At 41.9% G+C, this 288,358-nt stretch overlaps 4 protein-coding genes across 11 annotated transcripts; all 4 read left to right on the plus strand.

Moving 5' to 3' along the window:
- The first annotated feature begins 11,141 nt into the window (after window positions 1-11,141).
- On the plus strand, window positions 11,142-133,325 carry KLHL2 (kelch like family member 2). Of its 8 annotated transcripts, XM_005307442.5 has the most exons (15): window positions 11,146-11,419; window positions 18,521-18,646; window positions 33,094-33,200; window positions 36,691-36,812; window positions 78,692-78,854; window positions 97,802-97,911; window positions 104,527-104,643; window positions 106,479-106,628; window positions 108,754-108,871; window positions 109,487-109,684; window positions 110,426-110,527; window positions 113,315-113,443; window positions 130,915-131,055; window positions 131,267-131,410; window positions 132,211-133,325. In XM_005307442.5, the coding sequence occupies exons 1-15, from the start codon at window positions 11,397-11,399 to the stop codon at window positions 132,237-132,239; spliced, it is 1,779 nt and encodes a 592-aa protein (XP_005307499.1). In that variant the 5' UTR covers window positions 11,146-11,396; the 3' UTR covers window positions 132,240-133,325. The 8 variants fall into 8 exon arrangements, with proteins under 8 accessions (XP_065452587.1, XP_005307499.1, XP_065452588.1 ...); XM_065596515.1 differs by lacking the exons at window positions 130,915-131,055; window positions 131,267-131,410; window positions 132,211-133,325 and adding an exon at window positions 116,589-118,048 and having other exon boundaries at window positions 11,142-11,419; XM_065596516.1 differs by lacking the exons at window positions 11,146-11,419; window positions 33,094-33,200.
- On the plus strand, window positions 99,523-104,520 carry LOC135983669 (myb/SANT-like DNA-binding domain-containing protein 2). The gene is made up of 2 exons (XM_065596522.1): window positions 99,523-100,108; window positions 101,047-104,520. The coding sequence occupies exons 1-2, from the start codon at window positions 99,553-99,555 to the stop codon at window positions 101,211-101,213; spliced, it is 723 nt and encodes a 240-aa protein (XP_065452594.1). The 5' UTR covers window positions 99,523-99,552; the 3' UTR covers window positions 101,214-104,520.
- Window positions 133,326-144,408: 11,083 nt separating the features above from the next.
- MSMO1 (methylsterol monooxygenase 1) lies at window positions 144,409-164,605 on the plus strand. The gene is made up of 6 exons (XM_005307444.5): window positions 144,409-145,187; window positions 149,633-149,942; window positions 152,130-152,278; window positions 159,256-159,382; window positions 161,542-161,696; window positions 163,581-164,605. The coding sequence occupies exons 2-6, from the start codon at window positions 149,688-149,690 to the stop codon at window positions 163,786-163,788; spliced, it is 894 nt and encodes a 297-aa protein (XP_005307501.1). The 5' UTR covers window positions 144,409-145,187; window positions 149,633-149,687; the 3' UTR covers window positions 163,789-164,605.
- Window positions 164,606-171,903: 7,298 nt separating this feature from the next.
- On the plus strand, window positions 171,904-270,571 carry CPE (carboxypeptidase E). Its single transcript, XM_005307445.5, has 9 exons — window positions 171,904-174,204; window positions 247,026-247,222; window positions 250,253-250,420; window positions 251,509-251,626; window positions 254,140-254,322; window positions 261,592-261,731; window positions 263,300-263,399; window positions 265,810-265,928; window positions 267,728-270,571. Exons 1-9 carry the CDS (start codon window positions 173,901-173,903, stop codon window positions 267,824-267,826), a joined length of 1,428 nt encoding a protein of 475 aa, XP_005307502.2. The 5' UTR covers window positions 171,904-173,900; the 3' UTR covers window positions 267,827-270,571.
- The last annotated feature ends 17,787 nt before the right edge of the window (window positions 270,572-288,358 follow it).

Consider the following 288,358-nt stretch of genomic DNA (forward strand, 5'->3'; position numbering starts at 1 on the left):
ATATAGGGACACTATGATGCTGTCTTTCCAGTCTGTTGGTACTTTGCCTGATGCTCACACTTTTAAGAACAGTTGATGCAGGCTGGTGCTCACTGGTTCCAAGGCACCTTTGAGCAGCTGCAATGAAATACCATCAGATCCAGCAGCATGTCCATTGTGTAACTCTCGGTTGGCCTTTCATACTTCCTTGAGTTACCAAAGATCAATATTTGTTCCTGGATCTACAGCTGTGAGGTTTGCCAGGTCATGTAGCTCTAGACAGTCATCAGCAGGTCTGTGCTTCAGCATGCTTTAATGTGTTTTCCATCTGTTTAGCACAGGGCTGGCCAACCAGAGCCACATGCGGCTCTTCAGAAGTTAATATGTGGCTCCTTGTATAGGCACCGACTCCGGGTCTGGAGCTACAGGTGCCAACTTTCCAATGTGCCGGGAGTGCTCACTGCTCAACCCCTAGCTCTGCCACAGGCCCTGCCCACACTCCACTCCTTCCCGCTCCTTTCCTGAGCCTGCCGTGCCCTCACTCCTCCCCCTCCCCCCCGAGCCTCCTGCATGCCACAAAACAGCTGATCAGGAGGCGCTGATTGGTGGGGCTACTGGTGGATGAGAGACGCTGGGAGCGGGTGGGGGAAGTTGTTGGAGGGGGCTGCTAACGTATTACTGTGGCTCTTTGGCAATGAACATTGGTAAATTCTGGCTCCTGAGGCTCAGGTTGGCCACCCTTGGTTTAGCACTTCCTCAATGAGCAGGGAGAGCCATCTTGTTTCATAATGGGGATGTTAGAAGGCTGTTCATGGCTGCCAGCCAGGTTGGTGATGGCTTGGTAGGCAGGATGCAGATTGTTCTTTAGGTTGTCCTCTGCTTCGTCAGTGAGGGACTTTACACATATCTCATGGTTACATTTTGCCATGGTCCGGAAAATGCCTTTCAGCAGTTTACATTCTTGGACATCTGTCTGCTTACGTGCTTCTACCTTTTTCGATAATATAACAAAGACTTCTTCAGAAAGCCAAAGTGTCTTGGTTAACCATCTGACACTGATTGTTCCAGCGGTGGAATATGATATAGTGTTACATATACTATTCTAGGTGCTCTCCACATCATCCATGCTGGTACTGAGGTTACATATGTGATCCATGCTGGCCTGAGTGTATTTCATGGCTTCAACAAGATCCTCAGAAAGATTCTGGACATTGTATTGGTAGCAAACATCTGGTTTGCAAGAAGTTGGAAGATGCAGTGAGAGCTGAGTGACAACCAGTCTGCATTCTGAGTTTGCTGGTGCTTCTGAACCACCAAAGACCCACAGACAAGGTGGTATACGTGGAAAGCCAGGTAGTGTTTCTACTAGCTGGTACTAGAATGGGTCCTTTTCCACACCTGGCGCGTGGGACACAACAAGAGATGTGTCCACAATGATGTTGGAGCCAAGTATAGAGTAAGCCTAGAGAACAGAGGTTTCACATGGTTAAAGTCAGTACTAGAGCTGTCTAATAACAAGTGCCACCCCTTGAGTTTGGTATGGATGGAAGATTGCTCCTCCACAGTAATGGGTAGTAGAGGCATAAGCTGCTGTTCTTCAGGATGTGATCATCCATGCCCACACGAGCTTTGTGTCTGACTATACCTAATAAAGGCTCCTGCTCAGAGTAATGAGCAAATGCCAACAACTGACACTGTGGATGAGGACCAAGTTCCGCAACAGTGATGAAGGTGGATGAGCCCCAACAGTGGATGCATGGACCACATCAGATGGAAGAGCTAGCACTTCATAATGGTCATCCACACCCTCAGGAACCAAGAACATCTGGTAGAAGAGTTACTGAGAAGGGGGAATAGTATCCCCCAAAATAAAACCCTTCTATGTGTCCCCGGACTCAAGGGGGCAGAGTGAAACGGAGGGCAACCAGCCATGACTCACCACAAAAACAGCACCAGGAGAGGTGTGCTCTGCATGTGAGGATGGGTGTGACCCAAACCCTGTTTACAGAAAGTGCTGCCTTGATGACTCCAACTTCCTAGGAATCCAAACCAGACCTTTATGAAATGTTCTAATACTGAATGGCACTGGGTGCAAGACAGCTCTTGTCAAAAAACATACCCGTTATAAGATTATAATTGCCAGTATCACAGAGGCCCATTTGCCACAAAGCAATCAAGATTTTGGAATGGGGTGTGCAAAAATCAAGAGAATAATGTGAACTCAGTTGCAATCTTAACTAGGGGAGGCCTGCTGTTGACCAATAATACCCATAAGTTAGTCTTGTAGGTTTAAAATAACAGAGGGGTAGCCGTGTTAGTCTGGATCTGTAAAAAGCAACAAAGAGTCCTGTGGCACCTTAAAGACTAACAGATGTATTGGAGCATAAGCTTTCGTGGGTGAATGCCCACTTCATCAGACGCATGGAAATTTCCAGAGGCAGGTATAAATATGCAGGCAAGAATCAGTCTGGAGATAATGAGGTTAGTTCAATCAGGGAGGGTGAGGCCCGCCCTGATGTAGGTTTAAAATGTGGTTAATGATGAGTCTTATTTTAAAATTCTCTTCTGTGAGATTTGTCTTCCTCAAAATCCTTAGTGGACTTAATTGTTGCTGGTTAGGTTGTTAGGATTTTTATATGTAATTGTTGAGATAAATTAGTTGAGCTGTTCTCTTGGAACATGCTTATTTATTATACAACTTGAAAATCATGACGATATTTAAATAGGGATAATACCCATCTTTTGTAGAGGGCTCTGAGGCCCTCAGAAGGACTCAGAGATTCCAAGGCTAGAAGGGACCATTGTCATAGGTGCTGACTCCTGGAGCACCCATGGAAAAAAATTAGCGGGTGCTTAGCACCTACTGGCAGTCAGCTTCCCCCACCCTCCCAGTGCCTTCCGCCTGCTGGCAGCCCCTGCCGATCAGCTCCTCCTGCTCTCTCCCAGTGCCTCCTGCCTGCTGCAATCAGCTGTTTCGCAGCATGCAGGAGGCTCTGGGAGGGAGAGGGAGGAGCAGGGACAGGGTACGCTCAGGAGAGGGGGCAGAACTGACGGAAGAGGAGGGGAAGAGGCAGGGTGGGGACGGGAAGAGGCAGGGGTGGGGACTTGGGAGAAGGGGTGGAATGAGGCAGGGCCTGGGGCAGAGCAAGGGTGGGATGGAGCTGAAGGTTTGGGGAAAGGGGGGCAGGACCTGGGGTGGAGTGAGGGGTTAAGCACCCCTTGGGGCCGGAGGTAGCTGTCGCCTATGACCATTGTAATCATCTAATCTGACTTCCTGTATACACAGGCCAAAGAGCTTCCCTAAATAATTCCTAAAGTATATCTTTTAGAAAAGCATCCCATCTTCATTTAAAAATTTCCAGTGATGTCCACTATGTCCCTTGGTAAACTGTTCCAATGGTTAATTACTATTAAAAATTTACACCTTATTACAAATCTGAATCCATGTAGTTTCAACTTCAAGCCACTGGCTTGTGTTACACTTTTCTCTGCTAGAGTGAAGAGCCCGTTACTTAATATTTGTTCCCCAGGTAGGTACTTATAGACTATTTACTCTTCTTATTGTTAAGCTAAATAAACTGAGCTCCTCCAGTCTGTCACCGTGAGGCATGTTTTCTAGTCCTTTCATCATTCTTGCGACTCCTCTCTGAACCCCTTCCAGTTTAGCAACATCCTTCTTGAACGGAGGGCTCTAGAACTGGACGCACTATTCCAGCAGTGGTGGCACCAGAGGGAAGGACTCAGGGAAAGCGGAGACCTGTTAGCGCAGTTGCAGGGTCATTTTCCTTCTTCCTTTGACTCCAGACCTGAGTCTCCCAGTGGGAAAGCAATAAACCCTGAGCTGTGCCCAGGCCAGGGCCGGTGCAACCACTAGTCGAACTAGGTGGCCGCCTAGGGCGCCTACTGGTTGAGGGCACCTAAAAGCCCGCTCAGGCAAAGAGGTGGAGTAGAGGTGAGCTGACGCAGGGAGGGCCGCCCGCAGTAACAGTGCACAGGGGAACCTCTCCCCGCCCCAGATCACCTCCACTCTGCCTCCTCCACTGAGCACACAGCCCCTGCTCCAATTCTCCTCCAATCGGCACCGCAATCCTGGGAGGGGAGGAGAATTAGGCTTGGTCTACACTACCCCCCCTAATTCGAACTAAGGTACGCAACTTCAGCTACGTGAATAACGTAGCTGAAGTTCGAAGTACCTTATTTCGAATTAGTTGAAACTTACCTTGGTCCACACTCGGCAGGCAGGCTCCCCCGTCGACTCCGCGGTACTCCTCTCGGCGAGCTGGAGTACCGCAGTCGACGGCGAGCACTTCCGGGTTCGACTTATCGCGTCCAGACTAGACGCGATAAGTCGAACCCAGAAGTTCGATTTCCAGCCGTCGAACTTGCCGGTAAGTGTAGCCAAGGCCTTAGAGCGGCGCCAGCGTGCTCAGCGGAGGAGGCGGAGTGGAGGTGAGCTGGGGCGGGCTCCCCGGGTGGGGTTAGCTGCCATAGGGGGGCTTCGGGTGGGGGTTAGCTGTGGGGGGCGGGGCTCCCCAGGTGTGGGGGGGGTGGCAGGCTGGGTTAGCTGCTGCGGCGGGCGGGGTTAGCTGCCGTGGGGGGGGGGCTCCTCTGGTGGAAGGGGCGGGTGGGCGTGGTTAGCTGCCGCAGGGGATGGCGGGGGGTGGGGTTAGCTGGGTGGGGGTGGCGCAAGGTGCACCAGCCCTGGTCCCATCCCATACAAGTAGCAGCATGTTTCCTACTTTCCCGTGTTTCAGAGATGGTGGGATTTAGGGAAGAAACACTGAGAACGAGTGTGTGTGTGTGTGTGTGTGTGTGTGTAATTGGAGACAGCATCTGAATTGGGGGTTTGGATAAACTAGGAAAGTTATGGGTGGTGGATGAACTGAGGGGTCCTGCATGAATGGGGGGGCAGGGTGAGGGCAGGGCCTGAACTGAGGTGGTGGCAGTAGAGGCTGAAGGGATGAACTGACAGAGACTCGGAGAGGTATGAACTGGGAAAAGGAAGGCTTGGAGGGATCAACTGGGGGTGGATGGCTGGAGCAATGACTTGGAAGGGGACAAATTGGAGATTAACTAGGAAGGAAAGAGGCAGTTGGGAGATGCTGGGGAAAGAAGAACTGTAGGGAGATAACAGGTGGAGTCTGAGATTGAGGAGGAGAGATGAACTGGGGACCTGGATGGGAACTAGGGCACAAGCTGGAGAGTGGATTAGAGTGGGGGACAAGGAGAATAGAGAGGCTATGTGGCAAAAGGGAGAACACTACACAGAATACAGAGAAGGGGAGCAACAAGGGACAAGGGATAGGTCTGGGAGATGCCATAAGGAGAGAGAAACATGGGAACCCAGAGAATCAAGGGAGAGAACAAATGAGAAATATTTAGGAGATTCCAAGAGAGAAAAAGGAGAAGAGAGGACGATAAAGGAGAGATCAGTGAGCAAATGGACCAGAGAACGGGTGCAGTGGAGTCAAAGGTGAGATAATGTGGATCACTTGGGCAAAGGGGATGGGCAAGAAAAAATGAAAGAAGGGAAAGGAAAGAGAAAGAAAGAAGAGACACACCAGGAACATAAGAGAAGAGAATTTTACAAATCAGGAAAGAAAGGACAGAATGAATCCAAAATGGAAGAAGAGAAACAAAGGGTGAAATCCCATAGTATTTTCCAGGTAGATAGCCCTTTTTCCATTTGGGGGAAGGGACTGGGATGGCTGTTCCAAGTATCTGTGCTGTATTGACACTGCTAGCTAGCTACTCTAGATTCTGCAGTTTAATCACTGAAATTCTGTTGTTCGCTGTCTACATTTTATTGTCACATTCACCTTCTTCAGTGGTAACCTCTCCCACAATCTGAGCTATTGCTGTCTATCCCCTACTTGGCCTCACAGCTCACCAGGACTCCTGCCTGACTGGCTACCCAGCAAGCTTTTTAAATACCCACTAATGACATCAGAGGCCAAGAGCTTTTCTGGTGTAATTGATGGATGCGCTAAAGAGCCTGCTGGACTGCTCAAGTTGCATAGAAACCAGCTACTAAGGGCCCGATCCAAACCCAAAGAAGCTGATCACCCATAGACTTCACTGGTTCTAGATCAGGGAGCAGCTGCGCAATGTGAAGGTAAGAGTTCAGTGGAGGTCTCAGATTCATTTCTTTCAGGGGCATCTCTAAAATCCTCAGATTGCCTCTGCAGCCAGTCTTGATTAAGATCTGTAGTGAAGTCTAGGCTAAAGTCTAGCCTGGGGTCTTCATTTTGTAACTGCTAAAACAAGGTGCTTTGCAACAAGAAGAAACTGAGAAATGAGTGAGTTAACAAAATACCAATTCACATTGTATGGGATGGCTCAGCATTATTTACAGGTGGCAGTTTTCCAACTGACAGTGCAGCGTGGGAAAGCAGGCAACTTTTGGCCAGGGCTGAGCTATTGAACTTTAAAATCCTATGGGAACTTTTCCTTTTATTTAAATAGTATCAAAGGGTGAGGTAAACTAAATTCTTCTGTGACTCCCCTGCCCCAAAGCCCTGATCCAAAGCCCAGAAAAGTTAATGGGCATCTTTCTATTGATGTGGAAGCATGATCCTGGCATTAGCGAAGTGTAATCATTCGGTGTACTCAGGTGTCTATTTTATATTTTTGAGCAAGATATGTTAAGTGACTACAGGGCTGGTGCCAGGTGCCAGGTACCAGCCCCAGAAATTGAAGTCCTTTTTACAGAGACTGGCACCTTGATGGGGTAAGCTTCCTACTCTGCCCTACCAACTTGCTTCCACTCTGAGCAATGGGACCAACTTCGAGTGTCTATTCCATCTATGGCATCCTGAGATGAGATATCACGCAAGGGTGTCAGTTGTGTCCCTGTTGAATGCACCAACTCATTTCACAAAGGCCAATAAACAACCATTGGCTATTGTTCTTGGTTATTCCCAAACTAGGTGGATTTGAACCAGTGACTAGGAGCCGAAAGAGTCAGTTAAATCCCACAAGCTGTTTAGACTCTCATCTGATATTTTGTCATATTTTTGCTTTTAAGGAGGTTGCTGTGAACTTCAACCAGGAGATGACAAAACCTGTGTTGCATGCTACAGCTTCACTTTCCACCCAGGTTTGGTACACTTACCTGCTTGCAGTTCCAGGCACAACATCACAGCATAGAGATAGGGAAGCTGACTTGGATGTCTCCAGCAGTTTATCATCAGCTTCAAGGCAGATGGCAGAGAGGCGGTCAGTGACACAGAAGGCTTCAGCAAACTTCTTGCTGCAGTCAGAACATGCAGTTTCCGGAGAGGAGGAGGAGAACCAAGAGGAGGTTGCTGGAAATACACTTCCATGGGTGATCAGACCCATGCCTGATGCTGCTGTTCCTGGGAAAGGAGCAGAACACCCCCAAAAAGGGAGACAATTCATAGCAGCCCAACTTGGCATTCTCCTTGGCTGTACAGCTGCCCTCGGCATGGCCCTGGCTGCTGGGCTGCGCTGCATCCATGCCCAGTATTGTCACAAGCGAACAGAAGTGTCCGTTAGTGAACCAGACAATGATGTCATCACAATGAGAGAGGATGGGGAGATGATGCAATTCAGGAAGATACGGGAAAACAGCTTTGTGCTAGCGCAGGCCGAGTACACCTGGATCAGCCCATCAGGCAGTGGAAAAAAGACAGTCATCTAAAAATACCTGCAAATCCCACATAGTGCTTTATAGATTAGGTAGCGTCATATGTAGGGCAGATGGTAAAAATTAATCGGAATGTCCAACGTGAATACAGGAAGCTGTTGTAGTGTAGCTCCTATATATAACCATCTCAGTAAATATACTGCAACTTAAAAATGATGGAAGTAGATACATGTTCTGATCACAGTACAAATGCATGCAACTCAGTTACAGATGTTATGAAAATTAGATGTTTTAAATTACAGATGCTATGAAAATATAAGTAGATGTATTGTTTAAAGTATTACACTTAACACAATAAATATTGTATAGCTACTCATTAACTGTGCTATTGTAGCCATTACATTTCCTTTGTTGCCTTAAGGCATAATCAAAAATAGAAATTCTTCCTCTGCACTTTGGTGTCGTCTCTTATTTATTCTCAGCAAAAGTTTCTGGTGTCTTATTTTCTTCTTCTAGAAAACAGACAAAGGTGATCTTAACCTCAGTTCTCACTTAAAACTTCATACATTTTGACTGTGTGAGAGAGACTTCTCAAATCGGTAAAATATTTGACACTTGAATTCAAGTTCCTGCTCAAAAACACAAAGAGATGACATGTCAGTTGAGAAAATTGATCTGAAGAAGGCAGCGGCTGGCTGGCATTATTGAAGAGATCTAAAGGAATGAAACACACAGCAGTAAACACTAGCTTTTGGGGAGAAACATGCCTCCATGCAGGTGTAAATGGAAAGAAAACCTTTCCTGTCCATTTACACCTGATGAGGAGACATGTTTAAGGCTAACAGCCAGCATTTCCACAGACACATATTGAGTATCCTCCTCAGGTCTTTTCAGGGAACCCCAGCAAAGGCCAAATTAACAGCATCTTTGTACTCTGAATTTTAGCAAAACTTTTATCTGATTCAGATTGTGCAGTGTTAGCTGCAGGCAGCTAACAGAATGGGCACTTACTTAGGACCATGTTGGGAGCTTATCAGAGACATATTTAATTTGCATTAAATGAAGCCCATTTACATGAAGGATCAGCCTGTGAAGAGGTCATGTCCAGGGCCGGCTCCAGGCACCGGCGAAGGAAGCAGGTGCTTGGGGCTGCCAATACAAAGGGGCGGCACTCTGTCTGCTATTGGGGCAGTACGTCCAGGTCTTCGGCGGGACTTTGGCAGCGGGTCCCTCAGTCCCTGTCTTCCTCTTTGAGCTGCCGCCGAAGTGCCGCCGATCGGCTTCCCCCCCACCCCCCGCTGTTTGGGGTGGCAGAAAACCTGGAGCCGGCCCTGGCCCAGGCAGCGTTTGGTGGGGGTCACCCTGCAGCTCCACCTTCCCCAGCACAACTGGCCCATCCCCACAAAGCCCTCCTGACTCGCCACTGCGCCTGGCCCCGCAGAGCCCAGGCCCTCGCACCCCCGCCTGCTTCATGCCCCATGCTCCAGCGGGGACATGGCAGGGGAAGGCATGAGTTGTGGGCGTCCCGCTCACTTAACAACCATGTAAAAGAAGCAGTGAGAGATAAAAAGGCATCTTTTAAAAAGTGGAAGTCAGATCCTAGTGAGGTAAATAGAAAGGAGCGTAAACACTGCCAAATTAAGTGTAAAAATGTAATAAGAAATGCCAAAAAGGAGTTTGAAGAACAGCTAGCCAAAAACTCAAAAGGTAATAACAAAATTTTTTTAAGTACATCAGAAGCAGGAAACCTGCTAAACAACCAGTGGGGTCCCTGGACAATCGAGATACAAAAGGAGCACTTAAAGACAATAAAGTCATTGTGGAGAAACTAAACAAATTCTTTGCTTCAGTCTTCACGGCTGAGGATGTTAGGGTGATCCGCAAACCTGAGCTGTCCTTTGTAGGTGACAAATCTGAGGAATTGTCACAGATTGAAGTCACTAGAGAATGTTTTGGAATTAATTGAAAAACTTAACAATAACAAGTCACCGTGACCAGATGGCATTCACCCAAGAGTTCTGAAAGAACTCAAATGTGAAATTGCGGAACTATTAACTATGGTTTGTAAACTGTCCTTTAAATCAGCTTCTGTATCCAATGACTTGAAGACAGCTAATGTAACGCCAATATTTAAAAAGGGCTCTACAGGTGATCCCAGCAATTACAGACCGGTAAGTCTAATGTCAGTACCAGGCAAATTAGTTGAAACAATAGTAAAGAATAAAATTGTCAGACACATAGAAGAACATAACTTGTTGGGCAAAAGTCAACATGGTTTCTGTAAAGGGAAATCTTGTCTTACTAATCTATTAGAGTTCTTTGAAGGGGTCAACAAACATGTGGACCAGGGGGATCCAGTGGACATAGTGTACTTAGATTTCCAGAAAGCCTTTGACAAGGTCCCTCACCAAAAGCTCTTACATAAATTAAGTTGTCATGGGAAAAGAGGGAAGATCCTTTCATGGATTGAGAACTGGTTAAAAGACAGGGAACAAAGGGTAGGAATAAATCATAGATTTTCAGAATGGAGGGGGGTAACTAGTGTTGTTCCCCAAGGGTCAGTCCTAGGACCAATCCTATTCAACTTATTGATAAATGATCTGAAGAAAGGGGTAAACAGTGAGGTGGCAAAGTCTGCAGACGATACTAAACTGCTAAAGACAGTTAAGACCAAAGCTGACTGTGAAGAACTTCAAAAAGATCTCACAAAACTAAGTGATTAGGCAACAAAATGACAAATGAAATGTAATGTGGATAAACGTAAAGTAATGCACACTGGAAAAAATAACCCTAACTAGACATACAATATGATGGGGGCTAATTTAGCTACAACTAATCAGGAAAGAGATCTTGGAGTCATCGTGGATACTTCTCTGAAGACATCCACGCAGTGTGCAATAGCAGTCAAAAAAGCAAACAGGATGTTAGGAATTATTAAAAAAGGGATAGACAATAAGATAGAGAATATCTTATTGTCCTTATATAAATCCATGGTACGCCCTCATCTTGAATACTGCGTACAGATGTGGTCTCCTCATCGCAAAAAAGATATACTGGCATTAGAAAAGGTTCAAAGAAGGGCAGCTAAAATGATTAGGGGTTTGGAATGGATCCCATATGAAGAGAGATTAAAGAGGCTAGGACTTTTCAGCTTGGCAAAGAGGAGACTAAGGGGGGATATGATAGAGGTATATAAAATCATGAGTAGTGTGGAGAAAGTGAGTAAGAAAAAATTATTTATTTGTTCCCATAATATAAGAACTAGGGACCATCAAATGAAATGAATGGGCAGCAGGTTTAAAACAAATAAAAGGAAGTTCTTCTTCACACAGTGCACAACCTGTGGAACTCCTTGCCTGAGGAGGTTGTGAAGGCTAGGACTATAAGGGGGCTTAAAAGAGAACTGGATAAATTCATGGAGATTAAGTCCATTAATGGCTATTAGCCAGGATGGGTAAGGAAGGGTGTCCCTAGATTCTGTTCGTCAGAGGGTGGGGATGGATGGCAGGAGAGAGATCACTTAAGTTCTTATTCTCCACTGCGAGGCTGCGTGCTGACGTTGCGCCGTCACCGCCCTCCTGGATGGAACCCGGAAGTGGGCTGAGCTAGTGGCACCCGGCTGGGGCAGCGTAGCCCGGCTCTGGTGGGCAGATGGATGGGAGCCCGTCTCCTCCTGCGCGGCGGTAGGGGTGCCCCGGCAGGGGAGAGGCGCGGGCGGCGGGGGGTGTCCGGGCGCGCACGGCTGGAATGGTGCTGGCGGCAGCGTGCGGAGCCTGCGTTCTGAGGAGGAAGCCTGCGCGGAGCCGCGATGGAGATGCTGCTGCCGCCGGTGTGAGTGCGGGCGGGCGGGCGGGCAAGAGAGGGGGGCCTCGGGGATGCCCCGGGCGCGCCCTGCTGATGACGTGGGGAATCCCCGGCGATATCTCCTCCATGGTCTCCGGGCTGGGGAGCGGCCCCTTTCCCCCCCTTCCTGGTCTCCGGTAGCCTCTGCCTGGAGGGAGGTGGCAGCTGTGGCTCGGGGTCTCCCTCCTGGTGCCCAGGTACCGCGGTGCCTTGAGTGCCCATTGCTCGGGCTCGTCCCCCTTCTTCCTCCCGCTCCCTCGCTTGTGCCAGCGCGATCCTGGCAGGGGAGCCCTGGACGCTGCTGCCAGGGACCCGGCAGAATGCGCGTCTCCCACCTGCCGGCTGGCTCTGGGTCCCTCCCATCTGCCCTGGTGGCGTTAGGACACGTTAAAGCCTGGCACGGTTACAGCCCTGTTGGGTCGTGTGAATGCTGCTATCCCATTCCTTGCCTGGGTTAGCGGGATTGGTCTCAAAAGAGAAGAACCCAACAGGTAAAACGTAGTAGTGGGCAAGGTGTCGGTAGGATTTTAATAATACTTATTGTTTTGCACTAGTACTGTAAGATCTTCAGGGGGCAGACTGTCTCGTTGTACCTTGTACAGCGCCAAGCATGGCAGTGTTTCATAAATAACTCTTAAGGGCTGTCATAAGCAGAGACCGGTGAATGAGGGAGATTGCGGAAAGTGAGTAAGATTAAAAATGGTCAGTAGAAAACATGATAAAATGCACTCCCATTCCATAAGACCAGGAGAGGAGATGCTAAGGAATGCCCTTAAAATCTGTTCCCAAGGAGGGGACTAGCACCCTCATTAAGGATGCCTTCAAGGGAAATGTGTAACCACCCTGTTAGATTTCCCTCATCTTGACTGAGATTCTCTCATTTTTGCATTACCTATAGACATTTTTATAGCATCTGTTTTATTAAGAATGGTTTTGCAGACAATATGAAACATTTAAAGTATCACTCACGCTCATTTGCTGGCTTTGTGTATGCATACATATGCATGTACACCTGTTAGAGCATGCACTGAGATGTATTACTACATTAAGAGATTTCTAGAGTGTTCAAGGCATGTGGATATAGTGGCTTTTTTAAAAAGCAGGGTTGCTAAGCAATAAGCAGTTACATAAACCACTGATGCAGGTATGTATATTTTCTGCTTCTCAATATTTTACAACACGTTACCAATTCCGTAGTTCCAAACCTCCTCAGATGTGAAGCACAAGTGTTCCAGTGATTGAGCAATAGTATTATGTATAAGTGTGTAACTCCTTCCTTGCCCATGGTACTTGCAAACCCCTTTTCCTCCTTGGTGCAGTAATTTTACTTTTGTAACAAACAACAATATATTTTCTTTGTATTAAGGTAAGCAACATATTACCTCCTTTGTACCCAGGATTTGGAGTGTATTACCTCACTTATTTTTCTCTCTAATACCCAGGGTTTGGCAGTTACCTAAGCACTTGACCAAAAATTTGGTACAGACACCTTCTCCCTACACTGTTATGCATAAATGGAAAAATATACCACCTGCTGTTCTTTTCTTTATCTCTTATGGTAAATTTGTGCTTTCCCAAGCTGTCTTCCAAAAAGAGGCCTGTCTGCAACAAATCTTGCAGCCTTTGCTGCTTGTAGGAGCCTGGATTTTGGAGGAGTTAGCAGAAGATTGAGGACAGAAGGAATTAATCATGATGGGGTGGTGTGTATGGGATAATGGAAGTGAATATGCTTATGAAAACTTTATTCAGTGTACATGGCAGCACTTTCTGCTCTTCCAAGATCTGACAGGTGAAGACTTTGACATATGAAGTTAGAAATGACAACTGGGTCCCATCTGTTGTTTTCTGGTATTCAATAAATGTGTTGCATGCCCATATACAAATCTAGACTCCCATTTTTTATACCAATTCAGGATTGAATGATGTAAGAGATCCTGCATTATATCTTTTCTCCCTACACTATCATGTGTGTTGTAATCTGACATGCAAGTGAGGCTATATATTGCCCCTGCATGTTTAAACTTTACCTACTTCTCAGGAGCACCAAAGTGTAGCTATTGTAGTCCTGGAATTTCAGGAGGAGCAAGGAGGGTTGCATGAATAGGATAGGCAGAGAAAAGGTAGTATGAGTCTTATCATTCCTCTGATTCAGCCAACCACATTGTTTTCACCCTATTTAGTTAACCATGATAATCAGGACAACTGGAAAATCTTTTATAGCATCAGTGTATCGAAGATTCAAACCACATGCCTCCACCAGGCTTAGGTTAAGATTCACTCCGGCTGTCTACTCTGTGGTCTAATGTACGTGCATCATACCCTCCTCATTACAGAATAGTCTCAGATGCCACCGATATGGGACCACTAGAAAACTAAAATAGAGTTGCTGTCACAAACAACTGTAGCTCAGCTGGAGATACCACTAAACAAATCCAAAGTAATTTAAAGTATGTAAAGCAGCCCCCAAAATAGGATGCATATTAAGGAGGTCTTTTTAATTCATTGTGGTCTTTATAACATAATAGCCAATTCATGACATTGCTGTTTTGTAACCTAGAATCTGACCGTTTCATCACTTCCTTACGAATTTATGGTTCATATGTAATCAACCCCTCCACCTTAGCCAGTGTGTCTGGAAACCCTCAAAGACAGCATTTGGAATCATCTTAAAGTTTTTAGCGTGTGGTGTATTGTGTTGGAGTGTGAGAAGTTATGGTAGAAGAGGTATTGCTGACTTGGATGTGTGTTGTAAGCAAGCAGAGAAGTAAAAGGGTAAATGTTTACTTCACCGTTAATTATCTTATGGTGCAATATACATTGCATAATACCTGTAGCTTCAGTATATCATTTTGATTGCTTGCTTTTATTTCTGAATGATGATCCTTATATACAACATATAAATTGGAAAATTAAAGTTTACTCTAAAAGAAATGCACTACAGATGATGTATTTAGGTGTTTTGTAGTATAGTGATAGATGTAAGGAAGAAATACTTCCTAATGTTGTTTTTTTTTGAACATTGATGCAAATTTTTTCTACTAATTACCCCCGGAACCACTTTTTGAATTGTAACTGTTCGTTTAGGACACTTCCCAAAAGTTAGCTGTAAAACAAACTTTTAAATTCTAGAATGTAGCAAGTGTTAAAGTTGCTAGGGGTTTGAAGTAGAAAACTCTATTTTTCTGCTGACCTCTTTCTATCAATGATTCTCTCTTCCTTTGTGGCAGGGTGGATTTGATTTAAATAAAATTGATTTAAATCACTAATCAGGAAGACTCGATTTAATCATGGTTTTCTACATAAAAGTGCATTCTTGTTGGTTGTGTTAACCTTAATACATACTCGAAACAACTCAGAGATAGATGTAGATTTCATTTTTAGAAGGTACATACTATACATTTTTAAACAGTGACTTATTTTGAAAACTTTTCAGTTTAGTTTTACAACTATATCAGAAAATGAATGATTGTTTGGCTATTTCATTTACCAAAGGCAATTGAAGCAGATATTTATGAAGTCATTGGGAGGTGAACTATCTCCAATTCAATGGGTTAATCATTAATATTTGGAGGGTTTTCTTGCCATGCTATATTAGGAGGAGAACATCACCAGACAGACATTTAAATTGTTTTAGTTAAATAAAACAACAGTGTTAAGTATTCTGGATTTTTTTCTTCAACAGCAAACATATAACATTTTAACAAAACAAGCATATGTCCCTCACTTCTCACATTTATCTCCAGACTTCTTCTCCTTGTCCAGATGGATTTCGCCCCTAACAATGTTCTGTTTATTGAACTTTTTGAAACTTTGCACTTTTAGAGAGAGGTAAGGGATTGACTCTGTGTACACAAATTTGCAGAGGGACAATAGAGTTGAGGTCTGTTATTTCTCACCTCTATATATTATTTATTTATTTAAAAACATTTTTGCTGTTAACAAGCATGTTACTTCTGGAGACACAAATCCACAGTTTGAAAACTGCAAAATTAAGCATCTCAGATGGTATCTTCTAGACTGAGCACTGAGTCCCATTGCGTAGATAGAAAGACTAACCTGAATAATGTATACAGAAGCCTGTGGAACCCCATAAGATTGGGGTCCCTAATCCATGAACTATTGGAACTCATTTACAAAACTTTTCTTAAATGTTACATGAATATATTGTCTCATACTATAGAATTAGAATTTATAATCCCTATTCCATGATGAGATATCTTTGAGCTATAATGTATCTTAATTAAAACTATCTTTAGGTAGGTTTTTTCCTCAAAAAGCATTTTAAATAAAAAAATGCGATTTTTTCTTTTCTTTTTTTTTTCTTTTAAATCATTGATTTTTATCCACCCTGCTTTGTGGATCAGTGCTTTTTGTCTTTCTTGCAGTTTGGTCCAAAATGTTATGTTACTAGACCCAAAATCCTGAATGGTATAATAAAGGTTGCTTTGCTTTCCTATTTGTGGGAATACAGCACATCTAGAATTACAGGTTTAAATCTTAAATTCATGTATGTGCTATCTTTTTTTTTTTTTTTAAAGCTGATTCAGACATGCTCAGAAAAATACTCTAGCGCAATGGGTCCCAAACTTTAACAACCTGTGAGCCCTTTTCACTAAAATGTCAAGTCTCACGAACCCCCTCTTAAAAATGAATATTTCCAGGGATTTTCTCCTTTACCTGAGTATAAATTATAAAAGCAGTGATCTTGGAAATATAACATTTGTTTTTGGCATTCTTATTACACACTATTTATTATTAATTATTTATCATTACAGTATTTATATTACATTATGAAAATGCCAACATTCTTCCAAGATCTCACTTTCGTAGCTTGTATCACTTTGAATAAGCCTGTTATAAGACAAGGCTCCTATGTCAAGGTGTATCAGATGTGAAACAGCATGAAGGTATTTAAGAAGCCAACTCAAAGAGCATTCAGGTCGTGAGCAGTTCAGGCAAACAACGCACGTTACAACAAAGCTTAAACTTGTTCTTCATAATAATTTTAAAAACAATACTAGTTGCCTATTTAATTTTAAAAACAGCAAAAAATGTCCACCTCCCTTTCCATTTCTTATAAAGAGTCTTGAAGTTTAAATCTCCTCAGTGTGATAGATATGCTTGCTTTGATCTGCTTAGCTCTTGGAAGTCTAGGGGCTCCAGGCTGCTGGTCCCGTGCTGCCCAGGGCCCCTAGGGACAGCTCTGTCCGCCATTAGGGAATTTTTTCCTGAGAACCCCCTGTAACATTTCAGGAACCCCAGTTTGGGAACCACTGCTCTAGCAGTGGAAAAAACAGATCAGAGCTCTAGGTCCCTAAATCTTACGCTGAATTTGACCCTCCTAATTTGGTAAAATAAACCTTAAACATAACAAACGATAAGCAGTGATTTAATCTTCACTGTAAGATATTGTAAACTTTTAAAGTATTTGTGTCAGAGTGAATTGCCTCCGACAAGTGATTTGAATGGCAAATACTCATGCTTGATTGTTGGGAAATTTTGAGGTTAGGGAATAAAGTTGTGTAGTGCAGATGAACATAGGAGAGCTAGTAAATATTGTATAACAGAGTGAAATGGTAATTTGTCTCCTTTGTGGGAATAGCAGCACAGCCCTTAGGCATTATAGGCAATAGCATAGCTTGAAAATCTACTTGCCAAGTCATTACTGGCTAGCTTAGCTGAGCAAAGGAGCTGGTATAAACAATGTTTGTAGAATTTAAACATTCTTTTAAAAAGTTAAGTTTTTTACTTTATGGTTGTGAGATCACTTGCCAAATCTAAACAGAAGTGATGCTGTTCTTCAGACAGCTTTGTTGTCTCTACTGCTCCTCTGAGACTTTTCAAGCAGCAGTAACACATTAAAAAAAGTCTGGTCAGTTTCACTCCTTGTCTTCAGAAGTGTCTCCTGGATAGCTCTGTAATTGCCCATAGTCATGTCAGTTTCATGTTGCTGATGTGGAAAACTGAACAGTAGCAGATATTGGAGTTTTCAAAGGGGGAGGATGACCTGGAAGCTGTGGGAGATGTTGTGTTGCAGCAGCCTAGGGCTGGGGGAAAGGGAGTGAACTCTGATTCTCTTCCAACAGACAGGTAAGGGTATGGGAGATTAAAAATTTATCAGTACTGGGATTACGTCTGAGATCTTTTCCACTCAGTTTATCTAGAACACCTTGTCCAGTTCTGGGAGAATACTTCATCTAATTCTCAGTTTGACTCCAGATTTTGTTACTCAGATTCTTTTTTTTTTTTTTGGTCACAAAGCGAATCTACCCTGAGTTGATCAGGCTCAAGTATAGGTGGATATAGGAAATCCCACACATCCAAAGTTACATAGAAAGCCTCTTTCTTTATATGTATTTACATATTACATTGCATCACATGTTTTTCGATTGGCTTGGTTACTTTGCAGGAACCAATCCCTGTGCAGCATGCTCTGTCCATGCATTGCCCATGCTCAACCTCATCTCTTCATTTCTAACTTATTTTACCCATTGTTAGTAAATGGTGCTCTGGGTGTTCTGCCTCTTACCTTAGCTGGCTCAGACATTGTCTTTTTAGCCTACTGACCTATTTACTTATCTTATTTAGCACAAAAGTTCTGTTTTCAGCCTAATCTGTTTACCTCCTTAATTCTATCCAAGAAATGAGGTCTCCCTCATTTGTTAATCACCCATGTCAGGCCAGGCCTCAGCTATGATCAGGGAACAACTAATCATAGGTTTAGATGAAAGATGCTCTACCTTGCCTTGACTGGACTCAGGGACAGCACCTACGCAAAAATTCCATTCCCCATTCCTTTCCCAGAAGCTGAGGATTGGTAGGAGGGAGGATGGGCTCCTCACTAATGACTTTGCTCATGGAGCTTACTGGGCTAACATTCTTCTTTATCATCAACCTGGCTATTAGATGTATTCCTCTGACTAGTATTATTAGGTGCCTGGTATATTTTCCAAAACACGTACTGGGTATTGGTAATGTGGAATTTGAAATCATTCTGAGTACAAAGTGAGTTTGGCAAAAAGAATTGGGACCATGATTTTCAAGTAGACTGAAATGTTAACTAAACTTGTTTGTCTTGTTTGTTTACAGATGTACAAAACTTTGCCATCAGAAGCCTGTGGATCTGAAAGATGATAATACTGAAAAACACTGCCCTGTTACAGTGAATCCTTGGCATATGAAGAAAGCTTTCAAAGTTATGAATGAATTAAGAAGGTATGTATTGTGTTCATTTTATGCACATGTGTGGGGGACAAACAATTTCAGTTGTTCACAAGTGGTTTTTTTTTTTTTAAGTTTCTGCTGTAAATAGGATGTGTAATACCATGAACGTAGCTTTCCAGGTAAACCAATAAGATGAATGATAAAACTAAAAAGTGATAACTTATTGATAGTCATAAAGTAATCTGATGGAATCTGTACTATATATTCATATTACTCTTAACAAGCTAGTCAGAGCTATTGCTTATGTGTTGGCTTGGCAGAATTCAATGTTTATTTTTTTTATAATTTCAACAAAAATAAACCACTGATATCTAAGCATTTTTCTATTTTTCTGGATATACATTTTCAAAGTTGCACAACATTATGGATTTTAAGCATTTTTTATTTTTGTATATTTAAATTTTCACAGTTGCATGAAATTATGGGGGGGGTCAGACAATAATTATTTAATGACAGTAGATATTGAGATTCAAAAGTTAGTTTATAATAATTAAAAGAAATTGTTAACATCACATCAAAATATACAAAGTAAATAAATTTGAATTTGATTTAAAGATATCGAGTAGTATTTTTCTTACTTTGCCTATCTGTAAATTTCAAGTATCAGAGGGGTAGCCATGTTAGTCTGAATCTGTAAAAAGCAACAGAGGGTCCTGTGGCACCTTTGAGACTAACAGAAGTATTGGGAGCATAAGCTTTCGTGGGTAAGAACCTCACTTCTTCAGATGCAAGTAATGGAAATCTCCAGAGGCAGGTATAAATCAGTATGGAGATAACGAGGTTAGTTCAGTCAGGGAGGGTGAGGTGCTCTGCTAGCAGTTGAGGTCTGAACACCAAGGGAGGAGAAACTGCTTCTGTAGTTGGATAGCCATTCACAGTCTTTGTTTAATCCTGATCTGATGGTGTCAAATTTGCAAATGAACTGGAGCTCAGCAGTTTCTCTTTGGAGTCTGGTCCTGAAGTTTTTTTGCTGTAAGATGGCTACCTTTACACCTGCTATTGTGTGGCCAGGGAGGTTGAAGTGTTCTCCTACAGGTTTTTGTATATTGCCATTCCTGATATCTGACTTGTGTCCATTTATCCTCTTGCGTAGTGACTGTCCAGTTTGGCCAATGTACATAGCAGAGGGGCATTGCTGGCATATGATGGCATATATAACATTGGTGGACGTGCAGGTGAATGAGCCGGAGATGTTGTAGCTGATCTGGTTAGGTCCTGTGATGGTGTTGCTGGTGTAGATATGTGGGCATCGAGGTTTGTTGCATGGGTTGGTTCCTGAGTTAGAGTTTTTATGGTGCGGTGCGTGGTTGCTAGTGAGAATATGCTTAAGGTTGGCAGGTTGTCTGTGGGCGAGGACTGGCCTGCCTCCCAAGGTCTGTGAAAGTGAGGGATCATTGTCCAGGATGGGTTGTAGATCACTGATGATGCGTTGGAGAGGTTTAAGCTGAGGACTGTAGGTGATGGCCAGTGGAGTTCTGTTGGTTTCTCTTCTGGGCCTGTCTTGTAGCAGGAGGCTTCTGGGTACACGTCTGGCTCTGTTGATTTGTTTCTTTATTTCCTTGTGTGGGTATCGTAGTTTTGAGAATGCTTGGTGAAGATCTTGTAGGTGTTGGTCTCTGTCTGAGGGGTTGGAGCAGATGCGATTGTACCTCAGTGCTTGGCTGTAGACGATGGATCGTGTGGTGTGACCGGGGTGGAAGCTGGAGGCATGAAGGTAGGCGTAGCGGTCGGTGGGTTTTCGGTATAGGGTGGTGTTAATGTGGCCATCGCTTATTTGTACGGTGGTGTCTAGGAAGTGGACCTCCTGTGTAGATTGGTCCAGGCTGAGGTTGATGGTTGGGTGGAAGCTGTTGAAATCATGGTGGAATTCTTCCAGGGTCTCCTTCCCATGGGTCCAGATGATGAAGATGTCATCAATATAGCATAGGTAGAGAAGGGGCATGAGTGGACGAGAGCTGAGGAAGCGTTGTTACAAGTCAGCCATAAGAAACTTCCTCATGAAGAAACTTGCACAAATACAGACAGATATCTTCCTTTCCAAATGGAAACGGATGGACATCATACCAAATGGACTGAAGGTGAAAAATCCATTGCTATCTACATACTGCACAGACCACAGTGAGAGATTATGCCATACACTATCAAAGAAACTGAGGAACCACCTGATCAGCATCCTATACAGCAAACAGGAAAACATCAAGAAAGAGCTCTCCAACCTGGAGACTTTCATAAATAACCAACCCTCCACACGAATGGACTTTACTAAAATAAGACAGGAGATCTACATTACACACTTCACCTCTCTACAAAGGAAAAAGGACCGTAAGCTGTCTAAAATCCTACCTGCCACATGGGGCCACAACAGGGGTACCCCTAACTCACCCAGCAATATCGTCAATTTATCCAGCTACACACTCAACCCAGCAGAAGAGTCTGTCCTATCTCGGGGACTCTCCTTTTGCCCCAGCACCCCCACGAACATGATATAGTTCTGCGGTGATCTGGAAGCCTACTTTCGCCGCCTCCGACTCAAAGAATACTTTCAAGATAACAGTGAACAGTGCACTGATACACAGATACCCTCCCACCAACAACACAGGAAGAAGAACTCCACATGGACTCCTCCTGAGGGTCGAAATGACAGTCTGGACCTATACATAGAATGCTTCCGCCGACGTGCACAGGCAGAAATTGTGGAAAAACATCGCTTGCCTAATAACCTAAGTCGTGCAGAACGCAATGCCATCCACAGCCTCAGAAACCACCCTGACATTATCATCAAAGAGGCTGATAAAGGAGGTGCTGTTGTCATCATGAACAGGTCTGACTACCAGAAGGAGGCTGCCAGACAACTCTCCAATACCAAATTCTACAGGCCACTTTCCTCAGATCCCACTGAGGAATACACTAAGAAACTGCACCATCTACTCAGGACACTCCCTACACTAACACAGGAACAAATCAACATACCCTTAGAGCCCCGACCGGGGTTATTCTATCTACTACCCAAGATCCACAAACCTGGAAATCCTGGACGCCCCATCATCTCGGGCATTGGCACTCTCACTGAAGGACTGTCTGGATATGTGGACTCCCTACTCAGACCCTACGCCACCAGCACTCCCAGCTATCTCCGTGACACCACAGATTTCCTGAGAAAACTACAATGCATTGGTGACCTCCCAGAAAACACCATCCTAGCCACCCTGGATGTGGAGGCTCTCCACACAAACATTCCACACACAGATGGAATACAAGCTATCAGGGACAGTATCCCTGATGATGACACAGCACAACTTATTGCTGAGCTCTGTGACTTTATCCTCACGCACAATTATTTCAAATTTGGTGACAATATATACCTCCAGACCAGTGGCACCGCTATGGGCACCCGCATGGCCCCACAATATGCCAGCATTTTTATGGCTGACCTGTAACAACGCTTCCTCAGCTCTCGTCCACTCATGCCCCTTCTCTACCTACGCTATATTGATGACATCTTCATCATCTGGACCCATGGGAAGGAGACCCTGGAAGAATTCCACCATGATTTCAACAGCTTCCACCCCACCATCAACCTCAGCCTGGACCAATCTACACGGGAGGTCCACTTCCTAGACACCACCGTACAAATAAGCGATGGCCACATTAACACCACCCTATACCGAAAACCCACCGACCGCTACGCCTACCTTCATGCCTCCAGCTTCCACCCCGGTCACACCACACGATCCATCGTCTACAGCCAAGCACTGAGGTACAATCGCATCTGCTCCAACCCCTCAGACAGAGACCAACACCTACAAGATCTTCACCAAGCATTCTCAAAACTACGATACCCACACAAGGAAATAAAGAAACAAATCAACAGAGCCAGACGTGTACCCAGAAGCCTCCTGCTACAAGACAGGCCCAGAAGAGAAACCAACAGAACTCCACTGGCCATCACCTACAGTCCTCAGCTTAAACCTCTCCAACGCATCATCAGTGATCTACAACCCATCCTGGACAATGATCCCTCACTTTCACAGACCTTGGGAGGCAGGCCAGTCCTCGCCCACAGACAACCTGCCAACCTTAAGCATATTCTCACTAGCAACCACGCACCGCACCATAAAAACTCTAACTCAGGAACCAACCCATGCAACAAACCTCGATGCCCACATATCTACACCAGCAACACCATCACAGGACCTAACCAGATCAGCTACAACATCTCCGGCTCATTCACCTGCACGTCCACCAATGTTATATATGCCATCATATGCCAGCAATGCCCCTCTGCTATGTACATTGGCCAAACTGGACAGTCACTACGCAAGAGGATAAATGGACACAAGTCAGATATCAGGAATGGCAATATACAAAAACCTGTAGGAGAACACTTCAACCTCCCTGGCCACACAATAGCAGATGTAAAGGTAGCCATCTTACAGCAAAAAAACTTCAGGACCAGACTCCAAAGAGAAACTGCTGAGCTCCAGTTCATTTGCAAATTTGACACCATCAGATCAGGATTAAACAAAGACTGTGAATGGCTATCCAACTACAGAAGCAGTTTCTCCTCCCTTGGTGTTCAGACCTCAACTGCTAGCAGAGCACCTCACCCTCCCTGACTGAACTAACCTCGTTATCTCCATACTGATTTATACCTGCCTCTGGAGATTTCCATTACTTGCATCTGAAGAAGTGAGGTTCTTACCCACGAAAGCTTATGCTCCCAATACTTCTGTTAGTCTCAAAGGTGCCACAGGACCCTCTGTTGCTTTTTGTAAATTTCAGTTATTATTGATGGAGATATTCATTTGTTGATTTGGGTGTGTACAGTGAAATCGATGCTTACCAACATTTACTGATAAAAATCTAATCCTTCCAAGCCTGCTTATGGGGTATGAAAAGTATTTGAAGAATTATGTTTGTGTTTCAGTGACACTGTCTGTTGCACAGTATATTTCAAATAAGTTCAGTTAAGAGGTCACTTTTCACATAGGCCTCTTATGCACTAGGAAAAGCTTTTTGTCAAGTTTCCCACCATTGCAACACTGGAAGCCCTGTGTTGATACTGTTCTTAGTATCATGTCAATTAGACTATTTAGTAAGAGAATTAGGTGATGTGGTACTCAAAACTGTTTATAGCTGGTCTTACAACAGGTTCAGCTGAATAAGTGTTGACAATGATGCAAAATTTTTGCAGAATTTCCCTAGTGTAGACAAAGCCTGAGGCTAGGTCTACACTACCTGCCTGAATCGGCGGGTAGAAATCGATCTCTCGGTGATCAAATTATTGCGTCTCGTCGGGATGCGACAATCGATCCCCGAATCGACGCTCTTACTCCACCAGCGGAGGTGGGAGTAAGCGCCATTGACGGGGAGCCGCAGAGGTCGATTTTGCCGCTGTCCTCACAGCGGAGTAAGTCAGCTCTGATAGGTCGAATTTGTGTATATTAAATCGACCCCCCCCCCGTAGTGAAAACCTGCCCTGAGATTTTAAACTTCATATACCCTACCTTTTCCCCCTACCTTACCTAAAAATATTAACCTTTTTTGGCATAAAACAACAATCTGTATCTCTTAGTAAAGTTGCCTCTATATTTGCTCTTCACATGTTGCATGTGGCTATGTCTTCTTGCTGCTACTGACACCGTGGCCATACTTATTTATTGAACTTTGTCAGCTTGTGCTACTCTGGACAAACATGGAGATTGCAATCTACATCACGCTGACTGTTTAGTTAAAGACATTATACATAGCCTGAGAGTAAGCTATGCCCTTTTAAGTGTTCCTGCCCATCCTTACACTGCTGACCAAATTGAATGGTTGTCATGCTACATCCTACCACATTTCTTGCTTCTCCAAGGATTATGGTCACCAGATTCACAACCTCAAGGAATGTGGCAGAGCTGCAGGGTCAAGTGACTGATCTTTTGGAGATGAGGGAGAGTGTAGAATTAGAGGTCATGTCTAAGAATGAATTGTAGGTTTTATCGTGCCCAGAAGTAACAAACCCGATTTCAGTTTTGCTGTTGCATTGCAGAAAAAGTGAGGTGACTTCCCAGCAGAGTTCATTGTTGAAGGCCCTGGATTATTATTTTAAAAATATACTTCAATTTCCAGGAATTATTAAAGTTAGGATTGCTGTTGAGAGAGTACAAGCAGTTTTTGTTTTGTATTTATAAACAATTGAGAGGCTTAAATGGGAATGGTGCCAAGCAAACCTCAACTATAGTTGCATTTAGTAGCATAGCTGCCACAAATGTTTACTGATGATACTGAAAGGTGGCTTCAGTTTGAGTAAAATTTAGTCAAAACATTAGGACCTTGTCAAGTCACATGATATTTGTATTTGCATTTCTTTTGGATTTGAAATAATAAACTGAATTATTTTAAGCTTGACTTCAGAGCAATGGGCTTAATTAGACTTATTTGACTGTTTCCTCTAGACTGTAATAGAAAGTACACCTCTACCTCGATATAACGCTGTCCTTGGGAGCCAAAAAATCTTACCGCGTTATAGGTTAAACTGTGTTATATTGAACTTGCTTTGATCCACTGGAGTGCGCATCCCCGCTCCCCTAGAGCACTGCTTTACCGCGTTATATCCGAATTCGTGTTATATCGGGTCGTGTTATATCGAGGTAGTGGTGTATTAAAAACTCAGTATGAATGCACCTTAGTTTGATTATGTTGCATAATGCATTTCCTTCGGTTTTAAATTTGTTGCCTTTTAACTTAAGATCTGTTTTCATATTATGGGAACTATTTAATAGGCATTTGATCCTCTTTGAAAGTATTCATTATTGTTTACTATACCTCTAGCTTTCCCTTGCTTGTCTTTCCAAATGAAATTATCGTAAACATTTTAATCTTTCTATGGAAACCTTCTTTATACCTCTGACTTCTGTTAGTGTCCTTCTGTGGTCTTGTGTATCAGCTTTGAGAATGAGTTGACTAAAATAGATTATATTGTTCAAAATAAGGCAGTATCTTAAAGTAGGCATTTTGTGTACTATTGAGTATCTTTTTAATACTGCCTCTAAGCTCACTTTCTTTCATTTGGGCAGCAATCTAAGCAAATATCTTTTGAGATATTTGCGCTTCAGTAGACATTTTCTGTAAGGTCATAACTATTTAAGAATCCCTCAGCATGAACACTTAAATTCTTTCCAATGTGTATAACCTTTCACTTGCCTACCATTGAATCTTGGCTGCTGTCAAGTTACCCATTTACCTGGTTTTGTTATATCTTATCAAAGGTTTTCACAATCCTTACATTTCTTGACTAATCTGAATAATTTTGTCCTTGGTAAATCTTACCACTTCATAAATCATAATCTTCTCTAAGTAGATGTCAAATATGCTTAACATCGATCCTAGTGTTGATCACTGGGACACCCATCTACTAACTCTTGCACACCAGCTGTATGTCTTCACTGAAAATGCTACAGCAGCACAGCTGCAGCAGTGGTTCGGGGTAGACCCTACCTACACTGAAGGGGAGGGGTTCTTAATTCACATCCTTAAGAGGCGGTAGCTAGGTTGATGGAAGAATTGTTCTGTTGACCTACCACTATTTACGCTGGGGGTTAGGATGGCATAACTATATCTCTCAAGGGTCTGGCTTTTGTGGATCTGCTATGCAGATGTAAGTTCCCCCCAAAATTGAAAATTGTCCATTTAGTCCCTATCTTTATGCCTCATAATAATCTGTTTTTATCATGATGGAACTTCTTACTCATGCTTCCCAAACAGCTTTAATAGCTGATAAACAAGGACTTTCAAAAGCATTCTAATTCGAAAATGGTTAATATTACAAAATCTAGACTGGCTTCTTATATTGCATATGTACCAAACTATGTTACCGCCAGAGCCCCTTGGTAGACTCTGATTCTGCAGCTGAGTAGCTTGTCACAGAATTGCTTCAGTGTATCCTTTCATTATTAAAAAAAAAAAAAAAAAAGTTTCTAGTCTTTGTGATTATGGTGTGGACTGCCAAAAGATAAGCTGAAAATAACCAATGTACTGATGTCTGTACACATCCTGAAATAATAGTTCTACAAGGGGTAAACTGTCCCAGTGGTCTCACTACTTGTAGGTAGTTAATTCTGAAACCTAAAGAGTGACAGATTTTGACTATTTCATTGCTGAGAAGCAGATACATTCAGCTACTGTACTTATTCCACATACCAAACCATCTCTCAGGTCCCCAAAACCCCAGTTGTCTCCTATTAAACTGCCAAAAAATCCACCTTATCCCTTACTCCTTGTGGCAACTAGCACAATGTAGGTGTTAAATTACCGTATTTTCCGGCATATAAGACGACTGGGCGTATAAGACGACCCCCAACTTTTCCAGTTAAAATATAGAGTTTGGGATATACTCGCCGTATAAGACTACCCCTCTTCCAAAGCACACCAAATAAAAATTAAAAAAACATCAGATTTGATTTCAGTATGGTAATTTTAATTCAAATGCTTATGACATGCAGATACTTAGCAGGAAAACTGTCACTTATAAACATAAGGCTGTTTGTCATCAAACATGTAAACATAAAACAGTGCAAGTGGATTAAACTTTTCCTAATTCACTCTAAAGCTGAAAGGAAGGATAAGACAATAAACCCATGGGAGCTGCCATGCTGTTTGTTTTCTAAGCTGTCAACCAAATTGGAACTGATGATGATAGGAGGAAGATAACAAACAATAGAGAGAGAGCAAGTGCCGGGCAAGTCCCTGGCGAGTTAGCAACGCCCATCATAACTGCAAGCTACGGTATTTTTACAGGTTTTGCTGGCGTGACAGTTTCCCTTTAAAAGCCTTCAAAATCCTCCTGTTCGTCATCTGATATCATAAGTACATCAATGACATCTTGTGATACATTTGTAAGGCAGTCATCGTATGGATCGAATTCCGTATCAGATGGTGTGGTCTCAGCTTCGGCTTCCTCTTCATCTTGCCACAAGTAGTCGTCCTCCATACCATCTAATGAATTTGATATGCCACAGTTCTTGAAAGACTTGATTACTGTTTCTGCATCAATATCATTCCAGGCTTTTATGACAAACTTGCACAAAACATCCAACTGTGGAGCACGCATGTTTCCTCCTTTTGTGAATGACTTTTCGCCGCTAACCATCCATTCATTCCACTGTTCTCAAATGCGATCTTTAAATGGCTTGTTTAGGCACACATCCAGTGGCTGTACCAACGATGTCAATCCTGCAGGAATAACTGCCGCATCTGTGTTTAGTCTTGCAAGCCTTTGCTTGGTGCTGGGAGTTAAACGAGCCCTGAACATGTATCCCACACCAGTAGACTACATTTTTGAATAAGTCCACCTGGTCGCCTGCTCCATACATTATCAAGCTATAGCTTTACCCCTTCTTCATCCATCCAGCCTTTTTCATTCACATGTACAAAACAACCAACAGGGAACTTGAGTTTCGGCATTGGTTTTCTTTTAAAAATAATCATTGGTCTCAGTTTGGCGCCATCAGCTGTGCATCCTAGTACCACTGTAAAACTGAACTTCTCATGTCCTGTTGTTTTAATTAAAATTGTTTTTTCACCTTTTTGATGGACAGTTTTATTTCCAACCATATCAAAATTCATTGGAGTTTCATCCATATTTCCAATACTACTTAACGCATAGCCATGTTTAGTGCGCTGTTGTATTGCGTATCGATGGAAACTATTTACTTTGCTATCAAGATCTGCAGGTAATTTTTGGGCAATTTTCGTCTTTTGCCTCAGTACCATATTATGCCTTCCCATGAATCTAGTACACCAGGATACAGTGGCCTTAAATCTGTTGCTGTGATCTGGGTTAGATTTGGCCCACTGAAGTGCAAACAAACGTATTTTATTTCGTGTCACTACATAACCGTTTTGGCGATGCTCATTCACCATGTCTGCTACATGTTTTTCGAGTTCTGGCCAATGTGGGGTGCCTCTTCTTAATGCACACTTACCCCTTGGCATACTCCTTTAATGCTTTCCATTTGCTTTCCAGTCCCGAACCATCTTTTCTGTTACTCCATATTGTCTTGCAGCAGCGCAGTTATTATGTTCCATGGCAAAGTTTACAACTTTAAGTTTGAAACTGGCTTCATATTTCTTTCTTCTTGCTGGTGGAGCCATGATGGGGTTTTGACTGTTGGACATTTGTATACTGTACTGTATGTACTGGTGCTATACTGTATGAACAGGTACAGATACTGGTGCTGTACTGTATGTGATACCCAGTATACAACAACCAGCCAATCACGGCAAGTGATGTACCTTACCGGCGATTGGCTGGTTGTTGTATACAAAGCCTGCTTGGATTGGTCAGCTCTCCCTGCCTGCCCAGCCCTCCCTGTCTCCAAGACTATCAGAGCGGTAGCGCAAACACGCCTCTTTCACCCGTCTGGCCCGCCCTTGTATCCTATTACCTCCTTCTCTGCCTCTCAGATCTCGCACATGCGCGCCTGCGCCGCTTCACTGCAGTCCTCAGGAGCGAGATCTGAGAGGCAGAGGAGGAGGTACGGTAATAGGATACAAGGGCGGGTCAGACGGGTGAAAGAGGCGTGTTTTTCTGGGCACAGCGCCGCTCTATCTCTTTTTTCCATACCCCGGGCGTCCCGGACGCCTGCAGCCCTGCTCCGCCCTTCACTTACACCTTCCCGGTGAGGCGCCCCCTCACCTCGTCATCGGGACCGCGTTAAGTCACTTCTTTCCACGAATCCTGGTGAGTGGATTTTCTTCTACCGTACTTGTACAGCGCCGCCCTTGCTGCTTTCATACGGTCGCCGCATACGGCGGGGATGCGGCCGCAGCCGTTTTTGAGCTCCCCCCACCATATGCGGCGACCGCAGATTCTCCAGTCTGGCTCGGAAGTTTCAGCACCCGCCCTATAAGACGACACCCGGCGTATAAGACTACCCCCAACTTTTGAGAAGATTTTCCTGGGTTAAAAAGTCGTCTTATATGCCGGAAAATACGGTATGTGTTAATGCAAAATCTGCAGCATGTTGAAAACAAATGTAATGGCAGTGTAAAAGTGAATATTTAAAATGTAATGAAATGGGATACCGTTCTGATTGTATTACTTCTTTCATGTTTAATTTACTACAAACTTCCATTTTAATTGTCCTGAGCAGGCAGAATTCTAGTCTGTTGCGCTGCTGTGGAAACCCACAGGCCTTGCTGAAGAACTTAAGTTCAGCTTGCCCCTGTGTACATGGGGCCTATATTTAAAGCTTCAATGACTCTTTTTCTTGGTACCAAAGTGTAAGGCCCACTGTTCTGTAACTTCCAGGATAAGCGTTAGCAGCTCTTAACAAAAAATGGGTACGATGTGGGAGGGCCCTTTGTTAGCGGCTTGCTCTTGTTAATAACAAATTTACATGAATTCTCCAGCTCCTTCTGAGCACTGAGTGTCCTCTGGGCATGGTGATTAATTTAAATGATTTATTGATAAATCCAATTGATGAAGTAACAGCCCTATCCTGGGCTAAAATCTGAAGCCGAGAGAATTTATGAGCACAGAATATAGCTATTGAACTCTCTGAAGTTGTCCTATGCAAGTGTATTCTATCTTCACACCTTCTTGTAATTCCCTCTGCCCTGGTATGCATTGGTCCTTAGAACTCCACATCCCCATACCCAAAACAAACATGGCTGTCTTTTTTTCTGTCTACTGTCTGCTGCATTCTTTTGTCTTGGAGCCAAAATATTGCTCTAGGCCAGGGAGACACTGGAGTTTGCCATTGGTGGCAGCAGTAGGTAGAGTATGCAATTGATCACCCCCTAGCCTATCAGAAATGCTGAGAATAGCCAGATTTTTAACTTACATCTTGAGAGATTTGACTATGAAGAGTAATGGTAAATTGCAATGGATCTTACTGGACAGAGGTACTGGACAGAGGTATCTAGTGAGTGTGTTACAAAGATCTGCATGAGACCAGGTTTTAAATGAAAAAGTTAATAAAGAATTTCTCTCGGAAAGAAGAGGGAGGAAACAATGTACTGTAAACACTCAGGAGAGAAATACAAATGGATCTAGAAAAGTTACAAGGTGGGTGAGGCAATATCTTTTATTGGACCAACTTCTGTTAGTGAAAGAAACAAGGTTTTTGAGCTACACAGAGCTCTTCAGATGTGGGAAAGGTAATCAGAGTGTCACAGCTAAATACCAGGTGGAACAGATTAAGCATAAGAAATTAACACATTGCAAGAGACCATTCAAGATGAAGTGACAATTAACACTTCTGCAGTCACAGGACAAAGGAGGGTTAGTAGGTTACAAATTATTGTAATGAGCCATGAAACCAGTGTGTCTATTGAGGCCATGTCTACACTAGCACTTATGTCAGCAAAACTTTTGTTGCCAGGGGGATGAAAAAATACCCAGGGCTGCCAGGCTCTAGCTCTTAGTGTCCCACAATGCCTCACTTCAGTCAGTGGAAGTGCTCCTGGTGAGCATGCATGCACCACTGACAGAAGGAGCAAGTGTGGACGTGAATCACCATTTTAATTACTGTGGTGACTGTACGTCAACTTAAGTCAACTTAATTTTCTAGTGTAGACAAGCCCTAAGTCTCTAGCAAAGTTATGAATTTAAGTTCCCAGGTTTGTCATTTGAAGGTGTTTCCTTTGAGGTCAAGTACTGAGAGGTAGATATTGAGTGATCGTTTTTTAAAGAGTTTGCCCATGGGTGACAGGATGTTTTTGTTATTTATTGTTTTTCAGTCTGAGTTCTATCGAGAAAATAGTAATTGCCTGACTTCACCCAAGTCCTTGTTGGGGCATTTAATGCACTGGATGAGGTACTCTATATATTGTGGTAGGCATTAATAGGATGTATGGATCTTAGAAGGTGTTGGGGGTATTGATCCACTTAGCAGTGGAGATATGTCTACAGGCTTTGTATCTGTCATAGCAGGATCTGCTGTCATTTGATTTGGTGTGTCCTGGTCTGTGGGGAGCTTGCTTCTGATTGTGAGCTTAGAGAGATTGGGTGCGGTGGGGGGTTGTTTGAGCCCATAAGAGGGGATTTAGGAAAGATTTCTTTCAGGATGTGGTCCCCATAAAGTATGGATTGCAATTGTTTGGTGATGCCCCACACAGATTCCAGTGTGGAGTGGTAAGTGATAATTAGGGGTGTGTAGTTGGTGGGTTTTTTCCTTTATTGAAGCAGATTTTCTTGGAGTATTTGGATGGCCATTTCCATCATGCGATTTACTTCTCTGATGGAGTGTCCTTGTTTGGTGAAGGCAGTTTTAAGTGTGTATCGTGGACTTTCTTCTTGGAGCATATTCTGTGGTGTGTGAGTGGATAACAGATTTCTTGTTGTGTTTGGGGTGGGTACTAGAAATGAAAGTAAGTGTGGTGATCCGTGAGTTTCTTGTATATAGTTGTCTGTAGGGTTTCCTTGTTGAAGCTGATTGTGGTGTCCAGGGAGGTTGATGCTTATGGGGGAGTGTTCTAGAGAGTTTAATGGATTCGTGGTGGTTCTTTTAGGAGAAATTGTGGGATACACACTTCACCCACTTAAAACTGCCTTCACCGAACAAGGACACTCCATTGGAGAAGTAGATTGCATCGTGAAATGGTCCATCCAAATATCCTGGGAGAATCTGCTTGAATACAGGAAAAAAATCCACCGATCGCACACTCCTAGTTCTCAGCTACCACACCACACTGCAATCCAGACGGGATATCCTCAAACAATTACAAGCCATACTAGATGGGGCCTGCACACTGAAATTAATCTTTCCCAACCCCCCTCTTCCACCTTGTCTTTCTCATGTCCTGGGACCAATGTAGCTGCAACAACACTACCAACTAAAGAAGTTGGAAATTCAGGCATGCTATGTTTCATCCTAGAAAAACTTAAGCTGTTTTTCTTGGTTCAGAGATTTTTGATGATGAAGATATACTTGAAAAGTAGTAATAACAAAGAAGACTTTATGGTGATTTTGAATACTAAACAAGGCATGAACTTGCAAAGTAATACAACAAAGAAAGCCACTCTGAAGTTTGGGCTTATCACTGACTGGGAAGCTCATAGCCCTGATCTACATGGGAGTGAATCTTAACCTTTTAGTATTTGTCCATATTGATACATGGCATGGAAAGAGGATTCCTCCAGAGTATATAGCGTCGAACTCTGACAGGCTGATATAAGTTGTTCTATATTTGGCATACAAGTCTTTTATCCAAGCAAGAAAGCAGAATTAATTAGTTTGCGCCTAGGTAGCTGCATGAACCCAAGCACCAGCTGTAAGTATACAGCTGTGTGTTTTTTGAAACTGAGTCAAAAATTTTGTTTTTATCAATATTGTTTTTGTTGGGGAAAAAGTCATGTTTACTATAAGGTAAATGTTATGTGCTTGTCTATTATGGTTTTTCTTATGTAAAACTACTCTTCCTTTGATTTTTTTTTTTTCTTCAAACAGTCAAAACTTGTTGTGTGATGTGACGATAGTAGCTGAAGACATGGAAATTGCAGCTCATAGAGTCGTACTAGCTGCTTGCAGCCCTTACTTCCATGCCATGTTTACAGGTACTAAATATTTTTAACACTTGTTACTTTTAACTATCATCAGACTATGCTGAAGTGCACAGGCAAAAAAGTTTTATAATAATTAATAATTAATGGAGATATCCCATCTCCTAGAACTGGAAGGGACCTTGAAAGGTCATCGAGTCCAGCCCCCTGCTTTCACTAGCAGGACCAAGTACTGATTTTGCCCCAGATCCCCAAGTGGCCCCCTCAAGGATTGAACTCACAACCCTGGGTTTAGCAGGCCAATGCTCAAACCACTGAACTCTACTCCCAGTTTCTATTCAGGCCTAATTTGATGGAATCCAATTTGCAAATTAATTCCAGTTCTGCAGTTTCTCATTGGAGTCTGTTTTTGACGTTTTTTTGTTGAAGAACTGCCACTTTTAAATCTGTTGTTGAGAGACCAGGGAGATTGAAGTGTTCGCTTACTGGTTTTTGAATGTTATAATTCCTGATGTCAGATTTGTGTCCATTTCTTCTTTTGTGTAGAGACTGTCCGGTTTGGCCAATGTACATGGCAGAGGGGCATTGCTGACACATGATGGCATATATCACATTGGTAGATGTGCAGGTGAACGAGCCCCTGATGGTGTGGCTGTTATACCAATAGAATAAAAACCAGCAGGATCTTATTAAGAGGGATAAGGCAAAGATGCCACATTTATTGTAAATATACTGATAAAGCAAAAGATAAAAGTAAACAACGTTGTTTGACTACTTATTTCTTATACATACACACATACATATATATAGAGAGAGTGAGAGAGATTCATTCACACAATCATTCATTCAAGTTCTGTATAGGTGTTATAGTTACCAGCCTAGAAGTTGCTCATGCCAAGTTACTGGCCAGGTATCTTGGTCATGAGGATGGAGCCGAGTCTGTGTCAGGTGCACCTGATGCTCCTGGAGGCTGGCAGCAGAACCAGAGACTCAAAGTCATCAGTCTTTAGAGTCCATTCTTATAGGAATTAATTCCTATGTTAGTCTATGGGAACTGTTTCATCCTGCTGTTGCTGACTCAATCAGCAGATGGCACATTCCTGTCCAAAGTGGCACATTCCTGGTGGCTCCACACTGTCCAAAGTTTGTGTTTCTCATCCTTCCAGGTGATGGGGTGGGTCCCAGTTTACCCTCCGGGGGTTTCTGGTCATCCACTTGACACATTCTTCGGCCGATGGATACTCCTTTTCTAGGCTGGCACCTCCCTAACCATCCATGTATATCAAGCATTCATCAGCATACATTCCATCCCTTAACCATATTTTAATTTACTGTCTCCACCACTTTCAGAGTGTGTGCTAATTCATTTGAGACTCCCGGCCCTTTAATCACAGAGGGTGGGGGTCTGTCCTAGGAGCCATTGAATGAAGTGAAAGTCACTTAACAGCTTATAGTGTTTGTTTACATTGTATAACAAAGTCAGTTAACTTGTTTGTAAGTTTTACATAGTAGTCACAGGATAGATATAATCAATGGTTTCTACAGACAGTAGCTTACAAGTTTTAACAGAAGACCCAAGAGATTTTTGTACTTGGTGAAACTGTTGGATTTTAAAGTGTGGGGGACAAATTATGAGGGGGTCACTGTCACTTGGGGGAATCACTGTTAGTACCTTCTTTAATATCCCTACATGGCTGATGTGGTTAGGTCCTATGATGGTGTCCCTTGAATAGATATGCGGACAGAGTTGGCACTGTGGTTTGTAGCAGGGTTTGGTGCCTGGGTTAGTGTTTTTGTTGTGTGGTGTGTAGTTGCTGGTGAGTATTTGCTTCAGGTTGGGGGGCTGTCTGTAAGCAAGGGCTGGCCTGAGTCTCCCAAGGTCTGTAGGAGTGAGGGATCGTCCTTCAGGATAAGTTGTAGATCCTTGATGATGCGCTGGAGAGATTTTAGTTGGGGGCTGTAGGTGACGGGTAGTGGCGTTCTGTTACTTTCTTTGTTGGGCCTGTCTTGAGGTAGGTGTCTTCTGGGTACCCTTCTGGCTCTGATTACCAGTGAGCATTGATATTTTTATCAGATTAAAAAAAATCATCCTAGTTTTCTGTTCAACTCAAACGAAAGCAACTTTTTCTATTATGCTTTTTTCCATCTCGTTGATAATGCAGAAATGCAAGCCTATTAAGTTAGCTGTATTTTAAATGCTGAGTAGTATTATGTCACACATTCAAAATATCTCTATGTAAACAGACTAACCATTTATTCAGTGAATCGGTGTGGTGGGAGTTTTAAACCCAACACCCAGTGTTGCTTCAAGGATTGGCAGACTGTGTGCTACAGGTACAAATGCTTCCTTCCAATAAGAACCAACCACACTGCCTGTGCTATGTGGCCATTCTCCACTGACAGAGTCCTAAATTTAATCTTTAATTCCTATTTATGTTACACTTCTAATAACCCACATTTCTACCTGTTGACCTGCAAGTTTCACTCACTTAACTGGTTACAACCAAAGGGAAAAATGGAGGCATTTTCTCCATCCAGAGTTATAATTGTAAATGCTAACATTTTGAAAGATATTAAACCTCACACTTTAGGGTTTACATCAATCTCTAACTACTAGGGATTGTGAGGAGATATAATGTGGAGGGACAGATTATCCCACTTTTCATAACGTGAGGTTGCATGCACCATCCTCTCAAACATCTGGCACTGGCCACAATCAGCGACACGATACTGGGCTAGATGGACCACGGGTCTGATTCAGTTTGGCATTTCCGATGTTTCCTGTAGATCAGCGGTTCTCAACCATTTTCTTTCTGAGCTACCCCTCCATATGCTATATAAACTCCATGGCCCACCTGTGCCACAACAACTGTTTTTCTGCATATAAAAGCCAGGGCTGCCATTAGGGGGTACCAAGTAGGGCAATTTCCCAGGGCCATTCGCCACAGGGGGCCCTGCAAAGCTAAGTTGCTCAGGATTCAGCTTCAGCCCTGGGTGGCAGGGCTCAGAGCCCCTGAGCTTCAGCACCATGCGGTGGGGCTTCGGCACCATGCGGTGGGGCTTCAGCTTTCTGACCTGAGCCCCAGCAAATCTAATGCTGGCCCTGCTTGGTGGCCCTCCTGAAACCTGCTCATGGCCACCTAGGGGGCCCTGGACCTCTGGTTGAAACCACTGCTCTAGAGCCTAAATTCTGACAGAGGAACTCAAGAGAAGAGGCAGGAGAGGAGAAGCGTCGTCCTTCCTAGCCCTGGTCTGTCCCCCCATCCAAAGATAGAACCTAATGAGTTGCAGAAGCAAGGAGCCCTGATAAAGAGACTGTCAGATTCTATGGTGATAGGAGCCACATAAGTACATTAGATAGTCTTTTAGTAACTTCAGATAATGTGGGTTACTCTACCTTTAGGCTATGTGTGGCCGCTCTTTATCGCTGGAAGAACTCTCCAGCGACAAAATTAAAACCATCCCCAACAAGGGACAGTAGCTTAATTGACAGTAGTGCAGCTCCCAGTGACTAAATTAATCAGACTACAAAATTGTATTGCAGGTGAAATGAGTGAGAGTCGAGCAAAGAGAGTTCGAATAAAGGAAGTAGATGGCTGGACGCTGAGAATGCTTATTGATTATGTTTACACTGCTGAAATTCAGGTTACAGAAGAAAATGTACAGGTAAGAGAGTAAGAACTTCTCCTAATTGTGGTGTTTCTGTGGTGTCTGACATTTTTGCTCTTCCAAAATAAGGTGATTTTTTTCTTATACTTGCAAAGATAATAGGATTTACTGCTAGAATCTTAACCTTAAGAGAGAGAAAAATATTAGAAAGAAATTGTGTGATTACAGAATTCTCCTTTTTTCTTAAGTGCAAAATCAGGCTCCCCAAGACATTGATTACCTACATTCAAATCCTCAGTACTGCATGTGCTGCAAAGAAAACACCAGTCACTAGTTTGTAGTTTCTCACAAATGATAGATTGACAGTAATCTTGCTGTCTACTAGAGAAAGTATCAGCAAGCCCTTAAATAAATAAAGGGATTTTGTACTAAAATCATGTAACTTTGCTAGTGAAAGTCAAGTGTGTGTGTGTGTGTGTGTGTGTGTGTGTGTGTGTGTTCTGAAATGTGGCTGTTCCCTGCTTGAGAAAAGTCCCATTACTGCAAAGTGAAGATCTCTATTCACAGTATAGCTACACCAGCTATAAGATCCTCTGCACTACTAATTTGCTTCTATGCTGATGTAGAAAAATTCCCCACCTTTGTGATGGAAGGGTAGTTCATGCTCCCAAGGCTAGTAATCACACATCCTGTACTCTGGGCCTAATCCAAAGATCACTGAAGTCAATGGAAAGACTTCAGTGGGCTTTGAAGCATATCATTAGTGCAGTAAACGTGATATCCCCCACACTCATCAGTTTGCTGCTAGTGTTCTACCTGCAAGGCTACCTTGGAGTTTTCATTCTGATAGTGCTAGTTTGCACTGAGTTTTTGTCTTAAAACAAACAAAAATAAACCTCCCCCTTTAAATTAAAGTTTAGTTTATTGAACATTTCCTTTACGTTAGTCCACTAAGTCACCTACTACCACTTGGTCCAAGCTCCTAAATTCTCACTTTGTCAGTGACCTACTAAGTCTGGCTTTTTTTTTTTCAGCTCAAGGATGGACTCTTGCTAGTTAGCTCTATATTTATATCAATCAGTATTTAGCTCAAGGACTTTGCCCATCCCACTCACTCAATCAGCTGATCTTATCTATGACTCATTCATGGCAGACACACTTCAAAGAGATTAGAAATGTCGCAATGAAAGAGTCTAATCAACAATGAAAAATAGATAAAAAATTTAGTTTTTATCCCTCCCACTGTAATATTTTCTTACTATATTTCATCAGATTCAGCCCTTCCCTCTTCTTTGCTTCTGCTGCTTTAAGCTCTGAAGTAGCTATTCTGGAAAGTTAATGCTGGTTGTTTGATAAGAGGTGCTGTTTGGTAAGCTGTATTTAGGTCTCCAGTTGCTCTTGTTACCCTCTGCCTTTGTTTCTCCACTCCCCCTTTTTCTTGCTCTGAGCATTAGATCACTAGCCATTCACACACAGTAAACCCAGAGGGAAAAAAATTGTGCGTTGTTATATGCACCACATACTTGCGCTTCAGTCTTTCAGCCAGAAATGAACAGTTTACTGCTAGACATTGGACTGAGATTATCAGCTCTTTCTTGGCCACAGAATAGCCATCAGTTGGAGTCACTACTGGTCTTAGCCAGTTTGAATCAGTGACCTGGAAGTGATAGGCTTCATATTACATTTTACAAATCTAAATAAATGTTCCATTACCAGCCCCTGTAGCAATCTAGGCCACGCGTGTTCCCATTCTGAAACGGTAACTTCACATCTTACTAACTACACCTCTACCCCGATATAACGCGACCCGATATAACACAAATTCGGATATAACGTGGTAAAGCAGCGCTCCGGGGGGGGGGGGGGGGGGGCTGCGCGCGCCGGCGGATCAAAGCAAGTTTGATATAATGCGGTTTCACCTATAATGCGGTACGATTTTTATGGCTCCTGAGAACAGTGTTATATCGGGGTAGAGGTGTAGTTCTCTTTGGATATTGTTGGCTTGTGGTATTACTGTCTGAGGGCTTTGTCAGCCATATAATAAGTCTTTGATGATGCTGTGCTGTATCCTGCCAAACTAGCAATGGTACAGATCTCTTAATGTTGTTGTGGAGAGCTCTTGCACTATCAAAAATGACAGAGGTTTCATTAAAAGAACAGGAATACTTGTGGCACCTTAGAGACTAACAAATTTATTAGAGCATAAGCTTCTTCGGCTGTAGTCCACGAGAAGTTTCATTAATACTCTTCTCACGTGTTCATGGCAGCTCCTTTTTGCCCATTCAGAAAAAGTTTGATTCCTCAGGGGCAAAACTTCTCCATATATACCTTGATGACTACTTGTGCAGGGGACTGGACTTGATGACTTCTCAAGATCCCTTCCAACCCTGTGTTTCTATATTTTTCTAACCTTCAGTACATAACATTAGGATGGATGGCCAAACTTCAATTAAAAATGAAGTTCTTCTTGTAAGGGCTTTTGTTTAGAGTTTTCTTTCTGACTCTGCAAGCAGCCTTGTGTGTTTTGGATGCTAGTTCTGTCTGAGAGGACATATTTTAGTATGATGTTGACAGTGTTGGCTTCCTCTTGTGTTTATGGGCATGAGAAGTAAAATTTCTGTATTCTAGTAGTAGTACGAGGGATGTTAAAGGCCAGATATCCACAGGTTTAATGCTTCTGAGTCTGATGCAGCTTTCATTTTCACAGCTCCAGATTACCTGGCTGTTTGAAGATGAATCTAATGATGTTGGGGTTGGTAATTTATATAATGTGACCTGGTGAGTGATCTTACCGTTTGTAGTTACTTTGTATATTGAAAAGACAGTCTAGCTTTGATTCGGACTAGATTTACTGAAATAAGAGTTGCACTTTTGAATGTCATCACATGCATTCGTGTCATGGAATTGGCTATAAATGGAAATATATTTCTCTGTGACCCTCATGTTTATTTTAGCTAAAAATCTATTTTATTTGTATTCTGCTAATACTCACATTAAGTGCTGTCCAAATACACCATGGGCAGTTCCTGCCCCAGAGATTTAAAAGTTAAGATGAAAAAAGGCTACCCTGAATCTTTTGGAAGGATAATCCAGTGGTTAGATCCGTAACCTAGGCAGTGGGAGATACGGTATTCAATTCCTACTCTGTTGCAGACATCTGTGACCTTGGGACAGACTTAGTCATTCTGTGCCTCAATTCCCCACCTATAAAATGGGGCAAATAGCACAGAGGTCTTGTGTGGGTAAACACCTTGATGATTGTGAGATGTTCATGTTCAGGTATTGTAAAATACCTAAGATATAATATAATAGATCCTGTTATACTGTGTCTGTAGACTGATTTACTGAACACCTGAGAGGCTCCCACTTACAGGTAGCTTCTTATGATATTTACATGTAATACATTTAATAGGACTGGAAGTGCTATGGTCAGTATATTCAGATCACGTTAGGAAACTTACTCTACTAAATCAGCAAATCTATTAAATGAACAAATATTCAAAAAGTGTGTGGTTTTTGCAGTTTCCGTGCAGAATAGCTATACACAACTGCACTAATGTGGCTATGCTATGCACATGTGCAAATAATTATAGATTAATACCTAATAGTGGAAGGACCATTCTATATATACTATTGTTATGCTAACTGTCCTCTCAGTCCATCTGTTAACAGGAAAATGAGTTTGAGCTTCTTCCTTGATTCGCTTTGGCAAGTAGAAAAAAGTTGAAATAGCCATGATTTGCCATTAGCTGTTACATGAACATGATGTATTTTCCATTTGAAACAAACGTACTGAGTTTGACTTGTTTTTGCAAATAGGTACAAAATACTACAATGGAGTCATTGTAGTGTAGTGGTCTTTTGGGCCTGGATAAATGGTGTGAGCTGGTATTAAGTCACTATTAAATTAGTTTTAACTAGCTATTCATATATTGTGCTAAGCTGCCTTGTTTACTTTGACTTAGAGATGGTCATGAGCAGGAGATCCCTTTATTAAAAATTCTGTGTAAGAATTACTTGTGTTTTTAGGCTTTGTTAAAGAGCATTTTTTTAGAAAAATCTTTCTTTTGTGAGAACATGCTCCTTCAAAGGTCAGACTTGGCAATCAAGTGAACCAAAAAAGGATCAGTTTATTTTCCTGTAATGTGTGGAAACCGAACACCTGTAGGCTTGGATTGCTGATGGATTGAAGGAACTAGTAAAAGAGGTACATTTTGTACACTTGTTCATAGACTGTTTCCTGCATGCAAATCTGAGACTTCATTGGCCTTCCAAAATTTCCTCTGGTAAACTCAGGGAATATCTACACTTACTGGTAGATTGGCACTGCTGCAATCAATGCAGTGATTGTTGATTTAGCACAGGGGTGGCCAATCTGAGCCTGAGAGGGAGCCAGAATTTACCAATGTACATTGCCAAAGAGCCACAGTAATATGTCAGCAGCCCCCCATCAGCTCCTCCACCTGCTCCCAGTGCCTCCCACCCACCGGCAGCCCCGCGGATCAACCTCCCCCTCCCTCCCTCCCTCCCTGCACCTCCCAATCAGCTATTTTGTGGCATGCAGGAGGTTCTGGGGAGTTGGGGGGAAGGAGGAGGAGTGAGGGTAGGGCGTGGGAAGGGGTGGAGTGGGGGCAGGGCCTGTGGCAGAGCCTGGGGTTGAGCAGTGAGCACCCCCTGGCACATTGGAAAGTTGGCGCCTGTAGCGCCAGCCCCAGAGTCGGTGCCTATACAAGGAGCTGCATATTAACTTCTGAAGAGCAGCATGTGGCGCCGGAGCCACAGGTTGGCCACCCCTGATTTAGCGGGTCTGGTGAAGACACACTAAATTGATGGGAGAGCACTCTCCACCTCCCCAAGAAGCGTAAGGGAAATCAACGGGAGATGCTCTCCCATCGACACAGCGTAGTGTAGCCACCGCAGTAAATGGATCTAACTACGTCAACTTCATTTATGTTATTCACGTAACTGAAGTTGTGTAACTTAGATCGATTTACTGCACTAGTGTAGACCAATCCTCAGATAGTAAGTGAAAGGTAAAAGATGGTTCTTGCTTAGGTTTTTCTTAGTCCCTTATTTTAACATCAGTGGTAGATCTTATTTAAAGTTAAAATGTTATTTGACAAATTCAAGAGTGAAACAGAAACAAGAAATGAATCATGAAATGATAATACATGATTCTAAGAAATGGTAGGAGGGAAAACTGCACAGAGAAAATAATGGATTTCAAGAAGGCAGACTTGAGCAAACTCAGGAAATAGGTAGGTAAGATCCTAAGGGGAGCAAGTTTAAGGGGATAAATATAACAAACAATGCAAGCATGTAGGGACGGAATTAGAAAGACCAAGGCACAAAATGCGACGAAACTATCTAGAGACAAAAAGGGTAACAAGAAAACATTCTACAAATACACCTCTACCCCGATATAACACGAATTTGGATATAACGCAGTAAAGCAGCGCTCCGGGTGGGCAGGACTGCGCACTCCGGCAGATCAAAGCAAGTTCGATACAACACGGTTTCACCTATAACACGGTATGATTTTTTGGCTCCCGAGGACAGCTTTATATCAGGGTAGAGATGTACATTAGAGGCAAGAGGAAGACCAAGAACATGGTAGGCCCATTACTTAATGAGAGAAGAAAAACAATAACAGAAAATGTGGAAAAGGCAGAAGTTCTGAACAACTTTTTTGTTTCTGTTTGCTACTAACCTTTTTGGTGAAATCGGACATCTAACATAGTGAACACAAGTGAAAAGGAGGTAGGATCAGAGGCTACAATATGGAAAGAACAAGTTAAAAATTACTTAAACAAGTTCATAGAATCATAGAATATCAGGGTTGGAAGGGACCTCAGGAGGTCATCTAGTCCAATCCCCTGCTCAAAGCAGGACCAATTCCCAACTAAATCATACCAGCCAGGGCTTTGTCAAGCCTGACCTTAAAAACCTCTAAGGAAGAGGTTTCCACCACCTCCTTAGGTAACCTATTCAGTGTTTCACCACCCTCCTAGTGAAAAAGTTTTTCCTAGTATCCAACCGAAACCTCCCCTACTGCAACTTGAGACCATTGCTTCTTGTTCTGTCATCTGGTACCACTGAGAACAGTCTAGATCCATCATCTTTGGAACCCCCTTTCAGGTAGTTGAAAGCAGCTATCAAATCCCCCCTCATTCTTCTCTTCTGCAGACTAAACAATCCCAGTTCCCTCAGCCGCTCCTCATAAGTCGTGTTCCAGCCCCCTAATCATTTTGTTGCCCTCCACTGGACTCTTTCCAATTTTTCCACATTCTTCTTGTAGTGTGGGGCCCAAAACTGGACATAGTACCCCAGATGAAGCCTCACCAATGTCGAATAGATGGGAATGATCACGTCCTTCGATCTGCTGGCAATGCCCCTACTTATACAGCCCAAAATGCCATTAGCCTTCTTGGCAACAAGGGCACACTGTTGACTCATATCCAGCTTATCATCCACTGTAACCCCTAGGTCCTTTTCTGCAGAACTCCTGCCTAGCCATTTGGTCCCTAGTCTGTAGCAGTGCAAGTTAGATGTCTTCAAGTCGCCAGGGCCTTTTGAAATACATTCTAGAATACTCAAGGAGCTGACTGAGGAGCTATCTGAGCCATTAGTAGGGCTGTCAATTAATTGCAGTTTTAATCACACTGTTAATAGAATACCAGTTAGAAATTTATTCAATATTTTCAGTGTTTTTCTTCATTTTCATATATATTGTATTCTGTGTTGTAATTGAAATCAAAGTGTACATTATTTTTTATTACAAATATTTGCACTGTAAACATGATAAACAAAAGAAATAGTATTTTTCAATTCACCTCATACAAGTACTGTAGTGCAATCTTGTCGTAAAAGTGCAACTTACAAATGTCAAACTTTAGAACCTACATGTTCACTCAGTCCTACTTCTTGTTCAGCCAATCACTAAGACAAACAAATTTTACATTTATAGGAGATAATGCTGCCCTCTTCTTATTTACAGTCTCACCAGAAAGTGAGAACAGGCATTTGCATGGCACTTTTGCAGCCGGCATTGCAAGGTATTTACGTGCCAGATATGCTAAACATTCGTATGCCCCTTCATGCTTCGGCCACCATTCCAGAGGACATGCCTCCATGCTGATGACGCTCGTTTTAAAAAAAATAATGCGTTAATTAAATTTGTGACTGAACTCCTTGGGAGAGAATTGTATGTCCCCTGCTCTGTTTTACCTGCATTCTGCCATATATTTCATGTTATAGCAGTCTCAGATGATGACTCAGCAAATGTTGTTCATTTTAAGAACACCTTCACTGCAGTTCTGACAAAACACAGAGAAGGTACCAATGTGAGATTTCTAAAGATAGCTACAACACTTGACCCAAGGTTTAAGAATCTGAAGTGCCTTTCAAAATCTCAGAGGGACGGGGTGTGGAGCATGCTTTCAGAAGTCTTAGAAAAGCAACACTCTGATGTGGAAACTACAGAACCCGAACCACCAAAAAAGAAAATCAACCTTGTGCCGGTGGTATCTGACTCAGATGATGAAAATGAACATGTGTTGGTCTGCACTGCTTTGGATTGTTATCAAGCCGAACCCGTCGTCAGCATGGATGCATGTTCCCTAGAATGGTGGTTGAAGCATGAAGGGACATATGAATCTTTAGGGCATCTGGCACGTAAATATCTTGAGACTCTGGCTACAACAATGCCATGTGAACACCTGTTCTCACTTTCAAGTGAGGTTGTAAACAAGAAGTGGGCAGCATTTATCTCCTGCAAATGTAAACACACTTTTTTGTCTGAGCGATTGGCTGAACAAGAAGTAAGATTGAGTGGACTTGCAGGCTCTAAAATTTTACACTTTTTTTTATTTTTGTATGCAGTATTTTTTTGTACATAATTCTACATTTGTAAGTTCAACTGTCATGATAAAGAGATTGCAGCACCTGTATTAGGTGAATTGAAAAATGCTATTTTTACAGTGCAAATAGTTGTAATAAATAAATATAAAGTGAGCACTGTACACTTCGTATTCTGTGTTGTAATTGAAATGAATATATATTTGAAAATGTAGAAAACATCCAAAAAGATTTAAATAAATCTATTGTTTAACAGCACGATTAATCGCAATTAATTTTTTTTTTAAATCGCTTGACAGCCCTTGTCAACACTAACAAAAAAAGCAAACATCTTTCTGGGATGTATTAGCGGGAGTGTTATAAATAAGACACAATAGGCAATTCTTCTGCTCTGCTCTGTGTTGAGAAGGCCTCAGCTGGAGTATATGTTGGCCAGAGAGAACAAGAGCTGGTAGTCACAGGACAAAAATTGTGAGGAAGACCTAGGAAAAAGGTTGTTCAAGATGCTGAAGGATGATATGAAGAAAATTGGTGTCAACTTAGAATATGCGCTTGACAAGAATGCTTAGAGAAAAACAGAGCCACTAGTACCAATTGATGGGACAAGGCAAAGAAGACAATTGTGTAAGCGTGAGAGACATAGAAAGAAATCAAGAACACAACTTTCATGGTGCTTAGAATGAGTCGCTCTTTTGCTGTGTATCTCCTAATAGCCGTCACTATGTATCAGGTTATTCTAGCACTTCTGTCATAACCAGCTTTCCCCCCCCCATGTTCAACTTTCTGAATGTTCTTTTTTAATATCAGGAAATTAAATATCCAACTGTTAATGAAGTATTAAGGTTACGTGTTTTAAGACCGGGAATACAAAAGTTAAATGTTCTCAAAGAAATTAACTTTCTCACATCCATCTTTTCAATTCCCAGATTATTAAATATGTACCTAAATACTTAGTGTGATGTGGGAGAGTTAGTTACTATAAGAAGCTTATGAGTAACTAACTCACCCACACTGTAGCATATGCATTTAGGTACATATTTAGTCAGGCCTGTACTTAATGGACTCTTGAGCACAGATGAATTGGGAAAGGAGCTCAGGGAGGTGGTCTTGGACACAGCCAGGGACTACTCCTAGGGTTTGTTTTCTTTCCCCAAAGCCTTATCTGCCACTTTTTAGGAAGGGGCTGTAGGATAAGTGGAATATGGACACACATACTCATACCAATTGGCAAACATGCTGTACTGCTTTATGAACAATTTGCAAGCAGCGGACACAATGCTAGAAGAAAGAACGAGGAGTACTTGTGGCACCTTAGAGACTAGCACATTTATTTGACCATAAGCTTTTGTGGGCTAAAACCCACTTCATCAGATGCATGCAGTGGAAAATACAGTAGAAAGATATATATACACACAGAGGACATGAAAAAAATGGGTGTTGCCATACTAACTATAATGAGAGAAGAGAATATGCTAGAAGAGAGAATCGCAAATAGTTGAGTGATCACAAAGATGTATTCCTGTTTTGTGATCATTAGAAGATACTGTAGGGTACAGCCTGCACAGATCACACAACTGAGACTTTGTAACTTTGTCATACATGAACGATAATTTACATAAGGTGAACAAGCACATGTATACATAACAAGTACATCTTTGCCTTTTGCTTTATAACTCTCGCCCCTCATCCTTCCATCCGCCTCAGAGTAGGATTCTGTCCTGTCTTGATTGCCTCAAGTACCAGGTTTGCTGTGTAACCATGACACCAAAACCTACTACGTGGACACTACACAACATTCCATCATCATCAACTTCATCAAGATGACCTCTAAGTGGAGCTGAATTATCTGTACTCTCCAAGGGACTGAACTTCCCGCCACCAGAGAACCTGATCCTATACTAATGTGGAGAACTAAAAACTCTTTTGCCAATTCTGCCTCAAATAATTATTTCACAATAGAGATGACAACACCACCCACTTCCCCACTTAGAGTCATAAGAAAAAAGAATCATGTCACTGGATACCCCACAGCAGATGAAACCATGTACTTGATCTTATACTAACTGCTTAAGGAAAAATTGATTGTGAAATCTTTAACAAACATCACATCCATCACAATCTCTCCACTGCTGAGAGAACAGCTATACAGTCCCTGAAATCCAGCCACCAGATAGTGATCAAACCAGCAGACAAAGGGGTCACCATCAGTCCTTAACCATGATAACTACATCAGTGAAGCCAACCGACAACTGTCCGACACAACCTACTATAGAGAATTCAAAGAAGATCCCACACCACAATTCGTCCAATGATTTCAAGATGTCAGATCCTTCCCCAAACAACTCCAGAAGAATCTCTACTACGTTATTCCTCACGAACCTATCCCCGGGACCTTTTAAATGCTTCCCAAGCTACACCAACAAGGGAACCTAAGCAGACCCATCATATCTGGCCACAGCACTTAAGGAATATCAGGACTCATAGAAACCGTATTCAAACCACTCACCGCACACAGAGCCAGTTTCCTCCAGGACACAACTGACTTATTTTGGAAACTCTGCAACACTAACAATTTCCTTCAGAACACCATCAGTGCCATCATGGATATCGCCTCCCTATATACCAACATACCTCACAATGATAGAATCGCTGCCTGCCTCAAATATCTACAAGACAATGGACAACACTCAGGGATATCTACCCCAAACAAATTGCCAAACTCATCCATTTCATCCTCACCCATAACAATTTTACATTCAACAAACACTTTGTCCAAGCCATAGGAAGAGCCAGGGATGATAGAATGGCTCCCCAATACCTCAGCCTCTTCATGGGCCATGTTGAGGAAGAATTTTTGGAAAAAATATATATCAGGTAATTTGGTTCTGAGATGCATCAATTATATTTTTATCCTCTGGACAGAGGACCTAAACTGTCTTATAGATTTCCACTAGAACGTCAACCACCACTACTGATCCATCAAACTTTGTTGAGAACACTCCCATACATCAGAATCAGCTTCAACAATGCAACTCTACAGACAACTATGTACAAAAAAACCCCACGGATCACCACACTTACCTCCACAGATCCCAAACACACCAAGAAATCTTATCTATATCCAGGCACTAGGGTACCACAGAATACGCTCTGAGGAGGAAGTCCAGGATAAACACCTTAATGCACTTAAAACCAACTTTCACAACAAGGAGATTCCATCAGAGAAGTAGATTTCATCTACCGGAGAGAATCTGCTTCAGTAAAGGAAAACTAGATACCATATTGGAACCCATATGGGATATCATCAGATAGTTGCAACCCATATTTGATTGGGACCACATCCTGAAGGAAATATTTCACAAACTTCCACTTCTGGGCCTTCAAACAACCTGCCAACCTATCCAAGCTCATCATCAGAAGCAAGCTCCCGTCAGACCAGGACACACCAACTCAAATGACACCACACCCAGCTATAACAACAGATGCAAAACCTGTAGATGCATCTCCACTGCTAAGATGATCAATACCCCCCTCTCCCCCGCACACATACCTTTCAAAATCTATGGGTCCTGTCAATGCCTATCACAATAGGTAAAATGTCTCATCCAGTGCATCAAATGCCCCAACAACAGCTACTTGGGTGAAACTAGGCAATCACTATGTTTTGGAATTAACTCTCACGGAAAAATGATAAATGAGAAAAACACCCTATCACCTGTGGTCAACACTTTTTTCACAAAACAAGGAGGAAGACTCTCCTGTGCTTTCAGTGCTCCCAGTGCTGATGCTCAAGAAGCATAAATGAGAAAGAAGAAGCTGCCCAAGACTAGCGGCTGATCTACACTACCACTCGTCAATATAACTTACATTGTTCAGGGGTGTGAAAAAGCCACCCCCCGAGTGACGCAAGTTGCAGTGACCTAAGCACTGTCTACACTGGTGCTATGTCGGCAGGAGACACTCGTGGAGGTGGAGTAATTATGCCGATGGGAGAGCTCTCGCATCAGTGCAGCTGCGCCAATGTAGTGCTTGTAGTGTAAACTAGCCCTATGTCTATGCTACAGTGGCACAGCTTTGGTGCTGCAGCTGAGCCACTGTAGCTTAGATGCTTCCTACATGTGTGGAAGTGGTTTTCCTGTTGATGTAGGTAATCCACCTCTCTGGGGCAGTAGCTAGGTTGATGGAAGAATTCTTCTGTCAATCTAGCTGTGTCGAGAGTGGGGGTTAGGTTGGCCTAAATTTTAGGTATAGACCAGGCCTAAGGGAGTGAGGAACAGAATGGCTGGGGGATGCAGGCTTAGGGGGAATAGAAGGGAGAACAAGGATACACTGGGAAGCAAAAGGAGCAGAGAGGAATAGAAGCAGGGTTGGCAAGGTCAGAAAGGGGTTAGGATTGGGGAGAAAGGGGCAACATGGGTCTATAATCAGTCACTGTAACATGTTCCATTCAGAATCTGACCTAGAAGTCAGGATTCCTGAGTCTCAACATTCCTTTACTATCAGCAAATAGCTATGACACTGACTGGCAAAATGTGTGCTTCATCTCCTTCTAGCAGCTTGTCCACATAGACGTGGGGAAACTACGGCCCGCGGGCCACATCTGGCCCGCGGGACCATCCTGCCTCTCCCCGTCCCCTCTCCCGGCCGGGGAGCCTAGTCCCCTTCCCCTCCATTCCCGCAGCCACGCTGCTCCCGCTGGGCAGCGCTCTGGCCTGCCGCTCCGCTGGGCAGCTTGGAGAGCACAGCTGGCTCTGGCCGGGTGTCGCGGCTGTGAGCTCCTGCTGCTGGTAAGGGGGCAGGGAGCGGGGGGATTGGGTAAGGGAGCGGAGGGTCCTGGGGGGCAGTCAGGGAGGAGGAGGTGGTTGGATGGGGCGGAGGTTCTGGGGGGCCGGTCAGGGGATGGGGAACAGGGAGGGTTGGGAGTGGGAGTTCCGGGGGGGGGGGGGGCTGTCAGGGGGCAGGGAGCAGGCGGGGTTGGATAAGGGGGTGGGATCCTGGGGAGCTGTTAAGGGTTTTGTCATCTGCTCCTTCATTGATAACTAGTAAAGATTGTTTCTATAAATAGGTGGTGCAGTGTCAAGAGGATGCTGACATCATTACAGGACCAATCAATTATAGTTATGCAGCTCATTGAAGACAAAGGGTATTCAGGTATAGGGGAAGGCATAATTTGGCCATGACAAATTGGTAGTGATGCAGAAGGAAACATCCTCAATTAACTTTCATGTCCCAGGTTGAGTTTGCAGAAGTGGTGATTTAAAAAAAAAAAAAGAGAGAAAGAAATCTTCCATTTGTTTGTAAACTGATCACAGTTGCTCAGTGAGAAACAATAAACATGGAAATCAACAATGCCAGTTCTAGTTACTTTTCAAAGTAACACATTCACCATGCAGGGCTGCCCAGAGGGGGAGGGGAGGCGGCAAGTGGGGCAATTTGCCCCAGGCCCTGGGCCCCACAGGGGCCCCCTTGAGAATATAGTATTCTATAATATTGAAACTTTTTTTTATAGAAGGGGCCCCCGAAATTGCTTTGCCCGGGGCCCCCTGAATCCTCTGGGCGGCCCTGTCACCATGTTCTTTCTCATTCTCTGGAATTGGGCTTATGCTGTACACTTGATATGTCCTTAAATCACTGATTACATTTTTTCTTTTGGAAAAGTTGATTTACACCCTGGGGAATCATGTGCATATACTACCACAGTGTTTTGTATAATGAGATATCTATCAGAGAACTACTCTCACAGTGTTTTTGGTCACAGATTGGAATCCAAACGGTTTTTAATATGACTGCAGCAGCAGTTCCTACAGTTGTTCACTTTTCCTGGTGAGTTTCTCTAACCCATGAAGGATTTCAAAGATCACTTTACCTAATGGCAAGTTATTACTGCAGGTGCAGAATGTATCAATTCACATTTTTTTCAGAAAGCACTGCTTGGAGTGCAAGAACTTAGTTGCTCTATTTTAAAAAAAAAGTTGGCAAATGACGAAGCAATTTTAATATTTTATGTGTACATTGATTTATGTGTACAAATTCTTTCATAAATAGCAACGATGAAGATATAAGGATCTTTTGTGCTGAAATATGTTAATTTTTACTTCCTATGATTTAGGTTTGACTTGCCAAAAAACTCTCAGCTAAATATCTGGTACAGCATGTAATATTTTTAATTAACTGTTTGGCCAAATGTTCACTAAACCATACAGAATGTTTCAAGCTGTTACACTCTTATCTGCACTGATAGGGAGTTCTAACACACAAATAACATTCTGCTTTAAGTTTAGCAGTCTGGACAGTTTTGACTGGTGACATTGGTGAATCAGTCAGCTTTACATTTTAAGTTTACATAACTTCAGATATTTGAATTACCAAAATTGGCCAATGTCTTAGCACCTATGAAAGTGATCTTGCACCAATTTCCCTGTGCATTTCACCATGATCTAGTGTAAATGGAATCTGCTAGTGGTTTGGCAGATGTTAAGACTTGCTAAGTGTTATGCATGTTACTCACAACTGCTTTGTCATACCTGCTCACATATCAGGTAAAATATTCAGGTAATGACTCTCTTACCCCCCCACCCCCCCCCCGCCTCACTAAAACTAAAAATCTTTAGCCTAGGTGTAAAGGGCTTGGGAGCTAGGAGAAATGAGTTTTGATCTTCCATATGCCATTGACAGCTGTTAATATTTAGGAGCAATTCCAAATGCTTATATACTGGCCAAGCCCTCATTTCTATCTTGGGAGGCAGGCATTCACTTATTTGCCAAATAAGGTAACAGAGGCTGCACAAGATCACACCAGACAGTGCCGGAAATAAAACATGGGTTTCTGATGTGACAGACCCAAGTTTTAACACTTAGCCACTCTTCCTCTCAGAATAAAGGTGCCAAATCTGTGTTCTTGGTATTCTGTTGGTAACCACTGCTCTGATGACTAGACCACACTCTGGTCCCAGACCCAAGAATAGAACCCAGGAATCCTACTGTGATGCAAAACATTCCATTGCTATCTCTCAAATGGTTACCTATTAGCAAAAGTGTGTATAGTATATCCATTAGGGGCTGAGCCACATAGAAGATAAAACAGCTTACTTCTCTTATCTTTTGTTCCTTTAACTCAAGTGAAAGAAGTCTGTGATGTCTATTTGAAGGTCCTGGGTTCAAACCCTGTTGAAAATCCATGTGAGGGGAAGAAAAGGTTTGTGATCATGTAACTAAAAACTATCATCATGCATATGCAGAAGGGAGTCAAATTAAGGTTGCATAGGTAACCTCAATTCTGACATTTTCTAATTTAAGAGCTTGACTTAGCAATCTTAAACATTCCTTTATCATAATTATTTGTATGTAAAATATATGTCTGCGACCCCTTAAGTTGGGGTTGAATGCTTCAGGGCCTTACCAGTGAGCTACAAAATCTTTAACATTGAGGCCACCAATTTTGAATGCAGCCTAGCTATGAAGGGATTAAAAGATATTCCCATTTAATGGATATTTGATGACCCCTGTATGAGATAAGTTTGGGGGTTCAGTTCCAGCATTCTTAGACCAAATTAATCGTTATGCTTTGGACTATTTGGTAGCGGTCAAGCACTGAACGGGCCATGAGGACTGAACTATCCCTCTTGCCTGCAGATGAAGTCTGTCATCCCTGTTATCAGGGCTGAAGCATGCTGACAGAACGATGTTCCCTGCTGCCATCCTGAGATAAACAGGGGATTTCATTCACCACAGATGTCAGTCAAATGCCTTTTACCAGCATAAAATCCAAACAACTTTTAAAGATGAAATTTGTTAGATGCAAATAGCTCAAATTTGCCTGCAGTGTCATACATAGAGCTGCACAAAACTTGCCAGCTATGGATGCTCATAGAGAATTAGGCTGAGACCATTTAACTCTTTCACCTGTGAAACTGAACTTGGGGCCTGCAGAGCTAAAAGGCTAATATGTGATCCCAGTATGGCCATCTTTTTTCTTCATCACTAAAATGTCTTAGCACATTAGGCTATTTTAAATTAAGCCTAATAGTATTCTACTTATGAAGTCTCTTAAGTGTCAAGCCCTATTGGTGGTTGGTGTCTTGTTTCTCTTTCCCCACCCCTTTCCCAGTTATCTTCAGAAAGTCATTTAAGTTAAAATATTTTTAAAATATCCTTATCTGTCGGTAATGACAGTTTAGATGATTGAAACTGACTTAAAAAAATCTCACTTATCTCAGATTGTGCTCTTTATTCTTTGCGTCTCACTCAGCTTGAACAATGATGACTGCTCGCTGTCACTATCTCATTCTTTTACTCTAGTACTGTTACAGTGCTGTAATATTTGGGTTCTTGACACTGCAGAGAACTATTTACATTTATGCGGTCTTCTCTGACTCTTAAATTTCATTAAAAGGTTTTAATTTAACCCTAAGCCTCACTCCCCCCCTCAAAATCTAAATGTTGGTTCTGAACTGCCTGACATGGTCTCTTTTTAAACAGCTTGATTGTGTGCTCGGAGAGAATAAGAGTTGCACTGTATTTTGCTGTTGTACATATTTTATATGTTATACTTCCAGCAATCATCTGGGTACTTCTTGCGACATAGGTCTTGGTATTTTTGATGACAGCTTTGAGAATTTATATGGTGTGAAGGCATAACTTAATATGCCACATAGCTGGAGGAGAAACAGTGGCACACAATTCTAGAATTTATATGCATTTTAAGAAATGTCAGGCAACAGTAAATGATCTAAGTTTCCAGAGAACAAATCCTAGTGTATTTCGCATGGTATTCTACCCCTCACCTGTTATATATGGTTGCTTGTCATTGGATGGCGATGGTCTTCCAATAGGCAGATTTCCTTACAAATAGAAGCACAGTGAGTATCTTCTTTAAATGATCAAGGTTTATATCTTAATGTAACTACACTTTTGGAGGTTTGCAGCAAAATAAAAGTTTGTTGAGGGTAATTGTTCTTACTGATTCGCTAACAATTGGTCAAGGAGCAGGTGGGAATAGTTGATGCATTTTTTAAAATGTATATGGAGTTGTACATATTCTGACTGCATCCTTCTACAACCTGTACATTATTTTTGTCTAAAATTTTAAGTAGTCTGGGGCAGGAACTCTTTTTTTTGTGCCTGTTGACAGCACCTGATACATTGTAGGCACTGTTATATTAATTTAGATGAAATATGGGAGCCCAGAGAGTCAAACGTGTTAACGTAATCCAGTCACTGTCCAACATTAAACAGTGTTTGGTATATAGAGACATCAGTCTGCTTAGTACCTTGGCAAAAATAATTAAAAATCCTTTTAACCTTTCATAGAAGATACAGAAAAAGGAAAAGCAGTTGAGTTTGATGCGTAAAGTATTAAATAAAGCTTTTGTTTTAACAACATCTCTTGTTCCTTTTTCCTTTAGCTGGAGAGAGGTTTTAGAAGGGAAAAAAACCTTGTTTGACTGTCTTAGATGATAGCGTAACTCCTCACTTAGTCGTCCTGGTTAATTTAACGTTGTTTCGTGTTACGTTGCTGATCAATTAGAAAACATGCTCGTTTAAAGTTGTGCAATGCTCCCTTATAATGTTGTTTGGCAGCCGCCTGCTTTGTCCACTGCTTGCAGGAAGAGCAGCCCATTGCAGCTAGCTGGTGGGGGCTTGGAACCAGGGTGGACCAGCAGCCCCCATCAGCTCCCCGCTCCCCTAAGTTCCCTGTGCAGCAGCCGCCCAGAAGGCTACCAATTGCCAGCAGTTCAGCTGTCCCTCCCACCACTGTAATGTGCTGCTCCTGCCCTCTGCCTTGAAGCTGCTCTCGGGAGCCTCCTGCTTGCTGTGCAGGGAAGGTGGGGGTAGAGAGGGGCTAATGTCAGAGTGTCCCCCTCCGCCCTACTCCTGCCCCCCCACTTATCCCTTCTCCATATAGGACACGGCTCAGGACAGAGAGCGCTTGCTGGCCGCAGCTGCTGTCTCAACTTCCTGATTTTTTTTTTTTTAAAGGCAATGTACTTAAGAGTGGGGTCAGCATACTTAAAGGGGCAATGCGCATCTCACTCACACTCACACACAGTGTCTCTGTCTGCCATGCCGTCTCCCCTCCCTCCATTTATGCTGCCTTGTAGAGTTTGAGGCTACATTAACAACGATGTGTTAACCTTTGAGGGCTAAGCCGAATGCTAGTTCATCATTTAACAGTAAGGCATTCCCCAGGAAGTATTCCACCCTTTAACTTCACCACCTCAACCAAGCTACACAATCATCATTGCTGTGTACAGTATTAAATTGTTTGTTTAAAACTTATTGTGTGTGTGTGTGTGTGCATATATATATATATATATATATATATATATATAATTTTTTGTCTGGTGAAAAAAATTTCCCTGGAACCTAATCCCCTCCATTTACATTAATTCTTATGGGGAAATTGGATTTGCTTAACATGGTTTCGCTTAAAGTCGCATTTTTCAGGACCATAACTACAACGTTAAGCGAGGAGTTACTGTATCAACAATGGTAATAACCATCCTTTATGGGGAAAAGAGAAGAAGTTAGTTGAGGTGGGCTGCAGCTGTCATTGTGCTGTTATTAAAGTCCAGTCCCGTTTCCTAGAAGGCAAAACAATACGAACCCAGACATGGGGAAAGAAGAGAACAGAAAAGATAGAAAATGCAGTTTCTGTCTCTGGTGCTGACTCACTTACAGTCTCGCTGCTAGAAAAACGCAGGCACAGCACATGGTCTTAACAGCCGTTCTGAGACTTGGTAAACTTGTGCCAGCATTGGGCTGGTTAGGGCTTTACTTTTAGTTGCTTCTTTGCTCCTAGGCTTCCAGAATGTCATAAAATATGCAGTCTTGGCTGGCTAAACCAGACTTTTGTTAAACAGAAGGCAAAAGGAGAGAGATAAGGGGGGAAAAAAAGAGAAGGTGGGGGGAGAAAAGGACATAAGGGAGTGGGATTTACAAAGACTGACGTGCCAGGTGATGGTTGGGATTCAGCTGGAGCCAGTGGAGGTGGTGGTGTCATCTGGGTCCCTCTCTTGGTCCAGTCTGGTTAGGACATCTCTGAGGGTCACAAAGAGGAAAGCACAGTGGTGTCGCACTGGATCGCAGGGTTCCACGGGATAGCTGGGTTGGCAGCCATGATGGAGATGCTCACTCCTTCCCCTTCATTCAGTCATTCAGAAATACTGGAAAACAGACTTGCTGGCATGTAGAGCTATGGATATATTTGCTTGGAACTAATCCCAATAAACATTGCGCTGTCTGCACTTTGGACTTCTGGTCTTCTGCTTTCTGTCTGCGTGACAAGAACCTGTGTGTGTGTGTGTGTGTGTGTGTATGGGGGGGGGGGGGAAGCCCTCTAACAGCTATGATGGAGCAAACTGGAACAACTTCTGTACAGAAAATGGTGTCTTTGAAATCTACTAGAATTCTATGAGCATATTGTTGAAATAGTGGATAAAAGAGAACCATCTGAAGGAGAATATTTCAATGAAGCTTTTGTCACAGTCTCTCATAAGTTGTCATGGGGTCAGAAGTAAAGTATTATCATAGATCAAAAATTGACTAAAACGGAAGAGGGCATAGGAATAAATGGTCATTTTCACCATAGCAAAAGGATGTCGTGCCAGGAGATTTCAAAGTAGGACTACTTTTTAATATATTACATTTGAAAAAGGGTGTGCCCATGGGGTGGTAACATTTGCCAATGACAAAATTATTTAGGTTAGTCAAAAGAGAAAATGGAGGAACTTCAGAAGCACCTCCTAAAGCAAGGTGTACGGGCAACAGGATGGCAGATAAAATTCAATATTGAGAAATGCAAGATGATGACTGTTGAAAGCAATAATCTGAATTATTTGGAGGTGTATTGCTGGGTTCTGCAACACCTTGTCACCACTAAGGAATAAAGCCTGGGTGTCATTGCAGATACCTCAGTGAAAACCTCTGCTCAATGTGCAGTGGTGGTTTAAAAAAAAAAAAAAGTAAAAAAATGTGGTCTAGAAAACACTAACTTTTATTGAGTAAATTGGTGTTATGCCCTCACTTGGAATATTGAAAAATAAATTAATGGAGATATCCCATCTCCTAGAACTGGAAGGGACCTTGAAAGGTCATCGAATCCAGCCCCCTGCCTTCACTAGCAGGACCAAGTACTGATTTTGCCCCAGATCCCCAAGTGGCCCCCTCAAGGATTGACCTTTCAACCCTGGGTTTAGCAGGCCAATGCTCAAACCACTGAGCTATCCCTCCCCCTGTGTGGTAAACTGATCACAAATAAAGTATAGCAGGTTCATAGATTGGTGATTAAAATAATTAGAGGCATGGAACGACTTCAAAATAAAGAGAGATTAAAGATGAGTACCTTTTTAAATTAGAGAGTAGATGAGTAAGAATGGACTTGATTGATGCAAAATATCTAATATATGTCTAGTATTGAAAAGGTGAACTGAGGGCTCCTATTTACCCTCTCTGGATATGAGAATATTTCATTCAACAAAAGAGAGAGGCAACCAATTAAAAGCTTGACTTTTTTTTTAAACAATGTATGATTAACCTGTGAAATTTATTGCTGCAAGATATTCAGTTCAAGAGCTGCTTGGGATTCAAAACTGTAGTAAACATATGGATAATGACCCCATTTATTGTTACGTTAGGTAGAATGAAAACTCTTATAGAAGTATTATGAGCCCTCATGCTTCAAGGCCAAGCTCTAGCAGATGGTTTAGGAAAAAAAACTTCTCCAATGGGCAGGCTTTGGAGTTGCATGCATCTTCCTTTTAAGCATGTCATACAGGATACTGGATTAAGTGGACCATTGGTCTAATTGGGTATGGTTATTTGTATGTTGTTGTCTAGTAACATCTTGTTGTAATGGCTTTATTGAGACTAATTAAGAAGCATTGAATTCCTACAGTCAGATGTCAGCCACCTAGCAGTGATTTAAAAGGTGGGTGTAAGTGGAATAGTGGGTAAAAAGAAGCTCCAGATCACATGAAATGGTGCTTTCCCCAAAAATGCATCATCAAGAAGCTTTCCTCTCAGCAGAACGATGCTCCACCAGGCAATTTACCAGGGTGGAACAGCTTTGATTGTATTGTCAGATGAAAGGCAAATTTTAGCCATTTTTTAAGAATCTTTTACTGAAACTAAAATTATAGAATAGCTTGCAGAATCTTTTTATAACTGTCCTGCTATTTGTATGACAGTAATGCCTAAAGGCCCCAACGAAGATTGGGACGCTATTGGGCTATGTGCTGTACCAGCACTAGTGAGAGTGTGTCCCTGCCCCCAAAGAATCATCAATCTAAATCGGGGTGGGCAAACTTTTTGGGTCAAGGGCCACATCTGGGTGGGGAAATTGTATGCATGGCTGGGTCAGGGGGTTGGGGTGTGGAAGGGGGTGCGGTGTGCAGGAAGTGGCTCAAGGCAAGGGATTGGGGCAGAGGAGGGGTGTGGGGTGTATGGGGGAACTCAGGGAAGGGAGTTGGGGTGCAGGGCGGGGGTGCAGGGCAGGGGTGCAGGAGGGGTACGGACTGCGGAAGGGGGTTCAGGGCAGGGGGTTGGCGTGCAGGAGGGGTGCAGGATGTACAAGGGGGCTCAGGGCAGGGAGTTGGGGTACAGGGTACAGCGGGGGCTCGGGACAGGGGGTTGGAGTGCGGGGTGCAGGAGAGGGCTCAGGGAAGGGAGTTGGGGTGTAGGAGGGGTGTGAGTGTATGAAGGGGCTCAGGGCAGGGAGTTGGGGGGCGGGGTGCAGGCAGGGGGCTTAGGGCAGGGAGTTGGGGGGGCGGGGTGCAGGCGGGGTTTGGGCTCCAGCCCGGCGCCGCTTACCTAAAGCGGCTCCAGGGTGGCAGCGGTGCGCACCAGGGCGGCAGCGGTGCGCACCAGAGCCAGGGCAGGCCTCTGGCCCCATGCCACTCCAGGAAGCGCTGCAGCCCCTGGGGGAGGGGAGCCTCCCATGAAACTCCCATTGGCTGGGGTTCCCTGTTCCCGGCCAATGGGAGCTGCAATGGGCAGTGCCTGGAGACAAGGGCAACGCACTGAGCCCTCTGCCCCCCTGCCTGGGGGCTGCAGGGAAGTGGTGCCAGCTGCTTCTGAGAGTGGTGCGGGGCCCGCGGGGCCACAGGGGGCAATCCCGCGGGCCGGGTCCAAAGCCCTGAGGTGTTGGATCTGGCCTGCGGGCCGCAGTTTTCCCACCCCTAATCTAAATAGACCACCCAGACAGAAGGTGAGAGGGGAGACAAGAGAGACAGAGGTCAAGTGACTTGCCCACACAGCAAATCCTGTAGTAGAGTCAGGAATACCAACAAAAGTTTGACTCCCAGTCCAGTGCCCTCTCCACTAGACATGCCACCTTCCTGTTACCCAGTTGCTGTTTACTCGTACAAGATGTCTTCTTCAACAGTATCTGGGTAATTTGCTTCCTCAACTAAATTCCCCCATTGTTCAGGTGGTCTTCAGTCTTAAGATATTACTAGAATCATCCTATTTTCAAGTTGCTTTGTAGGCAGAAATGCCCCATACCTGTGGCTGGCTGAAAGATTGTCCTTTCATCTCATCTATGAACCTTGCCCTGGGCATCCATACCTTTTAATCTCATTCTTGGCAATAATTCTACGTGGGGCCAGTCTTGAAGGGCCACCCTTAGAAGATTTCAAATACATAATGTGTTTTCCTGTCTTCTGTGTCCAGACCAGTGAGTGCATATTAAAACTCTTTCTCACTATGCACTGACTGTCCAATTCCAGGTGAAATTCAAGGTGCTTTGTTAGAATGGTAAACTTACATTTACATAAGAGAACATGTATTGTTCTCTGACCCACCTTACCACATGTATTAATCAACAATGCTTATCTGTGCCAAGGATGAAGCTCACAGGAATCAGAGGAAATCCCTTCTCCATAGTGGTCACTACCTTTGAAAATGTATTATAATAACCTTACTCTACTTTAAATTTTCATTTACTTATGAGAATTTTCAAAGGCACAAATCCTTTGAAAATCCCAGCCTTGGTTATCGGATTGTTGTAACAATACCTTGATTTTTTAAACAACCCTTTACTGTCAGTGAAGTGCCATTAAAAATAAACCTTTTTCCAAAAATTTTGCAAGGAAATGTCTCCTAGAAGAATTTAGACACAATCCACTGCAGATTAGATGAATGATAGCTAAAAACTTTTGTGGATGAAATGTAAAATATTGGTCTTAGCTTTGTGTGCTGTGGTTATCAACATGTATTTTTATCCTGCTCAGATGTCATCCACCCACTATTACAGATGTTGATCTTGACTCATTCTTTTTGCATTGAAAGACAAGCATCATACACGCAAAGTATTTTAGCTTTAAGCACTTCTACTACCCTGCTATTTGGGCTGTGTATTACTATAAAAATGGGAGATTTAGCTGATTCATCCACCTGTGGGTGTGGTGGGGGAGAAATGTACATCAGCTAGAGCTGGTGCTATACTCTGCTGTCTGAATTAAGCATGCCTTGTGTTTTCAGTCCAGACTTTGGGGTTTTCTGGCTATAGTGGATGCTTTTTTACTTAAAGGCTTACAGCAAATACTCAATTATAATAGTGAAACAAGTTTTGTTAATTACAACCAAGTCTGCCTACACTATAAAAATAACCATGTTTGAAACATGCTTTAAGACATGGTTGTGGACTTGCAGTGTTGTGTTGGCTTTTTGCCCAAATGGAAAAAATAGAGCTATTTTTTTCCTGTGATGAGTTGCAAATCATTTGGCCTCTCAAATTTTAAATTCTTAAAAAACAAACTTCCATCATGTTATCAGTAGTGAAATGTGTTGATTTGTATTTGAAACTATCCCTTAACCTTTGTCTGTCCTTACACTGTGAGGTCCTTGGGGCAAGGACTACTGTTCTTGAACATCTGAGAAGCACCTAACACAGTGTAGGTGCTATCATAAACAGATGATAAACATTTTAGCTGCTTTGTCAGATTTTCTAGCCCTTAGAAAGGATTATAATTAGCAATGCATAAAAATATGATGTTAGCAATAAGTGTTAATATAATCAACCCCAGTTGGGCCATTAGATGGGTTTGAAACTAGGACCTTCAGCACTGAAAGCATGAGCTTCTAAGGCCTTGGCTACACTTACCAGCTAGTTCGACGGCTGGAAATCGAAGTTCTGGGTTCGACTTATCGCGTCTAGTCTGGACGCGATAAGTCGAACCCGGAAGTGCTTGCCGTCGACTGCGGTACTCCAGCTCGGCGAGAGGAGTACCGCGGAGTCGACGGGGGAGCCTGCCTGCCCAGTGTGGACCAAGGTAAGTTCGAATTAAGGTACTTCGACTTCAGCTACGTTATTCACGTAGCTGAAGTTGCGTACCTTAGTTCGAATTAGGGGGGTAGTGTAGACCAAGCCTAAATGACTAAACCCATGAGATGGAAGCCTCAATTGATTCAGAGACCTCTAACATGGGACAGCGTCTAGAGAAGGATAGAGATACATATTATTAGTGTGGCTTACGCTAGCACCCTTTTGGTCTGAACTATATTTTTAGCCCTTAGGGGAAGGTGAATTTCCCACAGCATTGAAATTTTTAGCATTTTTTTGTATTTATAGGATTGATTTAATGGAACCGTTATAATCCTGGTTGGAGAAACCCTGGTAGCTCCATTCAGACTGTGAATTTAATCTTAAATCTTAAATCACCCTGTTGTTCCTAAGGAATTTCAGGGGCTTTTTACAATATTTTGTAATCTTTCAAGTATTGCAGTACAGTATGAACGAGAACTCTAAACTCTTGCTTTGGGTGACCTACAATGGACTGTTAATGTTACACAAATGTATTTTAGGAAATAACTAAAAGGCAAGTATCTACACTCACTGCTTTCCTTAATACCATGATGGCTTCTAGTTTCCAGTTTAGTCAGATAGTCCAAGTCCTCGCCATCTTGATGTTTATTACAGCATTTCATATGGTTGTAATTATCTTTTATTTTGGTATTTTGCTGAATGCTTATTCACATCTGAAACAATAATACGTTGTGAACACTGTGGCTGCTGTATAGCAAAACTGTTGGGAAATAAGGGGCTGTACATCACTGTAGTGCGAATTAGAGGGTTGTGAAATGTAGAGCGATGGAACATGTTGTACTCTAACTGTCCCATGTGGATGACGCACACTGAAAGGTATCTAGTGCGCATTAAAGGGCGTCAGATAGACAAGCTCTAGAGCTGTATTTTGTTCCGTTATCTGAGACTTTCACGGATTGCACTTCATAAGGCTGTTGTCCATTTTGAATTGCATAAGGCTCATGAAGCTTCAGGATACATTTGTAGTGTTAAGGGCTACTGTCCAATTGCCATTAAATCAGTGAAAGCAGTATGACTTAGACACCAGTCAACCCTATAAACGTGTCCTTTAGCTCACATGTTCTAACCTTTGTGCTCCTTGCACAGCTCTAAATCCAAAGCTGCATTTTCATACATGTATTTTTAAAACCACACCAGTGCATCCAGCACACGGGTTGTACCCTGAAAATGTTCAATAAAGATGTCAGGACAAATTATCAGACATAAATGCTGAAAGAGATGAACTGCAAAGTTTGTAACACTTATATTATTCCCATAGATGTAGTTCTTTAAGTGCTTTGTAATGTTTGCATAAATATACTTGGCAGCAGTGTAATTTAACTGCAATATCAAAATGTGAATGTGCCTTTAGCCCCCATTTCACTAAATGTTAAGTTTTAGTACAGGTTTCTCCAGATTTGGATTAAAAACTCAGGTTAAATTGGAGCTAGTTTAAGTGTATTCGCTAACCCTGGCCTAACCTTAACTACTTCTCGTAATCTGGACAAAACCTTCCTGGTCTTAGTGCAGCTCTTTTCTTCTCTTCATATGTCAGAAATATGAACCTATATTTCAGGTTTAGTGTAAAAAAAAAAAAAAAAGGTAGTTTTCTGAACTTGTGACTATTTAACCATTGAAAGTACAGAGTTTGAATATTTTAAGAATTAGATTTTGTAGGCTTTTTTGTGCATTAACATTACTTGTCCACTGTTCTGTGTAGTGGGTCTCATTTTAACAGTACATGAATGCTGTGGTACTTCAAACTCAGAAGGTTTTCCTTTGAAATTCAAGATCAGACCAAACAGTTATTTTTACATAGGAAGAAAATTTCTGGCAAAAAAGTCACTTCTGTTTTGTTACTCACTATGCTATTAATCCCATCATTTCTAACTCTTTGCTACCAGCTGGGAAACACATGTGGCTCTTGGAGGTTAAGATGTTAAACACATATCTAAAGCTTGAGAACATTTAGCCAGCCTAGTGAGGTCAAAAGATCAAAATTCCTCCTAAATAGCTTTTCAGGTGAAGACTGGAGTCAGTGGGAAAATTCTGTATTGATTCATTGTTCAGATGTGGTGCAATCAACTATTCATACAAAAACTAATCAGTTAATCTGAATTCTATCTGGAGTCATGTCTTTCTTAAGAGTGAATGATATCTCACTAGCCACAGTATTGTCATCATGAGTATCTCTTCATCTGAGACTGCTAGGCATGTGACCCTGTATGTAGGGCTCTCCTGTTTTGGACTGTGGAGCATTGGGACTCCTATAAGATAACTCATCTTATTTAGTCTTTCACCAGTGTTGCTGATTCAGACTTGTCTCCTGCACATGGCGATAAAAGGAAGGATGTCATGTTTGTATTTTTTAGGCACTTACCATGCTATTCATTTGTCAGTATTTTAAAAGTAAATAAGAAGCCTAGCTTTGACTATATTATTTTAAGGTCTCTGTTTTGTATGTAAGGCACTTTTAAACGTGTCTTAAGCAAAAGAACTGGGCAGGTAAAGTGTGCCAAGAAATGGGAGGAATTTAAGTTGTGAAAACAATAGAATCTTGTTCCCAATCCCTATTGCATTTCACTTTGTCATCTTCCGTGTGAGAGGCTGTCCAAATGGCCCCAAAAAAATCATTACCGATCCTAAGTTTGTGTCCGCTTCCCAAGTATATTTGAGAAAACTTTCATATCACAGGAAAGCAAACATTCATTTTGATTGGCTTCATAGATTCTAAGCCTAAGAACTTCCCTGCTACCTCCAGCATTCTGATATCTGTATTTAAAGCAACTGCTTTCAGACCACAGAGTAATACTATTAGTACACTGGTTTGATAAATTTTCACTTTATTACCAAACACAATGTTTTTCAGTCTATAATTTCATCAGTTTCTGTGCAATGCTTGTAAAAGCACGTCGCCTTTTAACCTCATTCTTGAGGGAAAGAGCGGCACTGATCAAGATACACATAAGATTGTATTTGTTCTGTGGTTTCACTGCTGCATTTCAACATTTTATCTATTATCTCTTTTCCAAGACTCAACTGCTGTTGACTTGGCATTTATTTTAAGTCCAAGTTGACTACACAATTTTTCAAGGTAGTGAAGAGTATCATTAATTCAGATAAGTCTCCAGTTGTATATCATCTGCATAAGTTAAAGAGCTTAACTGTAGATCATCCAATATCATGCCCTCAAACTCATCTACAATCCTTAACTTCAATATAAGAACATGATGAAAAGTAACAGTAATTCCATGCCCCCTTGTCCTACACCAGACTTTGACTTGAACAGTTGCTTAATTTTCCACTAATTCTTACAGCACTACAGGGGTCTTGGTACATAGCATAACTGCAATTATGAAAGTTATCTGGAACTCCATATGATTTTACTGCTTTCCGTAATGCTTCCCTCCAAACTGAAAGAGCAGGGGTGGGCAAACTTTTTGGCCTGAAGGCCACGTTGAGGAATAGAAATTGTATGGTGGGCCATGAATGCTCACAAAATTGGGGTTGGGGTGCAGGAGAGGGTAAGGGCTCTAGGGGTGTGTCTGCGGATGAGGAGTTTGGGTGTAGGGGGTACTCTGGGCTGGGACAGAGGGGTTTGGAGGGCAGGAGGGGGATCAGGGCTGGGGCAGGGGTGTGGAAAGGGGTGCAGGTTCCGGCTTGGGGTGTAGGCTCTACAGTGGGGATGGAGATGAGAGGTTTGGAGTGCAGGAGGGTGCTCTGGGATGGGATCAAGGGGCTTGGAGAGTGGGAAGGGGATCTGGGCTGGGGCAGGGTGTTGGGGAATTGGGAAAGGCTCAGGGGTGCAGGCTCTGAGCGGCGCTTACCTCAAGTGGCTCCCGGAAGCAGTGGCACGTCCCTTCTCTGGCTTCTACCCGGAGGCGCAGCCAGGTGGCTCTGCATGCTGCCCCATCGACAGGCATCGCCCCTGTAGCTCCCATTGGAGTGCTTAGGAGCTGGAGCAGGGCCATACTGCGGCTTCCGGGAGTGGCCCCCGACCCTATGCCCTAGCTGGAGCGGGGCCGAGCCACGAGGTGTGGCCCCGACCCAGCACCCTGGCCAGAGCGGGGCTGCGCCCTGTGGTGCGGCCTCTGACCCAGCACCCCGGACGGAGTGCCAGAGCGGGGCTGTGCCACATGGTGCAGCCCCCAACTCAGCGCCGCGCCAGAGTGCAGAAAGCCCCAGATGCTACTCCCCAGTGGGAGCTCCCAGGCCATCTTAAAACAGCTCGCGGGCTTTGCCCACCCCTGCGCTAGAGTAAGGCAAACAATACAGTGGTGACTGAGTGCTCTAGTTGAATTCTCAGATGCCAGTATTGTATGCAGGACGGTGGAGAGCACAATGTAAGACAGGACTCAAATCATACAGTGCTTTTTTTAAAGTTAAACCTTTCTTTACACCTGAAAACTAATTGGTAGCCAGTGCAACCCATGGAGCATTGTTACATATTTTGGCCCCGTATGATATGGCAGTTCAGGAGAAAGTATCGTAGTGCACAGAAATTTCCCAAATCTTTCAGTCTGCAAAGACAGATCCATTTTTAAGGTCTTCTCTCGCCCCCTTCCTATACATGACTAGTGTTTGGGTTGTGGCAGAGCAACATCTCTGGTGATAGTCCTTCAGGACTCAAATGGAGAGACAATATTGAAGTATTATATGTGGGGCTGGTTGCAGCACCTAGTGTTAAGGTTGCCAGACACTTTCCATTGTAAGACCCTGCTTTCAGTTGCTTAAAGTTTTGCCAAACTTCAGCTGTTTTTGCTGAATTTTTCCATGGCAGGTATATGACTCGGGCTGCATTTTTCTGGAAAGTTTCGCCCAAAACTGTTCAGCCACTTCTAAGAATGAGGCTAGGAAAAAACAATGTTTTAAAAAAAGTCACCAGAATTACTTTTAAAGCTCTATCTCACCCATGTTTTGTAGTCAAGGCTTAAAACTTGGTGGGGAGACAGTGGCCTTCTGTCAGGGCTGAGCCTTTTGCTGTCCCTATGAAGATCCAGCCAAGCTTGGCAAAGTTATAAGCCTTAGAAAAAATCAATTTGCATGTGTTCAGTAGAGACTTGCTAGAGTGTAACAGCTAAAATCTCCAAAGGTTGTGTCCTTGCTGAGCATGCTCAAGCTTGTCTCAGCTCCTAGTGCTGGCCAGACTACATGCGCCATCCCTACAGAGCATCTGAGCATATTCCATCCCCCTCACACCTCTTGCATGTAACAGGATTGCACATGTGCCATTCCTGCAAAGTGACTAAGCATGCTCCCTTCAGCCCAGGATTACAGGGGCAAAGCCAGACTTTCCCTGTAACGGCTGCTCTGAGCCAGGGTGGGGCCAGCACTGAAACTGAGAGCAGGGAGCCTCTCTTCTGTGTTTTTGATAACCTCCCTACTGATATCCATGGTAGTGTGGGAGGAAGCCATCTGATTCAAATGCAGAGGGAACAAGTCATACCTAGGGCACTTTTGGGAAAGGCTGGAGGAGTATATTGGCACAAGGAGATTGGGATTGTCTGGAAGCCAGGGAGTGGAGAGGGTAGTGATAGGAGCCATTGGTTTGGGTGGGGGGAGAGGGGGACTGAAAACATAGAAAGAGCTGGGCGAGGGGAAGACTGAGGTAGGCAGGGCAAGGAAATTGGGACTGGGTGCCTGTGGGTTGGGAAATGGGGAGGCAGAAGTGAGGGTAAGGGGACACAGATCTGGTAAGGAGCCGTAGTGGGGAGAGAACAAAGACTGGCTGGTCAAAGCCTGGCACTAAGACAGGGGAGCCAAGAGCACTGAGATTGGATGAGAATCTCAGGAAGGGAGACTGGGGCTAGAGCTAGTGAGGTTGGGGAAAGTGGGCAGGGAGGAGAGTTAGTGGAGGTTTGGCAGGGTGGAGAGAGATTGGGGAGTTGCGGAGCGGAATTTGGAAGTGGGGGAGACTAGGATTTATTGGGCAGTGAGTGGAGAGTGTGACTGACTAGTTGAGGAGATTGGGCCTGGGATGAGGAGTCAGTGGTGGCCCTGAAATTAGGGCTGGGGCCATTGAACAGGTTGGAGGGGATGGGGGAGAAGGTGTCAAGCTTGGAGAGAGAATGGCAGAAAAGAGGAGTCTATGCCCATTTGAGTATGCTCCCCTCCAGAGCCTGTAATGGAACCCAAGATCTGAGTCTCACTATTTTTCTTCTGTCAGCATATATCTGTGAAACCCACTGGGAAAGTGTCCTTTTCTCCCTCTAATGCTGGTCCAAATAGCACTAACTTACTACTGCTAACTGTTAGTCCATTAGCTTAAGTGGCAGAGGACTGTGGCATGGATTTAAAGTTTCCAATCCTGCTGATGATTTAGGTAGATGTCAATGTGATGCCACATGATGCAATTTTCTATTTACTAAGTTAGCTTTTTAAATTAGGAAATTGCACACATGAAATACATTAAAAGAACAATATTAATGTTGCAAAGTTAAGCACTCTAAAGTTACGAAATGCTAAAATTAAGGTTGTCCAATCTGAATTCAGCCCCCTGGTGCATATGTATTTAGGATATAGCTTTAATGAGATGATCACATACTATTTTTTTCTTCAGAACTCCTGCTTCATTCAATGTTTTGTTTTGTCTTCATTGTTCAATGTGTGGCCCCAGGTCTTAATTACTGTATGCTATTGAAACCTTGCTTTGAAGACAGAATTATTCATTTCCTCATGGGTATTTTTATGATGTTCATCACTATAGTGTCCGAGTGCTTCGCAAACACTAATGAAATTATTTTCACAACATTTCTGAAATTAGAAGGCAGTATTATCCCCATTTTACAGATGGGGAACTGAGTCATGGAGACATTAAGGTCAAAAGTATCAACTAATTTTAGGTGCCCAATTTGAGATGCCTAGAAACTGATTTTTCAGAATACTTAATATTATATAGCACTTCATACATTTAAAGCACAGCTCCCATTGACTTCAGTTGCAGCTGTGAGTGCTCAGCTCTTCAGCATGTCAAACTTCAGGGTCTCAAGTTTGGTACCCAGAAAATGAGGAACATGTAATTAGTGACCACCTGTGGAAAGTTGGGTTTAAGAGACTTGCCCAGTATCACACAGCAACTCCAGGGCACAGGCTCCAATTCTCCAAGGCAGCATTCAACTGCATTAACCACGATACCATTCTTTCTCTCCTGCCTCTCATCCATCTCCTGCCTTGTTCATGACATATCTTCTAGCTTCTGCAAAAATGAGACAAGGGGTCTTACAGACCAACAGCCTCATTCATTGCATAACCCTGATTCATCCCCAGAGCAGGTACATCCAGTGCACTGAATGAAGCAGGGGAAAATAGTACAGTATGTGGAAAAATGTAATTAAAGGCTGCATCAGTACATATGCACAAAGGGGCTGAATAAAGGTTGTAAAGGCAACCTTTATTTTGGTGTTTTCCTAGCTTTTGCGTGTCTGATTTTTGTAATCTTAATACTGTTCTTTTAATGTAGTTTTGTGTGTGTATAAATTATTTGGAGAGAGTATAAAACAGGATATTACAGGGCCAGTGAAGGATACCATGGTGTACCTAGTGGTAGTATAACACAGAATTTAGATTCTTAACTTGTTCCCCATCCTGCTGGATAGAAGCTCTCTGCCTCTAATTGGAAATGGAAAGCAGTGTCCTATTTGCAAATACTTCTAGCTGTCTGAAGGACTCTGGAAGGCGTGTAACTGCAAAATGAGGCATTTAGGAGGGAGAATTAAAAGGAGGGAACCAAGTTGTTTTCTTCAGTGCAGATGTTTTTTCTTTCAAATATGTCCCAGGACACCTTAAATCAATTTCAGGTTTCAGCACTACAAGATAAAACAATGCATATGCATTTTCTACTTAACCATCTGCAGTGGTGCTCAGTGTTCAGATATTGGGATAACAAGGGTTATTACAAAATACCTCTGAAGTAGATGTTTCCTTATTATAATCTTCTCAAAATTTTCAAGCAAATTTCAGAGCAGTTCGCTTATTAAAAGAGAGATACTGTGTGACCTGTAGAGAAAGTTAGAGTGTCCTCTACTGGTTATCCCTTGGAATAGCATCCTGAGCAGTAGACTGCAAAGGAGTGAGATGGTAGCAGTTTGGGCAAGAACCAACTACTCTGAATGTTATCCTGGCTGCAGTTTATCATAGTTAGGGCTATAAAACTTTTACCCCCCACTTGTATCCTTTATTCATGGATTTACCAGAGTAGTAGCTTAATTTTTTCTCTTCTGATGAATTTGTATCTATATCTTGAACATTTTAAACATTTAGGACTTTGTTGCTGTAGGGCCAATAATTCTACAGTTGCAAAATTGCAAATAGCTACATGTAATCATTGTTCATGTTGCCTAGTAACTAGAGCTGAGCATGTAATTCTAATTAGATACGTTTGATGGAATGTAGCCTCTTCTTTTCCCCAAGTGGTGGAATATACATGAGCACATTGAAACTTCCTTGCATTTATTTCCTACAGAACTAAAATGTCTTTGAATCTTTTACTGTACAAACTCATTACAGATATGCAAAATCTGGTAGGTATTGCTTAATTGTGATTGGTCTTCTAACTTTCATATAATTTCTGTTGTCTGTTTTGAAATGCTTGCCTATCCATCAATATTAATATTTATGCATGCAAATTGAAAATTCTGTTTCAGTATAAAACTCTTAATATTCACTGTCTTTTAACAGTCATTCAAGTATTAGTGGAAAGAAAACACAGGGAGAGCAAACATGATCGAAAGCAAGTTATTTTAAAATCCCAAGAAATATTCACAGAATTATTTGCTCAGCTATACTGGTAAACTTGCACAGACCTTCCTATGAATATTGCAAAATTAAACACATGTGAAGTGCTTGCAGTATCAGGGCATAACTCACATGAAATTAAACATCTGTATAAAGGCTTGCAGAAGCAGGGCCTTAATCCTAAATACCATAGAAGTCCAGTGTCATATCTTATCCTAAAATTCATCATCAAACCATCTCTTGTCACTAAATGATAGAGAACGATAATATGATTTGCTATTAGTAGAAAGTGTTACAAACCTTATTCTAATTACTATAATTTTCACATTTTCATGTACATATGTTGTATGTTCACTTAAATGAGCTCATTATAGTCTCTTAATCTAGTGATTAGTGAATCTTTCTAAGGAAGCTGAGGTGTGTGACTTTAAATGAGATTATTTTTATACCTGACTGTGTACATCTTCTTGTCTTTTTACTTAGATTCAACAGTTGTTTTGATTTAAAGAAATGGTGATTTCTCAGATATTTTTGAAAAATAATGTTTAGCAAAAGTGTAAGTAATTCCCCCCCCCCTTTAATTGTTAATTTTGCTTGAAGCCAGACTTCTGTTCAAGATCTGACCTTTGGTTTATTTCACACTCATAGTGATAGTCCTCAGATTAAACACTTAGTTGCTGAGATGATTACTTTGATATTACAGTGGATTATTAAAACTTCAGATGAGAAATAAATCTTATGTGTAACAATAATCTGCTCTTTGAGAGACCAAGGAAGAGAAGAAATAAGTTCAAGCAGGACTAACCAACAAATCTTCAGTTGTCTGAGGCATCAGTAACTCTAAAGGAATGAAGGGTAGGGGACTGGTCTCGATGACCTCTCGAGGTCCCTTCCAGTCCTAGAATCTATGAATCTATGAAAGTGAATGATGTTCCAAAATTGTCTTAAATGGCCACAGTAATCGAAGTCTTTATCTTCTTAAGCTTATTTTGTGCCTTCAAACAAACCAAACCAAACCCTAATAATAGACAATATACTAGCAATAGTTCTGTAAAAATTCAGGTTGGGAAATGTTTGTGATTGTCTTAGTATTTTTCTCCAGAAACAGACATTTTAATCTTAAAATAGTGTTTAAAAATTTTCAATGGAAATTCTGCAACATGAAGAAGATTGAAGCCAAACTAAAGAGTGACATCTACTTCCTGAGAAATGCAAGATTCAAAACATCATCCCCAGAGGACTCACCACCTATAACACTCTGAACACTACGTAGAGCTCCATATATGCTGAACAGCTCTTCAGAAGCACAACTGAAGAACCATCTCCTGCACTTCATGTACTCCAGAAGGGATCACTTTTAATAAAAAATCACCTCCAACTCCCACACACTGAAAAAAAAAAAAAATCAGGAAACTTGGAGATTGTGCAGGTAATCCAGAACTATCAAAAAATCCTGACGACAGCCATCCAGCACAAAACCAAAAAGTGGAACCAGCTACAACACCACCACAACCAAGAGAACACTGCCTCTGGAAAAAAAACAGGACCCACTGCATTGAATTTACACAACACCTCAACATCAACCTATCAAGACTACTCCTGACTGGAACAGCATTACCTGTGCTGTCCAAGTGACTGAACTTCTGCCCTACTACAGAACCTGATACCATACTAACATGTGGAGAACTAGGATAATTATTTTGCCAACTCTGCCTCAAAGAATTATTTCACAAAGACACCACCACTACCCACAACCACCCTGTCTCCACCAACAGACATAAAAAAAAAAAAAGAATCACCTGACTGGACACCCCTCACTGGTTGAAACCACACGTTTGATCATTTAAACACTGGTGCAGGGAAAAAAAATCAACTGTGAAATCCTTAATAAACCTTACATCCACCACAATATCTCCACCACTGAGAGGGAAGCTATGCAGTCCCTGAAATCCAACCACCAAGTAGTGATCAAACCAGCACACAGAGGAGGTGCCATTGTAGTCCTCATTTGTGATGATTACACCAACAAAGCCAACTGACATCTCTGATACCACCTACTATAAGGAACTCAATAAAAATCCCCAATCCACAGTCCACAAAGGAGTTTAAGGATATCATCAAATCCTTCCCCAAACAACCCCAAGAAAAACTCTACAACTTCATCCCTCACAAACCCACCACAGGGACCTTTTACATGATTCCCAAGATACACAAAAAAGGGAACCAAGGCAGAACCATCATATTTGGCCACAGCACTCTTACTGAAGGAGTATCACTACCCATAGAAACTACTGAAGGAGTATCACTACCCATAGAAACAATCTTCAAACCACTCACCACACACAGAACCAGTTTCCTCCAGAAACTCCAACTCTAACAACCTCCTTTAGAACACTACCCTTGCCACCATGGACATCATCTCTCTATAAACCAACATCCCTCATTATGAGGCATTGCTGCGTGCCTCAAATATCTAAAAGACCATGGAAAACACTCAGAAATTCACCCCAAACACATCACCAAACTCATCTATTTCATTCTCTGCCATAGTAAAGAACTAAATTATCAGACACATAGATTAACAAGATTTGTTGGGGAAGAATCAATGCAGCTGTTGTAAAAGGAAATCCTGCCTCCAAATCTATTAGAATTCTGTGATGGGGTCAACAAACATGTGGACAAGTGATCCAGTAGATATAGTATACTTGGACTTTCAGAAAGCCTTTGACAAGGTTCCTAACTAAAGACTCTTAAGCAAAGTAAGCATCCACGGGATAAGGTGTAAGGTCCTCTCATGGATCAGTAACTGGTTGAAAGACAGGAAACAAAGGATAGAAATAAATGGTCAGTTTTCAGAATGAAGAGAAGTAAATAGAGGTGTTCCCCAAGGATCTGAGCTGGGATCAGTGCTGTTCAAAATATTCATAAATGATCTTGAAAAAGGAGTAAACAATGGCAAAGTTTGCAGATGATACACAATTACTCAAGATAATTAAATCCAAAGTAGACTGTGAAGAGTTACAAAGGGATTTCACAGAACTAGATGACTGAGCCACAAAATGGCAGATGAAATTCAATGTTGATAATGTAAAGTAATGTATATTGAAAAACTATACATACAAAATGATGGGGTCTAAATTAGCTGTTCTCACTCCAGAAAGAGATCTTGGAGTCATTGTGGATAGTTCTCTGAAAACATTTGCTCAATGTGCAGCAGCAATCAAAAAAGCTAACAATGTTAGGAACCATTAGGGCAGACAAGACAGTAAATATCATAATGCCACTATATAAATCCATGATACACCCACATGTTGAATACTGTGTGCAGTTCTGGTCACCCCATCTCAAAAAGATATATTAGAATTGGGAAAGGTGCAGAGAAGGGCAAGAAAAACGATTAAAGGTATGGAACAGCTTCCATATGAAGAGAGTTTTTAAAAATTGGGACATTTCAGTTTGGAAAAGAGATGACTAAAGGGGTGGGGGATAGAATAAAGGTCTATAAAATCATGAATGGTGTGGAGAAAGTGAATAAAGAAGTGTTATTTACTCCTTTACATGACACAAGAACCAGGAGTCATTCAATGAAATTAATAGGCAGCAGGTTTAAAACAAAAGGAGGTACTTCAAACAACACACACAGTCCACCTGTGGAGCTCATTGCCAGGAGATGTTATGAAGTCCAAAACTATAACTGGATTAAAAAAAGAATTGGGTAAATCATGGAGAATAGCCAAAATGGCTATTAGCCAAGATGATGAGGGATGCAACCCCATGCTCTGTGTGTCCCCTCTGACTGCCAGATGCTGGGATTGGATGACAGGATGGATTACTGAATAATTGCCCTGTTCTGTTCATTACCTCTGAAGCATCTGGCATTGGCCACTGTTGGAAGACAGGATAATGGACCAGATGGACCGTTGGTCTGACCCAGTATGGCTGGTCTTAAACAACTTTACATTGAACAACAAATGTTTTGCCCAAACCATGGGAAAAGCCATATACCAGTCTCTTCATGGGCCACCTCAAGGAAGAATTCCTGGAAACAACGCACTAGAAAACCAATGATATACCTTGTATAGATAAATGGTATTTTCATCCTCTGGACAGGTGACCTGAACTCTTTCATAGGTTTCCACCATAACTTCAGTCACCACCACCCATCCCACAGACTCTCTAGAACACTCCCACCCCAGCATCAGGTTCCTGGACACCATAATCAGGTTCAGCAATGGAACTCTACAGACATCTATACACAAGAGACCTATGTAATATAATAATATATGGAGATATACCTATCTCATAGAACTGGAAGGGACCCTGAAAGGTCATCGAGTCCAGCCCCCTGCCTTCACTAGCAGGACCAAGTAGGGATCTGGGGCAAAATCAGTAAGTGGCCCCCTCAAGGACTGAGCTCACAACCCTGGGTTTAGCAGGCCAATGTGCAAACCACTGAGCTATCGCCCCCACATGTATAACCACACTTACCTCCACAGATCAAGTAACCACACCTGGCACACCAAGAAATTTATCTACAATCAAGCTCTCCGATACCACAGAATATGCTCTAATGAGAAAGTCCTGGATACACACTTGAAACCAACTTCACTAAACAAGGACACTCCACCAGGGAAGCAGATCACATCCTGGAATGGCCCACCCAAATGCTCCAAGAGAACTTGTTTCTCTACAGGGGGGAAAGCTCCACACTAGAACCCATACAGTGTATCAAAGAATGGGGAGGACCACATCCTGAAAGAAATGTCTCAACCCTTCCCACCCCCCACCCTTCTGGCCTTCAAACACCCCTCCCCTGCCTCACCTTGCTCATCATCAGAAGCAAGCTGCCACAGTCAAGGACACACCAACTCAAATGGGAGCAGACCCTGCCATAACAGATGTAAAATCTGTAGATATATGTCCACTGCTAAGATGATTAATACCCGCCCCCCAACAATTAACCTTTTAAGATACATAAGTGCTACCCATACTTGTCACAACATGTGGTTTACCTCATCCAGTGCACTAAATGCCCCAGTGACAACTGTGTGGGTGAAACTAGACAATCCCTATGCTCTCGAATGATCTCGCACAGAGAAATGATGAAATAAGGTGTGTTTATCACCCATGGGTGAACACTTTTCACAAAAGGATCACTCCATATGTAACCTCTCAGTCTTTATTCTCAGAGGAAACCTGCATAACAGCTTCAAAAGAGGAGGCTGGGAACTTAAATTCATTATACTGCTGGGCACTAAAATCCATCGACTTAACAGACACAGTGATTTTATGGCTCATTACAATAATTTGTAATACACCTTGCTGCCTACTAAACCTCCTTTGTCCTTCAGACAGGTTAATTGTCCACTTCACTTTAAGTGATCTCCTAGAACATGTGTGAATCCTTTATGCTCAAGGCTGTCCCACCTTGTATTTAGCTTGGACACTCTGGCTACCTTCTCCAGACTTGAGGAATAGCTCTGAGAAGCTCAACAGCTTGTCCCTTTCACTGATAGAAGTGGTCCAATAAAAGATGTTATCTGCCTCCCCTTGTCTCAATGATAAAACTTTTTTTTCCCCTGAGAGAGGAAGAGGGCAAGCTCAAGCGCATCATTTTTTAATTTTTATCATAGCACTGTAATTGTACCAAAATTGCAGTGGCCATTAATACAGATGGTAGGAAATCTTCCATCCCAATATATTTTGATGGAAAATGGAGTTTCTACACAATTGAAATGTTCTGTGGGAAAATTTCAATTTGCCAATACAAACCAAAACAAAATACTTTATTTCAGGACCCGAACTAGAATATTTAGGTTTGTTGTTATTTGAAAATCATTTCAAATCAATTGAACATTAAACTCTGTTTCCCTATTGTGGTACATTGTCTCATAGGTATTGTAGATTAGATTCCTGATGCCCCCATTCCTCTTTATGGGCTGGGCTTTCTGGCTGACCTATATTGAGCTTAAAGCAACACAATCTGTGACTAGAAGGGAGAGCATATTGCATCTTGCCAGTTGTAGGCAGACCCTCAAAGAAGAACAGGGGCATCAGGAATCCAAACGACAACTCCCGTGACGCAACATTGATGTTGAACTGACTCAAAATGAAATGTTTTGGGTCAAAGCAACAAATCAAACTGAAACACTTTAATTCAGGAGTGTCAATGTTTTGTATCAATAAAAACAAACAAAACATTGATAAAACACATTTTGCCATTTCTGAAATACCTTGGAACTTTTAATTTCCCTAAAGTTTTCTAATAGCCATTGATGGACCTATCCTCCATGAATTTATCTAGTTCTTTTATGAACCCTGTTATAGTCTTGGCCTTCACAACATTCTCTGGCAAAGAGTTCCACAGGTTGACTGTGCGTTGTGTGAAGAAATGCTTCCTTTTGTTTGTTTTAAACCTGCTGCCTATTAATTTCATTTGGTTACCCCTAGTTCTTGTATTATGAGAAGGAGTAAATAATACTTCCTTATTTAATTTCTCCACACCTGTCACGATTTTAAAGACCCCAATCATATCCTCCCTTAGTCTGTTTTCCAAGCTGAAAATTCCCAATCTTATTAATCTCTCCTCATATGGAAGCTGTTCCATACCCCTAATCATTTTTGTTGCCCTTTTCTGAACCTTTTCCAATTCCAATATCTTTTTGAGATGGGTCAACCACATCTGCATGTAGTATTCAAGATGTGGGCATACCATGTATTTATATAGCGGCAATACAATATTTTCTGTCTAATTATCTATCACTTTCTTAATGATTCCCAGCATTCTGTTCACTTTTTTGAGTGCCACTGCACATTGAGTGGATGTTTTCAGAGAACTATCCACAATGACTCCAAGATCTTTCTCTTGAGTGGTAACAGCTAATTTAGACTTCATCATTTTATATGTATAGTTGAGATTGTTTTCCCATGCACATTACTTTGCATCAACATTGAGTTTCACGTGCCCTTTTTTTACCCAGTCGCCCAGTTTTGTGAGATCCCTTTGTAGCTCTTCGCAGTCTGCTTTGGACTTAACTGTCTTGAGTAGTTTTGTATCATTTGCAAATTTGCCACCTCACTGTCTACCTCCTTTTCCAAGATTGGTCCAATAAAAGTCAGCCACCTTATGTCTCTAATATCCTGGGACCAACACAGCTACAACAACACTGCATACATTCTCCAAAATCTGTTAAGATAATGAGGGAACAGTATGAACAGTGTGACTAGCACCTTTCTTACCTACAGGCTGAACAAGAATTCCACGGACTTATTCTCCCTCCACATGACTTACAATTGCAAGTCCACTCTAGATTTTAAAATCTTTCCAATTGTTGTTGTTGCTGCTGTTGCCTATAGACATGGTTTAGTAATCATTTCACATTTACTTATTTTAATGAGATTTCTATTTATACATAAAAATAAAAATGCTTCATGAAGAAATGGTAGATGGCAGAAGAAAACTTCACTCAAAGGCACAATTCTAGGACAGAATAGTCTCATGTTCAGTTTTAAGGTTGAAGAACAATGTGTGTGTAATGGCATTAAGTTATTTCTTCTCTGCTGTGCCGCTGAAAAGCATAAAACGTTTCTCCTGTTGTCTTCAAGTACTTCATTTTTTATTGCTAAATATTTTTTTTAAAGGATAGTGTTTTCAAGGCCCAAACTTAGAATTACCTGGCTCTATATGGTTTCACTCAACAAATTTACACAAGCTCTGCTGAAAGATTGTCACTGAAAGAGTTTGATCTAGAAAGTTGTAATCTGGTATATGGAAGCTAACAATGCGCTTTTATTTATTACTGGAGTCTTCAGTTATGATCTGGTGGGTTGCCATTTGTAATTGGAACAGTTTAGAGGGTAACAGCCTGTGTTGGCAAAAAGACAGACACACAAATATGGCACTAGACAGTGATTCATAATTATTTACAAGGCTAGATATTGCAATTCAGCAGTGAATGATGGGTATGAAATTCTTTAGATTAACATACAAACAATAACAGTGGTCATCTGATCACTGGGACTTGGGAGAGTGAGAAATCTAAAGTACTAAGATACTTCAAGATGCTCAAATCCACAATGTACAGAATTTGTGGGGTAATTTGTACTACTGTGATAGCTGAGTAACAAATATAGTAAAACATGCATCATAAAAGAAATTCCTAAATTAAATAGAATTTGTGATCCAAAACTTAAACTCAGATCAGCGGAAAAGCCATCTGGGATCAGCTACTTATTGTGGGGAACAACTGATCAGAATATGAGGAGAGAAATAGGGAGATTTGGGACTAATGGCCATGTCTTGTATGACTTGAGTATAGTAAAGAGGGTTTTTTTTTTTTTTAACATCATATAAGTGCAGTGGTGTTAGATTTTTAGGAAAACAAAGATGGAGAAATTCATGAGTGACATTCAGTGACAGAATTAATATCCACCACTGTAGAAGGAAGACTGGCAAGCCTAAAATACCATAAATAAGGCATATTTGACTGTAATTCCTCTGAAGGAGAACAAAAACAATTACTTGGGAGTGGGGAGAACTTTCTGATGAAGAAAGACTAGAGTTTAATATATGTAATGTGGCTAAATGATGACTAAGAAGAGGCATAAGTCTACAAATATTTCAATGGGTATAATACTCCATGGGGAAAGTAGTGTCTAGGTTAGTGAAAAGGGTTAGGACTATAACTAGGAGTAATAGGATCAGTAAGAGGGGGGAAAAAAACCATAAACTGAATGTTATATGAAGAGTTTACTTACACCATGATTAGTATGTGGAATGATTTCCAAAGGAAAGTGGCAAAAACCCCACTGCTTGTGACCCTTAAAAACTAAACTTCACACTAATAAATGTATGTTTGCAGGGAGGTGAATTGGAATGACCTAGTAGGTTTTTCTAGCTCTAACTCTCGTAGTTCTGATACTTTTCCATTCTCCATTGTTGTGTCAAATTATTTTTATATTTTTCTGCTTTGTCTTATAGATGTTGTCATAATACTATAGGATAAAATCAGATGGAATATTAACTAGTTTTTGCTTCTTACAGGTACTTCTCCCAGCAGCTGGTCTGTTACAGTTGCAGGATGTGAAGAGGACTTGCTGTGAGTTTTTAGAATCCCAGCTTCATCCTATCAACTGCTTAGGGATTCGTGCTTTTGCTGACATGCATGCATGCACAGATCTGTTGAACAAGGCCAACACATATGCAGGCAAGTCTAACATGGTACAGAAAATAACCTGCTCTATTATAGGGGTTTTTTTTTTTTTTTAGGAAGGTGCTTTTTCTAGTATGCCCCCTAACAAAAGGGAATTTATCCAAGATGCTGGGATAGGTACTTTTTCTGAAAAAGTATAGTGGGATCTATAACATCTATCACAGGAAGAAAAAGTCTTCTGGCCAAAACATTGGTTATGTGGGCACAAGGGGAAGTGCATCTTCACGTTCTGTAATTGTCAGGACCAGAACCATGAAACGTGTGACCCAGCAAGAGATTCACTTAGCTTGTAATCCTTGTAGTTCAGGGTTATCTTGTGCACTGGATTGATAAATTGGAGGGGACATTTTTGGGCTCATCCAAGTCCCTAGTTAACTGAGCCAGTTTGGGGGCACTATGAAGAAGAATATCATCTTTCATTTTTTAAAAAACTAAGCTTTTAGTTCTCTTCCTTGTGGAGACAATCTTGACAGTATAATCAGTGTAAACCAACGTAAGTCAATTGCTAAAGCTAAAAGGAAAAAACATATGGGCACTACTTCGGCAAGTGGAGGCTTGGAGGGACTTAAAGGGTCCCCTTCACCAAACATACACTGTATATGTAAAATGAGTCAAAGGTGAAAATGAGTTTGGGGTGTTTCCCAAAGAATGATCTTACTGTCTCTCCCTAGAATTATTAGCCAGGTGTGGTTCAGAGTGGTGTGGGGGGAAAAAAGGGACAAGAATCTATTATGTTCAGGGATGGGCACAGCAAAACTTTCTGCTGGCCTTCTCTGAAATTAACATTAAGGCGAATGCTGCTCACTTGAGTAGCTGCCTCATTGCAGATGTGCTTGCTACTGCTGTGATCGCATCAGCTGTACAAGTGGAACTTTCTTTTTACAACTGCCACTAAAATTGCTATAAGCACACTGGGGACATGCTGTGTAATTCCTGTACCCTGCTGGCTGCTCCAATTGCATGTAAGGATAAGAACATAAGAATGGCCTTACTGGGTCAGACCAAAGGTCCATCCAGCCCAGTATCCTGTCTGCCAACAGTGGCCAATGCCTGGTGCCCCAGAGGGAGTGAACCTAACAGGTAATGATCAAGTGATCTCTTTCCTGCCATCCATCTCCACCCTCTGACAAACGGAGGCTAGGGACACCCTTCCTTACCCATCCTGGCTAATAGCCATTAATGGACTTAACCTCCATGAATTTACCTTTTAAACCCTGTTATAGTCCTAGACTTCACAACCTCCTCAGGCAAGGAGTTCCATAGGTTGACTGTGTGCTGTGTGAAGAAGAACTTCCTTTTCTTTGTTTTAAACCTGCTGCCCACTAATTTCATTTGGTGCTCCCTAGTTCTTATATTATGGGAATGAGTAAATAACTTTTCCTTATTCACTTTCTCCACACCACTCATGATTTTATACCTCTATCATATCCCCCCTTAGTCTCCTCTTTTCCAAGCTGAAAAGTCCTAGCCTCTTTAATCTCTCCTCATATGGGACCCATTCCAAATCCCTAATCATTTTAGTTGCCCTTCTCTGAACCTTTTCTAATGCCAGTATATCTTTTTTGAGATGAGGAGACCACATCCATACGCAGTATTCAAGATGTGGGTGTACCATGGATTTATATAAGGGCAATAAGATATTCTCCATCTTATTCTCTATTCCTTTTTTAATGATTCCTAACATCCTGTTTGCTTTTTTGACTGCCGCTGCACACTGCATGGACATCTTCAGAGAACTATCCACGGTGACACCAAGATCTCTGTCCTGATTAGTTGTGGCTAAATTAGCCCCCATCATATTGTGTATATATAGTTGGGGTTATTTTTTCCAATGTGCATTACTTTACATTTATCCACATTACATTTCATTTGTCATTTTGTTGCCCAATCACTTAGTTTTGTGAGATCTTTTTGAAGTTCTTCACAGTCTGCTTTGGTCTTAACTATCTTGAGTAGTTTAGTATCATCTGCAAACTTTACCACCTCACTGTTTACCCGTCTCTCCAGATCATTTATGAATAAGTTGAATAGGATTGGTCATAGGATGATGAGGTGAGGCAGAGAATACACTGAATGGGTGTCCTATCTGCTTCTCTTCCCAAAATCTTGCCTGTCCAGCCCAAAGTTTGAAATGCTACTAGAAGAGTGCCTGAAGCGCCACTCTCCCACCTCAACACAAGATGGAAAGGGGCCACATTTCCTAATTGATCATATAACTTACTACTACCGGAGGCCAGCTATCTGCCCAAGCAAACACCCCAAGAACTGCTATCAGGAGGAACATCTACCGGGTAGGGGTGCTTCTCTGAGGTGCTGGGAAGGTTAGAACTCTCAGCTTTCCCTATTTTTTCCTCTAAGTTTATCTTGATCCTAATATAATATGATAAATAGTTTTGATATTCTAAAATGAGGTTCTCATGCTTCTGAAATTTGAAACCATTGTCCCCCTATTTATGAATATACTCCATAATTTTTCTGCTGTAGATTAAATCTACCAGGGTTAATAAAGCTAAGATACAGGTAGTTCCAGAATCCATCACCAGATCAGCAATTGGCAGTCTAATGATTTTGTCTAATTCATGTACTTGTTGCTCTAAGGAGGGTACTTCTTTTTACTTCATTACGTGTTTTCCTGACATTATGGAATTGAGAATTTCTCAGAATTGCAAACTGTAGAATAATAATAAGATGCCCTAAAAGCACTCTGAAGTTATCATAGAATAATAGAAATGTAGGGCTGGAAGGGACATTAATAAGGCATCAAGTCCAGCCCCCTGTGCTGAGCATAAACATATACCATCCCTGACAGGTGTTTGTCTAATCTGTTCTTAAAAACCTCAGTTGATGGTGTCATTGGGTGCTCTGCTCACCACTGGGTGGTGCCCCCCTTTGGCTGATTCTAAGCATTAGTTCCGTTTGGTTCAGCACACCTTTTCTTCTCTTTCAGCATTGCAACTCTCCACCTGTTCATGGAGTTACATTACAGCTGCTTTGTGACTCAGCCCTCTGGCCAGGTCACATTGTGATTTCCCCTTCCAGAGGCCTCAAGCAGGATCAGGCAGTCCTCTGCCCGTTGCCCTGGCTATGTCACTCCAACAGTGACTCACATAGTTTTCCCGTTCAGTGCCCCAAGCAATACCAATTTGCTTTGGTTGGTAGGGGAACCCAAGGGCACCCTCTGCTCCGGGTTCCAGTCCATGACCCTAGAGAAAGTAGTTATATTCTGGGTCTTCACTGATCCTATTGCTCTCTGCCCTGGACTACTTCCTACCATATGTCTTTAAGCTTCTCATTCACCAGCCTTCCTAGTCAGATCCCTCTCCTAGCCCTACTAGGTAAACCCTTTCTTGTGGATTCCTGTCCCTTTTCTCAGGGGTGCCTATGCCCCCTTCCTTTTCCTTTGCCTTTGCCTTAAGAAGAGAGACTGCAGTTTCATCCCTGCCATCTCACTACACTGTTGGCAGTCTTCTGGCTTTATAGAAGCCCTGCCTGTTCCTTCACAGGCAAGGTTCTTCCACACAGCCTAAATCTACTCTGTTTGCAGCTTAATTGGTTGATTGGGCGTGCCTGGTCTAATTCAGTTCTTTCAGGGCCAGAGTGGGGAGAACGGATTCTACAACCTCCATTGGAAGCCTATTCCAGAGCTTAACTACCCTTATAGTTTTTTCCTGATGTTTAACCTGAATCTTCCTTGCTGCAGATTAAGCCCATGGTTACTTGTCCTGTCTTCAGTGGACATGCAGAACGATTGATCACAGTCTTCTTTATAATGGCCCTTAGCATATTTGAAGACTGTTATCAAGTCCCCCCCTCAATCTAGTTTTCTCAAGACTAAATATGGCCAGTTCTTTATACCTTTCTTCATAGATCAGGTTTTCTAAACCTCGTGTCATTTTTGTTGCTCTCCTCTGGATTGTCTCCAGTTTGTCCTCATCTTTCTAAAGTGTGATGCTGAGAGCTTGACACAGTAATGCAGCTGAGGCCTCACCAGTGCTAAGTAGAGCGGGATAATTATTCCCCATGTCTTACATACAGCACTCCTGTTAATATACTCCAGAGTATTTCAATTTTTGCAACTGCATGACATTGTTGAGTCGTATTCAATTTGTGATCCAAAATAATCCCTAGATCCTCTTCAGCATTTGTGAAAAGCGATACAATTTGGACTGATGGACGGCTGTATCCCCTCAGTTCTCCAACATGGGGTGCCTTTTACACTGCTTTCCTATAAAAACAACAAGGAGTCTGGTGGCACTTTAAAGACTAACAGATTTATTTGGGCATAAGCTTTCGTGGGTAAAAACCTCACTTCTTCTGAAGAATAAATCTGTTAGTCTTTAAGGTGCCACCAGACTCCTTGTTGTTTTTGTAGATACAGACTAACACGGCTACCCCCTGATACTTGACTGCTTTCCTATGAGAGCAACTACTCCTGGTCTGCCCACACACAGCTTCCAGCATGTAAATCACGCCCAGCTATATTGTGTGAGTGATATAGCTAGACATCCATGAATTACACTGCAGGGCAATACCGGCAAACACCCAGTCCCAGACTTTCCCCCAGAAATGTGCGCCTTGTACTACCCAGCCACTCCTGGACAATATAAGCTCATTAAAGTCTGTCATTTTATTAATAGAAAATTAAATGCACAAATCCTGTGATCCCAAATGAAGTTTTCCAAACACACACTGGTTTAGATAAAACAAGTTTATTAACTACAGAAAGATAGATTTTAAGTGATTTCAAGTAATGAGGCATAAGAGTCAGAATTGTTTACAAGACAATAAAAGGTAAAATGCAATTTCTAACTTAACAAGCTAAATGAATTCAAAGCAAAAGGTCTCTCACCACATATTCTAGCAGTCTTACTTTCATTGATATACGGCAACCATTGACATACCACAACCGCTCGAAGACAGCAGCCAAAATTACCACTTGGAACAACTTGCTCAGAAAACTGGCCAGCTCAGCCTGGGGTGCAAGTGCCCAGATGCTTAGAACATTAGCTCTGGCCCTCTGCTATTCAACAGCAGAGTACTGTGCTCCTGTCTGATGTCGCTCATCTCACACGAGGCTGCTTGATGTAGAGCTTAACAAAGCTATGTGCATTGTTACCGGGACTTTACATGCAACTCCGTAGCCATGGCTGCCAATACCTAGTAACATAGCATCACCCCATATTCACTGTGAGGGAGCTTCTATCATACTCCTGGCCAAGATCCGTGAGAACAGCCACTTACCTCTGTACTCAGACTTCTTCAACCACCTGCCAGTTCACCTGTCTTCTAGACGCGCTTTATGGTAACTTATACCATTACGGACATGACGGTGGAATCTTCTTGGTATAACAAGTGGTCAGCGACAACAGTCGTTAATCTCTTGTCACTGACTCAACCATCTGTCCACCTGGTTTTGACCTGCCACGGCACCTGTGGTCATCCCCGAACCATTTCAAACAGGACAGAGCAATTGTGCAACCAGTCTCTTCAAATGGGGTTTCTCTAACAACCCGTGATGTAGATGCGGTTAACTTCAGACTATACTGCATATTTTCAACAAGTTCCCTCTGACTTACTTTGATGGCTGGCTACTGGTTCTTCACTTGGTTGATGATGATTCTATCAAATGGCTGGGCACACTGCATATACACTGAGAGATTGGGAGTGTTAGAAGCCTTACTAAAATGAAGATATATCATGTCTACTGCTTTCCCCCCCCATCCACTAGGCCAGTAACCCAGTCAAAGAAGGAAATTAGTTTGGTCTGGCATGTTTTGTTCTTGACATATTCGTGCTGGATATTGCTTATAACCCTGTTATCCTTTAGGTGATTACGAAGGTGATTGTTTAATAATTTGTTCCAGTGTCTTTCCAGATACCAAAATTAGGCTGACTGGTCTATAGTTCTGAGTCCTCTTTGTTTCCCTTTTTAAAAAATAGCTACTTTGTTTGCCCTTCTCCAGCCCTCTGGGATCTCACCTGTCCTCCATGAGTTCTTAAAGATAATTGCTAACAGTTCCAATATTATTTCAGCTAGATCCTTAAGTACCCAAGGATGAATTTCATCAGGCCCTGCTGATTTGAATACATCTATCTAAATCTTCTTTAACCTGTTCTTTCCCTATTCTGTCTTGCATTCCTTCCCCCTTGTTGTTAGTATTTATTGCTGAGTATCTGGTCATCATGAACACTTTTAGTTCTTTTAGTGAAGACTGAAGCAAAATGGGCATTAAGCAGCCTTCTAGTTGTCAACAGTTATTAGCTCTTTATCCCTGGTAAGCAGAGGACCTACACTTTCCTTCATCTTTCTTTGCTCCTAATATATATATAAAGAACCTATTCTTATTGCCTTTTGTGTCCCTTGCTAGGTGTAACTCATTTTGTGCCTTAGCTTTTCTGATTTTGTCCCGACATGCTCTTGCTAGTCTTCTGTACTCTTCCTTAGCAATTTGTCCATGTTTCCACTTTTTGTAGGATTCCTTTTTGATTTTCATGTAATTAAAGAGCTCCTATGGAGCCATTTTTGCCTCTTATTCTTCTTCTTGTCTTTCGTTTGCATCAAGAGTTTACAGTTATGCCTTTAATATTGTGTCCTTGAGAAACTGCCACTCTCCTGAACTCCCTATATCCCTTAGAACCTACCAGTTCTCTGAGTTCATTAAAGTCTGCTTTTTTGAGGTCCATTGTCCTTATTCTGCTGCTCTCACTTGCTTTGAAACAATACATTTACGGAACAGACCGATTTTTAATAAAACTAACATTTCTGTCTGGCTGGGGGAGGGACAGTTGTATCACTTGTTTATACTGTGTATTGCACAATGAGGCACTGAGACTTGATCTGGAGGTTGAAGACACTGCTGAAATCAATGAAAAGTTGCTATAGTGAGCAAAATATCTCTGGCTAGTTTCCAGTTCACCCGTCAGCGGACTATTGTGATGTTGTTATATCAATATGCTTCTATAAATAGTATATCCAAAGAATAAGACAAATCTGCTAACATACGTTGCCATTTTATGTATTTATATATATTACAGTTCCAGAGGGGTAGCCGTGTTAGTCTGAATCTGTAAAAAGCAACAGAGGGTCCTGTGGCACCTTTGAGACTAACAGAACTTGCTCCCAATACTTCTGTTAGTCTCAAAGGTGCCACAGGACCCTCTGTTGCATATTACAGTTGTCATGAATTGTAAGGACATCCCAAAGGTACCTCTTTACCTGGAACTCTCACCATCTTTCCAGTCACAAGTCTTTTCCTGTCTTTTCAGTGTCTCTTGTATGTCTCACTTCCATTTCAGACTCAACTTGTCCAAAGCTGAGTTGCTTTCCACTCAAAAAAAATAAAATAAAATAAATATCCCCCTCCCCCCATACACACCTTCTATCACTGCTGGTGATTTCAGTATCCTCCTTGTTGTTCAAATTAATAAACTTGCCATCTTTAATTCCCTTCTCCCTTCCCCACATATACAAGCCCTTGCTGAGTTTTGTTGCTTCTTTCCGTAAATGGACTTTTTCTTTCCCTACTGTAACCACCTTCTCTGCTCCTCTTCTATGTCATTTCTCCCCCGCTGGCTTCCTCCAGGCCTGGGGAGTGCTCACCCCCCCCCCCCCCCCCCGCTCTACCCCAGGCCCTGCCCCCACCCACCCCTCTCCCCTACGCCCACCCCACCCCACCTCTTCCCTCACAGTTCTGCCCCCTCCCCTGAGCGTGCCCCGCCCCCCCACAGTGCCTCCTGCATGCCGTGAAACAGCTGATTGCGGCAGGCAGTAGGCTCTGGGAGGCAGGGGGAGGAGTTGCTCGGTGTGGCAGCAGGTGGGCAGGAGGTGCTGGAGGGGGAGGGGATGGGGTGCTGGCTGACAGTGGGTGCTAAGCACCCACTAATTTTTTTCTGTGAGTGCTCCAGGACTGGAGCACCCACGGAGTTGGTGCCTATGCTTCTCCCCTCTCAGTTGTATTGAAAACCCTTACTGCTCAGACCACATCACTACTTTCACTAGCTCATTTTTCTTCTGGATCGAGTTTAAGCGTTTCATCGTTATCTTTAAGATTCAGCACACCTCTGGCCCAATCTCATCTTTCATATCCTCTCTAATTACTCTCATTAATTTTCCTCTTTGTTTTGTGCTTAGGACATCTTCCCTCTCTCCCTAATCCAAGCACCACCATTTCCTTTAAATTTCACCTTAAAATCCACTTTTTTCATAAATGTGGATTCTTTTTGGTATCTAATTCTTGGAATTTCAGTGGGCTCTTCCACTAGCTCTAGGCCCACTCCAGCTGATTGTGCTCTGTCTGTCTGTGCAATGGGTTTTAAAATGAAACACACAAATACCTTTATTTTACTCTTCAGCTAAGCTAGAAATGTACCCAAGGGCATTGGATTGACAACCCAGCTACTTCATTTTGTTTTTGGTGAATGTGCACTGCCCTCATCAGCCTTTGGAATTCTGCCAGGCAGACTCAGCCCAACATGAGACAAAATGTCTTGCCTTAGTTACAGCAAAATTTGATATAAAACAGGATTTTATCACTTGTCATGACTTTGTTAAAATGTACAATGTCATATGCATCCTTAATTAGTGCTGTGTGTAAACTGGAGAGTTTACTGAAACGGTTAAAGCTATAAGTGTCCAATCTAGATGCTCATGTGCCTGTATTTTCCACCTCTAGTAAACTCTAGTAAACATCATGTTTTCTGTAGTGAGACGTCCTCAAGAGAAGCTATTGATACATTTTGTTTTAATTCATTAATAAGTTGAAATGAAGCTGATCCTGTTTCTTAGATAAATAAGTCATATTATTCCTCTAGTATCAAAGAAGTATAATGCCCTTATCAATTATTGTGAATCATGCAAAGAAATTAGGGGGGGAACATCAAGCTAGTACCACTATGTTTTTATGCTTAGCAAGACCCTAGCTACTGTCTTTAATATAAAAATTAAAAACTAATTTTATTCCATGAAAGAAGTATTTTTGTTTTTATCTAATAAAGTGTTATTTTAATTGAAATTGCTTATATATGGCCTTTAAAAGAATGGACTCTGGCTCCACGCCACAATGTTTGGATTTGTGTTCCAGAAAGTTCTGGGATTTGATCATGTGTATTTAAGTGAAGAAACCAGATTAGGTTACAGATCTGATTGCCTAAAGATGTTACTGTGAGAAGAGCTTTACACTGAGAATTTCCTTTTACAAAAAGTTCAGTGCAAATTAACTTTGATTATTTTTGTCTCATATCAAAATTCTAACTTTTTTTTTTTTTTTTCAAAAACTTTTTCTGCCCTATTTTTCATCTCTTGTGCACTACAGCAGGAAGAAATGCCAACTGTTGAAAAATACAGTTAAAATATTTAGGTGCTTTATATTTTAAGCAATCCATTTCTTTGCCCCAAATGGTTCAAATTTTAGTGAGCATTTTAATCCCATTATATTGAATTATAAAAGAGTCTCTTCCAACTAGAAATATTTTGAATTTTCATGACATTGTTTTGACATGTATGGTGCGTTAATTAAAATTTACATTTGCACTTATCTCATTTCGCCAATACTCATGTCTTCACCATAATTCAGTGATTCGGAGCCACATCAATTTCTTTTAGGCCATTTTCATCCATCCTCTTATGCCTGGGTAATGGGCATTCTTCTCCACATTTGTTGTCCAGCAGCGAATAGAGATTTCACAATGTTAGCCACATTGAAAGCTATTGTATTAGTCTTTCTGTGATCTTCTGAGAAAACGGGTCATGCATAGCTTTTAGAGTGCCTACAGAAGTGAGGCTTTGGAATTAATAACATTAGCCTTGGTCAGTGAAAACTCCTGGATACCAAACACCTTTTTTATAGGTAAGGCCACTTCAAATAATTTGAGCCTGCATTGAAGTTACTGTACTATTACAGACTTGTAAAGCTGTTGTTAGTTGTTTATATATCTTGCCTTCCCAGGACATCGAGTAAGTAATATATTTATTGACTATCCAAGTTCCTAATATGCTACATTTAGATTACTTTATACCATTCGTCCTTGGTCATAATTGTTGGCTTGTACATTCTAATACCCCAACAAAACAATAAGCAACAGACTAATTTGCTAAAGGACTAATCTGTTAAAATGACAATTGGTTCAAAAATTAGTCCTTTATAATTAAGTTCTGTAAGAATTTCTTTGGAGTTCCCACACTAATTTTATTCCTGACATGAATAGTTTAGTGTTTTGGCATAGGGAGACACAGGCTTAGCAGTATTCTTGGGTCCATCCTCAGTTCTCTTTTTATGATGGACTAAAACTATGGAAGTCAAAGTCTTAGAATTTAGAATAAAATGAAGAACAATTGCACTTAAACACTTTTGAAATACAAAAACAATTTACAGAGCTATTTTGCCATCCTGAAAGACACGGCCTATTCTTCCACTCTTACAGAAATTGCAGTCTTCGTGGTTGCAATGACACTAATATCACACAGCGGCTTTACTGTAGTGGGAAATATCAAGCTCCTTATCATATTTCTTGTTTAACAGTTATCATGGTTTATAACGTATTACAACTATAGACACTAAGGTTAAGTGTCTTTTCACTCCCTGATCTAATGCAGAGGAGATATGAGGTTGAAAAGTAGAATTGTTTTAGAAATTTTCAATATTAACAATAAGACTAAAATTGAGTGGCACCCCCAGGAAATTGCTTTATTCATACAATGACATATATGGTGAGGCCTCTTTTAAAATAGTTGACCTAGGTATAAACCATTTAGAGTTAATGTCTGTTGCACCAAAATTTTCTCTCCAGTAAAGAAATCTGACCATTAGTTGGTCACAGCCATGCTGGAGATCCAGAATATATTCCTACAAAGGCCTTGGCTACACTGGCGCTGCATAGCGCTGCAACTTGCTGCGCTCAGGGGTGTGAAAATGCACCCCCCCGAGCGCAGCAAGTGCAGCGCTGTAAAGCGCCAGTGTAATCAGCGCCTGCAGCGCTGCACACTCGCTCGCAGCACTGCAAGCTATTCCCCTCAGAGAGGTGGAGTACTTGCAGCGCTGCGAGAGAGCTCTCTCAGCGCTGGCGGCGCGACTACACTCGCGCTTCACAGCACTGCCGCGGCAGCTCTGTTAATCCCCAAGTGTAGACAAGGCCTCAGACTCTCATAACCATCACTGGGCTAGGGAGTAAATTCTGTGGAAACAACTCATCACTCTTTTATGAAGTAAATAATTCAACAGCCCTATTAGTTAATCAAAGAATGTAGCTGATGGGAGCTTTCAATAGATGGTCTCCTGAAGCTAGCTGGCACTTTCAGTGGAGATCAAGGAGTGAATGGCTATTCAGACTGAATGATTTGCTCACTTAGAGAATGGCCATTCCAGGTTAGGGATTAAGTGGATTGGAAGGGCAATGTGAGAAGCTTGTATTGTTGCAGCATGTTCTACACTGTCTTGTACCAGTTCTCTAGGTCAAAACACTTCAGATTCCTGTACTCTCAATCTGTCATTTTTCGTGATCACTGAATGGAATTGAAAACGTGTATTTCTCAATAGAGTATTCTTGTGTAAAATCTGGTACACTTCACTTAAAGGACGCCTTTTTAGCAAAAACATTTTTCTAATTCTATTTTGAGCAGTAATTTCTGTTGCTATGCTCCTTTTATCCTTGTTGCTATGATTTCGTGTGTTCCAGAATGCAGTTATTTAAACATAAAAAAGTCAAGTAAATTACATTATTGCTTAACTAGTGTATGGCCATCAGCTAGGCTATCACCTAAACCTTTTTGTACCTTTATAGTAATGGCATTAATACCTTTATGGTAATAGCCTAACATTCAGATAATTATTTTAAAGACTAACTTTCACCAGTTTTTGTACTCTTCATCTGCTGAGACTGATATTAAAAACGGAAGATACTGCTTAATCTTCAAATCTAGGATTTTTTAAAAAGGGTCTTCTATCAAAATGAAAAAAGGCAGAGGTATCAAAGCTGTGGTATTACCCATGATATTGGCAACATCTTCATTTTAGAAGAGGTGAGTCCAATAGGTGCAAGGAGTCCATTGATACTCCATATGATTGCTAAAGAGCAGTGTGGTTCAATTGATTTAATTCATGATCTATACCAGGAATCTGCAACCGTTGTCATGTGGTCCATCAGGGAAATCTGCTGGCGGGCCGGTACAGTTTGTTACCTGCAGCATCCGCAAGTTTGGCCGATTGCAGTTCCCACTGGCTGTGGTTTGCCGTTCCAGGCCAATGGGGGCTGGGGGAAGCGGCGCAGGCCGAGGGATGTATGAGATATAGGAAAGGATAATGTATCCTTTTTTTGTATTTTCTGTGCAGCACGCCTCTCACCCACACATGCACGCTCTGTCAGCAACACTCGTGTAGATCTTTTTTCCTACATGCTTTGAGCAGTTAAATATTTTAAACATTGATATTAACTATAATCATTGACATCTGAGTTAGCACCTATTGACATTAATAATTCAGCCCTCTGAGCAATTGTTTCATGTTCTCTGCAAATACAGTGAGACACCGCAATATCAGCTATAGTCATTTCACATTTTGAAGGTTTTCTTTATACATATAACAGCTAGAGACTTCATTTTAAATGACAGTTGAGGCTCTGGGGAATAATTGAGGTTGGCCCTTGCCCACCTGATCTATTCTTTGGATCCCCAGCACGGAGTACACCCTGTAGTTTGAGAAGCATTAACATAGCATTCTCTTAAACTCTTAATGCAAATATATATAAAGCAAACTGTTATTAGTAAGAGGTTATGCTTCTGGACGAACTGAAGTATGTTCTAGCATGTGAGGAGTCCTCTTCTGAAAAGTTTGCTGGGACGTGAGGCGGGGCTGGGGTGAGGGGAAGACCCTTTGTGTGAAGTCTCCTGAAGATCTACAGAATCTTAAATAAGCTCAATGCCTTCAATTTCTGAAATATTTTTTAAGATGCAACTACAGAATCATATAAAATAGCCATAAATGGTTGAAATCTATTAATGGTAGAACATGTATCTATGCTGTCCTGAACAGCAGATCACAGACCGAGACAAATTTAGGGGACAGATAGTAATTTTCATAAACTAAGCAGCAGATGGGCTATGCTAGCATCCAAACCGCTCTTCCCACAGAGATTCTGCAAATCAGTTTTCATCCAAGAGAACTTCAGTAGATCTTTACTAAATTAAATACTCATACAGAGAAGTAGTTAGTCAAATCATAAGCAAAAAAAATTCAAGTACCACAAAATCAAGGTCTAACATTATGTTTACAGTGAATGCATTATTAATACTTGATTGATTCCTGCATACAAATATTTGATGCATAATCTGTTTCTCGTGTAGATTTCACACACACAGTTTCTCATGGGAAGTGAGATTGCTGATGTCCATATTCCTAAGGACAGCAGGTCAGACATTACTACCTGTAGCTTCTGGCTGGTACAGGAACAGGAAAACTGCTGCCTCTGGATGTAGAATATGCAGGGAAAATCACAGTATCTGCAGCAGATAATGTGAGGAAGAGGCGGGAGCCTAGGGGCAGCTTCAGTTCCTCTTTGACCTTTCTTTTTTCATCCTTGTTCCCCGCTCCACTCGCTCCAGCTTCGGCTTTTATGCTTCCAATCATTCAGCTGCTACCCCTCTGCATTCTGTTAGAAGTTTCTTGTTCTTCCCCTTCCTCTTGGTTCCTCTCTGGATCTGATCAACTTCAAATCTTCCCTGATTCTTAGGCAGCTCTTGAAGAATCCCAGTTGAATGGAATACTTCAGAGGGAGGCTATCCTCTTGAATATCGGCAGACGACCTGCCACTAGACCTGGGTGGAGAACAGCAATTCCGTTTTGCAGAGGATTTCAGATTTTGTTTTTGTTCTGGTTTGGAATAAAAACCCTAAATTTCAAAATCCTCAGAAACAGAAATTTGAAGAAAATTCATTTAAAAAAGAAACATTTAATTTTAACAATTTCAAAACAAAATTCTGCCTGACAGCTGACAGGGAGCTAGAAGCCCTGGCTCTGTAGCAGTCCACCAAGCAGGCTGCTGAGGAGTTGGGAACCTGGGACCTGTGGTTCCTCCAGCTCCTGGGCCAGCTGGCTCCTAGGCAGCTCAGAGAGCTGGGGAAGCTGGCAGGAAACTAGAGCAGTTTTTGAATGGAAATTCATTGAAATCACACATCTCTATGGAGCATTTCAATGTCAACAAATCAGCATTTTCAGATCAAACAACATTCCATTGGAAAATTTCTGGCCATTTCTATCTGCCGCTCTATCTAGAATGAAGAATTTCTGGGAAACCTGGAAGAGTAGAAGATTGAGGTAAACCTTACCGTGAAATAGGTAAAACCAAAACACACACAAGTTGTGGTTTCATGCAGCAATGGTACAAGAGGTGCAGAATATCACTTTGAAGTAAGATTAGGACCACTAGTGTTGCCAGCTCTTGCAGCTGCATTGCCTGTTTTGTGATATTGGGTGTTTACAAAGCCCCAGATCCTGACATTATGTGCTCACATGAGAACTTCAGCTTTTATATTAAAAAATAAAAACAAAACAAAAAAATAAGGTGCTTTTCTAGCCCTTGTGGTTGCGGAGAGAAGCTTGAAAATGTGAACCCTAAGGGCTCAAAACCAGAAGGCAAATCAAAAGACCCCAACCTTTAATATTTTGTTTAAATCACAAATTTTAATCCAATCACATTTTTGGAATACGGATCATTAGTTTTTAATGGATGGGGTTGGAAATACTTGTTCACTTAATTTCAAATTAAGATTCTGCTGTCCCTCTTGTGGTTCTGTTAGTTAATGTGAAGCATACAGACTGTTTGGTTGTAGCAGTACACAAGAGGTTTTTTAAGCATTATATACTGTGTGAAGGCAGTTATGTATTCTACCTTCAACACTGTACCATCTTTAGATAAATTATTGTTGATGAGCTATTAAAAGTGATCCTGTTCAGTTACTGTGTTCTTCCCTATTTTGATTTCTCATTACAATAATTCATTTAGCTGCAATTTCACTTGTCTTCTGCTAACAGGATATGTATCAAATAGCTAACAAGATCTCCTTGGTAACCATCTAACTCTAAAGAGGCAGCAGATTACAGCTTAGCCTTTTTTGGTAACTAGAATTTATTCAGACATCCACCTGTTGTGCAGAAGTTCTCCTTTGTCACTAGTGCATCAGACTGCAGGTTCATACATTTTCTCTGCTACCAGTAGCACTCAAGAACCCGAATCCTTGTAGCTATTGACTATTTTGTGGGTTGTTTGTTCTCATTTTTCCTTTCTTCACTGTGCTTTTCATCTGCTCATTTTTGGCTTTATGCTTTATTTGGTGCCTAACCGCATGCTAACCCTTTTGCTTAAACAGTCTTCCACTTCTTCAAACCCCTGCTTTCTTTTTGTCCAGCTCCTTTCTAAAATGTTTCTTTCCTTGAGGTTCCTTCCTACATTGATTTTTCTCATAGATAACATTTCCTGAGTTCTCATCTTGTGTATCTTATCTTTTGTTCCGATTGCAATCTCTTCTGAGCAAGGAACATATCTCTTCCTATTCTGTAAAGTACTAAGTAAATCTATGGTACGGCATAACTCCAAATCACTTGTTAAAAAGGTGTTTACATGATTGATGGTTTACTATTGATTATAGAATATATTGTGTATTTGAATTGCATGGATGCTTAAATATCTTGATTGGTTTTATTAGGGAAGGATAAACCAGGGCTTCTGTACCTAAACTTTCTCTAAGGATTGGATTAGATCAGTGGTTCTCCACCTAGTTACCATTGTGTTATGTGGTCCGCATCCAATGATACCTGTATGGCCCTGAGAATGTCACATGGGCCACAGCTGTGTGCTGATTGGGCCACGGGTTGAGAACCACTGGATTAGATTAATTTAAGGATAGTCACTCTTCCTGCTCTGCTTCCTTCCTCTCCCTTGAAATCCCAGTGCTTCTTGCCTACCTCTTTTATGTACATCTTCACAATTGGCTTATGCCTCAGTTCATTCCATTGGCCTTGGCTGCCAACCCTTTTCATTCTCTAGGAAGTCTTAAGATTCTGTAAACTTTGAGCATATCCCTACATGGCTTAAAAAAGAGAACAGAAGAGGTGGGAAATTCCTCCATGCCCTTATTTTACTTAGAAGGTAAATCTATCAGTTTGCTTTCGAGCCTACTCCTAGATTTGCAGGTTAGATTTTCTTGGGAGCGGAAACTTTCACTGAAATATCTACTTGAATCCAAACAAGATATTTTGCAAGCAAAGGATCTGTTTCAAATCGCCTTGTCATGCTTACTGCTTTAAATGATACATATTATTCATACAGGGTAACTCATACAATTATTTTGGTTCATCTTATTTACTGGTTCTGTGTGTGGAGAACATACACTTATTTCAATACTCATACACCTTACGGGATTCTAATTAACTGTATCAACTCAGGATAGGGACTTGGGCATCATTTTGGGCACCTCAACTAAGACTTCTGCTCAAAGTGCAGGTGCGGTCAAGAAAGCAAACCATGTTAGGCTACATATAGAAAAGGATGGAGAAAAATAGAGATAACATTGCAATGTTGTTATATAAATTAATGTTACTGCCCTGGCTGGAGTAACGTGTAACTGATTATCCCATCTCAGAAATCTATTGCAGAATTAGAGGAGGTTTAGAGAAGGGTGGTGAGAATGATAAGAGGAGTGGAAACTCTGGTACAATGAGACATTCCTTACCTTAGGGAAAGAATAAAAGGAGACATGAAAAAAGTATATAAAATAATGAATGGTATAGAGAAGGTAGATCAGGAATGTCTATTCTCCTTGTCTCCTATCACAAGAACTAGGGGACATTCAGTGAAATGGAGAGATGGCAAATTCAGATGATGAAAGATAATACTTTTTACTCAACTTGTAATTAGATTGCAGAACTCATTGCCCCAGCATGTCATTGAGGTGAAGAATTTAGGAAAATTCCAAGAGGGATTGGATGCTGTTATTGATGATAACTCTAACTATAACAAGACTATCCAATGCTAAAGAGTATAGAAGGGAAGTAAAATCGCATGCTGATGGATTTAGACCAGTCTCTAACCATTGGGGATTAGGTGAGACCATCAAATGTGGGGAGTGCTGGGGTGAGGGGGGAAGTAGGAGAGCAGAGATTCTCACATCATCTTATTGTGAGGTTTCTTGAACCTCCCTGTGAAGCATCTGGTGCTCCCACAGTCAGGGACACGATAGTGGATTAGATGTCTTGATCCAGTATGGCATTTCCTATGTTTTGTGCTCACTTGTTTTTGTTAAAATCTGTTTAAATGTTCATCAAAAGGTTTTAGCATAGGGAGTTACTGAAGACTTATGTATGCGCTTTACTGAAAAATCAGGCTTCTCAACCTAGAAATCTTCAGTATTCTTTATAACTCTTGGTCTTAAACATCTTTATCTGTGGTAATGTATGTCATGCATGAAGTACTATATCGTATAATACTGGAAAAGGCTTTAAAATATAACTTTGGTTTTAATCTGTTTTGTCTACTCCTGGCTGGTCTTTTTATTTTCTGTCACTTCAAACGAATTTTTAAATTCCTAACATTAAACTGTCTCTTGTCTGTTAGGCATAGGCAATGAAAAAAAATCCCAGTTAATAACCACGAGGCTACCTTTTATGCCTATTTATAAGCAACCATGTCACTTTCAAGACTCTAAACCAGTTCTTTCAACCCATTTGGTGAAGAATTCCACCTTTGCACTTTTTTACTCTAAAGGATATTTTTAAAATATCTATCAGCCCCCCAATCCATACAGAGGGACAAGGCACTTAGTACGAACCGCCACAGCTCATGGCAGAGTCCAAACCCTCAGGGTGTAAATCCTGCAGGAGGGACACAGCTGATGCCTCTTCTGCTTAGGAAAGTGCTACATCCTGGATAAATGCTCTGTGTGCCAAACTTTCCCAGGGTTTACAAGTCCAGGGACACATAGCTTAAGCTGCATCTGCTTAAGCAGTCCATGCATGTCACTTCAGACCCAGAGGTGACAGTTATGACCATAGTGAGGCTGAATAAACCAGTCAGTCAAATACTTCCTTAAACTGAAGGCTTTTAGATGTAATATGCTGTAATTGTTAAAGTGAGAGGCAGGCGTCTATTACAAATAATAAATAATAAAATGTCTGGCTCTGCCACTGATTCACTGTAGACCTTGCTCAAGTCACTTACCTTCTTTGTGCCTCAGTTCACAATCTGTAAAATGGTTGTAAGAGTTGCTCCCGGGGTGGCTGTGATGCTTAATTTAATGTTTTTAAGAGTCTAGAAATAGTCTGAAAGGAAATAGAGATGTGTAAAGTAATTCAATTATTTAAGCTTGCTGAAGTGCACTTCAAATGCAGGTCACTGGGATCACTTCTAGAATGCTGACTGGGTAAAATTACTGTTAATGTTGAGGATTGTACTACAGGCTCTAAGTATATAGCCAAACAATCTATAAATGCGTATTCATGTTGTATTTGAAGCATTGGTGTACACCTTCCAATATAAAACTAGTGAAATATGAACAAGGGATCTTAAAATTCCCTACGGGCAAGTGGTGTGCTAACTTGACTTTCAAAGACTATCTTAAGTGAAAAAAATCTGTTTAATCACTATGAAAATTACTTCTAATGCAAGTTTTCAGTATCATTACTGTAAAACCTGAAAAGTTATTTTTGTGAAACTTTTGCATTTAACTTTAAAAATAACCTTTGCCTCTTTGAAAATGTATATAAAAGTTGCATGCTCTGCTTATGTAAAGGCAATGATCAAAACTTGAGGTGCTAGAGAATATTGTAAAATAAGGTATTGTTTATAGACTTAGCCATGTATGGTATGCTAAATCAATCTTGCTTTTCATGCTGTTGTTTTATTGCTGCTTATAAACTACGCTCAGTGGTGTATGCTAAAGAGAACTTTTTTCTAAACAGAACAGCATTTTTCTGATGTCATACTTAGTGAAGAATTCCTCAACCTTGGTGTAGAACAGGTGTGCAGTTTAATATCCAGTGACAAACTTACAATTGCATCAGAGGAAAAGGTAAGATACATCTATCCTTTCTTCCTTTTGGATAGACAAAAAAAGTGTCCATTCTTCCCAGATCTTACATAATTTTTTGGATGGATTTTTTTGTTAATCCCTCAGTAAAATGGTTCAATTTGTTACCCACACATAGTCTCTGCACTTAAGGAAGTTTTACAGAAATGCTGTCAAGGTGTTAAACCTTTAAATTAATCCCTTGACAGATTTGAGCTCTTAAGGATTCTAAGAATGCATTTAACCAGTTGACTCACAGTTAAAAGGTTAAAGCTCCCAGCTTTGGGGTAAACCAATCAATACATGTGTTAATGCAGCAACGTGTACATAGTAATTGGCTAACAAGGGGACATACAATACATTGGGATTTGCTTTAATTTAGCTGGGTGAAATTAGTGTTTTTGAAGAGTTTTTATATACCTGATACCTTTCATGTAAGAGGTACCAAAGTGGACAGCTGTCAAGCTAGATTGGTCTTCAGATTTAGGAGATAAGTGTCCCAATTTAAAAAAAATCGAGTGGGGAAGGGCTGCAAAAAAGATTGCTAGATAGCTGTGTATGACCAAAACATCTTTAAGGTATCTTTACGTTTTCCCATGCAGCCAGGTCCTGGTTCTATTGGAGTCAAAGGCAGAACTCCCACTAATTTCAATGGGACCAACACTTAGCCCTTAACAAATACCTAATTAATTTGATTTACAAATATTTTCATTTTGAACATATACATACAATGTCCCCCCCCCCTTAAAAATGTGCTTATCTCTCTAAGGAGAGCTGCGGCCATCCCATAAAATCTGTTCAAGAGGAGGCTGAATCCCCCGGTTCAGGCGCACTTAACGCATATAAGCATATTTTAACACAAGATGTACGGCCAAATGGTCACACATGCTTTATATAAACTAAAAAACATTTTAAAGTCCTTGTGAGCATAGGGGCACAGCCATCCTCTTAGAACTGATGCCATGTTGCTATTCCTATGGTATCGTGAAAGTCTAGTTCTCTCACACACAGAAGTGCTTGACTTTAATATATAAATGTCTATCTCTAGAAAGACCGTTTTAATTCTCTGATTTTATAGAAACAATGAAGTATTGTGCAGTGGGAGAGAAATCACACTTGCGTTGCCCTAGTTGGTTGGTTATAGACTTTAGTGAGAGTCAAGTGTGATGACACTAGCAAAGACGCAAGGGAATTAGTTATGGATGGTAGTTATGCACTTCAGGACCTTAAGAAAAAGCAGTGTGGGGAAATAAGTTTACTTAGGCCTGGTCTACACTACGAGTTTAGGTCGAATTTAGCAGCGTTAATTCGAATTAAGCCTGGACACGTTCACACGACGAAGTCCTTTTTTTCGACTTAAAGGGCCCTTTAAACCGGTTTCTTTACTCCACCTCCGACGAGGGGATTAGCACTAAAATCGGCCTTTGCGGGTCAGAATTGGGGTAGTGTGGATGGAATTCGACATTATTGGCCTCCGGGAGCTATCCCACAGTGCTTCATTGTGACCGCTCTGGACAGCACTCTCAACTCAGATGCACTGACCAGGTAGACAGGAAAAGCTCCGCGAACTTTTGAATTTCATTTCCTGTTTGCCCAGCGAGGAGAGCACAGGTGACCACGCAGAGCTCATCAGCACAGGTAACCATGATGGAGTCCCAGGATCACAAAAGAGCTCCAGCATGGACCGAACGGGAGGTACGGGATCTGCTCACCATATGGGGAGATGTATCAGTGCTAGCTGAACTCCGTAGCAGTAAACGAAATGGCAAAATATTAGAAAAGGTCTCCAAGGCCATGAAGGACAGAGGCCATAACAGGGACACACAGCAGTGCCGCGTGAAAATTAAGGAGCTAAGGCAAGCCTACCACAAAGCCAGAGAGGCAAACGGAAGGTCCGGGGCAGAGCCGCAAACATGCCGCTTCTACGCGGAGCTGCATGCAATCCTAGGGGGTGCAGCCACCACTACCCTAACCGTGTGCTATGACTCCGTCAATGGAGAAACACGCAACAGGGAAGCGGGTTCGGGGTATGAGGAAGATGAGGATGAAGATAATGTAGATAGCTCACAGCAGCAAGGAAGCGGAGAAACCGGTTTCCCCAACAGCCAGGATATGTTTATCACCCTGGACCTGGAACCAGTAACCCCCGAACTCACCCAAGGCGTGCTCCCAGACCCTGAGGGCACACAGGGGACCTCTGGTGAGTGTACCTTTGTAAATATTACACATGGTTTAAAAGCAAGCGTGTTTAATGATTAATGATTAATTTGCCCTGGCAATCGCGGCCAGTACAGCTACTGGAAAAGTCGGTTAACGTGTATGGGGATGGAGCAGAAATCCTCCAGGGACATCTCCAGAAAGCTCTCCTTCATGTACTCCCAAAGCCTTTGCAAAAGGCTTCTGGGGAGGGCTGCCTTATCCTGTCCGCCATGGTAGGACACTTTACCACGCCAGGCCAGTAGCACATAGTCTGGAATCATTGCATAACAAAGCATGGCAGCGTATGGTCCCGGTGTTTTCTGGCATGCAGACAACATCTATTCCTTATCGCTCTTTGTTATCCTCAGGAGAGTGATATCATTCACGGTCACCTGGTTGAAATGGGGTGATTTTATTAAGGGGACATTCAGAGGTGCCCGTTCCTGCTCGGCTGAACAGAAATGTTCTCCGCTATTAGCCACGCGGTAGGGGGGAGGGGTGAAGTGATCATCCCAGAGAATTGGGTGTGTGTGGGGGGGGGGGGTAGTTGGGTTTGTGCTGCATGTTAACCCGGAAACCGCAACCCCTCCTTTTACATTGCAAACCCATTTTAAATGGCCAACCCAGGGGGTGTTTGGTATGGGAATTGAGGGCGCTACTGTTTGAAACCATTCCCACATGTTATGAAGGTTAAAAAGCCAAAAGACTTACCACAGTGGCTTACCATGGCTGCCTGCAAGCCAAAATCTGTTGCCTGGCACTGCGTGAGTGATCTCTCACACCAAACCAGCAGGCCCTCAATATAAGAGGAAAAATGCGACCTTGTAACAAAAGCACATGTGCTGTGTAATGTGAACAGCAAAATTTAACGTGAAAGTGTGTACCCATTGTTCTCTAAAATGTGTCTTTTTTAACCACCTCTCCCTTGTCCTCCACCAGCTGCAAATGTTTCTCCTTCACAAAAGCTAGCGAAGATTAGAAGGAGAAAACGGCGGACTCGGGATGATATGTTCTGGGAGCTCCAGATGTCCTCCCACGCTGACAGAGCACAGCAGAATGCGTGGAGGCAGTCAATGTCAGACTACAGAAAAGCACAATATGAATGAGAGGAGAGGTGGCGGGCTGAATCGCGGGATGAACAGAGCAAGTGGCTGGCTGAAGATGATAGGTGGCGTCAGCTTGCAGACAGAAGGCAAGAGTCGATGCTCCGGCTGCTGGAGCATCAAACTGATATGCTCCAGCGTATGGTTGAGCTGCAGGAAAGGCAGCAGGAGCAGAGACCGCCGCTACAGCCCCTGTGTAACCAACAGCCCTCCTCCCCAAGTTCCATAGCCTCCTCACCCAGACGCCCACCCAGATGGTGGGGGGGCCTCCGGCCACCCAGTCACTCCACCCCAGATGATTGCCCGAGCATCAGAACGCTGGCCTTCAATAAGAGTTAAAGTTTTAAACTGCAGTGTGTCCTTTTCCTTCCCTCCTCCCCCACCCATCCCGGGCTACCTTGGCAATTATCCCCCTAGTTGTGTAATGAATTAATAAAGAATGTATGAATGTGAAGTAACAATGACTTTATTGCCTCTGCAAGCAGTGCTCGAAGGGGGGAGGGGAGGCTGGGGTGGTTGGTTTACAGGGAAGTAGAGTGAACCGGGTGGGGGGGTGGGGCAGAGGGTTCATCAAGGAGAAACAAACAGAAGTTTCACACCGTAGCCTGGCCAGTCACAAAACTCATTTTCAAAGCTTCTCTGATGCGCACCGCTCCCTACTGTGCTCTTCTAACCGCCCTGATGTCTGGCTGCGCATAATTAGCGGCCAGGCAATTTGCTTCAACCTCACACGCTGCCATAAATGTCTCCCCCTTACTCTCACAGATATGGTGGAGCGCACAGCAAGCAGCAATAACAATGGGGATATTCTTTTCGCTGAGGTCTGAGCGAGTCAGTAAGCTGCGCCAGCGCGCTTCTAAACGTCCAAATGCACATTCCACCACCATTCGGCACTTGCTGAGCCTATAGTTGAACAGGTCCTGACTACTGTCCAGGCTGCCTGTGTACGGCTTCATGAGCCATGGCATTAAGGGGTAGGCTGGGTCCCCAAGGATCACGATAGGCATTCCAACATCCCCAACGGTTAGTTTCTGGTCCAGGAAGAAAGTCCCTTCCTCCAGCTTTCGAAACAGACCAGAGTGCCTGAAGACGCGAGCATCATATACCTTTCCCGGCCATCCCCATTGATGTTGGTGAAACATCCCTTATGATCCACCAGGGCTTGCAGCAGCATTGAAAAGTACCCCTTGCCGTTTATGTACTCGGTGGCTTGGTGCTCTGGTGACAAGATAGGGATATGGGTTCTGTCTATCGCTCCACCACAGTTTGGGAATCCCATTGCCGCAAAGCCATCCACTATGGCCTGCACGTTTCCCAGAGTCACTACCCTTGATATCACCAGGTCTTTGATTGCCCTGGCAACATGGATCACAGCAGCCCCCACAGTAGATTTGCCCACTCCAAATTGATTTCCGACTGACCAGTAGCTGTCTGGCGTTGCAAGCTTCTACAGGGCTATCGCCACTCGCTTCTCAACTGTGAGGGCTGCTCTCATCCTGGTATTCTGGCGCTTCAGGACAGGGGAAAGCAAGTTAGAAAGTTCCATGGAAGTGCCCTTACGCATGCGAAAGTTTCGCAGCCACTGGGAATCGTCCCACACCTGCAGCACGATGTGGTCCCACCAGTCTGTGCTTGTTTCCCAGGCCCAGAATCGGCGTTCCACGGCATGAACCTGCCCCAGTAACACATGATTTGCACATTGCTGGGGCCTGTACCTTCTATGAGGTCTATGTCCATGTCAATTTCCTCATCACTCTCGTCGCTGCGCTGCAGTCGCCTCATCGGCTGGTCTTGGTTTTGCTTTGGCATGTCCTGGCTCTGCATATACTCCAGGACAATGCGCGTGGTGTTCATAGTGCTCATAATTGCCGTGGTGATCTGAACGGGCTCCATGATCCCAGTGCTATGGCATCTGGTCTGAAAAAAGGCGCGAAACTATTGTCTGACGGAGGGAGGTAGGGGCGAGTGACGACATGGCGTACAGTTACAGGGAATTAAAATCAACAAAGGTGGCTGTGCATCAGGGAGAAACACAAACAACTGTCACACAGAATGGCCCCCCCCCAAAGATTGAACTCAAAACCCTGGGTTTAGCAGGCCATTGATTTCACGGAGGGAGGGGGAAGTAAATGAATACAGAACAAATCTATTTTTTACATCTTAAGCTGGCAGCCGATGGTGCAGCATGACTGATAGCCCTCGGCATCTTCTGGGTGCTTGGCAGAAAATACTGGGCACTTGGCAGAAAATAGTGTACTACGACTGATAGCCTCCATCATCATTGGGAAGGCAGCAGAATATGACTGGGGGACATACGGAGTTTCAGCCATCATCTGATCAAACCAATCGTAATACACCATCTACTGCCAAAAGGCAAGGGACTGCTGCTGTGTAGCAATGCAGCCCCACGTCTGCCAGCACCCAGATCGCCGATGAAGGCTACCAGTCATACTGCACTGTTTACTGCCAAAAGGCAATTAACTGCTGATGTATAGCAATGCAGTACCACGTCTGCCGGCACCCAGATGACATATGGTGACGGTGAGCTGAGCTGAGCGGGCTCCATGCTTGGCGTGGTATGTTGTCTGCACAGGTAACCCAGGTAAAAAGGCGCAAATCGATTGTCTGCCGTTGCTCTGACGGAGGGGGAGGGGCCTGATGACATGTACCCAGAACCCCCCGAGACACTGTTTTGCATAATTCAGGCATTGGGATCTCAACCCAGAATTCCAATGGGCGGCGGAGACTGCGGGAACTGTGGGATAGCTACCCATAGTGCAATGCTCCGGAAGTCGACGCTAGCCTCGGTACTGTGGACGCGGTCCGCCGACTTAATGCACTTAGAGCATTTTATGTGGGGACACACACAATCTGCTGTATACAACTGATTTCTATAAAACCGGCTTCTATAAATTCGACCTAATTTCGTAGTGTAGACATACCCTTAGATGCAGGCTTTTATTGAGTTTACAGCACTAACTAAATTAGTTCCTATTGGAAAAGTTCAGATTAGATTTGTTGACAGCTTTCATAATAGTGAGAGTAATTTGACAATGTCCTAATCTACTAGGAGTTCTCATTGAGGAACCAGTAGAGAATGTATTCAAAAAGAGATTGGCTCACATACCCAGGGGAGATATTATATAGGATAACTATGTTGAAAGGATTGGAGTGGCCAATTTATGTGGCCTCCTATTTTTATGCTTTGAAAACTTTAGTCCAAGTGAAAATTGGCTTTGGGGTCTCACTTGTACTTTCATACTGATGAATTTGTAAAACAGGTGGGGACTCATGGCATGTATTTGTTTTCTACAAGGTTTTTGAAGCAGTGATAGCTTGGGTAAATCATGACAAAGATGTGAGGCAGGAGCTAATGGCACGCTTGATGGAACATGTTCGGCTGCCTTTGCTTTCCCGAGAATATTTAGTTCAGGTAAGCAAAAAGAAGAAGAATTCTAGCAAGAATTTACACACACTGGTTTTACTATGATCCTGTCTGTCAGCAGCCAGATTTACATCCGAGTAATTTAATTATGTTTTAGTCTAATTGTAATGCTATACAAAGTTTCAAATGAATGCTTCCTTAATACATATTGTAAATAAGGGATTATTAATCTGACTTTAGATTTTGACTTCCTTTTGTAATGTAATCCCTTAAATAGCACATTTTTTGTTAGTGATTCTTTTCATGATTTTAATGGTTAAAAGTTAATGTTTTATATTTTAGTACATGGTAGCTAATGTTCTATCATTTTTAAATACACCTCTACCCCGACAGAACGCGACCCGATATAACACGAATTCGGCTATAATGCGGTAAAGCAGCGGGGAGCCCCGGGCCCTTTAAAGCACCACCCGAGCCCCGCTACTTTACTGCGTTGTATCCGAATTCGTGTGGAGCCCCAGGGCTCCGGCAGCCAGGCTCGGGCAGTGATTTAAAGGGCCAGAGGCTCTGGCCGCTGCAGGGAGCCCCAGGCCCTTTAAATCCCCACCCAAGTCCCGCTGCCAGAGCTCCGGCGGTGATTTAAAGAGCCCGGGGCTCCCCGCAGCGGCTGGAGCATCGGGCCCTTTAAATCACTGCTGAGGAAGCCAGTCCAGTCCGGCACGGTGTACCGGCTCTTGCCAGTACACCGTACCGGACTGAGCCCGATATAACATGGTCTCACCTATAAGGCGGTGGGATTTTTTGGCTCCCGAGGACCACGTTATATCAGGGTAGAGGTGTATGTAGAATTCAGTGTCAAGGGAAGTCTATTTTATGTAGTTTAGATATACCACAGTTTTGCCAATTTCGTAAGGTTATCACTTTGAACATAAGGCTTGATTAATGTCAGGATGCTTATCACAGATAATTGGCATCTTGGTCAACTAAAAGTTATTTATGTTGGAAATATAATCTTTGGTGGTCTAAATTTTTTCACTGTTTCTTGCTATTTTTCTGTATTGAGTTTCTGTTTAACGGGATCCTCTTGTTCAAATAGTTTATTTTATCTGAGCCTCTCACATTGTGATTTGGAAAAAACTAGAAATCTGCTTGACCATCAAGAAAACGACTAAAACCACTTGCCATTGCCTAAAATTATATCTTCCATTTAATAATTAGAAGGGTCTGTATTCTCCCATTTTTTCCCTAGGGACTTGGCATATCAACATCATGGTAAAAAGAACAGGAGTACTTGTGTCACCTTAGAGACTAACAAATTTATTAGAGCATAAGCTTTCGTGGGCTACAGCCCACTTCTTCGGATGCATATAGAATGGAACATATATTGAGGAGATATATATACACACATACAGAGAGCATGAACAGGTGGGAGTTGTCTTACCAACTCTGAGAGGCCAATTAAGTAAGAGGAAAAAAAAAAACTTTTGAAGTGATAATCAAGATAGCCCAGTACAGACAGTTTGATAAGAAGTGTGAGAATACTTACAAGGGGAGATGGGTTCAATGTTTGTAATGGCTCAGCCATTCCCAGTCCTTATTCAATCCTAAATTGATTGTATCTAGTTTGCATATCAATTCCAGCTCAGCAGTCTCTCGTTGGAGTCTGTTTTTGAAGTTTTTCTGTTGTAAGATAGCCACCTGCAGGTCTGTCATTGAATGACCAGACAACATCATGGTGTTTCCAGCCTTTAACTGGCTGGGATATGATCTACTAATTCCGTACTTTATTTTTTCCATGTAATGTAGGTTTATTTCACTTCAAATTGTAATTTGTGTTTTACTTTAAAATGCGGAGACCTTGTCAAACTTTCATTAATGCACAGAGGGTTGAAGAGGAGACACTGGTAAAGAACAGCAGTGCATGTAAAGATTACCTCATTGAAGCGATGAAGTATCACTTACTGCCAACTGAGCAACGAGCATTGATGAAAAGTACTCGAACCAGACTGAGAACACCTGTAAGCCTTCCAAAGGTAAGACCTCAAACTTCTAACTTGCTGCCTTCTTCAATATTCAGTTTTGTCTAAAGTTTGGGATGAAAGTGTAACACTGGATTGGGCTGTACCTGTGGTTCTCCTTTACACAGTCTTCCTACTAGAATTGTTCACCATTGAGACGGGTGCAACATGGTAACAGCTTAGATCCTAAACTGACTGACAGAAACTTATTATGGAGTATAAAACTCATAAATGTCTCTGTTTTGGCTCTTCAAGGAAAATATGTTATAGAACTGTACTGTTTTGAGCCCACAAAAGTTATGGTGCTGCTGTAGCATCTTAAGAACTGAAGTTATGGGTCTGGGATGGGGGTGGGGAATGTAAGCCTGGATAAAATTATGTGGTCGTGTCTAATTCTGGAGTATTTTAAATAATCTCATTTGTTTTCAACTAACAATACTTGTGTTAAATACCTAGGCTCCTCTCCTCTTTCACCCAAATACAGAAGAAGTTTGATCACAGTACTATTATTCCAACTCAGCAGTGGCAGAATAGGAGCTAGATGTCAATGCCATTCCTCTGACTTCTGCATATTCAGTGAAGCTTTGCAACTAGTCTTCCCTCAAGAGGACCAAATCAAAGGCTAGATTCTGCTCTCAGGTGCACATTCACAATCCTCACTGACTTCATCTAGAAGCTGGATTCTCACACTTGAGGGCAGAATCCCTCCTCAAAAGTTCCCAGAGTATCTTTATCTTCAGCTTCTTGCAGAATGTGCTTACCACAACTGAAAGTGATGGGTGGGTGGGAGGAAGAAAAAGCGATGGGGCTCTTTCCAGAGTCCTGACCGCATTTGGCTTATGAGGGAGGGAAAAAGGGGTCATACCTAAGTGGAGCCTCGAGGGGAACAGGAAGTGGCCAGACCAGGGGGGAGCACTGACCCACCATGTGCTGTGGAGGGAGGGAAGAAATTTATACCCCATGCATTCTGGAAGGAACTCTCCCATCAGTCACTGATCCACATCATTTACCCTCCCACACATGGGGGATCAGAGTCTAACCAGATTTTTATGATCTGCTGTTGACATTGCACTAGTAAACTTTTTTCTTTTGGGATTGGTAAGGAATTTTGCCCTCACTGTCAGATTGGCCAATGCAGGGTGGATTTTTGTCACCTTCCCTGCAGTCTGTCTGGTGGGGTAGGTAAGATTAGGTCAGGATGTTTGCAACTTAGTATATAGCAGGTGTCCTGTGCAGGATTTGTTACAGAGGGGCTCTGAACAGGGTTCAAAAAAGAGCTAGAAAAATTCATGGAGGATAGGTCCATCAATGGCTATTAGCCAGGATGGGCAGGGATGGTGTCCCTAGCCTCTGTTTGCCAGAAGCTGGGAATGGGCAACAGGGGATGGATCACTAGATGATTACCTGTTCTGTTCATTCCCTCTGGGGCACCTGGCATTGGCCACTGTTGGAAGACAGGATACTGGGTTAGATGGACCTTTGGTCTGACCCAGTATGGCCGTTCTTATGTTCTTATTCACTGATAATCAGGAGTTGGAAGTGGATTTAGAGGAAGGCACCACCTAAGGAAACGGAAAAGGGAGATTGTGGCTCCTAATTCCTGGTATAATGGGGAGGCAGCTCCACCTTTTTCTCCCCCCCCCCCCCCACCCTTAACCTTCATAGGAGAGAAGCATGAGTCCAGCAATAAGTTTGGAACCAGCTTGGAAAGGGGAATGGCTGACAGCAGACCTCCAAAATAGGTGGAAATTATTAAGGAAAGAATGATGACCCGCACTGTGTGATTTATCTCCAGATATATTAAGTGACTAAAGTTGTGGCCTAATTAAACATCCATTGCATCTTATTTTTATTCCTGTGTGGCCAGGGCAATTTGAATCTTTCCCATACAGCATGTATAACAAAGCCTGAATTCCTTTCTGTTTTGCCTCAAATACTGCCTTTGCTGGAAAGATCACAAATAGCATGTTTCAGAAATCTTTTTATTTTTTCTTAACTTGTAAGATATTAGGCATATATTTGGATGAAACATCTTTTGATTATTGGCTGTACAGAGAAATATTTTTCTTTAGCACTTTAAAGCCTTTCAAATATTCCCATATGTGCAAATAAACAGTAAATGTCGTTGATCCCCTTGCAGTTGATGATGGTGGTTGGAGGACAAGCACCAAAGGCCATCCGTAGCGTGGAATGCTATGACTTTAAAGAAGAGCGCTGGCATCAGGTAGCTGAATTGCCTTCTAGAAGATGTAGAGCAGGTATGTGACATGTAACCTAAGGGCTCTGTCTAAAGCAATATTTGAAACCATGCTTATTCTTTCTTTACTACTTATTCTACATGCCCTGAGAAGTGCTTGATTTCAATGGGAGCTGCAAGTGCTCATCGCCTCTAAAATTCAGGCCACTTACTTAAATTACTTTTTAAATACGGATTTAGATGCCTAACTTTAGATCACCCAAGTTTGAACATTTGGTCTTTGTCTCTTTGTGCTTCAGTTCCCAAGCTGTAAAATAGAATTTGCAATGATACTGAGGATAAATCCATTAATGTATACGAGATGTTCAGATACTACAGTGATGAGCATCTTTGTTTTATGTTTAAAGAATATGGAGAGAACCATTAGGTAAAAATATTGTTTAAAATGGCATTGAATGTAATACACGTGAGGAGCTGTAAGCAGAGATAAATCCAGCCTGCAGAACATTTTTGCATTAATGTCATGTAAAATTTAACACTTTAACTGAATAAATTGTCACTAAAAACCTGGTAATATAATGCAATCTATATTATAAATTGTTACTTATTAAACACTGATGTGCTGAGCACAAAAGAAAGTCAGTGGTAAGGGAAAGTAAACTCTTGTTTTTTCAAGGCATGGTGTACATTGGTGGACTGGTTTTTGCTGTCGGTGGTTTCAACGGCTCTTTAAGAGTTCGCACAGTCGATTCCTATGATCCAGTGAAGGACCAATGGACCAGTGTTGCTAATATGCAAGATAGGAGAAGCACCTTGGGAGCTGCTGTATTAAATGGGCTCTTATATGCTGTAGGAGGATTTGATGGGAGTACAGGTATTTTATCTTTAAATACTACTGTGTTGGTTATTACAGTTTTAGCTACTATTGAAATAATCCTGTCAGATTTACTTATGCATCTCGATATTGTTCCTGGCATTTCAAATGAAAAAGACCAGGAAAGCCAACCAGCCTTTTGTGTAGTTGAACATTCACAAACCATGTACTAAGTGGGAGCAAAGATCTGCACCCCCACTTGCTAGAGTGCAGGTTCAAAAGGACTCAACAGCATCTGAGCCACTGGAGAGGCAAATTTCCTCCTCACTGTCCTACTACAGTACTCTGACAACTCCCTCATGAAAAATCTGAGCCTAGGAGCCCCCTTCCTGTGTGCACGTAGAATAGATTCGCTGTATGTTTTCTGTAATGTAAATATGCACACTTATTCCTAACTCTTAGTGACGTATGAAGTGTGTGTGCGCACATGCAAGCGATGTGCACATATATGTATGTATGTATATACATGTAAGTGTTGATGAGCAGAAGACTGTACCATATAGCTCATCATTTAAAAAAAGAAAGGGAGAAATTTTTCTGACTCCTTACAAAGACTTCATTCACCACTCCTTCTCCAAACATCACAATATGTTGTGGGCTATCCAAATGATACTTCCCAGGCCACATGTATAGCCATTAATTGTTCTTAGAAAAAAACCTGACTGCAAATCTTAGCACAGAGAATTTCTAAAGACTGGATACTGTGAAGATGTCAATCACAGATTTGTTCTGTTTAAACAGGTTTATCATCCGTAGAAGCTTATAATATGAAGACTAATGAATGGTATCATGTAGCTCCAATGAACACAAGAAGGAGTAGTGTTGGTGTAGGTGTTGTTGGAGGTAAGTTTTTATGTCATCTGATAATGTTAGTTGTCTGCCTATGTCACTATCTGTACATTTTTGTAAGATTTTTTTTCTTAAATACTACATGTACAATAAATATATAGAATGGAAGGGTTTTTGCATAGCAGTCTAGTAGGGATGGCAAACATCCAAATGTCCTTGTTATTAACTGAGAATAAGACAAGTACAGTTCTGAAAGTTTCTGCCTTTTCTCTCTGCTAGTGTTCAAAAATCGGGGTAGGGAATGGGACATTCTCAACTAAAAGGATAGATTAGTGGCACATTCAGTCAGTGACAAAGTAGAGAGAACCTTATGTCTGCAAGTAGGGAAAAAGTTAGCACAACCATCTATGCTATTTTCTGCCACATTGGGGAGCAGACTTTAAACTTTGTTTATATTTTTTCAAAATTCCTCTGTGAACATCATTATTCAGCTTGTGTGGACAGGGCATAACTGTTCTAATTTGCTTTTTAAAAGCCATCTGAGAATAGGAAATATTTTGGTCATTGGACTAGGAGATTAGTTTATTACCCCATCTTAGATGGCCTTTAAGAAACATGTAGATGATTATATCCATTCACTATCACTGGCACATCTTTTAGTAGAAACTGCTTTTGTTATGGTTTATTTTTATTTAAAACAAAATATTAGAATACATTTTTAAAATAGTGTACTCAGATTTGTACCCTGCCTATTGAGGAATTAATAAGGATACAACCCAGAAGTGGAGGGCTGTCCAGAAGCTCTACGCTTTGAAGCTGATAAAAAGGTACTGTGGGCCACGTTTTCAAAGAGACTTGAATTCAGCCTCCGGTTGTGTGCTCTCACACCAGCTTCTTTGTGTACTCTCATTTGGACATGTCAAACCATTGTTGTGTACACAAGTGATAGTACTTAAACTTGCCTTTAGAGAAGTGTGCACAAAGTAATGTGGAAACCATCTATTAAATAGTTGGCCTAGTACACCTAAAGCAAACTGAAAAATTTCCATAAATTTATAATTCATTGCTTCCAAACAAAGCTAGCAAAGTTTGATGCAAAAAGATAGTCATCTCTCTGATAGATCTTCACTGATGTAACACATCAATTTGAGCTACTCTGTTAGAGGTGTGGTTTTAATTGTATGGGAGCTGTGACGGGTTGGGTCACAGAAACCCTGTTGGGACTGCCACATGATGTGCTGAGACTACATCTGACCCTGTTTTCCCTGGCAGCTTGGGACTTCAGAACCCTGCCTTGTTGAGCCAGACAGACCAGTCTGCTCCAACACAGACCCAGGGACTGAACCACCCCCCCCAAAACTGCAGACTTAACTGAAAACTGCTTAGAAAGTGCTCCTCTCTCTAGCATCCAGATACCCAGTTCCCAATGGGATCCAAACCCTAAATAAATCCGTTTTACTCTGTATAAAGCTTGTACAGGGTAAACTCATAAATTGTCCGCCCTCTATAACACTGATGGAGAGATATGCACAGCTGTTTGCTACTCCAGGAATTACTTACTTACTCTGGGTTAATTTATAAGCAAAAAGTGATGTTATTAAATATAAAAAGTAGGATTTAAGTGGTTCCAAGTAATAACAGACAGAACAAAGTAAGTTACCAAGCAAAATAAAATAAAACACACAAGTATAAGCCTAATACAGTAGGAAACTGAATACAGATAAAATCTCACCCTCAGAGATGTTCCAATAAGCTTCTTTCACAGACTGGATTCCTTCCTAGTCTGGGCCCAATCCTTTCCCCTGGTACAGTTCTTGTTAGCTCAGGTGGTAGCTAGATTTCTCCTGACTGCCACCTGTTTTGTTCTGTTCCACCCCCTTTTATAGCTTTGGCACAAGGTGGGAATCTTTTGTCTCTGGGTCCCCACCCCCTCCTTCTTAATGGAAAAGCACCAGGTTTAAGATGGATTCCAGTACCAGGTGACATGGTCACATGTCCTGTGAGACCCTAAGCCTTCATTCTTCCTGGCCTGACTTGCAGGAAAGCTTGCAAGTAAATGGAACCATCTACAGTCAATTTTCTTGGTTAATGGGAGCCATCAAGATTCCAAACCACCATTAATGGCCCACACTTTGCATAATTACAATAGGACCTCAGAGTTTTATATTTCTTATTTCTAGTTTCAGATACAAGAATGATACGTTTATACAAATAGTATGACCACACTCAGTAGATTATAAGCTTTATAATGATACCTTACAAGAGATCTTTTGCGTGAGGCATATTCCAGTTACATTATATTCATACTCATTAGCATATTTTCATAAAATCATATGGAGTGCAACATCACAGGAGCCTCCTGCTGTCCCTGTTCTGAAAATTTAAGCTATAGAAGAATTCTCCACCCTGTAATTTGCCAAGAAAGGAATTGGCTAGCTTTCAGAGCTGCGCAAACCTGAAATGGTTTGCCTTTGTGGAATTTTTGATTAAAATTAGGGTGAGTGGCACCATGTACTTCAGTTGAGCAACCCAACATTTTTTGTTCATACAGTTGCTGAATCATGGAAACATATCAGCTTAAACTAACAGGGACCAGAGACTAGTACTTTTGGCTAATTATTTTTATGTAGGATGTCCCCCATAATCACTCTACTGTTGTTTTTCGTAGTCTGATTTAGAGAGTGTAACTGAATTGTTGTTTTGCCTGTTTGCATATATATAGCACATCAGAGTCTACATACCTCTGTGTGTGTGTGTGTGTGTGTGTGTGTGTGTGTGTTAAAATACTTAAATTAATCTGTGTATACTGTGGGGCGGGGGGCTTGGCGATTGCCTTTCTAGGTATGCTATATGCTGTTGGCGGCTATGATGGGGCGTCACGTCAGTGCCTTAGTACGGTGGAATGCTATAATTCTAGTACAAATGAGTGGACCTATGTGGCAGAAATGAGCACTAGACGGAGTGGAGCAGGTGAGTGAACAAGAATTAACAAAATGAAAGCAAATTATTATATTGCAACCAAAGAAACACGTTATTCCTTAAAATATAAAATACAGGCTGATTTATAGGACACCTCAGTATATTTACTTTTATTGTACAGTGCAGTTGACAGAAGCACTGAAGGTTACAAATGCAAAACTGTCCCATACAATAAGGTTAGGCAAATGTTAACTATGCAGGGGTTTTCTTCCCCATTTGTTTGTACCTTTTCATATTTACCTACTAGACTTCTTAGGCTTCTTGATATCATCATACAGAGTAATATACATGGAACGTCACATCCAATGCTTTTACATTTCCAACTGAACTCCATTAAGCAGTTCATTGAATCACAGAAATCAGATGAGAGAGGCCTGTGTCATCTAGGTCATCCCTTTGTCGGTGGAGGATTGCTTTCTCTAATAGGGATTTCAGTCTAACTTGAGTTGTGCAGAGTGATTGGGCTTCCACCAGCTCCTTTGGAAGACTTGTTCTGCAGTCTAATTGATCTCACTGTTAGGAAGTGTTCTCCTTATATTTGTCCTTAAATTTCCATTCCTTAGTTTAATCCCATTACTTCTACTTATACAACCTTTGTTTCATCTTGAATAACCCCCTCATTACCTGTTGTTTACACCCTTCAAATATGTTTAGGCTATCATGTGCCGCCATCCCCTATCATTTAGTCAAGCTGTACACATTTATCTCTTTTAATCTTTCTTCATAAGTAAATCTCTTGTATCCTTCTTTTAACTCCCTTCAGTTTTTCTTCCTGGTATTGAAGTGCGCAGAATCTAAAACAGTAATCTAAGTGTAATCTCGCCAAGAGCTATGTGTGCGTTTTTGATTTTAAATATAACTCAAAATGCCAGAGTGACATCTACTTCTTGTTCATTGAGATGATACTAATGCCATTTTGGGGCTGTAGAAGTATTTCCTAAGGCCTTGTTAAATTGGGAACTCAAGTCTAGTTCGCTGATCATTGTTCTCTCTCTCTTTTGGTATTCTAGGTTTTTCCAACTTATTGAATAGTAGTTTATTTCTCCAGATGTTTTCACGTGGTCTTTTCCAAATCAAATTTAATTTTGGTATATTTCTAGCCTCTTCAGGTCCCTTTGTACTCTAAATGTCTTCCATGGTGTTTCCAGGCATACCCAATTTAGTATCCAGCAGAAGTTGCATTAATGTGCTGCTTTCTCCTTTTCCTGATGATCAAAAGAAATATTGCTGTAAATAAGACCTAATGGAACTTGGATTCCTAGGTGCACCCCAATACATTTTCTACCACTTCTCCAATATTATACCTTGCCTTCTATCATTTATTCTATCAAGTTTTTAATCTGTGTAGCAGTACTTAAGTCCAATCCAAATTAATTATTTTTGAGTAGTAATTCATGACCCTGTATTAAAATATTTACTGAAATCCAAATACTTCATCTACAGAGTTCCATTCAGAGACCTATTTTGTAATTCTAGCTAAAAAATAACAAAAATTTGATTTATTTATATCATACTTGCTTAAAATAGCTTGATTATTTTTTTACCTAAAATTACAAAATTAGTGCATCAAGGAATCAGTATATATGTAAATATCTGGATTCTTAGTAAAGCATTTTAGTATCTCATGAAATACTACTAACTAAACTTCTTCTTCAAGTGATTGCTCATGTCAGTTCCAAGTGTGGATGTGCCACGTGCACAGTCGTCAGAAGGGTTTTCCCCTAGCAGTACCTGTCGAGTCAGCTGTGGAGCCCCCAGAGTGGCACCCTCATGGTGATGTATATGGGTCCCTTCCAATCCACTGCCTCTTCAGTTCCTTCTTACCGCCAGTGATGGTCGTTGGAGCAGCTTTCCTTAGAAACCAACCCAGGGTTACACTTATATTGGTTTTATTAAATGCCGTTATTGGATCAAACAGGAAAGGGCTGGAGCTTATTCATGCATGCATGCATTCATTGCATTCAGACCCTCATGCACCCACATACTCTCAGAGGCGGAGAGTTACCGGAGACAGCAGAGGAAGCTGAGAAGCCAAAGCATAGTAGATCTGGTGTGTCCACCTGCGCTCACGGATCCGGGCCGGCGAGCGGGTCAAGAACCAGGGGGCTTGTGTATATGCCTTTTTCCTTTTTTGGAACTGGGTGGCTCCTTTCATGTACCCTGAGTTTCCCTTCTGTGTCCGTCACTGAGAAACATACCCAGGCCTCGTTCCTTTCATGCATACCAGGTTCTTCTTTTCTTTACAGCACCCCATGATTGCCTTCTCAGGGCAGATTACATCAGACACACCTGGCTCTGGGCTCTTTTCTCCTTGCAGTTCCTCTCCGACCAGTCCCACATACACTCCCTTCTCTGCCCCACACATTTCCTTGTTCTCACACTCTCTGATTGCGTGATGGAATGTTGCAAAGCTTGGAGGTTTATACAAGTGGTAACTGAAAAGGTTACAAAGCTTGCAAAAATTACAAAACTTAAAAGGCTATGCTAAAAATAACTAAAGTTACAAAGTTTCCCAAAAGGTTACAGAACTTAATGATCATACTAGCAATGACTGAAAAGTTACAAATCTTACAATCCCATTCTACTGGATTGAGCAGAGGCTTTACATAACACTTTCTCTCTCTCTCTTGCATTTAGCAAGTAATTTCCTAGTGGGCTGTTATCCATTTTTCTGTAAATAGTTTTAAAAGTTGTAGTTAGTATTACGGTATGTCTACACTACGGGATTACTCCGAATTTTCAGAATTCGATTTTTGGCAACTGATTGTATAAAGTCGAGTGCATGCGGCCACACTAAGCACATTAATTTGGCGGTGTATGTCTATGTACCGAGGCTAGCGTCAACTTCGAGAGCATTGCACTGTGGGTAGCTATCCCATAGTTCCCGCAGTCTCCCCCGCCCATTGGAATTGTGGGTTGAGATCCCAATGCTTGATGGGGCAAAAAACATTGTTGCTAGTGGTTCTGGGTACAGCCTCACCCCTCCCTCCGTGAAAACAACGGCAGGCAACCGTTTCGCGTCTTTTTTCCCTGGGTGAACTGTGTGCAGACGCCGTACCATGGCAAGCATGGAGCCTGGTCAGCTCAAGACAGCAGTCATGAACATTGTAAACACCTCACGCATTATATCGTGCAGTTTATGCTGAACCAGAACCTGAAAAACCAGGCAAGGAGGAGGCTGCGACTGCAGCACGACGACAAGAGTGATGAGGACATGGACATGGACACAGAATTCTCTCAAACCGCGGGCCCCGGCGCTTTGGAGATCATGCTGTTAATGGGGCAGGTTATAGTCGTGGAACGCCGATTCTGGGCCCGGGAAACAAGCACAGACTGGTGGGACCACATAGTGTTGCAGGTGTGGGACGATTCCCAGTGGCTGCGAAACTTTCGCATGCATAAGGGCACTTTCATGGAACTTTGTGACTTGCTTTCCCCTGCCCTGAAGCGCCAGAATACCAAGATGAGAGCAGCCCTCACAGTTGAGAAGCGAGTGGCAATAGCCCTGTGAAAGCTTGCAACGCCAGACAGCTACCCGTCAGTCGGGAATCAATTTGGAGTGGGCAAATCTACTGTGGGGGCTGCTGTCATGCAAATAGCCAAAGCAATCACTGAGCTGCTGCTACCAAAGGTAGTGACTCTGGGAAATGTGCAGGTCATAGTGTATGCCATTGCTGCAATGGGATTCCCTAACTGTGGTGGGGCAATAGATGGAACCCATATCCCTATCTTGGCACCGGAGCACCAGGGCAGCCCGTACATAAACCGCAAGGGGTACTTTTCAATGGTGCTGCAAGCACTGGTGGATCACAAGGGATGTTTCACCAATATCACCAAACATGAGATGGCCGGGAAGGGTTCATGACACTCGCGTCTTTAGGAACACTAATCTGTTTAAATGGCTGCAGCAAGGGATTTACTTCCCAGACCTGAAAATAACCGTTGGGGATGTTGAAATGCCTATAGTTATCCTTGGGGACCCAGCCTACCCCTTAATGCCATGGCTCATGAAGTCATACACATGTAGCCTGGACAGTAGTCAGGAGCTGTTCAACTACAGGCTGAGCAAGTGTAGAATGGTGGTAGAATGTGCATTTGGACGTTTAAAGGGTTGCTGGCGCACTTTACTGACTCGCTCAGACCTCAGCCAAACCAATATTCCCATTGTTATTGCTGCTTGCTGTGTGCTCCACTGTGAGAGTAAGGGGGAGACCTTTATGGCGGGGTGGGAGGCTGAGGTAAATCGCCTGGCCGCTGATTATGTGCAGCCAGACACCAGGGCGATTAGAAGAACACACCAGGAAGCACTGCACATCAGAGAAGCTTTGAAAACCAGTTTCATGACAGGCCAGGCTACGGTGTGAAAGTTCTATTTGTTTCTCCTTGATGAAAACCCGCCCCCTTGATTGACTCATTCTTTGTAAGCAACCCACCCTCCCCCTTCGATCACAGCTTGCTTTCAAAGGAAATAAAGTCACTCTCATTTAAAAATCATGTATTCTTTATTAATTGATTATAAAAAGAGGGAGAAAATGACAGGATAGCCCGAGTGGGGTTTGGGAGGAGGATAGGAGGGAAGGAAAAGGCCACTTCAAAAGTTCAGTCTTTTGGTTGGGCTGTCCAGTGGGGTGGAGTGGGAGGCTGCACAGAGTCCCCCCTCCCCCCCCCGCCCGTGTTCTTACACGTCTGGGTGAGGAGGCTATGGAACATGGTGAGGGGGGAGGGTGGTTATACAGGGGCTGCAGCGGCACTCTGTGATCCTACTGCTGTTCCTGAAGCTCCACTAGATGCCGGAGCATGTCCGTTTGCTCATGCAGCAGCCCCAGCGTTGCATCCCTCCACCTCTCATCTCGAGCGTCCCTCCTCTCCTCATGTTCGTCCCTCATGGCCTCACATTCACTGGCAGCTTTCCTGTACTGGGATACCATGTCCTTCCGCTCATTCAGATGAGCTCTTTCATCGCGGGTCGATTGCATGATTTCCGAGAACATTTTGTGTCGTGTGTTTTTTTTTCGCTGCCTTATCTGAGATAGCCTTCGGGATGGAGGAGGGAAGCTTGAAAAATTTGCAGCTGCGGGAGGGAAAAAAGGGAGAGAATTATTTAAAAAAATACATTTTACACAACAATGCTTATGCTCTTTCACGGTGAAAAACACTATTCACATTACATAGCCCATGTGATTTCGGTACAAGGTTGCATTTTGCATCTTGTATTGAGTGCCTGCGGCTTTGGTGTGAGAGATCACAGACGCAGGGCCGGGCAACAGAATTTGGCTTCCATGCAGCCATGGTAAGCCATTGTCTTTCGGCTTCTGCAACCTACATAAAAGCAGCGCCCTCCTTTCCCATACCAAGCAAAGCCCATTCAGTGCTGCAGTTTTCCTGTTAACATGCAGCAGCAGAAACCAAACTAACCCCCCCCCCATCCAATTCTCTGGGATGATCGCTTTATCCCTCCCCCCACCACGTGGCTGGTATCAGGGAAGATCCCTGCTAGCCAAATGCGAAAAGCTCAGCGCCAATTCCCCCTCTTCCCCCCTAGCCCCCGCTTGGCTAATTGCAGGGAAGGATTTCTTTTCAGCCACAGGCAAACAGCCCAGTAGGAACGGCCACCTCTGTCCCCTTAATTAAATTCCCATATTTCAACCAGGTTACCATGAACGATATCACTCTCCTGAGGGTAACACAGCTAGATAAAGAACGGATGCTGCTTGAATGCCAGCAAACACCGGGACCATACGCTGCCAGGCTTTGTCAGGCAATGATACCAGATTACTTGCTACTAGCATGGCGTGGTCAAGTGTCCTACCATGGAGGACGGAATAAGGCTGCACTGCCCAGAAACCTTCTGCAAAGGCTTTTGGAGTACTTCCAGGAGAGCTTCATGGAGATGTCCCTGGAGGATTTCCACTCCATCCCCAGACACGTTAACAGACTTTTCCAGTAGCTGTACTGGCCGCGAATGCATCCCAAGTCCTCAGGGCAAATTAATCATTAAAAAAACGCTTACTTTTAAACCATATTTTATATATTTACAAAGGTACACTCACCAGAGGTCCCTTCCATGGCTTCATGATCTGGGATACTGCCTTGGGAGGGTACTTCAGTCAGGCTGAGAAAAAGATCCTGGCTATTGGGGAGAACGGAGTGCTGTATGCTCTCCGCAAGCTCGCCTCCTCCTCCTCCTCATCTTCCCCGTCCACAGAATCCTCAGGCATGGCTGAGAGTATCCCCTCCTCGGAATCCACGGTCAGGGGTGGGGTAGTGGTGGCGGCCCCCCCTAGAATTGCATGCAGCTCAGCGTAGAAGCGACATGTCTGCGGCTCTGCCCTGGACCTTCCATTTTCTTCTTTGGTTTTCTGGTAGGCTTGTCTGAGCTCCTTAACTTTCACGCGGCACTGATACAAGTCCCTATTGTGGCCTCTCTCCATCAGGCCCTTGAAGATTTTTTCAAATGTTTTGGCATTTCGTCTTTTGGAACGTAGTTCTGCTAGCACAGAATCCTCTCCTCATGTAGCGATCAGATCCAGTACCTCCCGTACGGTCCATGCTGGTGCTCTTTTTCGATTCTTGGACTGCATGGTTACCTGTGCTGATGAGTTCTGCGTGGTCACCTGTGCTCTCCACGCTGGGCAAACAGGAAATGAAATTCAAAAGTTTGCGGGGCTTTTCCTGTCTACCTAGCCAGTGCATCCGAGTTCAGATTGCTGTCCAGAGCGGTCACAATGGTGCACTGTGGGATAGCTCCTGGAGGCCAATACCGTCGAATTGTGGCCACACTAACCCTAATTCGAAATGGCAGTGTCAATTTCGGCGCTACTCCCCTCATCGGGGAGGAGCACAGAAATAGATTTTAAGAGCCCTTTATGTTGAAGTAAATGGCTTCATTGTGTGGATGGGTGCAGGGTTAATTCGATTTAACGCTGCTAAATTCAACCTAAACTCATAGTGTAGACCAGGCCTTAGTGTTAGTAGTTAGGTTTTAGCTGCGGGTTTCCCCCCACACCACCCTTTGCTCCCGCCAGGGACTGGGGCATGTCTTGGCCTCTGGGTTTCAAGCTGTGTGGATCCTGCCTGAAGCCCATGATAAGGGGAGACTCACACGACTCCTGTCTGAAGTGCCAGGGAGGGGCACACCAGGCCGACAGGTGCAAGATCTGCAGGGGCTTCAAGCCCAGAACTAAAAAGGAGCGGGACTTTCGGCTGAAGCTCCTCTTGATGGAGTTATCCCTTCATCTCCAGACAGCCCAGATGGCATCTGACCCACGTTCAGTACTTTGGTGCACAGCGCGCCGGCCTGGGTGCAGGAGGCTTCGACACTGAGAAAGGACTCGGTTAAGGAATCTCGGTGGCACCATAATTCCCTGGCACCGAAGACCGCCTCCAGTGCCAGCACAAGGCAACGCTCCCATTCACCGGTGCCGTACAAAAAGAAAAGAGCAGACAGAGTGCTCCCCCACTAAAATAGTGGAGCAAGCAGGCACCAGTGGGGTGTGTCCCACATCGCGACACTCAACCTCGGCCCCATCTATTCTGGCACTGTTGACTTCAACTTTGTGGGGAGGTCCATTGAGTCTGGTCCTGGTGGACTCCCTAGTGCACGAGGACCTGGAGGACGACATAGGTCTTCTGTCCACACCGGACGCATTTGAAACGGCCAGGGACTTGATCGCCATGACAGCACAGTCCCCTGATCTGGCATTGGCACTGGCTCTACAGAGGGGAAATGTGCCCCAAGGCAAGCCAGCATCGATGTGGCACCAATCATCCTCGCCACGGCACCATTCCCTGGCACTGTTTCAGTCTGCACCGCCCTGGTCACCAAAATCGGACTATTCTTCAGAGGCGGAGGCAGACTCCTATGTCTCTAGGCTAGCCGGTACCGTTCCCAGCACCATCTGAGGCAGAATGAAGGGCAAACGGTGCCTGTGATGTCCTGGCCCCCACAGTGGCAGGGGCCAGCCCAGTGGCCCTTTTGGACACCGTGGGCCTACCATCAAGCCCAAGAGCTGGGCTCCAGATCCCTGTCAGTGGCCTCGGAGGTTCGGATCCCTCCTTCAGCCACCTCTGTAACCTGGGAGTCTCCCCATGAGCAGGACATGGACGTCCAGGTCAGCGCTGGGCACCAACGCTATCCCCTGTGCCGCTCAAGGTGTCACCACTCAGGACGACCCTCGTGAGCCAGAGGGTCAAGAAGACCCAGTGCCCCCAAGGACGTCGTCGTCCTCCTCCCCAGATGAGGAGGTGGTGGGTACTTCTACTATGCTGCCTGCTATAGACTCCAGGGCACATCAGGACCTGCTTAGCAGGGTGGCCCAGAACCTAAATATGCAGGCAGAGGAGGTCTCTGAGGAGAATGATCCGATGGTAGACATTCTGGTCCCCTAAAGGACCTTCAAGGGTAGGGTTGCCCCATATCAAGACTATCCAAAACATCACTAACGTGTTGTGGCACACACCCGCCTCTATCCCCCCACGTGGACAAGGGGGTGGAATGCAAATACTTTGTGCCATCCAAAGAGTACAAGTGGCTCTTTACCCACCTGCAGCCGGGTATGCTGGTGGTGGAGGCGGCTAACCAGAAGGAGCGGCAGGGATAGCTGGGGTCTACCCCCAAATCCAAGGACGCTAAGAAGCTGGACCTCTTCGGTTGGAAAGTGTACTCCACTGTGGGGCTCCAGCTTCCCATAGCAAAACCAGCAGGCGGTCCTCAGCCGTTACTGCTACAACTCCTGGAATACCTTGGCCAAGTTCCAGGAATTGCTCCCCGTGGACTCCTGCTCCGAGTTTGGCATAGTCTTGGAGGAAGGCAAGGTAGTCGCAAGGACCTCGCCACAGGCCGCCTTAGACTTTGCAGATTCGACTACCCGCACGATGGCTACTGCCATAGCCATGAGGCGCAGCTCATGGCTTCAGGTCTCAGGGCTCCCGCATGAGGTCAGAATATTATCCAGGATCTACCCTTTCACTGCTCTGGGCTCTTTTCAGAGCAAAGAGACTCTTGGCTTCTGGGCTCGGGGACTCGCAGGCAACCCTTAAATCCCTGGGAATACACATGATGACCCCCCAGCGGAAGCTGTTCAAACCTCAGCCCGCCCCCATGCTTTTTACTCTGCTCCTCCCAGACAAGATTATAATAGGAAGCGGGGCAGGAGTAGCGGGAGGCGCCCTGCTCAGTCCTCCTCTGGCCACAGCCAAGCAGTGGCGAAACAGCCGTCGGCCTCAAAACCAAACATTTGAAGATACACTTGAGGATGGAGCACCAGCCCAACTCCCGGGTCCTTCCCCTCTCTTTGCGAATCGTCTATCCCATTTTTACTCTGCCTGGTCTCAAATAACCTCAGACCAATGGGTCTTGAGCATGGTAGAATTGGGATATTCTATCCAATTCTGTTCCCTCCCGCCTTCCCACCCACCCTCCCCATCCCTCTTCAGGGACCCTTCTCATGAGTAACTTCTAGTGCAGGAGACGCAAACGCTCTTGCAACGTGGGGTGGTAGAGGAGGTTCCTCTGGAGTTCAGGGGCAGGGGGTTCTACTCCCATTATTTCCTAATCCCCAAGGCCAAGAGTGGGCTCAGGCCCATTTTAGACCTGCAAAACCTCAACAAATTCATGAAGAACTTGAAGTTCCGCATGATCTCCCTGGCTTCCATCATTCCCTCTCTGGATCCGGGGGACTGGTACACCGCCTTCGACTTGAAGAACACTTACTTTCATGTGTCCATAATCCCATCCCATAGATGATTCCTTCACTTTGTGGTCAACAACATCTACCACCAGTTCACGGTCCTCCCCTTTGGCTTATCGGCAGCCCCTTGGGTGTTCACCAAGTGCATGGCAGTCATGGCAGCCTTTCTGAGGAAATGACAGGTGCAAGTATTCCCATAGCTGGACGACTGGCTAATCAAGGGTCATTCTTGGGCCCAAGTGAAGGACCACGTGAGCATCGTCCGCATGACTTTCCTCAGGCTTGGCCTCATCTTGAACATGGCAAAGTCAACCATAAATCCCACTCAGAGGATAGAGTTCATTGGGGTCCTCCTAGACTCCACCCTGGCCAGGGCTTCTCTTCCGGAAGCTTGTTTCCTTGCCATGAACGCCATCATAAAATATGTCAACAGATTTCCCAAGATGACTGCGTGGAATTGCTTAAAGTTGCTTGGGCATATGGTGGCTTGCACGTCTGTGGTACAGCATGCCAGACTGCAGCTATGTCCCCTTCAGGCATGGCTAGCCCGAGTTTACAGGCCGAACCAAGACCACCTAGACAGATTGGTCACTCTTACTTCTCAGGTTCTCGAGTCCCTGTGATGGTGGCTCAACCCACAAACAGTATGTGTGGGAATATACTTGTCCAAACCTCAGCCAATGCTGTCACTAGTCACAGATGTGTCAGCGATGGGATGGGGAGCACACCTAGGCGATCTCAGGACTCTGTGGTCCCAGACAGAACTTTCACTGCACATCAACGTCAAGGAGCTGCGTGCAGTGCACCTCACTTGCCAGACATTTCAAACCCATCTACAGGGCAGCTGTGTATCGGTATATTCTATATAATGTTCTATATAAACAGACGGTGGTGTTCACTCCTCTCCCCTGTATCAGGAAGCCCTCAAGCTGTGGGAATTCTGCATCACCCACTCGATACAATTGGAGGCCTCGTATCTTCCGGGTTCGCTGAACGAACTGGCTGATCATCTCAGCAGGTCTTTTCACGGCCACGAGTGGTCTCTTCACCCAGACGTCACCATCAACATTTTCCAGATAGACCTATTTGTGACATGGCACAACAGGAAGTGGCAGCAGTTCTGCTCCTTCCTGAATCACAGCCAGGGCTGGCTCGCGGATGCCTTTCTCCTGTTCTGGAAAGGCACCTGCTGTATGCATTCCTGCCATTCCCACTCATCCACAAGGTTCACCTCAAGGTCTGACGAGATAAGGCATTGTTAATCTTGATAGCACCAGCATGGCCACGTCAGCACTGGTTCACCACGCTGCTGCATCTGTCGGTGGATACGCCTATAACTCTGCCCCTTATTCTGGAGTTGATCACACAGGACCACAGCTGCCTTCAGCACCCCACCCTAGAGTCTCTCCACCTCACAGCATGAAAGCGCCATGGCTGAACCTGTTAGAACTCCTGTGCTCGGATTCCATTAGGCAGGTGCTCCTTCTACGCACACCACTTATCTAGCTAAGTGGAAGAGATTTTCAATTTGGTCCATTGCAGGCCTTAATTCCCTTCATCTTGGACTATTTACTTCATTAAAAGCGGCAGGGGCTGGCAGTATTGTCAATGAAAATGCACCTGGCCGCGATTTCGGCTTTCCATCCCGGCTCAATGGACCGTTCAGTATTTGCTAACCCTATGGTTGGACACTTCCTCAAGGGGCTAGACAGACTGTACCCTCAAGTAAGAAAGCTGATTCCCCCATGGGATCTTAATCTGGTGCTCTCGAGAGTGATGGGCGCTCCCTTTGAGCCCCTGGCGACTTGCTCTCTTCTTTACCTCTCTTGGAAGGTGGCATTCCTTGTGGCTGACTTTGGCTAGGAGGGTATCTGAGCTCAAGTCCCTGACATACGAGCCCCCTTATACTGTGTTTTACAAGGACATGGTGCAGTTGCAGCCGAACCCAACTTTCCTCCCAAAGATGGTTTCACAATTTCATATGAATCAGGACATTTTTCTGCCAGTGTAGTTCCCTAAGCTACATGTCACGAACCGAGAACGTATGCTCCATTCCCTGGATGTCAAACGGGTGTTAGCCTTTTACATCGAGCGGACAAAGCCATTTAGGAAGTCGACCCAGCTCTTGGTAGCAATTGCGGAGAGGATGAGAGGGCTACCGATGTCATCCCAAAGGATCTCTTCTTGGATCACGGCTTGTATCAGGGTATGCTATGACCTAGCAAAGATGCCGGCCCCACCGTGGACAGCTCACTCCATGAGAGTGCAAGCTTCATCTGCAGCTTTCCTGGCGCAGGTCCCTGTTCAGGACATCTGCAGGGCAGTAATGTGGTCATCTGTTCACACCTTTATGTCACACTACGCCATCACACAGCAGGCTAGAGACGATGTCTCATTTGGTAGAGCTGTGCTACAGTCTGCAACTCAGTGAACTCCAACCCCTCCTCTGGGGGACTGTTTTGGAGTCACCTACTTGGAATCAACATGAGCAATCACTCGAAGAAAAAAAACGGATACCTACCTTTCAGAACTGTTGTTCTTTGAGATGTTGCTCATGTCCATTGCAAGACCCACCTGCCTCCCCTCTGTCAGAGTATCTGGCAAGAAGGAACTGAAGAGGCGGTGGGTTGGCAGGGACCTATATACACCGCCATGAGGGCACCACTCCAGGGAGCTCCACAGTTGACCCAACGGGTACTGCTAGGGGGAAAAACCTTCTGACGACTGTGCACACAGCGTGCACACTCCTACTTGGAATGGACATGAGCAACACATCTCGAAGAACAACAATTACAAAAGGTAGGTAACTGTTCTTTATATTAGCTTGGAGATGAGAAGTAGATTAAAAACTGGCCAAAGGATTATAAAAAGGGCACTAATAAATATTAGTGATATCTAACACTAGTTTGTACACCTCTACCCCGATATAACGCTGTCCTTGGGAGCCAAAAAATCTTACTGTGTTATAGGTGAAACCGCATTATATCAAACTTGCTTTGATCCGCTGGAGTGTGCAACCCCGGCCCCCTTCCCCGCCGGAACGCTGCTTTACCGCATTATATCTGAATTCGTGTTATATCGGATCGCGTTATATCCGGGTAGAGGTGTAATTGAATTTTATGATTGGAAATGTTTGCATATAAGCAGGCTAATTATTTGAGTCATTAACAAGAGATATAATAATCGATGAATTGCAGCAAAATTTCACTTTTCAATCTGCTCCCATATCTATTTTATCCAATGGTACAAAGGGGAGTTAGAATTTGCTTTTACAAACTAATGTTGCTTAATGCCCATGGCCCAGTTATCCAACGGTGGCTAGATTACAAAGAAACATAAGAATGCTGACACTGAGCATTGTCACTCCTAACTTTATTAGATGCTTAGAAAGTTACTGGGATTCCCAAAAGCCTGAGTTTGGCACCATATACAATGAATGGATAGAGAGAGGCACCTCAGAATGGGATTTACAAAAGGCAGCACGTTGAGTCTCTTATGCTAGATATCTCTGTGGGAGATATAGAGGAGAGGGGTGTTTCCTGAGTGTCTCCACTGTGGATAAACACTTAAAGGAATGGAGCCAGAGTGAGCAAGCATGAGACTGATGCTGTAGCCTGGCGGTTAGAGCACTCTTATGATGTGGAAGACCCAGAATCCAGTCCCTTGCACCAATGAATTTTTTTAAATTTATTCCCAATGGAACAACTCCAACAGGAGAGACTGAGGGAGCCCACATCAAAATAGCTCTATGTCCAATGGTTAAGGCACTTACCTGAGAGATGACAGATCCCTGTTCAAATCCCTTCTTCCCCTCAGGTGGCAGGGGGACTTGAACCAGAGGTCTGCCACCTCCCAGGTGAGTATCCTAACCACTGGACTAAAAGTTAGGAGGGAGTTCCTTCTTTTCTCCCTCGCTGTTTTGTGGAAGCTCATTTATAGGGGCCCAATCTGGCAGACAAGCTTGGAGCTACTATATTGGGCCTTGCTAGTGAGTTAGGTAGAGGAACAACTCTCTTCACCTGGTTACAGCATCGCTCTGGGACTTGGGCATCCAGATATCTAGAGTGGGCTGCAGTGTGCATGAGCAGAGGCAGATACATAGGCATCTGGGAAACTTTTACTGCAAAAATTTTAGGTGCTGAGCTAATAGAGGCACCTGCACAGATCCACAGCAGTTGAGTTGGGGTTTTGTGAATCCCAATGGGACCTGGTTTTAGGATTTAGGCACCTAAAGTTGTAGTTAGGCACCAGAGTCCTTTTGTGAATCTAGCTCTAAAAATTTTCAGATTCTTTTTTTCCTCTTATATTCCATTATTTTATCAAGGACTGAAATTCAGTTTACTAGATGGTAATTGCCAGGATCACTTTTGTCCAAGTTTTGTACCACATTTGTTTTTTTCCCAGTCTTCTGTTACCTTTTCGGTTCTCCATGACTTCTAGAAATAGTCAGTGATTCAGGGTTTTACTTAATCCCCTTCAAGTAAAACTTTACTAACATAATTCAGTGGGTTATATATAAAGAAGTGTTAAATACATGTAAAAATTATATCAGTCATTTGGAAAAAAAATAAGTTTTGCTTGCATTACTGTGCTGTATTTCAATATGATCATAGTGACCAGATATACTGACTTATCAGAATGTTTCTATTTGGGGATTTGTCCTATTGTCACAGTAGGTTTTATTAAAGTAGGAGTTTGATCTTGTTTTAGTTAAACCTCCTGGATATATGGTCACCCCAAAGGACTTCTGCCCATTCCCACTGCATGCTTGTGTCGGCTTCACACAAAGATTGACTTTCAGCTGCCTGGCCCCTTTAGAGCCACCTGCCTCTCAGCTGATCAGCATAGGGACGGAAGTCATATCTGCTCCTGGCTACAGCTGAGAGGAGTGTGCTGCATCATACAGGGATGAGGATCTTAAATCCCATGTCCGCCAAGTCTTTTGGGAGGGGTAAAGGGTAAGACAAGAATCAGGAAAATGGGCAGGAGAAGAAAACAAAAGAACAGGAAGTGCAAGAGGACGACAACAAGAAGATATAGATGAAAGCAGCAAGAAATGAGGTATGACTTGGAAATGGGGGTTGGTGGAGGGGTAATAAAGGATAGACCAAAGGGGAGTGGGAGGTGATATTAAAAAGTAATATGTTAAATGGTTGGGTTTTGAGAAGTAAATATACTAAACAATAAGGCCGGCGGCTACAGTTGGGTGGAGTTAGGTCAGAGATATGGGACAAAATAGTAACGAAACCCAATCTTTTTATATATTTGGTTTGGCTATATGACTGCATCTCAAATTTGTGCTAAAAATCTCATCCTTCCTCAAGCCCTCTCATATTGAAAGCTATATTACACGTATGCTGTGTGATACTCTACACTAAAGTGAGATCACAGAGCAGTAGAAAGAAAAGTGACACAATATTGCATTATGATCGATGTTGCAGCCATAAACAATAGCAACCAAAATACCCATTAGCTGAACTGAATGATAGTCCATACTGAGTATCACTGATAAAGCAATGGATAATGTGATTTTATAATGTTGGTATAGTGATGTTTTATGGTAGCTATTTTTTTTAGACTTTTATTACTCCCTAATTATTCCAGTCTCCCTCCTTTTTAGTTTTCTTATTGAAGACAGACATTAAAATTTAAGTATTTCAGCAGAGGTCATGTCCCTCTTTATGTATTAATGGCCTTACTATATAATATATTTTCCCCAAAGTATATTTTTGAAAGTCCTTGATACTCACCTCACACTTTGGCTGGACAAAGTGGAGAAATGGTCTGAAGTAAATAGGATGAAATTCAATAAGGACAAATGCAAAGTACTCCACTTAGGAAGGAACTATTAGTTGCACACATACAAAATGGAAAATGACTGCCTAGGAAGGAGTACTGTGGAAAGGGATCTGGGGGTCATAGTGGACCACAAGATAAATATGAGTCAACAGTGTAACACTGTTGCAAAAAAAGCTAACATCATTCTGGGATATATTAGCGGGAGTGTTGTAAGCAAGACACAGAAGTAATTCTTCCGCTCTACTCCTCACTGATTAGACCTCAACTGGAATGCCACATTTCAGGAATGATGTGGACAAATTGGAGAAAGTCCAAAGAAGATTAACAAAAATGATTAAAGGTCTAGAAAACATGACTTATGGGGGAAGATTAAACAAACCCAATTTTTTCAGTCTGGAAAGGAGAAAACTGAAAGGGGACATAACAATTTTCAAGTACATAAAAGGATGTTACAAGGAGGAGGGAGAAAAATTGTTCTTAACCTCTGAGGATAGAAAAAGAAGCAATGGGCTTAAATTGCAGCAAGGGAGGTATAGGACATTAGGAAAAACTTCCTGTCAGGGTGGTTAAGCACTAGAATAAATTTCTTAGGGAGGTTGTGGAATCTCCATCATTGGAGATTTTTAAGAGCAGGTTAGACAAACACCTGTCAGGAATGGTCTAGATAATACTTAGTCCTGTCATGAGTGCAGGGGACTGGACTAGATGACCTTTCAAGGTCCCTTCCAGTCCTATGATTCTATGATTAACTTTTTCTAACCATATCTTTTCTCTGAACGCCATAACTGATCCTGTGTATTCTTATTTGATTCCCTCCCCCTTTTCATTTGCAATATAGGTTTTATTTTAAATTCTTAATCTTTTGAGAAGCCCTTTTTGAAACCACATTTGGCCAACTCTTATAACTTACACTTTTTTGTTTAGCAGTCTGTGCCATAATTGTCTCCTGGGATTTCCCAACCAACTTCTGTACTGGTGAATTTTAATGTTTCTGTTCGTCATACATTATTTACTAGTGTCTTAACTCCAAAAACTTGCCTTTCTGAAATATACTATGCTAATACCATTATGTTCTATTATCCCATTTCTTATTATAGTGGTGAATAAGCAGCTGTTATCACTGGTTCCAAGGTTTCCTAGGATTCTCACATTTTCAGTTGGTTTATACTTATCAGTAAGAAGTAGATCCAGTCTGACTTCACCTGTTCCTTGATTCCCTCCTTATAGATTGATAAAGTTCTTAACGTAAAGCTAAATATACACTAAGATGTTTATTTGACACAGAACTGGGTTCTGTACCCCATGAGTATGGAATCCTTTGGGTTTTTGAGCACTTTCAGGGTTGGTTCAAGGAATTTTTAGTGTTATCCACCAGTCCTGGTGGTTTGTAGCAGATGCCCACTGTAGTTTGCTGTTTGTTTGTTCATTCATTGTATGTTCATGCCCAGTAAAGTATTCCATAACTTCATTGTCAGCTTATTTCAACATACTTCTGATAGATATGTAATGTTACTCTTGCACCTCTTTTCTTTTTGCTGTGTAGATTGTACCCAGCTCTGTTTAGATTCATTTATAAGGATCATCTTGCCTGGTTTCCATTATGCCCACTGGATCATAGCCCATAATTCAGTATAATTTCTAATTGGTGCTTACTTCCAATACTCTGTATTTTCATAGATATTCAGTACATTTATTCTTTGCTTATTCCAAATCTTCTGTTGCAGAACAACTCTCATCTTTGTATGCTGTGATATGCCCCATTACACTAGGCCTCTAATCAATGTCTTGCCTTTACCAATTTGTAATCATTTCTTTAGTTTAACATGTTCTGACCCATATTTCTTTTGAGAGGGTTTCTAACTCTGACTGTGAAATAGGATTTACATTTGTAAATACACTGTGTACTGGCTCTCCCTGATATCCAGGTCATAGCCATTTTTCTATCTGATTTTGAGTGTTTTTGTATTTTTGCAGGTGTTGGTGTGTTAAACAACTTATTGTATGCAGTTGGTGGTCATGATGGTCCTTTGGTTAGAAAAAGTGTTGAAGTATATGATCCTGCCACCAATACTTGGAGGCAGGTTGCAGATATGAACATGTGCAGAAGGAATGCAGGTATATACTGTAGTTTAGAAATATTGTTCTTTAAAATGCTATTAATATGGCTATGTATCTGTTCTATACATGCTTCTACCGCTCTTTAATATTTTCTGCTTCTTTACTAAAGCCTCAAAATGGAAGGCATGATTTCACTATGTAAGCAAGCAAATAGGTGTGCATTTTCTGTAAACTTCTGTCTTATTGGAGCTATTTTCCTTTTTAATAGGGGTTTGTGCTGTATATGGCCTGTTGTATGTAGTTGGAGGAGATGATGGTTCCTGTAACTTGTCAACAGTGGAATATTATAACCCAACAACTGATAAATGGACAGTTGTGTCCTCTTGTATGAGTACTGGAAGGAGCTATGCAGGTAATGGGTATATGGTTTTTTAAACTGCTCATAGTTAATTTGAAAGTAGTACCTCAAGTGAGGTGTGCGACAAAACATCCAAAGAGTAAAATGTTCCAGGTAAAAATCTATTGCACCGAGAGACCTGTTTTTTAAAGTATATTTTTGTACAGTGCCTGATCCTGGTCCAGAATTAGGACTCCTAGGCACTATCATAATATAAATAATAAATATTATTTCTTAAATGAATTTAAAAGCAAAATATTGTACTAAAACTGTATGAAAAATCTGGTTGTTTTGGAGAGCACACTTTATTTTCTCCTCGGTATTCACTAAGAAGTACAATTTACATTAAAGCAGCTAGAAACTTACTTTAGGGTCTGACTTTGTGGGGAGCAGGACACTCTTTAAAGGAGCCAGTCTCTGACACTCTTTAAATGAGCCTGATTATTAGATGTGCTGGCCATCAACTCATTGAAAATCAGACCCCTTTAAGGATCTTGGCTTACATTTTTGGGAAAACGAAGTGTGTAATATAAACAAGTGCATGATAGAGATGCTATGCTACTGATAATCAAACTGAGTTGATGGTGAAAGGTTATTAGACCTTGGAAACTTTCACAACTTTGTGTTGAATAACACAGTTTGAACATTTTTGGACATTTGCCTTAAATTAATGCACATTTAGATATATATTTTTGATAGCTGTAAATCATTGTATAAAGTCTTGTATTTCTTGTAATACTTTTGGAAGTTGTCTTTTTTGAAAAGACGTGGTCAAATAACTTACACTTTAATCTTGTGATTCTCTTATTCTATAGGTGTTACAGTTATTGACAAACCATTATGAACAGCAAAAAGATTTTCAACTTAATTATGTACTAAGGGCCGGCTTCAACAAGTGTTTTTGAAGTGACTGAGAATCAAGGCACTTCTCTACTTGTAGCTGCACATTAAGTCACAGTGAAAGATGTGACGGTCTGCAATTACGTATGACAGATAATGAAGATTACTCTAGGTAGAAGCAACGTGTAGGATTATTCTGCATTGAGCAGCAGCTGACTGAATTTTTATAAATGCTGGTGGACCACAGTTTTTATTTGCAAGGCCTTCAAACAAAAAAATCACTTTCAAAAGGACCAATTCATGTCAGTTGTGACTGACAAATGGATTATTCAGTGAAGAATGATAAAGTGATGTGTATTCTGGTGAAAGTAAATTTTTGTCTTATTTTTTCCCAGAGACTAGATCCATGAACTGTAAGTCTTCAGGATGGGTATTGAATCCCACCTCAGTAGTACAAGCTGGCATGGGAGTAAACATGTTTGTTTTTATAACAGTTTTCATTACATGACTATAGTGTGCATATATATGTGTGTGTGTGAGAGTATAGGTTGCTTTCCAGTAATACTCTTCAGAACTTGATTATATTATTTATAATTGGCAAAGTACTTTGAATTATGCCAGTACTATGTTGTAAAACAGAGTTGTATTTTTTTTTATAACAATGCTTAACACTACTAAATGCCAGTTAAAGAAAATGGAGAAGACACAGCATTTTTGAATGGTATAATGCCAAAATCTTTTTAATAAAAGTTTAGTTGCCTGTATTTATGTATGATTTTTCTTTCTTTAATCTTGGTCATGTTTAGGTGAATTCCTTTATTACCTTTTTATCAAAGGGTGATTATTTGGCATGAACATAACTGCAAGTTTATAATGAATGTATGGAACTCAACTGAGCTTGCATGGTATTAAGAACTATCTGTGTGTAACTTAGTTGCTGTTAACAAATATGAAAACTTACTGTATGTGCCCATGTTTGTACAGCAACTATCCTTTTTATTCATGGATGACCTTTTAAATATGACCAAAACTATTGTAATCTTTGAGCTATTTTCTTTAAATAATAAAAGTTTGTATTTTTGTTTCATAATGTTAATGAGTTGGTTAAAACTTGTTTTGAGAAACAGAAGCTTCACAACAAATACCTTTCAGAGATCAACAAACAGTCAAAAGTTGTTTGGAAAAACGTGTGTGAACCTAAATACAAGAATAAAATGTAAGTGATTTGAAGAGGGGACTGCCAGGCTGTAACTGTGCCTTTGTGGGTTACAACTGGGAATACCAAATTCAGGACAAACTGTTGAGAAATAGGGCAGACAAACTCCAAAACTCGTGGTTATTCTCCCATAAGATATACCAAACCAGCCACAAAAGTAAACTTCTGTTTCACCACTCTAGCTAACAAGAAGTCAGAAAAGCCGTTTCCTTAGGCATTCCAGTCCTGGATTCAACACTCAGACACAAGAGTTAAAGATGAGTGGTTATTTAAAACCAATTTTTTATCAAACAAAAAGTTCTTCTGATCCCAAAGGACCAGCCACATATCCAGGTTAATATACAACTCGGATCTTACCAAATAATCACACTGTTGCCAATCCTTTAGTATCTAAAAATCTAAAGGTTTGTTTATAAAAAGAAAGAAAGAAAGGTGAGAGTTAAAATTGGTTAAAGGAATCAAATACATACAATAAATGCAAAATTCTTGGTTCAGGCTTGTAGCAGTGATGGAATAAACTGTTGGCTTAAGTCAAGTCTCTGGTTGCTTCCAAATGATTGGAAGGTCCTTAGTCCCTTGGTTAGAATGCTCCAATTAGCATAAATCCATAGTCCAGAGGTTTGAGCAAGAAATAGGCAAAATCGAGATGTTTCCAGCACCTTTTATAGCTTCTCTCAAGTGAAGGGAATCCCCATTATTCTCACTGTGGAAAATTACAGGTAAAAAATGGTGTTTGGGGTCCCAGGGACATGTCACATGCCCATGCATGATTTTGCTTAGTCATAGCAGGAAGTCCATTAAGTGTAGATAGGCATTTCCCATGATCCATTGTGAGTTAAGTGTTCCTTGATGAGCCACTTAATTTGAACAGTCCCTTCAAGATGTGCAGGCTAAATATCTTGTGGGCGTTACCCCAGGAGCAAACATTTGAAATCCAGGTATAGAGCCAATATTAATAACTTCAAATACAAAAATGAGACATGCATACTAATAGCATAATCATATTCAGCAAATCATAACCTTTCCATAGACACCTTACTTGATATTATTTATACACGATTTGTTGTAATTATATAACAATGCTAGCAACAATGAGCTACATGGTCATAGTTTAATATGATAACATTACACAGTCTCAAGAAATAGGTACTGGAATATAGCACCTTTCATTTCTAGGTTATCAATTCAAATCCACCCCAGATAAGTAGCTGAAAATTACCACCATCTGATGGCTGGTTGTTTGATAGCTCTAAGGGCTTGTCTTCACAATTAGTTGCGGCAAGCTGGGGTGCAAATCTACCCCACGCTAGCCTGCTATGGACTGTTTGTGTGGTCTTTGCAGACATGTATTAACAGTTGGGTAACACGCATTGATCTAGTCCCATTTCAAAGAGGACCAAAGTGAACCAATGAACTGTTAATACGCATCAGCAGAGTCCAAGGCAGTCTAGTGTGGGTTAGAGTCACACACCAGCGTGCTGTGAACTGAATGTTCATGTAAACAAGCCCTTAGTAAGTGGTTTCTGTCCAGTTCCTAGTGAACAAGTATCCATGTCACAAAACCACCACCAGAGTTGGAACTATGATGTGATTGGAATAACAGAGACTTGGTGGGATAACTCACATGACTAGAGTACTGTCATGGATGGATATAAACCAGGGGTCGGCAACCTTTCAGAAGTGGTGTGCCGAGTCTTCATTTATTCACTCTAATATAAGGTTTTGTGTGCCAGTAATACATTTTAACATTTTTAAAAGGTCTCTTTCTATAAGTCTATAATATATAACTAAACTATTGTTGATTGTAAAGTAAATAAGGTTTTTAAAATGTTTAAGAAGCTTCATTTAAAATTAAATTAAAATGCAGAGCCCCCCAGACCGGTGGCCAGGACCTGGGCAGTGTGAGTGCCACTGAAAATCAGCTTGTGTGCCGCCTTCGGCACGTGTGCCATAGGTTGCCTACCCCTGATATAAACTGTTCAGGAAGGACAGGCAGGGCAGAAAAGGTGGGAGAGTTGCATTATATGTAAGAGAGCAGTATGACTGCTCAGAGCTCTGGTATGAAACTTCAGAAAAACCTGAGTCTCTGGATTAAGTTTAGAAGTGTGAGCAACAAAGGTGATGTCGTGGTGGGAGTCTGCTATAGACCATCAGACCAGGGGGATGAGGCGGACAAGGCTATGGGGGGAGGGATAGCTCAGTGGTTTGAGCACTGGCCTGCTAAACCCAGGGTTGTGAGTTCGATCCTTGAGGGGGCCACTTAAGGATCTGGGGCAAAAAAATCTGTACTTGGTCCTGCTAGTGAAAGCAGGAGGCTGGACTCCATGACCTTCCAGAGTCCCTTCCAGTTCTATGAGATCAGTATATCTGCAATATAGGCTTTCTTCTGGCAACTAACAGAAGTTATTAGATCACAGGCCCTGGTTCTCATGGAAGACTTCAATCACCGATATCTGCTGGGACAGCAATACAGCAGTGCACAGACAATCCAGGAAGTTTTTGGAAACTTGGAAAGTTTTTGCAGTTTCCTGGTGCAAGTGCTGGAGGAACCTGTGACAGCGTACCCCATAAGGCTTCATGGGGGGGTGTTTATAAATGTATGTATGATATAACTGGAATATGTTTTGTGCTGCCTGTACCATGTAACATATCTCCGTAAAGGTTATGGTCTACTATATCTATTCATCCTATTTGTACATGTGTCATTTTCTACTTGAGGTTAAGAATATGGGCTGTATGCTTGCTTGGTTTCTAAAGCCTTGGCTACACTGGCAATTCACAGCGCTGCACTTGCTGCGCTCAGGGGTGTGAAAAAACACCCCCCATGAGCACAGCAAGTGCAGCGCTGTAAAGCGCCAGTGTAATCAGCGCCTGCAGCGCTGCATGCTCGCTTGCAGCGCTGCAAGCTATTCCCCTCGGAGAGGTGGAGTTCTCGCAGCGCTGGGGGTGCGACTACACTTGCGCTTCACAGCGCTGCCGCGGGAGCGCTGTGAATCCGCGAGTGTAGCCAAGGCCTATGTAAGCTTTGTGAGGCATTTGGTCAGCTTATTTAGGGAGGAATTCGCCAGGTTAAGTACCTGATCAGGAAACACTTTGGGAACAATGCATCTTGGAATGCTCCAATCCACATAAGAAGTCTTCCTGGAGACATGCAAGATACCATGTGGACAATGGCTTCGGCCTGTAAAGACTGAGTCATGCAGGGGCATGTGACTTGCCCAGGTGACTCCAGAACTCCATCTTGGAGCTGGACTTTGCATAGGAGGGAGAAGGGGGGTCTCCACCCACAAGAGAGAGTCTATTTAAACCCGTGGGAGACCCCTCCATTTTGTCTTGAGCTGGCTAAGGAAGGAGCCTCTCCACCCCCCCAGGATACTTGAAGGGAACTAGAACAAACGACAGTAACTACAGGGGGTGTGAGTGATTGCTGGACCCAGGCTAAAAGGAGATTAGCCTGTAAAAGGGAACATTCTGGAACTGGTGAGGAACTTATCTGTATTTAGTTTGATTAGACATAGATTTGCGCATTTTATTTTATTTTGCCTGGTGAATTACTTTGTTCTGTCTGTTACTACTTGGAACCACTTAAATCCTATTTTCTGTATTTAATAAGATCACTTTTTATTTAGTAATTTACTCAGAGTATGTATTAATACCTGGGGGAGCAAACAACTGTGCATATCTCTCTATCAGTGTTATAGAGGGCGAACAATTTCTGGGTTTGCCCTGCATAAGCTTTATGCAGGGTAAAACGGATTTATTTGGGTTTAGACCCCATTGGGAGTTGGGCATCTGAGTGCTAGAGACAAGCACACTTCTGTGAGCAGTTTTCAGGTAAACTTGCAGCTTTGGGACAAGTGATTCAGACCCTGGGTCTGTGCTGCAGCAGACGGGAGTGTCTGGCTCAGCAAGACAGGGTGCTGGAGTCCTGAGTTGGCAGGGAAAACAGGAGCAGAGGTAGTCTTTTGCACATCGGGTGGCAGCTCCCAAGGAGGTTTCTGTGATCCAATCCGTCACAGAACCAACTGGGGCAGAGCTCTTCTTGACCTGCTGCTTACAAACGGTGAAGAATTAGTAGGGGAAGCAAAAGTGGATGGGAACCTGGGAAGCAGTGACCATGAGATGGTTGAGTTCAGGATCCTGACACAAGGAAGAAAGGAGAGCAGAAGTGTAGGAACACACAGCTCCCGAATTGCTAGTTCACGGCTGCGGCACACTGCGCCTGTGGCTGCAAGGCCGGAGCAGCCTACACCCCCACGCCTGTGATTAAGAAACTTGTTGACTGACCTAATCATCACCCTCGCTGCTCGCTTTCAAGTGCACAAGATATGACCTTGTTAAGTCATGTTGATGAGTATTGTATGCTCCTCCTATGCGCAGAAATTCAACCACTTATAAGTGTTGTAAATAGAAAAGTAAGATAATAAAAACCCCAGACAAAAGTCCCTGGGAGGCTTTTTTCCGGCTACCACGACCTGGCGCTCTGTCTCCTTCCTTTTTCGTCACCACACAGAAGAATACGGACCCTGGACTTCAGAAAAGCAGACTTTAACTCCATCAGGGAATTGATGGGCAGGATCCCCTGGGAGAATAACATGAGGGGAAAGGAGTCCAGGAGAGCTGGCTGTATTTTAAAGAATCCTTACTGAGGTTGCAGAAACAAACCATCCCGATGTGTAGAAAGAATAGTAAATATGGCAGGCCACCAGCTTGGCTTAACAGTGAAATCCTTGCTGAGTTTAAACACAAAAAAGAAGCTTACTAGAAGTGGAAGACTGGACAAATGACCAGGGAGGAGTATAAAAATATTGCTCAGGCATGCAGGAGTGAAATCTGGAAGCCCAAATCAAACTTGGAGTTGCAGCTAGCCAGGGATGTTAAGAGTAACAAGAAGAGTTTCTTCAGGTATGTTAGCAACAAGAAGAAAGTCAAGGGAAGTGTGGGCCCCTTACTGAATGAGGGAGGCAACCTAGTGACAGAGGATGTGGAAAAAGCTAATGTACTCAATGCTTTTTTTGCCTCTGTCTTTACGAACAAGGTCAGCAACAAGTTCCTGGGGCCGGATGCACTGCATCAGATGGTGCTAAAGGAGTTGGCGGATATGATTGCAGAGCCATTGGCCATTATCTTTGAAAACTCATGATGATCCGGGGAGGTCCCGGATGACTGGGAAAAGGCTAATGTAATGCCATCTTTAAAAAAGGGAAGGAGGAGGATCCGGGGAACTACAGGCCAGTCAGCCTCACCTCAGTCCCTGGAAAAATCATGGAGCAGGTCCTCAAGGAATCAATTCTGAAGCACTTAGAGGAGAGGAAAGTGATCAGGAACAGTCAGCATGGATTCACCAAGGGCAAGTCGTGCCTGACTAACCTAATTGCCTTCTATGATGAGATAACTGGCTCTGTGGATGAGGGGAAAGCAGTGGATGTGTTATTCCTTGACTTTAGCAAAGCTTTTGATATGGTCTCCCACAGTATTCTTGCCAGCAAGTTAAAGAAGTATGGGCTGGATGAATGGACTATAAGGTGGATAGAAAGCTGGCTAGATCGTCGGGCTCAATGGGTAGTGATTAATGGCTCCATGTCTGGTTGGCAGCCAGTGTCAAGCGGAGTGCCCCAGGGGTCGGTCCTGGGGCCAGTTTTGTTCAATATCTTTATTAATGATCTGGAGGATGGCGTGGACTGCACCCTCAGCAAGTTTGCAGATGACACTAAACTGGGAGGAGTGGTACATACGCTGGAGGGTAGGGATAGGATGCAAAGGGACCTAGACAAATTAGAAGATTGGGCCAAAAGAAATCTGATGAGGTTCAACAAGGACAAGTGCAGAGTCCTGCACTTAGGACGGAAGAATCCCATGCACTGCTACAGACTAGGGACCGAATGCCTAGGTAGCAGTTCTGCAGAAAAGGACCTAGGGGTTACAGTGGACGAGAAGCTGGATATGAGTCGACAATGTGCCCTTGTTGCCAAGAAGGCTAACGGCATTTTGGGCTGTATAAGTAGGGGTATTGCCAGCAGCTCGAGGTATGTGATCATTCCCCTCTATTCGACATCGGTGAGGCTTCATCTGGAGTACTGTGTCCAGTTTTGGGCCCCACACTACAAGGAGGATGTGGAAAAATTGGAAGGAGTCCAGCGGATGGCAACAACAATGATTAGGGAGCTGGAGCACATGACTTATGAGGGAACTGGGATTGTTTAGTTTGCAGAAGAGAAGAATGAGGGTGGGATTTAATAGCTGCTTTCAACTACCTGGAAGGGGTTCCAAAACGGATGGATCTAGACTGTTCTCAGTGGTACTAGATGACAGAACAAGGAGTAATGGTCTCAAGTTGCAGTGGGGGAGGTTTAGGCTGGATATTAGGAAAACCTTTTTCACTAGGAGGGTGGTGAAGCACTGGAATGGGTTACCTAGGGAGGTGGTGGAATCTCCTTCCTTAGAGGTTTTTAAGGTCAGGCTTGACAAAGCCCTGGCTGGGAGGATTTAGTTGGGGATTGGTCCTGCTTTGAGCAGGGGGTTGGACTAGATGACCTCCTGAGGTCCCTTCCAACCCTCTATGATTCTATGACTAATTAGGCCTGTCAGGTGGCGGGGATGTGTCTAGGGGTCAGGAGGGCAGTCGGGACAGGGAGTGGGAGGGTTGGATAAGGGGGTGGGATCCTGGGGGGCAGTTAGGCGTGGGGGGTCCCGGGAGGGGGCAGTTAGGGGACAAGGAGCAGGGGGGGGTTGGATGGGTTGGGAGTTCTGAGGAGAGCAGTCAGGGGATGGGAAGTGGGAGGGGGCAGGAGCCAGGCAGTTTGGGGAGGCACAGCCTTCCCTACCTGATCCTCCATACAGATGCACAACCCCGATGTGGCCCTCGGGCCAAAAAGTTTGCCCACCCCTGATGTAAGGCCTACCTTTCCACTCAGCATGTGCTACCAACTGCCACTATCTCAGGTAGAATCTTCCAGGTAGTTCCTTCTTGACTTCAGTCAACAAGTAGTCTTCCAACAGGTAGTGCATCCAACTTTTGCATCAGTTGTTGCTGCTTTGATGCTCATCAAACCTCTCCTCCCCTGCCCCACCTTTGTTTTTCTGAGTCTTCTCTTCTGTTGACCAGTCTGCCAGTCAGCTCATAATAAATATTTTGGTCACTACTGTGTCTCAATGCTCTGAGAGGTTGATTTAGAGAACTAATGGATGTGACCTTTCTAATTTCAACTGCATTATTCAACTCCGGGAACATAGTTTTTCAAGTGCTTGTGTGTGTCTCTCTTTTTTCATATTTCACTCTTGGCACACCTGCACCTCATATGCTTGAACAGAGACATTTAGGTGGCAGTGTCATTTGGGGTCTGGCATGCACCCTCAGTGTCCTCATGCCTCAGATTGAGGGCATGAGGTCAGAGTGGCCCAATCACCACTCAGTTCTGTCTCACCAGCTGTGGCTGTATGCGAGCTATTCAGTGTCTGCATCTTGATAGTAGCAGAGGGGTAGCCATGTTAGTCTGGATCTGTAAAAAGCAACAGAGTACTGTGGCACCATTAAGACTAATTTATGCTCCAATACATCTGTTAGTCTTAAAGGTGCCACAGGAGACACTGTTGCTGCATCTTGATATTTTCTCTGTAATTATTTACCTTAGACCCTGTACATAGTCACATTGCTTTAGGTGTTAGTTGCCAATCCCCAGCATTGGAAGAGGGAAGCTCATTTTAAATATTGTGCTTATTTGTAGTTTTGTAACTGGTAAATAGATGCCATGGTAAATAACACCTAATACTACTTCCTATATGGTGACAATTTGAAATGTAATCAGCAGAGGCAGCTAACCAGTTTTACAGGTAAGTATGTCTTGACTCTCAAAGGAGTATGATTTAAAACATGAGAAGTAACCACCAAGGCAGAAAATCTAAGTGGTCACACCCTGTAAATAGTGTTAACTCCCTTGGCAGAAGTGTGAAACAGGCCAAGCCTATATCAAACTATCAGTCTAAATCCCCTCCTGTGTGGCCTCAGTTGCCCTAGTAAAAGGCAGGGACAGCCCTCCCCGTTCAGCTATCAGGCGGTAGCCGTGTTAGTCTGTATCTACAAAAACAACAAGGAGTCTGGTGGCACCTTAAAGACTAACAGATTTATTTGGGCATAAGCTTTCATGAGTAAAAACCTCACTTCTTCGGATGGTGTTTGCCTGGATAGCAGTGAGTAGAACCACACGATGACTGCTCCATGGGGGACTGAACCTGTTGGAATTATTTGAAAGAAATATTAATAGGGCCAGGTGATGGCTATAATATTAATAGGGGAGGCCAGACACTAATTTTAAGCAGAAATTACTTTATTAAATCCATAGTCCAAATGGTATTTTATACAATGGCTCTGACCTGAGGTCCCTTCCACCCCTGATATTCTATGGACAGCCTATAACAACAGTTCTCAAACTGTGGGTCGGGACCCTGCTTGATGGGGTCACCAGGGCTGGCTTAGACTTGCTGGGGACAAAGCCTGAGAGCTTCAGCCCTGGGCAGCAAGCAGTGCCGTAACAAGGGCGAGTGAGGCACTTGCCTCGGGCACACAAAGCGGAGGGGCGGAGGGAAGACGTGGTGGAGAGAAAAAAAAAAAAAGCAGTTGGCACGGAGATATTTATAACCCAGGTGATTTCCCACCTGCCCCGCCCCCGTGCCTCCCACAAGTGTCTCCTGTAGGGTGACCAGATGTCCCAATTTTATAGGGACAGTCCCGATTTTGGAGTCTTTTTCTTATATAGGCTCCTATTACCCCCTACCCAGTGGCTTAGCCAGCTTCCAAGAGGAGGGGGAGCAAACATAAAAAAGGCACCCCACCTTGGCTCCTCCTCTGGCCGCACCGCCACCCCCCCCCCCCATGGCTCCTCCAGCCCAGCCGTGCGCCCCCCCCCCCCGCTCATTCCTCTGGCCGCGACTGCCATGCTGCGCCCCCCCGCTCCTCCGGCCGCGCCCGCCGCCCCCCACCACGGTTGCTGGCCGCGCTGTGGGCCGCCAGCCTGCACCCCCTCTCGCTCCTCCAGCTGCTTTTAGAAAGGCAGGGGAAGCAGCTGCTTCTCCTGCACCCCGCTAGCTACGCTACTGCCCCTACCCGCTGTCCCGATTTTTCACATTTGTTGCCTGGTCACCCTAGTCTCCTGGCCCAGACTTGCTCCCCCGAGCAGAGTCCCTGTCTTTCCCCTGCAGCAACTGCTGCCGCAGGGTCCTAGTGCCCTCCATCTCCACTGCCAGGGCAGACTGACTGTGAGCCTGCCCTTCCCCCTCAGACCCTTTCATTTTCCAATGGGACCCTCCAGTAGCACAGCCCCACCGCCCACAGTCACCGCTCCTGCCCCATGCTGGGCAAGGAGGCAGCCCCATCCCTCACCTCCAGTGAAGCTACAGTCAGGGGCAACAGCAGGGGAGGAGGCGCATGCAGCGCCCCCTGCCACCCACCATGGGGGAGGCAAGGGTGATTCCTGGACTTGAGAGGGGCCCTAGGAGCACATGCAGTGACAGTGGTGGGGGTGAGTGTACTGCCGGGGGGGGCAGGAAAGGGAGACTCCTCTCCTAGAACTTGCTGCTGCCGGCAGGGAAAGGGCTGGGGGGAGTCCTCCTCTCTGGCCCCTGTCCCAGAGCAGCATGCCTGCACCCCAAACTCATCCCCAGCCCTACTCCACCTGAGCCCACACCCCCAGTCAGAGCTTTCACCCCCCACCGCACCCTCAACCCTCTGCTCGAGCACCCCAAACACCTTATCCCCAGTCCCAGCCAGAGCCCTCATCCCCCCCACGCCCCAGCCCTGAGCCCCTCCTACACTCCAAACCTCCCATTCCCAGCCCCAGCCAGAGCCCTCACCCCCACACTCCTACTCTTGCCCTGAGCCCCTCCCACACCCCAAACCTCCCATTCCCAGCCCCAGAAAGAATCCTCACCCCTACTCTCACCCTGAGCCCCTCCCACATTCCAAACCCCTTATCTGCAGCCACAACCCACAGCCCTCACCCCTGCACCCCATCCCTCTGTACCTCTCCCATCCGTAAACTCCCTCCCAGAGCCTGCACCTCAATACCCTGCCCCAGCCTAGGGCCTGCACCCCAGATCTTCTCTGTCACCCAAACTCCCTCCCAGAGCCTTGGGCGGGGTTCTGGGCACCACCAAAATTTTTACAAACCTGCCACCCCTGATCCTGCCCTGCAGATCTGAACTCCCAACATTCTCAGGACACATGCTGATCGCTAGTGGTCACTGCTGATATCCAGCACCTCCCTCTCTTAACCTGTGAGTCCCTCTCTGGATTGGAACTGGACTGGAACCAAAGGCCATCTTGGAAGCAACATTACCAGCCCAAGCAGTCAAAAATCATGAGTTAGACCCCCCCAAAATCACAGGCTCCACCGCAGCCGCTTCATTCATTCTTTGGCAGCAATTCGGCAGCTAAGGTGACCAGACAGCACGTATGAAAAATTGGGACAGAGTGGGGGGAGGGGGGAGTAATAGGTGCCCATGTAAGAAAAAGCCCCAAATATTGGGATTGTCCCTATAAAATCGAGACATCTGGTCACCCTATCGGCAGCAGGCCCTTCCCTCTGCGAGGGACTGAGGGACCCGCCGCCGAATTGCCGGCCCTGGGGGAGGGCACAATTTTATACTCTTGCCTCAGGCACAAAAATACCTAGTTATAGCTCTGGCAGCAAGACTCAGGTCACAAGCCCCCTGTCTGGGGCTGATGCTCTTGGGTTTGCCCCCCTTCCCCTGTAGTGGGGCTCAGGCTTTGTTCCCCCCCAACCCCGAGCGATGAGGCTTGGACAGGCTCAGACTTCAGCCCCCCTCCTAGGGTCGTGTAGTAATTTTGGGGTCATACGGGGATCGTGATGCAATGACGTTTGAGAACCACTGGCCTATAAGAAAGCAGTCACTCCACCCAATGCACTCGCACCTACACGCCCACTATGTTTACCATTAGGTCCGAGTTAGGGCGGTAGGGAAAACCACCTCGGCCGGGGCGCTCCAGAACGAGTGGACAACCACCCTTCAGCTAGCGCGCCAGCGAATCCTCCCGCCCCGCCTCGCCACCGGCCCGGCCTCCCTCCAGGGCAGCGCTCGGCTGGCGTGAGGAGGGTTCGCACCGGTGACCGTAGCGCTTTCCTGGGTCCGTTCCTTTATAGCCCACCCCCCACCGCGCCTTCTCGCGGCCCTGGCGTTACGAGCTGGTCGGGCCTCTGCCCTAGCCCCAAGGCGCGCACCAAACGCGCTGTCTTCTTCTCCACCCCATTTACCCCCACGTTGAAAGCGGATTCCGGGCGCTACAAAGCCGCCGCGTCGAATTAGCCCGGCAGTCCCCTGAGGCGCTTAGGAAAGTGACTAAGGGGAAAGGTAACCATGGTAACGGCCCCGCCTCTCCCTCATACCTGGGGAGAACCCCTCAGCCCGTCTCCTTCTAATGGCGTCTTCGCCGTCACCTGGGCTTCCTCGCTCCTCATTGGCTGCGCTCCGAGATCTCACTATGCTCACTCCATCCCTTCTGCCAATCATCATCTGGTGGGACCGTTCTGTCCCGCCCCACGCCTGACAGGGACCGGTTCCAGCCCCGGAGCCAATCAAAGCGGCGCAGGGGTGTTGTGCGGCCAATAGGAGAGCGCACTTCAGGAACCGGAGTCGAGAGCTGCTGTTGCTGTTGTTGATGGGTGAGAAGCGGGTGCCGCGGCTGTGGTGCGTGAGTGAGGGGCAGGTGCTATTGCTGTGCAGGTGAGTGAGGGGCTGGGTTAGGGTGACCAGATTTCCTGATTTTATAGGGACAGTCCTGATATTTGGATCTTTTTCTTATATAGGCTCCTATTCTCCCCCTCTTCCTCCTCCCTCCTGGGTTCCAATTTTTCACATTTGCTGTCTGGTCACCCTAGGCTGGGTGCACGCTGCCCTGTGCCGGGGGTGGCCCAGGGCTGGGGTCTCAAGGCTGGGCTGCTGGGCTTCGCTGCTCCGGTCTCCTGGCAGTAGGGTGACCAGATGTCCCGATTTTATAGGGACAATCCCGATTTTTGGGTCTTTCTTATATAGGCTCCTATTACCCCCCATCCCCTGTCCTGATTTTTCACACTTGCTGTCTGGTCACCCTACCTGGCAGCGGGAGGAGTTCAGTGTGCTTGGCACCCCTCGCCCAGGGCTGGGCGCTGTTCGGAGGCTGGGTGCGTTGCCCTGCTGCTGGCAAGCTTTTAATTTTGTCCAAGAACCAGAACAGATTTGACTGTGAAAATTGCTAATGTCAGGGCCACCTACCGAGCCAGTCAACCAGACCTGTGGCCATGCTGCAATTAAAAAGCCAGAGGGAAAAGCAGCCTTACAAGTAACCCCTGAGCCAGTGATACTCTGACCCCATTGCAAGGCTCTTTCCAAAGCATGATATTAAAACACTGTGTGATTTTAGTTGTTAACCAAGCAGGGTGTTTTTACCATGTTGTTAACCAGATGTAGTTGATAAAAATATTTGGTTAGTCATTTTACTGTGAGAATAACATATGTATATAAATCCCCCATCATTGGAATATATAGTACTATAGTAAATCAAACAATGAATTCGCACTACTGTGGCTCTTTTGTGTAATGTTGATGGTTAATTTGGCTCCTGAGCCACTCAGATCTGAGTATCTGCCCTAAACTGTTCCATTCCTTGACTATAAAAGAGAAGACATTATGCCGTGGGGTCTAGTGAGAACATCCTAACTTAACATATAGGTTGTTTTGCCATTGGATTCTAAATCATATATATTGTTTGGCCTCTGATAAATAATTAATCTTGCAGTTTGAATCATTTTGTTCTGCTGTGTGGAAATACACACTGTGTTAGCAGTAACACACATAAGATCCTTGTGTTTAGGAGTCAAAATATTTAATAGTTTTAAGCAAGTAAATTTTCCATTACATGTCATGCTTAAACTTGAGCAATGTTTACCCAAAACATTATCCAAAAGCTGCATGTAGTTTTTCATTAACTTTTTGTTTTAGTTTAAAATATCAAGTTTTTCTGACAAAGTTCAGCCAAAAATGGGGAAGAGGGGGGGGGAGGTTTTCCAACAAAATCAAAAGTTCTTGAGGAAACCAGGTACTTTCCATGAAAATTCTTATTTAATCAAACCCCCAGTTTTTCCCAAAATAATAATGTAATGGAAAGTTGTTGACCAACACTACTGAATTGTCTGAAGAAATTCACCTGTACTTAGCCACAAAAAATTCTACTTTTAGTATACTGAACATTTTTTATATCAGCCTCCCTAACTGCCACTTTATTTACCAGTGTGTTTACTTAGATGAATTGTTTAAGGCTGAAATAATAATTGTTTGAAAAGAAGCCTCCTTGCTCAGTGAATGAACAGAATTTTATAATGGTGATTGATATCCGTGTTACACTTCTAAAAGAACTAAGAGTTTATGATGATAGAAGTTTAGGTACAGATTCTCTGAAGTGGCTTGCCACCAAACCAGTTATTAGAAACATTTGGATTCAGGGGCATGCATAGCAATTTCAATTTGAAAAAGGGGTAAACAGTGAGGTGGCAAAATTTGTAGATGATACAAAACTACTCAAAATAGTTAAATCCCAGTCACACTGTGAAGAGCTACAAAAGTATCTCTCAAAACTGGGCGACTGGGCAACAAAATGGCAGATGAAATTCAATGTTGATAAATGCAAAGTAATGCACATTAGAAAACATAATCCCAACTATACAAATGTTACCACTCAAAAAAGAGATCTTGGAGTCATCGTGAATAGTTCTCTGAAAACATCCACTTAATGTGCAGTGGCAGTCAAAAAAGCAAACAGAGACTTGGGAATCATTAAGAAAGGGATCGATAATAAGCTACGTGCAGATGTGTTCGCCCCATCTCAAAAAAGATATATTGGAATTGGAAAAGGTTCAGAAAAGTGCAACAAAAATGATTAGGGGTATGGAACGGCTTCCGTATGAAGAGAGATTAATAAGACTGGGACTTTTCATCTTGGAAAAGAGACGATTAAGTAGGGATATGCTAGAGGTCTATAAAATCATGACAAGTGTGGTGTTACTTTGGGGTATGCTCATTTCTTCGGGGGGGGAGAGGGGTCTGTAATTCTATCAATGTACTGCTTGTGTCATGTGTGTTTTCATATGGAGCTCTACTTCTCCCTTATGCAAGTCCCCTCCCAGTGGCGCTATCCTGCAGGACCTAGGTTCCCTAGGGCTGGGTTTGTCCAGCCCCAGAACTAGATGAACACACACACATACATACATTAACAGAGCAAGTCTGAGTGGACTGGGTCAATCTGCACTTTCAAGCTGACCCCTTATATGTCCCTGGGCTCAATGGAGTGGGTCAAGCTGCCACCCTTGTGTGTCCCAGATTAGGAGCCTACATGATAAGCAAACCCCACAGTATTTTGGGCACTGCAGGGATCTTTAGTTTAGGTAAAAGAAGTGTCGTTGCAGATTAAATAGGGGAATCTAAAAACACAAAAGAGTAAAGTTCAGTGAGAGAGAGAAGCAACCAGCCTAACCATAAAAGTATTAATTGAATAATAGTGATAACTACACAAGGAGGGCTAAACCAACATAACCTACATTATTAAAGATTAATACCTAAGGTAGAAAGGAAAACAGAGAGAGAAAAAGAGGGGGCTCTCACCCACTCCATGAGGCTTGAACTGGTCAGGGTTCCCAGGTGATGGTGGTAGCTCAGGGTCCTAAATGCTGGAGACAGACAGAGCCCCCAGCACGATCAGTCAGGAGAAGATGGAGTCCCAGTGGAACTGATGCATAGTTTGGATCTAAGCATCAGAACGCTTACTTGAACATAGGTAGGGGTTTTTGTAGAGAAACAACAATGGTTCAAGGGAGAACGCTAGATTTGGTTTTGGGTAAACTGATGACTCAAGGGTTTTCTTTAGGCTAGACAACAGGAGCTGATCACTCTTGGCTATGGGTGGTGTTTTCTTCCAGGGAGCTCACAATGCAACTAGGCTGCTTCAGTATTTTGGATATCAATCAAGGATTCATTACTAGAATTGGTCTGATAACTGCTCAGCTGGGCATAGGTTCATTAACATCTGGAGCAGAGATTCCCATGATGCAGTGCTTCCCTGCTTTTCTGGTCTCAGAGTTCACTGCGGTTCTCTGTTCTTCATTCCGTATGCTAATCCCTGTCCTATCTTTCATGCAGATGAGGCTAGGGGAGTTGTCTCTGCTCTCCATTCTGTATGCAAATGGAGATGTTTTAATCTTGTCACCCATGTCAGGAGGGGTCTAGGTGTGTCTCCCAATGCCCTTCACTGCTCTCTGCAAGCCTTTTCTATCGTTGGTCTTGGTTCAAGCAGAGACCGGCGAAGGGGAGTGGGGTATCCCTCATGAGTCAGAGAGGCCAGACACTGCGCCCTGGTTCCCCAAAAACACAGAGCTGACTGTTATCAGTGGAGAAAGTAAATAAGGAAGTGTTATTTACTCATAACACATGAACTAGGGGTCACTAATAGAAATTAATAGGCAGCAGGTTTAAAACAAATAAAAGGAAGTGTTTCTTCACACAATGCACAGTCAACCTGTGCAACTCCTTGCCAGAGGATGTTGTGGAGGCCAAGACTACAACAGGGTTCTAAAAAGAACTAGATAAATTCATGGAGGCTAGGTCTATCAATGGCTATTAGCCAGGATGGGCAGGGATAGTATCCCTAGCCTCTGTTTGCCAGAAGCTGGGAATGGGCAACAGGGAATGGATCACTTGATGATTACCTGTTCTGTTCATTCCCTCTGGGGCATCTGGTATTGGCTACTGTTGGAAGACAGGGTAATGGGCTAGATGGACCTTTGTTTTGACCCAGTATGGCTGTTCTTATGTTGACCGTTTTGGAGGAGATGGAGGAGCTCTGTGACCCTGCCGATTATTGGGTAGAACCCATGCCTCTGCTTGCACTCCCTTGTGCACTCCCCTGTTTGAGTTTATCCTTCAGCCCTCTACTCACTTGAGCTGATTTCAGATTAACTGTAGGATTAGACCTGTTGATTCTGTTTACATCATAGTTTTGTGCTTTTTCTAAAGTACAATGTATTTTTACAGTGTCCTTGTTAACCCTTGAATTTAACCTTTTTTTTTATTTAAGTAGACGGCTGTTTGAATAGCATCAATTTGCCAGTTACGAATTCAATTTTACCTTTTAAAATTTACAGGCTGTTTCTAGAATTCTGCAGAGAAACTTCAAGTGTGAAGTGTTATATCTGAACAATGGCAGTGAATGAGAGTGTTGACATCCTGAACTCCGCTTACCTGGCAGTGGAATACATCGACTCTTTCTTGCCTGACAATCCACTGCAGCAACCATTTAAAAATGCTTGGAACTATATGCTGGACAATTACACCAAGTTCCAGATTGCAACATGGGGATCACTCATAGTTCATGAACTTTCCTACTTTTTGCTCTGTCTACCTGGATTTATATTTCAGTTTATACCTTATATGCAAAAGTATAAAATTCAGCAGGTAAGACAAAGAATTGTGAATTCACAGGTTTCTGGTTGCTTTGATATTCTAACTTCGTATTTTACAAGTGGTCAGGAATCTTAGAATGTAGAAATATCTGTTCTTGATATGCTCATCTATATATTTTATGGGAGGTTCACACACCTCACTTCCACCTATACAAAGCCCCAGATTATTGGGTTTAGTAATGGAACTCCTTCAGCTTTGTGGGAGGGGGAGGGGTCCATTGCTCTCAAAGTGAATGCAAAGGACAACTTTGCAGCAGAGCCTCTTCAATCACTGTTCCATTACATAGATTGGAATAGAGGCTACATGTCTCTGTGTGGAAGATTTGGGCTCTTGGCTAAGTATAATTCTGGATCCTGTAGTCCAGTGATACTTAGACTTCAGTGGTTCAGGAGCCAAAATAGCGATCAACATTACCCAAAAGAGCCACAGTAGTGTACATTGTTTCATTTACTATAGAACTGTAGTGTATATAGATTTAAACAGCATGACAGAGGAAATATTTCGTTTTTATATGTAAAGTGTGTGTATATATAGTCTCATAGCAAATAAGTTTAATAACTTAGTGCAAGTTGATAACTTAATTGGTTAATAACAGTAAAAGCATCCTGATTGGCTAATAACTTTAATATGATGTGCTGCAAAGAACTGCAGGAGACCTATTAAAAAGCCATTTGTGTACCTCAGTCTAAATATCACTGCTGTACACCTCTCCCCTCCCCTGTCCCTAGTACTTCTGTATGTTGGCTTGTTAGGTGCCAAGATGGGGGGCCACACATCTGGCCTTCCCTGTGGGACATCTCCACCCACATCCCCTTGAAGGGGCAATGCAAAGTTTCTGTAATACAGAAAACATTGAACAAGCTGTGCACATCTGAGTGAATTTCATTCCATAATAGGTAATCTGCCCATCCAATGCAACCTGGTGATTGTTTTCTCCACTTGCCTGACTTACATGTTCATATTAAGTACTGGATTTAAAATCAAGCTTATTCTAAAACAGTGAGTGTTGAAAAATTCTTGTGAAACTTAAGTATATAAATGCTTAAGTAATTTGGTTTGGAAAATATTAAGTAAATATAGATGTCATAGCTGTGACTGTTAAATGGGATGATCTATCCAACGCATCCTTGCAACAGATTTTAATCCCCAGCTTCTTTGTACCCTTGCACTTGTGTGTGTGTGTGTGTGTGTGTGTATATATATGTATATATAATTTTATATGAATAAGCTCCATTCCTTTTCTGTTTGATCCACACTCCTTCTCCAGCAAAACCGGGGATCTCTTTTATGTGGTTTAGGAATTTTCGCAGTCCTTAAATTGGTGGGATGCTAAATTTTAGGTGTTTTTTTTTTTTTTTTTCTCTCTCCCCTGTTTCCAAGTTAATGTAGTGATAGAGTTAAATAGATGTCAACAAAAACAAATAGATTGACTTAGGTCGCTGTTCATCTCCGTCAGTTTTCACTTGGTTGGTGCTGTGATGTCATCCTGCTAGCTCTCCAGTGGCCCATGATCTTCCAGGGTAGACAAGACCTGATTTGTTTTTTCTTTCTTTTAGAAAGGTAAAAAGAATTATAGGAAACCCCACTTTTTCAGGCTTTTGCTTCTTGTTTATACTTTTTTCAGGTCACATAATTAACACATCAGTCCGTTCATTTGCTCCTCTTTCTTTATAATGTGACGAGTTGACTTAAACCCACTAAAAGAGTGAAAATCACCTAAGGATCCACTTCCTCCTAACTTACTGCATATGTACCTCTAACACCTAAAAATATGGTTGCATGTTAGGTAACAAATGTGTCCACCTAAGATTTTACAATTGTCACTGTTATGCACACACAGACTACTTAGAACTACTTGGTGGTCAGAACTTTCTCCAAAAGCACAGGCCCCTACTACTGAGCAAAGGAAAATATTTATCAGCTTTTAGCAGTATAGTATGTATCAAACACAGTTGAACAGGTCTATCCAGTAGAGACCAGTGGTAGACCTAAAGACTAGCTAGCTCATTACAGCACTACATGTCTGTAATACTAAAGCATAGCTTGGCAAAGTAGAAAATTCAGTGAATGCTTTTTTCTCTTTTGTAGCTTGAAGTCAAATCTTCAGAATTACTTTTTCTGTATTTCTGCAATGATATTGCATAGTAGGACTGATGATTGGAAATTTCTTTTTCCTAGGATAAACCAGAAACATGGGAGAAGCAGTGGAAGTGTTTAAAAACGCTTCTCTTCAATCACTTCTGTATTCAGCTTCCTCTGATATGTGGTACCTACTATTTCACAGAGTACTTCAGTATCCCTTATGACTGGGAAAGGATGCCAAGATGGTAGGTAGAAACTGTTGAAATGTTTTGTACTTCTGTTCCAACTGTCTGTTGGAAGAACAGATGACGGTAGCTGTGAAATGTTCCCAGCTGGTAGGGAACTTGGTGTGCTGCACAGTCATGTGATTGTTTTGAATGAATGTGTAGTTCAGGGCTTTGGAGCGGAGCCCGGAGCTGGAGCACGGAACAGTGGAGCTGCAGGTTTTTGCCTGGAGCCGGAGCGGAGCCGGAGCACAGAAAATCTTGACTACTCCACTGCTCCAGTTTTTTTCCATTTTCAATCCAAAATGAATGATATTTAGCAAGAAAGTCCGAAAGGTGCCAAAAAGTTTCAGATTGTATAACAATTGATATTAACCTCTACTTTACGTAATATGTCAGTTATTCTCACTTCGGCCGAAATCAAGATTTAATGTACAGATACAAAATTACGAAGTTTTTTGGAGATATGTTTTATTAAAGAATCAGATAATTATTAGACATCCGGCAACACTGCAGACTGCTCCCGCCTTTGTGCCAAGGTTAGGTGAGTATGTACTCACGTAGATTAGTTAAATTAGTATGTGTTGATCAAGGAGACACGCTGAGTGCTGCGATTACGGAAAAGTGTGATGCAAGATGCAATATTTAACATATCACAAACAGGTATATTGCAAAAAAAATGTTTTTGTTTATTGATCTATTAAGATATTGCAAGAGATATTAATCACTTAAGCTCATTTCTCACACGGACTCCCGTTACCGGTTCATTTGTACATGCTCCCGTATCACTCTGGTGGACTTATTTTATGTCATCTGTTCAACGGTCTTTTGGTAGCGTTGTTTTGTAATTTTAAATTTACAGAAAAAGTCGCATGAAGCAGGCATATAAATATACAGTAAACATTTTTGCACAAATTAGGAGTGATTTTTGTGATATATCCAGAGTGATTGGAAAATGTCCAACACAACTTTGGGGGGTGAATCCTTAGGTCATTTTAAGAAAAAACATTTCTGTGAACACGTGTCCTAAAATTCTTCCTAAGGGAGCTACAGTCCCTCCAAGGAGGTGATGAAAAGTTAATTTCTGATTAATATCTCAAAAACGCTTTAATATAAAGTAATGAAATTATGTCTGTATCTTAGTGTTTAGTCGTGCTACCATATTACATTATCTAAAATTATTTAAACCATAGGCATCCTGAACTGGTGATTGGTCACTTTTTATTTCATATTTCAAGAAAGACTTGTCATCGACTGCCCCTGGCTATGAGCAGTAATATTATGTTCCATAATAAGTTAATAATATTTGGTTATTTATTACATTTAAAATTTATGGTTCCAAATTTAAAAATAAGTAAAATTGTTTGTATCATTCTAAGCATCTAAGCAGATTAAAAATTTTAAACCGTTTTTTTGAAATGTTTAATTATACAAAATAAATTAAGAGTACCATTTTAATGCATGTTTTAGCATTAAATCATATTCCAGGGTCGTAGTTGTTAAATAGTCGAAGATTTAAAAGATATTAAATAAAATTGGCCCAGTCCCCCCAGTTCACGATGCCTGTAGTTTAAATAATTTTATTTGAATGATGTTGTATGATAGAACGTTGGAAATAAACTTTAACGGAAAGCTGATTCAAATTGCAAGCACAGTCCTTTTAGTAAAGAGAGCAAATTTTCAGAACATGGTTTTTCCTTCATCAGGCTGGAAACATTATACAAGATAGAACCTGTTATTTGCTCTATCTTGTATAATCTATTCAAGCTGATGAAGCAAAAACATATTTCCGAAAATTTGCTCTCTTTACTAAAAGGACTGTGCTTGCAATTTTGAATCCGCTTTCCCGTTAAACTTTTTCAACCTTGTAATGTGTAGCCTCATTACTTCCCAACAATTAATGTTGTAGAACAGCGATAGCACATACTAACGCTATGGCACATACCAAATTTCATTGATATATCTATATTAAAGCATTTTTGAGATATTAATTACAAATATTTTGAATATTTTTACCACAAAATTTCATAAGAAAAACTAACTTACAATTTATAAATAATTTATATTATGTATATTAAAAATACTTCTTACCTCATTAAAATGGCAAGAAATGTTAAAATATTAAAATATACTTTAATAATAATTTTGTGTAAAAAGAAAATGCGATCATTTTTGTCCTGAAAATCCAAAATAAATTCGAAGTACTGTAAGTGGCTAAGACAGGAGTCAACAACGTTCGGCACACGGCTCGTCAGGGTAAGCACCCTGGCGGGCCGGGCCAGTTTTATTTACCTGCTGACGTGGCAGGTTCGGCCGATCGCGGCCCCCACTGGCCGCGGTTCGCCGTCCCGGGCCAATGGGGACAGCGAGAAGCCGCGGCCACCACATCACTCGCCCGCGCCGCTTCTCGCTGCCCCCATTGGCCCGGGATGGCGAACCGCGGCCAGTGGCGGCCGCGATCGGCCGAACCTGCCGCGTCAGCAGGTAAATAAAACTGGCCCGGCCCGCCAGGGTGCTTACCCTGGCGAGCCGTGTGCCGAACGTTGTTGACTCCTGGGCTAAGATATCACAAGCAGGTACATTATAAAAAAAAATGTACTGCTTTTGTTCATTGCTTTTCGAAGATCATAACAAGAAACATTTGGATGCGGTAGCAGCACAAGAAGATTTGGCCATGCCTTCAACTAAAAAATCAAATCAGCCCCCCATGATTGATAGCTGATTTTATGGAAAAGGATCTCAACGACGTCTTTACTTTTGAATTTGAAAAGCCCGAATTCGGGCTTTTGGGAAAAACAAAGAAGAAATCGGCAACATGGAAAAGAAAGTGAATGGTGAGCTCAAACCAAGTAGCTTCAAGACAAGTGAAGCAAGTGCTGTGAAAAGTTTCAACCTTTGGCGGCATGTGAAACATAACCACCCTGAAAGCTATGCGGCTCTGGTTATAAAAAAAGGACCAGGAAGATGAGGCAAAACAGAAAGCTGATGTGGCTAAATGACGTTCATCTGGCTCTTTGAAAACTCCTGGAGAAAAGATTTTTTGCAGAGTTTCATCTAAAAAGAAACCCAAAATTGAGCAAACAAAACTTGACTCATATTTGAAGTCCTCAAAGGTTACAGTCACCATGGATGCCAATATTTTCCGTGAAGGGCTGATGGAAATGGTTTACTTGAGTTCAACACCGCTCACTGCCTTCAGGCTAAAGAACAAAGGATTCCAAAAAATTGCAGGTGAAATGGGTCGGCAGCATGGCGTTTCGACGGGGCATGATGCGGTTCGTCATTTAGTTGTCAGCACAGCTGCATCTGGTCGCAAAGAGCTCAAGACAGCTTTGGAGCAAAAATTGTGCTACCTGAAAATGGATGTGGCAACCCATGGAAACAGAAATTTCCTTGCAATCAATGCTCAGTACTGCGAAGAAGGAAAAGATAAAGCTGTGGTAAAAACCTTGGACATAATCGACACTGAAGGGCGTCACAATTCTTCGTACGTGAAAAGTCAAGTAAAAAATTGGGATCAGTGAAATGCAAGTGCTGAGCATCTGCGTTGACAATGCAGCAAACGTGGTGCGCCGTCAAAAATTTCAGCGAGGACAACGAAACCGTTTCTACCTCTGAGAACAGGGATGTGGACAGGACTGAAGCTATTTTGCCTGATGAAGGAACTAAACTCAACATGAATGCTGCTGCGCAATGGGTTAATGACCCTAGCCTCATTCGTCTCATGAAGCCATGTTGGAAGTCTCAAAAGTCCAACTGATGAGGTGTGGTATTCACACTCTTCCGTTGGCAATCTGGGATGGACTGAACAAAGAACATCCGAAGAAATTTCTGGCACAAATTCAACAAGTCGTTGTCAAACTACAAACCCCAAGTATTCAAAGTGTTCTGCTTGATCTACATGGGGTAACTCAATCATTGGATACTGTGACTCGCTGGGGTTCAACATTTGCGATGATTGATCGGCTTCTCATTTTTCAATCTTACTGTGAACAAGTGGCTGCTGCTGGAACAAGAGAACTCAAGTTAACAAAAGCTGAATGGGACGAAGTGAAGAACCTGCGAGATCTCTTGGCAAAACCAAACCAGACAACTGTGAATCTTCAAGCTGCCAATGTAACCCCAGGAGTTTTAATGAAGGAATGGCAAAAAATGTCAAAATTCTTGCAAGAAAATGGTGGACAAATTGCAGAAGGAATTCTATCCTCCATGCAGAAACACGAAGAGAAGCTTTTTGACAATATTCATTTCCTTGCTGGAGTTTATGTTGACCCATGATATTGAATTCTTCTTACTTCAAGGGAAATACCAAAGGCAAAGGAAGGGCTCCTTGATATTGCTCGACGACTCGAAAAACAAAATCTATTGCTACATTTGAACTCGGCGAAAGAAGTTGAAGAAAACGAAACACAACAAAAGGAGTTATCAACAATTGAATTTGTGGCTTCGGAAAGTTCGCGTCCTTCAGAAATAGGCTGTTCTCAAATTTCTGTCTCCACTCTGAACTTATTTGAGCGTCCATCCCTAAGACGTCTTCAACCATCATGGAGAAAGGGAGATAATTCAAGCATCAATTCTTCAGAAGATGATGACTTCGAAAAGGAATTGGATAAACAAGAAAGACGCCGGCGAGTTTCTGCGATTCATAATTGTAATGAAGCATTATTTGAGAGAAACTTTCGGGAAGATTGTGAGGCGATGGAGCCTATTGGTAGGCTAAAAATTAAGTCTGTTTTTGAGGCCATTCACAGCTACCCACACTGCACTCAGGCTGCCTGTAGAATTGCTTCGAGCATGCCAACAACTCAAGCTAGTGTAAAGCGACTGTTTTCAGCTTTAAAGTTAATTTTAAATGATTTGAGGCAGGCTATGAATGACGACTTGATTGCTGCAATATTTTTTTACAGAATGAATTATGAATGATTCTAGTTTGTATAATTGTTGATGACATTTAAATTGTTTTAAAAGTCTGAATAAAAATCTTTTTTCAAAATGACAGTATGCACTTTTTTATTTAATTAAAAATTAATTTGAGTCAGAGCGCGGAGTGGAGTCAGAGCAGAGCTGGAGCAGTCACTATTGGTGCTGGAGCGGAGCAATTCAAAAATTTGATTGCTCCAAATCCCTGGTGTAGTTCATAGACCCAATCCTGTTCTCACTGAAGTTTAACCCATTGCAATAATGGGACCAGGCTAGGGTCCTATATTTGATATTGTGCCTAATGCCTGCAACGTTGTTCAAATCCTGGAGTGATAGGATTTGAAAAACTAAATCCAAAAAGGGATACAGTGTGGCTGGAAGTTAAGACACCATCTGTGGGCTCATGAGCACCCTTGTATATGCAAGTGTAGCAGGGTGAACATCGGCTCCAGCCCTGAAGGGGTTGGAAAAGCCCTGCAGAGGCCTGGGGCTGTGTAAAGGGGCAAAACCCTGGCTGATTGGGGAAGTGGCTGCAGCTGGGGCCATGCCCCAAACTGAGCCACTCAGCCTTATAAGAAGGCCAGGGTAGCCAGTGCTGAGGAGTCTCCCTCTGACAGGAAAGAGACAGGTCTGGCTGCAGGGAGCTCACCCAGGGACCTAGAGTGAGGCAGGGATGGGGAAAGGCCTTGGGGGCTGGGAAGCCCTAGGCCAGCAACTCCCCAGGCTGCAGGGCCTGGTCCTAGGCCCAAATAGGTATTTGGGTTGCAGAGGGGCAACCTGAGGGTGGGTAAAGGCAGCCAGTCCAAACCCCTTGTTGCCTGTGATGATTGCCTGATAGACTGCAGTCTGCCCCAGGGCGCGGGGGCTAGATGGTGACTGGCAGTAGCCACGACTGAGGCGAGATTGGGATAGGGGGTGGGGGTTCCCCTGGGTGGGGAGACCCAGAGAGACAGTGGGGTACTGCCAGGGGGGCAGCACCCAAGACAAGGGCACTGGGGTCCGGGAGGGACACGGGGCCAACGACAGGCGGGACACCTGGCCTGCAGAGGGCGCTCCGGATGCTGGTGAGCTAATTCCCAAGACAACCAGTATGAGGCGCCGCAGGGGTGAGTCCACACTTGATTACAGCAAGTATCTAATGCTTTTTGAGCCATCTGGCTCACTTCTAAAAATAACATGATGAAGCACTACCCACATACTGCATTATGTACCTTAGGAAGAGACTGTATCATGTGCACACACTTCTGTCTGCAAACCAATACATTTTAAAATCGCAACCCTTATGTTTTTTAGGTGCCTCTTTTCCTAGTTTTAGTGTCAGGAGAAATATTACATACAGTAATTTTATTTATCTATAATTACAATTTCTTGGTAGGTACTAAGTTATCTCCTTTCTAGTGCTAATGTTGCTTTATCTTTATATACAGATGTGTGAGAGAGAGCACACGCACGTGTCAACAGCCAAACTAAGAAGTTTGCTGTATTGCACGTTAACTCATTTAACAGCTTTCGTTGATCTGCTACTGACAAACTCTACTGAGTATAGTACTTAAAATTGTACATATATATTATGTTAGTGAAGAAATATATGTACAATTTTAGATACTATATTCAGTAGTATTTGTTAGTAGTAGATCAATAAAAGAGCTGTTAATGTGAGCACATGAATATGCGGTTATGGAGAGATCCCATCTCCTAGAACTGGAAGGGACCTTGAAAGGTCATCGAGTCCAGCCCCCTGCCTTCACTAGCAGGACCAAGTACTGATTTTGCCCCAGATCCCTAAGTGGCCCCCTCAAGGGTTGAACTCACAACCCTGGGTTTATTAGGCCAATGCTCAAACCACTGACCTATCCCTCCCCCCTTATCTGGTTGTTAAAACTATTTAAAGTTAAATGTACATACCAAGTTTCCAGAACCTCTCTCTGCACATACATCCTGGAGAAAGAATGGTGTGTTCCTTAATAAAAGTTTCTGGATTTGGCCTGATAGCAAAGAAGAGTACTGTTTCTTTCATATATTTTAATCTTGCTATAGCTAACAATTTTTATTTTATTTTTTATTTATTTTTTTAAAAGGTACATGCTACTTGCCCAGTGTTTTGGCTGTGCAGTGATTGAGGATGCCTGGCACTATTTCCTGCATAGACTCTTGCATCACAAGAGAATATACAAGTACATCCATAAAGTTCATCATGAGTTTGTAGTACGTACTACTTTAATGATTTCAACCTTATGTGTTTATTGTAAGCCTCCTGGCTATATTAAAAACTGTATTAATACAGCATATTTAAATAGATCTTGCGTCACCTAACTTGTTTTTTCTTTTATCAATTAAACACAGTTACAAATACTGGGGTAAACCACTGCTAGGTGGTTTCCATAACTATTAAATTAACCCAAATATCATAGATATAATGGAACGTGTCTTGTAACAACTCTTTCTCTTCTCTCCCTTTCACTCAAATGGCAGCCGCATTCTAATACCTGCCTTATATCATCTGACTGCCAGGATGGTGACTGTCTACTATGATCGTAGTGAAATTTATAGCAGGTTAAAAATCTTCTAACAAATGTGATTGTCAAACTGACAGTGTGCCATTGAGTACAACAAATGAATAATCGAGTAATTTTATAATTACTATGCCATAATCTTTATTGTACTCTAAGATTATTATAAACTTTCAGCTAAGATTTCTATAGCTGCAAGGTTTGGGCAATTAACATTCTAAATATAGTCACTTTAATTGTTTGTCTGGTAAAGGCCTAAAAAGCCCTTTATTATAAATAGCAGTAGGGCAGCAAAAAACCCTATTCACTCTTAAGGATTGATTAAAAAAAAAAAAATCATTCCAAAAGTAGTCTTAAAAAATTCAAGTTGACAGTGTTCTTCTTTTAAAACTGTTTTTAGTGTTGTATTTCCTGAACTTAGATGTGGTGAATTAGTATATTTTATAGTCTTAAGTCATTTTGTAAGGATGTTTCAGGACTACCAACCAGGTCCACAGGTTACCTTATGAACCTAGCAAACAGACAACCACTGCTTGGTGTAGCAGACAATAGCCACTTGTGAACTCCAGGTTTAAATCCAAGGAACAGGTTTATTTCAGCATCGGTACAGAATGCCACACCCAGTGATTAGATAGGGATGATAGCCAATGAATTGGCTGCATCTACACAAACACAAGGCTGTACATAAACAAGGCAAACGCTTAAGTCTCAGTGCATTTTTGTGTACCCAGGATGGCATCCTACCTTTATCAACACACTATTCTGATTTGTTATATAATAATTTATGACCAAATATGAAATTCTGCATTACACAATAGATTATATAACCTTTATCTACTTATTAGCTATAACAAAGCTATTAATATTATTATTTGAGAGGGACTTTGGAGACTTTCCTTTTTTATCCTTATTATATCTGGCAGGTCTACTGTACCCAAACATGGGCCAGTCCAAAAACTGAACAGGATATCTAGTAAGCCAAAAAGGCTCTGTTTGCACTTCTTATTTCCAAAAGGTTATTCAGAGGTCTTATTAACTGCACTAGGCCAACAATTCTACTGCGTATATGCTACTATCTAATATGTAATGAATATGATCCATTAAATACTCTTAGGCCTTTACCATCTTACCTGTGGTAAGAGAACCTAATCACTGTTTCACTTCCTTACTTTAGACCTCGTTGGTCCCTAAGGGACAAAAAGGGGTCCCACACTCTTCATTTGAGAACTGCTTTGATTTTACTTTATTGATTCTGGTTGGCAGTCAAATTACTGTTTTGATCTAGCAATACATTATGAATAATGTTATTAATATTACAAGATACAAATTTTTATAAATTCATGTATGTGTTCCTGTGTTGTGGAAGGTATTTAAAAATGTTAAGGCTTTTACAAAAACTTGCTGTAATTGCCCAAATGAGATCATTTTTATTTACTACAAATTTCTGGTTCAGGGAAGTTGATAATGGACAGGGAAATACGTGTCCTACCATTTGCAACTAATATATAGAAATGACAAGTTTTCTTTTATTTATTTGCAAGGTTGTCATCACCATAGTACTGTAGTGACTCAAAATCATCAGTGGTTTTTGTCCTTCCCACTGAGGTAGGGGAACACTCCTGGGAAACTGAAGCACTTGATCATGTGCCCCCTTGGGCAAATCACTTATAGCCAGTGGATGAACCAGGGATTGAACCCTGGTCTCTTGAGTGCCCTGTCTGCAAGACCATCCTAGTTACAGTTACCTCTATTCTAAACTGGTCTGACTCTTGAGTGTGTTGGCATACTACTGTCTGTATATGTTTGTGGTTTTTTTACTGTGTGTATATTTTTGTTTTGTTTTTCCCCTCTCAGTCTCCTTTTGGGATGCAAGCAGAGTATGCACATCCACTGGAAACGCTTATCCTTGGAACTGGTTTTTTCATCGGCATTATTGTTTTCTGTAACCATATGATTCTTCTGTGGGCCTGGGTAATATGTCGCTTAATGGAAACCATTGATGTACACAGGTAAAATCCTCTCATTCCATGTTAGTGATTTTTCCATACTTGGCTCTTCCACCTATCTTTTTGCTTGTGTGTGTGTGTGTGTACAAATAGAAGTCCACAGATAGTGTAGGCCTGCCAGAGAAGGATTGTGGTGCTTCTTTCATTTCAGTATTGTAGTCGGCCATTTATCTTTTTCAAAATAATAATTTTTCTGTTTTGGCAATGTTAATAGCAAAACTCCTTGGGTGGGAGGATAGGGCACTCACTAAAACTACTTCATAAAGCATCAACTAGAAACACAGCTTGTGAGATTCTTGGCAGGATTATACATTTTGCGATCTCTGTTTTTAGGAAAGGTAAATCTCAGACACCAGTGAAGCTCTTACACGTCACTTGGATGAACTTAGAGCCTGAGAGAGAATATCAGATATTTAGTATCAGAGGGGTAGCCGTGTTAGTCTGAATCTGTAAAAAGCAACAGAGGGTCCTGTGGCACCTTTGAGACTAACAGAAGTATTGGGAGCATAAGCTTTCGTGGGTAAGAACCTCACTTCTTCAGATGCAAGCTTGCTTCTGAAGAAGTGAGGTTCTTACCCACAAAACTTATGCTCCCAATACTTCTGTTAGTCTCAAAGGTGCCACAGGACCCTCTGTATCAGATATTTAGTACACAAATTACCTAATGTTTGCTAACATGGAATAAGTGGGGTTTTATTTTACTAAAATGGAGGGGGACCTCAAGGTAGTATATCTTAAACTTCTCTGTCAATAGGCTTGCCTGTGCAGGAAGGCTTGTCTTGGAGAACCAATGCTTTCTTAACCTAAGCGGCCCCAGTTTGGCTCCCAAGAAAAATTGCATGTAGGTGGTGTTCAATAATGACAGTCTACGTTTTTCTAAAACTTCTGTGGGGCTCGGAGGGCAATCTTTACATTGAGATTAGGTTAATTAAAAACAAGTAGTTATAACATACTTATAGGCAAGAAACTAAAAGATCAAGAATATTATAAAATATTATAGGTTAGAACAGTGACTCATTCTTCAGGTGGTCAAATAGCTTCATTGTATCAATTTTAACATTTTCTGTGATTTTACTTTACTTCCATTTGAGGAAGCTGTTGTTATATGCTTTATGAACTGAGGAATGCAACACTACAACAGTGTAAATAAAATAAAAATGGCTAAAACTAAATCGAAGTAGTGCATTTCAATGTGAACAGCAGATAGAAACCACAACTGTCAGTGGATATTTTTCCCCAAAGTGGTCACACTAACAGGGGTGGGATGACAGGAATATTGTAACAAAATGAAATCTAGACACTATCTTGCCACTAGGTGGTGTAAGATGCTTTCTAGTACCAACAAAATATGAACATGTTGAAATCCTTTAATGTCATTTCCCATTCTGCAGTACTTCTTAAAGGTTGAGATTTTTAGCTAAATGTAATATGTGTTTCTCAATCTGGTACTGTACATTCTGGCTCAGATGCCACACAAAAGACTTTCTTCTATATTCATCATTGTACTGATGTTTTGGGTGTTTTGGCTTTCATTTTTCAGTCTGCCTTTTTAAAATTAAGCTTTGATTTGGAAATGGAGTAGACAGATAATGGCATCCGACAAAACAGCGTCTTAAGCATTCCAAGTCCATAGGTATTCTACAATTTCTAGTTTTAGAGCTATGGCCCTAATAGATGGGTTTCTCTCTGTCTTGCAGTGGAATAAATTTCTTCATGCAACTACTTCAGAGAGTTTTTAACTGTAGTTGATAGTCAATATTTTAATTTTAGCAGCCTACTGAAAACCAAGAAGTAATCAGTGGTGCCTGGCATTGTTGGTTTCTAAACAAAATGTTAAAAACTTTATAGTTCAGTATTTTAATTTTGTTTGTTTTTTTTTCTCTCTAGTGGCTACGATATTCCTCTGAACCCCCTGCATCTAGTGCCCTTCTATGCTGGGGCTCGTTTCCATGATTTCCATCATATGAACTTTATTGGCAACTATGCTTCAACGTTCACATGGTGGGATAGAATCTTTGGTACAGATTATCAGTATGTTTCATACCAAGAGAAAGAGAAGAATCAAGAACTGTTAACAGAAAAGAAGTCCAACTAAATTTTCTATTTAACCTCCTACAGACAAACTTCTTCCATCTTTCTTTTGGGCTCAAACTGGTAATTAACACCTGATCACAAATTAAAGCAATATTTACTTTTCTTAAAAGCAAAAGTTAAGCATATACCTTGTCCCTTGGCTACTAAGTGGTAGGGATAATCCTTACTGCAATGTAATTATCTACCTAATGGGAATGCAACTCTAAAGTAGATATGCAGTACTTAAAGATTAATTTAAAAATTACATAGGTGGCTTGAAAGTTTTTGTCTGTTGCAAGAATTTTATTAATTTTTTTTAAAGTATCTATAATGCTGCCCTATTTGGATTCAGGTAGAATTATGTACATTATAATACACTGAAATTGGACTTCGTTTATATATATATATACTTAAATTTGTAATACAAATACAGCAGCCCCATTAAAACTGGTACTGGCACTATATTTAAACCTTGAGCAAATGGGCAGAATTTGCTTTAAAAACCAAAATACCATCAGTTGATAAGGAACTTGGACCAGCCATTTGCACACTGAATAATGCAAACTATTAATTCCAGAAGAGCTGGCTATATGTTCAGTAACATTCCTGATGTGGGTGTAGTACATTTTACATAGGGTTAGAAAAGGGTGGTTTTGTTTTTCCTTGAGAAGCCCCTTTTTTTTTTTTTTTTTTTTTTTTTTTTGCTGCTCTTTAAGTTACTTTGTCAGTGTTCTTAGTATTTACATTACATTTCCTTCAGTGTGTTGTAATTTGCTAAACTGACTTGTTCCTAGATTTGCACTAGTGGATTACAAAATACAATAAATATGTTGATTTGACATAGTGTGTATGTCGTGTATTTTCCGTATTTTTAATGTAAAACAAATAAGGAATTGCCCTAGATTGCCATTCACTTTTAAAATATATGAGCAGAGTTCATTCTAAAATTAATTAACTCAAGCAGTATAGGGTAACAATTCTACAATACATCTGAATAACTATCTACACTAGAATAACTGGGGAACTTGGGACTTGTACAATATTATTGTCCCCCAACATAGTTAAAACACACTTTTTTTTTTTAATCTTGTGGTGTATACGGACCTAACTTTTTCCCAAGCAAGGCTACAGCTTTGGCAAATTAAGGCTGCAGCTTAGTTCAGGGACAGAACATGGTCAGGTCTACAATAGAACCTCAGAGTTCAGAACACCAGAGTTACAAACTGACCAGTCAGCCAGACACCTCATTTGGAACTGGAAGTACAGAATCAGGCAGCAACAAAGACAAAAAAGCAAATAAATAACAGTACAGTGTTAAACATAAACTACTAAATACAGCTCTGAAACTTTCCCTTTCTTTTTTTTGTCAATTTTCAGTTGTAAACTTTTGAGTGAACAACCATAAAGTTTTGTTCAATTACGAACATTTCAGAATTCCAAACAACCTCCATTCCTGACGTGTTTGTAATGCTGAGGTTCTACTGTACCTTATGCAGTATTCAGAACCAATATTTTTTCAATGGTGGTGGTTATATCAATCTAAATATTTAGATATGCCACCCCAATGCTCTCCCACAAGTGAAGAGAACCATGGAACTAGCCTTTTAAGAATTAAATGCAAACATCTTTGACATAGATTTTCCTCTTTTTATTTTTTCCCACACAAACAAAACAATCAAAATCTTTATAAACTAATTAAAATAATCTACAGGCCAGGCAGGGAGAGACAAACAGCTTGATTTCTATTTTTAAGTATTTGGAAGATTCTCTGATGCTATAAGTGGCAAGGGCATATAAATCCATAGTGTAACTGTTGTACCCCAGAAGAAATGCTTCCAACTCCTTTGTCCACCCACCCCTTAGCATTTTTTCCCCTCCAAAAAAAAACCCACCTGTCTATAAATTTAGCTGACCGTGCACAAGGTTCTCAGTAAAGGGACATGTCTTAGAAATACCTCTCAAAAGACTTGTTTCCAGGCTCTTAAGATTTTTGCTGTACACTTTTTCTCTCTGCCCAACACCCAACTGTGCTTATGGATTGAAGGCATGTCTACACAAGCACTTTCTGCACAGCAAGCTGGGGTGTAAATCTATAATACTCCAGCTTGTCGCATGCCAGCTATCTGTCTGGATCCTGCTGATGCACACTAAAAGTTCTTGTGTGCATTGAGCTACTGCTGTCATCCTTCATAGTGGGGTTTGTGCCCTTGTGGAGTTGAGGATGTGTAATGTCATATATTGTACACCATGAGAAACCATTGTGATTTTAGGGACCACCTCTCTCTCTCTCTCTCTCTCTCAAAACAAACAAAAGAACACCCCACCACACCCTGTCTCTAGAACCACCTCTGGAGATGAGCTCCTGGGCACACAGTCAGACCTAACAAAATAGCCTTTATTATCTAAGAGCTGGTTAAAAGACAAGGAGCAAGGCTTGAATAACAAACAAAAAAGCCTAGACCCTGGGATAGGCATTTTAAATTAGAAGTAAAAATGAGCGGGTTACCCCACAGGGTAGATTCAGAGATCTAAAAATGGCAGTGTAGGATGACTAGAAGAGCTCTTTCTCTAGCCAACTCCTCTGCCTCATGAAACTCAGCTCCAGCTGGTGAATGAGGGTAAGGTTACCTGAAAATTCTTTTATCCAACTACTTCCTGGTTCTGAAAATCCATTGCTATATTTACAGTGCACCTTTCTGCAGGTTTTTCAGATTTTAAAATGGACATTGAGGATTTGCATTGCTTTATTTTTCTTCAAAAAGGAAAGTTTTTTCTCAAAGGTGAATGTTCTTATATATTCTGGATGTTCAGTTAACTCTCTAGGTGCACTAACACTATTTATTCTTTATAGCACAAAGGGAAATGTTATCTTCACAAATCATTAAGATGAAATTTTTCCTTCACATGTAAAATAATTCATCCCACTGCTGCTCTAGTGAGCAAATCATTTGAAAACACAAATCTGACAGTGATATTTTTAGTGCCTTCACGTTCCCCTATTCAACATCAGTAGCATAATCATCTCTTTTAAATTCAACTTGAAATACACCATCACTTTCAAACTGTGTCCCACTGCACTGAGTTCGCACATCAGATAGATGAGCTTCCTCATAGCATGTGATTACTGATTTCAATACAAAATGTGATGCTTTCTAAAGGGCTGGTGCAGTATAGCAGAGAACAGGCACCATGCAACTGAAATACTATGGAATTCAAACATTTGTTGCTGGTTTCTCCAGCATATCCCTGTGAATAAATACATGGAATTAAGAATAAACTGTGTTTGAATTAAGTTAAACCTTACTGAGCTTACTTACTAAGTTAAACCATGCTTGTCTCCTCTCTGCCAGGAAGCCATCAGAATCTTGACATAGTGCCACTTACATAAGATAACTATGGCGCTCTACCTCCCAGGTGCCAGCAACAACCTGGCAGATTTCCTTAGCAGAGAGCTAATTGCCATACGTGAGTGATCCTTGTGGAAGTCTACCACAGAGCCGGTATTCCTGTGTATGGGAACCCCAGTGATAGACATGTTCACCACCAATGTCAATGCCAGAACTTTAGTTCCAGAGATAGTATATGTCCAGAGTCATTTCTGGACACATTCCTTCTGCAGTGTTATGATGCCCTCTTGTATGCCTTTCCACTGATTCAGTGGGATTTCCAACATCAAGAGTCAAAGTCACAATCATTCTGATAGTGCTGTATTCTCAGAGGTGGTTTTAGCTGACAGACCTACTACAAATGTCCATCCAAACCCCAATCTAGTTCTCTCAGCCCAGACTTGACCCCCAACACCATGAGCAGATATTCCATCTAGATTTCAGAGTTAACAAGTCTCTCCTCTAAAACAACCCATCACACTTCAGCTCCAGCTGATGAAGAGTAGGAAGGAATTCCAATCTTAATGAGCTTCTATGAAAAAATGCTCTGCAACCCATCCCTATGAGTGCATGTACCTCTGATGGTCACCTTCTGAAAAGATAACAAGAAATTACTCCAGATTGTTCTTCAGGAGCATTGTGGTCAGAGATGCTGTCATCAGCGATAGTCTGGGGACTACACCGGAGTGTCTTGAAGGCAGGGGTGGTGCCTGAATAGGAAGGTCCAGCACTGCCATTATCTGCTGTTGCATTATGTCACCCTCTATCAATTACTGCTAGTGAATTGTCTGTTGTTGCAGGAGTTTCTATTACTGCTGAGTTCAGTTTTCAACTAACCATAGTAGTAACTATTCCAGCTCTATGGCTGCCACTGTCAAATACTTTCACCTTCACCTATAGGATTATTTTTTTAAATGCCACTCTGGTGTCATGTGCAGTAGGCCCGGTGGGTTCACTGGGGTTCAGACATTAAGGCACAGAACCATTGCAGCATGTAAGAGTTTTTTAATTTCAACCCCATCCAAAAACCATCCCTGACTCTCCACATAACGCTACAGAAAACAGTCAGTTTACATTTGGGTCTCTTCTACGCCATGCTATTCAACACCCAGTCCTACAGGCAAGATCATCTCAGATGGGATCTAGGCAGAGTGTGGCCCCACCTCTTCCCCCAACATCCACAATTGTTCCTGTAGCCCAAGCCTTTTTGTTCAGGCTTACTTCTTTAATAAGGGTGTGAAAGCTAACATCTTGTACAATTCCTTTGGTGTGTGGCAAATAATAAATCTCCTTGAAAGGGAGGAAAAGTAATCACTTCATCCCGTTGGCCAGGCAGGGTACCTGTGCTGGCACTAGCACAAAGAAACATTGTAGTGGATACTGCATAAGTTAGAAAATAAAGGAAAAAATAAACTCTATTTTAAACAGTGTAATATTATACGCTGTTAGGATCATGAGTGTGCAGTGACCTAGTCTGTGCTTTGGGTAAGGCAATGCAGATGTTCTCTGATTTACGAAAGTATATTACACCACACTAATGGTACTAAATATAGTGATAATGATATCTGTTAAATGGGGATAATCTCATTTACTTACATCACTGGAACACCTGAAGTTTAATGAGTGTAAAGTGCTTTGAGATCATTTAAATGTAATTTCCTATATAACTACAAAACAATATTACTGTCATCACATAATAATATTACCGTATTACATCATCTTGGGATGTTGCCTTAAGAATAGGTTCTCAGGAGGGCAGGGAAGGGAAGCTGATTGTTTTTGCTATCCTAATGATGTAAGAGCTTTACACTTTAGGTGTGACATGAGAAGCTGAAATGCATCCACTGACATAAGTAAACTTTATACATACAAATGAATTAAGATAAACCTTTTCTTAAATTCTTAAATGCTTTTAAGAACACAGCTGGAAGCTTTGCATCATCACACTGTACAGAGTGCTATAGGCTGGTAAAGCAGATACAGTACAACTCAGAGAGACTTGGTGCTGGATAGTTCTAACCTGCAATCAGGATGGGTGTGTGATCTTTTACATAATTGCAGTTCTAATGTATTAAGCCACAAACTACTATGTGTGTTTAAATAATGTTAAGGGTCAGACGCTCACAGAATATGGAAATTCAGCATCACAGGGATGAAACTCTGTATTTTGCTCACCCTGTTGAACTAGTTACTACAGCACATGCAATATGGTTATGTAAAATGAGCTATTTGGAGACTCTTGCAATGCTTAGCACGATAGGAGTTAAGACTAGGGTTTAAGCTTTAACTCTGACCCTTGTTTTTAACTTCCTAAAAGTCCTAATCCATGAGTAGTTATGGTGGTATCTGATTGTGCCTTTTATCTCTGACAATCTTTCCTTCTAAAATAAAATATTCAGCAATGGTATCTATGCCTGACATAGGGAAAATGGACACAAAGGAAGGATAGTTTTGTGCTTAATGCACAAGACTGAGAGTCGGAAAACCTGGATCCTATTCATGGCTTTGCCACAGACTGCCTGCAAGTCACTTGGGCTACCATTTTAAAATCTGGATCCTAGATACTTGATTTTAGGCAACCAAATCCTTATTTAGATACTTAAATAAGTGACCTGATTCTTGGCCTGATCCAACACTCATGGAGGAGTCTTTCCATTGACTTCCATCTGCTTTGTATCAGGCCCTTTCAGAGATAATGAACTCTTGCAGATCCCATTGAAGTAAATAGGAGCTGTGGATGGGCAGCACCTCTGAACATCAGGCCACTTTTATTTAGGTGTCTAAAGATGGATTTACAGCCCTAATTTTACACACTTAAATTTTGACTTTAATGTCTTGTGTGCCTCATCCTATACTGAGGAATCTAAAACTTGCCTCACATGGGTGTTGTGTAGACAGATGTTTGTAAGGAGTTTTGAGATGCTTTGATAGAAGGAGCTGTAAGTGCAAAGTTTTATTAACTCACTTCTTGAAATAGATAAAAGGAAATGGGGTCTGACTGTATTTTAGGTTTTTGATAGCAGCACTGTATTGCAGGGAAAGAAACATGAATGGAAGTTAATGAGAACTGATATGAAACACAGAGTTCTCACTGGCTGACTACAGGTTAACTCAGGTGAGGACATAGCCATACAAATTTGTAAAGGAGATTAATTACTTAGGGCCTGGTTTGAGGAGTAACTAGGAATGATGAGGATGAAATTAAGAAAAGAATAACACAGGCGGAATATTAAAAAAATGTTCTGAAAATGTGTTTGGTAAGACTGGGAGGAGGAGGTCCATCTCTTAGGGCCTTAGTAAATAAGTCTAGGAAAAAATAGATATTATACCTGAGAGGACAATCCTGCATTGACAAAGAGATGAATTACATTAATTTAAGAGGTCCTGTAATTTCCATATTGTGACCCCTTCCTCACATTGGTGAGCAGTTACTCATGAGGAGTCCCACTGAAGATGAGTAAATGCTCCGCCATGTGAGTAAGAAAATCACACTGTATTCCTTGCATGATATGAGCCATCAAATATTTATTTTTAAAGATCATTAACTATTTGGATGTTAATATTATTTGCCAGACCCAGAGCCAGCTTCAGCGTTTTTGCCACCCCAAGCAGCAAAAAAAAAAAAAAAAAAAAGCCACAATTGGGGGCAATTCGACAGCAGGTCCTTCCCTCCGAGAGGAACCGGGGGACCTGCCGCCGAATTGCCACCGAAGACCCGGACGTGCCGCCCCTTTCTGTTGACTGCCCCAAGCACCTGCTTGCTGCGCTGGTGCCTGGAGCTGGCCCTGGCCAGACCTGTCTATTGCTAGAACAACTTAATCAAATACATTTAAATTTTGCAATATTTTTTAAAAGTTTGGTACTTCATGTCCAAAATCTATTTGGAGTCCAATAGAGCACATATACACCACTGTCCTCCCCCCATTCCTCAGCATTCTGCAGTCACTTATATTCTTGCCACTGGATTGACTTAAATGGGGTTGCATGAGTATAAAGGAGGGCCAAATATAGTCCAATATCTTTTTTAAGTGTTGTATACGTCCTTTGCTGGGCTATTCTGATATTACCCATGATCTGAATATTGAAAGCAGTTAATGAAAACAGGTTACTGGATTATGCATGCACAGCACAGTAGGTGGTTTTACAACCATCAATAACACAGCTGCTCTGGTGACCAAAATAGCTTAGTCTACACTCTGCAGGACATTGTGGTCTGCAAAAAGGAGACAATTCTGGGATGTTGTTCAAGTGTGCACAAAATGCATGGAAAATCAGAAATAGTCTATGGCTCCGGTCTTGCACTTACTGTTACTTGTGCAAACAGTCCCCAATGTTGTGTTGTGAGTCAATGTGACTACTCCCCTGAGTAAAGTGTTTGCAAGATCAGAACCAATACCACTTTGATCTAATGGGGTGGTAGGATGGAATAAAACTTTTTTTAAAAAACCTAAATAAATGTACCTCCAAGGCTGAGTCACTGTATGGAAAAGTTTGATTTCAAACAAATTTTTATAACTAAATTGTAAATCTTAACTGTGGAACAGTATAATGGTGCCAGGATGCTTCCAGGGCTGGCCGTAGACCAAATGGCAGCCCAGGTGAGGAGCGTCTTTGGCACCTCCTCCCATTTGGTTAAACTTTTGAATACGTATTTTTATTGCATTTGTAGTCCATTTCATGACTTTGATGCACGATTTGCACGCGTGATTCATCCCTGTCATAGAAGATGATAATTTGCACACTATGATCTGTAAATCTGTATTTATTCGTGCCATATATGAGCAAATAAAAAAATTCATTTCCTCTAAGCTTACAGAAACTTTTTAATTTTAAGAGTAACTGAATGTACTAACATCAATAAATTGAACTGTGCACCACATTGGGTGGACTAGTATTAAATAGTGTTACAGTAGGTGACAGCCTTAAAATGTTAACCCTAGTCCTTTAGTTCAAAAGGTTGCTTTTCGCACCTTTGCCCTCACAAAGCATAGAGTCAGAGAGATCCAAAGACTGGCCAATGGCTCTTTAAAGCAATAAAATAGAAAGCGATGTCAGTGTCTCGTCAGCCATCATCACTCAAAGAGCCTGAACTTCAAAAAGCTGTGCTCACCACTCATGACTGTGACCGGCAGCATGAGCAGAATCCTCAAAGCTATCCACACTAGGAAAAGTGTCCTTCAGCACTGCATCATGAATGAATTGGAGAACTTGGAGTGGAGAGTGCTTCCCATTTGGCAAAATGTGATGGATGTTGTCCAATTCGATATCTTTATCATTGACGTCTGAACTATTCCCCAGGTGTCAGCGTCCAGTGAAGACCTGTAAAATTGTTTAAGAGTGTTTTCCTGTCTGCTGGCATACAAGAAAGCTCCCAGGTTTTTTCATGGTGCTTGATTTGTCTGAACCTTTCTTCAATGGACACTCAAGCAGTGCCAACAAGCGAGCAAAAAAACTGCCTCTTGAATTTTTCTTCAGAGCTTCCCATCACTTCATCTCTGCCCCCTGTAATCAAACTGTCTCTTCTGTGGATGAATACAAGTTTCCTTGAAGACAGGCTCAACTCCTAAGTTTTCTACCATTTCTTTGTCAGCAGTGATGGCCTCTTCAAATCCATTGTCACTACAGGCCACAATGAAACGAGGGCAGCTTCTCATCAAAATGAGCGGTCACGATGTCCATCGACTGAGTTTGTAATATCTGGCTTACAATGATTACTTGGAACAGGATATTGTGCCAAACCACAATTGAGACCAGAAATTTGAAGTCAGTTATATGGTTTGCCAGGCTTTGTGCCTCAGGTCCGATTCTGGCTTCGGCTTTATTCGACTGTGCCAGTTCCATCAGGGCGTTGTAAACCTCAGTCACTTGGTACCTCGCTGGCCTTACACTGTCAATGCTGCTCTCCCAACGAGAGTCACTTTGTGGCTTCACGGTCAGATTTGTAACATTGTCCACGAGGATCTTTTACTTGATATCTGATGCTGAAAACTTGCAGTACTCCATCATCCTTCTAGGAGGTTTGAGGAAAATGTTGTTCTCAGAAAGTCTGGAAGGTTCCACAAGATTCTATAAAGGTCCAGAACATTCTAGGAGGTTAGTGAACAATGAATCCACATAGGGAATACCTGAAACATGTTACTTCAAACATTCTATTTTCCCTTTTATCGCTAACAACAAGAACAGCACCCGAAGCTGGGCACCCCTCAAGCCGGGCACCTGGGTCACGTGCCCCTAAATCTGGCCCTAGATGCCCCCATAATAAAAACACCAGTCTTGTTAGAGGTCTTGCTGTCCCCCGTTTTTAGCCTAAATGCAATTCTAGGTGACCGTCTCCCATCTTGCTGATTATCTGTAATATAGAGTTGTATTGTACAGAAGCAACATCAGCCCCAGGGTGACTGCCCCCGTGGTGTCCCTGCATAAATTCACTCCATCCCCTTTCTGACCCCGTCTCTGCACCAGAAGAAGCGGAGTGATCCCGTGAACGCCACCCCCGCAGGGTATGCGGCGTCTCCATCCCTTGCCTCCTTCCCTGCGTGCAGTGGTATCTCCTGCATCTCCCCGTCGCGCTGCGGAGAGTAGTGCAGCCTGCGGAGCTCCTGGCTTTGCCCGCTTCCTGGCTGGCTCAGGTTTAGCTGGCTGGGAAGGTGCGAGCAGCGCAGCCGGGGAAGAGGCGGAGAGGGGGAGACCGAGGGGAACAAAGCGCAGAGGCAGCTGCAGGCGAGCAGGCACAGGAGACGGCTGAGGGATGGCAGCGGGAAGGGGCTGGGGGCTGCTGGCGCTGTGCGGGGCGCTCAGTGCCTGCTGCTGGCTGCTGTGCGTCGGGGCGGCTGAGCAGGAGGCTGCAGCCGGGGCGAGCCGGCGGCGGAGGCTGAGCCAGGAGGACGGCATCTCCTTCGAGTACCACCGCTACCCGGAGCTGCGGGAGGCGCTGGTGGCCGTGTGGCTGCAGTGCCCCTCCATCAGCAGGATCTACACCGTGGGGCGAAGCTTCGAGGGCAGGGAGCTGCTGGTCATCGAGATTTCGGATAACCCCGGGAGACACGAGCCTGGTAACTGCCACCCACCCTGCGCAGCCCTCTCCGCCCTGAGATCCCCTCTGCCTGAGCCAGCATTAGCCCTGCGTGGCTGGGAGGAGGGACAGGCACTGCCAGAGCCGCGGGGATCACGTCAATATCGCTTACAGGGCAGCGGGAATAACGGCAGGCTTAGCACTGCCATGGGGGGATAGGCATCATCCCTAGCCCTGATAAGGAGATAGGAAGAATATACTAATTCGCAGTTCTTGGGCAATAGGAATGCAATAATATTAATACATGTAGGGCAACAGCAATCATGTAATATTAGGACTGTGGAAATAGTAATTAGTATAGCAAGGCTGCATGAATCATTGAACAATTATTTCTTATAGGGGATAGGAATCATAGATTAGGCATAATAGTTACTTGTAGTGCTATAGACAGACTAGAATGACACTTACAGTGCTTTAAATTTTCAAAGCCTAGTAATAACATTATTATTAAAATCTTCGCTTTGCTAGCAGGGATCAATACATGGAAGCTTCTATCAGTCTTTTAGTTGTTTATGTTTTAAATTTTATCATTAAAATGAATGCTGTATGATTAACATCCAATAAAAGTCATATTAGAAATCCCAGAAAACAATGAGCCTGATAGGGGCTGAAAGATCTCCCTTTAATTCTGATTTATGAGGGACTACCATGTTCAGGCATATTGGAAGGAAATTACCTTATTTTTTTCCTGACCTAAACAAAATTACAATTTAAAATCTAACATGTCTGTGCAGAAATCTGGGTTACCTTTGAGTGTGTAAAATGCTGTGTTGTCTGTGGGAATGGTAGAAGCACATATTGTTACAGCTAATGATTAGCAGTTGCACCAATTATATTCTGGGGAGAGAAATTAACACTTTGTTATTATTTGTACTTACCTTTTGAGGTAGTTAAAGCAGGTGATTACAACTGACGTTTATAGTATATTGGTTTTATACATATACACAATGCATTTCTAATCAGTGCAAGTTTACTCATTTGTATAACATTTCCAAATATTGTGTTTTTAAAGGCCTAACCCTGAAAGGTGCTAAAGAGCTGAGGACTGATATATAGCCCTTTGCAGTCAATAGGAGTCTTTCTATTGACTTAATTAGGATTGGGGGCAGGCCCACCCACATTAGCACTGATTTCAATGGGAGTTATGAGTGCTGAGCACCCATCAGGTTCAGGCCCCACATGATTTGAGCTTTATGTTTAATTGTCTTTTTGACCTCAGGTAATTATACCCCTGCCTAGCATTCTTTAGGAGTTACATCGCTTTTGACAGCGCCATGACTATTGATAACCATGTTAAAAATGAGAGGTGGTAGGATATTTGACATAATAAAAAGGCAAAATAAGGGGGAAATACAGGATAACGCTACTATAGTTTTGGAATAAAATATAAATACCAAAATTGGAAGTGAGTTAAGGTATTTTATCATTGGTTTGGGGGCCATCTTGACAGCAAGCATGATATTTAAAATAAGAGGTAAGTATCACTGATGATTATTATTTAATGTACACATTTGAATGATGTGCAGATGTTAGTATGGCTTTCTGAGAGTTATTGCTTTTTATTATTATGTATTTATCCAGCATTAATTCAATCTACTTAAAATAGGAAGAAAAAGACAATTTTACATATTGTGGGGTGGGAGAATATAATTCGCATGGAAGCTCTGATCCTGCCCCTTTTGAACTCACTGGAGGCTTTGCTACTGACGTCAGTGGAAGCAGGATCAGGCTCTATATCAGTTCCTTACTTCGTCCTTTAACAAAAATGTTTTAATAGATCACGGATAGGGAGCTTTCTTTGGGATTGTTCCTGTAAATGACTGCAATGAACACTGAGGATGTTCACCACCTCATAGGAGGATCCCCTTACTGTAATTAAAATGTTCATACTGAACATATTATTTGAGAACCTCTGATTCATATATGTGTAATATGACATATCCTAGCAAGTTGTAGCAGCCAATGCTGAAAATGTGTATTTTTTTCCCTAAAGATTAACCAGGATTTAAACTGTGAGAGTTTATTGTTGGATAAAAGCCTTAAGGTCTGATTCTGCAAGGTGCTAAGGCACCTCTTGAGAGGTGCAGAGCTCCCTTTACGTTCAGTTGCATTCAAGAATCACTCGACACCTTGCAGGATTTTCTTAGGACGTCTAGAGAGTAATATCTTGTGTCTGGATATACAGTAACTAAGGGCTCGAACCAAAGCCCATTGAAATAATTGGATAAACTACTAATGACTTCAATGGACTTTGGATCAGACCCTGACTGCCTAAATACTATTAATGGGCATTTTAGAAATGTGTTCAGTAATAATAAAAATGCTAGAAACTGTCTTCAGATTAGTAAACAATGTCACTTTTTATTTTCCTATGTATGCCTTTGTGATATATATGGCAAAAGAAGTGGAGCCCTGTATCAACCCTGCCAGAAAATGTGAGTATGATTCTGCAACCCTTACCTATGTGAGTAATCCTTGCTTACATCAGGAGTCCCCACTGAATTCTTTAGAGGGTGAAGACTAGTCACATGAGTAAGGATTATTCATGTAATTAAGGCTTGCAGGATCAGGCCCTATTTGATTTATTTTAAGCTATCATTAAATTACGATTTACAGAATTTTGTGACACACTTTGGAGTTGTGATCCAGCCTGTCCTTACAATAAAAATACCCTGAGTCATTGTTTTTCTTTTTAAACATAGTGGCCAATAGGGCAGTGATCTGCAGAGAGTTGATAACTGTAGAGACCTGATAAGAATGCTAGGCTACTCTTTGAATTATCCAGTCAGCTGCTGCAGCAATACAAACATTTTCTGTCTGGGTGCATACTTCAGGAAGTTTACATTTCTTAAAGAAACTCTGATTATACCCTTGAGTTGCAAAAGTAGCATCTTTTTATAAGTAAAAGCTGTACAGAATCTATTTGTGTTGTTGGTTTTAATGACCGTGAAGGAATAAAGAAGCACAAAACAGGACACCCTTTCATTTATTGTGTGAAGCTGAACCAAAAGGTTGGTTGCCAACTTTCTAATGGCACAAAACCGAACACCCTTGCCCCACCCCTTCTTTGAGGCCCCACCCTGCTCACTCCATCCCCCCTCCCTCCGTTGCCTCGCTCTCCTCCACTCTCACTCACTCGCTCATTTGCACTGGGCTGGGGAGGGTCCCTTTTTGACTGGGTGTTCTGTTGAAAACTGGACACCTGGCAAACCATAATCTTTGTCAAAATGTTTATATATATAAACACACATCAGCAGGCAGATGTCATGTAAACACAGGCATCAATATATGCACACAGGCACAATGTGCATAAGCATGTGCATCAACCTGTGGTTTTAAGGAATTATTCATGAAAGGAAACAATTTAATTTAGGTGCAATATAAAAAAAATGTGAAAAATGGAAAGGACATTTATGTAAGCCTGTATTAAATTACTCAAGCAACTGGAATGATTCCTTAAGACCTCATATTTGCTGGGATAAAAATAAATTAAGAGGTTTTTTTAAAACCCATAATATGCACATTAGAAACTAGAATGGCTCTTTAGGAACAAATCTGGTTTCTTGCATAAGTGTAGGAAGTATCTTGGCAATCCTTTAAAAAAACACAGATTATGCACTAGAAAACAAGAATGACTTTTTCTGAACTGTTCCCATAGATCTGCTAAATGTTAAAGGTAGGAGAATGCCAGGTTTTACTTTGCCAAAAGTTTCTGATTGTGAATTAAACACTAGCAGAATGTGTTGCATTTTGTGCAATCCTGAATACTATACAACGTAAGCGATTTAGGGTGAAATGTTTTTCTGTGATTCTCTTGTGATCCATGACCATGAGACTGGATTCTGACTAAAAGGGAAATAAATGTTCTTTTGATGGTGGCAGTTCCTTTTTGAGTACTACAGAACTCAAACAGAAGAGTAGAGCCCATTGCCACTGTCAGAAAAGGCATGGCTGAATAAGGAGAAGTAAAACCAGGAGATGAAAATTCCTGGAACTCTAGCAAAGAGTTTCAGATAGAGAGAGGAGTCAACATTGGTAGTATCAAATACAGCAGTATGCTAAAGGAGATGGAGAAGGAACCAGAGTCAGCTGAAAGCAAACCATTGATCTAGAAGGGCAGTTTTATTGCTGTTAAGGTGGTGGAAGCTGAACCCAGTCTAGAAATGATCAAGGACGTTTTGGGAGAATTGGTTAGGTAAGAAAAGACCACTTTCTCCAACTTCTTGCTAAAAATGGTAAAAGTGAAGATGGGACAGTAGGTAGTGAGGTGTGGGAAATTCTGGGGCAATGGTTGGTGAATAGTATGCCTGAAACTATCAGGGAAGCTGACAATAAATAATTGAATATTACTGTGATGGGCGATAACGGGTGAAAATCTGGCCCCATTGAAGTCAATGACAAAACTCCCATTGACTTCAAAAGGGCTAGGGTTTCATGCAATGTTTCTTCCCTCTTTTGTAAAATGCTTTGAGATCTTCAGATGAAAGGTGTGTGTGAAGGGTACCTCATTATTTTATTATATAGAGGGCCTTGGTTGAGAGGCTAAAGGAGGCAAGGTGAAAGGAAAAAGTATGGCATTGCTTTTTCTTTAATGATTGTTTGTACTCTCTCCATCTTGTGTATGAAAAAAGCATTCTGTTTATTAATTAAACTAACAAACAAAAAAACCTAACAGTATTTTGCTGTAATTCAGTTGCAGGATAAATTTGCGTATTGTTCTAAGGATTTTACAGGGTTTCCCTTCAGTTTAAAAAGAAAACTGATGGGCTTAGCTCAGGGCCGGTGCAACCCATTAGGCGACCTAGGTGGTTGCCTAGGGCGCTAACATTTGGGGGGCGGCGACCGCGGCGGCCGGATCTTCGGCTGCCCCAGTCGTCGGCGGTATTTCGGGGGCGGGACCTTCCACCGCCTCTGTTGGGGGCGGCATTTTGGGGGCGGGACCTTCCGCCGCCGAGGGCAGGAAAAAAGCTGGCAGCGCACCTAGCTTAGCCTCTGGAAATATGATCTCCAAGGGGACAAACACAATAGATGCAGATGGAATCTTTGTGACTGGGGATAGTCAAATCCTATGCAGAAGATTTTATCTGGTAATAGCAATGATATAGAGAGGCTGGTGTTGCACCATTGAAGTCAATGGGAATTTTACCATTGATTTCAATGAGAGCATGATCAGGTCCATATCATCCAAGAGAATAGGTTTCTGGGCCCTGTAACCATAACTTGTACAGTTAACTAATAATATATTACTACAGCATTTTGTGACTAAAATTTAAGTTAATAAGTTGTTTCCATTGTTTCTCAACCATTAATCTCCTGATCCTAGTCCTCACTGAGGCAAAGCTTTTAGTGATTTCACCATGAATTTTGCCCGAGGAAGGAACAAGAAAGTGCAGGAACAGGAACTAGCTCTGTGCCTTATTGCTCTGTTTAGTGCACCTGAGAAAATGGGTAGGCTGGGGCAAAGGTGTCTCTGTGTCTAAATAAGTGGCCTGATTTTTTCAGAAGTGCTTAGCAACCAGCAGATCGCGTATAGGTGCTTAAATGTGGATTAGGAGTCTAACTTTTGGCACCCATTTTTTGGCAGTCGTGACCCTAAATAACAAAACCTAAATGTGGGCACTATAATTATTTGCACCTGCAAAATTTTAGGTACAAAAAAAGAGAAGCCTCTTTCAAGCTGGACTAAAAATCAGGCCTACAATATATTTTAACAGACAGAGCAAATAAAGCTACTGCCAGCCAGCAAAAAAGCACATACCCGATTCTTAAGATGTCATCAGAGAGTCTATTTCACAATTGTGACATCAGCAGAAAATACAACCTTTTCTCCCAAAGATTGTAAAGTTGATAGTGAGTGATAGATTACTTGGCAAAATTGCCTGTGACATTAGAATTTTACTGCTTAACGACCAATTTCATAATGATTTTAAATCAGTTTGTAAGTTTAAAAGACTACACAAATTTTAGAAAAATGGTGATAAGTTTTATCAGACAAAAAACAAGCAAATATGGGGGAGGACAGAATGATCTTTAGCACACTGTATGAGTAATATTCTGTGCTGTGTCGCCTAAGAGATGTAGCACAGGAGGAACGGAGGTGGGGTATGTGTGTGGAAGGTGGCTTTTTGCTATCTTTGTGCCATATGTGCTGCTGTGGGGGCTAAAATGCATCCAGCATAAATTAAAGCAGCCTATTTTAATTTATGGGAGCCTTTCCCCTGGCTGTCTCTGGGCTGGGCTGCAGCCAGGAATCCCCTGGTCCACCATCTCCTACTTCTAGGCCCACACCTACTTTGGGGCTTTTTGAGAGGGCACTTAAATTGGCTTTATGCTGCTCCTGAACTGAGGAAATTCTCCTTTGGCCCATTTAACCTGTTTAAAGCTGCTATCCACTGCCGGAGTAGTGTATATGTACCAAGGCAGGGGCTAGACCTGGGCAAAATTTATGTCAGGTTCAGCAACACCAAAGTGTTTTGCAAATTCATGAAGATTCCACGAATTGTTCATTTAAATCTCCCAGCTCCCCCATTAAAAAAAAATCAAAATATGCCCTTTCAACATTTTCAAAATGAAAATTTTCAGTTTTTTGGTTTGAAGTGACATTTTGTTTCAAAATTTCCTTTAATGTTTTTTTTAAATAGAAAAATATTTAAAAATGGTCCACATTGAACAAAATAGTTCATTTAATTGAACTCAAAATGATTTTTTTAAATGTTTTTGATACACTAACATTTTGGACAATTTTTGTTTTCAGTCCAATCTGGAATTATTTTTTTTTCTGACTTTTTTAAATTACCATGATTCACTCAGCTCTAGAAGGGACTAGGATCCCACCTGTGAATTGAATTAAAATACTTCTTAAAATCTTGACTGAATTGATCAGAAGTGTATAAAACATCTTACAGGAAAACTCTGAATTAGGCAATAATGAATACATCATCTTAGGCTAATGTTGACAATAGAAACCACTTAAGCCTCATTTTCTTGGTTACCATGAAGTCATCAGAACATCAGATATTATTTATAGCTTTATTGTTTACAGTTAATTGCACTTCATTGTATAGTATTTTGTTCCTTTCTGTTTCTGTCTCTGTCAGTTGCTCTCCATCTAGAAATAGAAATCCCATGTGTTATTTGATAAGATCTATTATTATCTCCTGTTTTGGTGAAGCATTAATGCAAATTGAATATGGCAAGTGACTTGTTTTTAACACTGGACATTAGAGAAAGCTCATTTTATTATATCTTTAATGTTTAAATAGACAACACTTTTTGTTAAGTGATAGTGTTTAGCATTATCTTGCTGCAGAGAGGTCATGGAGAACACGGGGCCAGTCTCCTATATGCAAGAGGACCGATGGGTGGAAACTGAGGTTATATTTGTCAAAGTGCACTGTAAAGCCGGGGAGATTACAAATACAATAAAGACAGGAACACAAAGAAAATACTTGGACGTATCTTGAGTATAAGAGGTGCTACAGAGTCACCAAATTACTCCATATTTTCTCTGTAATTTGTTGTTCAGTTTGTCCTTCTATAGCACCTCATCAATTGGAATCCTCTTAAAACATGTGCCAGCCTTCAGCCAACATCCCCCCCAGTGACTCTTTCCACCTTCCTGTTTCTTAGTGCTGATCTTCCCTCTTCTGAACTGGAACACTGTTTCTCCCCCACCCCCCATTCTTCCCTACTTTCACTGAAATTAATTCCAAGGCAAACATTTTTGTTGTCATACGGACACACACAGGCTCTGAAAATGGTACCACTGCCAAAAATATCCAGTCTCATTCTCATTTAAAAGAAAGCACCAGAATTGTCTGGGGGGAAAAAATCAACCAAAGCCTGGGAGGTGCTGAGCATCTGTAGTTCCCAATTAAACTGGAGATTTGTCTTTATAGAAATAAAATCCTACAATAATACAGGCCCAGATCATACCCAAGGATCTGCACCCAGATCTCCTTTGTTTGTGTGGAAACGAGAAGGTTACTATCTCTGTGGAAGTCCTCTTCTCTTTCCCACCCACCCCTGCAGAGCACTTTGCAGGTCCAGAGAATTTGTTCATTGTGAGGGAGTTGAAAATGAGGAGGGCTAGTCTGTGGCCTCAGGGGAACAACCAGCAGCTGTATTAACTTTCCTGTGAAACCGCCTCTGTGTTGGCACAACTGAGTAAACTGGGGAGTCCTGGGGCAAGTATTGGCAAGGAGAGTTCCCAGCAGCATGGTTTTAATGGATCCCAGAACTAGTGTGGGATGGCAGTATATCCTTAGCAGATTCCATAATGTACATGGATCTCTTGAGATCTGCAGGGTTTGTGAGCCAGACTCCTGGTTTCTTCAATGAAAGAACAACCCCCCTGCAACAGAGAAGTGTGGAGTTCACTCCAAAAAGGGAAATGCAGAGTTTCCAAGCTCTTACATGGATATTTCCACACAGTCACAATCTGCCCCATAATGTTTTAGTAACACTTGTTGAGGTTTAGTTATTTCAGTTCTGTTGGAGTCAAATTTTGAGCAGCCTCATGTGAAACATTTAGTACAAATTATTTAATGAGATAATTTGCATATTTTAAAATTTGCATATAACAATAAACTTCCGTTTATGATCAGCGCTTCCTGCACCACACAGTGGTGAGGGTAAGTCATGAAGCAGCACAGAATTTGGCAGCTGTAGTCATAGCTGGGGTAGGTAGGTGGATGCCTGAAAATGGATGGGGCCAATAGTGAGCCTTTACCTTCTGCCAACTCTTCAGCTTGCTCCTGCTGCCTCCTTCCCTTCCTGGGGCTTGCTGCTTTTCCCATACTCACATCCAGCAGGAGGAGCAGTGAGATGAGAGAAATATGGCTGCCGTGTTGCTTGCTTAGTAGGCACCATCCTAGTTGCTTGCAGCAATTCTTGGCCATTCCGTTCTCGCAGCTGGATATATAGGATCTCAGTTGGGCTGCAGGAATGTGTGACACATAGCAGCAGCCTTGCTATTCCATGGAGGACCCAGTCTTTCTGCCTGATGACAAATTAGGACAGGAAGAAAGAAATTCACTTCCAATAAGAGGAAACAGGTCATTCTGAATGCTCCTTTTAGATAAGTTGTACTCTGTACTGAATTATTTTTTTCTATATATATCTTTGTTTTTGTTTTCTCTGTAGTCAGATAGCAATATGCAACCCTTACCTAAAGATTTTGTGCACCTCCAGCTTCAGTCCCCTTTTCTGTGTAGCTCAGCACAATCCTTCATCCATGTTTTCTGCCTGAAATCTCTAGATCAGTGGTTTCAACCTTTTTTTGTTTGTGGACCCCTAAAAAATTTCAAATGGAGGTGTGGATCCCTTTGGAAATCTTAGACATAGTTAGGGTTAGTTGGTGAAAGGAGAGAGGTAGCTAAGGAAAGCTTTAAGTGTATGGTAGATGGAAGGGGAGGCAGGGGGATGGAGTTGAAGGAACACTAGATTTGTTGGGGCATATTATTTGTCTTCTTTTAAAACTCCTAAACATCATCTGCCTATGAAGAAAACTGGTCCCCATATGTGGCATTGGGAAGGAATTCTCCCCCAGATCAGATTATTGGGGACGTTGGGAGTTTTCATCTTCCTCTGCAGCTTGTAGGAAAGGGTCACTTAGTAGGATCATCTGGGCATGTCTCATTTAATTAATTCCTTGCCATTGCAGGCAGGGCCGTCCTTACCCATACACAAAGTACGCAGCTGCGTAGGGCACCAGAAAATTTGTTACCAAATTTCCTGGTGCCCTGCGCAGCTATGTGCTGCTCCAGATCCTGCTCTGGCTCTTCCGCAGGGCCCCCGCCCTGCTCTGCCTCTGCCCCACCCCAGCCCCACCTCTTCCCACCCCTGCTCTGCCCCAGCCCCGTCCCCACTCCCTTGAGCTCAGTAGCATGGCCGGGTCTGCACTCACTGGCGGTGGGAAGTGCAGAACCGGCCCCAGCCATGCCACCAGTGAGTGCTGGGGGTTGGTTCCCTCCTGCCCCCTAAGCCAGCTCCTCCCCGCTCCTCCCCTGCAGAGACCTGCCCCCCCATGGGGGGGCGTCGTAGGGCCCCAGAATAGCTAAGGACAGCCCTGATTGCAGGGTCCTCAGGCATTGGCGTGCCTCACCACCAGTCCCGTTCTCTGTCAATAATTTGGCTGCTGGGGGCTTTCGTCTAGTTCTGGTTGTTGGCTTAGTGTGGGGCTGGCTGGGTGGTGCTGGTGGCCTATGATATAGAGGAGGTCATACTAGACCAGGGGTAGGCAACCTGTGGCATGTGTGCCGAAGGCAGCATGTGAGCTGAGTTTCAGTGGCACTCACGCTGCCCAGGTCCTGGCCACCGGTCCGGGGGTCTTGACATTTTATTTTAATTTTAAATGAAGCTTGTTAAACGTTTTAAAAACCTTATTTACTTTACATACAACAATAGTTTAGTTATATCTTATAGAAAGAGACCTTCTAAAAACATTTAAAATGTATTACTGGCACGCGAAACCTTAAATTAGAGTGAATAAATGAAGACTCGGCACACCGCTTCTGAAAGGTTGCTGACCCCTGTACTAGACGATCTGGTGGTCCTTTCTGGCATTAAACTCTATGACTAAACCAGATATGCTTAAAGGAAAGACCATTCTACCATCGGGGGAAATAATCAGGACAGATTATAACTTTCTTAAAAACAAAATATCCAGAGTGCTCTGTTTCTCCTATTGAACTTAGTAGCGCGATAATTTATATTGTTATGCAGTAAGATGACTGCCACCATGTTAGCAAACTCAGGGAGTTGGTAGGCAAAATCCCATGGGAAGCAAGTCTAAGGGGAAAAACAATTGAAGACAGTTGGCAGTTTTTCAAACAGACATTATTAAGGGCACAAGAGCAAACTATCCCATTGCATAAGAAAGATAGGAAGTATGGCAAAAGACCACCCTGGCTTAGCCAGGAGATCTTCAATGATCTAAAACTCAAAAAAAGAGTCCTACAAAAAGTGGAAACTCAGTCAAATTACAAAGGATGAATATAAACAAATAACACAAGTATATAGGGACAAAATTAGAAAAGCCAAGGCACAAAACGAGAACTAGCTAGGGACATAAAAGAAAACAAGAAAACATTCTACAAATACATTAGAAGCAAGAGGAAGACCAAGGACAGAGTAGGCCTGTTACTCAGTGAGGAGGGAAAGATAATAACAGAAAATATGGAAATGGCAGAGGTGCTTAATGACTTCTTTGTTTCAGTTTTCACCAAGAAGGTTGGTGGCGATTGGACGTCTAACATAGTCAATGCCAGTGAAAATGACGTAGGATCAGAGTCTAAAATAGGGAAAGAACAAGTCAAAAATTACTTAGATAAGTTAGATGTCTTCAAATCACCAGGGCCTGATTAAATGCATCCTAGAATATTCAAGGAGCTGACTGAGGAGATATCTGAGTCATTAGCAATTATCTTTAAAAAGTCATGGAAGATGGGGGATATTCCAGAAGACTGAAAAGGGCAAATACAGTGCCCATCTATAAAAAGTGAAATAAGGACAACCCGGGGAATTACAGACTAGTCTTATTAACTTCTGTACCCGGAAAGATAATGGAGCAAATAATTAAGCAATCAGTTTGCAAACACCTAGAAGATAATAAGGTGATAAATAACAGTCAGCAAGGATTTGTCAAGAACAAATCATGTCAAACCAACCTAATAGCTTTCTTTGACAGGGTAACAAGCCTTGTGGATAGGGGGGAAGCGGTAGATGTGGTATATCTTGACTTTAGTAAGGCTTTTGATACTGTCTTGCATGACCTTCTCATAAACAAACTAGGGAAATACAACCTAGATGGAGCTACTATAAGGTGGGTGCATAACTGGTTGGACAGTCATTCCCAGAGATGTTATTAGTGGTTCACAGTCATTCTGGAAGGGCATAACAAGTGGGGTCCTGCAAGGATTGGTTCTGTGCCTGGTTCTGTTCAATATCTTCATCAATGATTTAGATAATGGCATAGAGAGTACATTTATAAAGTTTGCGGACAATACCAAGCTGGGAGGGGTTGCAAGTGCTTTGGAAGATAGGATTAAAGTTCAAAATGATCTGGACAAACTGGATAAATGGTCTGAAGTAAATAGGAAGAAATTCAATAAGGACAAATGCAAAGTACTCCACTTAGGAAGGAACGATCAGTCACACACATACAAAATGGGAAATGACTGCCTAGGAAGGAGTACTGTGGAAAGGGATCTGGGGGTCATAGTGGATCACAAGCTAAAGATGAGTCAAAAGTGTAACACTGTTGCAAAAAAAGCAAACATTCTGGGATGTATTAGCAGGAATATTGTAAGCAAAACACAAGAAGTAATTCTTCTACTCTACTCCACATTGATTAGGCCTCAACTGTAGTATTGTGTCCAGTTCTGGGTGCCACATTTCAGGAAAGAGGTGGACAAATTGGAGAAAGTCCAGAGAAGAGCAACAAAAATGATTAAAGGTCTAGAAAACATGACCTATGATGGAAGGTTGAAAAAATTGGGTTTGTTTAGTCTGGAGAACAGAAGACTGAGAGGGGATGTGACAACAGTTTTCAAGTACATAAAAGGTTGTTACAAGGAGGAGGGATACAAATTGTTCTTCTTAACCTCTGAGGATAGGACAAGAAGCAATGGGCTTAAATTGCAGCAAGGCCGGTTTAGGTTGGACATTAGGAAAAACATCCTAACTGCCAGAGTGGTTAAGCACTGGAATAAATTGCCTAGGGAGGTTGTGGAATCTCCATCATTGGAGATTTTTAAGAGCAGGTTGGACAAACACCTGTCAGAGATGGTCTAGGTAATACTTAGTCCAGCCTTGAGTGCAGGGGACTGAACTAGATGACCTCTCAAGGTCCCTTCCAGTTCTATGATTCTATGTGTTGAATGAGCATAGGTGCTGAAACTAGAGGTGGTGGGGGTGCTGCCGCACCCCCTGGCTTGAAGTGGTTTCCATCATATACAGGGTTTACAGTTTGGATCAATGGCTGTCAGCACCCCAGCTATACAAATTGTTCCAGCACCCCTTTGAGCGAGGTGGTGAATGTAGTTTAATTTTGTAAGAAATGCCAACTTAATTGCTTTTTGAAAAAAAATTACATATTTAGAAAGTTTTGTAAATTTAGAGGCATTTTCCTTCAAACAAAAAGGGAAAATAGTTTTATCAGAACAAAAAGTGTATGTGTGTGGGTACTTTCAGTAATGCTCTCCCCACAACAGCCCGTCAAGGAAAGGGAAAGAGCTAGACATTGCTAAGCATTATTTTACTTTGTTTTTAAACATTTGTGAATTCATCCAAAAGTTTTATTGTTTGTAGTGTAAGAGCACTTTTAAAGTTCAATTAAAAACAGAAGTATGTAGAACACATGATAATTTCAAGAGCCAAACTATGTGCTGGGATGGACTTGCAGAACTTGCAGAAGAAGCCTGGGATTACTTTAAGTTAAAGATGCATGAGCTGTCAGAGGCCTGTATCCCCAAAAAGGGAAAAAGATTACTAAGCAAGAGATTTAGACCGAGCTGGATGAGCAACCAACTCAAAGGGGCGATTAGGAAAAAACAGAAAGCGTACAAAGAGTGGAAGAGGGGAGGGATCAGTAAGGAAACTTACCTTAGTGAAGTCAGAGAATGTAGAGATAGAGTGAGAAAGGCCAAAGGCCTTGTAGAGTTGGACCTAGCGAGGGGAATTAAAAGCAATAGTAAAAGGTTTTACAGCCATATAAATAGAAAGAAAGCAAAGAAAGAAGAAGTGGGACCGCTGAAGACTATAGCCGGAGAGGAGATTAAAGATAATCTAGGCATGGCGCAATATCTCAATGAATATTTTGCATCGGTGTTTAATGAGGCCAATGAAGGTATTAGGGATACTAGCACCACTACAGAGGGGCGTTCAGAATGGGGGATTACCGTATCCGAGGTAGAAACACCTTAATGGGACTAAGTCGGGAGGATCGGACGATCTTCATCCGAGAATATTGAAGGAATTGGCACGGGAAATAGCAGGCCCATTAGCGATAATATTTAATGAATCTGTAAACTCGGGGGTGGTTCCGTTAGACTGGAGAATAGCTAACGTGGTTCCTATTTTCAAGAAAGGGGAAAAAAGTGATCCGGGTAACTACAGGCCTGTTAGTTTAACATCTGTAGTGTGCAAGGTGCTGGAGAAAATTCTGAAAGAGAAACTAGTTGAGGACCTTGAGGTTAATGGCAATTGCGATAAATTACAATATGGTTTTACGAAGGGCAGATCGTGCCAAACGAATCTGATCTCCTTCTTTGAGAAAGTAATGGACTTATTAGATAAGGGAAATGCGGTGGACCTAATATACCTGGATTTCAGTAAAGCGTTTGATACTGTACCCCATGAGGAATTATTGGTTAAACTGGAAAACATGGGGATCAATATGAAAATCCAGAGGTGGATAAGGAATTGGTTAATGGGGAGAATGCAGCGGGTCGTATTAGAGGGTGAACTGTCAGGTTGGAGGGAGGTTACTAGTGGAGTGCCTCAAGGTTCGGTTTTGGGACCCATTTTATTTAATCTATTTATAACTGACCTCGGAACCGATTGCAGGAGTGGGCTGTTAAAGTTTGCGGATGATACAAAGGTAGGAGGCGTTGCAAATTCGGAGGAGGATAGGGATATTCTGCAGGGAGACTTGAATGAGCTTGTGAATTGGAGTATCAGAAATAGGATGAAATTTAATAGTGAAAAGTGTAAGGTGATGCACTTGGGGATGACTAATAACAATATTAGTTACAAGATGGGGATGCATTGGTTAGAAGTAATGGAAGAGGAGAAGGACCTAGGGGTGCTTGTAGACCGCAGGATGACTATGAGTCGACAATGTGACGTGGCGGTGAAAAAAGCCAATGCGGTCTTGGGATGCATTAGGCGAGGTATATCTAGTAGGGATAAGGAGGTCCTGCTTCCGTTGTATAAGGCGCTGGTGAGACCTCATTTGGAATACTGTGTGCAGTTCTGGTCTCCCATGTTTAAAAAAGATGAACTCAAACTGGAACGGGTGCAGAGAAGGGCGACTAGGATGATCAGAGGAATGGAAAACCTGTCGTATGAAAGGAGACTAGAGGAGCTTGGGTTGTTTAGTCTGACAAAGCGAAGGCTGAGGGGGGATATGATTGCTATCTTTAAATATATCAGAGGGATAAATACAAGGGAGGGAGAGGAATTATTCCAGCTTAGTACTAATGTGGACATGAGAACGAATGGATATAAACTGGCCGTGGGGAAGTTCAGGCTTGAAATTAGACGAAGGTTTCTGACCGTCAGAGGGGTGAAATATTGGAACGGCCTTCCGAGGGAAACGGTGGGGGCAACGGACCTGTCTGGTTTTAAGATTAAGTTAGATAAGTTTATGGAGGGAATGGTTTAATGGTAAAACATAGTAGCCAAGGAAAACCAAGCAATGGTATGTAAATAGTATAATGGCCAACAGGGGTCAGGCTAGAGACTCTTGCCTACATGCTCGGGGTCTTACTGATCGCCATATTTGAGGTCGGGAAGGAATTTTCCTCCAGGGTAGATTGGCTGAGCCTCTGGAGGTTTTTCGCCCCCGCAGCATGGGGCACTAGCAGGAGGGTCTCTGCCGATTGAAGTCACTAAAACACAGGATTGGGGACTTCAACAGCAGAGTCCAGGGAAGGGTTTTGTGGCCTGCAGCATGCAGGGGGTCAGACCAGATGATCATAATGGTCCCTTCTGACCTTAAAGTCTATGAGTCTATGAGTCTATGAGTCTAACGCCCACTCAAATCCAGGGGCCATGAAAGGCATATTTGTGTGCAGAGTTTCAACCAAAGTGAGCAATTTAGGACTCTGATTGTGCAAAGACTTACACACATGGTTAACTGTATGTACTAGGGGTAGTTCCATTGAAGTCAGTGGATCTACTCATCATGTGTAAGGTTAGGCCTGCACATAAGTTTTTGCAGGATCAGGGCCTAGTATTTTTATTCCCAAGTTATACTTCTGTTCAAGGTGTTTAATTACCTCAATTTTTATTCAGATCATAATGAAAAAGGGATCATAGAGCCATATTGGCAGCTCTGTATGCTACTTGGGAAGCCCCTAGGCTGGCGTATTTCTCAGGGGCTGAATCCAACCATTTTACAGCCCCTTTACTTTGCTGCATAAAGGGGGGACAGACTGTAGCCAAGAATCAGTGCCCAGATCTCCATAAAGGGCATTACTTTGCACCATTGACTCCAGTGCGGATTTTGCTAGAGAATTCATAAAAATCAGGTCTAGGCCCTAGCATATTATGGAGAACTGTGAGTTCTCTGTTCAGAATCTGCTATTGATAGTCAGATGGTTTTTGAAAGAGTTGATTATGTTGACTTGGTTTCTCAGGGGTGATACAGTTATCACTACCTCCATATCTGCAGAATTCATTAGGAATTTCTAACAAAAAACAAAAGGCAAGCCTGTTGTGTCATTGAGCTGGACAAACCTGGTGTTGTACGGTGGTTAGACTAATGTGAACTCTAGGTCATTAGTAGCATGAGTTTTATAAAGTGTGATGATTTTCTAAGGCATCATGAAGCACTTGATGAAAAGCAGCAGAATACAGTTATGTGTTTCATAGAATATGATCTTGCTATTGTGTTAATTTTCCTTATGTGAGAAATTTACTGCTATAAAAATTAATTCCTTTTATCCAGGAGCAGTTCTGTATTCCATAATTACTTGATCAGTTTCTTGATACTTTAATTAAGGCATGTGATGAGACACGAGGCCAATGCCTGAAAGTCTGGCCCTCATTTTTGCTGGCATGAAAAAGGGGGGTACAAGTTTGTGTCTGCAAAAAGTGGAGCCCAAGTTAAGCCAGGCAATCCAGTCTGGAAATTTGGCACTACACATATAGTCATGCAACACATTTGTGGTGAGGTAAAGCAACAAATAATATTGCTTTATGTATTTGCTTTGGGCTGCATGCTATTAATAAACCATGTATGATACTTTCTCTATATGGTAAATTCTTAATCCTATATCCGATGTCCTTTTTCTTAGCAGGATCTCTTTAAACAAAATTCTGCCATGCATGGTGTGATAGAGCTCTAACAAAGGTATTTCTAAAGATATACAATGGGGAAGATGGAGTACAGTGGGAAAGGGGATTGCAGCTACCAAATGTACGTGGAATCAAGAAAAAGAAGTGAAAAGAAAAGTGTGTAACTTAAGGCTGCCAATTCAGTTAATCAATATGATGATTAGAAGTACTGGGCATTAGTGAAAAGGATGTATTCATTTTGAAACAAATTCCTGGGATGAAATCCTTGTCCCATTGAAGTTGATGGTAAAATTCCCATTAAGTTCAGTGGGAGTAGGATTTCATTCCCAATCTCTGGTAACCTACTTCAGAGTATTGTGGGTTGAGTGAGGCCATCTACTAGAAGACAGTGGGGACTTGAAGGGCTTGAGACCTGGACAGTATTGAGCCCAGAAAATAGAATGGTAGCAGGGTTTGTAAGTATTTTTTTGCAGTGAAAACAACATAAATCATTGTTAGCTCTTATGACAAATCTATATGATGAATAAGTACTGACATACTGTGGATGTGTGGGTTGGGGTTCAGAGTATCTGCAGGATCAATAATCCCAAACATATGAGCTGATTTACCCAGAATGCCTCGAGGGTTACTGGAGGAGTGCATTGTGGAGTGGGAGCTTTGCCATCCTATGGCTGGTGTAGGAGATTGAGGATGGGGCTTTGCCTCACCTCTTTGAGATGTCTAATACTGGCAAGGATGCTAGACTGACTCAACTCCCTGTTGCTACTGTGTCTAATCCCTGCCCACAGAGAGAAGGCTTCCTCTGTCCTTCCTTTCCTTTTGTGTACCTGTGTATGGCTAGCCAAATCTTATCATTGGTAAATTACAAGACATTTGTTTGAGGAAGCACTGCAGTATTTGATCCAACATGTGGCCACTCATTAGAGGTAAATGTAGATAACACTAAATGGTCAGAATAGATCTGTAAATAATAAACCCTTTGAAATACAGGACAGTACACTTTGTTTTAAAATTAATTCAACAACAGTGCTGTTCAATCTTTTCCCAAAGCCAGGCAGGCTTTTATAACTGATTTATACAGTCACTTTTTAGCAATCTTATTTAATCTGGCCCAAGACATTTAATCTGGTCTGTTTGTTTACTCATAAACTAAATCCTGAGATGTAGGCTGAGATAAACCAAGAGGCAGCTTTTATGTGGAAACATCATTTGTCATGGAATATAAGATGCCTAATTTGCAACTATATAAAGACTTTGCTCTTATTGCAGAATGTGCATATGGTCTAAGTACTCATCAGATGCTGTAGGTGCAGATCTGTATTAAAGCCAGATAGAAAGAAGTTGTTTGATCTGGTGAGACTTGGGCCCTTTGGCTAAGATTTAATGAGGTCACAGTTTAATATTTGATACATTTTCTTTGGCAGATATGTCTTTGCAGGAGTATGAACTTTTATGTCCTTATAGGATTTTCTATATCTAAATGTGATCCTGTAACACCAATTTGTGACTGTAACCGACCCTTCTTCAGATAAGTTCTCTAATCACTCCACCCCCTCAAAAAAGATGTAAAACAAAAATAATTGAATATTTTTACTCTAAAAATAAAATTAATGTTGAAAAAATAGAAAAGCGGGCAAAAGATTTTAAATGTTAATAACTTTCACAGCAGTTAATGACTGATAAGTAACAAGTATGAATTGTTGGATGTTTCTTTCAGGAAGTTTCTAGATGTAAATCATGTAACTTGAATGACCCCTTCATAAAGGAACAGAAGCCCACACTGAGTTATACATTGCACTGGTTCACAGGCATGAACTGCATCTTCACAGCACATTTATCTTTTGTAATGAAGAATTTTAAAAATTCTTTAAGTTTTTTAAACTTTTTAATTTTTTCAACAGGAAAAGCAGAAAGCACTTACTGGTTTTGGCCAATTCTGTTTTTTGGTTATAATGCTAGTGCTAGAAAAACAGCTCTAGGAACATACATAAAATTCAAATGAATCTAGGATCCAAACTTGTACTCTTTACTCAAGCAAAACTCTCTTTCTTTAATGGGAGATTTACCTATGTGAGAAATACAGGATCAGGCCTTTATATGCAGATTTTAAAAGGTCCATGCTAGCTAGAGCCTGACTTTCAGATGAGTTGGGCACCCACAATTCCATTTCATGTCAATGGGAGCTGCAGATAATCAGCACTTTTGAAAATCGGGCCAGAGGCACACAAATCCAAATGATGAAGAATGGGACCTGGTGCCTGACTCACGGGTATCCTCTTGAGAGCTTGCCTCTTTGTATATCACTGACGAAGGAAGGTTTGAACTTTCATCTGTGGCTTGGCTGTAAGCCCTGTGTATGGGACGTTGCTGAGAGCCACAATTCCCTTCTTATTTGCTGCGGTGGGTGGGAGTAGTAATTTACTCCTGGCCAATACTGTTAGCAAATGATGACAACTCTTGTGCTGGCTCAGCTACATTGGTTGACGCATGAAAGAGAGGAGCCAAGCCTTGCCCCGCCCTGCCCACCAACTATTTGAGGGGGATTAGCAAGTGCACAGCATCCTCCTCTTGAACACTTGTCTCCATAGCCTGAACAGGAATATAAGGGAGGTTCTTCTCCCTTATGCCCCTATATGAGTAGGTATTTCAAGTCACAATCTAGCCCTGTATATTTGTGGAACCACTCAGTACTACCTTGATGAGCGCCATAGAAATGCCTATAATTAAACAAACCACCAGACGGAAAGACCAAAACTTCACCTGGCGCTTCATGTGATGATCAAAGTAAATGAAATTCTGTAGCTGTAGCCAATGCAAAATGAAAATGCACCTGGTTGCATCAGACCCTTGGCTAGAGAAGTTTTAGAGCAGGCAGGCTCATTTGACTTGAAAATTGAAGAATTGTCTGAAATAGATGTTGCCATGGTGACAGAGAGGATTAGCCGTCTGAGACTGATTTCATTGGTCTGTTACTAGCACAAGTTGCTTGTTTGAGTAGCATTAATATGTTGTCTCCTGCTGCTTTATATGCCGAGACCATCTGGTGTTGGTTGTATTTAAAGGTGCAGTTCTGTTGCAGAAAGAATTGGCCAACGTGTTTTGATTTATGTTTAAAATGCATCTTATAAGAGTAAAGAAGTATTTAAAAAGAGTACTCATGCCTTAAACATATTCTAAAAAGTCACAGCACGTACAGTGATAGAGAATGAGATGCCAGTTCTAGGCAGCAGCACAGAGAATTTCTGAGATTTGTTTAATATTCAGTCAATGCACGTTTTAAAATATTCACTGCAAACACACTCCTGCACATTTCTTTGGGGCCTGTGCATTTACAGCCACATTTCCCTTTTCAATAGGAATTCTTGTCAATGTACACTGGAAGATACTTTCTTGCTTGAGAACTATACATGAAAAGTCCCCAGAAAGTGCTAAGTGTTGTTATTCTGTGTTAGAGTAAAGCATATCAATTTAGCTTTAAAAAAACAATAACCTATAATTAACTTACTTTGGGGTCTGTTTTTCAAGAAAGAATCAGTGCCCATTTTATTTTGGAATGAATCTACAGAATTGAAAAACATTTTAAAAGATTTTTAAAAATAAGATAAAATCCCAAATGCCATTCATCTATTAATAAGCATGAATCTATCCTCTGAAGAGCTGATTTACCTAAAACATATTTATAGTACACTACTGATTTACATAGGATGCTTTTGAATTTCCATTGATTTTTTTTTCCTGGTGATTTATATTATAGTGTTTAATTATTCCCAAGACTGTAGGACTAGATGAATGAATCAAGCGGTATCAAATTTAGAATAAAACCAGCTCCCATAGAAAACTTAAGCATTACAGTTTTGAAATATGCTCTTTAGACCAAACATTGTGTGGATTTACACCCTTGATGTCAAAGAAGGATTGCAGGGGGAGTAAATCAACACAGAATTTCATCTTCTGTAATGTATTGAAACCAATTTCTGTCTTGATTATGAACATATGAGAGGCATTATATAGTATGATAGAAACATTTTCATATTCTAAACTTATTAACAATGACACTTCATAATGCTACTTTGCACTTTGACTCAATGCATTTTACAGGGGGTAATCACTTTTGGTTTAGTGTGCAATAGTGCAGTTACATACTAAAAAAGGTCTCGGAGCTACTTCACAGATCCTTACTGTTAAGTCTTCTTGCTGAAGTTTTGGCTTTAGTGCCAAAATTATTTTTGATTATAAAGTACACTTGAAATACAAGGCCTTATAGTTAAGCCTGTTGATGCTTTACATAATAACAGGTGCTCTGTTTTGTCTTCAGAAGGCTTTAAAGAGGATCATTTTTGATCCCTATTATAGTCACAACTCAGCCCTAGCATTATTCCTACTATATTAATTATAATTGTTGACTTCCAGTGTATAACAGCAAAAGGTTATATTTTGTTATCCGAACTTAATTTACATTTAACTGCTGTAGTTCTAGAGCAAATAATCTTGGATTGCTGATTGTCATGATTGAAATCATATTGTGCAGATTGTTGGCCAAATGCTAGAGTGTTCCTTGTAAATATATGGGTAGTGTTGTCAGTGGTGCTGGAACAATTTTTATTGTGGGGGTGCCAGGGTGGATTTGATTTAAATTGAATTGATTTAAATCATTATTTAGATCATGATTTAAATCACTAGTCAGGAAGACTCAAATTTAACCATGGATTTCTACATAGAAGTGCATTCTTGTTGGTTGTTATAACCTTAATACATATTCTTCACAACTCAGAGATAGATCTTAGGTTTCAATTTTAGAAAGTACACTATACATTTTTAAAATGATTTATTTTGAAAACTTTTCAGATTACTTTTACAGCTATATCAGAAAATGAATGATTGGTTATTTCATTTACCAAAGGTAATTGAAGCAGCTATTTATGAAGTCATTGGGAGGTGAACTATCTCCAATTGAACAGTTAATCATTAATATTTGGAGGATTTTCTTGCCAAGCTGTATTAGGAGGAGATCACCACCAGACAGATATTTAAATTGTTTTATTTAACTAAAATAACACCATTATGTATTCTGGATTTTTTTCTTCAATAGCAAACATATTTTAATAAAACGAGCATATGAATTTTTCATTTTAGTTAAACAAGTTTTTAAAAATCAGGTTTGCTTTTGTTAAAATTGTTTTTAACTAAAATAGTTAAATGAAATTAAAAACAAAACAAAAATTAAATAGACACGAGAAACTTAAAATATTGACTTCTGCAGCTAACACAGTCGTCTTCATCTTCATTTTCCTGTTTGTTCATAATCTGGAAAAGAAAAGCTAGTTTTCCTGCTTTTTCAGGTCCCAAATGATTTCTCAATTTGGAATGAATCAGTCCAAAGGAAGAAAATATTTTTTCTACACCGGCAGAAGAAGCTACTGCTGTTAAAAGTGAGATTATCACTTCACCTGTCTCTGAATCCAAGTGCTTAAGTGACTTCCACCAGTTTACTGGTGTGACTTTCTTTAAAACATCAGCAGCAAACATATATTTCTTGAATGCTTCACCCTTAACTTTGAAGTTTATTATAGTTGGCCTTATGGAGGGATGATTGTTGGGTGTCCATGTCATAGCCAACTCCTCTTCTTCAGCAGTTAAGGTTTGACCCTGGTACAGAGTATTGAGAATATTTGCAAGAAAATGAGCTGGAGCTCAAATAGGACAAGCATTTTTTTTTAATACTTGTAATTTAACTCTATCATTGCATATTTCTCTTTTTAAGATTTTAGTCAGTTCCTTCCAAATTGCAACAGCTTCAGCACTAAAACAGCTATTTCCCTGCATTTTGTTCAAGGCTACAGAAATAGGTTTCAGGGTACTCAGCATGTGTTCAACATTTCTCTTAAATCCAATATTGAGAACTTTGGCTGTGACAGTGCCATTTATTTTTTCACAGTTTTGTTCACAAACTGTCATCAGATTAGGCCAGTTCTTGATTAAGTGCTCAAAACAGTCCACTTCTGAGTTCCATCGCACGTCTTGTGGGAGAGTTAGCTTGGTTCCTCCCACTTTTTTCAGAGCAGCTGCTGCAAAGTGGTTGTTACAGAAGTATTTTGCAATTTCAACAACATTAGCCTTTATTTCTGGAACACTTAAGTCTTTGGCTAGGAGGTGCATCAAATGAGCATTGCAACCGTATGTTATTAGCTTGGGTCTCTCTTCTAATAATTTCTTCTCATTTTGGATAGATTTGTGGCATTGTCCGTGACCAAGCTTCGTACTGGACATTTGAATTTTTTTCCCCACAGTTTGTTATAGCTTTTACTGCTACTTCTTGTAAGTATTCTACTGTGTGTGCATTTCCTGATGTATCAATTGTTTCTGTAAGGAAGACATTCCCTTCTTCTGTTGTCACACGAGTACATACAACAGGATCATTGTGGACATTGCTCCACCCATCAAGACTCAGGTTAACAATTTTACCCTCTAGACCTTTTGCACAATGCTCAATTTTTCTTTCATACCCTTTATCCAGCAATTTGCCTGCGACATCTGCTCTGTTGGGTGGACTGTATCCTGGTCTTAATGACTGAACCATATTAATGAAGTGTGGGTTCTCAATCATACGGAAAGGAGAGTTTGTTGCATAAACAAACCAGGCAATTTTTTCATCAATTACCTCTTTTTGTAATCTGCTGGTTCTGATCACAAATTTATCTATGGTTGTTTCTGGATGATGGAGATTTTTTTTTCTTTTTGCTACAGGTGATATACTGTGACTATGTGACATACATGATGTGACTGAAACACTATCATTGGCAGATAACTCTGAAATTATAGAAAATGATGGTGATTTTGAAGGTGGATAGTCTTCAGAATCCTGTATGTTGAGGATGGATCCTCCTAAACAAAATAAGCCAATGAGTTATTTAATTATTATTACCATACTGCTCATTTAGTATTACTCATTGCATTCACTGACACTCAGTACTACTTTAAAGGTGAAAGGAAGATCTGCCCATTCCAGCTATGTATTTTTTTTAAATCACAACTGCATCTAAAATGCTAGTACCATAGAGTAACAACTACACCTCTATCCTGATATAATGCGGTCCTCAGGAGCCAGAAAATCTCACCGTGTTAGAGGTGAGACCGCATTATATCGGGGTAGGGAGAGGAACCGCTCCTCGCCCCAGCTCACCTCCACTCTGCCTCTGCCTCCTCCCTGAACGCGCCGCTGCCACTCCGCTTCTCCTTCCCTTCCAGGCTTGCCGTGCCAATCAGCTGTTCGGCCCAGCAAGCCTGGAAAGGGACCGGGGGGAAGAAGCAGAGCGGCAGCAGCGTGCTCAGGGGAGGAGGCGGAGATGAGCTGGTGCGGGAAGTGGTTCCTCTGCGCCCCCCGTTACTTGCTGTGGCCCTCCCCAGGGCCCCCCCGCCCCAGCTCAACTCCGTTCCACCTCCTCCCATGAGTGCACTGCAGCTCCGCTTCTCCCCCCTCCCTCTCAGACTTGCCGTGCCAATCAGCTGTTTGGCGCGGCAGGCCTGGGAGGGAGGAGAAGTGGAGCTGAGCGGCGTGCTCATGGGAGGAGGAGGAGGCGGAGCGGTGAGCTGGGGTGGGAAGCGGTTCCTCTGCGCCCCCCTTACTTGCTGCGGCCCCGAGGCCCCAGCTCACCGCTCCGCCTCCTCCCACGAGTGTGCTGCAGCTCGCTTCTCCTCCCTCCCAGGCTTGCCGCGCCAAACAGCTGATTGACGCAGCAAGCCTGGGAGGGAGGAGAAGCGGAGCTGCGGCGCGCTCAGTGGGAAAAGGTGGAGTGGAGGTGAGCTGGGGTGGGGGGGCCCTGGGGAGGGCTGCAGCAAGTAACAGGCGGGTGCAGAGGAACTGCTTGTGGTAACACGAATTTGTATATAACAAGGTAAAGCAGCCCCGTCCTCCGGAGCGCTGCTTTACTGCGTTATATCTGCATTCGCATTATAGCGGACCGCATTATATTGGAGGTAGAGGTGAATTCAAGAATAGTCCAGAAGGAAGACAGGCAGTCCTTAAGAAAGAAGTATGAAATAAAAAAGTTTACCAACCTGAAGATCCTGCATGTTCAAACACGTTCCTTTCATCATCTTCAATGCAGCTTCCTCCTGAGAAGGAACACTTCTCATGATGGTGTTTCATTCAGGCAACCAGGCCTTGCATTTCTTTGTTGCACTGTTTGCATTTTGCACTCATGCCTGCCTTACCCAGAGGTAGAGGATCTTCATTAAAATATTCCCAAACTGGGCCTCTCTTATGGCCTGCTACCATTATAGGTTTTCTCTTTTAGTGAGAGAATGGTATGGTAGATCTCAAATCAATGAAGGCTACACTCAGAAAGGCCTCAAGACTTCTGGAATATGCTGCTCAAACAGTTTCACTTTTGTTTCTACTGCCTGTCCCTCCCTTCTCACATTTATCTCCAGACTTCTTCTCCTTGTCCAGATCTATTCCGCTCCCAACAATCTTCTATTCATTGAACTTTTTGAAACTTTGCACTTTTAGAGAGAGGTAAGGGATTAACTCTGTGTACACAAATTTGCAGAGGGACAATAGGGTTGAGGTCTGTTATTTCTTACCTCTATATATTTATTTATTTAAAAACATTTTTGCTGTTAACAAGCATGTTATCTCTGGAGACAAATCCACAGATTGAGAACTGCAAAACTAAGCATCTCTAATGGTATCTTCTACACTGAGCACTGAGTCCCATTGGGTAGATAGAAAGATTAACCTAAATAATCTATACAGAAGACCCTGGAACCCCATAAAATTGGGTCCCTAATCCATGAACTATTGGAACTCATTTACAAAACTTTTCTTAAACATTACATGAGTATATTGTCTCATACTATAGAATTAGAATTTATAATCCCTATTCCATGATGAGATATCTTTGAGCTATAATGTATCTTGCTTAAAACTATCTTTAGGTAGGTTTTTTCCTCAAAAAACATTTTATCAAAAAATCCGAGAGGTAGTGGTGATTAGGTAGTAGACTAGCATGTAGATGGGAGCAGAGGGAGAAAGGCTGGTGTCTTCAGATTCCTAAGAGCTAAGTCCTCACTTTGGGGAAATGGTGTTTGCAGGTGGCTTGCTCAAATGGCAGGATGGATGCTGAGGGAAGGATTTGTCAGAATTGATCAGGTATCTGCTGGCTTTAGAACTTTGAGCTGAGACTAGGACCACATGCAGTGACTGGTGACATAGGGTGGTACTGGAGACATGGCTATAGAAGGTTTGAATGAGGAAGGAGATAAATCTGTGGGGAGTTTCCCTGATCACTATGAAAGTTCTACTCACTGCGAACACTGGTAAACCCACATGGGTTTGAGAAAAACTGAGGGCTGAGGGAGCTGTGTATGGCAATGCATATAATCATGTAGAGGTGTCTAATCAAAATAAGAAATGTCTCTGAGATTCAGTACCGGGTATACTATGGCACCAATGGCACTGCCACACCAGGCCCACACTCGGAGCCCACAGTGACTACATAAGGGCCCACAGATATGTTTGGCGCTGGGGCACAAAAGGTTAATCTGGCCCTGTCCGCAGATATAAATCAGTCTCTGCTCTACCGGGAACAGCAGCGGCGAAAGGAGCAACACATCGGAGTGCCACTCCCAGGAGCCACTGTTCTGTCTTCAGCCCCGTCCCCTCACCCCGCCCAGTGGGCACCAGGCTCACCAGCCTGGTCATGCCCATGTGTTCAAGTGCCTTGCATGCCCCAGACAGGAGACGCAGACCACTGCATGGAAGGGACTCCTGTCTGGGAGCGTGCGAGTTGCTTGAACACACAAGCATGACCAGGGACAGCTGCTGGTGAGCCTGGTGCTTGCCTCAGTGGGTGGGGCTGGCCAGCACGGTGCACTGGCTCCTGGGAGCAGCACCCCAATATGCTGCTCCTTTCGCCGCTGTGGTTCCTGGTAGAGCCCTGCACCTCCACGGATACTGATTTATATCCGCTGATATCCGCATCCATGGATATAAATTTGTATCCGCACAGGGCTTTACTCCCCAGTCTGTGCAAATATAACATGTTAATTACATGACCATTGACTTGAATAGACCTCACCTACTACTGCTGTCAAAAAATCTAGGGTGTGACCTTTATGCACTCCCAGTTCCATTTTTAAATTAAGTGTTGAGCAGACTGGAAGCCACTGTTCTGTATGCATTTATTCATGGGAAGGAAGGTTTAACTTTTAAAAGTAATTAGAATATTTCTATTCTGTTTCTTCCTCCCATTTTTTCCTCCATTGCTCTTTCATAACTCCTCTTTTACCCTTTCTCCTCTTGTTCATAAAGAAGCCTCTCCAAAATGCAGAAAAGTTGGGACAATGGAGAAGAAGCAGAAGAGATTGAAAAGAACAAGTTATAAGCATTGCTGCAGATTCTACAGACTTATCAGAGCAGGCCCTGATTTCTGTTTCAGCCAGTCTTCCATGCTGCAGTAGATGGTGTGGAATGGAGGAAAAGTCCAGGCCCTTTATCAAGAATTCTGCTATCTAAAAGGAAGCTATAACTATAGTTTAGAACCAGAAAGAAGCGAGCTAATAAGTAATCAATTTTTAACATTGTAGTTTAGAGCAGAATGCACCTTTTCTCTAAGGAGGCTCATTAGTGGATTCTGAGGAAACTCAGAGCAGCTCTGAGTGAGCATTTTAGAAGGAAGTGTACATGAAAAATGCTGGACAAGGCAGCCAAGAAATACAGTCAGTAATAGTTCTGTTATTAAAGGCTCTATTCATATATCTGAGCAAAGAAAAATCACACCTGTACATTAAGGTACATACTGGAAATAGACATAATAACAACAACTGCTGTTCAGATGATTACAGCAGTTTATAACATTCCAGAATCTGTTATTTTAGTAAGTACCCTAATAGAAGCCTCCCTAATCACACTGAAGGCAGTGAGAATATGAGGTATCCAAGACATACCTACTATGCACCCACTGAAACAGTGAGTTTTAAGAAACAGCAATGTGCTAGCAGGGCTGGTGCAACCCATTAGGCGACCTAGGCGGTCGCCTAGGGCACTAGCATTTGGGGGGCGGCATTTTGGGTCCTTCGGTGGCGACCGCGGCGGCCGGATCTTCGGCCGCCCTGGTCGTCGTCGTCATTTAGGCGGAGGGAGTTGGGGCAGAGGGGTGCGGGGAGGGCTGCCTGCAGCAAGTAAGGGGGGGGCAGCATGCAGGGGAATTCCCCGCACCAGCTCACCTCTGCTTCGCCTCCTCCCCTGAGCACGCCGCCCCGCTCTGCTTCTCTCCCTCCCGGGCTTGCGGTGCCAAACAGCTGATTGGCGCCACAAGCCTGGAAGGCGGGAGAAGTGGAATGGTGACGGCGTGCTCGGGGAGAAGGAGGAGCAGAGGTGAGCTGGGGCGGGGAGCTGCCGCATGGCTCCCCGGGCCAGGGGGAGCTGCCGTGGGGGGGAGGTGCCTCAGGGTAGAGGGGGGAGCTGCTGCGGGGGGGGGGGGGCGGGGAGCTGCCGCGGCGGGGGGGCGCCTTAGGGCAGAGCGCGGGGGTGGAGAGCTGCCACAGGGCTCGGGGAGGGGGGTGCGCAAGGTGGAAGTTTCACCTAGGGCGCAAAACATCCTTGCACCAGCCCTGTGTGCTAGCTTTGAGTGTATGGAGTTCCTACAGGAAATCATAGAATCGTAGGATTGGAAGGGACCTCAAGAGGTCATCTAGTCCAGTCCTCTGCACTCATGGCAGGGCTAAGTATTATCTAGACCATCCCTGACAGGTGTTTGTGTAACCTGCTCTTAAAAGTCTCCAAAGATGGAGATTCCACAACCTCCCTAGGCAATTTATTCCAGTGCTTAACCACTCTAACAGTTAGGAAGTTTTTCCTAATGTCCACCCTAACCTTCCCTTGCTGCAATTTAAGCCCATTGCTTCTTGTCCTGTCCTCAGAGTTAAGGAGAACAATTTTTCTCCCGCCTGCTTATAACAACATTTTAGATACTTGAAAATTATTATGTCCAGTCTCAGTCTTCTCTTCTTCAGACTAAACAAACCCAATTTTTAAAATCTTTCTTCATAGGTCATGTTTTCTAGACCTTTAATCATTTTTGTTGCTCTTCTCTGGACTTTCTCCAATTTGTCCACATCTTTCCTGACACAATACTCCAGCTGAGGCCTAATCAGCATGGAGTAGAGCAGAAGAATTACTTGTCATGTTGGTAAAGATGGCACTGATTTGTTTACTGTGAATTTCTTACAAAAACTTACTTCAAGTGAAGGGAAACCACTTTCATCCACCTGAACTGAAGAACTCTTTGATCTTATTGCTGTAACCCTTGTCCTCCATCACCTCTTCCTTTCCCTGCCTTTGGGTTACTCCCTTTACTCCTGTCATATCTAAAATGTCATTGTTAGCTCTTTGGGGTAGGGACACGTTCTTTCTACTTAATCTGTAAGATGCACAGTAAAAACAACAGATAATGAAAGCTCTTCATTTTAGTATTTTTTTTCCAGCTGTGGAAATGACTGGTTATTATTCTATATTTCATAGATTCCAAGGCCATCGTCTGGTCTGACCTACTGTATAACACAGGCCATAGAACATCCCCAAAATAATTCCTAGAGCATATGTTTCAGAAAAACAATCAGTCTTGATTTTAAACATTGTCAGTGATAAAGAATCCACCACAACCCTTGGTAAATTGTTCCAGTGGTTAATTACCTTCACCATTAAAAATGTGCCCCTTATTTCTAGCCTGAATTTGTCCAGTTTCAGCTTCCAGCCATTGGATTGTTATATCTTTCTCTGCTAGACTGAAGAGTCCATTATCAAATCTTTGTTTCCCTTGTAGGTATCTATAGATTGCAATCAGATCACCCCTTAACCTTCTCTTTGTTAAGATAAATAAATTGAGCTGATTGAGTCTGTCACTATAAGGCATGTTTTCTAATCCTGTAGTTGTTCACATGGCACTTCTCTGAACCCTCTCCAATTTTTCAACATCCTTCTTGAATTGTGGGCAACAGAACTGAATGCAGTATTCCAGAAGAAGTTGCACCAGTGCAAAATACAGAGATGAAATAACTTCTCTAGGCCTATTTAAGATTCCCCTGTTTATGCATCCAAGGATCAGATTAGTCCTTTTGGCCACAGAATTGCACTGGAACTCATGTTCAGCTGATCAGCCACCATGACCTCCAAATCTTTTCCAGAGTCTCTGCTTCCAAGGATAGAGTTCTCCATCTTATAAGTATGGCCTACGTTCGTTGTTCCTAGAAGTATACATTTATATTTAGCCATATTAAAACACACATTGTTTGCTTGTGCCCAGATTAGCAAGTGATCCTCTGTGTCAGTGACCTGCCCTCTTCAGTATTTATCACTCCCTTAATCTTTGTATCATCTGCAAACTTGATCAATAGTGATGTTATGCTTTCTTCCAGGTCATTAAGAAAAATATTAAATAGTGCAGGGCCAATAACTGATCTCTGTGGGTCCCAGCTAGAAACTCACCCACTCAGTGATGATTCCCTGTTTCCATTTACATTTTGAGATCTATCAGTTAGCCAGCTTTTAATCCATTTAATGCGTGCCATGTTAATTTTATATAATTCTATATTTTTATTCAAAATGTAATGGCACCAAGTCAAATTCCTTACACAAGTCTACGTATATTACATTAACACTATTATCTTTATCAACCAAATTTATAATCTCATTAAAAAAAGGTGTTCAGTTAGTTTGATGGGATTGATTTTCTTTAAACATGTTGATTGTCATTAATCATATTACCTTCCTTTAATTCTTTATTAATCAAGTCCCATATCAGTCACTCTATTATTTTGCCCATGATCAATATCAGACTAACAGGCCTATAATTATCCAGATCATCCTGTTTATCCTCTTAAAATATTGGCACAATATTAGCTTTCTTCCAATCTTCTGGAACTTTCCCAGTGTTCAAAGACTTATTGGAAATCAGCATTAATGGTCCAGCAAGCTCCTCAGCCAGTTCTTTTAAAATACATGGATGCAAGTTATCTGGATCTGCTGATTTAAAAATGTTTAATTTTAGGAGCTGCTGTTTAACATCCTCCTAAGATATTAGTGGAATGGTAAGAGTGTTATCATAATTATATGAGCAGACTCCATTATCTGTTTTCCCCCAAATACAGAACATAAATATTTATTGAACTCTTCTACTTTTTCTGCATCATTATTGATGATTCTACCATTTCCATCTAGTAATTGGCCAGTACCATTGTCAGGTTTCTTTTTGTTCCTAATGTACTTAAAAACAGGCTTCTTATTATTCTTAACTCTGCAAGCCATAGAGTTCTTCTTGTGTCCCTTTGCTTCCTTAAACAATTTTCTAAAATTCTTAGCTTCTGATTTATATTCATTATTATCAACTTCCCATTTCTTCCATTTGTTACATATTATATTTTATAGCTGCCCTTCACTTCCCCTCTAAAACAGGTTGGTTTTTTAAACAGTACAGCCTTCTTCCTTGTTTGTGACTTTTTGAACATCCAGTAAAGTGTTCTTAAACAATTCCAAATTATCATTCACATTATTCTGATTAAATTCTTTGTCCCAGCTGATCTGGCTCATAATTGATTTGAGCTTTGTGAAATCAGCCCTTTTAAAAATAAGTATTATTGATTTGGACTTTATTCTGATTTCTGGACTTTATGGCTTTAGTTCCTATTTTAACTATAGGGCCTGGGCCAGTTGTAATAATGGCACTGTAGACTACATTACAATATTATTTTAAATGTATTTCGAGTTATTTTTCCCACAACTGTTTCTTAATACTCTTGTTTTTCTTTTGTCTTCCATTGATCATTATACAGTGATTATCTTCCAGAAGAGCTGTCAGTGGTATCTTAATATTGTTAGAAAAGAAGCTTCTAATAGATCTCTTTTGGAATTTTTAAATCAGCTGAAAAAGTACTGCATGACTAAGACTAATATTTTGTAATTTGAAAGTCTTTTTCAGTGTGATATAATGGCAGCAGAAAAATGAAATGGCTGAAAAAATTACTGTTATGTCTACCAGGGAACTGCTTTTATGATAAAATCTTAGAAAAGAAATTGGTACTAGTGTTTCAAAAATCTTTGGTCCTTTTGGCTTTCAAATTAGTTTTTACAAAACAACTGATTGATTATCATATTGATCAATACAGCCTTAATTGCCAAGATGGCTAGCAGTTTGCTACTGATCTCAAATGTCAGAGCATATAACAGAGGGGAATGAACAGCTCCTTGTCTCACTGAAAGTTTGAGAGAAGAACTTGATTTCTGCTGCCATGCGTTTTTTTTTTTTTTAATGCATTTATAAAATGTTTGGGATGGATCCTGCAGTCCTTTATCCCATGAGTAATCACATGTCTTCAGTCAGTAAAGACTATTTCTGTGCATGAGGTTTTGCAGTATAGGGCCCTTTGAAAAACCACAAATTATCATATGTTCCAGTGAGTACCTGTTTCTTTATTTATAATCATATTTTCTACTTCAGATAGAGAGGAAGATAAGGCTTTTTAATACATATTTAATTTAAAATAATCCTGCCGAGCTTTTGATTTTTTCCTTCCTGTTAAATAAATAAAATAATCTTGGGACAATGAGTGATTATGTTCTAGAATCCATGGAGAATCGGGGAGGTCTCAGAGGATTCGAGAAGGGCAAACATAATACTCAGCTCTAAAAGGGAGAACAAAATGGACCTGGGGAATTATAGACCAGTCAGCCTAACTTCAATTCCTAGTAATATACTGGAACAGATCATTAAATTATCAATTTATAAGCACCTAATGGATAACAGAGCAGCATGGTTTTGTGAAGAAAAAATCATGCCAAACCAGTTTCCTTCTTTGACATGGTTATTGGCCTCATGGATGCGGGAGACGCGGGGGGAAATTTATAGATGTGATTTATCTTGATTTTTGTAAGGCTTTTGACACTGTCCCACATGGTTTTTTTCATAAGCAAACTAGGGAAATATGGTCTAGATGAAATTACTATAAAGTGGAACATCCTTTGTTGAAAAACCATACTTAAAGAGTAGTTATCAAAGCTTTGCTGTCAAACTGGGAGGCTATTTAGTGGGGTCCCGCAGGGGTCTGTCCTGGGTCCAGTACTATTCAGTATTTTCAATAATTACTTGGATAAGGGAGTGGAGAGTATGCATATTAAATTTATGAATGACACCAAAATGGGATGGGTTGCAAGCACTCTGGACGATAGGATTAGAAATTGGTAAATCAAAGAATTGATTTGAAATCAACAAGATGAAATTCATTTAAGAGACATGCAAAGTACTACACTTAGGAAGGGAAAAAAAATCCAATATACAACAAAATGGAGAATAACTGGCTAGGCAGTAGTACTGCTGAAAAGAATCTGGGATTATAGTGGATTACAGATTGAATATGACTCAACAATGTGGTGCTGTTGCAAAAGAAGCTAATATCCTTCTGGGGTATATTAACAAGAGTGTTGTATGTGAGATCTGAGAGGTAATTGTCCTGCTTTATTCAGCACTGTTGAGGCCTCACCCTGAATAGTGTGTCCAGTTCTGGTCACCACACTTCAGGAAAGATGTGGGCAACTTGGAGAGAATCCAGAGGAGAGCAACAAAAATGATAAAAGGTTCAGAAAACCTGACCTATGAGGAAAGGTTAAAAAAACTGGGCATGTTTAGTCACGAGAAAAGAAGATTGTTAAGGGCTGTTATAAAAAAGATGGTGATCAATTGTTCTCCATGTCCACTGAAGGTAGGACAAGCAGTAATGGGCTTAATCTACAGCAAAGGAGATCTAGGTTAGATATTAAGAAAACCTCTCTAACTATAAGAATAGTTAAGAACTGGAATAGGCTTCCAAGGGAGGTGTTGTGGAATCTCCACCACTGTAGGTTTTTAAGAACAGATTAGAGAAACATCTATCAGGAATGGTCTAGGTTTACTTGGTCCTGATGCAGTGATGGGGAATGGACTAAATGACATCTTGAAATCCCTTCCAGTGCTACATTTCTGTGATTCTATAATTTCAAATGTTGTTAATACATGGGGCCAGGGCCGGCTCCAGGCACCAGCCCAGCAAGCAGGTGCTTGAGGTGGCCACTGGAGAGGGGCGGCCCGTCCGGCTCTTCGACGACAATTCGGCGGCGGGTCCCTCGCTCCCTCTCGGAGCGAAGGACCCGCAGCTGAATTGCCGCCGAAGACTGAAGCGGAGGTGGTAGAGCAGATAGTGATCGCGGCTTTTTTTTTTTTTTTTTTTTTTTTTCCCTGCTTCAGGCGGAAAACCCTGGAGCTGGCCTTGCATGGGGCATATAGAACCTGATCCAAAGCCTACTGAAATTAATGAGAGTTTTTCCATTATGTTCAGCGGGCTTTGGATGGCCCATAAGTAGTAAAAATATAATTTGCATGGCAGTGTTAAGCACTGGATGAACGTACATGTATATCATACTCTTCTCACCACTATATTGTTTAATAATATGCCTCATAGGTAAAATCCTGGCCCATGGAAGTTGATGGCAAAACACCCATTGAATTCAGTGGAGCCAGCATTCGACCCCTATTTGTTTTGATGCTGTTTGATTGTGTATTTCTAGAACCAATTTCCATAGGACTTCCAAATCTCCTTTTCCATTTAAAGATTAAGCAGTCTTTTCTACTGAGCTTTTTAAAGACCCTTTTTATTTTTAAATCCTTACAGAAGTTTTGTTTTTTATTCCCTTGGATTTTGCCCTTTCAAAGCTGGCCAGGAAAGAAAAAAGGGTTGAGCCTTTTTTTCATCTTTATGATGTTTAAAGAGGGACACAAAGGTCCCTTTGCTCCCCAAGAAATATTGGGGATATCAAGTCTTGCCTCTCGTTTTGTTTTGTTTTGTTGGCTGACTTCATGAATGGCTCAGAACTGTTTATTGGGAGCTTTTCCCACCTTTTTTTTTGAAGAGGTTGAATCCTGAAGAAAGATTTTTTTTTTAAAAGTGTTTTAGTTAAATGGGTTTTAACAAAAATAAACAAGTAAACCAAACCAGCCAAGCAATAAAAGACAGTTTTAAACAGTCTGAATAAAAATAATTTCCATTCTTGATTAATCGGCTTTCAATTCCTTGGTACATGTGATGTCATCATCCTGCTAATTCTACAGTTATCCATAGAGTCTTCTAGATGGGTGGATTTCTAATGTAAAACCCTGCCATTACTTAAAAAAAAAGAATGTTTTAGGCCTTCTTTAGGCATCATGCTCTGAGCATGTCTAAGACCTGATATTTGCCAGACCCCACAGCAGGAGAGCTGGATGTAGGCCATTGATAGGTGTGTCTGTGGAGGGGCAGCACAGCACCTATAAAAAAAAAAGATAGCTGGCGTCATGGGAACACAGAGGGTCAGTGTGAGAGAGGTATTGAGCATGAGCAGGAGAGAGAGGGAGAGATGATTTTGACTGCTAGTTTGTGGGCTACCTAAGCAGCTGACTTAGGTGCTTAAGATCAGGTTAGTGTTGATGACTGAGGATCCCAAGCAGAGGGAGGTGCCTATCTCTTTCCTGCCAGCCAAGAGCACCAGATCAGACACTTAGGCATCTAAGCCCCTCTCCTCTCCTCACTCCTGGCTAGCTTAGATGGCTCCCTGGTCAGATTACTGGCTTCTGAGGATTCCTTTCTTAGGTGCCTGACTTTCCCCATGCATTGTAGAGGGATCCTGGGCACCTAACTCAGGGCTGAGGATTCCATTGGGTGGCAAGACACCTAACTTTAGATGTTGCATTGCTGAACAGAGCAATGCATAAGTACCTTTTGAAAATCTGGAAGTCCTGCCCATATATTGTATATGGGGAAGAAAAGTGGATTGATGATGATCTGCTGTTTTCACTGTGGACTGGAGGCTATGGACCTAATCTAAGGTGGCTATATCTGCAAAATCAAAGCCAGTACATGTTTGTGGCAACACATTTAGGGTTGTGGTATACTCGAGGGCTATGCATTCTGGTTCCTTTCTTTGATTCATTCAATCCTGTTTTGAAAAGCTCCACCAGGAGCAATATATCAGGTCAAAGAGAGGCGGTACAGAGGGATCACTAGGTGCTCATCCTGCCTCTACACACTCCCACCCCCCTGGGAGGCTTCATCAATTCATAAAACTCGTGTTACAATGATGTCACCTAACAGGTTATCACAGACTTTGATTTTGAACAATGCGTTGCACAAAACACTTACTTGCTATGTAATGAGGGTGAAGCAGGGGTGTTGAAAATATTTATATCAGTGCAGCAATATGTCTTGAACAAACATTAGGCAGTTACAAAGAAACAGAACATTTTGATTGATGAAATGAAAAACCAGGACATTTGGGACATCTGAGAAGACATACTTAGGGTATTGGGGCATCATCTGAAAACCAGGGCGGTCCCAATAAAACCAAGAGGTATGCTTTCGTTTATTGCAATGCTGCATTGGAATCCAGTAGCATTGAAATCCGTGGGGTTCTGCATGGGCTCTGGGGTCAGCGCATGTGGAGTAGCTTGCAGGATCAAGGCTAATACATGCAGCACTATGGAGAGAGCTAGTTGAAGTCAATGATCACTAAAGAAACTCCACATTTATTTCTAAAATAAAAACAAATTACAGGGTTTTGAGCATCAGTTACTTAATTAAACCTTGGAATAATTTTACTTCCATAATTCTTTGAGTGAAGCTAGAGGTTTCCAAATGCTAAATAGAATAAAGCAAATTTAGAAGTTCCTATTCCTTTTGGTTGTGATTAAAGCTATTTTTGTCATATTATGGCCAGTGCTGTTAATTGTGGATGTTTTATTCATGATGTCCACACTCTCAGGAGACTGTGCCTCCTTTCCATGGCAACAGACGCAGTGTGCTTAGAAGTAGGAGTCCCTAGACATTGTGTAGTGCACATAAGTGAGGAGTTCTCTAATTAATGTAAGTATTTCCATTTAAGTAACCGTTTGAATTCAACCTTGAAACTTTGTTGCTAGGCTTGGTATCTTTTTGTATTTTTCCACATACTCTATCCCAGAGTGATCCGATATGAAATAGTGTGCTTTTTCATATCTGGTAACTTTTTGTGAAAGGCATATTTTATAAGTAATTCCTTTAGTGGTCATTGTTGACTCTCAGGCAGTTCTCAGTTGTCATAGCATGAAGACTACACATACATACAAGTTACTACATTACGCATTGTAGCTCATGCTTTGGATTCTAAGATTCACATTAGTTTAGAAGATGAGATATACTGAGGTAGAATGAACACGTAGCTCTTTATTTGGAAGGATACATTTGACACTCACGTGTATATGCATTGGTAGTCTAAAAATGTATGCTATAAAGGATCTCTATAAAACATTAATAAGTGCTAGCTTACCAATTGTGTAAGGCCTCCAAGCATTAAGAGGCAGAAAGGAAGTCAATCAGGATATGTTTGAAGACTCAGGTATGGCCATGTGCCTGTAAGGCTACATCAGGATTAAAGTAGGGGAGATAGTATATCAGTAATACCTTGCACGTATATAACTCCAAATGAAGTCAAGGGAGTTGCAGGTGTTTAGCACTTCTGAAAATCAGGCTCCGTTTGTATATTGAATAAGGCAATGAGGCCACAGTTTTGCTGGGGTCTCAAGGTATCACTAAAATACAAATAAATAATAATAATGGAACTAATTCCAGGAGCTCATTCAGAACCCGGCCTGATGGAAATATACATAATCACAAATAGAAACAAACCAAATTCCAAGGCCAAAGTTTGGCTGCAACTGAAGAGTGAACACAAGAGGAGGCACAGCCTGCACCGTTAGAGTGAATGAGAGCTAATGTTCAAACTATAGTAGCAGATTTAGATTAAATTTCAGGAAAAACTTCTTATAAGACCAGTAGGATGATGGAACAGACTGCCTAGGGAGACTGTGGAAACTCCTTCACTGGAAGCTTTCAAAAGGAGGCTGGTTAACCATCTGCCTGGTTTAGATATAATTTATTCTGCATCTAAACTAGATGACCCTTGGGGTCCATTCTAACCCTATGATTCTATAATGTCATGAGTGAGTGAAAATAGGTTTCTTGATGAGCTGAAAGCCATGGGACACATTGGTGTGAATCAGAGACAGGGAGCTTGATCCAATGCTTTTGCAGTTAAAGGGCATTTTTTCATTTACTTCAGTAGATTCTGGATCAGACCCTGGATGAGCTACTCAGGAAGCTGGAAGTCATAAAAGGGTTTAAAGAAATAAACAAGATTTTACACAGTTGCCAGGCGGCAGAGAAGGAGACAAATAGGAATTGGAATTAAAATGTTCTTTGTGCCTACAAGGTCTCAAATGAAGCACAAACCATGTTAAAGTAAAGAGTTTTGTATGTAATTTGGTGATTTCAAAGGGAAAAGTATGACTAATTGCTGGAAAATTAAAAGGGGTCTCAGAGAATGGGAACAGAATATAAAAGGACAATTTTCTAAAGTTTTCTCATATGCTGAAGGGGTAAATGTAGGTAGGTTGAAGATGGGTTAAACCGTAAGGTGTATCTTGAATAAGCATTTTGTTTTATTTCTTTTTACGAACAATTACGGAGGAATAAACAATCAACATATTTTAAGGTTTGAAAGCTCTTTAGATTAAAAAGAAACAAAAGAATTCTACTGAGAGTGTTAGTGTGTCGCTATGTGAACAACTGTAATTTAGTAACTGAAAGTGTTTACTATGTACTCACTATTCTAAGGGGGATTTCTGTAAGGAGTATCAGAGGATAAGGAATAGTCTTTTTGATGCCCTCTAAAAAGATCTGAAATTTGTTGGAGAACATTGCTTTGAGTAAGTCAAGACAAGCATACTTACACAGCGCAGACAAGACCTTTCAAAGCTGCTAAAGAAATGCTGACAGTTTCATTGTGTAATTGAAGGTGCTTCAGTTTTAATAAAAAGAACAGGAGTACTTGTGGCACCTTGGAGACTAACAAATTTATTAGAGCATAAGCTTTCGTGGGCTACAACCCACTTCTTCGATGCATATAGAGTGAAACATATATTGAGGAGATATATACACACATACAGAGAGCATGAACAGGTGGGAGTTGTCTTACCAACTCTGAGAGGCCAATTAAGTAAGAGGAAAAAAAAACTTTTGAAGTGATAATCAAGATAGCTCAGTACAGACAGTTTGATAAGAAGCAAGTGTGAGAATACTTACAAGGGGAGATAGATTCAATGTTTGTAATGGCTCAGCCATTCCCAGTCCTTATTTAATCCTGAGTTGATTGTGTCTAGTTTGCATATCAATTCCAGCTCAGCAGTCTCTCGTTGGAGTCTGTTTTTGAAGTTTTTCTGTTTTAAGATAGCCACCCGCAGGTCTGTCATAGAATGACCAGACAGGTTAAAGTGTTCTCCCACTGGTTTTTGAGTATTATGATTCCTGATGTCAGATTTGTGACCATTAATTCTTTTGCGGAGAGACTGTCCGGTTTGGCCAATGTACATGGCAGAAGGGCATTGCTGGCACATGATGGCATATATTACATTGGTAGATGTGCAGGTGAACGAGCCCCTGATGGTATGGCTGATGTGATTAGGCCCTATGATGATGTCACTTGAATAGATATGTGGACAGAGTTGACATCGGGCTTTGTTACAAGGATAGGTTCCTGGGACAGTGTTTTTGTTCAGTGATGTGTGGTTACTGGTGAGTATTTGCTTTAGGTTGGGGGGCTGTCTGTAAGCGAGGACAGGTCTGTCTCCCAAGATCTGTGAGAGTAAAGGATCATCTTTCAGGATAGGTTGTAGATCTCTGATGATGCGCTGGAGAGGTTTTAGTTGGGGGCTGAAGGTGACAGCTAGTGGTGTTCTCTTATTTTCTTTGTTGGCCCTGTCTTGTAGGAGGTGACTTCTGGGTACTCGTCTGGCTCTGTCAATTTTTTTTTCACTTCAGCAGGTGGGTATTGTAGTTTTAAGAATGCTTGATAGAGATCTTGTAGGTGCTTGTCTCTATCTGAGGGATTAGAACAAATGCGGTTCTATCTTAGAGCTTGGCTGTAGACAATGGACCGTGGTGTGTGTCCTGGATGGAAGCTGGAGGCATGTAGGTAAGTGTAGCGGTCAGTAGGTTTCCGGTATAGGGTGGTATTTATGTGACCATCGCTTATTAGCACAGTAGTGTCCAGGAAATGGACCGCTTGTGTGGATTGATCTAGGCTGAGGTTGATGGTGGGATGGAAATTATTGAAATCATGGTGGAATTCCTCAAGGGCTTCTTTTCCATGGGTCCAGATGATGAAGAAGTCATCAATGTAGCGCAAGTAGAGTAGGGGCGTTAGGAGACGAGAGCTAAGGAAGCGTTGTTCTAAGTCAGCCATAAAAATGTTGGCATACTGTGGGGCCATGCAGGTACCCATAGCAGTGCCGCTGACTTGAAGGTATATATTGTCCCCAAATGTGAAATAGTTGTGGGTGAGGACAAAGTCACAGAGTTCAGCCACCAGGTTAGCTGTGACATTATCGGGGATACTGTCACAGCTAAAAACTCCCTGACAAAGCACAGGAACAAATCTGTACAGACACATGCCTAGAACCCCGACCAGGGACATTCTATTTGCTACCCAAGATCCATAAACCTGGAAATCCTGGATGCCCCATCATCTCAGGCATTGGCACCCTAACATCAGGCTTGTCTGGTTTTGTGGACTCTCTCCTCAGACCCTACGCTACCAGCACTCCTAGCTATCTTCGAGACACCACTGAGTTCCTGAGGAAACTACAATCCATCGGTGATCTTCCAGAAAACACCATCCTGGCCACTATGGACGTAGAAGCCCTCTACACCAATATTCCACACAAAGTTGGACTACAAGCTATCAGGAACAGTATCCCCGATAATACCCAGATACCTGCCTCTGGAGATTTCCATTACTTGCATCTGAAGAAGTGAGGTTCTTACCCACGAAAGCTTATGCTCCCAATACTTCTGTTAGTCTCAAAGGTGCCACAGGACCCTCTGTTGCTTAGTTTACAGTGTTCTTCAGGGCTTAGTCCTGAGTTGTTTTAAATGACTCACATGCAGGAGCTTCCATCTCTTTCATTAGGAGACTCTTCCATGGTTGAATTGGAAATCAGATTGTCAGACAATTTTTCCTGTATGTTCAGTCTCTATCATTACTCTGGTTTATGCATTCCTTTGTTACACTATATCTAGGTACCCTGGGTAAAACTTTCTAAAGCACCTAAATACCATTTTCAAAAGTGACTTAGTGACTTAGGTGCCTAAATGGAGGCTTGAAATAAAAATGTACTCCTAAATCTCTGTGTCTCCCTCTCTATAAAATGGGATATACTTATGTACCTCATTAAAGTTTGTAAAGCACATTGAGATCCTTGGAAAGAAAGTGACACATATGTGAAGTATTATATATAGGAAGAATAATTTCATTCATCACAGGAATGCACTGGGTGCTACAAAACAGGAAGTCTTCATGCAGTGTGATTGCTCAAAGTGGAATTTAGACAGTAGACCAGGGTTAGGAATCCTATTCTTGTGCAAAGTGCCATGGGATTTTTAAGGAGCAAAAGTGGGTTAAATTCTTAGGTCTACAGCTCATCTGAAAGGTGTTAAACTCAGTTACAGAGCATGCAACATGATTGGCTTAAAATTTATCAGAGAAAATTGTCATCTACTGAATTATTAACATTTCTTATTACAACACTCAGGTATTCTTTGGAAGCATGCTAGTATAACCAGGTCACACTCTGCTTTCCTTCTGAGAGCTGATGAGCTCATTGCCTGAGACGGAATGACTGTAAGCCCTCTTTGGTTTTTCGATATTAACCCTGGATAATACCACAGAGATACAATGGAAGAGCCTTGATAACTTATTGATGCTGCACTACTGCTATATTATTTTACAAGGACTAGTCCAAATAAATATTAAAATTAGTTTTATTGTGCTGAACATGTGATTTAGTTCTAATTTTTCCTTTCTCTAAGGAAAAATCATGATTTTGGAAATTAATACACAGACCTTACTCATATTAGTTCAGGGTTTCCTTCTCCCCATTTTTAATTTTTTTTTTATCATTGCACTTGTAGGAGAGTCCTATCCTTTTGATTTTCCATTTGATGACTCAACAAATAGTCAAATCTTCAGTTCCAAATACTTGTCTCCATGGGATTTCCTGAGGAACTAGGAATTCTGAACTGCAGTTGCAGATATACTTTGTGGAATTACATTGCGTTGACATGTTGAATGTAAGCAATGAATTATGAAGTGTTTAGAGTAAATTGTTAAGCATTATCTTTTCTGGCACAAACCAGAAGAGGAAGACCTGGAAAAACCTTTTAATAATTTTCATAAGGATGAAATCACAGTATATGCAGTGTGTTGATTAATTTGACATTTGAAAGTGCCCCCTTAAGTGAAATATGGTGGCACCAGTTTAAAGGAATATTTGACATGATTGTTAGATATGTGTTAGACAAGTTGTCCCATAAATTATTTTTACCTTGTAAATGAGATTATGTACCAAAATGTGACTGCAAAAATGTATCTTCCTACTAAATATACACATTATAGCTGCTTACTTATGACAAACAGATTTTTGGTCTTGCTAGCAGAGCAGAGACAACCCAGCAGTGGAAGAATGAGCTGGGATCTATTCTGGCTTGTGAAACATCTACCAAATTAAGTGCTAAACTTTGATTGCAAAATTTGTATTACTGGTAATGACATCCTGGTGATGAGTGTAATATGAAAATACAGAGATGGATTAGATAGGGTATGGAAAGCACAGTTTAATTTTTAGATTCCAGTTTAAATGTGCAGGGCTGGCAGTTGGGGAAAATTTCATCTTTTGATATGTAACCTGAGCAACACTTTTACAAACCGCCCACCAATGTGTAAATAAGATCCCCAGAATCTGCACAGTACTTAGAATACTGGGAGTCCATTGAGGCCTTGTGGCAGGCCCAATGCTAGTGATTTTCAGTGCTTTCCTCTCCAATAGGGTTACCATATTTAAAAAAAGAGGACACTCCATGGGGCCCTGGCACCGCCCCAACTCCTCCCCTTCCCTGCCCCAATTCTGCCCCCTCCCCTGAGCGCCCCGCATTCCCTCTCCCCCTCCCAGCCAGGCGAAACAGCTGCCTGAGTGCTACCGGCTTCACGGTTTGCCGGGCAGCCCCCAGACCTCCAGACCCTGCGCCCCCGGCCGGGCACTTCCCCAGTGCAGCCGGAGCCCGGGAGGGGAAGCGCCTGGCCGGGGGCGCAGGGTCTGGAGGTCTGAGGGCTGCCTGGCAAACCGTGAAGCCGGTAGCACTCGGGCAGCTACACAGAGCTGAGGTGTCTGGGGGGAGCTGCAGGCGGATTCCCCCGCGGCGGTGGCGGTGGCGGTGGCTGCTGCTGCTGCTCCCCCCAGACACCTCAGCTCTGTGCAGCTGAAGAGCTGAGCTGCCTGAGCGCTACACAAAGCCAAGGTGTCTGGGGGGAGCAGCAGCAGCCAACGCCGTGGGGGAATCCGCCTGCAGCTTGCAGCCTGCTGGAGCCGCTCTAAGGTAAGCAGGGGACTAGTATTTTCCCAGACATGTTCATCTTTTTGGCAATTCCCCCTGGACGAGGATTTGAGGACCAAAAAGCCGGACATGTCTGGGAAAATCCGGACGTATGGTAACCCTACTCTCCAACAGAAGTCTGTGTGCTAAAGTGTTTACCAGGTACCCCAACTATTGGTCACCTGATAGCTGTTGAGCACTGCAGCAAAAGTGACGTCTTTCCCCCTGTACTTCCAGCGGGCATAAACAATGCAGGGTCAGCTGAATCAACTGGCAAACTCAATGAGTAGCAGTGTGTGAGGGGAGAAGGAGCAGGCACTGACTGAGGGAGGGGATGGGGGAGAGACAGAGGAGAGACTAGGAACAGATATTAGGGGTAATTAAAGCAAGAGAACGGAGATAGAGACTAGGGGGGAGCAGAGAAGGTGCTGGAGCCTGGGGGGAACCAACAGAGGAGTAAAGTGGATGGCCAGCAAACAAGGCCAAGAGTAAGGTGCTGGTCCACTATGGAACCCATGAAAGCAGGTGGATGTGCTTTGGCGTTGTGGGGTTGCAAAAGGCAGATAATGAGAAAAGGGCGCATTTAGAAGTCCTGTAACACACTTAAACTTGTGCTTCATATGGGAAGCACCCAAATCTCTTCTGAACTTCATAACATTTGTATGGTCACTTTCTAAATGTAACTGCACTTTCCATATTACAGTGCTGCATCCCCACCTCCCCCTCTCCAATCTTGGCTAGAGTCAGCTTAAAACAAACACTTGAGTTACTGAAAGACGTAAATAGAATAAACATATACACATTATCACCTGAGGCGTGCTCCACTACCGAATAAATAAAGAATACCAGTAATCATCCACAGGCTATCAGAAAATAGAGAATTTCACAAATTAATATATCTGCCATATTAGGAGGGGCAACATATATTAAATTAGTCTATCCCCAAGGCACTAATACCCAGTGTGATCAGAATGTATATTTTTCTTTGTGGGAAAAAATGTTTTTTTTTCAATTATTGCATTTGAATCGTGTCATTTTCACTAAAGAAAAGGAGCCATGGAGTATTGCTGAAGGGAAAGTTTCAGATACAGTGGTATAGATACCCACGTCTGAGCTGTGGAATATATGCTACTTCACCACAGATCTCCATTAAGTAGACACTGATTACTGTACTAAATGCAGTATTTTTTCATGTGGATAAATCACAACAAAAGACTAGGCTGAGACTGGGGTGAGATCACGCTTACGTACAGCTTTCAGTTCTGAACACACTAATAACAGCAAGGTGATGACAAACTGCTGGAAATTTAGACGAGTAGCAAAAATAAGTGTAAAAAAAATTTCTGAGAAAGGATTGAAGGAACTAAATAAGCCAAACACTAAGTAGGAGAATGGCATGAAAATCATCTGTACAGATTTGAAGGGTGTGACTCCAAAGAGGCAATTAATCTAAGGTGGTACAAAGGAGCATGGGTTTGTTGGAGTTAGTGTGCAGGTGCTGGGTGGTGGCCTGTGATATACAGGAGGTCAGTCTAGATGTTCTGGTGCTCCCTTCTTGCCTTAAACTTTATGACTCTGTGAAACTGGCTTCACAGCCTATAGAATCTCTTCTTCCCCTGCCCAGACCAGAGCACCGTGGGAGTACAAAGAGGAAGGGAGAGAGCCCAGTGTCACTGGGCCAGGGGTCAGAGCATGAAGGGGGAAGTAGCAGGAGGGAAAGAGTTGCATCTTCCTCTCCTTGCCTGGGCTACTGTTTGGATCTTAAGAAGCGTAAGATTCTTCCACTGGGCATTCCCTCTCAGCACACCGGCGGGGAGAGCGCATTTCCATCCTACTGTTTTATATTAGGGAATAGTCTCCCAGGATTAGTGATGGAATCTACAGTTCCATCTCCAGGTTTTATGATTCTATGAACCAACTATGTTCACTCACGTTTAAACCACAAGGCGGAATTGAACCTACACCACCTGGAGTCTGAAAGAGTTCACGCTATTTCCCCCTCCATTTCACCCCTCTCTCATTTGATCAGATATTCCATTGTTCTATAAGCCACTTCCTTCACCCCATTCATAATTCTCTTATCAGTTGCCTCCACGTGAATACTTGCTTAGTTCTCCCTGAAGTCCAAAGCCCCTTCTGAAGCTCTGCTTCCTGGGAGGAAAGCTTTACTTTTCCCAAAGCCATGCCTAAATATCTTTTGAATCATCTCTTACCTTCAGGAAATCCTGACCCGGGCACCAAAGAGTGAAGGGGGCATAAACTTTACATTGACATTGTGACTTAAGTGTTTTCTACAGTAATTTCCAGAGGAAAATATGCTTTATAATAACATGCATAACTATACGCAATACAACCCTAGAAAGCATTAATATATTTTCTTCAGTTTTAAAAAGGTCCTTCTTAAACAGTTGCTTCTCCTATCCCCTCAGCTAGCATTTTAATTGCTCCTTTCCTTTTAAAATATAGATTTATTTATTTAATTTTTGTAAAAAGGAGAATACGTTGAAAAATGACCAGGGTAATTCTGATGGTGGGTGGGCAGGTAGGTGGCATGTGCTAGATGTGAATAGAAGAAACACCTTTTGTGTTTAATACAACAATGTATAAATCAGTCTAATTCTGAATAAAGATGGGTGATAATTCCATGTTCCTAATTCCTAAAGGGTCAAAAGATTTATCTTTCCATCCATTTGGGCCTTGCATTCCTAGCCTATTCAAAACTCTTAGGAAGTTTTGGGTGCACAACAATGCAAACTTGGGTCAAAAGAGACCATGTAACCTTCAGCAAGGTGGGGTGGGTATGCTGGATTCACCCTGGGATTGCCAACCCCCCAGGATTGTCCTGGAGTCTCCAGGAATCAAAGATTAAGCTTTAATTAAAGATTATGCCATGTAATGAAATCTCCAGGAATTTGTCCAACCGAAGTTGGCAACCCTAATTCACCTCCTGACTTAATTGTCTATGAATGGCTGCATGTGACTGCTTTACAGCTATGAACACTCCAGCCATCAAACATCCCCCTGTGCAGATCCAATGGGATGGTGACAACTTTAGAAATCAGCATACACTATGCATTGTACTTCAGAGAGCTTTTAGATGACAATCCATAGCATCCCCTAGCTCTGTCCTAATCTCACCTTTCCCCCGACTACCCATGACTTGCGGGTGGACTACCACTTAAATTGTACAATATATGTGATTAAAACCCCTTTCTTCTCTACTATATGTCAATTTTCACAGTTGTCAAAAACCTACTATGCTCTTGACCAAAACAAAAAGGACTAAGACCTGATTCTGCCCTCATTTATATGGTGAAGCTCCCTTTATAGACAATGGAAGTTACACCATGTAACTGAGGGCAGATTTTGGCCCACATTTCATTCACACCCTCCACTACATATCTGTGGGGCAAAACTCAGAGAATAATTAGAAAAAAATATATAATATAACACATTCTGCATGGAATGGGGTTGGAGTCCCTCCTATAAGAATACTAGATCTGTCTTGGTCCATCTCACCTTGCCTGTGTGGATTAGTGGGCTTCACTTTGCCTCTTAGTGTATCTGCCTAGGTAAGTGTTTCTGAAAAAAAAAATTAATTATGGGACCAAGCCCGCAAAAAATATTGAGCACGGTGCTTACTCCCAGGCTCAATAACCCTTCATATTGTTGCAAAAGTATATTGATGCAAAAGCAGAATTGAAATTCTGTAAATATGACAGAAGGAAAATTAATGTATAGAACATGTCCTGGGGGGGGGGGGTGTTTCTGTCTTTCTTCTTTATTGTTCTGAAATTAAAAAGTCACCGAGAGTAAATTATTTATGAGAGAAACATCTGTTTTATATGGTTAACTCACTAGCATAGTTAGGTTCTACATTCTGCATGTTCTGCCATGTGAAAACAGCAGAGCCTCTCTTTTTTTATGCCTAGTATCTGTTTAGATTTTATGTATAATTACAATCATATCTGACAGTAACAAAAAACAGATAAACCCCTCAAAAATAAAGCAAAAAACAAAACAGAAACAAGCCCAGCAAAACACAAACCATATCAACCAAATAAATAAAACAAACAGACCTTCTTTGTATATAAACTAAAGTAGTTGTTGTTATGGCAAGGTAATACTCTACATTTTGCCCTGATTCACCACAGGACTTAAATGTTTATCATTAAGCATGTTAGCTGTGGGGTTCTGCACCTTTCTCTGAAGCATCTGTTACTTGGTACTGTTGAAAACAAGATACTGGAGTAGGTGGACCACTGCTCTGATGCAATAGGGTGGTTCCAATCTGAGTTGTTGCATTGGCTTCACTGGAGTACTTTAATGCTGAAAGTTAGGCTCAGACTTAAGTACCATGCTAAATCACAGCCATAGTACTTTTATTCAGACAACAATCCTCTCCTTGTTCTTTTACAAAGGGTGAGGAGCAGAGTTTGGAGTGAGCTTGGCTGGGAAGGAACTCTATCCTGTCACCTTTCTGGTGTGCAGAGTTCTCAATTTCTGCAGAATTTTGAGTTTTCATTAAAATTAAGTTGCTAGCCCTTCTTCTTGTGCTAATAGCTTTACAAGTATGAACCAAAGCAGTACTGACTTTCTGAGTCTACAGACTTGAGCAATAGCTCTAATAGATATTAACTTTTATCTCAACATGGAGTTGACTCTAAATCCTAGTGATGAGAGTTTAAATACCAACACTGGCCGTCAAGTAACAGAGGGGTAGCCGTGTTAGTCTGAATCTGTAAAAAGCAACAGAGGGTCCTGTGGCACCTTTAAGACTAAGAGAAGTATTGGAGCACCAATGCTCCAATACTTCTCTTAGTCTTAAAGGTGCCACAGGACCCAACATTGGCACTGTTGGTCCCAGGATATTAGAGAGACAAGGTGGGTGAAGTAATATCTTTTATTGGATCAACTTCTGTTGGTGAGAGAGACAAGCTTTCAAGCTTACACAGAGCTCTTTGTCGGGTCTAGGAAAGGTACTCAGAATGTCACAGAAAAATCAACATTGTTAGCTATTGTATTGATGATGATTTTAGCAGAGAGATCCAGATAAAAATTGTAGGAAATTGCAAGTACAATGACAACATCTAATGTACTCCTCCTCCATTGATACATATTTGTTTGGATACTGAAAGTTCAGGCTGAACACAATCTTTTAAATTATGAAAAAAACAAAACCCTACTTACACTTTGGATGAGATTCTCAGCCCAGCTGTGGCCCCTTACACCATGTAAAATAGCCAGATTAAATGAGCCCTATAAGCTCTGTATACAGATGGAGGGAGGATTCATTCAGTGCAGGCAGTATGGAGGACAGCCATAAGGCTGCCTCTGAGGACACCATTGCAAACCATGGCATGGGGGACATGCTGAGTCTGGGGTTGGGAGGGATGTGCAGCGATGGGGAGATTCTGAGCAGTGCTGTGGCCCATAGGGCAGCCTAGGTTACGCCAAAGGGCCTTTGCAGCTCCTAGAATAGCCATGATTGGGAGAGCACAATGATGGCTTAAAGTCACCCCAGGATACTCTTCTGTTGGGCTGAGTTCTGTGCAGTGCCTCTTGCAGGTTCACTGCAGAATCTCACTCTTTATCTGTCCATTTTAGATTGTAAAAACAACAAAACCATCCACAATTTCATGCTTAGCTCTCTGGGCTAATAATCACTTGCTCTGTTTATACCTGCAGCACACAGACCAGGAGTGAGCCCCCTTGGAATAATATGTCCATCGGGGCAGCATTTTCAAAAACATTATTTATGTCCCTTCTCTTCTGTTTTCTATATGTATAAAATGGTTTAGCTACATTTAGCAGCTGCTTGTTTTGAAAAGGGAAGGTCCCTGCCCAGCACTGCTTTGAAAGGATGTTGATGATAATAGTGTAATTGGGTTAGATAGGTTAGGTAGGGTGCTTGGTTGGAATAGGAAGAGGTTACACAGAGATGTTAAGATAAAACAGACTCTTTATCAGAGAGAATTAGGCGTGGAGATTAAGTTCACAATAGAACAGACTTGTAGCTATAGCACAGGAACTGTTTGCCTCAGTGAACAGGATGCACCCTACACTGTAACTTACAAACATAGGGCCAGATTCTGATATACTAGTTTGCACTGGTTTTCACCTTACTCTCAAGCAGCCCCAATGGGGCTATTTGTGGAATTATTATTATTATTATTTTATTTATTATTTATATAATCATAGAGCCTAGCAATCCCAGACATGGACCAGACCTCATTGTGGGCACTCAACAAACACAGACCAATCAGTTACTACTCAATGTGAGTAAGGGTGGCAGAAAGTGGCCCATAATTTTTCTTGGTGGTTCAGTTTTCCACCAGGCTCACCCATCACTGTGTCTGCTGGCTCTAGTTGGCAGATCACCAATAGTGTTCTAGTCACATTACTGATTATACAGGGGTCCCTTACTATTGCATGATCAGTACTTCTGAAACCACACTCTATCACCAAGAACGGTGAGATTTCTTCTCTCTGTAGCACTGATGGGAATGCCTAGAATACTGTTTTCAGTTATAGTCACCTCAGTATGAGAAAGATGACAACAGATTGGAGGGAAATCAGAGAAAAGCAACAAATATAATTAAAGGGTCTGTGTTTGGGTTGGCTAAATGACAACTAAGGGGAAATATGAGAACCATGTTAAATGATGCAAATGCCAAGAGTGTAGTCAGAGGAATTGTTTAGGGAGGTCAAAGGAATAAAGGAAAATATCCTGCCAGATCTTAGACTGTTGAATAGTCTCCCAGGGAAATTATGAGAGCTCCATAGCTAGTTATTTAAAAATAGACTCTTGAGAATAGACTCTTGAGAATACTTTAGGAAAGAATCCTGAGCTAGCAGGGAGATAGACACAGTGTTCTAATATGTTTTTTCTCTCTTTAGTTTCTTGATTCCTGTCTTTTTCATTCACTGAGTGTCTGAAAAGAACTTGGTTTGTTCTCAGTCTCCCTTCAGCAGGGAAGGGGATGTGTGTTGGGATTCAGATAATTCAAAGGGTATCACACAAAACTGTTCAGCAAGGGCTCAATGAACACAACAGACTTATTCCCTGGTTTAGTTTGATTTACCTGGACACGTATCACTTTGCAATGACTCACTTTGTGTGTTCTGTTGAGCAAATGACATTGCTTCTCACATCATCTGCCTAGTGGGATATAGGTAGATTTGTGTGGGTGTGATTACAGATCAGAAATCCTAAAAGAAACCTACTCATAACACATTTTTCTTCCTTCGCATAAAGTACTTATGTTCCAGGCTTGATCTGTCTGGGTCTGAATTTATTAAAATAATAAAAAGTTATGTTTTAGCTGTAAAGACCAACAGAAGAAAACAGCAACTGCAATATCATAAGTGACACTACTTTCACCAGTGCACATCAACGTGCTTTCAAAATGTCAGCTCTCAGTGTATTTTGTTTTGGTGAAAATCTTTGTAACAAGACACCAAAAGCAATAGAAAACGGCTTAACAGTACAGTTGTTGATCAACTTTTTAAACGAAATTGAATAATAACTTGAAACCTTTGTTTATAGAAACAATGTTAATTTTCTTTTAAGAAGCTGCTTTGATTCCCAGAGGTACATACTGTGCAGTAATATGAAGCGATTGCTGTTACAGAAAGCAAGTTGGTTCTCTCCCCAGTAATCACCTACTTAGTCTCATGTAAATGAGAGTTCTGCTTGTGTCTCTCTCTGCTTCCTTAGGCAAAACTTGCATTGACTTCAGTGAAATTTTGCTAGAGTTTTGCAACACAACCTTACCGTCCCAGTCACAGTCCGACCCTCAGGAATGATTTGTCCATTCAGTTCATTTTTGTCTGTATTTACACTGATTTTCTTTGCTATATTTGTGCTTTGTTTTGCCCTCCCCTTTATTTTTGTGTTTTCTTTGGGTTCCAATGTAAAGATTTAGACCATCATTTGGGTTTGGGACTGGAGCTGGTTGGGGGTGAAAAATGAATTGCCATTTTGCCCTTGGGGAAATATTCAAAGTTTTGTGAAAAGCATACAAATGCCTCAGTTTTTGCAGACAAGAATTTGCAAAGTAAAGTGAGAAGGAGCTTGAATCACAGCAGACCAGTTCATCACTCATGTAACTCCCTCAACTCAGTGGAGTTATACTTTGGATGAATTTGGCCCACAATAGCATTATTCCAGCTGAAAAGTCATAACTTCAATAAGCTCATTTCAGACTTGGATAATGTGCATCTCAGAAATCCTTTACATTTAGTTGCATTCTTGGTCTAATTTCAAGTATCCTGTTTGATTTCAGTCTTCACTGGAACATTATTATTTCTTTCAGTGAATGCAAATATTGGCTGCTCCTCACAAAATGTAGTTGTATCATCTTTCTAAATATGGTTTCAATAAAAAAAATCCTATGTTTGCCCTTTTTCATATTAAGTTAACTCAGATTTTCCTACCCCAAAGATTAGAGTAGTACAATATGCTTAGAAACAGGTAAAGCATACTCCCTTTCTCTGTCTCATCTGTTTCCTTTAGAAACTCTTCAGAGACTGTTTCTTACTATGTGTTTGTTCACTGTCTAACACAAATGGGGCCTGAGGCTCCTCTGGGCACTTCTGGAATTCAAATAATTCATACTAATAATAATCATAGAATGGCAGGACTGGAAGGGATCTCGAAAGGTCGTCCAGTCCAGTCCCCTGCGCTCATGATAGGATCATCCCTGACAGCTGTTTGTCTAACCAGCTCTTAAAAATCTCCAATGATGGAGATTCCACAACCTCCCTAAGCAATTTATTCCGGTGCTTAACCACCCTGATAGCTAGGAAGTTTTTCCTCATGTCCAACCTAAACTTTCCTTGTTGCAATTGAAGCCCATTGCTTCTTGTCCTATCCTCAGAGGTTAAGAAGAACAAATTTTCTCCCTCCTCCTTGTAAAAACCTTTTATGTATTTTAAAACTGTTATCATGTCCCCTTTCAGTCTTCTCTTCTCCAGACTAAACAAACCCCAATTTCTGAATCTTCCCTCATTGGTATACAGGGGAGTACAAGAATCAATGAGCTAATATTGGTCAGCATGATAGGCAATGTTCTCAGTGCAATATCTGGCTTACTCCTGTACTGTTTTTATAGGCTTCATGGTTTCCAAATTTTTGGTACAGTCAATCAAAACGGGGGGGTTAAGAGGGTATGTTCTCGTAGTCGTCCCCACTCCCCCTTGATTTGTTAGCTGCCTGCAACACAATCCCAGCCCCTCAGCTTCCATGACTCTGTCCTCTCCTGGTTCTCCTGCTGCCTCTCTAATTGCTCCTTCAATGTGTCTTTTAGAGGTTATACTCTTTATTCCCTCTCCAACTTTCTGTGAGGGTTCTGTGGGGCTTTGTCCTTGGTCCCTGTCTCTTCTCCCTCTACACTTTATCTCTGGGCAATCTCAAAGCAACACCTTTGTGCCTTTCCTCATGCTTGGAAGGAACTCCCTGTAGATATCCACAAAACTGCCTTATCATCCTCCTTCAAATCCTCCTCAGAACTCTCCTTTGCCACGATGCCTATAAAAATGGGACAGCAGTGAGGCTGCTGTTGCATTGAGAACATTGCCTAACATGTGGACAAATATTAGCTCACTGATTCTTTGTACTCTCTTGTATGCCTGCTATATACATCTGTTGTCTTTTGTCTGATACTTAAATGATAAGCTCTTTGAGACAGACACCATGTTTTTGTTCTGTGTTTGTACAGTGCCTAGCACAATGGGGTCCTGGTCTAGGATTGGGGATTCTAAGTGCTACGGTAATACAAATAATAAATAATAATAATAACACTGAAATCATCTCGCTTTAGTGTGGCAGTCTTGGGAAGAACATAAAATATTTCTGACAAAGCTATATAATTTTGAGAGAGTGTGTGTGTGTGTGTGTGTGAGAGAGAGAGAGACAGTGAGTCTGGGCAAATGGATGGGTCAAGTATTTTAAGAAGAGAACATTGTTTCAATAGCAATAAAAGAAAAACTGGGTAAGTCTACACTGCAAAAAAACTCCTGCGGCAAGAAGTCTCAGAGCTTGGGTCAGCCGACTTGGGCTTGTGGGGCTTACACAATGGGGTTAAAACTAGCAGTGTAGATGTTCCTGCTCAGTCTGGAGCCTGGGCTCTGGGACCTACCCTGCTCTCTGGATTTCAGAGCCTGGGCTCCTGCCGGAGAAGGAATGTCTATGTTGCTTTTTTAGTCCATAGCACAAACCCCATGAAGCGGAGACTGTCTGAGATTTGCTGCCACGGGACTTTATGTGTAGACTACCCTGTGTTAATTCATATTTGTGCATACCATTATTTGGGTGTGCTATGAATGCAGAAATATTTATTTAGATTTATATACAACTACAACACACAATACAAAATAGAACACAGAGAACTGCTTTTCCCCACCTTTGTGCAGAAATCAATGTCGACCAATTATTGATAAACCCAAACCTCAGATCAACCCCTCCACACAAGCCTGAGAAAAAAAGATGGACTGTACAGGATGCTAAGCTCCAGCCAGGGCCAGCTCCAGGCACCACCCCAGCAAGCAGGTGCTTGGGATGGCCAAGGGGAAGGGGAGGCATGTCGGGCTGTTCGCGGCAATTCGGCGGGGGGTCCCTCTTGGAGGGAAGCACCTGCCGCCGAATTCCCGCTGAAGAAGAAAGCGGAGTGGTGGAGCTGCCGCCAGAGTGCCGCGGATTGCAATTGCGATCTCGGCATTTTTTTTCCCCCGCCACTTGGGGCGGCAAAAACCCTGGAGCCAGTCCTGGCTCCAGCAGATCAAGAGGAGAGCAGTTGTAAAGTCCAGGGTATTTCCTGGAGAACTCAGCTCCCTCCTGTTTATAAGAAAAGGAATAAGGCTCCTAGGAGTCAATTTTGCCCTTAGCTACAGCTGTGCTACTCCTTTTGAAATTGATTTGAGTTGCTTGTGCGTATCACTGCCTATTGAGCTAACACAGTGTTTAGATAAGATCTATGTTGATTTCTCCTTCGTAGGTTTGTGATATTCCATTCAGTACTAGGTGTAATGGACAATGTGGTAATCTTGTGCCCCTTAGCCTTCATGTTCTTGTGTTCCTATAATTTGAATGCTTTTTAAATTTTACTTTTAATTTTGAGCCCAAGTTCTCTTTTCCTTTTGTGGCTTGGCAGACAGCAGGATAAAATATACTGAAACATGCTTTTGGCAGTCATCATAGATTCAGTCATAAAACTTAAGTTCAAGATTAGAGAAATTTAAGTAAAGTGCATTTTAAAAAAGGAAAAAGAAATAAAAATATGTCAAGAACCAGATTTATAACATTCTATAAAATGATCCCAGCAGTTTTACGTTAATCATATACTGAAACAATAGCTTGGCACATAGGGCTTTTCTTTCACATTGTGTAATTAAATAAAAACAAACCATTCAATCGGAGGGCATAGGGGGGTTAATGAAGACCAGTGATTATTGGGTTGTTCCCTAAAAGAATTCTATTTCTTTCTCCACTGGAGTCATGTGGTTTGCATTTACTTTTCAAAATGTGCCAATTTTTTTTCTTTTTCTTGCCATTTTAAATATCTGTAAATGCTACTCCTTTTGTTTAAAATTAGGTGTTTGTTTTATATATAAGGAGTACTTAGTGAACAGCCTGGTATAAAACATATTTACATGAACTCAGAATGACCTTCCTAACTCCTGAGAAGAAGAGTGAAGGACATCGGGTATGTGTGTATATAATACATAAATCCAATAATGTATAAACATGTATCTAAGACCAGTGGGTTGAAAAAAAGATGGATTTCAGTTTTCACACTACTCCACAATTTTTGTTTGTTCTATAAATTATTGGCTTTGGCTAAACAGTTAATCAAATGTGTATTTAGCCATACACCACACCTTTCCTCCTACTTGATCTAAGCAATGATTTCTGTAAACTTTCTCTTCAATTCACATTAGGAATACAGTGCTTCTCCCATAACCATGTCATTCTCTGCCCCAATAGTCTGAGAGAAGTAAAATATGGGGAAGAGAGTCATCTGGCAGGGGTAGTGCAAGCACTGGGGGTGTTAAAGAAAAAACTGCAGAGAAGTGGACTGAAAAAGCAGCAGCGGCAGAATGATCTATTAGATCATCTCATTCTCCCCCTGCTAATGTGGGATTGTTCCCAATAGTGGGTGAAATCTTGGTCCCATTGAAGTCAATGGGAGTTTTGACATTGATTTCAGTAGGACCAAGACTTCATCCATTATATTTACTAGTGCTTTGTCCAGGCTAGAGGCTGGGACGAGATAGAATGAGAAGTGAGAGAGAAGGAGGATGAAGACAGAGCCAACTAGGGAAAAAGGCCCACTTTTATTTCACCTGGCAGTCCATCATGAAAGGTACCAGGGTTGCTTCTAGAAGTACCTAAGATGAGTCTTAGCATAAGTACAATGCTGCTTGGACGACATCATCTCCACAGTGCTCTCAGCCACATGCTGAGAGTCTGGAGTTCATTTTGTTGGTTTTGTATTAACCAAACCCAAAAAGATAGTGATCTGTGTGTGTGTGTGTGGTGTTCCATGTACATGTATTTTTAAAGCTTTAGAAGTATTTGGTAAATCTGTTTGGCCTTTAAACTGTCACTTCCAGATTGGATTTCTGCGGCTTTCTCAGGATTAGGCCCTTTTGTGAAGAAATTGTTCATACAGCTTTGATGAATTTACACTTTTGCTTACAGAGATTATTTGGCCATCTGCATGCTGTATCTCCTTATCTGTGCATTGAAGTTTTAGCTACAGTTTACACTTCTCTTTGTCTGCTGGTGCTGTTTGACATTTTCCACCCACACAGTTTCCGGAGACACGTCATATCTATTAATTCTCTTCTGCTGTTGTGTACAAAAGGTGCAATTGGAAAAGTTGTTCAGAAGCAAGGTGATTAATGAAGTTGGATTAAAGGGCTCCTAGAACTTCTCCTATTCCTATGTATCTTAAAAGTCTTTCCCATTTTTCATTTGCTTCTTAGAGCTACAATTTTTTTTTTAAAAAAAAAGACAAAATAGCAAAATTTACAAAGACCAATCATAAAAATTTAAAATCAAAATCTGCTCCCATGTTTGTTTCCTGTACAGGTTTTGCATAAGTCACACTGGTTACTGGTTTGTACTTCATCAAGTCCCTGTTTTAATTATAAAAAAATTAATTATACTGTCATCTACTTGAGACTTAGGCAAAACAGGGTGGTATGTGTATCTCTAGAGAGCAGAGGAAGCAGAAAATACTATAACCAGGAAACAATCATTTCCAATTTGCTGTTCAATAAGCAGGTGGATAATTAATGGTATTATTCTTATTTTATTGAATGGGGCTGGTCAGTTTTGATGGAAATTTTTTGTATTTCAATGGAAAACTTGGTTTTCAATTAAATGAAATTTTTCTGCTTTCTTTGGATAATTTTGATGTTTTGTCAAAAAACCCAAAACATCTGAAAACCAAAAATGCTGATTTGAATTGCCACTCTGGTACTTCATGGGAATTGTAGTTCAGCTGCCTTGTGGCCCCATTCTCTTCAATGGCCAGGCTTCCCGGCCAGACTACATTGGTTTTCAGCTAAAAAAGCTTGGGTTTTGATTTGTCACCAATAAATCAAAATGATCTGTGGGAAACATCCCTGCCCCACTTTTCCAACCAGCTCTAATATTGAATATTTATTAATGTATGCAGGCATACAATATACACCACAGGCACATTAAAAGGGCCGTGGCTCTGATTTTTTACTGCCTTGCATCTTGTGTAGTCATTTATACCTGTATAACATGAGTGTAAGACGCTATCAGATCAGAATGGTAGGGCACAATTGCCTTTTTGCTTGCAGTGATTTTAGTCTGGCACAACCCCATTGACTTCAGAACTTCTGATTGACACTAGTGTGACTGGAGAATCAGGCCCATAGTGTTCTGCACTCCCTTGCCATGGGTGTGAAAGACTGCACTAGATGCAAGGTAGAAGACCAATCAAGCCCAAAGTGCCTGATCCTGCTGCCACTGAAGTCCAGTGGCAAAACTCTCCTTGATTTTATTGGTGCAGGATTGTGCCCTTAGATAACGGCAAAGAAAATGTTCATTCTCACCAGCTTGACTTGTTTTTTGATGCATTGGCAAGAAAAAGCCTCTGTGATGTGTTGCTAACAACATAAAAGGGATAGAAACTTTTGAAAAAGATGAAAGAGACCACAAAATCTGGATTTGCTGTAGCTTTTAATGTTTCTTTGCGGAATTAAAAAATCAGATGGTGCTGGAAAGAGAGATTCACTTCCTGATCCTGCTGTTGCCTGTACTTGGATATGCGTAGTCTAATGGAGGCAGACTGGCTATAACTGTAGGAAATGGTTATTAGTCATCCTTTTGTAAAGAATATGCCTTGTTATTTTTAACTAGCCCTTCTGCCTGTCTGCAGCTGGGGGGTATAAATCATGTAGATTTATATTGTATCAAATTGCATGAAACAGGATTGTCACATGCAGAGATCACCATGCAATTGTCTAGTTATAAATTTCATGATGTTCATCCTGGAGTTTATTCACTACTCTCTTAGGGTATGTATACATTGCAATGTATACACTGGGGTTAGTGGGACTTGAGTCAGCTGACCTATGTTAGGGAACCCCGGGTTTGAGGATCTACACAGTATTTTAACCCTATGTTAGCACTGTTCTAACCTGTGCTTGAACCTAGGGTTATGGCATCCACACTATTGTGCACAGGCCCAAGTCAAAGTAACCATATCCCATAGTCCCTAGTGCTGCCGCCTTGAAATATGGCCACTTTAACCCTAGGACCATGGTGCACTGTGGGAAAACTTTGCTGCCCACGCTGCACATTGCCAGGAAGCAGCTTGCTTTGCAAAAGGCTTGATAGGTTCACTCTCCATTGCAAATCTAGGAGGTGCTCTGACAGTGTGCTTGCAGATCAGAGATCAGAAGAAAATGGATTAATGCTGACCTCAGCTGCTGCCATTAGCAAACGGTGGGGGTGGCTTCTGTTTTCAGTAGAGTAGATTGTTGGGATAGAGAGGACTAAGAAAGTTGTCCCATTGAATTGTGGGATATTTGTGGTTGACTCTTTAGACCTGAGTCAGGTGGGGCTATGTCTGCACTGCAAAGCAATAAGGTTTGGATGCTGGGTCCTGGCTTAAATTGAGCTCGGATTCTCCAGCCCTGCAGGGTCCTGAGACTTAGCACAATTGCAATGTAGACGCAAGGGGTTTAGGCTTGAGCTGGGCTTAAACACAGGCTTATGTTGCAGTGTAGACATCCCCATAGATGTGACGGATACTGCAACTTCTGCTGTCCTTTCCTGGGTACTTGAACTGTAATCCCATGCCTGACTCAGCCTTCTCTGAGTTTAGAACTCACTGTTTTCTCCTCTGAAGACAAACTCCAATGGAAATTCTGTGAGGAGAAACCTGAGGGAATTTACCAATCCCTGACATTTTTTCCTGTATAGCGAACAATCTGGCTGTTAGCAGGTCACTATGATGTGTCTCCCTAAGCAGATGCTAAAGCTGTTACAGACTGTTTGTTAAGCAAGATGAAATCCATATATATTAATGGCCTATAGTGACTCACAATTGCAATGCTGTGTCCCAGCTTCCAATTCCAAGGTCACTGTCCATCTGGCATTCTCTGTCTGGCAGTCCCTTGTGTGAGGAGGAAAAACAAACAAACAAACCTCTAGAAACAGCCTCTTTTCCTTTTTTCCATTTGCTATTGAGGCAAAGATTTTACCTAGCTCAATAGGCTGATATCATTATTCTTGAGTCAACAGACTGTAATACGATTCACTTCTTCCTCTTGCGCACCAAGCTTGATTAAGTTAGCTTTTACATCAGACTGGCTTCCTCTCCTTAGATTTGGCTTACATTAAATTATCATTTCTTTTCCTGTCTTATTGTTTACAGGGACATAGGAGGGCATTTAATAAAGGGTTTCCATGTTCCTAACAGATATGTGAGTAGGGACATATTGGCCCAGGAAGCATTGCATGTTGGTCTGGCCATCCAGGTCTGTGTTTCTGCCTAATGTGAGGGGTAAATAACTCTTTGAGGAAGGATATCAAGTTAACCAAGAGGTTAAAAACAAATGCTCCATACTGTATGGAGGCTGGGAATCCCAATGTTGCAATGGTGTATCACACAGGATATTTGAAGATATAGTATTTGAGCATAAAATCATATTATTCTGATTACCATTTTGCCTCTTTTTTCCTTCCACTTCAATTCTGGCCTGCTGTAGTGGTTGCTGTCTCAAGAATGATTAGCGCTATTATCGAAGCTGCACATTATCTAAAAGCTTTTAATCTCAGTTTTCAGAAAGCATAAAACATTCATCTGTAACTTCAGAAGCTTGTGAGAATATTAGCTGCTAAAACATGCTGGAATTGATCACAAACAACCTGATTTAAGAAGAAGGGTGTGACGGGTTCCCTCCCCTGCCCCCATACCACTTGGAACTGGGGTACCACTGAGCCTGCCTGACCCACCAGCCTGGGTTCCCTTTACACCATACTGCTATGCAGTCTGTCAAGCCCATCCCCAGGATTCAGACTGCACTTTATCAGCACTCATAAAGGTAGGAACACATCCAGCACACAGATGCTGAGATCAGCTCTGCTAAGGAACTGCCCAATTACTCTGTTGCACACCCCATCTGGAGTGTTAAACCTAAAATTATACTGTCTTGCGCTGCACAGAGAACTGTATAGTGTAAGCTCATGAAATTCGCCTGCTCCCTCAATGTGGAGAGGAATATACATAGCTTTCTGCTCCAAGTTATGATTTCTACACACACTGGTTTTAGACAAGACAAAAACAAGTTTATTAACTACAAAAGATAGATTTTAAGTGATTATAAGGGATAGCAAACAGATCAAAACAGATTACCTAGCAAATAAAACCAACACGCAACCTAAGGTTAAATATACTAAAGAAATTGGATATGTGTAGCAAATTCTCACCCTAAATGTTGTTTTAGGCAGATTGCAGAGATTCTTGAAGGAAAGCTGCACTTGAAACAGCTTAAAACTGCAGTTATTCCTTTCACAGGCCAGACAACCCTCTAGCCTGGGTTCAGCCCTTTTCCCATAGTTCAGTCTTTTTCTTCTCTGGTGTTTTCAGCAGTCTTCTTTCTTGGGCGGGAAGTCAGTGAAGAGCCAACCATGGTGATGTCACTCCCCTGCCTTAAATAGTTTTTGCATATGGCGAGAATCCTTTGTCTCTCCCAGTTTGATTCCCAGACCTGGTCAGTGGAAAAACACTAGTATTATCATGGAGTCCAGTACCAGGTGACTTGGTGACATGCCTCTATAGCAGCCATTATGAGACAGAGGCTGTGTGTAACTTTCTCAGGAAGGCTCCCCGGTGGGAGATTAGCATCTTCTAAGACCTACTGTTCTCCCAGATGGCCCTTCCCAACCAGCCATCTAAACTGATTACACCTGGGGAATGCCCACTAGACAGAATGCAAACACATTTGTAATAGATGCATAGACAATATTCCTAACTTCAGATACAAAAGTGATACATCATATAAACAGGATAATCATATTCAGTAAATCACTGATATGTCATGTGACTATCTTGTATAAAAAAATCATATCATAACAATATCTCTATGAAGAATATGGGGGCATAGTGTCACACAGGGATTTCACTTAATTCATTAGGTTTGACTCCTGCACTGCTGCTGAGGTTTTATCTCCTGAATCAGGGTCAGACAACTTGCACAAGCAAAGGGTTCTGATTTGGAAGATTCTTCACTTTTAAACCAAAAGGGGTCTGCAGATGCAATTGGTAGGGACTTAAAAAAAGGAGATATGTTCTAGCATTGTAATGTGGCAATAACCACTAACAGTGAAGACAGGAAGAACGAATCCTCTGAAGTGGTTACATGATATTACTTGGTACTATGAAAAGTGTGCAAGAGACCACTCTTATTATGTGACCTCCTCTTTTAAGAGAGCATCACAAAGTACCCCAAAAGATGTTGGATGTTACAAGAAGATAACTTACCCCTCAATCTTTCTTGGTCACTGTGTGTACTGAAGCACATCAAATCATAAAACCTAATATTCTGAGGTAATTTGTGTCCTTTGTTAGTCATCAAAGGTTTGAGATTCATAAAGGTAGATTTTTTTTTTTTACTGGTCAGCTTTTGCTCTGTCCGCTTGCTTTTCCTATAATTGATTAAATAAAGATGGCTTTTCACTTTAAAAATCCTTTCACAAACTTCCTGACAAATAACAGTAAATTCAAGCAAAAGCTAATGAGCATTAGGGCTTGTCTATGTGGGGAAAGTGGAATAATTATTCTGGAATAAAGTAAATTTTATTCCAGAACAGAGTGTCTACCCAGGGGAGCTATACTGTCAATTTCCCTGGGTAAACAAGTCCTTAGTCATTGGCAATTTCCAGAAACAATTACTATCTTAAAATGCATCATGCTGCTGAAATGCAGAGTTTCAATAGGGAGGGAGAGAGGAAGATAGAGATTATTTTCAATAAAACACACTGAATTGCCATAGAGACAAATTGCCGTCACTGCTAGTAAGAGTCCATCCATGATTGCATCTGAGGCATATTGTTGGGGCAGTGTCAGGAAGCCTCCCTTGCTGCCTCCTGTGCTGTTCTTGTTCTGTGGGCTTGTTTCAGGATTCCAGTGCTGCCAGTCCAGCCCCTGTTCACTAGTTACAATTCACTTACAAAGGTGGTTTACCTGTGCTGCTCTGTTTTTATCTCTGAGGGCCAGATTCCTCTCACTCCTCCTACAGGGGCAAGGGAAGCAATGGAGTAAGAAAGACCCTGAAACCAGCAAAGAAAGTGCAGCCAAAGTTAGCAGAAATCCCCCCAGCACTAGAACTTGGAGGCTGGAGCTTTGGGTGTGATGGGGATGAGGGTGCAGGGATAAAGCTGAGGAGCAGTTGCTTTACTCGGCATGCACCACTGAAAATGGGATGTAAACTGCAGGACAAGCGGCTGTTAGGTCCAATCAGCATTAGCTCCCCAAGGACAAGGAAGATCAGGAATGGGCTGCTGCAGTGGTGGGCAAAAATGCCATTGTGGTTCCTGAGAGAGCAACCAGGGAAATGGCGGAAGAAATCTGGAGGAAGGAACAGGATTTGGAGGGATGCCCCTGGATTCTCAGGTTTGGAGTCTATTTTCAGCAAGGATTCTCAGGCTCTGCAGGATTTGATGGCTGTTTCACTTCCCTGAAGTGACAAATCCCTCTCCTCTAAGGAAAAAGAACAGGAGTACTTGTGGCACCTTAGAGACTAACAAATTTATTAGAGCATAAGCTTTCGTGGACTACAGCCCACTTCTTCGGATGCATATAGAGTGGAATAAATATTGAGGAGATATATATACACACATACAGAGAGCATAAACAGGTGGGAGTTGTCTTACCAACTCTGAGAGGCCAATTAATTAAGAGAAAAAAAAACTTTTGAAGTGATAATCAAGATAGCCCAGTACAGACAGTTTGATAAGAAGTGTGAGAATACTTACAAGGAGAGATAGATTCAATGTTTGTAATGGCTCAGCCATTCCCAGTCCTTATTCAATCCTGAGTTGATTGTGTCTAGTTTGCATATCAATTCCAGCTCAGCAGTCTCTCGTTGGAGTCTGTTTTTGAAGTTTTTCTGTTGTAAGATAGCCACCCGCAGGTCTGACATTGAATGGCCAGAGAGGTTAAAGTGTTCTCCCACTGGTTTTTGAGTATTATGATTCCTGATGTCAGATTTGTGACCATTAATTCTTTTGCGTAGAGACTGTCCGCTTTGGCCAATGTACATGGCAGAGGGGCATTGCTGGCACATGATGGCATATATCACATTGGTAGATGTGCAGGTGAACGAGCCCCTGATGGTATGGCTGATGTGATTAGGTCCTATGATGATGTCACTTGAATAGATATGTGGACAGAGTTGGCATCGGGCTTTGTTACAGGATAGGTTCCTGGGTCAGTGGTTTTGTTCAGTGATGTGTGGTTGCTGGTGAGTATTTGCTTTAGGTTGGGGGGTTGTCTGTAAGTGAGGACAGGTCTGTCTCCCAAGATCTGTGAGAGTAAAGGATCATCTTTCAGGATAGGTTGTAGATCTCAGATGATGCGCTGGAGAGGTTTTAGTTGGGGGCTGAAGGTGACAGCTAGTGGTGTTCTGTTATTTTCTTTGTTGGGCCTGTCTTGTAGGAGGTGACTTCTGGGTACTTGTCTGGCTCTGTCAATCTGTTTTTTCACTTCAGCAGGTGGGTATTGTAGTTTTAAGAATGCTCCTCTAAGGCTTGCTCTAGTCCCTGCTCATGGACACATACTTGTGCTAGCTCTCATCAAGCTAGCATGAGTATAAATAACAGTGTAGCTGCTGTAGCACTAGTAGTGGCAGTGGAAGGCTCAGGCTAAAGCAGTACTGAAGGCTGCCCTAACTCATCCCTATTGCAGTGATGCCTATGGGCCTCTACCAGGGGCACAGATTTACTGAGGCATGAGAATGCCACCTTTCTAATGGCTGGTAACCGGACCCCTGAGGCCCTGCCCCCTGCTCCACCTCTTCCCCCAAAGGCCTGGCCCCTGTCGCTCACTCCTTTCTCCCTTCTTCCCATCGCTCACAGGATTGTCCCAAGAAGCATGCCTACAGGTAGAAGGCAGCCTCGGCTGAGCAGGGACTGGCATGGGTTAATGACATGGCGCCTTTCCCTGCCCTGCAGTACCTGGACTTTGGGTTTGGGTGCTATAAATTAGGGTTGCCAGGTCCCCAAACACTGGGCACCTTGTAATCCTAAATGGCATTCCGACACAGAAGCCAAAAACCAGACTGTCCGGGTAAAAACTGGATGGGTGGCAACCCTAGAATGCCCTGACTTTGCCCCCTACTCCCTCACTATGTTCCTTCTCTCCTCTGGTCCCACTGCTCCGGGGGCTGCTGCGGAGGTGATGCAGAAATTCCGTGAGCTGGGTTTGTCCCTGCCCTTTTTGCCAGCCTAGCTGCTACAAAAAAACTGCAGGGCAATGTTAAATTGGGCCTGCACCACTTCCTGGTTATGTTTTCCCTTTGCATGGGTCCCTCCTGGATAGGAAATATTTTGGTGTAAGTAGCGATTTTCTTTGTTTCCAGTGAATAACTTACAAAAATAGTAGAGATAGTTCATTTAATTTCTTGCTGTTTTTCTTTGTCTGTTGTCTTATTGATGCCTCTCACACAAGATTGCATCTGAACAGAATGGACTATTTCAGCTAAGTTTTTGTCTCATGAACAAAGTGAGGGTGATTTATCCTCTTAGTCTTATCAGTCATTAATGCACAACAATAGGCGAATAGACCCCGAAGTTCTGAATGTCTCCCACTGGTAACAGCTGCAGTGTATTATAAAAAGGATTTGAGCTACAATTTAGTTTTAAATTTCCTACGTATCTACCCAAGGAATAAGGAATGGAATTGTTAATCCAATTCTTTTGAACCACAGTGATAGTGTCAGACATTTTTATAGCTGAAATAAAATCACTGATACTTCAGAGTCTTCTGAAGAGATAAAAGCTTGTCAGATGAACTTGATAATGAACCATCTTGCATACACCCACCTAAACCTGTCATATGTATAAACTTCCTTGTAATAAAAAGATACATTGCAATGATAAATTGACTGATTAAAGAAATATCTTTGCGTCGTGTGCCAGCCAAACTATAGGAATACAGCCAATCCCTTTGAAATGACACTTAACCACTGTGCAGACTGTGTGATTAATTTAAAAGTTTGCTGGTATTAATAAACAGAGAGGACAAGGTGAGCAGCACCTGTTGTATTCCACAGCTAATATTCATGGTGATATGTGAACACTTGCTCACACAGTCACTGCACTACCAGCATCTACCTCCAGAGAAGGCAGTCTTGTTTAGCAGTTAGAACAACAGAGTGGGAGACAGAAAAGCTGGGTTCTGTTCCCAGTTCTGCCACTGACCAGGTCAAGTCACTTAACCTCTGTTTTCCTTACTATCCTCATCCTTAATGTAGCGCTAATAACACCTGCCATCATAAGGATATGGTGGATAAAGGCATACTATGAGTGCAAAGTATTGTTATAAATTTTCTTCTAAAGCATTTGGGAAGAATTTGAATATGATCAAGCCAATACAAAAACAAATATTAATCTAGTCTCTTGGCCAAACCCATCAGAGAGAGATTTATTGCTTTTAAAATTTTAATTTAATTTTTACTCATTATTTATCTGCTTTGAATTAAAATAAACAATTCTAACCATCATTTACTAAATTTCTCAGTTTTTAAGAAACCAGGACTTTGTGGCTATTGAGTTATACTGCTTCCTATTTAGATGAAGTTTTTCAGTAAATGAATGCAGCTAGAAATTATTTCAAATTACTTATTATAATGTGAAAGCATGGTTATTCATTTACATAGTACCGGAAGTGTTCACAAGGCAATATGTCCCTTTCTTCATTGCTAAAAAATAAATTAAGAAAAGGGCACATCTTGTATCTCATGGGGAAATAATATCCATGATCTCTCCAAGGTAAAAACACAGTGAAGACCAGGCACTTCAGTTTTACCATGAGATAAACTGCAAAGTAAACAGCCCTTTACTCTCTTCAAGGTGAGTCTACCTCATGGTAAAACTGAAGTGCCTGGTCTGCATTGTGTGTTTATTTCAGGACAGATCATGTGTGTTAGTTACCCTGAGGTAAAAAGTACACCTTTTTTAGCAGTGACGACAAGGCTTATGTGGACACGTAATAAACATATAGTTTGATCCTTTCATCCATTAAAGTAAGTGGTCCCTGTCCACAATATCTGACAGTCTATCTGATGTACCCATCTGAATTAACACTTGAAGTGTAAGTACCAGAAGGCACATCATCAGGGAGAGATCAGCCTTGGAATGTTCATGAAAGAATAGGTCTTAAGGAGGGATTCTAGAAACAGAGCGAGAGGATGCTTGGCCCACATCATGGGGGAGGCTGTTCTAAGCATAGTAAAGGCTTGTCTGCATATGGAGTTATTCTGGAATAGGTTTGAAAGTGGACTAAGTTAATAGGAATGAGGCACTGTTGGAAATAATTTCTCCGATATGTATGTTAGGGTTTACCATGACTCAGCTGCCACACAAGCATTCTTTTATTAGTTCCAAGGCCATTTGGTGTTGGTTACCTTCAATATATGAATATAAGTATATACACCTGTATATCCTATACCTTAGCAACAATACAATTATAAGCATTGGCCAAATATTCACAATCAGATCGGGCCTGGGGACACCTTCCCATCATGGTGGGATGCCAAAGGGATAAGGAAAAGCTCTGATGAACCCCTAGAAAATCTTGCTTTTTATACACCGTAAAACAATGTCATTACTGGTAATTGGACTTTAAAGCCAGCTGAAGCAGTTTAGGATTATACTCTACTTTCTTCAAGGTTTTCTTCTTATCTTTGACAGTATTTTCCCCTAGCTGCTGGACTACACATTTCTAACCAATTTTCTGCACCTGGTGCCCAATTGACCATGTTTTCTTTATTTCTATTGCTTAGCCCAAATCTTAAAATAAGATCATACTGATATTCTGAGGGTCACTACAAATTTGACACAAACAATTCTTCTTTCTCATAAATTCATTCTTTTTGCACACATGCTTTTGGCCTATTGCGTATGTCAAAATCCAAACTCAATTTACTCAGGTCTAATGTGGTCCTATATTCCTACAGGCACTCTTATTCTGGAAGAAGAGTGTCCACAAACAAAGTTATTCAGGAATAGCTATTGTGCTTTAAATTTACACACTATCTTAATCTTAAATAACCTTCAAGTGTAGACAAGCCCTTAGCAGTGGGTGACAGGTTATTAGAGAAGAGCTGTAAGGCAGAAAAGCACAGAGTCATGAAGACCCTTTATGGTGGAGATGACTAGCTTGAATATGAAGCACAATGCACCTCTGCATTTCCTGGTTTTGTTCAGTGGTGAAGGAGGTGGGAATACACTGAGAAAAGTAATTTTGTGAACTTCATTTCCAAACCAAAGCGGTTTGGCTAATGTTTCAGACACCATTTTACAGGCCCTCTGACCTTTTTGGGTGTTCATTCATCCAATAGTACTGAGGTGGCTTCTTACCTTATAAATGCCAAGATGAGCTGTACAAGTTCAGCTGTTCTTTAGGTTTATCTCATAGTTTAATATGCTAAACAAAGTTATAGTTTCACTTTTATATTAAATTAGGATTATTTTAATATTTACTTTTCAAATTCAGATATGGGAGTTGGGACCTGTCTTGAGTTCAATGAGATAAAAAGAATGGATCTGTTACTTTGCTTCAAAGCAGCCATCTGCCAAGGGTTTCATGAATTTTCTGTTTCTGTTGTCTTCTGCTCTGACTATTTTCTGGTGGTTAATTACAAGGGTATGAAGGATGGGATTTTTCCAAAATCATTCCATGTTGACCTAACTTGGCTCTCACTTAACTAAATGGTCACACTCCTGTTAATTTCAGTGGGAGCGGAGTTAGGCTGACATTGCTTTTTTGAAAATCCCACCCTAAAATTATCTGTGGCTGCTAATATATACGCAAAAAGAAGAACAGGAGTACTTGTGGCACCTTAGAGACTAACAAATTTATTAGAGCATAAGCTTTCGTGGACTACAGCCCACTTCTTCGGATGCATAGTGGGCTGTAGTCCACGAAAGCTTATGCTCTAATAAATTTGTTAGTCTCTAAGGTGCCACAAGTACTCCTGTTCTTCTTTTTGCGGATACAGACTAACACGGCTGCTACTCTGAAACCTGCTAATATATAATGATTTAGAAAATAACATTGCATTGCAGAATTTAAGTGAAACATACTAGCATTGATTTCACACAACTCACAGAGAGAGATCAGTCAGGTTGCAGTCATTTAGTTATTTCCTCTCTTTTTTTCTCCTTCTCTAAATCTTTCTTTCAATCTCATTTTTTTCATATGGACCAGAGAAATCCATTACATAACTCCCTGATCTTTCATTTAATGGATCCCCAGAGAATTTCTGTCTCTCTGAACTACAAACAAAATCATAGAGCATGAAAAAGTCCTCAAATACAGTTAAAGTAATGAATTTCCTCTTGGCAAGATTTCCAAGATTTGCAACATTGTGTAGCTGCAGGAATAGTTTACAGGTTGTGATATTTAAAAATGACAGGCAAATGGAAGTAATCAGAAACACTAACCCTATTACCTAAGAAATATTGCTAGCTTTTCCACGTGGGATATGAGAAAGCAGAACAAGGAGTCTGTCCTTTCTAAGGTTATTTCCAACTCATTTGCAAAGCCATTTATAAACCACTTTAATCTTTCAGCAGTTACTCTTTCTTCATATGATTCCCCCCCCCATTCCATGACATGAGTTATTATACATTTCTTCCATGTTAGCTCTTAACATTACAACAAATGTAACTGAATGGAATCCTCTGGACTCATAATTTATTTGATTAATAGATGCCAAATACATCTGTCCATCTATGAGTTCAAACACTTTAAAGCCTCAGGAACTTCCCAAACCAATAGCATTATTGCCTTTAAACAGGCATTCAAAGAATTATCTGGATGTGTTTTTTTTTTTACTTGCATTTGTGATATAGCCTTATTTGAAAATAAGTGGTTATTGTATAAATTATCTTTAGTTGGTCAATCTAACATTAGTTCCGTACGTTGTGTTTCTAGGAAATAATTGAACAAGACCTTAGGTGACAGTGTCTTTAGAAGTAGTTAGTAACATGTAGCAGTGCTTGTCAATTTGTCACTTGAAAAGCTTAACATTTTAAAACACTTCTTCCTTAATCAGTTCGCAGGCTCTAATGTACTCTGAGGTCAGTTCAGGATTGATGTAAAAGCCTTCTAAAAGCCAGAGTAATTGAAAGAATTTGTGCTTTACCAAAGTTATTTTAGAAAAATGGAGTACTGGATTGCCAATAAAAATACACCTCTACCCCGATATAACGCGACCCGATATAACACGAATTCTGATATAACTCAGTAAAGCAGTGCTCCGGGGGGGCAGGGCTGCGCACTCTGGCGGATCAAAGCAAGTTCGATATAACGTGGTTTCACCTATAACACGGTAAGATTTTTTGGCTCCCAAAGACAGCGTTATATCGAGGTAGAGGTGTATTGCCACCTTTTCATTTAGTTTTTACTATCAAGAGCCAGTCCTAAAAAAAAAGGAATTCTTTGGAAGCAGAAATTGAGGCAAGCTGCTTCTGTTTTGTGATGACCTTACTAGATGATGATGATGTTAATAAGATTATCTTTTAATAATAATAGCATTTATATTGGACTTTTCATCCATAGGTAAAACTAAGGCACAGAGAGGCTAGGCCACATTTTCAGAAATTGACTCTAATTTTGAGTGCTTCTAATTTTGAGTGCCCAACTTCAGATATCTAGGGGGGTCTAACATTAGACATCCAATTACTGAGCGCTCAAATTTAGATGCTGTTTTTGAAAATTAATTGAAATGACTCTTGCATTTCTCTGATCCTGAGCCATGGGAATCAATGGAGTCAATTTCATGTTTGTTTTTAGTCTGTTTCACTTTTAGGTTTTTGGATTGCTAACACTGGAATTCTTCATTGAAAACTTGTCTACAAATTTTTAAAAAATCAACAACATGGAAATACTTACACTGGTCTTTGGTTTGGGGGAAGTTAATTTTTACAAAAATCAACATTTTACATCAAATTTGAATTGACAGTGTCTTTTCACAAAAACATGATGTTCTATGAAGGATTATAATTGTAGTAGCTGTATTCAGAAAGGAAGCAGCAGACACCTCTATTGGCTCTTAAAGGATTTCTGGACAGACAGACATGTGGTACCTTAAAACACTGACAAGTTACTACCTTTTCCTGCCTGAAATTATAGGGAAAATAATTCTGTTTCCGGCAGGTAAATTGCATGTCGTGTGCTTAATGTGAATGAGCTATGCAGTTGAAATACTCAAGTGTAATATTCAGTAAACTGCAAGGGTCCGAACATTGGTTTATTATCATGTCACATAGAAAAACACATTGGTAAATGAAGTCTTAGCATATGCGCAATGTGCCTCAGGTGGCATGCAATCAGGATTCATCACTGAATCCAGAGGCGGCTCTAGCTTTTTTGCCGCCCCAAACACGGCAGGCAGGCGGCTTTCGGCGGCACGACTGCGGGAGGTGCCTGGTCCCACGGATTCAGTGTACCCGCCGCCGAATTGCCGCCGAATCCGCGGGACTGGCGGACCTCCCGCAGGCACGCCTCCAAAGGCTGCCTGACTGCCGCCTTCGCAGGCCCGGCAGGGTGCCCCCCCACGGCTTGCTGCCCCAGGCATGCACTTGGAGCACTGGTGCCTGGAGCCACCGCTGACTGAATCTGGTCCACTGATTGGATCATTGTTACAACAGAGGTAACTCAGCCAGCCATCACTCTCTCCCTCCAGTTCATTAGCATACTTCAATCCCATTGCTTGAAATGATTCAGCAAATGAAACTGCAGGTCAGGACTGAGGCACTTTGAAAGAGTTCAGGACAGGAATAATGGGCTGCTTCAGATCAGTTGCTATATAGGTGGAGTAGGAAAGAGAATAGAGATTTGCACTGTGGCCCCCTCCACACTATGCCTGGTTTAGGCAAGATCATTTACCTTTGCCTACTCAAAACTGTTTTAGTTCATCTAAACCATGCCCACTTAGTGCTATAGGCAGAGATTCCTCCGCCTGCAGCACTAAATGGGCATTGTCAAGGGGAGACATGACCCAGGCAGGCAGCAGGGTTAGGGTTAAAGATTAGGGTCATTGGAGTGAGTGAGTGATGATTGGCTACATTGCCTCTGATATCACTGTGCTACTGCTCACGCTCCTCTGCTTGAAGTACCAAATGGACACTGTCAAGAGGAATGTTATTGATAGAAAACGGATAAAGCAATGAAGCGAAGAAGAGGAGTTGGTTTTAGAGGGTTTAACAAGAATGTTTGGGTTTAGTGGTAGTAACCTGTAAAATTGCTACAGGTTCAAGGATAAAGTTTTTCTAAACCTTTGATCATTTTTGTTGCTGTCCTGTGGATTCTCTCCAGTTTGTCCACATCTTTCCTGATGCCCAACACTGGACACAATACTCCAGCTGGAGCCTCACCAGGGCCAAATAGAGTGGGACAATTACCTCCTATATCTTACATATGACACACCGGATAATACAGATCAGATCAAGTCTTCAAAATTAGATATTCAAAGCATATCATTGAAATACTCCTTGATCAAACGAGAGCATTATAATGGAATAAAAAAATTAAATATTCATATCTAGAGATGAACACAGATCAAAAGAAAATTAAACCCCCAATCCTGCAAACACTTAGGAATATGCATACCTTTAGCACGAGAGTCCCCTTGATTTCAGTTAGAATTCTCACGTGTTTAAAGTTAAACACATGTCTGAATGTTTGCAGGATCAGGGCCCAAGATATTACCTTAAAAATAATAAATACATATAAATTCTTCATGCCTCTAGGGACCACAAACTCTCTCCTGCACATTCCTCTTGTATCTAGAGCTGCAATGATAATGACCAATAAGCATAATTTGGGAAGATTGGAGTTTTTATTTATTTAAGGAAAAAACACACATTCTACTCATCAGGGTAATGCACCAAGTGTATAAATCTGAAGTGAATGTCCCAGACAGTTGTTAAATAGGACTTTCAGACCACTAGGAGCAGGAGCTATTCATTGGGAGTGTTATAAAAAATATCATTCCAGTTTAAAGTATTTGCAAGTAGTGGGTGTTTTAACCTAGCCCTAAAATGACATTAACAATTAAAAGATTAATTTAGCAACACTTTTCCTTTCTTGAAAAGTGAATTTATTTTTTATAAACAATAAATGTATGGGCTACATTTGGATTTTACCAGTTATGCAATGTAAATGCAGAGACATACCATTAATATTAATGGTGCATTTACACTGGTATACTGGATCAGAATTTGGTGTCTTTTCTCAACTCCTGAATAAGGATTACTTTATTTAATTAGCTGGATTGTTTTGAAAATCTAAATTCACTGTCCTGAAGGAAATTTTCAATCTCTCTCTCTTAGATCTTCAGGAACAAAGGATGGGAACATAGAACTATAATAATAGTGTTAGAAACAGCTATAATATGGACCTGATCCACACTTTCTCCATGGGCTTTGGTGAATATTCTTTGCATCTGTCTAAGGGATGTTTCTTCTTTGTGTTGCAGGGGAGCCTGAATTTAAGTATATCGGGAATATGCACGGGAATGAAGCCGTTGGAAGGGAGCTGCTTATTTTCTTAGCTCAGTACCTATGTAATGAATACCAGAAGGGAAACGAGACAATTATCAACTTGATCCACAGCACACGCATCCATATCATGCCATCCTTTAATCCAGATGGGTTTGAGAAGGCAGCATCCCAGGTTTGTAAGCCAACGTATATAAGAATTGTAATCACTATCTGTGTCTACCTCAGACTCAGTGAAAAACACCACTAATATAACAAGCTCATAAATATATGAATTTTCACTGCATGACTTTTGACTAGTCCAGCTTAAACACTATTTTTAATGGTAAAATGCATTGTAGCTGTCCCCTTTAATAAGGTATATGATACAGCTAGGCAAATACTCCAAAAAATTGTCTCCAAATATTCATTTTAGTTTAACTAATTCACTGTATTCATGACCTGTCTGTTGTCACATTTCATAAATATTCTATCAAATAAGTTCACTGACCAGAATGTTTTCCCCCCAAACAGCAAATTTTAATGGAATATTGCAAAATATTGGTGGAAGGGTAAGTTTAAGTAATAATTAAGAGCAGGGCCAGCTCCAGGCACCAGTGAAGGAAGCAGGTGCCTGGGGCAGCTAATAGAAAGGGGCGGCATTCTGTCCGTTGTTGGGGCGGCACTTCTGGGTCTGCGGTGGTAATTCGGAGGCGGGTCCTTCCTCTTCAGCAGCACTTCGGGGGGCAGCCCAATTGCTCCACTTCAGTCTTCGGCAGCAATTCGGCGGCAAGTCCTTCACTCCCTCTTTTCCCCTTCCGCGGCACTTTGGCGGCAGCTCAATCAGGTTTTTCTTTTTTTTCTTTCTTTTTTTTTTTCTTCGCCGCTTGGGGCGGCAAAAAAGCTGGAGCCAGCCCTGATTAAGAGTATTCTCACTGGAAACCTGATTCTAAGAATTACATCCATCCAATCAGGGAACAGAAACATATTATGTGACCTATATGTCTCATAAAACTGCTTTAATTTCAAATATCAAAGACTCTGAACAAGCTTCTTCTAAACCGACTACTGACCAAGAATTATTCAGCAAATTTAGGATAATGAATACAGTCAAGAAAATTGTGATCTTATCATGCAGATCTAAAATTGTATTAATGGATTACTCATGGATGTTTCATCTGCACTTCTGCAGTTCTGCACTTATGCACACTTGTAATTTTACTCCAATGAATATACCCATTGAAATGAATGGGACTACAGACATGCTTAAAGTTAAATATCTGCAGAAGTGTTTTCAGGATTGGGGCTTTAGTGTATGGGCACTACTCAGAACTATAATTCCACCTTTAATAAAGACGTGATCATTATTATGATTTATAATATAAAATATCAAATAGTTATAGTTTAGGTCACCAACAAAATATATTTTTATTAGACTTTGAGTACATTAAATTGTAAAGATTACTACTATAGTAATTTTGAAACTTACCACATGAACGCTTATATATTATTAAATAAGCAAGATTCTGTGTCTTAAAATATTGTTAACTCATGGAAATGAAACAGTCGTGTTTGAATCAGCTACCATCACTATTTCTAAAAAATGTTCAGTAGTAGCACTCCCTCTAGTGGCAGCAAAGCGGAAGCTATATTTCCCATAAATTACCAGCTGGTGGCCGTATGTCCTGCTCATGTTAAATCACCTTTTGTAAAACTTTGATTTAAAATGGGAAAGAACCTCTTTCCTGCCTTCAGAAAGAAACTGGTCTTTACATGTATTGCTTTTAGTGTTACTTGAATTTTATTTGTATAGTGCTACAGTACACAGAGATTTATGACAGGTTTGATACACCCCACAAATTAAACCAAAACGATATCTTTGCCATGAATTTTCCATTAGCTAAAGTCATAATGAGAGAGAATACAAATAATCATCAGAGAGTACATGCTGTCACTGGTCAGCTTCAGGGAAATGATATGGTTTTTTAATGCAAATTGAAAGCATCATAGCCAAATCTGGAAGTTCTTGCTAATGCAAAACTCACATTGTTCCTGATCCCTGAGACATTCTGAACAACTACAGCTCTCCTCTGGATGAGGAACATTGACTTTCATAGGAGTTTGTCTGCATAAGAACTTCAGTATTTGATCTTTTAGAAATAATGTGACCTGAAGCATGATAATACAAATCTGAACTTTCTGCCATGCAAGGCTGCCCTTCCTAAGAGAATTTGCCTTTAACCTCAGCTTTAAGCTACTAACACTCACTGATCTGCAATAATCCAACTCTAGGGCCAAATCCCGAACTCCTCACACAGTGCAAACTCACATAAAACACTGTTGACTTCAGTGGGAATTTTGCCTTAGTAAGTGACGATTAAAGGCTTTGGTCCAGAGTGCAAATTTATTTTAGGTTTGTGCTGATTCTGTCTGCATAACATCTTGAAGATACAGCCTTCCCTGTCCATCATACAGCTAAAGCTCTCATCCAAGCTGTCATCATCTTGTGTCTCAGTTACTGCAACAGCCGGAGCTCTCTGGCCTTGGCAAATGCAATCTTGCCCTGCTCATATCCATTCAGAATGCTGCTCCTTAGATCATTTTCCTAGCCCATGTCACCCCTCTTTTTGAATCTCTCCACTGGCCTCTCCCTTCCCTGTCACATCAAATATAAGTTGCTAGTATTCACTTTCCAGACACGTCATAGTCAATCCCACCCTATCTATCATCTCTCTTTCACTATCCACCTGTTGTTGCTTTCTGATTTGCCGATGATGCTGACCTCCACCATCACGAGCACTTTCATGCCTTCCTCCATGCTGCCCCTCACATCTGGAAGGTGGTTCCCTTAAACATTCACAAAACTACCTTTAACTCCTTCATCAAAACTCTCCTTTGCAATGATGTCTACAAAAACCATGACAATGGTTAGGCTGCCATTGTGCAAAGACCACTGCCTGTCACCTATATCATCTCGTTTACTTGTACTCCCCCATCTTTATCCATCCGTTGTCTCTTTCTGATAATTAGATTGTAAGCCCTTTGGGGCAGGATCTTTTTGTTCTGTTTTGTACAGTGCCTAGTACATTGTGGTCCTGGGCTAGGACTGGGGCCACTGTGTGCTACAGTAATACAAATAAATAATAATATTAATACATATGTGTTGGTCTGTACAGATGGCCTGAACTACTTTTGTTTTCCTTTTCTGTTCCCTCTTCCCTTTCAGCCTGGTGAATTCAAAGACTGGTTTGTTGGCCGAAGTAATGCTCAAGGAATAGACCTGAACCGTAATTTCCCTGACCTGGATAGAATAGTTTACATTAATGAGAGAGAAGGTGGCCCAAACAATCACCTACTGAAAAACATGAGGAAAGCTGTGGACCAGAATCCTAAGGTAAATAATGTCCTGTACTTTCCACCAAAACATTGGAGTGTGTTTCATCCTTTTCCATAGAGAGCTCTCTTGCTGGCTCTTACATCAAGAAGCCTATGTTTTTAAATAAATAAGACAATGTTCTGGACTTGGATTATTTTGTTACTTAAACTAATCTATTTTCTGGTCTTAAATCTGTCAGCTCCTAGTGCACCATTAATTTCCTTCTATTGAACATTTCATAAACTGGATTCCTCCTTTTTTGTAGCAAGTCTTCTTTGGTCCATTCTGTTAGTTCACAGTCACTCTCCTTAACTCCAACCTTAATTTTTTAAAACCAGAGATTATGGCGTCATCCTTGACTTTGTCTCCTACATTTCCCTGGTTGATCAGACAGTCCTGGTATTGCCATCTGTGGAACACTGCCAGAATTCACTTATACATTGATCTTCCCTGCTGGAAACTCAGTTCTTGTTTATGTACCCATATTCTTAAATATATATGGGTTTAATGCATCTGGAGGGGTTCTGTCTAGTTCTTCACATGCAGAATGTTTCAGGAACTACTCCTGGTACACTGACGTACACTCTTAAGTGGCTATGGCTCTAAAAGCCAGTTTTTGATTACAAATTTTGACAACCTGTTGATGAAAAGTGGCTACCAGCTCAGCACAGGTTTAATTTTACTATCTATCCATTGTACAGCATAGAATGTACAGTGGACGTTGTTGAAATCAACATTAATTTTTTCATGGTTTTCAAAATTATCACAATATTTGCAATATTTCCTATGCTATGTGTAGCAGGGTAAAGTCAAACACTGAGATGCAATAAATATAGGGTCTAATTCTGATCTAATTTACACCTTTTCCCTTTGATGTGAATCCACCAAAGTCAATGGAGCTACTCCAGATTGACATCTGTGCAAGGGCCTAATGTCAATAAACTGCCTTGAAGCCAGTTTAAAAATTCCCATTGACTTAGATGGATCCAGCCATAAGTGTGATCAGAATCAAGCCTGTAACTTGTATTTAAAAGGCATTAGACTGCTGGGTATGTTACTACATGGACTATCAAGGTTAATTGCTGAAAATATCTGTTTTGTTATAGCTTGCTCCTGAAACTAAAAGTATCATTCACTGGATTATGGATATTCCCTTTGTCCTCTCAGCCAATCTTCATGGAGGAGACCTTGTTGCAAACTATCCATATGATGAAACGCGCAGTGGTGTGTATTATACATTAGCTTCATATGTCCAAAGACACAAATAGGATGTAGACACGCTATCCTTCCATGGCTGCTAACTAAGATTCACTTTCCAAATCATAGAAGTGTAGGACTGGAAGGGACCTCAATAGGTCATCTGCACTCATGGCAGGACTAAGTATCATCTAGACCATTCCTGATTTGTCTAACCTGCTTTTAAACCCCCCAGTGACGGAGATTCCACAGCCTCCATAGGCAATTTGTTCCAGTGCTTAACGGGAAGTTTTTCCTAATGTCCAACCTAAACCTCCCTTGCTGCAATTTAAGCCCATTACTTCTTGTCCTATCATCAGAGGTTAACGAGAACATTTTTTTCACCTTCCTCATGAGAACAACCTTTTATGTACTTGAAAACTGTTATGTCCCCCCTCAATCTTCTCTTCTCTAGACTAAGCAAACCCATTTTTTCCCCAATATTTCCTCATAGGTCATGTTTTCTAGACCTTTAATCATTTTTGTTGCTCTTCTCTGGAATTTCTCCAACTTGTCCACATCTTTCCTGAAATGTGGTGCCCAGAACTGGACACAATATTCTAGCTGAGGCCTAATCAGCTAGGAGTGGAGTGGAAATACCATGTAACTGTATAATAATGACCCATTCAAGTAGATTATTCATTAATTAGTTATATTTATTGGTTCAAAGATAGTTAACATGTAATCTTTCATTCTAGTTTTGAAGATACATTTTCTACTGTTAGAAGAGCCTGATTTCAGTGGGGTTACTTGGCATATAATTGGTATAACACAATGGAGTATTAGGTTCAGAAAATTTTATCCATTTGCACTATAATTTTAGTGCAAACCTGTAATGATGAATTAATTGAGAAGATCCTGAAACAGTTACCCTACATCTGTGATGCTCAAACTTTTACAATTGTGCCCCCTCTTACCATTATTGGAATCTGTCCATGCCCCGCCCATTACTGCACAGCCAAGGCTTCCTTAGCAGTGGAGTGTAGGCTGAAAATGGAGCTGGGAGCAGAAATAGGGATGGGGGAGCAGCTGGATCTAAAGGGGGAGCTGGTCTGGGGGCAGAGAGGGAATGAGGGCAGAGCCGGGCTGGGAGCTGAGCAGGGGGGGGGGGTGGAGCTGGAACTGGGGGCAGAGGTGGTCTGGGGAGAGTGAATGAGGGCACAGCTTGGCTGGGGGCAGAGTGGAGCTACGACTGGGGTTGGAGCTGGTCGGGGGGTGGAGCAGGACGGTGGGGTGAATGGGGCTAGGGGAGGAGCAAGGGTGGGGACAAAGCTGGTCTGGGACTGGAGTGGGACTGGAGTGGCACTCCCTCCCTGTCCCCAGTAGGGGCTGGCCTCAGCCCCGCTACACAGTGCACCTCCCCAAACATTCCTAGGAGGGCATGCCCCACAGTTTGGGGACCATTGCCATACATTATATCCTTTTTAGTCATACACCAGATTTTCCTAATCAGGGAGAGGGGTCTGGACACCTGTCAGTGAAGAAATGGTAGTTAAATATTGAGTCATGAGTCTAGGAACTTCCCAAGCAAAGTGACTTAGATAGTATAATAGCAAACGCAGCTTAGGTGATATCCTGCCTCTACTGAAGTCAATGGGACTTTTACTATTAACTGTTATGGAGCCAGGATTTCACCCTTTCTGTCCACAATGTATAACTCTCCATATCATCCTCATCATCTGTCTGAAGTATAGTCCACATATTTGGTAACTACTACATGACAATGAACCAGCGGTTGTGTGTACAATAGCTGACATGTAAGCAGAGGCTGTTTATTTATGGCTTGCAAACTAAGACATTCGTGACATACCTAGTTGAAAGGGTTCTTTATGATGTCAAGATTTAACTGTTGGTACTTTAATAAATGCAGTCATGGAAGTGATGTGTATGTTAGTGAAAATAACTGTATTGCAGTTTCTCCTTCACTATCACTGCTTGGCACTATGTAGTCTGTTATAAAATGGTTCACTCTCCAGCAGAATCATTTTACCAGTTTGCACATAGTATTATTATTGTTTTATTACTTCAACCACTAACATGTGCACAGGCTTAAATTGAATAACCATCTGATCTTATTTGTAACCCTTGTCCTTCTTCAACTCACTTTCTCCCTATTGTTTGTTACTCTCACTCATCATATCATTCAGTATCAGATTGTAAACTCTTTAAGGAAAGACTTTTTTTGTTTATTTGGTCTATAAAATGCCTAGCACATGTTGGGGGTGTTTGGTACTGTAAAATTAATAAATAATAATAATATTAATACTGGTACATCAATAAGGATTATTATTAATATTGATATGAATATTTTAAATAACAGCAATACAGATAGTGTTAACATTTGAAGTAATAGTATTATTATTAATTTTATTTTGCTATATGTGCACTGGGTAATTACAGAAAAGTAAAAGACACTGTCCCTGCCCTAATGAATTCATAATCCAGTAGTCCTAGTCTGTATGACTAACCTGCTAATCCATGTGTCTGACTTTTTATTCTAGGTAGCACTCATGAATACAGCTCCTGCCCTGATGATGCAATTTTTCAAAGCTTAGCTCGGAGCTATTCATCTTTTAACCCAGCCATGTCTGATCAAAACAGACCACCATGTCGTAAGAATGATGACGACAGTAGTTTTGTAGATGGAACAACCAACGGTGGTGCTTGGTACAGTGTTCCTGGCGGTCAGTGCCACTTCATGGTACAATACAGATTCAGTTGCTTTTGAGGATAGTCAGTAATTGTGGTTACTTTAAAATCAGATATTCAGTGACAAATTAATAGAACAAAATTGCAAAGCTCTTCAGTGTTTGCTGGTGTAACACAAGCTGAATCTCAGATGGATCCTTAGGGAATATTTTCTTAACTACTGTAGCCGCAAGACTCCCATGAAGCAAATGGGAGGTAAGCATGGAACTCCTTATGTGCTCAGCTCAGAACATACACACAGTGAAAAGGGAAGCTGAGCAGGATGCCTGTTAAAATATTTGTTATCTTTCACACTACACACCCAGCAGACTCAGAATGTTTAAGCAATTCAGTTCTCATACAACGGCAATTAAGCCATTTTCTACAGTTAGAAAGCAATTAAAAATTTTGTCTTTTTTCCCAAAAGGTATGAAAACTGTTTTATCTCCAGGTTTGGAACAGATAATTCAGAGAATAAATGTTAAAAAATAATGGATGAATAAACAATTGAAATATTGATTTTACACATGCACAGTAGAAAAATGGACACTAAACACAGTTACACTATTGCTTATAGGCGTATGGAGTAATTGATCATTACTGACTATCTCAGAGAAAAAAGAAAGATACCTGGTAAGGGATGGCAGACTGCTGACTGCTATTCACTGTGGGCCCAATCTTGAAAGGTGCAGAGTGCCTTCTAGGAGGTGTTTAGGGTCTGATTTTACGCCACTGTAGATAACGGAAGTTTTGCCATCAGTTTCAATGGGAGTCCAATCAGGGCCTTAGATTCCTGCATCCCTTTCTCACTTCTTGCCTCCTCCCTATCAGTGGATCCCCAGACTCATGCAGAGCTCTCTGCAGGGTCCAGTGGAGGTGGCGGGTGTGATGGGTTGGATCACAGAAACCCCCTTGAGGCTGCCAACTGATGTGCCAAGACTACTTCTGCCCCTGCCGTCCCTGCCAGGTTGGAACTCCAGAACCCTGCCTGGTTGTGCCAGACACACTTGCTGGCTACAAACACAGACCCAGGCCTGAACCACGTCCCACAAACTGCAGGCTTAACTGAAAGCAGCTTAAGAAGCTTATACAGGGTAAACTCATAAATTGTTCACCCTCTATAACACTGATAGAGAGAGATGCACAGATGTTTGCCCCCTCTCCCACAGTATTAATACATACTCTGGGTTAATTAATAAGTTAAAAGTGATTTTGTTAAATACTTGGAACCACTTAAATCCTACTTTTTGTAATAACAGACAGAACAAAGTGAATTACCAAGCAAAATAAAAGAAAACATGCAAGCCTATGCCTAATACAGTAAGAAACTGAATACAGATAAAATCTCACCCTCAGAGTTGTTCCAATAAGCCTCTTTTACAGACTAGCCTCCTTCTAGTTTGGATCCAGCAATCACTCACACCCCCATGGTTACTGTCCTTTGTTCCAGTTTCTTTCAGGGGTGGAGAGGCTATCTCTTGAGTCAGCTGAAGACAAAATGGAGGGGTCTTCCAACGACTTAAATAGACTCTCTTGTGGGTGGAGACCCCCTCCTCTCTCCTATGCAAAGTCCAGCTCCAAGATGGAGTTTTGGAGTCACATGTCCATGCATGACTCAGAACTTACAGGTAGCAGCCATGGTTCACATGCTACCTTGAACATCCTCAAGTAGACTTCTTATGTGGATTGGAGCCTTCCAAGATCCATTGTCCATTAAGTATCAGAGGGGTAGCCGTGTTAGTCTGAATCTGTAAAAAGCAACAGAGGGTCCTGTGGCACCTTTGAGACTAACAGAAGTACTGGGAGCATAAGCTTTCGTGGGTAAGAACCTCACTTCTTCAGAACTTAACTTTGCTTCTTGATTGGGCACTTAACTTGCAAATTCCTTTCTAAAGAAAAAAGAACTGGAGTACTTGTGGCACCTTAGAGACTAAACACATTTATTTGAGCATAAGCTTTCGTGGGCTACAGCCCACTTCATCGGATGCATAGAAGGGAATCTACAACAAGATGATATTTATACATACAGAGAACATGAAAAGGTGGAAGTAGCCATACCAATTGCAAGAGGCCAATCAATACTTCCACCTTTTCATGTTTTCTGTATGTATAAATATAAATATCTTCTTGCTAACACGGCTGCTACTCTGAAACCTTTCTAAAGAAGCTTCCCAAATGCCTTTCTAAGGTTACTTAAAATCAAACAAGTACACAGCCAATATTCATAACTTTGAATACAAAAATGATACATGCATACAAATAGGATGAATATATTCAGTAGATAATAACTTTTACAGAGATATGTTTTATGCTAAATATGCCACATAACTGGAATATGTTATGTCATATATACATTCATAAGCATATTTCCATAAAGCATTATGGGGTGCAACGTCACAGCGGGACAATGTGGTAGAGGTCGTTGACCCCCTTTACTATGTGGGGAAAGGAAATACTTCCACTCGTAGGCCTCATGGGCATGAATTAGACTTTAGTTTTAACTCAGTTCTTTGCTTAGACAAAACTCCCATTTAAGTCAATGGAAGCTTGAGCTGGTTGGAAAAATTCCAATGAAACTTCTTTGGTCAGAATTTGCATATTTATTGAAATATTTGGCAGAGAGGGTTCAGTTTTGATTAAGTTCCTCTGGAAACCTGCCTAGTTGTGTGCCAGATTGTCTGCCCAGCTCTCTGGCAATTCCAGGGTTTGCAGCTCCAGGGCAGCCCACCTGCAGATTCCAAATGCTTCCATCCACATTGGATATGCTGGAGCCCAGGACTGCACAGGACTTTGCAATTGCAGCTCTGGGCTGCTGTGAGCTGGGCGGGGTCCAGGCACCTGAACTTAGAATAGGGAACATGTCTGTCATACACTCACAATGCCCCTACTACTGGGTTCAGGAAGCATAGAAGAGGAAGCTGCCTGGTTTGAATGTGGAAGGGACAACAGCTAGATTTTCAGAGGTGGCAAAACAGATTGGGAGGAGCTGCCGGGGGTGTGAAAACTGGAGACTGGTGGAGTTGGGGTTGGGGAAGACTGACTGACTTGCTGGTCAAGAATATTAGGACAGGGAACTAGAAGCAAGGGAGAGATTGGGAATGGGACTAGGATCCAGGGGGGAAGAGTAGGACTGACTGGGCAAAGAGACTGGAACTGGGAGCCAGGGAAGGAAATGGGGGATGAAGACTGGGAGCCAGTCGATGGGGGAGACGGAGATTAGATGAAGGATGAAAAATCTCCTTCATTGCAAATCCTGATTCATTTCCTGTGTATTGAATGAGGTGTGGCCCTGTGGAAAAAATAATGTGTGATCTTGCAATTAAAGACTGTATCATAATACATACACATAAGGGGGCTGAATTAAGCTTACAGAAGGAACCTTAATTCTGGCATTTCCAAAATTTTTGAATGCTTGACTCTGCCATCTTAATAATGTTCTCTTAAAGTAGGTTTTGTCTGTGTAATATCTATATACAGTATAATATAGGCAAGATCAAGAGCTAATAGCAAATCATTCCCAAGCATAAGTCTCCTATGGCAGTTATTCACTCATTACAGTTTAACACTGTAATATGTACAATACAGTACTCCAAGTAGCCGTGCAAGGGCACTTGATCAACTGAGTCGGATCAGATTCTTGTATGAGCATAAAAATAGCATCTCAAAGCAGCTTAACTTGCTCTGTAAATAGTCTATTGTTTAAATGTCTTTTTATTCTCAGGCATGCTGTAAGTTGTGCTTGGCACTTCGTCAGTTCATTGCGACATAAATCACATTTCATGTTACCTATTGCTGAATCAAAGCCGAGGACATTTTCTTTTGGGTTTTACCATGAGGCAGATAGGTAAAATGCTCATGCTCTGCATATCACCCCCAAAGCTTTAGTTTGTACCATCCTAAGAACGAATGCTCTGATGTGCTTTGTCTCAATATACTACCCATACATACTAATAAAGTATTATACTACTAGTTCATATATTAACTAGTAACACAGAGGTACGTGGGAATTGCAGATGCTCAGCAGCTCTGAGGATCTGTCCCCTAACATAATATTTAAATTTTAAAATGGAAGAAAATTTGTTTTGTCCAGATTCTAAACTCATTTATTCCAACGTAAATCCTGTGAAACGCCCTTAACTACAAGGGAGTGGAATAAAAGAACAAAGGGACATTCAACTCACTTGGTTCCCTAGAAAATCCCCACTCTGAACCAGCAATGAGGGACGTGAATCAAAGGTGTAGGTGATAGTGTGAAGTTTGCAATGACCCCCCCCACCATTAATGTACAATATGACTACTGCATTATAGTAAAAGGTAAAGTCTGTCCCCCATGCAAAGAGCCTCCTAATATCCCCTCTCTTCCAGGAGGGTGAGAGGTCATGGCTAGGGGCTGAAGTGATACAGGACAGCTGGATAGGAGAGGCCATTTCCTCTCCAGAATTTCAGTTACCGTACGCACCAAAGATATTTTATTATTCACTTTTTTATTTTTAGGTGTCTCTCTCTCTCTCTCTGAGGTGAGTAGGACGGAATGATCAGTCAGCTACGGTAAAAGAGACAATGGGAGGGAATGGTTAAGGGGCAGTTTGTTTAAAAATGTAACTAGAAAGATGTGTGCCTGGGTAAGGCACTTGACTAGGACTGAGGAGACCTCGGTTCAGTTCCTGGCTGTGCCACAGATATCCTGTGTGACCTTGGGCAAGTCATAGAATTATAGAAGATTGGGGTTGGACGAGACCTCCAGAGGTCATCCAGTCCAACCCCCTGCTCAAAGCAGGACCAACCCCAACTAAATCATCCCAGCCAGGGCTTTGTCAAGCCAAGCCTTAAAAACCTCTAAGAATGGAGATTCCATCACCTCCCTTGGTAACCCATTCCAGTGCTTCACAACCCTCCTAGTGAAATAGTGTTTCCTAATATCCAACCTAGACCTCCCCCACTGCAACTTGAGACCATTGCTTCTCAGTGGTGGCAGATGACAGAACAAGAACAGCCGAGTTCCATCCTCTTTGGAACCCCCTTCAGGTATTTGAAGGCTGTTATCAAATTCCCCCCTCACTCTTCTCTTCTGCAGACTAAATAACCCCAGTTCCCTCAGTCTCTCCTTGTAAGTCATTTAGTCTCTGTGTGTCAATTCCCCATCTGTAAAATAGGGATGACGATACTTTCTCCCACTTTCTCTCTCTCTCTCTCTCAATTGTCGCTTTCTGTCTGTACTGCACATAACATGATGAGCTCAAATCTTATTTGGGCCTTTAGGTGCAACCTCAGTACAAATAAAGGAGGACATTTCAGTTGAAAAGTGGCAGATTCAAAACTGTATGAAAGAAAAGGCTTTCATACAACACACAGTTAGTCTGTGTAACCCATTAGCACAGCCTGGTAGAGTATTGCAATTCCTATGTGTGTATGAGTTTTGAATTATACAAGTCTATTTGCTCAGATACCTTTGCAGTCCTGGGCCACAGCTGAGAGCTTTGGGTAAAAAACAGCAACCTCCCTCCCCCTATTTTTTAGGCAATAAAATAAAAACAGAAATTGTACAGCAGATATTTTCTGTTGTGTCCAAATGGTCTCTAATATAATCATGGGAAAGTAAATTGGACTTTGGAATAAATGAAGGTTTTGCCCAGCTACTAGAGGCTATAGAAGTAGGCTACAAACAAGTCATGACATTTGAAAGTCATAGCTTGACAGGTAACATGAATTCAGTCACATTGCATGTATTGGACCAGATTCTCTACTGTGCCCACCATGAAGGGGCAGGATGGCATCAGGAAGCTGACTGCAGTTCCCTGAGTCTGAGACTAGTTTTGAGATCCCAGTCACAGGGGAATTTAGAGCAGCCTAGGGACTACTGTAATTGCCCTTTGGCAATAATCCATCAGGGGATTGCCAAGGTATGATGTACTTCAGTCAGGCTTCTTCCTACCCCTACACTGAAAACCACAAGGAGGCGGCATAGGAATCGGCTATACAAACCCTGTGCTTTCTGGGAACTCCCCCACACTGGGAGAATCCTCATCCTGGGAAACATGACTGGCTTCCACTCCTCTTTGTGCTGCCTGAGTGGTGCAGAGAAAGTGGAGTGGGTGTCACAGAAACTGGTTCAGTGAATATAATGACTCATTGAGGTCAGGCAGATGAACATATAAATGCACAGCTAATCAAAAATACTACTGTACATTTTTAAATTCTCCTAATTAAAGTTGCATTAACAATGTTTTTCATTTATCATATTCAAGTCTATTCCCCATTTCTTTTACTCTGCTGCTGAGTTTGAAAGAAAAAAACAAAACAAAAAACAAACCCAAGAAAAATAAACGCTGTAGCTGATTGGAAATTATGGGCCTCCCTTCCCCATTCTCCCACTGCAGTTGAAAATTTCAATGAAAATGAAAACATTTCATTTTGGGGGTGAGGGTTGTTTGTTTGCAGAAAATCATTGAAAAAATTTTCCATGGAAAGTAGACCCTAAAAATTGTGATGAAAAGCAATTTTTTTGCTGAAAAGCATAATTTGATCAGCCCTAATAAATACCTCTTTCAAAGTATTTATGTGATGTTTTATTTGCCTTGTCATTAGCTGTCATTCACAGGCTTACAGTGCACATAATGGTCAGTTTCTTTTTTCATCTGGAAATAATTGAACCACACCTGGAAATTGTTTTTAGTTCCTATGGAAGAAAAAAAGGGCTTTCCATGCCAAGTGTCCCATAGGAATATGCAGGCCAGATGCACGGTCAGATTTGGTACAATCATTACATGCAGTCATGACTGCCAAGAAATTCAGTGTTTTCTGTTAAATGAGCATTTTTAGTGAACTCCCTTTTTTCCCCCCTGAGAACAGTATATTGGGCCTGATTCGCCTCTCTCTTATTCTGGTTTATACTCCAGTAACTTAAGTGGAATTACTCTAGATCAGTGGTTCTCAGCCTATTTACCATTGTGTGCCACGTATACAGCTCTCTGTTATGTGGGCCGCATACACACAATATATATACTACCCATATGGCCCAAGGATGTCCCATGGGCCACAGCCGTGTGCTGATCAGGCCGCAGGTTGATAACCACTGCTCTAGATTTACACCAATGGGAGAGGAGAATTAGGCCCATTGTGTTTAATGCAGATTTCTCCTAATTCCCCATAGCATTTCATAAGTCCCTCCTTGCCAGGAGTTCCACTTTCCACACTGGACACTGTCAGTACATCTTACCTCAGAGCAATGCAAACAGTGTCAATATACCTCTATGCTGATATTGCAGGAATGCAGGACTTCAATTACCTCAGCAGCAACTGCTTTGAAATCACAGTGGAACTCAGCTGTGAAAAATTCCCATCAGAGGAAACTCTGAAGACCTACTGGGAGGACAACAAGAACTCACTTGTCAATTATATTGAGCAGGTAAATGGTCAAAATAGAGTTGTCTGTAGAGTAATGCAACTAAACAGAAACTGCCAACTATGCTAATCTGATTATATGTTGTAATTACGATTACTCCACACACATCCATTGGGGTAAATCCAGAACTAAGAGGTTGTTAAAAATTCAAACCCATCTGGATCTAGACCTGATTTTTGGTTGATATGCTATGGTTAACAAGTATATGCCTGTGATTATGATGAGAAAATTAGCCTGTTAGTACAGCTGTTGATGAATGGGACACATTTATTCTTGAATAATTTATTTATGAAAAAAATGCCAAAGTTTGCCAGATCAAATATTTGCAATGAATAAATCACGGAGTTTTGCCTGTTAGTTTTATGTGGGATGAAGAGGTAGTATAATTGCACTACAGAATTTCACCCTTTTGCTACAGGATCCCCCAGTTAACTGTCTAAAAAAACTTCAGCTTTGCACATGGATTAATTTTAATTAAAATATGGCCTGACAAGGAATTTTCAGAACTGTAGATACCGTGACACCTTAAATTGCCTGCTTCTGTTGAACTGTTGGCTAGATCACCGAAGTTCAGTTGCTTTCATCTGGTAGAGGATTTTACTCACCTTCTGGACTTTCCTACATGATACTTACTGGTCAGTTTCTCAGCTATGGCCGAGGAGAGTGTAGTGTTACCCAGTAGAGGGTACATGGCCTTTCTGCTCTCCTGTGCTATGTGCCAGGCTAATCCTTTGTCATAAATTAGAGCTGTCTAAAGGATGTTCTTGTCTAAATTATACCAGCTGCTAATGGTGCCTAAAGCACAGCTGAAGATCAACAGAGTGTAGAGAAGCCTCAGTTGCATACCCTATCCCCACCTGTACTTGCTGCACCTGGTAGTAGCTATGTCTGCTAAATGCCCTATACTGGCTGGTGATGCTGCTTTTAGAGCCACAGTCTAATGGTATTGCAACACAAAAGGGCCACATCGCACCAGAGGACCCAGGGTACAGTCTCCAAATGAGGATTCATGCTCCACTGTCGTTAATGTGAGTTTTACCATTAATTACAATAGGAGCAGGATTGGATATTGTGGGCTCAGTCCTCCAAGGGGCTGATTGCCTCATGTAAATGAGCTGATTTTATTGGGAGTTGAGGCTGCTCACACCTCATCTTAAGTTCTTAACGCCTTGCAGGATCAGACCAAAAATTCTTATATTTGCAAAAACTTCCCAGCCTGTGGGAAAGATGTGCATCAGGCTGTCTCTCAACACTTTTCATCGAGTGTGAGAATATTCAGTAACAGAAGGATTCAAGGGAATGCATACTTCCCTTCATGGTTTGCTGCACATTTGTGATGAATGCTGCACAGCAAAAAAACAAATTAGTCATATCAACAGCTGAACTCCGTTGGCTCATCACTTTGTAATATTCCAGTTTGAGGTTTAGAAATTATCCTTGCTGCTTCTTTTCAGCATGTAGCTCTGGGGCGGATAACATGCAGTTTCAGATATTTTACTGACTAAAACAGCTGCCTTTTCCTTTAGAAAACAAGCATAAGTAATTTCCCATGTATCTCTGGCTTTTTTCAGATACATCGGGGAGTGAAAGGATTTGTTAGAGATCTTCAGGGAAACCCGATTGCAAATGCTACCATTTCTGTGGAGGGAATAAACCATGACATTACATCAGGTGGGTGTCACACCTTAGGTGATTAACTAAGGAGTAGTGCTAGAACGTATTGCTATGCCTCTGTAGCATGCAACCTGGAGTCACAGCATCTCAGATCTAATCAAATATTATTAGCTAAGTGTGGTCAGGCTGCATCAGTACTTAGATGGGAGATATCCTGGGGTTAGGAAGAAGTTTTCCTTGTGGGCAGGATATTTCATATCTGCCATCTGCAGAATTTCTTGCACCTTTCTTTGAAGGAGATGATAGTGGCTGCAGTTGGAGACTGGTCTGGACTAAATAAATCACTGGTCTGATCCAGTGAGCCAATACTTTTAGTCCTAATCCCACATGCTATATGAAGTATTATTGGTGACTCAGTAGGTGACACCTTTCTCTCTGAGACTATGTCTAGACTGTAATCACGGGGTGTGATTGCAGCTCAGGCTGACATCTCCAAGCTAGCTGCTGTGGCTTCACTGCTCTGGGATATGACCTAGCAAGATTAAAACTAGTCTGGATATGTCGGTTTGAGCTGCAAACACACCAGTGACAATTCCATAGTGACTTGGGGTATGTCCAGACTGTGTTCTTGAGCAATGTACTTTTGGAAATGCCATGTCAAGGGTGAAACCTAAAACTCTAGTCCAAATCCCTTGTGATCATTAAAGATCCCATTGTACTTTTGTAGGATTAGGAGTGTTAACACCTAATCTCCTTGCCAAATTCCAGTTTGGGTAATTGTTTTCTGCCTAGATAAACTCCTTGCTGCTTCAGCGAGATGGTGTACTTTTTCATTTCCTGTTCTAAACATGCTCTTTAGTAGTGTTGTACCTTTTGATCTTTGCTGAATCTTACCCTAGAGATAGATTCAGAGGGAGTTTCATGTTGACAATGTGTGAAGTGTTACCTATACATTCATTGTTTGTAATTTTAAACAGGATTTTTTTTGGTGCAAGGTGATAATTTAAATAAATACATTTCCCATATTTTGTGGACTATATGCTACAGACTGTATGCTACAGTCATTTCCTTGGCACTGAATCCCATTATTCCACCCAGTCCGAGTAGTATTTCCCTTCGTGATGTGCCCACATGTTACAGGCAAAGTGGACAGCAGTGCTACCAACCAGAAGTGAGCTGCATAGGGACTGAGAGAAGGAAAGAAGCCAAGGGGGAAGAGAGAGAGGATTATGTCCTCCAGATGAAAGGTCAAAATCTAATCCCTATTCTCTGTTGCAGTGCTAGGAGATTAAGATGTCTGATATTGCACCCCACACTTCTATAGTAGATAAATGCACATAGCCATCACCCCATCATCTCATATCGCTGGATATTCGCAAAAAGATAGCAGCAATGCAATATCAAAAGGTTTAGGAATAAAGTGGTCAAAAGTCAGGAAATCTCAAAAGTGAATGGTGAACCTTAATTCTGCTCCTTTGTGTATGTTTAACATACAGTCTTGCTACAGTGCCAGCTAATATAATAGATCATATTTTTTCACAGAATCTGTCTTTTTAAAGAAAAAATATGGAGGGCACTTTAGTTTGATGCCTCCTGAAGCTTTCTCAATAGAACTTTCACCAACTCTGATTGTACTGACACTGTCAATTTTATTTGTGAACAATTATATAATATTCCCCTCTAGGCATGGATGTTTTTTTAAAAAGTGCTGGTGTAGTTGCAGAATTGCTCAGCAAGCATTTAGGAAAATGGCAGTGATTTCAAGTGGCATTGCTGAGTGACCTTCCAAAGGTTCTTCTAAACTCTGTGTAGTATGCAGGGATGGAGAATTTTTGTCAAAGTGACTTTTGTAAACTCTGAAGAAGTACTACACTATAAACAATGCCCAGTGGGCCTCATTATCCACCCATTGGTGTAAAACTGGTGTAATGGAGTAAAGGGTTAGTCCTACTGTGCAGTTTTGGGATTGTACTTTTTTATTTTTCCCTTCATTAGTTCACTGTAAGGAAAGATTACATAGAATAATCTGGTCCCTCCCTTCATTTATTGGTCAGCCTGATAAAAATGATGCTTCTCTCACCTGGCTATATAATCTCTAGTATTCTAATCTTGATGGATGGGAATTTATTTCCTTAACTCACACACATGTTGATGGGAAACACCAAGACAAACTATATACATAAAAAGATACTATATACCTAAAGAGATTCCTTATTACATGGTGACAGTTCTCAGCTTATCTATTTCCACAAGAGCTGTATCAGTAGTGAAGGGTGACTTATATTTGTTGAAAACAACTTTTTATAAATAAATTAAAATTGGCTCATATCACTGTATAATTGCCTGGATATTGAAATCCAGGCTGATATTTCTGGGATTATATTGTAATGGCATTTACAGCCCATCTTTTTTAGCCTGGGATAATGTGTTTCATTTCTTCAGATTCAATGTTTTTCTTTCTCTTCAGCCAACGATGGTGATTACTGGAGATTGCTTACACCAGGAAACTACAAACTTACAGCCTCAGCACCAGGCTATCTAGCAATAACTAAAAAAGTGGCTGTTCCCTTTAGCCCTGCCATTGGGGTAAGTTCTTCCTCGTTGGTTGGTTTGTCTTTCCTTATGTAAAAAGAATAGTGGAGTATTGTTATTTATATTATATGTATATTCCTATATTTCATAAAGTCAAGTCTAAAGCAAAACCCTAGCTGCTTTTCATTCATAACTCTCAATATACCCAAACCTCATCAGTTTAGAAAACGGGCTGGATATCTAGTCAGACTGCGCACTCTTTCTTTCTAATGCTTGTTGGCTTCCACCAAGCAAGAGTAGTGTTGTTTGAAGGTGTCTCATTTCTTTTGCTACTGGTCTTGTCTCCAAGCGGAAGACATGTAGATGGGTAAAAATTACACACACGGATGGACATTAGCATTTTTGTTTAGATTTGATGTTTATTATTAGATGATTACCTGTTAGGTTCACTCCCTCTGGGGCACCTGGCATTGGCCACTGTCAGTAGACAGGATACTGGGCTGAGTGGACTTTTGGTCTGACCCAGTATGACCATTCTTATGTTCTTTTGGCAACCGAATATTCAGTTAAGGTGAAAATCTCCTTAACCTCTGTGCAGAGGGCCAGCACTAGAACACTTACACCACTTAAGTCCTACTTTGGGGTTTATTTGGCACTTTAGTGGGACGTAAGTAATGTATGGGTTTTGGTTTGACCCTCCGCACAAAGGTAAATTTCCCCCTTAAAAATTAAAGTGGGACAAACCTATCCTGGATGTAACTCTGTAGAAGATGCATCAGGGAAGATTTTAGATCAGTGCCTCTCTTTAAAATTATTTCTGGTAGACAATAAACAGTGAGTCAACCTAATATGACATCATTTATTAGGATATACTGCAGTACATTTCAGTAGGGTTGCTGTTTACTGAGTGTCCTCTCATGGCCACCGTATCCTGCTACCAATGTCCCCTCCCCCTTTTCAGGACCCCTTAATAACTCACAGTTGATAGGTAATTAAAATGTTCCCCTCCAGCCCCAACCTCAGTCTAGTCAGTCTCCTATAGGTAGAGATACCTCAGCCCTTCTTCCCAGATCTAGCTCCAATTCAGTCTTTCAGCTGTATCCGGCAGGAGCTTTGCCTTCTCTGGCTTCCAGGCCCCCACATCCTTCTCCCACTCAGGGTGTCTAGAAGGAGCTGGGCCCAGTACTCTCAGGCTTCACCTAGCTAAAATTCAGCCTTCTGGTCTGGCTTCTAGGCCCAAACCATTCTCTCACTCAGGGCTCTAATAGGAGCCACTGGAACACTCTCAAGGTCTTCCCTACAGAAGCCTGTCACACTCACTGCAGTCTTTACAGTTTTCAAGACTTCATTACTTCCTCCTGCTGCTCTTTTTAGGGCAATCCCTACTCTCTCCCAAGTGTCTGCTTTTGTAATCAGCCTTGGCTAGCTCCAGCCCTCAGTGGGCGAGTCACCCTATTACATAGCTAAAATAATGTGATGTATGTGAGAAGGAACTTTGTGGTGGCATATGTGTTGCTCTGCCATGCAGCAGACAACTACCTGAATTCTGATCTTGGTGTTTTTCTCCCTGTACTGGTAGGTGGTGGGCAAAGCCACAATGATAATTCATATCATTGCATGCTAAAGGAGTTAGGTGCCCAGCTGTCATTGAATTTCAATAGAAGTTGGGCACCTAACTCCTTTAGAGTCTTTTGAAAAACCCAGCCTAAAATGAGGGAACTTCCCCCAATAAATATTTGTTCTCCTATAATTCCTTTCAGTTAATTAATCCAAACATGGACTTCCCTTCCCTGCCCTACATTCCCTGCAGCATTGTTTAAAAATTCACCTTTTGGATTGTTTCTCTGACCTAGGTTGATTTCGAGCTGGAGTCATTGTCTGAAAGAAAAGAAGAGGAGAAAGAAGAGTTGATGGAGTGGTGGAAGATGATGTCAGAAACTTTAAATTTCTAAATGAAGTATTTGAATGTTCAGCTTTTAATCTATTATGTGTTGACTTAGTATAATGTGCTGTGGACAGACCCTATATTTTAGATCTTGTGCAGTTCACAATATTTAACTTTGATTTTTTTCAGTAATCTTTTGATTAGTATCAGCACTAGTTAAAAAAATGACTAGGCTACTAACTAGACAAATAAAAATTATTAATTTTTATTTCATACTGTTATAGAAAATTCACTCTCCTACATATACGATTCACACACACACACACACACACACACACACACACACAAAGAGACTGCTGAGACATTCAAAGTGGAAATACAATCTTCTATGTGTAATTTGCAGGTTAACTCTGGATTTAAAAATACCCATAATTCTTAGTCAGTTTCAGATACTGCCAGAAATGTCTGGCAATGCATATGAGCAGAAGATGTTCTGTATTGAGTTATAATGAATGTAGTTGAAAAGGTATATAATAACAGTTTGGTGTTGTAAGTAATGTTTTACAAGAATTAAAATCCAGTATAAAATTCTCTGTCTTTGGTGGTGGAAGCTATTTAAAGAAATAAGAAACAAAGCTTCATTTTAGTAATGTAGAAGGAACTTGTATACATATTTTTACTGAAGACGACCCAATATTAATAACAGGGGATAATGTTACTTTATCCCTTAATCTGTTACTGATACTCCAAGGTTGGATTTGAGGTTTTTCAGTCACTCACTAACCAAATTAAAATTCTGAATGGCAAAAAAAGAAACGCTGCAAAGTGTGCATTTTGTTAATATGCTTCTTGTGCTTGTGGGGTGTTCCTGTGAGGAAAAGGTTCAGTGTTTCTGCTGATATATAACTACTAGACACCCAGTTATGGAAGAACTGCCAAAGGTTTCAGTGTGGTTTGGGTGAGCAGCCAAAAGTTCCAGTGCTCATCCAAAGCCACCTGACCCTCTTCAATTTACAAAATGGGTTGGAAATCTACTAAGGACAGGCATTCCTTCTAGTGCTCAATGGTCTGAGCCAGGCAGTAGTAGTGTTGTTTGAAACTCTTGTTTGTTCTGCTGCTGGTCTTGTCTAAATCTAGGAGAAACACAGGTGGGTAAAAGTGAAATATATATGTATACTAAAATTTTACCAAAATATTTTACAAGGAAAAAATATACATTTCAGTTCTGGACAAATTTTTGGACCTCCAATTTATTTTTAATTATCTGCACCAGTTTGTTTCATTATTTAGTCCATGAAAAATGAAACTTTCAGGTGTCTAAACATAAAAGTATAAACATAGACTACCAGATCCTCAGCTGGTGTAAATTGACATGGTACATTGAAATCAATGGAACTATGCCACTTTATACCAGCTAGGATCTGACAAAGTTTAGAGTGTATTGCTGTGTGTCATTTAATTTAGGATCAGGTGTTTGACTTTCCCCCCCAACGAGTAATGGAACAGAAGAAATAGAATATTGTATCATCCTCTCTCAAATAAATCTGTAGTTTTATTAGCCTGTATTTTCAGTCAATGGGGGTTGCAGGATTCAGAATTAGATCATCAGTGCCCAGTCTTGCTCCCATTGAAGTCAATGTGAAAACTACCATTTACTTCATGTGTTCAGGAAGAGGCCCCAACTTGATCTGCTTAAGATTCTAGCTTGACATTCACAGCAAATTGTGTCCTTGGACTTCCTGCATTTCTTAAACATAGCGCTTTGACTTTTAAAATAAAATGCCCAAGATACTGCATATGTTCCTATACTGAACAGTAATGAAAATGAATAACCTGATTCCTGTTGAACCAAAAAATGACTGTGTAACATAGATCATTGCTACAGTAAAGTAGTAGACACTGGCCTACAAATCCCAAGGGAACTCTTTTTTAGTAAGAGTCATGCTGAAGAACCTTTGTCACAAACACAAAAAAAAATTGATACATTTTTTTTACCAAAATCTCTGTGTAACCTCCACCTCCCACCCCAGTGTGTGTAAAAAGTCGAGGAGACACATAGACACAAACACCTACTACATAGTAGCTTAAAATGTAGAGACATTAAATACAAAACCACTTGACTGTATGATTATATGTATGGAACAACTGATAGTGGGTTTAGATAAAATGGGCAAAACAAAAAAATGGTATGAATTAAAACAAAGGAGTGCTGGCATTTGGCAATGGCTACAGAGTTGCTTTCAGCCTGTAAATTATTGTAATAAGGCAAGTGTACATTTGTACAAAATACAACATAAAACAGCATAATGTTAGGCCAGAAGGTGCTGTTATATGGTGCAACTCCTATCATGTAGCCAATTTTTCTGCATAGGGAATTCTGTGCAGACATTACATCAAACTGAACCTCATAATGTATTTCTAAGCCTTGCTTGTATTCCATGCATGCCATTATCTGGTCTATTGTTTTATGCATTTGTAAATGAAATGTAATGTCCCCTAAGCTATCATTGTTTTACTTCAGTTGTCTGCTTGCTATTAGTTGTACTGAAACAGGCTGAAGTAATTAAATATTGCAGCACCAGAACCACTGCCACTGTTCTTATTGTATGTAAAAATGCTTAAGAACAGCATAACCAGGAGTGTCAGTAAATAGTTTATGTAGCTTCTCTAGCTGAACTGATCTGTGCTGTAGGATTGTGTATGTTGCAATGGAAGATTAAAAGTGTGTTACGTGATGCAGAGTTCTTTGGTTGAAAAAGGCACATACTGTACTATTGTACAATAAATAGATAGGTCTATTTAAAATGTAAAATGTATGAGTACATTCTATGGCTAACTTCCGCCCCCTTTTCATTTCCTGAATGCTGAAAGGGCCCAGAATGTGTGCCATGTTTCAGGTGTTTACCTTACTGCAGTATTTCTGGGAATCCCTATATTTAGAATGGCAGATACCATGGTTAACAATACTGCAGGTGACAAATGTCCAGCTAGTAATATGCTCACTATTTCAGTATTGCCAACCCCAGCATTCAAAAATCATGAATTTTAAAAGTCATGAGATTAAAAAATCTTGGGTTCTTTTTCTTTACCTTTTGGTTTCTGAACCTCTAAAATGCACTCGGTTCATGTTTCCAAGCTTTTTCTACACAACCATGTGGGCCAGAAACTTACTTTAAAAAAGAAAAGAAAAACGAAACAGGGGGTCTCACATAATCCTATGCCTCCAGGAGCAAAGGCTCTAAGAAAGACACCACAAGATTGCAAGAGTTGGCAATATTGCTGTATATCTTTGCAATAGTGATTAAGGGGCTTGTAGTATAACTGTATTGTGTGGCCTTCAGACACTGATTTCTGCTCAGCCTGTCTCCTTCATTTTGCTCCTCTGAGCCCTAGATATATTTCAACATTAATTTTTACGACCAGCCCATAAGCATCTTTTATTACAGATCTAGATCTACACTGAATAATGCACTCTGTATAGTATCTTTATGGCCTTTATATTACATTTTCTATTATCTCAAGGTACTACAGATTGTTATACTGAAGACATGATTGCATGGAAGAAGTCATCTAGGAGAGAAGCTGGCAGTTTTAGGAACAGTGTAGGGGACAGTTGGGGCAGTCAGCATCTGGGAAGGTTATTGGAAACAGTTCAGCATTGTGATATTAGATAGATCAGTGGTTCTCAAAGTTTTATATTGGCGACCCCTTTCACACATCAAGCCTCTGAGTGTGACCCCCTTTATAAATTAAAACACTTCTTTTTATATTTAACACTATTATAAATGCTAGAGGTGAAGTGGGTTTGGGGTTGGAGGCTGACAGCTCACAACCCTCAGTTTGAGAAACCCTGAGCTAGATATTTCTGCTAAATATTCAGCAACAAAATGCTACAAGCAGATTGGAGCCCTAGAATCAGTGCAATCAACATCTTATCTGTACATTTAGGGCCTGATCTAAAGCTGAGAGAAATCAATAGAAACCCCTTTAATTGGACTTTGTTTCAGGTTCCTAGTCAGAGATCTACATGATTGTCCCAGACATGTGGGAAGAAATACAAAATGGACGGGTTGTGTGGTTTAATTAGGCTTCACTCATCTGGGAACTAATTAGCAAAAACTCATATAGTACAGGTCATGATTCCTTCCTTAATCATTTCCACCTGGTGAAGTTTGCCGTTAGTCCCCTACCCCACCACAGCTGGTCTCAGCCCATTGCTGGAACCCTACTATGCTCCCTCATAAGAGGGCTGAGTGTATAGGGAAGGAGGGATTATCTCCTTGCTGTTCTAGATATTTGGACCCCCAAACCTGTTCCCCAGGTTCTTTAGGGGACATCATTCCCTAAGCCCACTTCCATGTCTGATTCATCAGGGAAGTGGATACCTGCTACCTACTAGACTTTTATAGGGTAAGCAAAATAAATGCATGCCTTCTCCTCCTCTGCAACAATTTAACTGTCAAATTTTATAGCAAAGGAAGGAGTGTCTTTGGATTACCATCTCTCCCATTGTCTTGATAGTGGTCTCCCATTTATTCCTATTAATAATTTGTGCTTTATAAACCTTGGCTCATTAACCATTACAATATCTCTCAGGCATGTATTATATGCATTTACAGATGGGGGAAATTAAATCAGAATAGGTAAGGACTTTATTAAGTGCTCCTAAGGTCTGGGCCCACACTGGGGGCACTGTGGTGGTACACCATCCCAGTGGGAGCTTACTAAGACAATAGATGAAATACTGATGTCAGTGAAGTCCCTGGCAAAACTCCCATTGACTTTAATGGGGCCAGAATTTCACCCAATATACTGAAATATGCATAGTGCATTCTAGAGCCGGGGGCATGGTCACAACAGAGAGAAGGGGGCTCTGGCCCTAGCATCTCCCCATTCACTTTGGGTTGTAGTCTTGCATAGTCCTTGGGCTCACAGGAACACAAAAACCACACTGTGCCCAGAACCAAACCCTGATGTCATGGATCCACAGGATCAGTGGTAGGCCCCAGACTCAACAGTCTCTGGAGGAACCACTTCAATCATAAAAACTCCTAAGGGGTCTCACTCTTCCTTCAGGATAGGCCATGCAGGCTGCAGCCCAGAGCCGTAACCAGCGTGGGGTGAGTGGGGCAACCCCCATGGTGCAAAAGTGTGTGTGTGTGTGTGTGGGGGGGGAAATGGAAAAATGGTAGAGTCTTGCAGGACTGTCAGGACCCATTGCCATAATAGTGGGAGTGGGATAAAAATTCTCCAAACAATGTAAGTGGGAGTGGGAATTGCAGGGTGGGACACGGACAGGATGGGAGCGGGAATAAAAAAAATCCCATGTTGAGGTCTAGGAGGGAGCGCAAATATGCTTGCTTACTTTGGGCACTAAAATGTGTAGTTACAGCACTGATGCAGCTTCAATGCTTCTGAGACTGAGGCTTGAGGCTCAAGCACTCCTGTATCATGAGCTCTTCCCAATGAGGCCAATGGAGATAGATTCCTAGTCAGAGGCTTGTACACACTTCAGGGTCTAATGCACCTCTGCTGGTCTCCGCTCAGTGTCCTGCTGAGAGGTTGGGGGGACGTCCTTCCTCTTTGTCATTGATTGCTAGGATGTTCTGGTCCCTGGGGTTTCCCATGGTCTCTTTTGGATTCTGTACTGATATGGGTCACTTTCAGCACATTCCAGCCAGTTCCTTCCTGACCCATTCATTGTGCCCAGAGAGACGGCAACACACATTCTCATGCCTCCTGTGCTGCTCCGAAAGCAGACTTAACCTTTTTTTCCCCACCTATGGATAGCAATGCAGTGTACAAAGGAAAACTGAGGTACACATAGGATTCATCAAAATATTACAAAAAATTCCCACTTCATCACACCTGGGTACAAATAGAAGGCACCCTGTGCCCTCCCTCTGCTCTTGAGCATCAGCCCAGTGTGTAATCTTGCCCAAAGACCCTTAACAAGGCTGAAGAGGTAGTCATTGTGACAGCACAAAGTAGCGCACAAGCATTCATTAATCGATGAATTAATTTATGCGTAGTCCATTAGACCACTTCTTAGAACATAAGCTCCTTAGGGCCGTGTCTTTGTATGAGTTTGTACAGAACCTAGTGAAGGGGTGCTGTGTGAGGCCTCTGGGAGCTACTTCGGTAGAAATACTAAGCAATAATAGGAAAACCACATTGCCTCGTGACCGTGCTGTAAAACAGTGTAAATAATAAAGAAGGAGCAGTTACTGTCAATAGTGAAGGGAAGCAAAAGCAGCACCCTTGCACAGAGAGAGCAGTGTTGGCCAAGTTCTCGCTCTGTACTCAGCACATTCTGTGACTTAAATATCTAACACCCGCTGTGCAATATCAACAAACCTCTTCCACATTCCAACAACATTAGCACCCAAGAGAAGGTAAACAAACTCCAAACACTAAAGGATTGTAAGTAATGGTGAGATAGGTGATAGGAATTTGTCAGAGACTTGTTTATTAAAAATAGTCATCTGAAAGGCATGTTTGTGTGACTGCCAGATCACATTGGTCCCAATCCAACAAAATGCATTGACTTCAGTGGGACTACTCTTGTGTTTCAAGTTAATTACATGTGTAAATGCTTTGTTGACTTGATACCATAGTATTCTGAAAAGGAAAGCTTCGGAGTGGAGGCGTGGCTTCCGACTTGGCCTGCCAATGTTAGAACTTTCTGCATGTCTCTGCTTCTCATGCACAGGTGAGCAAATGGAAGGGAGAAAAATAAGGTGCTGATTTTGAATTGTGAGAAAGGTATAATTGTCTTGAGCCTTCTGCAGCAGACTGCAAGACTAAGTGAAGAGGGAAATTACTGCTAAACCATATCACAACACCACATGATACGTTCCTGCCCCAATAAAGGCAGAAACACCATCCTGAGCTCTCTCCTTCCATCTTGACCCAAATATACACTACAACCCCAGCATCAAATGCCTTTTTGTATAAATGATTATATGCCATTTCAGTTTCAAGACATGAAACATTTGCACAATCTTGTGATCATTTTTGTAATATCTTAAAAGTTAGACATAGCTTGCAATAGTTTTTTTTTTTTTAAGAAGGAAAAAATTTGGAAGACATCAATTAGGGCAGTGGATATTTGTTTGCTGATGGTATTACAAGTTGCCAGGATAAACCCAAATTAACAAGACAAGTATTCACTACTGTTAGGTATAGCTTTACATACACTTCTGGCATATTACCTTACAAGAGTGCTTAGTTAATAGTCTCCTGGAAAACCAGACACACAGAGCACACTTAAATGTGAACAACTGTCACTGAAATATAGAAATTGATCTAATGGAAGTTTTCTTCTGAAAAGCAGCTAAATTCGAAAACTTTTTCACATAGACTTTTGAAATTAATTTCTCTCCTTAATTTATATCTGAGACATTTCTGTTTTCATCTTAGCTATAAAGCATTGTGGTTTCTAACCTACAAATATTCCTAGGACAGAAATACACAGATTAAAGGGAAAAAAAAGGGGAGGGGGGGAGTATTTCCAAAGCACCTAAGTGATTTAGGGGCTAAGTCTAATTGAAAGTCCACTGCATGGGCAAACAAATATTTACTGTAGTGCATATTATTAAAAGACTATGCTTTTGAAAAATTTACATGAGAACTATATAGTTCTCAAAGGTCTTCCCTTTCTAACCTAACCATCAAACTTTGTGGTACGTATTTCCCTATATTTTATGTATGTATATATATAAAACCTAGGTTCGAGGGACAGGCTGTTAAATGACTCAATGGACAGGGCTGGAAAAAATAAAATACCCAATTCCAGGGGTGGTATTTGGAGGATGGGAGGCGGGGGTTGTGGAGACTACAGCCACCAAAAATGTGCATTAGCCACCCTGTAGCAGCTGCCGCTCTCTGGCCGCCCAACTCTGAAAGTAGAGTGGAGACAGTAGTGGCTGCTGGCTGAGCACGCAGCTCCAGCAGCAGCACAGGAGTGAGCCCCGGGGGAGGGGGGCAGGGGTGTCCAAGGGCAGCCCGCAGCCCATGTCCCCACCCACCGAGTCACGCCACCAAGGGCAGTGGAGAGTCTGTGGCTCCCCACAGTGGCCTGTACTAACCTGCTCTGGCCTGGACTGACCTGCCCCTGGGCCCTGCCCCATTGTTGCTGCTCCCTGAGCACCGCAAGGGCTTTGTCCGCCCTGGAGCCAGGTCCCGCTGCATGGGTGGCCTTACCATCTGCAATCAGACAGCATCGCGCATTGCTTGGCTCCAGCTTCCGGCCTCTGGCCTGGCCAGGGGGCAGGGCCTTGTGGGGAGGGGTGGGGCAGGATTGGGGTCTCATGGTGAAGGGGGGCTAAGGCCCACCTCAGCCCTCTCCCCCCCACCGGGAAGAGGCCGATGTCGCCCCTGCCCAATTCTCTTTCAATTTGACTCCTCGTTTATTTTTAAACGAGAATCTGAACTTTTTAAAAATGTTCTGAACTGCTAGAGTACAGTGAAAACACTTAACTTTCAAAGCAGCAAAATGTTTTTTCATTAGTTCCATCAGTGTTCCCTGGTATGTGAATGGGAAATCTCTCTCTAAGGGCTGGTCTACACTGGGGAGGGGGGGAAGGGGAGGGGGGAGATCGATCCAAGATACGCAATTTCAGCTATGCGAATAGCGTAGCTGAAGTCGAAGTATCTTGGATCAAATTACCTGGGATCCAGACAGCACGGGATCGATGGCCGCGGCTCCCCCGTCGACTGCGCTACCACCGCTCGCTCTGGTGGAGTTCCGGAGTCAACAGTGAGTGCTTTCAGGGATTGATATATCGTGTCTTAACGAGACACGATATATCGATCCTGGATAAGTCGATTGCTACCCACCGATACGGCGGGTAGTGAAGACGTACCGTCACTAACAAAGCTTTCAAAGCATAAAAGAGGGCTGTTCAGTCTAGCAAACAAAGACATAAGATCCAATGGCTGGAAACTGAAGCTAGACAAATTCAGACAGAAACAAGTCACAATTTCTTTATGGTAAGGTTAATTATCTATTGAAACAACTCAATCGGTGCGGTGAATTCTCCATTACTTGAAGTCTTTTAGAAAGACATCTAACCTTGATTTAAAGATATGCTCTAACCTAACCATGAGTTATGGACTTGACACAGAAACCGCTTAGTGAAATTAAATGGCTTATGTTATGCCAAAAATCAGACTACATGAGCATAATAGTCTCCTCTTCATTTAACATCTATAAGCTCAGGCAGGTAGCATCTCTAGTTCTGGATTCTAGCTGCTCGGGTAGGCAGATGGAATCTATTGCTAGTGACAAATTTAGCATCTGAAAGGTGGGGATATGCTGGCAGCAGTAGGCAGAACAGTCACAGAACATCCACTTCTCAACATTTGTAAGAAGTGGTGCATTATTCTGGGCCTCTGTGCAGGAATTATTAAAGAGATGATTCCTGGTTTCTAATGAAAATTAAGTCCAGTTAAAAAATCCTGATTTAATAAGTTGTTTTTTTCCTGAGGGATGGGGCAGCTTCTTTGGGATGAGGGGATGCAGATGGCAGATATGGGCAATGATGTGTTCCTTCATGTGCTTACAGACCACTGTGGATCCCCCTTTTTGTCTCCATTTGCTCACAATTTCCTACACCATCAAGACTCCAATGTCATGGTAAACTATAGTATGAGCTCGTATATAAGCTTTGGGGTAGATAAATAGGTAGGCCATGTGGTAATAGAGTCACACAAGGAAAGCAAAGATAAAGTCATGCATACATCCTTAATTTCAGCTTTCTCTGACTTTGAGTGCTTTTCTTTGCAACCTCAATGTTCTTTTAATCTACTATTTTGTGTGGAATTTAAAATAAACAACAAATCTGATGTTGAGCCTCAGAGCTTCTGTTCTTTGTTTGGGCAGCAATAGGCTCTTTGGCTTACCCACCGTCCTGTTCCTCACTGAACCAGCCTACAGGGAAAGGGGTCCTGTTTACAAAAAGGCCCTGTGAAAATCATTAAGTCAACCATGCTGAAATGCTGCCTCTAATTTTCTAGCACACTCCATTCAGGAATGGATAATTTAGCCTTCAAAATGGCTGACCACATGTTTTTATTGGTATTACACTTCCCAGCTTACCTTGCAAGATGTATTTGTCTCAAAGAGAGAAAAACCTTTCAAAATGGTTTCCATCAGCCCACAGTCTCTAATCCACCATCTCTCCACCTAATGAAAACAGTCCTTTTGAGTAGTTTAAACTGCTCCTTTTTTTTTTGCCTTGGGCCTTTCGGATAGTTTGGATCACAGGTCCAAACCAAACAACTTTTCTAGGGGAAAATAGTAGGAGACAGTGTATTAACTGCAGCCAGGCGGCTACAGTGGCATGACTATATTCTCAGTCACTGAGTAGTATTGGGAATTTGAGTCCCCTGCACTCCTTTAACTCTAATGTTGGGGGTTTATGATGGGGTGGCCACCCCCTACAAGCCCTGCAGGGGTTAAGATGGCTAGTTGGACCAATTAACTCTCCAGGTGGAGGAGGAGGAGGCAGGAAGCAGGGATTGATTTAAATGATGCTCAGCTGGATGGAAACAGGAGGGGCCTTGTAGTGGGGTGGTCCCCCGCTCTTGCCCCCAAGGGCTTAGAACAGCCCTGGGGGAAGGTTGTGGCTGGGAGCTGCCGCAGCTGGGCCACGCCCCAATCAGGCCACAGCTAGCTTGTATAAAAAGACTAGAAGCCAAGAGCTCAGTAGCCTCTCTCTGTCTTCAGAGAGAGAAGGGCCTGGCTGCAGGAACCCTAGAGACAGGGTAGCTGAGTGGAGCAGGGCTGGGGAAAGGCAGAGGAGTTGCAGAGCTCCAGCCTGGAAAGCCCCAGGCTGTGGCCTAGCATTGGGCTAAAACAAGGGTAGGCAACCTATGGCACGCGTGCCAAAGGTGGCACACGAGCTGATTTTCAGTGGCACTCACACTGCCCGGGTCCTGGCCACTGATCTGGGGGGCTCTGCATTTTAATTTAATTTTAAATGAAGTTTCTTAAACATTTAAAAAACTTTACATACAACAATAGTTTAGTTATATATTATAGACTTATAAAAAGAGACCTTCTAAAAATGTTAAAATGTATCACTGGCATGCGAAACCTTAAATTAGAGTGAATAAATGAAGACTCGACACACCACTTCTGAAAGGTTGCCAACCCCTGGGCTAAAAGGTACTGGGGGTTGCAGAGGGCAGTCCAGGGGTAGGCCAAGGCAGCAGTCCAGGGGTAGGCCAAACCCTCCTTGCCAGTGATGAATAGGCTGATACTGCAGTCTGCCCCAGGGTGTGGGGCTAGATGATGACTGGTAATAGCCTTATACTGAGGTGAGGTGGGAGTAGTGGGTGGGTGTTCCCCAGGGAGGGGAGACCCTGAGAGAAAGGGGTTACTGCTAGGGGGCAGCACCCCAGGTACAAGGGCACTGGGATCCAGGGAGGGATGGTGGGGGGCAGAGGACAGGCGGACCACCGGCCTGCAGGGGGCGCTTCAACAGTGAAATGAACTAGTTCCCAGAGATGACCAGCAGGAGGCGCTGCAGGGGTGAGTCTGCTCCTCTACAGGCCTATATAAAGCCCAGAAGCTGAGTACAGAAAGGGCCTGCAGAGAATATACTAGGGAGGTGGTACTGGCTGGGTAGTGAATGGGAAGACTGAGATAGTTTGTCCTCCTCCCCCGCTCTCTCTCCCCCTTTCCCTCCCGCCCCAGACTTTGCTACCTCTGGAAGAGGTAAACAAGCATAGTGACTTGGCCATCATGAAGAAGGAGCCCTTGGTGTTGCAGTGTTATCTGGAGATATCTCCAGAGGAAGGTGTAACAACTGAAAGGAGCTAATCCCTGGTAGTGGCCAGGAAGGGGTGCCCCAGGGGTGAGTGGAACCTCCTGACAGGGACATAAATATAAAGTTTAAGGAAAATATAAGGTTGTACTATTATTTTTAATCTGTGACTAATTCTTCTCCTTCAAAGAGAGGTTCCACTCGGGGTCATCAAACAATCATATCATGAATTTTCACAACTGACTAGAATATTAGTAAGACACATCATTTTAAGAATGGTGATTTTAACAAAAAAAATTGCACCTACAAACATCTGTTTACCAACGAATAATTCGCAGAGCCAACTTTCCTAACTCAGAGCTCAGAAGGGCTGTCATTTAGTAGCTACTTTTTTTTTTTAAGCTTATATAATTTATATTTTTAGGTGAACATTTCTTCAGTATAAACTATGCTGATGTGAGTATAGGATAAAGATCCTCAGGTGATGTAAACAAGCCCTTCTCTATAGAAGTCAATGGAGCTACCCCAGTTAATACCAGCTGTGGATCTGGCCCAAGTATACTGAAGTTACAGAGACAAATGAGGAACTGAACACAATAAGCATGCAGAAATTTAGGTAGAAAGCTGATGGCTAATATTTAAAGAAAAAAAATTCTATTTTATCTCTGAATAACACATGTCCATATACACTAAGGGTGCTACTCATGTAATTTTTCAGTGAGGGGAGTGAGAATTAAATCAGTACAAAACCTCAAATTTCCTGAATCCCCTGTCACAGCCTTAACCACAAAACTATCTTTTAGCAGAATGGGGAACTGTTTCTCCCTGCTTGCCCTTACTTACACCCACTCCTTTAGGTAGAGATGTATTTCCTACAATGTGCCTGCCTCCAACTCAAATCCCCCTTTGAAGTTCCTAATGCTGGGGTTCACCTAGCCATGTGTATACTGTAATTAAACTCTCATAATGTTCATTAATAGTAATGGAAACTATACTTCTACATGGGGAGGCAAATTAACCATTTTGTTCAACAAAGTTCATAGACTGCTTCAGACAGTCTGTTTCTGCAATGATAAAACAATCATTAATGATTAATCAAAGATGATGAAAAGTTTAGAAAACATGACCTATGAGGGAAGATTGGAAAAAAATGAGGTTTGTTTAGTGTGGAGAAGAGAAGACTGAGAGGGGGACATAAGTTTTCAAGTACACCTCTACCCCAAAATAATGCTGTCCTTACGAGCCAAAAAATCTTACTGCGTTATAGGTGAAACCGCATTATATCGCACTTGCTTTGATCCGCCAGAGTGCGCAGCCCCTCACCCCCGCAGCGCTGCTTTACCGCGTTCTATCCGAATTCATGTTATATCGGGTCGCGTTAGATCAGGGTAGAGGTGTACATAAAAGGTTGTTACAAGGAGGAGGGAGAAAAATTGTTAACCTCTGAGGATATGACAAGAAGCAATCGGCTTAAATTGCAGCAAGGGAGGTTTAGGTTGGACATTAGGAAAAGCTGTCAGGGTGGTTAAGCACTGGAATAAATTGCCTAGGGAGGTTGTGGAATCGCCATTGTTGGAGATTTTTAAGAGCAGGTTAGAACAAACACCTGTCAGGAATGGTTTAGATAATACTTAGTCCTGCCATGAGTGCAGGGGACTGGACTAGATGACCTCTTGAGGTCCCTTCCAGTCCTATGATTCTATGATTTTGAGTACATTATCATGTTAACCCTTGCAGTAGCAAACATTATGTATTTAGTTGAGGCTACACAGTTTTGTTCACTATAAACCCCTGTTTACATTCACTATACCTCCCCATGCACACAGAGTTAATAGGGGATAACATTTTCTTTTAAAGATGTTCAGAATGATACTAAAATTTGAAACTCAGTGCTCACTAGCTTGACCTGAAGGGATCTCCTCAATGCATTTCTTTACTGTCAAGGTTCTTTAAATGTCACTCAAGGTGAAATGGAATGGGTTAGGTGGGGTTTCAGTTTCCCTTCTGCAATGTTCCCTGAACTGTACTTTTTAAAATTTAACATGGGAGTAAAGTAGTTGACAAACAAGCAGACTAGATGTGACACTTTTACTTTCTCGTGTAAAACAATGATGGCCCTTGGGATTCAAATTCCTGTCTAGCTGCTTTAGCAGATGATATGGAAATGTTAGATTTTTTTTTTGTTCTGAATTTAACATTGTATGAATGCATTGCCAGAAGCTGTTCATATAGAAAAACAAGGAGGATATACATTGTGCTCAACTAAGAAGTCTTATCTTGTCGTCCCCATGTGGGCATGTAGGTTTTTATTGCTTGTGTAACTCCCAATCAGAGAGAGGATGATATCTCTGTGACTATTATAAATTGTGAATGGATTTGATTAGATCAAAATCTTGCTTTCAAAAGTCAGAAACTGAAGAAATTTCCACATGTGACTATCAACTAACACTTTACTAATACAGCTTGTAATAATAATACCCAAGTGATTATATATCTGCCTCCATTATAATGCTGGTAGTGCTTAGATATCAATGGAATATGTTTTTTAGTATTACCTATAATAGAGGGCCCAATTGCATTATTAATTATCTGTGGACCAAAGCATCAATTTAGGGCTATTGTAGATACCACCCTTTCTCCACAACCCACTCACCTTAATGTCAATGGGACTAAGATCAAGTGTGCATTATAGCCTTTATGTGGAAAGTAAACTTTCATTATTTGTTCTGTACTTTGTCTCATTCAGCATCATTCAATGGGGAAAATATTCTCCCCTTTAGGAACAATGCTATTTTTGTCCTTTGCTTCTCTTACTTCCCCATCGATCTTTTTCTTTTTCACTCCCTCTTCCCTGTCTTGGTGTTAGTCCTCTTTTTATCCCTCTGCGTTTCCTCTCCTGAAGCAACTTTCAAATCTGAACACCCTGTGGGCTTCCCTCCCACCTCCTTCCCTCTGCTGTCTGCTAAAACAATAAGCAATTTAAATAGTTAATGCTTATGTTAAAGTGCCATAATTGGGTGTTAGAGTAAATACCCCCAATGGGTCATTGATTCAGCCCTCTGCAGGCTGAGGCAGCCATTTCTGCATTGGTTACAGTCAGGTGATGGTCGGAAAGTTTGTCTTTTTGAAATTGGTGACCATCTAGCAAGTGTAAAAAATCAGGATGGGGGTAGGAGGTAATAGAAGCCTATATAAGAAAAAAACCCAAATATCGGGACTGTCCCTATAAAATCAGTACATCTGGTCACCCTACTTTGAAACCACAAGGGCTAAAGAACTACTTTAAAAATATTGAAAGGATAGATGCTGGAGAATCTAAATGTCGTGGGCTACATAAATACTGTATTTCAAATGGCTTAATCTGGCCCTTAAACTCGGTATTTGACTCCCTGTCCTAGATTAAAGGTGTCAGATATTGTGAGTCTAACTGTTACTGCTAGAATTGCAGTACTAACAAACACACATGCATCTCTCATTTGCTCTGGGACCTTGTTCTCTCAAGTGAGGGAAACTTCCACCATCTGAACTGGTTCCTGCAGTGACTTCCAGATGATCCCCGCTGGGAGGGCCAGGCAAATTCTCCACTTCCCCAAAAACTCACACCCTGCTCTCCCAAATCTACTGTTTGAGGAAAACATGTAAAGAAAAGAGAAATGTAGTTATCTGCCAGGGGAGAATAAACTTAATTTAATCATTAACTCATCGTAGAAAGAAGGGTGATATTAAAGCAAACAAGCTGTTGCTCACTTCCATACAAAATGCTGTGCTCCCCAACTCCGAATGAAGTTAATAGGACTCTGCATATCACAGGACCAAGACCTATGGTCCAATCTTGCTCCCATCAAAGTCAATAGCCAACTTCTGCTCTCAGTTATATATGTAAATCCATCAACTTCAGTTTTCAGACTTCTCTGGATTTACAATGCTATTACTGAGAGCAGAAAATGACCTTGTGTCCATATTTTTGTCCTACAACCATCCACCTTCCCAGTTTTCAAATGTCATCAGGCATGGCAATTTGGCACAAACTTCTACTGCATATTGCACTCACAATTACCTGCTTCCTCTTGTGTATGAATATTTGGCATAATAGTATCAAAGGAATCCATCACAGGACCTAACCAGATCAGCCACACCATCACCGGTTCATTCACCTGCACGTCCACCAATGTAATATACACTATCATATGCCAGCAATGCCCCTCTGCTATGTACGTCGGCCAAACTGGACAGTCCCTACGTAAAAGGATAAATGGACACAAATCAGATATTAGGAATGGCAATATACAAAAACCTGTAGGAGAACACTTCAACCTCCCTGGACACACTATAAAAGATTTAAAGGTAGCCATCCTGCAACAAAAAAACTTCAGGACCAGACTCCCAAAGAGAAACTGCTGAGCTTCAGTTCATCTGCAAATTTGACACCATCAGCTCAGGATTAAACAAAGACTGTGAATGGCTAGCCAACTACAAAAGCAGTTTCTCCTCCCTTGGTGTTCACACCTCCACTGCTAGAAGAGGCCCTCATCCTCCCTGATTGAACTAACCTCGTTATCTCTAGTCTGACTCACTCTTGCTTGCATATTTATACCTGCCTCTGGAAATTTCCACTACATGCATCTGAAGAAGTGGGTATTCACCCATGAAAGCTCATGCTCCTATATGTCTATTAGTCTATAAGGTGCCACAGGACTCTTTGCTGATTTGGCCTAATGTGTCATGTTGTGAAAGTGCCACATACTTGAAATATTTGAAAGCGCAATGTTCCAGAAACAACTGGTTATCAGAATCAGTTGGTGGAGATACTGGAGCTGTGTGGAAAAAATTCACCTTGACACAGAGAAGAGCGAAATTACACTGTTTTCCTAAATATATTACTCTCTTACCTCAAATTTGACTATTTCCCTTATAAAACAGAAATGTGACAGTAAGCACCTGAAACACTACAGAAGGACAGCTTTGGGATGAAGTGTTTAGGACTACAATTTAGAATACCCTAGTTTTTTAATAAGGGGTTTCAACTTCAAATCTATTTTCTTTAAATAGTTGAAAAATCTTCTATTTCAATACAAGACTGTTTTCCCAGTTAAGGGTCCAATCTGCCAACCACTGAACTCAGTGGAAATTTTGCTGAGTAAGTAATGACTTTTTTCTGAAAATGGCCAATTTACACCTGAGCCAAATGGTTAAAAACTGAACAAAATTCATATTTTTCACACATTTAAAAACTGCTTTACTGGTGGAAATAATGACATTCTTGTAGCATATGTGTTTTGCATGCTGGAATCTGTAAAATGAAAACTGATTAGAGTTATGTAAAACTAACAGGTCCCTTCAAGTGCAGGGGTGTGTATGTATGTGTTTGCATATATATGCGCTTTAGAGGGGCTAAGAACTTTTCCTTGAATCCAGTGAAAAAGGCTGGTGAAGGTGGACATGCAAAATTGATACATAAAGGTACACTTGGGGTCAGTTTTCATCATATTTTACCCGTCTTAAAACAGATTAAGCATTTAATATCCTGCTAATACTGAGAAGCTTCTTGGCCTAATTCTTGCTTGTGAGAGTCACACATCCTTACCATGCTGGTACAGTATTGTAACAATTGCCTAAAAGTGGTAAAATTGGTTGCTAGTTTGAGTGCCAAATAGTGTTGTTCATAATAACTAGCCTCTCATTACCCACCTTAAGTTATCAGCCTATACCCTACTGAGGACTCAAGGAGTTACCCAATCAGTTTAGGCACCCCACATCCTTTCCCTTCTGAGGGCTCAGGATGTAAGGCACCTATCCTTACCCACAGGACTCAGGAAGAAACCTGGTCAATATAAGTGCCTGCCCTTTCCCTCGGGGCTCAGGGCTCTATGGGTCTGTGGAACCTTTTCCCAGTGAAAGAGCCTTACACAGCTGTGGTCTAAACATCTATTTATGAGCAACACACACAGAATACATAGACCAAGCAAATCTCTTATGCTCACCACTCCCAATATACAGACAAATTTCACCCAATGGCCAGTCAAGATTCATTCATCTGGGGGTTCCCGGCGATGCCTCTGCACGTCATGGTCGTGCAGAGGGGTCAGAGTTCCAGCAGCATGATGTTGAACCGCAGTCTGGAAGTGGTTCCCAAAGAGCTTTATTTTTCATTTACATTATATAGGTAAAACTAGCTCCTTCCTTCACATTTACTAAAACTGTCACATTATCCCACACTCCTAAATAAATTTTTTTTTAACCAATTACGCACTGGCACCTATGTGTCCTCCTTCCTGCCCAAGTTATTTACATTTTATCTTTCATGGCCAAATTGTAACTTAATTGTGACCTTCTCTATTTGTGCAGATGGTCAGCATAAAATGGTGGTCAGAGCGGTGACCAGATGTCCCATTTTTAAAGGAACAGTCATGTTTTTTGGGACTTTTTCTTATATAGGTGCCTATTATCCCCCACCTCCTGTCCCGTTTTTTTCACAGTTGCTATCTGGTAACCCTAGTCAGAGCTTATCTTGCCATTTGTTGAGTCTCTTTCTGTATCCTCCCTAATTTCCTAGCGTCTTCACAACCTTGGTGGTTATAACTCTCGTTAGGGGCATTCCTGGGGTGGGGGTGCTTTATCAGTAGCAGAACATTCCTTTTTTCAATTTTAGTGGTGAACTCCCTGAGTTTCACCCAAGGCTGGTTTAATGGCAGGGGTGGGGGATGAGGTTGATCAGGTCTCAGGTCTACACTACCATTCCAATTGACTATTTAGGAAACAACTTTTTTTTACCAAAAATATGGCAGTTAACATTTTTTGTTACCCATGTTATTTTCTTAAGTGTCTGTGTATTCAATTCACTAGATAAAACACGTAATTACTATATCAATAAATTTAATCTTTGCAAGTGACTTACTTTGCCCATTTTTAATTAAATAATCTACCTTTTTTATGTTTTCATAAGATTATAGCTCTGATTCAGCAAGCTACGTACACACAAGCTTCACTTTATGCACATGAGTGCATATTAAAATGAATGGGACTATTCACACATTTAAAGGTAGGCATGTGCCTACGTAGCTTACTGAATCAGAGCCTAACACATCTGGTACACAAGAATTAACTTCTATCCATCCTGAAACTTAATTTACAATCAGGACATTTTCCCCTTGTCATAGTGTCATATCACGCTATCACAACTAATGCAGAACTCCCCATTGATTTGGTTCTCCACCTCTTAAATAAGAGCACTGTTTTTTTTCAGTGCCTACATAGAGATGTTAGTACCTAACTGAAGGGCACCATGTTGAAAAGCATTTGTCTAAGTGACATACCCAGCATCAGACAGGCAGATTGTGGAAAAAGCACAGACAATATCAGTGTCCTGAGTCCCACTCATGTGTCTTAAGCATAAGATCATCATTCCCATAGAGAGGACATAATGTAAATGTCTCCTATAGTCTAGTGGACTGCTACTAAAACCACAGCATAAATTGTGTTGTAATTTTACGAAGTATAATTTAAGTGGTGTGTGCTGTTGAGTAGTAAACTGAAATTGAATTTAGGTAAGGACAAATATTTTGAATATTAGCTGCAGTAATAGCAAATACAATTGCAAAAATAGGATGACTGAATAACAGAAAACAGGCTATGAAATACATTTCTTGATACTGCAACCTATGCAACAGCATAAAGTAAAGAATTAAATTGAAAAAATAAAATAGTGTGCTAACAAGGCAAACTATTAGTACAAGCAATAAGAAGTAGAGGTGGGATGATAAAATCCACTGGTTATATGAGGCAGTATAAAACCACTATGAAAGTGTGCATATGTAGCCAATGGTAGAAGCTAAGTGATGGAATCATAGTAGGTTCTTTGGCTCCACAGCCAGAAAGTCTGACTTTGATTCCTTGGTTTCATTTTAAAAAAATTCTGTCTTTGGCCATATGAAGCACTTTTTCCCATTCCCTATCTCCAGTGCAGGATATATTTCTCTTTTAGGCCAATTGCCGTACAGGACAATTGGACAACGGTCATTGACTTGGGTATCTCAATGAATATCAACATTCGGGGAGGGAAATTAGGTTTAGGTTTTGTAATGACCCAACCACTCCCAGTCTTTATTCAGGCCTAATCTAATGGTGTCCAGTTTCACGTTGTAGTCTGTTTTTGAAAGGTTTTTTTGTTGAAGAATTGCCACTTTGAGGTCTGTTATTGAGTGACCAGGGAGACGGAAGTGTTCTCCTACTGGTTTTTGAATGCTATGATTCCTGATGTCAGATTTGTGACAATTTATTCTTTTGCGTAGAGACTGTCCGCTTTGGCCAATGTACATGGCAGAGGGGCATTGCTGGCACATGATGGCATATATCACATTGGTAGATGTGCAGGTGAATGAGCCCCTGATGGTGTGACTGATGTGGTTAGGTCCTATGATGGTGTCCTTTGAATAGATATGCAGACAGAGTTGGCATTGGGGTTTGTTGCAGGGTTTGGTTCCTGGGTTGGTGTTTTTGTTGTGTGGTGTGGTGTGTGTGGTTGCCGGTGAGTATTTGTTTCAAATTGGGGGGCTGTCTGTAAGTGAGGATTGGCCTGTCCCCCAAGGTCTGTGAGAGGTGAGGGATCATCCTTCAGGATAGGTTGTAGATCCTTGATGATGCGCTAAAGAGGCTTTAGTTGGGGGCTGTAGGTGACGGCTAGTGACGTTCTGTTACTTTCTTTATTTGGCCTGTACACAGTATACACAGTGATCACTAGATGGCAGTACAACACCTGTTCAAAGAAATTACTACTAACAGCACACCATGACTTCCTTTTCAAGTAGATTCTGCAAAGTTCTTTTGAA

Source organism: Chrysemys picta, chromosome 5 (genome assembly GCF_011386835.1).
Source record: "Chrysemys picta bellii isolate R12L10 chromosome 5, ASM1138683v2, whole genome shotgun sequence".
In the NCBI taxonomy this organism is placed as follows: domain Eukaryota; kingdom Metazoa; phylum Chordata; order Testudines; family Emydidae; genus Chrysemys; species Chrysemys picta.

What these genes read in the sequence shown, in the direction of transcription:
- KLHL2 (XM_005307442.5), top strand. Translation starts at nt 11,397, where the DNA reads ATGGAGATGCTGCTGCCGCCGGT. An exon ending in TTACAGAAGAAAATGTACAG is followed by an intron (nt 36,813 to 78,691) that starts GTAAGAGAGTAA and finishes TGCTTCTTACAG; the next exon opens with GTACTTCTCCCAGCAGCTGG. An exon ending in CACCTGTAAGCCTTCCAAAG is followed by an intron (nt 106,629 to 108,753) that starts GTAAGACCTCAA and finishes ATCCCCTTGCAG; the next exon opens with TTGATGATGGTGGTTGGAGG.
- LOC135983669 (XM_065596522.1), top strand. Translation starts at nt 99,553, where the DNA reads ATGATGGAGTCCCAGGATCACAAAAGAGCTCCAGCATGGACCGAACGG. An exon ending in GGGCACACAGGGGACCTCTG is followed by an intron (nt 100,109 to 101,046) that starts GTGAGTGTACCT and finishes GTCCTCCACCAG; the next exon opens with CTGCAAATGTTTCTCCTTCA.
- MSMO1 (XM_005307444.5), top strand. Translation starts at nt 149,688, where the DNA reads ATGGCAGTGAATGAGAGTGTTGACATCCTGAACTCCGCTTACCTGGCA. An exon ending in TGGGAAAGGATGCCAAGATG is followed by an intron (nt 152,279 to 159,255) that starts GTAGGTAGAAAC and finishes TTTTTTTAAAAG; the next exon opens with GTACATGCTACTTGCCCAGT. An exon ending in AAGTTCATCATGAGTTTGTA is followed by an intron (nt 159,383 to 161,541) that starts GTACGTACTACT and finishes TTCCCCTCTCAG; the next exon opens with TCTCCTTTTGGGATGCAAGC.
- CPE (XM_005307445.5), top strand. Translation starts at nt 173,901, where the DNA reads ATGGCAGCGGGAAGGGGCTGGGGGCTGCTGGCGCTGTGCGGGGCGCTC. An exon ending in TTGAGAAGGCAGCATCCCAG is followed by an intron (nt 247,223 to 250,252) that starts GTTTGTAAGCCA and finishes CTTCCCTTTCAG; the next exon opens with CCTGGTGAATTCAAAGACTG. An exon ending in TTGTCAATTATATTGAGCAG is followed by an intron (nt 261,732 to 263,299) that starts GTAAATGGTCAA and finishes GGCTTTTTTCAG; the next exon opens with ATACATCGGGGAGTGAAAGG.